Raw genomic sequence first — 259,131 nt, forward strand, 5'->3', positions numbered from 1 at the left:
ACTAATATTTTTCTTGCACTTTAAATATTTAGTTTGGCTCTGCAACATTTTTCAAACAGAACTTCTACTATAATATTCTTTTCTTTCAGAAAAATATCAAGGAATAAAAAACTAAATATGATGAATGAGAAAGAACTTTTACAGTGCTACATATCAAAGAAGGCTGGATTATTCTAATAGACACAATAAGAAATGCTCCAAAGCCTGTAATTTCTCTCTAAGAAGGCAGAGTAAAAAAGAGAAAGAAATAGTTAACGACGTATAAAAAGAAAATCTCTACTCTTGGTTGCTCCTTATTCAACCTGTTTCTTTCAGCCATGCTTGGGAACACACAGGCAAGCTAGTAGAGCATGTTTCTGTTCCTCCGAGAATGAATGAATGCAACAAGCTGTGAGCAGCTCCCAGGTCCTCAGAGAACAGCTGCATAGCTCAGACTGTGTTCCTCATGTAGGCAAAGGAGAAGATGAAAACCCAGGGAGCAAACGTGATGGCAACCCCAAAGGAAAAGAGTCCCCATGCTGTCTGATCAGAAGCTCTCCCTGCCCCAACCTCACACACACACACCCTGACTGGACACCTTATTAAATTCTTTAGATGAAAGTTACTTGGTGTGATAAAAGGGGCTTTGCCATAACATTTCTTCTATTTTACAGATGAAGGATCTAAGACATGGAGTGGTTAGAGTGCCTGCCTAGAGTTATATGGCCTAGACCACCAAAGGCTTACACACACACACACACACACACACACACACACACACACACACACACACGCGCGTGTATGAATATTTTTGTTTGTCCTAAGGTTGAACCTAGGACCCTTATTTACTTGACAGGTATGACTCTACCACTTAGCTATGTATTCAAGATCCTTTTTTAGTTTTTTTTCTTCTTTAATTTAAATTAGAAACAATCTTGTTTTACATATCAATCCAAGTTCCCTCTCCCTCCTGTCCTCCCATGACCCCGACCTACCTTCCCCTCCCCCCATCCCATTCTCCCATCCACTCCCTCAGGAAGGTGAGGCTTTCCATGGGGGATCATCAAAGTCTGTCATATCGTTTGAGACAGGGTCTAGGTCCTCCCCTGTGTATCTAGGCTGAGAGTATCCCTCCATGGGAAATTGGCTCCCAAAGTCCATTTGTGCACTAGGTATAAATACTGGTTCCACTGCCAGAGGCCCCATAAACTGTCCAGGCCTCCTAACTGACACCCACATTCAGGTCTTATGCTAGTTCCACAGCTGTCAGTCTGGGGTCCATGAGCTCCCACTTGCTCAGGTCAGCTGTTTCTGTGGGTTTCCCCAGCATGGTCTTGACCCCTTTGCTCATCAGTCCTCCCTCTCTACAACTGGATTTCAGACGTTCTGCTCAGTGCTTAGCTGTGGATCTCTGCTTCTGCTTCCATCAGCTACTGGATGAAGGCTCTAGGATGGCATTTAAAGTAGTCATCAGTCTCACTATAGGAGAGAGAATTTGGGTCTCAGCAAGTTTCCAAGTCTGTCTTTAAACTCATTCTATAGTTTGGACAAACCTTGGAATTTCTATCCTAGAGCCTTGGCCACCCAAATAGCTGAGATTCACCAGATCCCTATTAGTTACTCTTCAGCCTATGTCATACAGCTATGTTTTTGGAATACACAAAGCAACCTGGAGGCTGGTGGTGAAATGTTTCTGATCCTCTAAGAAGCAATGAATGCAGCAGGCTGTGACCAGGTCCCCAAGTCTCAGACAGCAAATACCAACTTGAGAGTGTTCTTGGATTCTTCACCGCAGCCATTCTTCTCACTTGGGAAGGGACACTTTCAAGCAGCTGATGATGATGATGAGAAACTAAGCTGGAAACAAATGGGAGCTTGTAGAGGTGGCACATCAAACTGCTGTCCTGAACTGAACACAAACCAGGCACATAGGAAGATCCCCAGTGAACAGGGCAGTGACAGCAAGGATACATTGGAAATGCCAGGACCTGGTCAGAGCAGCAGGCCAGAGACACAGAAATGAACAAAGCCTGCCATCAAGAGAAGAGTGCCTAATTTCTCAGGCAAGGATTTGTGAAGCTAAGAGCACCCACAACCTGAAAAGCTCAGATTAAACCAAATACTACATTAGAAGACTCTTGAGACCAAAGATCCTAGTAAAATATGCCTGATTTTCTATGAGAGAGTTTAAAACTATTTTTAAATGAATTGGAAAGCTGGAGATGTCTTTAAAAAAAAAAGAATTAATTGACAGATTTACATAACTTTGTGTATTTCCACAATTCTATAGAAAACTTCTCAAAATTCGTCCTAGTTTTCTTTTATATTGTTTTGAGTTCTCATTAAAGCAGGGAAGAAATCTCTGGAGTATAGCTTCTTTGCAATTTAAATTAGACAAAACTAGAGAAGGAAAGTCTATTTTATCATTTGTAAGGAAATACCCCAATTCTAGTATTTAATCAATGATCCATTTTGTCAAACAAACTAGAAGGTGCCAATTGACTCTTCGGAGAGCATTACCAAGTCACATGACAACATGGATAAGGGCTTTAGAATGATGTACCAAATGAACAGACCATTTCACAGATCTATCCTCAGTATCAAGACAATGACAGTGGTGATGAGAAAAAAAGAATGTGGTTCTAGAGCTTTAAATGTTTCTCCCCAAATACATCCTCTGACAAGAAACATGATGCAGGCCCAATAAAAGCCAGAGACCAAGTCAAAACAACAAGCCACTGGGTCCTGTCTTTTGGAGGAGGTTTCCTGGGCACTATTACAGTCTACAAAACCCAGGCTCAAACTGAAAAGGTTACCTGCATTTTAAACAATCTAGTTAACTATCCGCTGGGGTCAGGGGTTAGGGGGAGCCACAATAACCTCCTGAGGAAGTGATCTCAACTTCACAAACAACTTAATACTGCATATTAGGAGCAAACGATTCGTTATTTTTAAATATTTAGCTGACAGATTGTTTATCTTCAATCACAGATCTGTATCTGCTGTTTAGTTCATAGAACTAAAAATATTCACTTCTTTGGCACATTCTGGTGAAATTATTGGCAGAAATTTCAAATTAGGTAGAAATCTTATGTTTTGAATGTAAAGGTAGGCTGGGTTGTTTGGGGGTTGGTTCTTGTTGGGTTTCCAGAGGCTGTTGTTATCGTTTCTTCATTATGAGGAGTTTCTGAAGACTCTAGCAGAAAGGGAAATGTAGATACAGACAGTAGAAGGAATCTAATGATTGCCAGCCTGTTGGGTCATGGTATGAACCTGGAAATGATGCTTTTAAAGCAACAGATAAGCCAGGAATTCTACTAGCCATTCCTTACACTATTTTTTAAGGAAAAGGGAATTTTGAAAAAGGCTTGATACTTTTCAGTGGCTTTCATACATTCTGAACAAATTGAAGCACACATCTAAGGGATCATACAATATGCCACTGAGTCTGTCTTCTTCAAGAGACAGACAACTTCCGGATATCTGTTAAGCAGGAACTTCACTCATAACAACCCGCCATGGGTAACTAGAAGCCCTGATGGCCAGGGAGCAGAGAGAGAAGCTTCCTGAGAAGTTCTTCAGTTGAATTCCAGAATAATGGTGCAACTGAGCCAGAGAACATGTCTGCAGACTCCACTGCCTGTACGTTACTGATTCCAAACCTAGACAATGAGTTTTATATATGTAACTAAAATAACCAATTCCTCTACTTCAGGTTATATTCTCCATATCCCCTGTCCTCCCTCCATATCTGTCTTGACACTGAGTGGCATTGTCTGATAGGATATAATCTCAAAGCACATGTTAGGTTTATTGTTCTTACAGCCTCATGCATGCTGTTTACAGAGTACTTACCCATCCTAGTAGCAGCTGTCACTTTCGATTCTTCTTGCTTCCTAAGAGCCCCTATTTCTATTATGGGAAACACTGTGGGAAATCTTGGCATCCTTACAAAATATGTATGTTTAGTATCAGTAAAATGGCAGGTATTGGGGCTGAAGAGATGGCTCAGAGACTAAGAGCACTGACAGTTATTCCAGAGGTCCAGAGTTCAATTCCCAGCAACCACATGATGATGGCTCACAACCATCTGTAATGAGATCTGGTGCCCTCTTCAGGCCTGCAGACAGAACACTTTATACATAATAAATAAATAAAATCTTTTAAAAAATGGCAGGTATTGTGGAAAATAAAAGTGGCATTAAGTCCTTGAACTAACCATAGTTAATTTGTTTTTTATGCAAATCATACATTTAATTAGTCCCTCTCAGGCATAAAACTTTTGGGGAGGTAATTCATTGTAGAAAACCCAATGAAACAAGACACTTTAGCTAGACCAAAGCATATCTGGATTACTTGACAGTGTGAAAACTAAGATCTGTAGTGCCCAAATCATGTGTTTTTCAATATCAATTTTTTTATTTTAATTAGAAAGAAAATTATTTTACATGTCAATCCCAGGTCCCTCTCCCTCCTCTCCTCCCCTGTCCCCCCACCTAACACCCTGCCTATCCCATACACTTTCTGCTCCCCAGGGAGAGTGAGGCCTTCCATGGGGGGTTCTTCAAAGTCTGTCATATTCTTTGGGGTAAGGCCTAGGCCAACCCCCTTGTGTCTAGGCTCAGAGAGTATCCCTCCATGTAGGATGGGCTCAATTTGGTTTTTATTGTTTTTGTTGTTGTTGTTGTTGTTTTGTTTTTTGACTATCAAGCACCTGAGAGCCTTTATGTTCAAAGCTAACCACATGAGAGGGCCTCTCACAGAGGCTGTTCATGGTGAGTTGATACAACTGCTTAATAGTTCTGAGCTCAGAGACTAAATACCTTTTCAGAATTTTCACCACAAAAGACCCATACCTCATCCCTCTCCTCCACTGGACTTTCATCTAGGGTCTTGCTGACTGGTGAGAAACCATTTACACTCCCAAAGCTAACCAACAGTTAAGAGGCAGCCAGTGAATGGTCTGTGAGCTCATCTTTCATTTTCAGTAGCCAATCCAGAGCCTCCAATGCCATCTCTTCTAACAGACTCTTACACTCACATCAAAATTCCCTGTCCTCATCACTATTGGATCCCATACCAGACATCACAAGATGGGGCTTACATTGTAGAACCCACTAAAATGATTCAAACTAGCCAACCCGAAGCCTATTATATCTGCCCTACCCATTTTATCATCATAGAAAGCACAACGAAGGCTCATGCTGCTGCAGTCCCCCTCCTCCCTGTCCTATATGACTGTCCCTGGTGCCTGCCTATGGCTCTGAGTGGTGCCTCTGTATATCCTCTTGAAAACTAAGAATAACAACTGTTTTCAGTGTCAATTGTTTCTGTTGGCCTTATCACCATATACAAAGAATAGATTTTTTTTTTTTTTTTTGAGACAGGGTTTCTCTGTGGCTTTGGAGGCTGTCCTGCAACTAGCTCTTGTAGACCAGGCTGGTCTCGAACTCACAGAGATCCGCCTGCCTCTGCCTCCCGAGTGCTGGGATTAAAGGCGAGCACCACTATCACCCGGCAAGAACAGATTTTTAAATCATGACAAGATATGGCATCTGGGACTATCCACAAATGCTCAGAAATAACAGAGAAATATCTATTTCTCCAGTGTGGTGGTGGAGACACCTCTTACTGTCACATCAGGAGGTATGAAAATGTGTTCCCCCCCCACCCCCAGTTTAGCAACAGTGTGTAAAGAGTGCTCAGTGTCCTTATTTAGAAAATAAAGGCTTTGATGCCAATGCCAGGGAGAGATCTGGGCCTGTTTGCATGGGTCTAAGAGAACAGGTGTGCCACTGGGGGCGATCTCAGTAGCCTGGACTGACCAGCTCACCCACCACCGAGACCCACATCCTGGGTCTTTGTTTGCCCCATCTGAACATCTACCCCATCCGTGACCTAATGGAGTGTATGAAAGGACTGGTCCTACAGAATGATGGCCGCAGGATCCCCATGACTCAAGGTAATAGCAGGATATCGGAGAGTTTTGGTGAGGACACAGTAATGGTGGTGTGCCGGAGGCCAGAGGCCTTTAGCCAGACATATAACTCATTGCAATAAACATTTGTGGTTGTGGCACACCGCATTTCCCAATGCATTAGGATGAATGAAGAGATATTGGAGAGAAGGAAAAGACTAAGGAGCGAAGTGGTTTCTTTGTTTTGTTTTTAATTAATTTTGACGGGTTTTCTTCAGAGGTGAGGGGTGAATATGCAGTGACTGGGAGGTGAGTGGGATTAGGGTGCATGATGTGAAATTCCTAACGAATTATAAATACGTATGTATGTATGTATGTATGTATGTATAATTAGGGCTTTGCACTAGATAATCACTTTAAATTTGTCTAAATGTATAACAAAATTCTGTGTATTTATATTTATATATTATTGACTAAATCTTTTTAGTATAACTCCATCAATCTAAAGAACAATGAAAATATTCCCGTGGCTACTTCCAATTTTGCCACTAAATTCAATTCTCCCTGTGGCAAAGACTGGATCTTACTAGCTTTTCTTATCCTGATCCCTGTTGTATCCAATATTAGGAGTCTAAACACAGTGATTGGCTGAATCAAATTACAGTGAGCTTCATACTGAAGAAGCAAGACATAAAATTATGGGAACCAGTATTTTAACTGTAGACATGAATAACCCACACCTTTCTCTCTTAGTGAGTGGCTATTTGGGAAATGAAAGACTTGGTCATCTTTCACAAGAAATACTCTCAACAGCTCACAGAAACCAAAATGAAGAGCCTTTGGGAATTTTCACTTTTGATTTCTTGGTATTTGTTTTTTAACATAACTGGTTATCAGTTTATAGTATTATTTCAGGGACTGGCTCAAATTTTTTCATCTACTAAAAAGCAACAATGGGCATTTTTAATTTTATAGAAAAATGAAAAAAAATATTAATCTTCAGCCATGCCAAAAAGGCAAACAAAAAGAGCAGGTTTTAATTAAATCCAAGGGATAGAAGTCTTAGCACATTTTTTTCATTTCTCTCTTCATTCCTCTCCCAGTCACTAACTGAATGCTGCATTGTATCTGCTCCTGTCCTGATTTACATTTATCTCTCTTCAGAAAGAAGAATATTAAAAGTCACAATAGTATATATTTTAGAGGAAATTTTTAATTACTAATTCATAAAAAGTAATATTCACACACCAAGCATGTTACATGATTTAAATTAAAACACTAAGTTGAATTTGCTCTGAGTAATTTTAATACCGGGTAATATAGGGGAGGGGCTACGTGGATGTATTCAGTGTCCTGTAAGAGAAATTGTAAGTTTCCATCTGTGAATGGATTTCAGATCTCGATTACAGGTCCTGTACAATCCACATTCAGGGAATGACTGCTCTGTAGGAAGGTTTTGTATGGAATTGTTTCCTACTATTCTTGATCTGACCAAAGACCCGAGGGTACTTGGAATCCTTGTTTTTTTTTTTTTTATTATTCTTAGAGGTTTTCTATTTTTATTTTTAAGAGATTCTTCTCCTGGTTTGTTATTGTGATTTAAGCACACAAGCTAAAGATAAAATAGAATAATAAAGTGACTAAATCCAAGCCAGTAAGATGCTGTGGCTCCTTTTGTGTAATTGTTTTGGTGTCTGATCCTTCCAGTCAATAGACTCTACTTAACAGTTTTAAAAAGATGGAAGCTATTGAAATAAGAGGTCAATATTCAGTTTGGCTTTTTAAAAAACTTAATAATAAGCACACCACAAAAGGTAGAAATTCTCTGCATCTCCTCAGCCATGTAGCTCAGTCAACTTAGCAGAGCCAAACTTTCAGTACAACACTGTGTCTGCTTCAAGCAAAAGAGCAACTAAAAGTGTTGCCTAAATGAGTCATATTTCACTAACTAAAAATTACATACAATGAAAAAAAACAAGTATGTTATCACATGAAAGAAGAATTTCTAAACAACACATGGAAATAATGGTGTCTCTGGTTGTAATCACTTCATTAGCAAGATTGTTTTCCATTTTTGGGTGGCACAAATGGATTTTTCCTAACTCACCCAGTGCTTCAGCCAGAATGAAATTTCCATGTATTCTTTAAGTTATTTCTGTCTTTTCTAATTCAGTATAGGAAACCCTGTGCATATAACATATAAGCATGCTGAAACGAACAAAAAATGCATACTCTTTCTAATACATGTTGAAAAATCTCACAGAAAATATACATTCCTCATTTTGTTTGTATACAAAATTGCAGATGAGTGCCTTCTGTATGATTTAAAATATCTTATAACAAGCTGAGCTGTGGTGCTGCATGCCTTTAATCCCAGCATTTGGGAGGCAGAGACAGGCAGATCTCTGTAAGTTCGAAGCCAGCCTGGTCTACAGAGCAAGTTCCACAATAAGTTCCAAAGCTATGCAGAGAAATCCTGTATTGAAAAAATAAAACAAACAAACAAAAATCTCAAAACAAAAGAATGTCATTATTATAATCTCTGCTTAAAGGGAAAATTATAATTATTTGTTTAAGAAGAATTGACATTAAAAGGAGACCTGTTTGAAGTGATAAGTGTATAATTCTCTTCCACTCTATCTCATAATGCTTGGATTCCTTTCTCTTTAAAGTCCTCATACTTGGGGTGGCAGGTGATGACTCAGTGGTTAGTGTTTGCTGCTATTCCAGAGGACCTGAGTTGATTCCCAGCACTCATGCTGGGCAGCTCACAAAATGCACATAACTCCATCTCTAGGGGATCTCTTAAGTCCCTTTTCTGACCTTCAAGGGTATATGCACTCACACACACATACCCCTACACACAAACCAATAACAACAACAACAATCATAATAAAATCTACAAGTCCTGGTATTCAACCCATGTGTGAGGATGGCATGTAAGCTCCCAGCTTTAGTAAGTTCCAACTTCTGTCTCCTAGTTTTTGCAGTGACTGTGAACCATCCGTTTGTGATGGAACAGACTTTCCCTACTGAGTCTCCTGAAGGTACACTCTGATGGGGTAAGTTCTTCTGTGTATGTTTATCTTATTGGCTGTTGAGTAAAGCAGCAAATGAGGCAGCAAAGTAGGAGGGACTAAGAGTCAAGGAGGATTCTGGAAAATGTAGTAAAGTCTTGTGATCCAGGCAGGAAGTGGCATAGCAGGCAGACTCAGAATATAAGCAGGGACAAGCAGGAAGTTGTCCTTTTCCTCCTCCTCTCCATGGAGCTGCCATGTGATCCCAGGAAGATAGGATGCATTCCACCAGTGTCCTCCATAAGATAAGTCTTATAAAATATAAAGATTAGCAGTTATGGTTGATAGTTAAGATTGAATTAACATATAAGAAATTCTAGTCATTGGCCAGCAGCATTGTACCTAATATTAATCTCTGTGTTATTTTGGGCTTAGGTGGCTGACATCAGACTGTGTGTCTGAGGCCCTGCCTCTCATGACAATACCAGATCCATAATTTCTCAGTAATCTGCTATTTTACTACCAAAGCAGGTACTACTAGTACCTTGGATCATACAGGATCAATACTGTGCTGTAGAACAAGTCTAAGAACTCCTCCCTGTAACTTTTTTTACCCAACCATTACTGACTTGTCCTAAGTTGAGGTGTACGTATCCTAGAGCATTCTGTAAGAAAATAATGTTTACCAGTTGTCAGTTCACAACAAGACTGGTGGGAATACAAACCAACATAACCCTGTTTTCTTCATTTTCAATGTAATATTTTAATAATTCTTTAAGAAATTCATGCAAGGAATTTTGATCATATTCATCTCTTACCTTTCAGGTTCACTTTCCATCTCTTTACTCATTCCAAATTTATATAGTCTTTATATTTTTAATTACCTACCAAATGCAATTTGTGCAGCCTGTGGACTCATGAGCCTGAGGACATCCACTGGCGCATGGTTGAGCTTCCAGGGGCCACACTATTAAAGAAAACAGATCGTTCCTACCCTGGAAACCATCAACATTCAGTAGTTCCTCAGTTGAGGGTGGGGGCTTGTGAGGCCCTTCCCACTCCATAATAGAACATTCGCTGGCTTGATCTTATGCAGGTCCTGTGCAAGTGACCACAGCTGCTGTATTTGAGTACAGCAGTCCTGTCAATCCAGAAGATATGATTTAGCTCCATTGATCCTCCCTGATCTCTGGTTCTTACAGTCTCTTCTCCCCTTCTTCCACAATGGTTCTCCTGGGCTTTGTGGGAGATAGATAAGATACAGATGTACAATTTGCAGCTGAGTACTCTACTGATACTTATTCTTTACTCTTTGACCAGTTATTTCTGCCTTAATAATCAATGTTTCCTTTACCTAATAAAATAGTACTCAAAAGAACTGTGAATTGATGTATTCATTTTTTAAAGGTTTATTTGCATGTGTGTTTCCCTGTTTGTGTGTATGTGAACAATGTATATGCAGGAGATTGTGGAATATCAAAGAGGTCATTGGATCCCCTGAAACTGGAGTTACAGATGATTATGAGCTGTCATGTGGGTGCTGGGAACTGCACCAAGGTCCTCTGCAAAAGCAGTCAGTGCTGTTAACCAAAGCCAACTTCCCAGCCCATAAATTGACGCCTTTCTTCTGGAGCTCAAATAAGTTGCAAGAATCACAACAATCCTTCTGACTTAGGGAATTACTCCAGAAGAAATAATGCAATATGTAGGAAAATTCAAATAATGAAGATGTTCCTCATAGTATTATTTTTAGCTGTGAGTAAAACAAACTGACTGATTGTAAACAGGAGAAAGACTGCATTGATTCTGAATGCTTCGTTTCATTCATTTGGTATAAGAACTAGATAGAAAGATACAGAAAATGCACATATCATGTGACTGAAGAGAATAATAGTGTGTCTCTAGCCTTCCCCACATGGGTATGAAAAAGCTTAAAAGGGAATATATAAAAATATTTTATATGGCAATAGATTTTCCTCTAGTTTTGCCTTAATAGAGTTACTTCTTTACTTGGTAAATTGTAACTTCAAAACACAGAATAGATGACTATTATAAATTCAGTTAAAGAAATTATATGCTTCTTAAACTGTCAGCTCCAGTAGCTGGATATTGCCAACAACTACCAAGTAGTCAACTTTTGCAAAACACTTCACCCCTCATCTATTGTCAATGAAGTTTAGCTGAATGTCTCTTAAAGACCCTGCTGACTTGTTTTTCTTACCAATCACAACTCATTTAACATAAGTGGTAGAGGCTTCTGTGTAAGGTAACACAAAGACCCTCCTCCATGGCCTTCATTTGCTCTCTGAATCCCAGCCAGGAGAGTACAGCTTCTATCATTGTGAATCACCTTCCAGGCCACTGATGAAAAGTCAGTGTGAAATACTACTGCTGTAAACCATATCACAGAGCTAGTGGCGATATTTAAATCATGCTGCACCAAAGGAAGGGTGACTTGAAGAAGAAGGGAGCTGTAATGTTTCAATTGACATCAGGATCATGTGAGGAAGAGATTTGTGGTCTTTGCTTCAGAGTGTCTCTCGAAGAGCCCCAGGGATGAGAAACTTGGAGACAAATGGCAAGTTGGTAGGTAAGAATACACCATCTGTTTGAGGGTTTCATATTTCATCCCAAGGAAACTGCTTCCTGTAAACATGCACAGGGCCCAGACTGTCCCCATGTGCAGACACCTTGTGTGAGGTGCAGGTCAGAGAACTGTTGATCAGGGAGAACCTGGGCTGACAACCATTCTGAAGACTAAGGTGACCAGGAGACCTTAGTGTTTTCTCTGTTGTCTAAACCTTGCCTGGTCCTTCCAGGTATGTCTATTATTTGAACTGTTTAACTTTGGGGAAAATAACCTGGTATTTTTCAGTTTCTTCCCCTTCTATAGGACATCAAAGACTGGAAAATGTGTAAGATCATGTAATCCCAGGTACTCTGGGTCTCTTATCTGACTTTGTAAGGTCATAAATACTCTAGACCACTCTCTTCTCTGGAGCACTGACTGCCACCAACTTGTAACTACTTGAGGTTGGTTTCTACTGTCTTCTCAATATATTTTCTGGGTCCTTCCTCCCAATTTTATCAGAAACTTGTCATCAAGGTAGTGTCCATAGACTATGGTACATGCTAAATGAATATTCAGTGAAGAAAACAGTAAATGAGTCATTTCATTGTCTTGTGCATTGTCTTGTGTTATTGAAAAACAAAAACAGGAATCACCACTTAAATGCTAAACCTTCTGAGTGTGACTGGGAAATGATGCTGGGCTCCCCGAGAACTAGATTCTGCAGCACATTAGTGTGAAGAAAGCATAACAAAACATGTTCTCCAGGTGAACACCTGTGGGCAGAATGTAGGAAGTGGCATGCAGTAATGGGAACAGGGAATGGGGTAGCATTTAGTCCCAGCAGAGGACAATTCCCCACAAGGAGAGGACTCAGAATGGGGAAGATGCTTTCAGCTTGCTCTGAGGGAGGACAAGGAACATTTATACCCACCTTCACATCACTGCACATAGGCTAACATTGGGTGCAGGTTTCCCAAAGGGGTTCAACCATAGATAAGGCCCTCCAAGTACAGTTCTTAAATGGGGCTGGCAGCTAAGTCACTTCACAAAGAAAAATATACGCAAGCTGCAGGAATAAGTGGTTTGATGCTAAAGCTAGATAGGCCAGGCCAGGGAAGCCCAGCAGCAATGGGCTCATCAAGGGGATTCCATTCCACCCCACATTGATTGTTCTACAGAACTTAGCTGCTTATTAATGTGTTCAGGAAACCTAGGACCTCCATTCAGAAATATGGTGAGGTATGAATGTGGTTGTCTCCAAATGGCAGCTGACGGATGGGTTTTGAAACACATAGAAGGTGTCTCCTGGGAACTTCAAGACCCAGGGAAAGGAATGTGCAAGTCCCGGGCTATTGAGGAGGACTCATTCATAGGCTTACAGTTGCAGATCAAGTAAGTACCCAAGGTGCCCTGTTCATCCTTATTGTTGTCATCTCCCTCTATTTACTCATTTTCGCTTCTGATCATGTATATCTCAGCACTTTTACACATGAATAGATACTAAATCCTGTATTTGTATAAAGCACATTTTTATAAGCTGACAGCAGCTTTAATATTTACTCACTGTTATGGACTGAATATTTGTGACCCTGTCTGCAAAATTCAAATATTGAACTCCTAACCTGTTGCCAAGACTGGAGTTTGGCTTGATTCTTTTCTTGTTAAAGGAAAAAGTTCAGCCAAGAGAGCTTGTTTAAGCATAAATTTATTTAGCAAAGCAAAGCAAAGTGAGAGAATACTCTAGACAGCTTGGAGCAAGCTGGCTCAAGGAATGGGCAATTTTGAGTCTGCTATTTGTAAGGGTGTTTCATGAATATTTAAGAGATGGTAGCACATTCATGAGGTCACCCCTTTTCCCTCCCAAATCAGATCTCCCTGAAGCTAGATCTCCCTCTTAAGTATTTTCCCCATATTCCTCATACAAAGCCCAAGAGGGGGAACAAAACCACAATGAAATGGTATCATAATTAGGTCCAGGTCTTTTGAGGACCAAGATCCTTGGTGAGTACACATGTGTAGCAATTGTAAAAGTGCCCTGGTACCTTTGTCTATTTTACTAAATTATTTAATCAATTGTTTATTTGTGTGTATGTGTGCATACACATGATATGGTTGTGTGTACATTCATGTATTTGAGTGCCAACAAGTATAAGCCAAAAAGTGTGCACAGAGCTCAGAGGACAATGGAGGTGCCAGCTTTCACCTTCCATCTTATTTTTGTTATTTTTCCACTGAACATGCCAAGCTAGCTGGCCCATGTGGTGATATTTTGTTTATGCTCTTACAAATAAAGCTTGCCTGGAGATCAGAGTGAGGAGCTAGCCACTAGTTAACCATAGAGGTCAGGCAGTGGTGGCACATACCTTTAATCCCAGGACTTGGGATCTCAAACCTTTGGAAGCAGGAAGATCAGGGATTCAAAACCACACTTGGTTACATGGGGCTACATGAGATTTAACCAGTCTAAAAGAGAAACAGAGCTCACACCTTTGATCCCAGCACTGGGGAGGTAGAGACTGGAAGTGATATGGCTGGATAGAGAGAGGAATATAAGGTAGGAGGTGACAAGAGTTCACCCCTTTTCCATCTGAGGATTCCGTAAAGGTAGGAACTTTAGTGGCTGGCTCCTTTACTTTTCTGATCTTTCAGCATTTACCTCCCCCACCCCCAGGTGTTTACTATTAAGACCAATTAGAATTCCAGCTACAAGCCCAGAACTATAACTTCAAAGATCCTTAAACCAAAAGGGGCATTTGACTGTCAGATCTCCTACCAGAATACCTCTCCAGTTACCACATATCTAACTTCCTACCTACCTTGCTCAAGTGCAATTATATTTGGAGATAGGTTTCCATGAGGTTGGGGTCCCATGATGGAACTGATGTCAAATAAATGCCACCAGAGTGAACCTTCTGCCTTGGGGGCAGGGTTAAGAATAACGAGAAATGAGCATTTGTTGTTTATGCTACCCCAACTGTGATCTTCTGTTACAATGGCATGTGATAAGTGTGTTAAGTGCCAACTTCAGAGAAACTAGACTTTCTGAAGGGATAGGACTCTAAGCATGCTGTGGGGGGATAACCCTCACATTAATACATTAATTGACATGGAAAGGCCCATGTTGGACCATGCTCCTCATAGGGGATCCTGGACTACATCACACAGAGGAAGTGATCTGAGCACTAGCATATGTCTGCTTCTTGACAATGGATGCAAAGTAAATAGCTCCCTGAAGCTCAGGCTAAGGCAACTTCCCCACCATGACAGACTGTAGCTTGGAGCTGTGAGGCAAAACAGACCCTTCCTTTCTCCTTTAAAATGTGTTGGTCAGAGTGTCTTGTCACAACGGCAGAAAAAGAAGATTTGGCACAACCAGACTAAAATGAAAAATAAAACTATAAACACAAAAATCCTTTCAATTTGGACCTATCATTTTCATCTGATAACATTATTTTATTCTCCATTCTGATATCTTGATAAAGCCTTCTTAAACATTTCTACCCACAGCCTCTTCTCAACTGAGAAATTTTTTTACCTACACCTGAATATATAAGTATATAAAATGAGTGCACAAATCAAAGCTTTTACTGAAAGTAAATCACAAAGAAATTCTTTTAAAACAGTTACTCACTATCCATATAACTTCGCCATTTAAAGGAGAAAGTAAATGTGTGAGGAAGTAAACAATAATGAGATAGGTTTGATGGTTTATTTTGACATAAAGAATTAAATCCTGGCTGCATACTTGATACTCAAGGACACAAAACATCTCCAGCATTTTACAGAGTTGATCGATGTCTTTATAATCATCATTCCTGTGCACCACTAGTATAAATGTGTGATATGAAATGACAGAAGCACATTTAGGCCCTTTTCAGAAATTGTTGGAAATGCAGCACTAATCTCAAGCCAAAACTCATTTGATGAGTTTTTGTGTTAGACTCAAGGCAGCAACACACTTTTAAAACCAAGCATTCTAACACAATACAATCCTAACTTGATACATCTGAGGAATAATGGAAGGGAAATATCAAGCCTTTGTTTTCTCTTATGAAAGCATTATGTTTAAAAGAATAAATGTACTGTAAAGAAAACAAACAAATTTAAAAAAAAAACCTGCAATTCAATGCAATGGAGACTCCAAGCTGCCACGGGGTGTTAGAGGCATCCATTGGTATCGTGTGTCACAACAGCACATGCAGTGCTAAATGTTCGTATCACATGATCAGAACCAAGGCTTCGGTGAAGTCCCTCGACAAGTGCTTCCAGGAACAACCCAGATTCATTACACATGACTTTGATTGCCGAGTGTTCAGAAGTCTTTCACATGTTAGAAACTTCTCACTATTGCCAACTGTTTCAGAACCTTATATGCAGTTATGACTAAAAGTTAAGAAAGCACTGTTCCTTCCTCTGTTCATCCATAGACATCTCGGTAGGCTTGCCTTCAGTGATTCATTAGCTTTTAAAGTGAGGAGAGTGGATTGTGGAGATTCCCTTTTACTTTGACAAGAACCCGAAGTAAAATCTTTTTAGCAAATGAATGTTACCTTCTAACATGTGACTTTGGTGTTTTAGGCAGAGCTCTGAGCTGTTACCATGGAAACCCAAAGGTCTACAACTTGTACCAACAAAACCATTACACAAAACCCAAAACTCATTTTAAAATAAACAAAAAAGAGATTTTATTTTACTTTTAATTACTTTTGTATATTGCTATGTGTGGGTATGTGGTTTTGAAGGTAGGTGTCTACAGAGACCAGAAAATGGTGTTGTATCTTCTAGAGCTGGAGTTACAAGTGGTTATGAACTGCCTGGTACAAGTATTGGAAACCAATCTCAGGACCTCTAAGATCAGCAAGCGCTCTTAACCACTGAACCATCTCTCCAGCCCCAGACATGAAATTCTAGGTAAGTACTTTTTAGACTGTATCACTGAAAGGCACTGACTTTCTCTTGATTCGTTCAAATAACACACATACACACTCACACATACACACACTCACACTGATACACACATATACACACATATATAAACACTCACACACATTCACACACTCACACACACTCACACACACACATATATACATGCACACATACATACAACACATACACACACATACACACATACATTGACTTTCATCATTTGTTCTGAAAAGCCTGTCCCCAATTAACAGATTAATCACTGCTTTTTCAAACCACACAGCACTTCTTTGAAGGTCATATTTAGGAAGAAAGACAACCTTCTTGTTCTCTTATTTCCAAAGTCCACATTTTTTACATTAGAAAAATAAATAAAGAAAAATTCTAGTCTCTGTCACCTTCAGTTCCTCACCTGCAACACCTGTGAGTTCTTTGTGAATTCTGGTATATGGTTAATGTATTCAGGGCAGTGCTTTTCAAAGATGACTGCATATTAAGAGTCCTCTGGGGAAGTGTTTTTAATACTCCTGGGTCCTCACCTTAGACCAATTAAATTAGAATCCCTGGAAATATTTTTCAGAACTTCTCCCACAGTTGTAATGTGCAGCCAGGGTTGAGAACCAGAGATCTAGGTTTGATTTAGATGTTCCATGTTCTTTGCTCTCCAATTTCCTTTCTGAGAGTGGACACATCGTTAGTCTCCATGTTCTCATTGAAAATCTTTTTCTGTCACTCCTATGCCAAAGTAAAATCTGAGTTCAGCAGTTTTATTTCCTGCCACTTGCTAAGTTAACCCTAAATAACAGCTATGTTTAATTTCAAGCATCACTTAAAGTTCTGCTTTAACTATTAGAATTTCTCCCAAGCCTCAGTAAGACCAAATAATTTCAAGAAACACTTTTCAGGAGGTGGACGCTTGGGGGAAATCTAGTGGCTAGAACCGAGAACCTTGCACATGCTAAGCACAGTCGCTGTCAGTAAGCTACTTTGCTAAAATGTTTTAAGATCCTTGTTTGGTCTTTTTTGCCTTACCTGTTCACTCTTGGTTATGCTTGCACCCCACACTTAGTGAGAACCTCCACTTTGTTCCACTGGTCTGAATTTACTGGTCTGAAAATTTTCAGTGATAACTTTGGCCTTTTTCTATCATGTATTACAAAACTTTCACTTTTGCATCCGTTTTCTAGCATCCTATCAATATCCTACCCAACGGATATCATTCTGGATTCCATTCATCACATATCCTCTTTAAGAATATCTCAGCATGTCTTACACTGTTGGGAGATTCTCTATGATGCTTTGGAATTCTGAATTCCATTCACGTATGTGCCTGACTCCCTTAGTCCTTTGTTTGGTGTTCCATCTGGGGAATATTCTGCTTTCTCCTCAAATCCCACTTGCAATCAGTTTTTACTCAACTAAATATATCATGCTGAAAAATACTCTGTCCTTTCTCTGGAACCTTTCAGTCTGGAAATTTAAGCAATGGTCCAGAAATACTACCCTCTTCTCAGCATCATTTGGCTAGCCAGCAACTCCCATGACACTCCTGCTTTTCATTGTATTTATTTTATTACTACTGTGTGTGTGTGTGTGTGTGTGTGTGTGTGTGTGTGTGTGTGTGTGCGCGTGTGTGTAATGCATGTGGGTGCATATGTGTGCCATAGAATCAGAGGACAGCCTTTGAGAGTCGGTTCTCTCCTTCCACCATAGGGCTTCAGGGATCAAATGTGGGCTGTCAGATCTGTGCAGTGGGTACTTCTCCCCAGCTAGTCATCTCATCAGCACTTCTTTTCTTCTAAGAAATAACTGCCTGGTGGTCATGGTACATGCCTTTAATTCAAGCACTAGAGAGGCAAAGACAGGCAGATCTCTGTGAGTTCGAGGCCAGCCTAGTCTATAGCATGAGTTCCAGGACAGCCAGAGCTGGTTCAGAAAGAAGCCCTGTCTTGAACCCCCCCAAAAAGGGAGGGAAGGAAGGAAGGAAGGAAGGAAGGAAGGAAGGAAGGAAGGAAGGAAGGAAGGAAGGGCTGACCAAAAGTCCTTCCAATTTCCACCAACTTAAAAGCTGGTAGTCTTTAGAAACCCATCCAATGCTTATTTCGACTTTCATAGTGACTCCCCAGGGAAGAGCAGAATTAACGTATGGTTGGTCAAATGGGTTTGGGCAGATGTTCTTTGGGAAACACATATTCAAGGAAGACAGGGCACCACTTGCAGGGTTGGTAAGACCTCCACACTGGAAACTTAGCACCATCAAAGCGCAAAGGAGATAAGTTCCCAAGGAATAACTTTCTAGCAACCTGATGATGCTTTAAGTCCTCAGCTTGCTTCTTCTGAGGGGTTGACTCCCTTCTAGGAAGAGCTCTACTTGATGTTTGAAATATTTACTTTCCTTTGTCACACTTCTATTTGAGATTTGTGAGATACATTTTGTGGTGTGCTTTCATGTTCAAAGTCCTTTTCATACTGGTTCTGTTCCTTAGTGTTCCCAAATACTTAGCTCTATACCCATTGTCCAGGTCTGAGTGACACGGGGAGAATGACAGAACTTTACTGTCTTCATCTCTCGAATGAATGTGTTCATAACAATAGCCACCCAAAGGACTGTCACCAAGAGTAAATATCTGATTTGGTTCAAGTACTTACAACCATACCTGATCATTGTGTTTCTGTGTTTCTGTTCTCATTGTGTTCCATGATACCTGTTTTCATGCCTGTGTGTATGCAAGTGTGTTTGTGCAGGGTTATACGTGCTCCTGTATGGGAGGGTGGATGGAGGTGTGAGTGTGTAGGACAACCTCAGCTGCCCTCAGGTGCTGTCTATCCTGATTTTTTGAGACTAGGTCTCTTATTGGCCTAGGCTTGCTATGTAGGCTGGGCTATGTAGGAATCCCCAGGGCTCCACCTATCTGCCTCCCTAGTGCTAGCATTAAAAGCAGGCTCCACCACTACTTTGCTTGTGTGTGTGTGTGTTGTGTGTGTGTGTGTGTGTGTGTGTGTGTGTGTGTGTGTGTGTGTGTGATCACTGGGAGATAGAACTCAGTCTTTCACACTTACAAAGCAAGCATTTTACCAACTGAGTTACCTCCCCAACCTAAAGCTGAGTGTTTCCTTATGAGTCTTTGCCCATCTGTAAAATGGGAATACTATGATTCAGACTACCCAACGGGATTACCAAAGGAGGAAGAACCAGTTCATTGCTGCCCATGGTGCTCACAGACCTGTAGAAGAAAGATGCACCAAGAAGAGTGATTTTGATATTTAGTATGTTAATAGAACTTTCATCACCATCTTAGAAGGCTGGTCTTATTTATGTACACAATTAGTGAGACCAAGTGTGGAAAGGGGTGGGCAGTGCTAAAACACAGGCCATTTCTCTTAGTTCAAAAAGGGTCATAACTCACAGGAGATGGACTAAGATGTGAAGGTCACTCACTTATTCACAGGAATAAATTATATTATACCATCAAGTAAGTTTCTTCAGCTAGTCATAAAGAAGAATACGGCTAAGTAATTTACTCGCAAATGATGGTTATAAACCACTCACATGCTAACAAATCACATTACACCAGACAAACCACATAGTCTTGCTTACACAGCTACTGGCCTCCATGGGTGTGGGGAGCAGAGTCCCTGGCTACGTTGTCTACATCTTAGTTCACGAAAAAGAGAACACCCAGTAAGGGCTTAGGAAAACTGATACTTCAGGCTGAGCCCACCATTCTCTGCTCCCATATTGAACATGGAGACTCCCACCTCCAAAGCTGAGTGAACATGTGAGGACTGGTGTATTATTGGCCTGGGCACTGAGAAGAGATGCTTCAAACAGTCTGAGAGACAATCCAAGTAGCAAATAGATCTCAGCAGATGCCAGGATCTTTGATTTGGGAAACAGAACACACAACAACAACAAAAATAGGCCATAAACTTAGTGCATTTGTGTTGCTATAACAAAACATGGGAGACCAGGTAGATTCTAAAATACAAGTTTTTATTTCTCACAGTTCTACTGACTTGCAATTCCACAATCAATGTGGCAGTGTGTAGTCAGATTAAAGCTTTCAGCTATACATGCCATGAAAGAGCAAAGAGGAAGCTAGCTGCTAGCTCAGTCTCACATGAAGCCTCTCTTATAAATGTCCCCACTTCTGACCATGGGGAAGGAGGCTTTATGGCTTAATCAGATCATAAACACTACCGTCTCATGTTGTCACTTCTGCAGCACCTGAATTTTGGAGGAGACAGAGTGAGTCAGATCCAGATTCAGGGAGCATTTATCATTTGATCTCATATTGAAATGACGAAGTACCAAAGGTATAAAAAAGCACCAGGGAAAACAGTAGTTAAGATCCGACTGTGTGCTGCCTATGAGCTACCTCCTTGCCCCTCATTTTCCCCCAGCAATTTCAGAAGATAAAGAATCATTATCCCCCATTTTATAGACAAAGGAGCTAAAACCAGAGAAGTTAATTCACTTGCCCAGGATTGTACAACTCAGTAAATGGCAGTGAAGATCTTTTTTTCTTTTTTCTTTTCTTTTCTTTTTTTTTTTTTTTTTTTTTTTGGTTTTTTGAGACAGGGTTTCTCTGTGTAGCTTTGGAGCCTATCCTGGCACTCATTCTGGAGACCAGGCTGGCCTCGAACTCACAGAGATCCACCTGCCTCTGCCTCCCGATTGTGGCAGTGAAGATCTTAAAGCCAGGTTTGCCAGAGCCCCGAGACACTTTGCAAAGATCGCTCAGAATAGGCTGCGGGGCGCGAAGACAAGATCGGAAAGCTTCTGGACCAACACCGATCCCATGCCCGTGGCTAAAGGAGTAGGTCTGTTTAGGCAGGAGTCACTTCGAATTCCAACTTCCAGAGACCAAGGGAACATTCAACGCAGACATGGATACAAGCCTGCTGCCAGACAGCCTCTGATCAAAACAGCCACCATCACTAGTATCCCAAGAAACAGTAGCAGAAAAACAAGACTACAACCCTGAGGTTTGGCACTTAAGATTCTGAAGTTTTTGACCCTGGAAGAGGTCTGGCCCCAACCAGTGTCTGAAGCAGATCTCTGAGTTATGCCATCAGTGGTTGAGACCCGACCTGAATAGCAAGGAGATCCTGGATGGGTTGGTATTGGAGCAATTTATGATCAGTGTCGCCAAAACTGCAGGCTTTGGTCAAGGAGAGTGGAGTGAATTGCTGCAAAGAGATGGAAAAGATATTGAGGGACCGCAGGAAACCGGGCCAATGGTCCATAGTCAACTGGAAAGGACGGATATACCTCCACCGGAATCCCAGGGTTGAGAAGGTTGAAGCCATAGAGGATGAATGGGATGACGTGAAGTTGTCCCAGGAGTGCCTATCAAATCAGAGTGAGGAACTGACCAAAGCCAAGGCAGATGACTGGGATGACTGGGATGACAATGTGGTTCATGGTGTTGTAAGGAGACAGCCCCAGCAGTGGCCATGCTAGCCCAGAGCTTCAGAACGTGCCAGGGACTGAGGCGTCTGTCAGTCAGAAAGAAGAAGCCTTGTTGGAGAAGGTTCCTGAGAGCAAAGATCTGGACCTGAGCAGAGCCCCAGGAGTGACTTGGTGTAGGACTCTGACAAGGCCTCTGTGTTTGTACCTCGGGACCTTCAGCCAGCACAGGGTCCTGGGCCCTCATGGTGACAGGATAGAACCAACCCTAAAAGTTGTCTCCACATTCTTAGGGTGGCACCTCCCTCTGTCATCAAGTAAATAAATGTAATACTTTTGTGACACTCTCAAGTTTTAAATGTTGTGTGTGGAATCCCTCCCATAAGATGTGATGATGCCCCAGGAAGACGCAAAATTTGATGCTGTCACACCATTCACCTAATTCTAGAAAAAAGAGAGGCAGCTGCAAGCACAGCTCTTCAGAGTCTCTGCAGCTCCAATGGAGACAACGCTCCTACTGGCAGAGGAGGGGCTTCCTGTGTGGACAATACTGAAGATAGGCGGCTAGCGGTGGCTACCCTACAGCCTGTAGAGTCGGTTGATCATCCCCCAGGCCAGGCTTGGTTTGAGTGCAGTGAATGCAACAGGACTTTCCCTTACAGGTTTCAGTTTATCATCCACCAGAGGTCACACACGGGAAAGAAACCCTTTGTGGGTCGCTTGCGCAACAAGGGGTTCTTGCAGTCTTCAGAACTTCGAGTCCACATGGGTGAAAATCCGTATGTGTGCAGTCTGCAGCAAGGTGTTTGCCCACGAGTCCACCCTGCTGGGCCACAATCGGATCCACAGGAAGGAGAAGCCGTATGGGTGTGAGCACTGCAGGAAATGCTTCAGCCACAAGGGCGACCCCAACTTCCATCTCTGTATCCATAGTGACTCGAGACTGTACAGTTGTGCGGAGTGTGACTCAGCCTTCCAACAGCAGAGCACACTGAAGCCACACGTGAAAATCCATTCAAGAATGGCATCCATGTGATTCTATATCCAGATTGAAGGTGGTTTTTGTTTTTGTTTTTGTTTTCCTAGAGAGACTGTTGCTAGGTTACCCCTGTTCTATACCTTGGGAGCACTTAAAAGGATGTCTCATCTCTTGAAGGTCTGAAGACATTCTGTTTCACTATGCTAGACTGTTGTTTGTTTGTTGTTTGGTGAGACAGGAATCACTATGTCTCTCTGGCTGTCCTGGAACTCACTATGTAGAACAGGCTAGCTCGAAATTCAAGAGACCCACTTCCCTATATAGCCCAGAATGACTACAAATTTGTGACCCTACCCACACCTCTGCCCACAGTGTTGAGATGACCCTCCTTGGCAGGCGTTTGTTACACATTGTTTTTGGTTGAAGTTCTCAAGTTGTCAGCACTGAATAGCAAAATGGGAGTGACATTTGTCCCCTCATAATTCTGCAATATGTGATTTTCCAATAAATAACTCAGCCAAGGACAAAAAAAGAAAAAAAAAAAAAAAAAACCCAGGTTTGACTGCCTCCAAGGTTCACGAGCTTTCTAAAACTGTTATGCCTCTCTAAGTAACCTGTGTTGACACATACCTTTTTTCAAGGATGCCAACTTTGATTGGCAGGCTCTGAGTTTTCAGCAGAAAGAGAGTGATGGTGGGCCACCAATTGTTGAGGGTTTGGAGAACATGACCATGTGCTAATTGCTTGTCCCTCTCACTTGGCCTGGTCTCCTAATGGGACAGGTAAGGGACCCAGGAACTTGAGGATGAAGTCATTTCCCAGGCTCCCAAGGCATGAGGCAGCACAGTTGAGGTTCACATTTACACCAGACATATGAACAGGAACCTCTCCCATCACCCAGTGCTGCTGGTGATAAGTAATGAGATGATCGGCACACTGCCAACCTTACCCGGTGCCTGATGGTCACTTCCACCCACTCACCAAGTCAGCATATTGTCTGCCACCAAGACGTGAAGGCTGTAAATTGAGTTCTTAATTGGTCTAGATAATAAAAACCCAGAGTCAGATCTAGAGGAAAATGCTGAGAGATGAGAGAGAAGAAGGAGCAAGCCACAGCCACACCTTACCTCCTTACCGGCTCAGCAGACAAATGCTCGAGTTCCTGTTTCTCCCTGATTATATCCTGTTTCTACCCAGCTCACTTCCTGTCTGTCTGTACAGACCTCCAGACTGCTATGGTTAGCTAGTGGCAAGCTCCATTCTCTGAGTGCCCCCACAAACAAGCTTTATTTGTTTAAGCAAGATACCACCACAGAAGACAGCCTTATGTCACTATTAGTACTCTTAAGAGTTTTCTTGACTCTAGGTGTATTATGTTTCCATTATCAAGTTTTCAAATACAGAGGCACAGAGAGAAAATGTGAGTCCCCTCACTTACATTCATTCCTCCCTCCCTCCCTGCAGCACTGTCAGCAGTCTGGAGTCTTTGTTAGGAGCTTTTCTAGGCATTCAGACACAGTGACACAGCATACTTGACCATGTTCAAGTACAGTTTGGGGGCTGATTTCAAGTGCATCTCTGTACAGAAATTGCACTAAAGCATATATATGTGTTATTATTTCACTGCATCATGCCTTTCAGAGACCTAATCTGTAAACCTGGGGCCAGGGTGTATGTTTGTGAGTCTTTAACAACTTCCAGTTTCAACCTGCTCTGTCTCACATTTCTATACAAGAAGTACATTCTGTTCTTCCAGGACTACGGCTGGGTCCCCAGCTTTGTGGATACATTAATGCAGGGAACTGACTCTCTCAAATGTGATGAGACACAAGTCTGTCTCTTAGCTTTAACGATTGTTGATCCTCAGGGGGTATCTACTTATTTTATAACATTTCTTTCTAACAATGTGAATGCCAGTTCTCCTTCTGAAGTGCTAATTATAATCAAACCCATTGTCTGAAATGGCTGAGGTAATTATATGTATATGTATAAATGCACACAAACACACAGCAATTACTGTTTACATATGTCATTGATTGATTTTCTTCCCTGCACACATCCATAACTGTTCACTTATTTCTACAATTTGACAGGATAGGACAAGGAACCGTGGGGTGGTTTGGCTTCTTTTTCCCCATGGTGAGATTTGGGAAGTCCCAGTTTCTAATTTCTAACATACTCCAGTAGGCTTTGCTTCTTGTCCACAATGCTGCCTATCTGGCCCCAAAAGGTGGTATTGTCATGATTGATGAATTGAGATAAGCTGTTACTTGAAAAGTAAAAGTGGCAATGGGAAAGTACCATCTAGCTACCCAGAGCCAGCAAGCAAGCAGGGCAAGCCTGTTTTTAGAAGGAGAATAAATTATTACATCCTACTGAAACTACTAAAAGTTGTAAAGAGTCATTTCCCCAAAATGATTGATGAAGTATTCGCCAAGATCCTTTGAGACAGACTCCTGTCAGTGTGGACACCTGGAAAGTTCCATGTTAGGAGCTTGTCCTAATTTACCAGGAAGTTACTCGATACACAGGTCAGACAAGAGTTTGTATTTTTTCTTGGTTTTTATCTTTTATTTTGAGGTGAGGTCTCATGTCACCGAGACTGGCCTCAAACTACAAGACCGGACTTCAACTCGTGTGCCCCACAACTCCTGAGATTATGGGCATCTACCATCATGCTTAGCTAGAGCAAATGCATTTTAATATTTGAAGAATGATTAACTGTTTTAAAAAAAACTGTCCTTTAGAACAGAAGTTTTAAAATATTTTCCTCTAGTATTGCCAAATTAATGTTATTTAATTATACACATCATAGAACATTTATGATATATAATATAGTTCCATATGATTAATTGCAAAAGATGATATTTCTGGCATGTTATAAATATTGATAGTATAGAAATAGAATGTTTTGCAATTCTTTGAGTGTGTTTAATGTAATAAAAAACACTATAATAATTTGAGATTGATGTTATCCATTTTTTAAAAAGAGAAACTTTTTAATTCCTTTTTTTTTGTTCTTGAAACAGTATTTTTATTCTGCTTCCCGAGCTGAATATGGTATTTTTATTCAGCATTCCTATAGAATGTCACATCATGAATACAGTGAAAATATTTCTTCTGGTTTTAATTGTTACTTTATCATTTAACAAACAACTTACTGAAAATTGGAAACATAATTATTATGTGTTGATCCTAAGAAATAAAATTTTAGTGCAAATATCTCTGAGTCATTGGTTCCTAGGATGCCTCTGTCAAAGGAATTCTCTGATTGCCTCTGTTTTGGTATGAGAGGATCTGTACTTAGGACTCAGAAGTTCCAGGTGGTGTCAAGCTTTCCTCTGGAGAGTGTAAGAAAGGAAAAAGCAAGATGGGCTAGAGCAAATCAGACCAGCAAGGCCCTGGGCAGATCTGAAGTAAGAGCAAACTGGACATTAAGAACTGAAAACTGATCCTGTTGAAATATTTACTTTCAGGGTCCTGCCCCCAGAACATCTTTTATACCTTGAGTGATGACAACTGCTTTAAAATACTATTGGTCCTTCTCCAGAAAACTGTCTCCCAACACTGAGCAGGATGCTGTGTGATCAGATGTTATCTTCTTTTTTGTAATTCCTTAGTTAAATTTTTGAGGTTATTATATCATTTTTCTCTACCTTTTTATTCTTCCAAAACTTCCCATGTAACCCTCTCCATTATTGCTCTTCTTCAAATTCATGGCCTCTTTTGCATCAATTGTTGTGACATATATGTGTGCACACATATATGTTTAGAAGTAAATATATTTGTAATATATATATGTATATATTTCCTGCTGAGTTTGTATAATGTTATGTGTATGTTTGTGTTTTCAGTGCTGATCATTTGCTATTGGATAACCAAATTCATTAATTATTTCAGGAATCATATGCCTAATTCCTATTTGTATTCTCTGGGGAAGACGTTTTCTCCTGATCTCAGCTTTCAGACGACATCTCACGTCGTGGTCTAAGAAGAACCTGAACAAAGACAACATCAATAGACTTACTAACATGAATGCAGAAAGTTCACAAGGCTTTGCAAGGTCTCCCAAAGCCTCCATCCTAAATGAACAACTACAGGTTCTTACCTTGTTGATGTGCATCTACCTGAATAAGACTGGCCACACTATTCCACATAATTAATATAAGGCCATGAACTTTGTGGAAAATGAAATGGTTGATCTATGGCTATTTCAGAGATAATTCCATCATTTGAAAACTTATCATCATAGTAATGAACACAGTCAAAAAGAAAGCCACACTAGAAAAAAATCAAGATGCAAAAGAATACTTCCGATTTGTGAAAATATGAAAGAAGAAACAGGTGTGTATATAATATATTTAAAATTACTTGTCTGCTCTGACTGTCAGATGCACATCATATATTCACACACACACACACACACACACACACACACACACACGTGTTCGCGCGCGCGCACACACACACACACACACACACACACACACACGCACATGCCTTAAGTTGGGTAGCTCAGTGCCAAGCAAAGTGGAGAAGTGTGAAAATAACAGGGCAGAGATTACAGCCAGGTTTCAGGTGGGGGAGGGGAAAGCAGCCACCACAGAATAATGGGTTTTAAATTGGAGGTCCTTACTTAAAACCCCCAGGAAATAAAACAGGCCAAAAAAAGGAAGTGAGTGAGAGAGAGAAAATTGCACAAGGGTTATATTACTTTAAAAGACAATCTCGTTTCTCTTTCAAAAATTGCTGTATTTTTTGGAAGATGCCTCTGACAATGGATGTCATCACTTAGGGACCATTGCTCAATAAAAGAGTACTCAGGAATTCTGAGTTTTATGGCACATAAATTGTTTCAGCCAGTTTGCAAGAAAATGGTCCAGTTTTGATAAATTTGCTTGAAGGAACTAAAAACTCAGAAATGTAAATGAAGAAATTAAACAACTAATTCTTAGTTGGTGTTTTGTTTTCTTCCTAATAGGAATACAGTTTTAAAACATTGTTTTGAAAAAATAGATTAAAATTTATTGATTGCAAATCTTTGAACACAGTCACTTACTGTGATCAAAACAGATGTAGGAGAAAGAAACAATTGTGTCATCAGGGCCAGTGTCTTACTATTTCATTTTTATATATTCACTAATATAGAATCCTCATCAAGGTGGTAGCATAAGCTAAAATTGTGATGTGGACTCATGGTTCTGGATGTCAATTAGAAAAGAATAATGTGTATCCTGGTTACTTGGTTGGTTGCTTGGTTGCTTGGTTGCTTGGTTTTGTCTACTTGTCACAAGCCACAGTTATCTGGGAAGAACATCATTGAGAAAATGCCCCCATCAGATTGGCATGTAAGCAAGCCTGTGGGGTATTTTCTTCATTTATAATTGCTGTAGGAGGGCCCAGCCCACTGTGGGCAATACCCACCCCCAGACCTTAGTCCTGAGGTGTATAAAACAAGCAAACTGAGAAAGTCAGGAGGAGCAAGCCGGTAAGCAGAGTTCCCTCATGTGATCTGGGATATCCTTCGGTATATGTTTCTCTTCACTTCGGCCAATGAGGCAGGAAGATGAGTGGGGCTAGGAGATGAGGAGAATTCTGGGAAAGGTAGGCAGGCCCTGGCAGAGTCGCTATGCTGCTGAAGGAGTAACAACATTCCAGGACATTACCAGGTAAGCCACAGCCTCGTGGCAATACATATATTGATAGAAATGGGTTAATAATTAAGACAGAGCTAGATAATAAGAAACCCTAGCCACGGCCAACAGTTCATAATTAATATGGAGTCTGTGTGTTTATTTGGTGCCCAAGGGCAGCAGGACCCTGCCGGACAGGAACCTCTAATTACACTCATAGCTTCTGCCTTGGCTTCTCTTCGTGATGGACTGTAACCAGTAATTCATACAAACCCTTTACTCCTTGGGTTGCTTTTGGTCATGGCCTTGATCAGGGCAAAAAAAAAAAGCAAATAAACACACTGTGTTTAAATTGTTCTGCATGGATTAAATAAGTATTACATTAATAAGAATTCAAACTCATCCATAATGTTCCATTCATAATAATTATAGGAAAGACATTGTACATATATATAGATACATATATCTATATATATCACCTTCACATTGCTTCTTAACTATATATGTAAAGACTACTTTTTAAACATTATTCCATTAATCATATTCCTAATTCATTAATAAATTATATTTTCCTATAATCATGAGCTTATTTAGTCTACTATAGCTGTAACCACTCAAAGAAGTCACATTAAAGTAAGTGATATACTAAAATAAATCAACTATATTTCAATTATGAGATTATTTTTTCCTATAGTCATTATACTATATAATCTGTGGCTATGAAGTTTGCAAAACTGCAGCAGACAGTAAACATGAGTTTCCTGTGAATTCATACTTACAGGTCTTATAGAATAAGAATAAGAAATGGAATTAAGTCAGTGGAATCAGAATGGCAGGAGCAAAGTGTGACTGGTGAAACCCAAGCTCCCAGCCACTTCAGGATAATTTAATACATGATACATATGCTCCCCGGGGAGGCAAAATTGCATTATGTGAATGATACAGGCAAACTGAAAGAGCCTGAGTTAATGCAAAAAGAAGAGGGATCCAGAAGAATTATGAAACAGCCACTCATGAAATACAACAACAATGATGAACTTAACAGATATTTTAGTAGATATTTGGTAGGAAAGAAATTAAACTCAAACCACTTAATTTTGTATGTGCTTCATTAAATTTTCTTTGTTTTTCTGAGATGGCCCATAAATTGTATTAAAAGTTTTGGGTGACTGCTTTTTCTGAAGTGAAATGATTGGCATTTGAGGACAGCTTACAATAAACATATACTGGGATCATATATAATTCTCATTGTTTCATTTGATCCTCATAACAACTTGAACTGGGAGACAGTATTACTGTCCTTATTGTTATTATTACTTTGGCTTCTTGAAACGGGGTCAAATGTAACACAGTCTGGCCTTGAACAGGCAATCTTCTGCCTCATCCTCACTACCCTCTATTATTCCCATTTCACAGTGAGACACCTGAACTTAAAAAGTGTTAACGAAGTGGTGGCATAACTCTGAGTAAATGTTTGCCTCACAAGCCTGACAAACCTCATTCCGTACTCTGAAGACACAAGAAAGCTGGATGAAGTGACACACATCTGTAATTCCAGCACTTCCATGACCAGATGGGAGACAGACACAGGAAAATCACCTGGAAAACTTTGGGCAAGCTAAACTGGAGTAAACATAGTAGCAGAAACAAGAGCCTTTGCCTCAACAAAATGTAGAGAATCCTCTGAAAGTTGTCCTGTCACACACACTTGACATGTGCACATTTATGTCTACACACAAAGAAACACTGCATAAATTTATAAAGACGTAGGTTAAAGTTAATGGCATAGTCATGTGGTTAAGAAACATTGAAGGCAAAACTTGAGGCTTAGCTTTCTTCACCTCTAAACCCTCTAGACAATTGATACCCCAAGACTCAAATGTGCTTCAGAAACACAAGGAAATTTTCATTCACTGGGGACTGACAATTCACTGACTCCAGGTACAAACTTCTCATTAAACAAATATACATGAAACATACCAACAAACAGTATTCTATGATTTCCTCCATTCGTAGGTACGTAGGATTTTACCTTTGATAAATGTCATATGAGATTAGATTACAATTCCTAGGACTGTTCACAGGCATTTTTATATAAGTCTATATCAAGTCTAGATAGACATATATTTAAATAAATGCACATGAACACTCTCTGTGAAATCAGACACATGTAAAATTTATATCTGCCAGTCTGCAAATTAATTAATATAATTCAAACTAAATTTTAAAAGCCTGATATGAAAGAAATCATCAAAACAGTAAATTTTTTCCAAGTGAATAAAGAAAAAGAGCTTACTTACTTGATCAAATGTTTACATGTTATAAAGCTTAAATAATGATCACACTGATGAGAAAGAACAATCGAAGGGGATAGAGAGATGTCAGTCACCTATGTTTACTAATATCAGTTAAAGAAAGTAGACCAAAAGGAGAATCAAAATATCCACTAAGAGATACAGAGGGGGAAACAAAAACAGAATATTTGTGCAATTAATTGAACTATTGCTTTAATGAAGATATAGGTAGGTCAGAGAGTTCAGGAAGTATCAGGGTAGTGGCTCTAAACTTTAGAGTCTAAAGTATGATCAACATACCTAACACTTTTAACTGGGGAATCTAGTTCTCTTTTTCCTTTGTAACTCTGGTAGTTTGAATAAAAATGGCTCCCATATGCTCATAGAACATAGCACTATTAGGGGGTGTGGCCTTGATGGAGTGGGTGTGATTTTGTTGGAAGAAGTATGACACTAGGGAGTGGGCTTTGAGGTCTTAAATACTCAAGCCAGGTCTAGTGTGGCATCCACTTCCTGAGACCTGAAATTTAAGATATAGAACTCTCAGATACCATGTCTGCATGCATGCCACCATGCTTCCTGCCATGATAATGAACTGAACCTCTGAAATGTAAACCATCCTCAATTAAATGTTTTCTTTTATGAGAGCTGTTGTGATCATGAAGTCTCTTCACAGAAATAAAACCCTAACTAAGACAAGAACTATTTATTCATTGTTGCTCTGAGTGTCTGTGCTACTGGTGTTACATTTAGGAAGTGGTCTCCTGTGCCAATGAGTTCAAGGCTACTTTCCATTTTCTTTTCTATGAGGGTCATTGTAGTTGGTTCTATGTTGAGGTCTTTGATCCATTTGGACTTGAGTTTTGTGCTTCTACATGTCGATGTTCAGTTATGCCAGTACCATTTGTTGAAGATGCTTTTTTAAATGGCAGCTTACAGAATGGGAAAAGGTCTTCACCAACCCCACATCTGACAGAGGATTGATCGCCAAAATATACAAAGAACTCAAGAAACTAGACATCAAAAGACCAAATAATCTAATAAAAAATGGGGTACAGATCTAAACAGAGAACTCTAAACATAGGAATCCCAGATGGTCGAAAGACACCTAAGGAAATGTTCAACATCCTTAGTGATCAGAGAAATGCAAATCAAAAGAACTCTGAGATACTGTCTTACACCTATCAGAATGGTCAAGATCAAAAGCTCTGATGATAGTTTATGCTGGAGAGGATGTGGAATAAGGGGAACACTCCTCCATTTCTGGTGGGAGTGTAAACTTGTACAGCCACTTTGAAAATCAATATGGTGGTTTCTTAGGAAATTGGGAATCAATCTACCTCAAGACCCAACAATACCACTTTTGGGCATATACCCAAAGGATGCATACTCACACCATAAGGATACTTGCTCAACTATAATTATAGCAGCATTATTCATAATATCCAGAACTTGGAAACAACCTAGATGTCCCTCAACCAAAGAATGGATAAGTAAAACGTGTCAAATTTACACAATGGAGTATTACTCAGCAGTAAAAACTATTGACACTTTGAAAATTGCATGCAAGTGGATAGAACAAGAAAAAAAAAACATTCTGAGTGAAGTAACCCAGACCCAGAAAGACAAACATAATATGTACTCACTCATAAGTAGATATTAGACATAAAGCAAAGGACAACTAGCCTACAGACCACAACCCAGAGAACCTAGATAACAAAGAGGACCCACCTAGGAAGGGGAAAAAGAGTATATGGGAGCATGGAGGATAGAGGAAGGGTGAAAAGGGAGAGGAGATGAAGGAAGGAGAGTAGGAAAAATGTATAGCTCCATAAATAAAGGCAATAACTAAATTCTTGCCTAGGATAATAGTCTGCATAAATCTTGTATTCACTAAAGAATGTTGACAGTTTGTGTAAGAATTAAGGAGTATTATTTTTAGAATATTGCAAAGCACCTTTCACTTGTGCTAGAATGTGTATGCCCATTGCCTTTGACACCTTCTAAGCAAGGGGTCATATTCATTGCTTTTCTCAAGGAAGGTCTGCCCAAGGGTTGAGTTGGGTGTCAGAAGCAAAGTTAGCCACCCATTCTGCAAGGTCTTACTCTCCTGAAAGTAGTTACATTCCCTGCTCAGCCACAAACAAATAGGGATAGGCTATGGGTGCTCATCTTACACTCCCACCTTTCCAGATAGGTGTAAGCCTTTAACATATCAGGTTTTAAACTTGATAGGAGTATTTTCCCTATAAAGAAATACTGGCAGTCTTGAGTTTATAGTGGTTTGATTTATGATTATTTTATTTCCGGATAGTTGGTGCCTGTTTATTTGTAGTTATTTGTTTTTGGTTTGGTTTGGTTGGTTGGTTGGGTTTTTTTTCCTTTGGTTTTTTTTTTTTTTTTTTTTTTTTTTTTTTGAGACAGGGTTTCTCTATATAATCCTGGCTGTCCTGGAACTTGTTCGGTAGCTGGCCTCAAACTCAGAGATTCCCCCTGCTCCTGTCTCCAGAGTGTTGAGATTAAAGGGTGCACCACCACTGCCTGGCCAGTCTTTTCAATTGCTGTGATAAGACACCATGCATGACAATATGACTCATAAAAGAAAGCATATAATTGGGAGCTGTCTTAGTTAGTTTCCATTGCTTCCACAAAAGACTGTCACCAAAATGTAAGTTGGGGAGGTAAGAGCTTATTTGGCTTACACTTCCTGATCATAGTCACAACAGGAACTCAAGTAGGCCTAGAACCTGGAGGCAGGAGCTGATGCAGAGGCCATGGAGGGAAAATGCTTACTGACTAGCTTCACGTGGCTTGCTCAGCCTGCTTTCTTATAGAACCTAGAACGTCTAGGCCAGGGATGGTACCACCCACTATGGGCTGGGCCCTCCCTCATTGATCACTACTTAAGAAAATATCTTACAGCTGGATCTCATGTTGGCATTTCCTCAACTGAGGCTCCTTCCTCTCCAATGACTCTAGCTTAGGTCAAGGTGACACACAAAACCAGATAGTACAAGGGCTTACTGTTTCAAGAAGATGATTCATGCCCATTATTGTAGGCAGCAGACAGGCACGCTTAGCCCTGGAGCAGTAGCTGACTGCTCACATATTGAGATTCAAGCACAAGGCATATGAGCCAACTGCAAATGATATGGGCTTTTAAAGCCTCAAATCCCCCAAGACATATCTTCTCCAAGAAGTACACACCTCCCAATCCTATTCAAACAGTTCCATAAAACTGAAGACCAAGCATTCATATATATGGATTTCTACGGACCATTCTCATCCAAACTACCACAGTACCAAAGTAGTTTGCATTCTGTAGAAACTCTAGTTCAAGTTTTGGATTTTGATACTTTCCAAATGTATAGACAAGGAATGATCCTCCTTGGGTAGTCAGGCCACTCCATCTCCCAGTCAGTTTAGGGCTTCACTGTGTTGCTGTTGTGTAGCAATTTGCTCTAAACTGAAACTGTATCCTAGAGGGAAGCTCCTTAAGATTCAAGAAGTAGGAACACACCTAAACATAATAAAAGCAATATACAGCAAACCAACAGCCAACATCAAAATAAATGTACAGAAACTCAATGTGATTCCTCTAAAATAAGGAACAAGACAAGGCTGTCCACTCTCTCCATACCTCTTAGAGCCCTAGCTAGAGCAATAAGATGACAAAAGGAGACCAAGGAGATACAAATTGGAAAGGAAGAAGTCAAACGTTCACTGTTTGCAGATGATATGATAGTTTACATAAATGACCTGAAAAACTCTACCAGGGAACTACTACAGCTAATAAACACCTTCAGCAAAGAGGCAGGATACAAGATTAACTCAAAAAAAAAAATAGTAGCTCATAAATGGACTGAGAAGGAAATCAGAGAAACATCACCCTTTACAATAGCCACAAACAACATAAAATATCTTGGGGTAATGCTAATTAAACAAGCGAAAGATCTGTATAGAGAGAACTTTGAGTCTGTAAAGAAAGAAATCAAAGAAGACACCAGAAAATGGAAAGATCTCCCATGCTCTTGGATAGGGTAGGATCAACATAGTAAAAATGTTGATCTTGCCAAAAGCAATCCACAGATTCAATGCAATCCCCATCAAAATACCAGCACAATAGTTCACAGACATTGAAAGAATAATACTCAACTTTATATGGAAAAACAAAAGACCCAGGATTGTACAATAAAGGAAATTCTGGAGGTATCACCATCTCTGACTTCAAGCTCTCTTATGGAGCTATAGTCCTGAAAACAGCTTGGTATTCGCACAAAAATAGACAGGTAGACCAATGGAATTGAATTGAAAACCCTGATATTAACCCACACACCTACGAACACCTGATTTTTAACAAAGAAGCGAAAATTATACAATGGAAAAAAAAAAAAGCATCTTCAACAAATGGTGCTGGCATGTAGAAGACTGCAGATAGTTCCATATCTATCACCATGCACAAAACTTAAGACCAAATGGATCAAAGACATAAATCCAGCCACACTGAATCTCTTAGAGAAAGTGGGAGGTACCCTTAAACAAATTGGTACAGGAAACAGCTTCTTGAACATCAGTAACACATTGAGATCAGTAATTAATAAATGAGACCTCCTGAAACTGAGAAGCTTCTGTAAGGCAAAGGACACAGTCAACAAGACAAAATGGCAGCCCACAAAATGGGAAAAAAAATCTTCACCAACCCCACTTCCGACAAAGGGCTGATTTCCAAAATATACAAAGAACTCAAGAAGCTATTCACCAAATACCAAACAATCCAATTAAAAAGTGAGGTACAGAAATAAATAGAGAATTCTCAATAGAGGAATTTAAAATGGCTAGAAGACACTTAAAGTGCTCAACATCCTTAGCCATCAGGAAAATGCAAATCAAGACAACTCTGAGATACCATCTTTCACCTGTCAGAATGGCTAAAATCAAAAACATCAATGACAGTTTATGCTGGAGAGGATGTGGAGAAAAGAGAACACTCTTCCACTGCTGGTGGGAGTGCCAACTCATACAGCCACTTTGGAAAGCAGTATGGCAGTTCCTGGGGAAATTTGGGAATCAGTTTACCTCAAGATCCAGCAATTCTACTCTTAGGCATATATCCAAAAGATGGACATTCATACAACAAGGACATCTGTTCAGCTATATTCATAGCAGTATTATTTGTAATAGCCAGAACCTAGAAGCAATCTAGATGCCCGAAACTAAAGAATGGATAAAGAAAATGTGGCACATTTACACAATGGAGTACTACTCAGCAGCAAAAACAATGGAATTTTGCAATTCAAAAGCAAATGGACAGAACTAGAAGAAACCATCCTGAGTGAGGTAACCCAGTCACAAAAAGACAAACATGGTATGCACTCACTCATATATGGATTTTAGATACAGAGAAAAGTATTACCAACCTACAATCCACACCTCCAGAGAAGCTAGGAAACAAAGAGGACCCTAAGAAAGACATACAAGGTTCCCCAGAGAAAGGAAGGAGATCTCCTGAACAAATTGGGAGCACAGGGGTGGGGGAAGGAGTTTGGAGAAAGGGAAGGGGAAAAGAGGAGGGGGGAGGAAGACATAAGGGACTAGGAAGATTGAGTTGGAAGAAGAATAGAGGAGAGCAAGAAAAGAGATATCTTCATTGAAGGAGCCATTATAGAGAACTCTGGCACTAGGGAAATCTCCAGAGATATTCTAGGATGACCCCAAATAAGAATATAAGCAATAGGGGAGAGGCTATCTTAAATGCCCTTCCCCAATAATGAGATTGATGACTACCTTATATGCCATCATAGAGCCTTCATCCAGTAGCTGATGGAAACAGAAGCAGAGACCCACAGCTAAGCACCGAGCCAAATTCCTGGACTCCAGTTGTAGAGAGGGAGGAGTGATGAGCAAAGGGGTCAAGACCATGCTGGGAACAACCACAGAAACATCTTACCAAAATAAGGGAGAGCTGATGGTCCCCAGACTGACAGATTGGAGACCAGCATAGCACAGAACCAGGCCCCCTGCACATGAGTGTCAGTTAGGAAGCCTGGGCAGTCTATAGCGCCCCTGATAATGGAGCAGCATTTATACCTAGTGTATTAATGAACATTGGGAGTCCATTCCCCATAGAGGGTTACTCTCTCAGCCTAGACACATGGGGGAGGGCCTAGACACTGCCCCAAATGATGTGACAGACTTTGATGATCCTCCATAGAAGTCCTCACCCTTTCTAGGAGCAGAAGGGGGATGGGATGGGAGTCAGTGAGGGGGCGCATGGGAGAATGGGAGGGAGAGGAAATTGGGATTGATATGTAAAATAAGATTGTTTCTAATTTAAATTAAAAGGGGGGAGTAGACTGAGAAGGTTATATTCAGAGAAAAATAAAAAAGCAGACCAGGAAAACAATGGGGAAGTCAGTAAGCAGCATTCTTTTGTAGTCTCTGCTTCAGTTCCTGCTTCCAGTTTCCTGTTTGAGCTTCTGTCCTGCTTTCCTTTTAAGATGGACTCTAACCTGTAAGATACAATAAACCTTGTTCTGCCCCCACAAAAAAAAAGATTCAAGAAGTAAATGGCACTGCCAAAGCTCAGGAAGTAATTAAACAGATCACAAATGTCAGGAAGTTCTTGAAACTTAAAAGATTTAGAAGGCTCCTACCCGAGGTTGCATAAGCAGTAACTTCCAGTGACTAGAAATTTTCCAAGTGACCCAGCTGCCAGCAAATTGTGCAGAAAGTCCAAGGATGAAGCTTTGAGAATTGTCACCCGAACTAGTTAGTCTCTTCAGTCATATAGTTGTTTTTGTCTATGCTTCCGCCAGTAACTCACAATTTGTTCTCTTGTAAGCAATTCCAGTAAACTCACAGGTTTACCATACGTGTTCCATATGGGATGAATAGACATTACTTCATGTCTCCCCAAATAAAGACACACAATTGTTCAGTAAGGTTAGGTCAACTGGATGCATGTGTGGTGATATTTTGTTTATAACAAATAAAGCTTGCCTGAAGATCAGAGTACAAAGATGGCCACAGCCATAGAATCCAGGCAGTGGTGGTACACACCTTTAATTCCAGAACGCAGGAGACAGAGGCAGATAGATCTCTGTGAGTTCAATGCCACCATGGGCTACATGACAGTGAATCAGTCTAAAAGAGAAACAGAGCTCACACTTTTAATCCCAGAACTAGGGAGGTGGAGACAGGAGTGATATGGCTGGGCAGAAAGAGAGGAATATAAGGAGGGAGGAGACAGGAACTCACTGCAGTCTGAGGTTTAATGGAGACAGATGCAGTCTGGAGATGCAGTTTGAGGACAGGATCGCTCTTGCATCTGAGCATTGGTAGAAGTGAGAACTCTTTAGTGGCTGCCTTGCTTCTCTGATCTTCAGCTATAACCCTAATGTCTGTCTCTGGGTTTTATTATTCATGATACATGCACTGTCAGTTTCTGATGTGCTTATGAGCATGTAACCCCAACATAACTCGAGGTGCACCAATATTCTCCCTTCCCTGCTGAAGTAGTTTTCAAAGTAATTGCCATTGGCTATAATGTTACTTAGATTTGCTGTATTAGACGATTTATTTCAGCTAAATTTTCATGCCTATCACATCCCCCACAGAAACTTCCCTAAATTAAGCTGGTAATTTTAATCTTGGTTTCTTAACATAGAGAGCATATGTTATATATATATATTTCTCCAACTCAACTTACCATCTTTATAAATTGTATTTTCTGCTTACTGGCATCATGGTCATTTTTTATTATGAAGAAATTCAAACATATGGAAAAGATGTGAGAATTGCATAATGAACATGCATACATCCATAATGTAATTCACAGTAAATTTAAAAATTATTAGTAGTGTGTTTTTCTTTTATTTATTTATGTATTTATTTTATGTTCATGAATGCTTTGCCTGCATAAATGTATGTATTCCATGTGTCCATGGAAGTTAGAAGAATGTGTTGACTCCCCTGGAACTAACATCACAGGTGATGTGAGCCACAATGTTTGTGTTCTGGGAATTGAACTGAGGTCCTCTGCAAGAGCAACCAGTGCTATTAACCACTGAGCCATCTCTCCAGCCCCTAGACTGCTTTGCTTGTTGACATATTTTGTATCTTCCCTTATGAACTAGTTAGTGTAGCCCACAACTGGACTGTATGAGATAGTGTTTTTCCTGAAAAGACATACTTGTGACTTTCTGTTAAATTACTGTTTTAGCTAGACATGGTGGCACATGATTATAATCCTAGTATTCAGGAGGCTGTCAAGAGGTCATTAGTCGAAGGACAACCTGGGCTATACAGCAAGACCCTGTGCCAAGACAGAGCAAACCAACAAACACACCCCAACTTTTTTACATCACTAAGTTTTGAAGTCAGGAATTGATAAATTCGTCATGGTGGCATGCACATGTAATCTCAACACTTGGGAGAGTCATGTGGTCAAGGCCATCCTCAGCTATATAGTAAATTAGACACTTTGGCTACATGAGACCTGTTTCAAAACAAAGCAAAAGGAATTAAAAAAAGAGGGCAGGAATACTGAGACTTGAGGACTGGGTGATAGTTCTCATCAGCAGGAGCAGTAAGGAGAATATTACAATTATTTGCTTTTTTGTTAAGCATCATTGTAAGCTTACAAGTTTTTTTGGTTTTGGTTTTGGTTTTTTGGTTTTTTGAGACAGGGTTTCTCTGTGGCTTTGGAGGCTGTCCTGGAACTAGCTCTTGTAGACCAGGCTGGTCTCGAACTCACAGAGATCCACCTGCCTCTGCCTCCTGAGTGTTGGGATTAAAGGAATGTGCCACCAATGCCCGGTTTACAAGTTTTTAAAATATGAAATTGTCCAAATCACTTATAGTTATTATTACTTTAAGGCTCTGGTTTTTCAATTAAGCAATAATGGCCCACTCATTTTCTTCAGCCTTGGTTGTCTGCTTTTCATAGGTTAAGGCGTGATTTGCCAGGGAGGCCTGTAGTCATAGGGAAGGGGAAATTAGGCATTCGGTAAAGACTTACAGGTGGAGTGATATCAAACACAGCCACATTTACCAAACAGATGGCAAGGAGAGAAAGCTGAGACGAAACCAGAAGGGAAATATGAAGCTTTATTTTGACATGCTGCTGTCATTTTTAGATACAAAGAATGATTTTTAATGGCTACCTATAATTATTTTGTTCTGTTACCCATTCATTTACAAAAAGCTGCCTTGAGCTTAACTCTTATCTATGTTTCTACCTGGGTAAAAGAGGAACTATAGATGTTCTCAGGAGCTTTATGGTATCTTAAAGCAAAGTGATTTGCAATAGAAATACAACTCAAAATAACGGTAAATATCCCCCAATAATTACAAGCTCATTCTCAGTCTACTTTTAAGAGAAACAAATATTATATCATATATTTCTGTCCTCACTAAGGACTTCATGTATGTCTACTTTCAAATCCTTTACCACAATGACTGGTTTCCAGTAAGTGGACCAGAGGAAATCAAACTACTAGGTCATTTGTCCTGGCAGTAGTAAAGAGATAGATATTTTCAGTGTAGACAAATGTAAACTATCTGCACAATCCAAATAAATTAAACAATAAAAATTGACAAGTAAATTCCAGTAATCTTTAAACTAAGCACTTAAATGCTCTAAGCCTTAAAAGGAAACTAGGAACAGTTGCTAACGCTTATTAAATTTGCTTTGATTATTTGTACTTCTTTTCTGGGACATATGATGCTGCCCTTACAATATCAACCGAGTACAACAAATGATTGATAGAACTTCAATGCACTTAAATAAGATTGAGACAAAGTCAGCCTATAAGGAGGGAGGGGTGCCATGGGTATACCTAAAGATGGAAGGAATTTGACCCAAAAGCATTGGCCTCACTGTCTCTGGAGATGTGTCTTTTAGACTTGGAGAGAAGGCTTGCATTCATTATTAACAGCAATAGCAAATCGTTTTTTAAAGTGTCAGCACGTTGTATCACCACATTCTGTTCCTAACATTTATAAACACAGTCTCTAAATTACAAATAATTTACTCCACATTAAATGAAGCTTAACAAAACAAATAAAAACAAAAAAATATTTATAGTTCATTTCTTAATTTTCAAAATTCTTTTAAACAGCACATGGGTATAAATGGGTTGACTGAATAAAATGTATTGATTGATTTATACATTTAGTATGCTTCTTGATAGAAATAGGGGGACTGTAGAGAATGAGAAAAAGAAATACAAAAGGAGTGCTATCCACCTGCCAAAGGTCGATAAGAAGGGCTGCGCTCTATAACTTTTCTTCAGTGACATCTCACTAAAGTTCACTGCTACTTTATTATTATAGCATATTGGTCCTTCCAAGAACACTAACAGTGAGAAATAAATGAATATGGCTTCAGATGCTATTGATGGCAGTGGGAGACCAGGTTTAATTCACTCTGATGAAGTCTTGCTGAATTGTGTCACTTGTAGAATTTGTACTTGACTTTTGGAAACATAAAATGTCCTTGCTGGTGAGAGCTAATTAAGAAATCTGGCCCTCTGTGACTGAGCTCATTTTGTTCAGGTTGACTGCATACTCGAGTCTGACTCAAGATGATCATGCAGTGTACAGCATGCTCAACTGTTTCAGTTGAATTACAGAAATTGCCTAGCTCAGTGATATCCTGATACATTCCACAAGAGTAGCATCATTTGAAAACCATTAAACAAGACCTCTGCCAAACTACCACTCTAGGCTTGAAAGCAGCTACAAGTGCAATAGTTATGCTTTGGGATGAACCCACAGTAATCCCAGGATACCATTAACAAATAAAGGAAAGCTGTCCTCCCCATTCACAGTGAGGATGAATCTCACAGGTACTGTGTTAAGTGAAAGAAGCCACACACAAAGAGTAGGAACTTGGATTTTTACTTGTGTGAATTTCAAAAATAAGCAAATCTTATCTTCAGTCACAAAAGTCAAAACCATGGTTAGTCTGAGTAGTAGGAACTAACAGAGAGTGTACATGAAACAACCTTCAAGAACTCTGAAAACTTTCCATAGGTGATTGGAGGTGTTTTCAAGCCTGAATCCGTAATTTGACAGAGGTCTTGTTTAATGGCTTACAAATGATGCCACTCTTGCTTCACTGCCTAGACTGTTATATATGTATAAAATTCATTGAGGCAGGCATTGGAGATTTTACTGTGAGGAAAACTATACCTGAATGAAAATGGGATGAATTCTGGAAAAGTACCCAATTATGCTTGGAGTTATTAAAAAGAACAGAATATTTCCAGATACTTCAAAGGCTCTAAGTACTCCCCCTTTTGCAGTGCTATTCTTTCATGATTATAATTACATATGTATTCTAGAGTGTAACCCAGGTCACCTAAGCAAAATGAATCTATGCCATGGTACTGAGTCTGTTTAGAGGAGGGAAAAAGAAGATTGTTCTTTCATGAGGGCCACAATCATAATAAGCCTGAGCCTCAGGAATTCACCATTAAGCTGTCTGTATTCTGTGCTTTCTGACCCCCAGATGCTACTGTAGGCTTACCAGATTCATGCGTGGGCAACTGAGGAAGAATCCTAGCTATCATACATCTAATATTCAGGAGCCAAGAAAAAGAAAGAGAAAAACAATGTAAGCATAGATGCATAAAGTATTCTCTGATGGTGCTAATTACTGTGCATGCATGGCTAGGGTGTCAGACTTTAGACTGAGGTGTCAGAGAAAGCCTCTCTGAAGCCATGATGTTTGATCTGTAACCTAAATGAGGAGGTAGCACAAAACATACAGAAAGCCAGAAAAAGAAAACCAGGTGTACAGTGAAGCAAGCCAAACCCTTAAGGAGGGGCAAGCTTGATATGTTTCATAAAGGCTAAGAAGGCTAGTATGTCCTGACTGCAGGAAACCAGTGGAGATACTACATGAGAAAATACAGGAGACAGTCTCGAAGCCCTTTGAAAGATCAATATCTGGATCTAAAATAAAACACCAAGTTGCTGGAAGGTTTTAAGAGTAGGTATGGTTAGATGAGGCAAATGAGAAGGCATTAGATAATGTTTCCCATCTTATAGGATTAATAGGATACACGGATTAGATATGAAGAGGAAGGTAGTGGAATTTAACACATCAGCTCGGTCTTAGCCATGGAGTAACAATGGTGGGATTGGAAGGATGATTCTAATCACCAAATTGTAGGGGATTTGAAAGATTGACAAACTTGGGGGTAAAGAAAATCATTTGGGGAAGGCTGAGTTCAAGCTTCCTTTAAAAGCCTTTTCACAAATGAACACTTGAGTTCACCAGATGAAGGTGTGGGGACTTGATGGAAGCTTACACCTGGAGATGGGGGTGGGCTAGCTGTAGAGTTAGCTTTAAAGAGAAAACAGAAGTGTATACAGACAGACAGACAGACAGACAGACAGACAGACAGACAGACAGACAGACAGACAAGACAAGACACACACACACACACACACACACACACACACACACACACACACACACACACACACGGCAGAGGGGACTGAACCTGGGATTTCACACACACTAGAGGGTACTCCACCACTGAGATATAATGCTAGGCCAGAAAGGAAATTTTTAAGAGCTTTGAGAATGGAGGTATTTCTAACATAATGTTGTTGAGTTCCTTAGAAAGGGTTATTGAATGGTACTATATCTACACATGTTGTTGTCTTATCATTTATGGCAATACGCTACATGTTTTGGCAGATAGATAAGTGTAAATTTCTGAAGTATTTAAAATCTAGAAGTAGTGATGGTAAATTAACTGTTGGTAGAGACACCTGTTAACTGATAATACATTTTTAAAAGGCCAGGAAGCTGCTACAAATTCAAATTTAAATATGTGGGCCTTTTGGCAAGGTATTCTCACTTCCATTAATATTTGCACAAATGGTTATTTTAGAATTCATTGGGAAACAGTTGTAATATACATAACTAAAATACTGACTAAATAAATTACTTCTTAAACAGAATAATATAATATAAAAACCATTAAAATAAGTGTCATCTAAGCTTACTAACACTTATACACATATATACATATAGCATATAGGTATGTGAATATATGAAGCATGGGAAATATAGTCTAATATCATTTTAAATGATAAAGATCAACATTTGGAAGATCAAATTATGGTGTTTTTTTCTAACTTGCATGATTAAGACTTTTCCATGTTGTTTAGATTTTTGTAATAACATGCATTATCTTTGTAACAGAGATGAGCCATAAACTATAATTCAAGGTTCTCTAATGCAGAACTTGTTTGAAATATATAAAAGAAACATGCCTTTTGGAGTTGGGAACACACATAGGGAAAAGCCATAGGATCCAATGGAGTTTTGAGGAAATTATAGCTTTCTTCAAACAAGAAACTGGGGTGAAGCAGGAGAGGTTTGTTTGAGTCTAAGTTTGGAACTGGATCTGGAAAAGTTGTGGGCAAGCTGTATGCTTACCCGTGTTCTTACTTTCTTCTCTCTCCAACACTATTTCCTCTGACCAGACTACTGTTATACAGAACATTACAGGACCCAACAGTTTCTCTCAAATATTCAATCCCTGTGGGATATCTGACTGTTTAACATCTCCCTCCTCCCATGTGTGTGTGGAGGGGGGTGTGAGAGTAGGGGGTGGATGTGGGGAGAGATGGGCATGCTCACACTGCACACGCATGTGCATGCATGAGTATACATTACGAACCTGTGTGTGGAGGCCAGAGATTGATGTCTGTTTTCTTGTCTCCATCACTGTCCACTTCTGTTTTTGATACAGGGTCTTTCATTAAACCCAGGGCTCACAAGTTCCTAGGGCCAGCAAGCTCTAGGGTTGTTCTTATCTCTGTCTCCCCAGCCCTGGGATTACAAACATGTCCTGCTATGCACAGCTTTTAAAAACAAGGTTCAGGGGATCCAAACTCAGGTCCTCATAGCTGCATGGTAATTACTTTAGTGACCAACCCATCCCACAGCCTCTAGTTTTTAGAAATTATTTTATACAGGGTTATAGAGGTACATTAGAAAATGTTACCAAACACCTGAACTCCTATAATAAAAGTTATGTTCAAGAAACAAATCATAAAAATACATCAGTTCTCCCAAAGCTAGTGTATACATTTCATGCAACTCTACTGAGAATCTCAAGAGAGCTTCTTTTCACTGAGTTGCTTTTAGGAGAGTAGATCTGTGAGAATAATTGGAGCCATTTGTAAATGATTTTTAGATAATAAACATACTATACAGTGATTATATTCAAGAGTATTTCCCTGACTCGGGAATGAATAATGCATTTACAGGAATGAGAGGGTGAAGAAATAAATCCCAATATACTTCATTTGTATTTCATTTCAGCATGAAAAATGTGTTGTACATTAATAAATGGTACTATCACAACTGGCTTTTCACCTGTAGAAAAATAGACTTGGATTCCTCTCTCACCACATGCACAAAAAATAAGGTCCAGATGGGCAGAATGCTTAAATGAAGAGCAAGAAAATTAGCAAGTTTAAATAAAGTTAGTATATATGTATTAATTAATGATTGAAGAGTTTTACAACAAAATGAGAGATCTATGACCTATAGAAGATCTGTTTAACTGAATAAAATTAAAATAGACTATACTGCTTTAGTGGATGCCCTACACCCATGAGTATATGGACAGCACAGTTTGGACTCCGTGGGTCTTGTAGGTGGCTTTATCTGTCAAATTGATATACCTGGGATGAGGAAGGCTCAAAATTGTCTCTACCAGATTGTCTGTGGCCATGTCTGTTTGGGGATTTTCTTGATAGCTGGCTGATGTGAAACTATCCAGCCCAATGGGGATGGTGCAATTTCTAAGCAGCTGAACCTGGACTGTATAAAAAAGGGTAGCTGAAGATGAGCCCCAAGCAAGCCAGTATGCAGGATTCCTCCATGGTCTCTGGTTCAAGATCCTTCCCTGAGTTCCTGCATTGGCTTCCCTCTGTGATATGCAGTAACCTATAAAGTGAAATAAACTCTCCTTCCTAAGTTGAAATAAACTCTCCTTCCTAAGTTGTTTTTGATCATGGCGTTGTTTATCACAGCAACAGAAAGCAGTTGGTTATTTAAAAACCAAAAAAGTCATGAAATTTTGAGGGGTAGGGAAATGATGGGCTTGATCTGGGAGTAATTAGAAGGAGGAGCACAGCATGAATGTGATCAAAATACAATCTTAGTCACTGTTGTATTGCTGTGAACAGATACCATGGCTTGCTTACGGTTTCAGAGGTTTAGTCCATTCTCATCATGGCACAGAAGATGGTAGCAGGCAGGTGAGGTGCTTGAGTTCAATATCCATTCCACAGGGAGCAGATAGAGGAAGGTCCCTGAGCATGGCTTGTACTTTTGAAACCTTAAAGCCTACTGCAATTTTTTCCAACAAGGCCAAATATCTTATTCCTTATAATCCTTCTCAAATAGTGTCACTCCTTGATGAATAAACATTCAAATGTATGTATGGGCCTATAAGGGTCATTTTTATTCAAACCATCACACACTATGAAATTCTCAAATAATTGAGAAAATATATTTTAAAAGAAGCTGAGAAAAAACTGGGAAAGTATATTATAAAATATCATTAATATAGCCAAAACACAATAGTTGGGTATGTTAAGAAAGAAATCTAGAACCAGAAAGTCCCATAAAAATACAGGATGAAAGGACAGCATACCAGTGTGGTAGTTCATGCCTTTAAACTCAGGACTTGGGAGATAGATGGAGCTCTGTGTATTCAGGTCATACTGATCTATATAATGAGTTGTAGACCACCCAGGACTACATAGTGAGATCCTATCTCAACACACACACACACACACACACACACACACACACACACACACACAGAGGCAAAAAAAAAAAAAAAAGGAAGGCAATTCAAGCTGAAGCAAATCCAAACAGCCAATGATTGTATAGAAACTGCTTTAATAAACAAGCTCAAAGGGCCAAATCAGCTATTATTTGACTTATGTTACAGAGTATAAAAATGCCTCCTGAAAAATAGACTGTAATAGAAGCATCATTGTACTAGATATGTAAGGACAGAGTTAGTAAAAATATAAAACATCTACTCATGATAAGAACAATGTATACATGATACATAAATCAATAAAAATATACAATAGAAAAGTTATATGTTGAAAAAATGGTCACTAGACTATTGTGTTTGTCTCTAGACAATGGGATCTTATCAGACTTATAGTCTGATAAGCACTATATTCTTATAGTTTTTCTTTAATTTTGTAATAGTACATAATAATAATGTAACAAATGAGTTACATAACTTTTTAAAAATCCAGATATATGATTCCTTTCTCCATTTCTCCCTACATTCATTTGTAATTCTAGTCTGTTTTATTTTCGTGGGATTTAGGGAGGAGTAGTGGTTTAGAAATAACAAACATGTCCAAAGAAGAAAGAGGGTAGTTAGACATCACTGAATGAGATTCAGACAAAATGACATAATGCTCTACTCCCCAAGTTTCCATTTCATCTTTTCTCATTTGTATTTTAGAATATTTTACCGACCGTTGACATTTGGTGAAACAAAAGGCTACAGTCAGTCACTTTTGCTCCTCTTTCCATTTTCAGAGAACATTCTGGTATTACAGCCTCTCACCTGTCCTCCCTTGCTATCACTTCAGGACAACGCAACAGAATTGGGAGGCCAGATTGTTTACCGTTTTATTGAGGAGTCAATCTCCTACTCTACTCCTAGCTTTACTCCTTACTCCAGGACTATTCCCAAGGCGGAATCTGAATCGACATCATCTACCCCGCTTGCTTAACTGCCTATAAAGACTAGTTGTAATTAGGCACAATGTGGGCGACAATATGAGTCTGTGTTACTAATACCAAGTGGGATGCACAGCATCAAGAGACAAGAAGTGCCCTTTATTCCCATTTATGATACCAGGAAGAAAAGACAGACATAGAACCACTGTGATGTTACGTTTTTTTAAGGCAATAAAAGTGTTTTGAATTCCTAGACATCCTACGAGTTTCAGTTTTATAAAATGTGCCATCTATTTTCTTTCTTTTCCTTTGAATCTAGTGTCACACATCAAGCCTGGCTCTTTCCCTTGTCTGGAGGCCAGCGAGGCTTCCCAGCATATGCTTATGCCGGAGGAGGGATGCTTGCCTTCTTTCCAACCTTGCCCCCGCAGTCTCTGCATCATGGGAAGCTGGGAAACAGAAACACTATACAGTGTCTGCAGAACCTCCTGTGTGCAGATTCCAAAGGCATGTAACGGGGGGGGGGGGGGTGGAAGCATGCTCTTTCCTTAGGAAAGTGTTCCCAGGGCAAATCCCTGTCTCCATGGATACCTTTCACTATGCCCAGAATGTGACCCCGGGGTCTTTCTTCCCATTGCTGAACAGAAAAGAAGCCCGTGCACATAGCAGCCAAGATTGTACTTGGAAAAGCTTCTGCTTAGGCACCTGCTGCTTTAGGGTGCAACTCGAGTTTGTTTAAGTTCATTGCATATTTCCTGAGCAACACCACATTGAGCCTCTTGACAGAGGGTAGCTGGATAATCCTTGACCAAGAAAACATGGTTTCCTATCAGGATAGGCTATAACTAGACCTGATAATTACTACAGTAGAAGCAAAATCAAGGTTTGGTAGATTACATATAAGGAAGGACAATTTAGAAGTTAGGAAAAAAGAGACTTCAAAGTGAGAGTTTATATTTGAGATGAGATTTAAAATATACAAATTTATATAACATAAATGAAGGGAACTGCTTAAGCTGCAAGAACAATGTGCAGAGACAATCGGGAAGTGGTGTCACCTGCCTCAGTAGTGATTCTGTGTCACTGTGCTGAAGGACAATTGTGAGTGCCTGGACTCCCAGTCAGATAGTAGAAGAAAGCTATCTCCCCATCCTGTTAAAAAAAAAATCCTGCAGGCTTTTGAGGTTGTGAAAAACCTAAGTAGTTAGTTAAAAATAAAATAATAGCCATTCTGAGGGAGGCTGGCCAGAGCAACCATTGTGGTGAGGTACTGGTGAATTGTAAGTGTTAGAAAAATAGTTATAAGGACAGCAGATTTCCATCAAATAGAGATGGCAGAAACTAGATAAACCTGAGATTCAAACATAGGGACAACCTGGGGAAATATTTACAGAAAGAATGGATTTAATGCACCAACAGAATAATTATAGTGGCTGCAAAGGGGTGGAAGTAGAAAGTAGCTTTATTCCCTTTAGCAGAGTTTGAAAAATATTGTAAAGGTTTCTTCAACTCATGACACACTACAGTTTATGCTGCCTCTGTCTTGAGGATGTAGACTATTATAATGAGAATAATTTTGAGGATTGGTCAGATTTTATGCACTCTTTAGTTGATGCAAATATATGTACACTTTGGGGGCTACCTGTGTGGGTTAGAGTTTATTGTTGTTGTTGTTTTTTCTTTGTTTTGTCCACATGACAAAAGCTAGGGTCATCAGGGAAGAGAAAAACCTCAATTGAGAAAATAGCTCCATCAGATTGGCCTGTGAGGCATTTTCTTGATTAATGATTGTGGTGGTTTGAAAAGAATGGCTTCCATAGGCCCAAATATCTGAATGTTTTGTTCTCAGGAATGATGGCTATTTTGGAAGGATTAGGAGGTGTGGTCTTGTTGGAGGAAGTGTTACTGAGGGTGGGGTTTATTTTATTTTATTGAGGGGGGGATGTTCAAGACAGGGTTTCTTTGTACAGTGCTGGATGTCCTGGAACTCACTGTGTAGACCAGGCTGCTCTCCAATTCACAGAGATTCCCCCCACCTCTGCTTCTCAAGTGCTTAGATTAAAGGAGTGTGCCACCACTGCCCAGCTGAGGGTGGGTTTTGAGGTTTCAAAACTCCACTCCAGGCCCAGTGTTGCTCTTGGCTTGAAGATTAGAATGTTGCTCTTGATTACTTCTCCAGAAGCATGCAGCTGCCATGCTCCCCACCATGAACTAAACCTCTGAAACTGTAAGCAAGCCTGAAATTAAATGCTTTCTATAAGAGTTACAGCAACAGAAGTGACAAAGACATTGACCGATGTGGGATGACCTAGCCCACTGTAGGCAATGCTACCCCTGGGAGGGAGGTTCTGATTCGTATAAGAAACCAGAGAGCCATGGAGAGCAAGCCACTAAGCAGTACTCCTCCATGGTCTCTGCTTCAGTTCCTGCATCCAGGCTCCTGCCCCGACTTCATGATCGACTATGATTGGGAAATGTAAAACAATCCATTTTCTTCCTGAATTTTGTTTGATCATAGTGTTTATTACATCAGGAAGCAAATTAAGAAAGGGTGAGAAAACAGGACAAAGACACCAGAATAAACAGAGCTTTGGCAAGAGCACTGTGTTGAGAAGCTAATTAGCCAAGTAACCAGACCAGACAAAAACATACTTTGTCCCCTGATCCCTTTATATGTCTCATATAAAGAAGGTATCAAGGTGAAATTATATACAATTCAAAACTCTGGCCATAGATATTCCTACGAGATGGTAAAATTAGGCCATAGTCATCACATTTCTGCTATAACCAAGCATCTTTTGAAAGAGGATTGTTTGGGGATTAAGGTCACAACAGTCTGTCCTTTTTCATTTGTCGGACAACTTGATGCTTCTGTTTTCACTATTGTAAGAATATCACAGACCATACCACCATGCCTGTGGTGACACAGACTCAGGGCCTTCATCAGTCAGTCTTCCCTTCCTACCTCCCAAAGAGCAAAAGAGGCCACACCAAACCTAACTTTGCCACTAGACACATTTGTGATGAAGGTCACTCAATCTCTTTGCACCTGGTGTTCTTCATGTATTAACAGGGGTCATGGTGACCTTATATAAAGGTCATATAAATACAAACTATATATAGAAGTATATAAAGTTATGAAGATTAAATGAGCTGATACATATAAGCCCTTAGACACTTGCTGCCATGGAAGATGTCATGTATAGCAACTGACTGAATTCTAATCTTTCTTCCTTGACCAGTTGCCACATAGTGTCCAGCAGGACTTTGTAGAGTTGAGACAACTGAAGAATAAACTACTAGCAATATTTACTTCTAAAAAGGAGGAAGAGGAGAAGAGGAAGAAGAAAAATCCAGGGCCTCAGACTTGCTAATCAAGAATGTTACCACTGCTCCTAACATAGGTTTTCATTTGTTTGTTTTGTTCTTTATGACTTGGGTTTATTTTCTTTAAAAAAAGTTTTAAGTATGTATGTATATATATGTATGTATGTAGTATGTATGTATGTATGTATGTATGTATGTATGCATGTATGTATGTATGTATGTATCACTTTGCATGTGCCCATGAGAGCACATATCTACAGGGGGTAGAAGAGAGTGTCAAAGCCCCTAGATGTCTAGTTCGGGCATCCATGAGGTGCCCTATGCGGGACCTCTACAAGAGTAGTTGGCGCTATGTAGTGCTGAGCAATTTCTCAGCACCAACTGCCCCTTGGCATTTTCATTCTAATCACTGGTGTCTGGTTTCTGTTGTTCCCCAGTCCCACCCCCAGGCCATAGACCTACCCTTCTTGAAGACAGAAATACATCATACAGAGAAGCCAAGGTAAAGCAGTCCCAGGCTTGGTCCAGTTTACATTCCTTCGATTTCTTTTAACTTCATTTTGTAACAGTATAATTATTCAAAATGTTTATATAAAGGAAGCTTCTTGAAAACACATTAAAGGGTGTGAGATTCTGGTTTGTGTAGAGAAAACAAGCGCCCTTCTTTGTGGGCTAAAATGAAAATTTTGAAACAAGAAAATTATGCCAGCTGTGTTGACATATCACAATGGAGTAAGGGATCCTTTAAGTATGAATTTCACATTTTTGTTTTATAGTTTCAAAAATCTATGTATCTGAAAAGTATTATGACTAGATTTTTTATAGATTGTCTCATTGCAATTGGTTGATTATGTATGTGTTATCTCATTCAGAGCTCTCTGCAGTCTTAGTCCCTCTGAGGCTCTTTGGGGCATTCTAGAAGGTCATGACTGAGGCTCAGAACCCAGGTTCCAGCCCTGGCTGTGGTTCTGATTGCTGAGTGCCCCTGAGCAAGTCCCTGCCTTCCTTCCCCTTCTCTCTCCATAGATACAGCAAGGATGCTCGGCCCTCACGGGGGAGGTGAGTGCATTAAGAGATAAGCAAACTAGTTTCTTTGCAACCCTTTAAGAATGAGAAGTTAATCAAATAATGCTTAAGTGTACTGAAAACAAAACCAAAAGAAGTGGTGACAGGTACATAGAACAGAAATTATAAAGAATGTAAGACTTGTGGCAATTATTACTTAACGTTACCCAAGCAGGAAAAAAAAATCTAAGAATATGTTATTCTCAAACAAAATCTGTCTGTCTGTCTGTCTGTCTGTCTGTCTGTCTGTCTATCTTACACACACACACAAAATTCCTTTTTCATTCATCTCTAATTTCAAATATTTCATGTATTTGGTGTCAAAATATGAGCCACCCAAATAAAATCATCAGCCTTTAAAAATCCTTGAAATAATTAGGTTACAAATTCTGGAGCCCTTTAATGTGGCTGCAGTTTTGTGACTATCTGTGCATACCATGTATGGCCCTATTAAATGTACCAGGCGCCAATGTTGCCGGCTGTCAAGAAGCAAAATGAAAAATAGTTTTAATAGCTGCTCTTTGACCTGTTTTATATTTTATGTCAATTATAACAGCACACAACCATGCATAATTATGAAGCATAGATGCATTAAAATGTACACATAATTTGTGTTCTTATGGCAACCACTGCATTAGGCTCTAGAAAACAAACCTATTGTTATAAGTCATTTGCACATTAATATATTAGTATTAAATATCGAAGACAGATTTGTCTGTCCATCTGTTTTGAGTCATTGTAAGTAAATATATCTTTTTGGAGGGGTGGACAAAAATCTCTACATAAATGCACTGTAGGTGCCATCTGTACCATATATTATAATACAGAGCTACGCACCATCGTGCATAGCAACTCAAGCAAAGACAGTGCCATGTGATTGTCATTTGAATGTCATTTTTAAAAAATGATCTGGTATATGGACATACGGAGGAATTTTTTTTTCCTGGCACTGCCATGAAAATTCCTTCATTTGACTATCCTGTGGTTTTTGGATTTTTTTTTCTCAAAAGCTTATAGTTCCCAAGAATAAAGGAAAATAATTACTGTGATACTGAGTAGAGAACAACAACAAAAATCTCCTTGCTTTACATACAGGGAGAATTGACTTAAGATATCGGGTTGTCTAATAATGACCCTGAGAAGCAAATAGCAAATGACCTGCCCCCCACTGCTCAAGAAGAAACCAATAGCTGTTCAACTCCATGACCCAACAGAGCTATCAAGCACTAGGGAACTGCAATTGTTACTCTTTAGCATTCTCACAATTGTGTGGGGAATAGATAAGAGGTCAATGTCAAACAAGAAAGCTTAATCCTTAGCTGAACTGTCTCTTCAAGCCTCCTTCCTTCTGAGCAACTGACTTAATACCCATATGACTTCAATGCCTGCAAAGGTTGGCCTGAAAAAGGAGATATCAGTCTGAGGTTTAGGGAAGCTTGGGGGCGATTGGCTGTTCTCCTAAAACTTGGCCTTGAACTCATGACAATCCTCTAGCATCAGCTCCCAGGGGCTGTCATACCCTGCTTGGAGTAATTTTTAACACTCCTATCTGAAGCTTCATCTAAGAGGTGTTTCAGTCCTCTGTTTCTGTCGTTGAGTAAGTGTGGACATTAAACATCTTTATGCAGTTTCCGAATTACTGGACACTGAGGTCAGAGACATTTTGCAAGGTGACTTCAAGTTATAGCTCATTCATCCATGTATTTAACAGTGCTATTTCCATTGAAAGGTATTGTCCAGGATTTTTTTTTAAATCCCCAATGTTGTTTCTGATAAGTTTCTCTAGGATCACTGAAAATTTGTCTCCAACTGCAGTGTTTCAGTCTTTAAATAATCACATAAGACTAAAGCAGTGGGAACATCTGATTTCAATAAGCTTCAAATGAAAACAAAAAACTTGTGACACAGCTGAAGGAGACACTCCCCCTTCCACCCTACCCCCACCCCACCCCACACAGCCAGGGCTCCCTCCTAGACCCCAGATTAGGCACAAACCTCATGCAAACACCTGTTTTCACAGAGATCCTTTATTAAGCAAGGAGAGAAAAGTTAAAGTGCTTGCTTTCTGCTCAGACAGAAAAACAGCAGCAAATGCCCTTGCAGATGTCATTTTTAAGGGGAGAAAAAGGGGAGGTCTGTGTTAGAATGGGCTAGGATGTGGTGGTATGTTTCGATTGGGCATGTAAATTAGGTGAACCAAAGGGGATTGTTATGGCTGGACTTTAATACATTTAGGAGACCAAGGCAGGAGAATCATTAGCATCAGGCCATTTTAGGCTGCACACTGATATGCTAGCTTCAAAGAAAATAAACATAGTACAGTATAAAAAGAAATACTATTGTGCAACAATACATACCCAGATAAAGATAAATGACTTTCTGAAAAGAAAGATACTGACGATAGAAAATAGAAACAAGCTTGGTGGATGATGAAGCCATGAATCTGAGCGACTGAGTAAGAAAGAGTTCAGTGGCTCTGAGGCCCAAAGTTCCAAAGAGCAGGGAAAATTCAGATAACAGATGTATAGGTAACTTAAATTCATGTGTCCTTCCACACTGAGAGTTACAGAGTAAGCCCAGAGCTTCTTGGGCCACTATGAGTGTTTAGGAGACCAGATATTGAGTCCCAGAGGCATTAACAAAGGAGTGGGGGTGAAAGGTGATGAGCATCACACAGGTAGACCAGACAGCCAGATATATTCTCCTGGGAAAGAATTATTTAATGTTGGGAGATCAACAATTCATGGAAAACAGGCCAATGAGATGGCTCAGAAGGTACAGGTGTTCTGGCTAGTCTTGCCAAGCCTGAGTTTGATGCCGGTGCTCACACGGTAGACAAAGAGAACCGATTACCACAGTTGTCCTCTGAACACTGCATGTGAGCTGCAGGGTGCCCTCACACTTACACACAAATAAATAAATATGTGTAGTAGTATACAGAAATTTACAAATGCTTAGGTCCTCAGAGGATAAATTATCAAATCTTGTCTTCTAGATGGAAAGAACACAATCTATGATAGCTTATTCACTTCATTTGAACACTACCTCCTCAAAGCCATTTAACAATCCAGATTTTAGCTCACAGAGACTAGACAACTATTATTTACTCACACCATCCACTAAGGTAGGAGTTTTAAACTGCCACTACTGACTCATATAAACCATTTCAATTCTTACAGGAATTGTCTTGCCTTCTATTGTGCCAGGATATATCATGTGCCAATTTGACAAAACAATTCACTAGCTTCCAAGGCTGCTTCATTTTCTACACCTAATTATCCGATCTAACTAAAATTAACTTTTCAAAATAACATTCTTTCTCATGCTAGCTATAATGCTAACTACAAAGAAACTTCTATACATTTTGGTGGGTGTTTCAGACCAAACTGTTTAAGATTGATAGGCCATCTTTGCCATTATATTTAAGAATTTTGGATTTTTTTTCCTTCAGTTTGTTTGCTTAATGTCAGTTCTTTTTCTTTGCCAAGTATTTTATTTGTCTATCGCAATTTCTACCTTTAAACATCAAGAAACAGGACAAAGCAGCTTCAGTTTAAATACAAAATCCTCAATCACAAGCTCTTGTCCAAATGCTACATTCTTAATCTCTAATTGTCCTCGAATTCTAAAGGACTTTAATGAGAATTCTTTTTATTTCAAAAACAATTTATTAAGACAAGGCAATTAGGAGGCAGAGGTAGGAGGATCTCTGAATTCAAGGCCAGGCAGAGCTACACAAACCCTGCCTTAAAAATACACACATGCATACATGCATGCATGGACACACACACACACACATACACACACACACCTCTTATCAATTGAACTTACCCATTCAATGGCTTTCCAGTGCTCAACTTGAGGTTGAGACTAGGAGCCCCTATGGACAGGCCCATTCTTCAATCATTCAGCAGACACTGACTCTTCTTAGTCCTTTGAGCGTGAAGTAGGGACATGGCACAGTATTGTGAAGCATATCCTAGTTTCATTAAAAACTGCTTGCCATATAATTTCAGCTGGACTAAAACATAGCAAATACGATTTAAGGAAAAAATAATACTCCCCAAATAAGTATTCTTTACAAATTTTGTGAAGTACCAAGAATTTTTTCTCATTTGATAAAGAAGAATTTTTATTTATTTTTTATTTCATGTATATGAGTATTCTTGCCTGAATGCTCATGCCCACACCCACAGAGGCCAGAAGAAGGTATCATATCCCCTAGAACTGACAGTTGTGAGCCACTACATGGATGCTGAGCCCTCTGGAAGAGCACAACCAATGATTTTAAGAGCAGAATCATTTCTCTAGCCAAACAAAGAAGAAATTTTTACAAGATTACATGTAATTTGGTCCAAGTGTTTGGATCTTTGTTACAAAAGCAGTGCATGCATTGGTACCTTTTAAATTTGTATACACATTTGTGCTTTGCTTGGATGAATGTATACGTACCACATGTATGTAGGATCCACAAAAGGCCTGAAGAGGGTGTTTGAACCCTGTAACTGTACCATGTGGGTGCTGGGAACCAACCCTGAATTCTCTCCAAGAGCAGCCAGCGCTCTTAACCACAAGGCCATCTTTCCAATCCTGATACGAATATTTTACTTATGTAAGTACCTGGGAATATTAGAATTTCCTCAACAAAAGTCTGAGTCCCATGCATATATTTCAGCTGAAGGAAGTATTTTCAACAGCTTTATGTATTTCTTAGAGATCAGAAGCTTAGAGTCACCAATCTAAGCAGGCCTATGTGGTTCCTAAGTGAAAACATTTTGGAAACTGTAGCTGTAGTTTTCTAACACAGCACATCCAAACAGAACTGTTGACTCTCAAGTGTCAAAAGAAGGGAGTGAGCTTTTTACTGGCCAGGTCTTCCACCTACCTGTCCATCTTGAAAAAAGGAGAAAAGACATAGTCTACATAGTCTTGAGTAAATTTGAGAAATTGTTCTCTGGTTAGGTACTGTTGTGGTTTTATAGAGACAGAAATTTCCAGGATTGATTCAAAAACAATTTTATCCTGATTCACTGAAATATGCAGGAAGGGCATTAATCTCCTATCAAATCTTTGCATTTCTGAAACACTGTCAGGTAAGGGAAATGGGGCAGCCTTGTCTTAGACTACTCAACAGATACCTGGTCGTGTCTGATGAGTCAAGTGTGAGCATTTCTTACCACTTATTTTGGGGGAAAATGAAGACTTTCATAATATGTTGGCACTTTCCTTGGGTTTGAACCTACAAAGGGCGGGTGACAACTCAGCACTGAGTCCCAGCCAGCAGACTGATCAAGGAGAAAGACGGCAGCCATTGTAAGGCCAGACCAGGCTTGGCCAGTCAATGGCACACACCTCTGGCATTTGAGAGCTGTGGCCACAGGCTGCAGGAAGATCTCTTCTTTAGCTTGGCGGCTGGCCTGCAAGCTACTGCGGGAGTCCTTTCCACCCTAATCCATACTGCTCAATTGTCAGGAAAGCTTGTAAACAGGAGCCTCCATCAGTTACCTCAGAGTGGTTTGAACAAACTAACACCATAACAAGAGTGTTTATGGAGAAATGCTTAAGCACTGAAGCGGAAAGGGCTTAGCACTGATCAGACCCCTCTCCCACCTTTATTCTTCACTGTTCACATTGAAATGCAAATATCAGCGCAGGGTTTCCACTGGCGTGCCACTCACAAATTGAAAAGCAGTTTTTATCTATGCAAATGTAAGCATGGTAATTGAAGTTAATCAATCAATGCTAGCTTTCACTAAAACCTTGAACATGATTGAATAAAGTAATTATCATTCAGCAGAAAATGATGAAGTTGTAGACAGCATGAACCTTATTAAAGGAGGATTTTGAGTCACAATGGCTTAATTTAGCTAACAGCCCAGCCTTAGCCCAAGCAACATACTACTCTTGCTGCCTAAAATTGTTTTAAGACGAAGCAACAACAACAATAGTGGGGGTGGGGAGGCAGGCGGAAGTAAGAGTATGGGAGGAGATCTTATTTTCATACAGCTTAGATTCATTAAAAAAAAAAAAATACCTGGCATTCCAAGAGAGGGAAGCCATAATTGATACAAAAAAAACAAAAAAACAAAAAAAAAAACCTGAACTACTTCAGCAAACAAAGATTGCTATGACATTTTTGATATGCACGACAGCAACAACAAACCCCTAATTTAACATAAATGCATGAAATAAAATGGAATTCTATGAAGTTTTTTATGAAACAACATAAAATCAGAAAATATTTCTCCTTCATGGAATCTGTTGGTATCTTATAAATCAAGCAGTGTATTCCTAAAGGCCTATGAAACATATTTGTTATCTTTTTTATTCCGTGACTTTCAATAATAGAACGTATACTGCATTTTTCAGTCTTTCAAATGTCTCATTTTTCTGAAATCATACATATATAAATACATAGACATTTATATAAACATATATTCAACTATGTGCTTTGATTTATAAACAACAGTTTACCAGAGGGTACCTTAATATTAATTCTAGGGTGATTTTTTTTTCAATGCCCTTATACTCATCTATTTTCACTGATGATTTAAATGTTTTGAGACCTCCCCCTCCACAAACCAAAATTACTTTATTTAATGCAGTCCATTACTACTGACAGAAAAAAGAAGTCATTTCAGGTGGCATAGGGGAAACAATCCCTCTCTGGGAAATGTAATCAACAGTTAGTGTGCAACATAATGTAAACTGATTATGGAAAGAGGCACCATTTAGCTTTTTCCAATGTATTTTTGAAAAACAAGGTTAACTAGCAATATTTAGATGAGAGTAGCCCAGCAGGATACGGTGACTCTTAAGAACCTACAGTAATTCTATTGGATTCAATTAGACTGAAAAAAAAAAAAAAAAAAAAACAAAGGTCTCTAATCCTGCTAATATTATTGTACACCCTTAGGGAAGTTACTCCCTCCCCCTCCTCCATTTTGGTTGATGCATTTTACAGTTAGTGTATTTTGAATAACAATTTGTTGGATTAAAGCCACATCCCCAACTGCACAGTACAAAAAAAAAAAAAAAAAAAAAAAAGAACCTATGTGTCTGTGTTTCTACGTGTATATTTTGATAGGTACTTAATCATATATTGACTCGAGCCACCCAGATTTCAGGTCTCAACTCCTGTGTTATGAACTTAGTCAAAAGGCAACATAAAAACCAAGTACCCGGTTGAAGAGTCATGGTGGTGGACTATGACAAAAGCAGCTGAGGTTTACCTGGTTGCTTTCCCTCTGAATAAAACTCTTCTCTCTCTGACTATTTAAGAACAAGCCACATCCATGTTTAGTATCTTCTGTTTCATTCACAAAGCACTTAAGCATCAGGGCCACTGTACCAAAGTGACATTACAGGGCTACATGAAAATAGTTAAATAGCATCAAAATGTCATTTTTATTTGGATAATAATGTGCATTAAAAGTATGCTATTGATCGTTTGCTGCCCTAACTGCAGCAAATTAGTCATTTCTGACCTTTTATGATTATTTCCTACTGCAGGACCAGCCCAAGACATAAGTGAATACATTTCACTTCTTATTTTTGCTCAGATAGAAAACTAACAGTTGCAAGAAAGATCATAGTATAGAGTGAGCCTCTTTATTCCTGATCTGTCATTTTGTACAACAGCTTAGAGTCATCATATTTTGATCTGTTTTAAAAATTTAAAAAAAATCCTAGGCAATAATCCAAATTAATTACCAATATAGTAACAAAAGATCCAAAGTAAAGAGAATGTTTGTTTTATTTTCCTTAGGGCTAACATAGAATAATAAAAGCATCCACATGGCATCAGGAAGCCTGCCTCCATGAAATGACATCCAAATTTCTGGGAAATGAGGATATATTAAGTGGGGGACATTCTAGACAGCTATAATTGTGTGTGCATGTGTGTGTTTGTGGGTGTACACATGTGGCTTTTCCCTAGCTGTGAACTGTGACAGCTGCTGGTTTTAACTGCTAAAGGAATTGAGACAATATAAAGTTTTGCTAAGGGACAATTCTCTACCCTTCCTATCTTGCAAACTCAAAAGGAACTCTGAAAACTCCAATGCATGTAAATTAAAATTGACTGGGAGCAAGTCAACATTTCACATTTTTGTTCCAAGATACGTTGCATGGCCAAGCCACCCCTGCTGAGGGTTTCCTATTAATTGAGCTCTTGGTCCAATAGTGGGCTCTCTGACTCTAGCCTTCACTTGTCTACCATAGCTGTGATGGTTAAAAGCTTCTCCGGTTTGTCACAGAGTTTAATATGCACCCTACATAATTATGCAGGATTCACTGTGCTATCAAACTGCAATTCAAATTAGTTCAGGATTAAAGGCACAGAACAGTACTGCTTCCTTAATTGCATTGTACTGTGCTGATCACATTCAAATACCCATTACTCATTCCCTCTGTGGAGCAATAAGTCAGGGGGATTAATATTCAGGCAGGTGACAGGGCCAAGCCATTAAAAGGCAGTTATGCAGAAAGCGTGGCTGGTTTTATTCACGTTAATGAAATCAGTGAAATGAAACTGTAATAGATTTATCAAAGCTCAGATGGATTTGCTGTAAATCAGTTTGATTCAAGCAATCAAACTGGACAATAGAGATAGTTTTCAGCCCTAGCAATGGGTGTCAGAAAGCAGCATGTGAAAAGCACTGATACTCTTCACGTATGGACTGGATAGCCACCTCTTGCGCAGGCCTATTCCCAATCCACTGCTGCTAATTTTTTTGTCTTTTGAACTAGGTGCCAGTGACTGATAAAACATACAGCATATCATCTTAATACAGCACTTACACTGTTTTTATTCCTCATTTTTAAGTACCCTAGAACATCAATTCTTTACAATTGCTGGCAAGGAAAAAAAAAAAAAAAAGGAAAGTTCCACAGAGCACAAATTAGCATTTGCTGTCTCTTCACTGTCCAGAACAGGAGTGCAACTTTGGCCAGGGCAGCAGGACACAATTAACACAAATGTCTCCTACACCTGAACACATGCAAAGGGCAAGCAGGTCACATCACCATTTCCAAGACTGATGGGCTGGCACGGGAGCCCTCAGAAGCTGAAAATTTACTTTTGTTCTGGGTCTAATGAAATAATTTGGTATCCATTAGAGGGCAGCATAAGAACAAAAACTCGACCCAGCAAGGGAGATCTCCCCTGCAGACAGACCTCAGAGGTCACTGGAAACTTTTCCAGTGCAGTCACATTTCCACACCTAGAGCAATGGATGGTGAAAACTAAGTCACTGAGATGGGGATGCACAGACTATTAGGGAAATGGGACTCCAGCAACAGCACACAGCAATTTAGCTTTCTTGATCTCAGGCATACATTAAAAGCTGCCTCCCCCCAACACACACACACACACACCTCACCTCTCCTCACTGGTCCTTTAGGACTATAGGAGAATGCTCCAAACTTGAGCTCAATGGCCTTCGAAGTATTTTGTGCACTGCTTTTGTGGCTGAGATGGCAAAGAATTGCAAAATAGTGAGTCAGGTTTTTGTTTTCATAAAAAGTATATCACGGCGAGTAGGTTATATGAAGACTACTCTAATTGGTCTAATTTTTAATTATTAGAAACAAATTGTTCAAGAACTAGAGCCAGTTTTTAATGATCCAAAACAGAAGTAAATGTTCTGGTCTATTAGCGTGCTATATGGAATAAATCAGTATTAAAGCTAATTAACCCTTTTCAAAGGCGTTTTGTCTTGGTTTTTATTTAATGGTTCAGTGCTGCTTGCAATGAGGATCAAGCTGGAGGAACTGCATTTAAAGGATAGCCCATCTTGACAGAGGGCAACAACTCACCAGGGCACACATATTTACCAGGATAATAAACCTGACTTTTCAGAATCTGCAAAGAACTGACCATGGCTCCTTAGAATCCTGACCAGGACATGGCAGTTAAAAGTCAGAGCCAAATCCATCCACTCAGCAACACTATGATCTGGTAGTTGATTTCATGTATTGCTTTTCAAAATTATTTATCTTTAGAAATTTCAGTTCTTTTACTCTTAAGGATACTTCTTGCTGGGGACAAGGAGAGGATCCCTGACGAAGTTATTTCACTCTAGGTCATATGAGAAATACAAACCCAAGATTTGGCCTTTTTGGAAGAAGCTATGATTTTTTTTTTTAAAGCTATGATTTTTTAATAGTGTTCAAACACATAGTGCCAAGCACCCACCTTTCAGGACATAAATGACTACTTTGACATATGAAACCAATGAAAATTATATACATTATTTAAAGAACTCAACATCCGTCCCCCTTTTTGATATGAGCAATCGAATATACTTTAATATCAGGCTATTTTTGACTTATAAAATAGATGATATATTTTGTACATGAATTAAGTTCTTCTCAGTAGCAGAGGAATTAATTTGTAATGTTATGAAATTTTGATTAGCCTGCTGCAAGACCAGAGATGTTTACCCCACGTGTCTACAGTCTGACTCTGAGTCTCGAAAACAGATAATGAAATGAACCAGAGCCGTGGGGTGGGGGAGGGGAAGGGTAATTTATGAAAACATGGTACACCATAATTTTGCCATTTTTCTTCAATAAGGATGGCAAATGATTCATGGGATAAAGTGAAATATTTCTCACTGTCATTTCAATGGATCTAAGATTTACAGCTTCTTAACTTGGATAGCAAAAACTCCGTATGCATAAAAATGAATTGTAAATCAATTAATGATGGGGACAGGAAAAAAAAAGATAGTGAAGCAATGGTGAGAAAACCTAACAAGCAACATATTAAGGGGTGTGGCTGTTTATGCTAACCCTGGGTGGAAGGGGTTGTTAAGGGCTGAAGACCTTGATTAAAAGAGGGCACTGAGGTCAGGTGAAAGAATACTGTTATGTTAATTAAGTTTATTAAATTTAGATTAGACAAACAAAATCAAGTAAGTCTAAATTGGAGTTAAAGAAAAGGCTAATAAAAATTAGATGCAGTTATATAGGATATGCTCAAAGCTAACAAAGAATGATGAGTATGAGGGCTAAAGGCAGGTGTGTGTATAGGTGTGTGTGTGTGTGTGTGTGTGTGTGTGTGTGTGTGTGTGTGTGTACGTGATTTCCCACTTCCCCACTCTTTGATACAATGGAAGAAAGCTAGCAGCAGTTGGTGAAGAAGCAAAATGCCTATTGCTCTAAAGTAACCATTTACCTGGAAGATGAATGCAGGCATGGCTTGATTAAGACACATGACAGTGGCTCTGCAAGGTTCAGAAGGTTGTAGAACAAACCAGCTCAACCATGGGCCACACTCTAACATCCAAGGCACATTCTATGCATTTCAAAAGTGCCCCAATTCTACTGAATTACAATACAGTACCTTCCCAAAGAAGGTATCACACAACCTCCCCTGGGTTCCAGTTAACTATAATGTGAACACTTCTGGTGGTAACGTATGCTAAGCCAATGATTCAACACCACACATAGAGAACACGGGTGATCCTAATGACTCTGCTATGCTGTATTTTTCTTAGATCACATCAGTTCCTGAGCAGGTATTTAGAGATGGATGGACAGCAACTGACTTCGCACTGCACCTCTCAGCACAGGGCTGTCCTACGGGGCTGTCCCTGGCATCATCACGGCTTACACACATCATGTTCTATGCCTGTATTTCACAAGGTAGGTAGTTAATTAGAGACCTAAAATACAAAGTACAGGCATAAAAGGCTCATCATTTCTGCCTCCCTTACAGAACTTGTCTCATTACGAGGGTGCCAGATCGATTTAAAACTCTTGTTGCTTCTTTTCAACCTAAGTCAAATGTCATCATATGGGATCTGACACAGTGACGATGTGCTGTTGACAAAACCCACAAAATATTGAGGCCAGTATCATGCTTCCTTTTCTTAAGTGATGATCAATTTTACATATTTCTGAAAACTAGGAGCAATATTTTGACAAATTTTATTTAAGTGCTATCAAATTGCATGAGCTGGATCAATGGAAAACATTTTGAACTGCTGTGTATTTTTTTCCAGATGCTAAATAAATGGCTTATTGTCAAAAATCTGTCTGGGAGGGAGCCTTCACTTAGAATACAGTATATTGAAGGACTATAAGAAACTCACGAAGTCTCCGAGCACCCTCAACCTAGTGGTAGCACTTCTAAGCCACAAATCGAGAAAGCACATGTGCAAATTAAAACCTATAAAATAACATGGGCATTATAAAATTGGGCCAGTGTTAAACTGATAACAGCTCTACTGACTTACTGACAATGAAAATATATAGCATTTTTTTCTGTCAGAGCATTTATCAACGCTTGGCAACCCTGCACTAACTTGACATGTAAGATGATCAAAATGGATTATGTAATCTTTCCCATTCATTTCTATTGATTTTAGTTATGATAAAATTCATCAGCATGCCTGGAAACGTGGAGGCTGAGAGGTTCTGGTCTACGAGAGAGAGGGGGGGGATAGGAATTCTACTGAGTTGTAATGGGATAAATGTTGACTAGGATCACATAAAATTAAAGCAACAAATTAATAACTAATTTTGGTAGTCTCATAAAACAATATCTGTCTATACAAACACTTCACCCAAGTCAAAATTATAAAATGATAGTTTAAAAGAATTAATGTGTGTCATTTAAAATACAGCTTCTGAAAATATTTTCAAACTTTTAAAAACTTCAACAATAATTAGTTATTTGTCTGACCACAAGCAACACAGAAATGCCAGCAAACGAACCATTTCAATCAGCTTTATTGATTCATGCTTTTGGCTCTTACTCAGTTAAAAACAAGGCACATTAAATACATCTTCTTATTACTCTATAAATGCATGCAGCTCATTCTGTATATCAAAAGTAATAAATAATGGTGATAAAATACCGAGACAGTTATAAAAATGACAACCCAGCCTCAGAGCATTTAACAGTGCAGTCTAGAACGATAACCCAAGCACAATACATAGAAGTATGGCCGCATGAAAGCATGCAGTGAGTGACTATGTCCACCCAGTACTGGACTAAGACTTGATATTCTTTTCAAACATAGTAGGGTTTTTTTCCTCCCTAGAGTAAAAAGCAGTGAAAGTTTACAGCATCAGTGACATCAATATGTGATTACATTCATATGCAAAAGACCTTTTTACAAATGCATAAAAAAGAGGGGAAGAAAAACAATCAGTGACAATCCCTGTGCTATATTGGGTTAAAATCAGAATGAACATTTTTGTTGTACATAGTTTGAAATGGACAAAAATCAAGCCATAAACTAAGGCAGAATACAAAACATGCACTTGGTAGCAGAAATCTGAAGTTCCACTCAATATAAACAGATTGGACGCAAGAATATGCATCATGATGGATATGAGGTGGACAACCTTAGCTAAACAAGTAATCCAGCGTTATCACTGTTATTACGACTGAGGCAGAGGCTATTTAAAGGAGTATACAGCCCTCCAGCACAGATGCGATTCCTTCACCTGAATCCCCTCAGAGGCTCTTGAAATAAATCACTTGATAATAAAAAGGCAATCCCCGCACACTCACTCCCATACCTGAACAGAGTCAACAAACACCAGGGTTATATGAAAAGGAAAATATATTTTATTCTCTGAGTGACTTTTAAAGGGGCTTGCTCCCCTATTTCTTTTTTCCTTTGCTTAAAATTGGATTAAAAAAAAAAAAAAAAAAACAGGCTGTCCAGGTTTAGTGAGGACCTCACAGGAAAATGCCGGGGTGCAAGGAATGTCATGAAAGCAGTTCCCTTCCAAAAGGAGTCTGTGGGATTGGTGAAGGAGCGTGTCTTAGAGCGAGCAGATTTTTAAGCCACAGCAGATATGCTCAAATGAAGAAAAGTGCGCTTCTCTTTGTCCTTAAAGGAACTTCATTCATAGCAAAGCATGAACAAACAAGACCTGCTTTCCAAACACAGATCGGCCTGAGCCCGAGTCACACTCTAAGCCCAGTCCCTACCCTAGGAGAACCGGGGGGATACAAGCCATCGTTATCTTGATCTAACTAGAAAGAAAAAGAGAAAAAGAAAGAGGAGGGAGTACAGATGTAGAATATTGTGATATATAATTTGGGATGTCTTAAAGGACAGTGCTTCTGCCGACTTAACTGTCACTAGGTAGAAAATGAACTTTATTGTCATGATAGAAAAACATTCAACTACAAAGCCATGTGCTTCCATTTATTATGATTATTATTATTAATAATAAAGAACAGTGTAAAAAATATTCACACTTCGAAAGAAATGTTCAGTGACACCCATTGTGACATCACTTCCATGTGTCAGGTGACCCTACAGAAGTGAAAGTATCTAAACTTCATTTACTAATAAAAGGAGTTGAGCTGTCTCTCCCTGCAGTCTCTGCATATTTGGGGGTGGGGAACTTAGGTAAGTGAACTTCCCAGTTTATATTACAATATACAGACTCATAACCCATCCTGAATGAGGCAAAAAGACATGGTGTTGGCATAAGCAGAAACAGTAGCACAAAGGTGCTTTAGGTACCAGTTCACAAAGCTAGGACACACACAGTCTGCCACAAAGCCTGCCTGGAGAGAAGGAAGAAGGGCTATCTTTCTGATGATGCACAGAGTACCCATCACTGACAGCTTCAGAAAAGGGAGCACAATTAATAAATATCATAAGTGCAACAGAATATAACAGAAACATCTTCCAACTGGCTTCTTTAGTCGGTGCATTATATGTTGAGTTCAACGCACATTCAGTTTGGGTGTGTGTGGGGGGGGTATCTTTCTTTGATTTATTTTTTTATTTTTTTATTTTTGATGGAATGAAATTTTCCCATTGAGTAAACAAAGAGAAAGGCTTTTGGCAAGCAGACTATCCTTGGATATTAAAGTGGCATGCCTTATTTTAATTTTATAATTAAAGTTAACAAAAGCCTGCCCAATTCTGTTTTATTATTTCTTTGCAAATACCACCATTACTACCCACCCCAACAAGAATGGGCCTGACACCACCACACGCTGCAAGATTCAGGACTTGTGGGATTGAAAACTGTTTTATCATTACTCCCATAAGGGATGGAAAGATTTGGTCTCATCCCATTATATCCAACTTGCCACTCAAATGCTGGTTTTAAAGTAAAAAAAAGCAAGGATTTTTCTGGCAACTATAATAGTCAAAGAAAGCCAGCAGTGTCTGGGGAAAAAAAAAAAAAAATGAACTGTTGAGAAGCAACTATCACTGTACCTCCCGGCAAATGTCAATGCTGTCTTTATCTTACTCCTGTGATTCTGGAAGCTTTCAGAGATTTTCTTTTAGAAATGTAACCAAATCTCAACCAGATCTTAACTTTGTCTTCCCTCTCCAGATTAACCAGCCTTACTCAAGACAGAAAAATGTGCAGTATTATTTGGAAGGGGAGGTAGAAAGAAAGAGCTGGGAAGTCTCCCAAAACCTGATCATGTCAATAGGTCAAATGCTTTTCTAAGAAGAAAAATAATAATGCTATCTACAAGTTGAGCTCTGGAGCTCTGGGTACCCACGTTTTCTAGCTTCTCTCCAATGTTGCCGAGACCGTCTCTAAAACTGATTTGAATGAATGACTAGAAAGGCAGAGTGTCAAGTCTGACAGGTTACAAAATGGATACAAAACATTAAATCAATGTGCATTAAAAATAAGAAAAACACTTTTAGAAGCTAGACTGAATGGCAAATACAAATAAAGGATTGGCAAATTAAATTGGCAAATATGCCAATATCTTAAAAGTTTTGGAATGTTTTCCAGTGTTTTTTCTTTTTTTTTCTTTTTCCTTTTTTTTTGTTTTTTACGCACTACTATAGACACTATTTTAGAGTGATTTAAGTCAACTCTGGCTGGTACATGGTACTGGCTGTCCTATGCTTGTTGGCTGTCGATTTACTGGTCAGACTCACAATCCTCCACAACTACGATCCACAGGAATTGGAACTCTTCGGTCCAAGTTCTCTTCAGCAGTTTTCATCAGGATGGCAAGGCGGCTTCCAGACACCCTTCCTTTCTGAATTGCACTCATCAGCTTTAAAAGAAAATATGGAAGACACTTAGCAAGCAGGACAGCTTAACCTACTCCCCTCTTTTTAGCACCTACACATTCCAACAGTGTCAGGCAGAGGCAGAATGAAGGGCTCCTTCAGAAGCAGATCACATGCTCAACTTTTTGAACAGTTGAAAAAGAGGTGAAGGGAGACGTATTTCACACTGCTGACAAAGACAGCAACTGCTAAGTAATCAGGTTACCCTAAAAGCAAATTTAATGAACACCTTTGCCCGTAATGTGCTATTTGGGCTACTTTTTTAAAAAAACTAATTTCAAATATTGGGTCTTGGGTTCCATTTTTAAACCCCCCAAAAGAATCTCAGGGATAGAGCAAAAACAAACCATGACCTCCTTCATTTTAATTATAATTTTTTTAGTGTTATTATACTTGACAACTTTTAAATCCAAATTCCTTAATCCTTTCAAACAAATTTATGAATCACTGAAAATGGACTGAGAGATCTTTCCTAAGAATAAAAGTATCCCCACACCTAGATTTTAGCTAATTCATTTTAATCCAATGGATAAAATCAGAATTAGCCCTAAAACTGCATGAAGAGAGTAGGCAAAGGCCTTTCATCTGGAAAGCACCTGACAATTCTCAGTATAAGGCTCGCCCCCATCCCTCACATCAATGTTAGAACTATTGCTTTTCTTAATCTAATTTCTCCTATTTAAAAAAAAAAAACCTCACTAGAGTTAGTAATATTTAAAAAGATGCTATGAAAATAGTTAAAATATTTTAGCCTATGGAGATACATTTTGAATAATGTGCTCCACATGGGAGCTCACCTGGGCATCTGCCCAGGGGCTAGATCTGAGAATCCTCACCTTATTAAAAGCTACTTCACAAGTGACTACTTATGGGAGACCAACTCTTACATGCATAAGTGCCATGAAGCCCAGACCAGAACCAAAGTCCTACAGCCAGGCAGGCTCCATAGTGACCCTCCCTGAAAATGCACACCCATATCCAAAAGCAGACCCTTAACACGATAAATGTGGTCTCTTGATATTCAGGAAAGGAGAATATTTTACCAAGCAATCAAATGTGCAAAACATTTTACATCTGAGAAATATTTTACCTGAGGAATGCTGACATCTAAAGACAGAACAACTTTCTGTTTTCTGGGAGACCCCTGGAATTTATCAGAGGTAACAACTGTCAGAGATGGGCATCTCTCTCAGCCACCAGTAGTGTTTCTTGTATAAACCTTGACAAACTAAAAGCTTTTCATTAAGTATTACACGTATCTGAAAACCATACTGCAAGAAAAAATAATATCTAGATGTGACTAGATTTCATGAGAAAAGTGGCCACTGTTTTATAACTTGGAAGTTATGCTGTTTACTTATTGGAGGCATGGCATGAATGGTTGCTTTCATTTAGATCTGGACAGGAAATACTCAATGATTTAAAAACTCTACAAGAAAACCTACAGATGGTTTAAATTATTTTCTGTGTTTAGGTCTACTACCTTCGAGAAAGTTACTTTAAGACCCAAGCCACACAGCATATCCATTAAATTAGATTCTTATTGTTTCTAAAACTCTGGGTTTTTCGAGTCCAAATGCCGTTGTTTATTTACAAAACACAGAAAAGGAAGCATAAGCTATTTCTTTGAAGAAGAGTTTTCTAAAATTCTGAGACAATAAAATATTCTCCAGAAAAACTATACAAAAAGAGGCATTAGGTGTTTCTAATTCCTAACCATAAATCTCAAATTCAATTTAAAAATCTGCATTTAGTGAAAGAGTTAGTTAAAGTACTAAGCATTCTTTTTGTAATGCTGGACACAACCTGTGAAATTTTTCTGCATTTAGATTCAACAATGCTCTTATCTGCAGCTCATCTCTAGAGAGACAATTACCATTTCCTTTGCCTTGATCTTGTTTGTTTAACTTGACACAGTGAAGAAAGGGCTGACATTGACCAAAATCCCAGCATTAATTTATTTCATGTTCAGCATTCATCATTGCCATGGTGCAAGCAAGACCTGGCATTCATATGAAAGACCTGCCCAAGAAACACTACAGAAAACAACCTGGCTGCCTGGAAACCAAAGCATTCTTCAAATGATCAGGGTCCTATGGACAGCTACGGATAAAAGTATTGAATTTCTTTCCTTTACAGAACTAGTAAGGGATAATGTAGAGCATCTAGTGTGAAGTGACAGTAACAAAATGTATTTCCTTCCCCGTTACAATGATTGAACAATTGAAACTTTGGTTACTTAAACATCAGAAATGGAAGTGTCTGAATTTGCCATCTTGACCCCAGAGTATAAGTTTCTTCTCATTTGCTTTTCTGGTACTTTAAAATGTAAGAATTTAATACATATATCCTTAAGTGAATGTGATTCTTCGATGAATAAAACTATAGGTGATAATCTCTCCCATTAAAAAATAACAATCACTTTCCATACAGGAAATACTATACTGCCTCGTAGTGTAGCAGTGGTCTGGCAATCCTATTCCAAGACATCGTGCGTCAAAAAGAACACTTCTTGTGCAGTTCTGTAAGCCACGGTGAACTTGGATCTAAATTAGCCGATAAAACAGATACCTCTTATAAAGAGAAGGAAAATGAACAGGCAGAAACAGAGCCTCGTCCTCAAGGGCAAACAGATCGACTGTTGGTGGCTCAAGCTACATTTTCAGAATGAAATGACTAATGAGGAATTTTAAGAATCCCATCCTTAGGATGGTGACAAGCAAAAGCAAACACAAATACATCTATCTCATCACAGCTCACCTGCAGAAATTCATTGAGTTCAACTTGGCCATTTTTGTTCAAATCAACTTCACTGAGAATTTCATGTAGTGTGTTTTCATCTATTTGCATGCTGATATTCTAGATGGAAGAGCACAAAGGAGTGGGATTTAGTTAAAAATAACATGTAGCCTTCTTCTAATGTAAAGACTAACTAGACTGTCCAAAAATTTACAAATATGATTTGTGAAAAATGCTAATAAATATCTTTATATCCTTCTATACCTGAAGCTGATAACGAAAAAAAAGTATGTATTACCTCTAGGACACGCTGAACATCAACAATGGTAATAAAGCCCTTTTCGTCTTCATCAAACATATGAAATCTCTTCGTGTACCTACAACACAAAATTGAATCATGGCAAACAGACTTTCATAAAAGAGGGAGGAGAAAGAGGACAAGGATGTAGAAGAGGCACAGGAGGAGGAGGAAGAGTTATTAGAAGTACCTATCAATGTCTGAAGGCATTAGGCTGATTTCAGTACGGTCTGTGAGTTGTTCTGAGCGAGATTTATAGCCCATTTCATAATACAGAAACTTTGTGGCCGTTTCAAGTTCTTCCTGAAAAAGAAAAGACACATACACAAAGTTCACAGATTTATAGGAGCTACTGATATTTCCCTCTCACTTTTATCACCAGAAACTGCTTCTCACTGAACCAGCATCCAGTTTTAGTGTAGTATTACCAATCCTAGTTGGGCAACTGAAGACACAGTCTAATATGCTCAGATACAGAACATTGCTGAAACCTTACACACCCGGCATGCCCACCTGCATTTGCCTGATTCTTCCCTGACCTCTGGCTCCAGACACTGTCTGGTGGGCCTTGGGCTCAGTTCATCTTTTCTAAAATGTCACAGAGCATGTCGTACACTGTGCTTGACTGTCTCCCCGCAATATAAGAATTCCTATTCTACATGTTGTAGCACTGCTGTTTGTTTTTACTAGAGTTGTACTCTTGCATGCTGTTGACTATCAAATTCTACAAATTCCTAAAGTTTGATGACAGGAAAAGCAAATAAGAGTAAAATACAAAGGACTTGAATATCTACTCTATTATGGCTTGCAGTGCCTGTGGTCAACTGTGCAGAAGTTCTGTCAGGGGCTCTGACAGCCACAGAGTCAGCATGAAGCTGGCTATCCTCCACCACTGCACAAGTACTGCCCTTAGCTTCCATTCTGACACTCTCCCATCTAACTACCTCAGGTGACTATATGCATTATAGTGTACACTGTTTGCAGATCTCTTTTCTCACATGTATAAATGCATGCATGCATGCATGCACGCACGCACACACGCACGCATGCACACACCTCCCCTGTGCATATATTTCTTAATCCCATTTTTATGAGCTTCAGAGCCATGTGATTTACTTTGGTCAATAGACTATGAATGGATATAAGATATGCCACTTTTGAGTAATAGCTTAAAAAGAGACGTGCTAACTTTCTCTGTCTCTCTTGTTCCTGTTCCCTGAGAATAACCATGGCTTACACAGACACAAGCCAACCTAGACATGAAGGAGAGACATCAAATCATGGCTGGGCAGGGTATGGTGGCATACAGTGTTGATCCCAGTGTTAGAGGGGGCAGAGGCAGGCAAATCTCTGTGAGTTTGAGGGCATCTTGGTCTACATATGGAGTTAGAAGATAGCAAGGGCTACATCGAGAGGACATGTCAAAAAACAAAAACAAAAATGAGAACTGAGGCCTGTGTTTGAGCCACTGAGATGGATTTTAAGATTTATTTTTATTCTAAGCCAGGCGTTGGTGGCGCACGCCTTTAATCCCAGTACTCGGGAGGCAGAGGCAGGTGGATCTCTGTGAGTTCGAGACCAGCCTGGTCTACAAGAGCTAGTTCCAGGACAGCCTCCAAAGCCACAGAGAAACCCTGTCTCAAAAAACAAAACAAAACAAAAACAACAAAAAAAGATTTATTTTTATTCTATTTTAATTATGCCTACATGTGGGGGGAGGGGTATGTGCATGTGTGGGGTGCCCATGGTGTCCAGAAGAGGGCATCAGATTCCCTGGGGCTGGAGTTACACAAATTGTGAGCTGCCCAGTGTGGGTGTGGGGGTATTCTGCAAGAGCTGCAAGCCCTCTTAATCACCAAGTCATCCCTCTACAGCTTAAGCCACTGAGATGTGGTCATGCACTATCACCGAAAAAAAGCAAATGTATATCTAATTCCCAACTTCATACCAAAAAATGTTACAGACTCAGCAAATGTGAAACTGAAATGCCCATGAAGTGAGGCAAGGGAAACCAAAGCACTGTGCAAGCAACAGCAGCAACAAGGCTTGGTGCTCTGTTTTCTTAGGAAGACAAACTGTTTCTGAGATTATTCCTTTCTACCCCTTTTCTCTTCAGAAATAGATGCAACAAAAGAAATAAAACATCATGAATGCTGCATAATGCTAAATTTAAAAACTAAAAATGTATCAACATCAACATCTGCATGGTTAAATAAAACACGAAATCTCTGTCTCCAATGGCATTCTAAATTGGCAGACTTCTCTCTTCACATAAGAAAATTCACCAGTCATAGTTTTAAAATGGAATTTCTGGTTTGATCAATCATTTCCAGCCACTTGATATAAACTATTCTAAAATTCATGTCCTTGGACATGCTGCCTCTGAGCCTTCCCTCCAATGACAATCTCTAACTCAATGTATATTCTTTCATTACTAGTGAAGTTTATCCACACTTGGCCGAATAATCATGATACTTGATTATAATCAAAGAACAATGAAATCTTTCCATCCAGGTCACAATGTAGCTCCCTAACTTCGTGTTTCCATTATAGATTGCATGAACAGAAGCCAAGATGGCTGTCTAAATCACACTACAACTTGGGATATGATTTTACTAAAAGTGGCACATGAAAAGACAGTGTGCCTACTAAACATTTTATGTTGAGATTCAATATACCTCCTTTCAACTCTTCCAACTTGCTTGGGATGACCAAGACTTTGCTACACTAGAGCCAACCAACTTAATATGTTTCTGTATCAAAGGTTATATACTGAAAGCAGAATCAACCTTATTCCTCAGAGATTTGTTAGCCAAGAGCTTCAGCAGAAGCATGACTCCAAAGGCCTATGCCATGCTGGATGTTTTCTTCCAGACCACAAATTCTGCCATATAACCCAACTGTCAGAACAAAACATGTTTCTCCAGAGATGTGGCAAGTACCCAGATAGGAACAGCAATCTATTCCATCTCTCTAGCTACATGACCTACATTAACACAACTAAAAAATACATTAGAGTAGGGGAAATTCATAGTGTACTGGCAGTCACAGTCAACTAAAGCCACTCTTTTTTTTTTTTTTCTCACGTGTGCTAGACTGCTGAACTCCGTGAAACTTAGTTTGAATAAAGTTAGCCTAACCTAGTACAAGGTTTACCATTTATTTCTACAGAAACATTCCTAGTACACTTTTGGTAATTGTTTCATTTTGTCATCAAATAGTCCCTCAGTCCTCTGCTTATTGGCACACTAAAGCATAGATAGCATCACCACTGGAATGTAAATGCTAGAACCAGAGACTAGGTCGCAGGGACAGAGTGCTCACAATATGCTATCACTGACCTCTTCAGGTCAAAACTGGTTGAGTGAGTTACAAAACTACTAGTTTCACAAAGATTCATGTATGAGCTACTTTACTGAATGCTTATTTATCGCTTCTATAGCATTTTCCTGATCTAATATTCCTTACTCTAACATGAAAATAACATTTTTTCCTCAGTGACCCCTTGTTAGCCTCCCATAGCCCACACTTCCTGCTAAGCAATAATAAACTTAATGAACATAATAAAATTAACGAACATTTAGAAAAATCAGTCATGATCAATATGAAGACCCTTCCTAGATCACGAAGACATATTTGGTTTTCTGCTTTTTGAAATTGGCATTGCATTCCCAGACTGGAATAAAATTTACGGAGAGTCACCTCCTATTTGACTATGTCTTCTGTCTGTTTTAAATTTGAAACTTGAATTCTCACAATGGAAATAAAAATACATGAAAATCACAATATCTGCCTTTCTCTCCAGGCAGCATTTCCCTAAATATGTTCTGAGTGAGGCCTATGCCTTTTCCTGCTCAGCCCTCTCCAAACGCAAGTTTAGTCTGAGATCTCCAAGGATGTTTCTCTGTTGGAACTGACAAAACACATAGCATTTCAAAAGTTCCAAATCATCTGAACTAAAATTTCTTTTAATTATTTAATGCAAACTCTCCCCTGCTTGACCATATAGTCATCTTCTCACACACATTAATTAATTCACACCCAGGAGTACACAGTTTGGCAATGGCACTTCCCTTCATGTCCTTTCCTGTTCCTCCATCACTCCTCAAATTCAACAGACAGTGCTGTCCTGTCTATTCTATTCTTCCATGTTAGTTGACTTTCAGTCTCAAAGAACGACGTCTGTTAAGCTTTGAAAATGTACATGCATTTCTGACACACACACACACACACACACACACACATGTGTTGTATCCACCTAGTTAGAGTTCAAGGTCCTTGAAACTATGAGCTATTTATTATTCCCCTAAACTATTTGGCATCACATTCAGTATACGGGTCACTCATTAGGTATTGACCGTAGAAACAACACAATTCATCTATGCAGAGTTATTTATCACCCTGTTCCTCTTTCACTTTTGCAGGTTAAATAATCCCAATGCTTTTAACCTTTTCTCAGAAGTACAACTTTCTAACCTTTTAATTCTTTTTTTCCGTCTCTTCTGTGCTCTCCAGACTATCCACTATTCTCATTAAGTCCCTGTGCCTCAGAAACAGAACATCTTTAGTTGTTTAGCTTTTGTTACTTAAAGGGATTAGGAGTGTTCCTAAGAGTGTCTGTCTACTCATAAAGTTTGGAATAAAGTCAAATCTCTGTTTACCTGGAAATGTTAAGCACAACTGGTTTTTAGAATTTTCTCTTTCCTACCTCCTAGCACAAAATATGCTATCTAAACATTCCAAATGTAATTTTTTAAGAACATATCCCTGATCGTTCTACACAGAAAAAAACAAAACAAACAAACAAACCAAAAAAACAAAAACAAACAACAACAACAACAAAAAAACAATAAGCAGTGCCATTTTTCTGTTGTCCCTATGAAGAGCTAAGATTCAAAAACTGGAAGAGTTATAAGCCAGTACAGAGGCAGTGAGAGGGGGTGGGGGACAGGCTTTGAACCCACCTCTACAATTCACTGCTTATGGAAACTGGCTCTGCCTCCTCAACTGTAAAATCAGGGTGAAGGCCACCCCTTTGCAGCTGGACATGACAGTACATGCCTGTAATCCCAGCTTCTAGAGACTGAGGCAGTAGAATCATGAGTTCCAGGCCAGCCTGGGCTATCCAATGAAGACTGCATCAGCAGTCCAAAGACAAGGAGGGCTACACTTCACATAGACACAATGAGGACATGGAGGCACCAACCTGAGATTTTTACTATCGATTCACTTCAGAACATGACATCTGAACATGACATTTGCTGTAGAGTCACTACAGCAAAATTTTAAAGACATGGAGCCACTGTGCTTTTGAAGAATGTAATAAAGTCAAGCTTCTAAACCTACTCTTTCAGCCACATTTCCCAGGAATCCCACCTTTAGGAATCTACATCATCCTATGAACACTTCAAGGTTAGACTACATGCCCAATCTTGTCTGCACAGTCAGCACATGGCAAGAGGCTCAATAATGCTCATTCGATACACACGTGAATATGCCAAGGAGCCTTCTGACTAGGAACCATATAAAGTGGTTAGACCTGAAGTGCCTTGACCTTGGACTACATGTTAGAAAGTGAAGAAGTGAATTTGAGAAATAAATGTTTGCTATTTGAAGCCTCCACTGGCAGTATTTCTGTCACAGAAGTCCTAACATACTGAGTCACAGCTCCCTTAGTCCTCTTGCAACTCTCCCAACATTAGCAGCTGTTCCTTTCTATCTGCCCTGTATCCTTCCTTATTGCTCCAGTTTCTATACTTTGGAGTGTTCCTAGGCTAATCTCAGAGCCACTTCCCTCAACTACCAGCATTAAGTCCTTAGTTCATGATCGTATCTAATACATCATAATATTTCAAAAGCCAATTTAAAAATGTACATTCAGCTAAGACATTTGGACATATCCAATGGTAAGTCTCAGTTATATTCTCATAATGTCCCCAAAGTTGTTGAGATGGAAACACTGGCTTACTTAGAGAGAAGCCTGTACAACCATCATGAGACACACCAGCAGCAGCCTACATCAAGGTGACATATAATGAATTCTATAAGAAAGGGTGAGACCCAACCATGAGCTGAAGATGATCGTGGTAAGATTGTCTGAGTGGCTATAAATGGGATATGAGTAAATATACAAAGTATTATGCTAAAATTGAGACCTGAGCAACTGAAGGACAATGAGCTGTTATAGTGTGGAGAAGGCTCTAGGGACAGTACTTGAAGGAGCTATAAAGTGAATCAAAAGAACTATTCCTCCTAAGTATAGAAAAGTAGTTCAAGCCAGGCATATGGATACACCTACTATCCCAATACCTCAGAGGTAAAAGCAGGATGGAAACCTCAAAGCCAGCCTAGACCACATTGCAAACACTCTCCCAACAAACAATTCAAGAGGGAGAGTTGAATCAACTGTGCCAAATGCAAGTAACCACCTGGCCAAATACAGTGAGCACTGAGAGCTGGCACATATATTGTGTCATGCAGCATGGACATCCTTGGTGAGTTTGTCCAGGATTAATCAGGGACATGTCACAAAAAGCTTCATAGATTTAGTTAAAGAAAGAATAGGACCCAGTAAATGAAAAAGATACTTTTTCAGTGTTTGAAAATAATGTGTATCCCTCTGCACATAAAAATAGAGTGCCCTAATTAGAAGGAGGAGGAGGTAGAGAAGAAGGAAGATGATGATGGTTTTCTGTGTATCACCACAAGTCCAGGTGTATGTGTGAGGGGAGTTATGTGAGGGGAGTTATATATATGTTCGTGTATATTTTTATGCCCTCATGCATGTCCCAAGCATCACTGGAATTATTTTTTAACTTGGTAATTAACATAAGGCATCAAATGATACTTTAGTTTTTCTTCATATTGTAAAGGTCTCTCCTCTTTTAAAATATTAAGTGATACATCAAATAATAAGGCCTTGGTCAGGCCGAGAAACCACTATTTTTAATCAAAGGATTACCAAGAACAGAAACTCCACTCATCATGTTCTAAGAGTGTCTTCAATGAGACCAAGAAAGGGCTGTACCCAACCACTGTTTGTATCTCTCTTTCCCAGGAATTATGACCAGGGATTAAAAAGCATTCTCTAGTTCTGTAACAGTGAAATTATCAAAGACTATTTTTCCATTTTCTTAAGACCTAACAGTGAGCAGGAAACTTAAAACTATCACCAAAAGTTATGTATGCCTTCACAAACAGACCAAGTTGTTACAGGTTTATAAACAGAACTGTGGTTGTAAAGGCTTTTATACAATACCTGTTTCTTAATATCACTCCAGTTCAATTCTCTACCCATTAATTCAACAATCCTGGGCAGGGCTTCCTCTGCAGCCTGGACATTGAGAAAGGCCAGGCGGGTGCGACGTGAAATCATGTCAACTGCAGTGCAGGCATATTCCTTAATTCCATATTTCACCTAAATTAAAGAAAAATTGCTAGTTTGACTCTTTCCTTTAAAATAATAAGGTTTTACATTTTAAAAACTGCTTGGAGAAAAGCTGATCTTTTTCTCCAGCTGCTCTGCTTCTCCATCAGACACAGGCACCCTTGTGGTGCAGCACAGGCCCTCCCTCTGCCTACCACAGTGGGCTGAAAAATAGAGTTGGTTAAGAGTGAACGCCTGCTTCCTAAATAGCATGAAGCACAGACATGCAAGCAGCATCACCTCTCACTATCCACAGGAATCACTTCTCTTTGCTAATGCATAATGGAAGCATTCATTTGCATGACTGAATATGCAAAGGATGAGGACAGAAAAGTCAGCTTCAACACCTTAAGCTGTAAGTTTTCTGCCTTAGAGACCAACAAGTGGAGCTTACTGGACACTATGATTTAAGGCACAATCAATTCCAAACATACAAAGCATGGTCTCTGGTTTCATGGTATCAGAAAGCAAGCTGAGAAATAAGAAAAATTTCTGAGAAATTATCAAAGAAGGAGAACAAGGAACCAGTCAAGATGGAAGGAATATGAATACAACAAAGCTACAAATTCTGGGACACGCAACCAAATTTACAGACTTGTGGTTCTCTGAACAAACTCTGGAATTCACACTCATACTATTATCACTGTCAACATCATTATTAAACATCTGTGACAGCCGGAAATTTGACTCCAGTCCTGTGTGCTTTAAAACTTAGCAGTATATAATGTTAAAAGTAGAACGAACAGACGAATGGCAAACCATGGGCACATAGGAAGTCCCTGTGACCACCACATACCTCTGCTTCGATGTATGGAAATTCTGACACAAGACGCACTCCAACAATAGGCCACCGTTTTCCAGTCACACTTGCCATTTTGGCTACCTCGAAAGCCTTGTCACCATAGGTGGTGGCAAGATGCTGTGCCACCTACAGAAATAAAACTGCATTAGACAGGTATTCTGGGTGTCATTCCTTTAAGGTGTGAAACAAAACCGCACTACATTCTTATGCTGTCAGTTTTCTCACAGCCTGAAACTAATAGTCCTCAGGGAGTACTGGGTCCGGTGGGAGGAAAGCTTGGAATGCTTAGGCCAGCGCTGACTCAGCCCGCCTACAGCACCAGATCAGTGACTGATGAAGCTTCAGCTTTACTTTGGCCCTTCTGAAGAACAGCCCTTCTTACACTCACAATGCAAAGAAATTGGGGAAATGTGTATGGTAAAAACAAACCAAATAAATTGCAAAATTCCAAGAGAAACCAAATGTGTGTTGCTTTTTAGGCAACTATAATAATAAAGTTGGATCATCTTTTCCTTAAGCATGGCAAAAGGTCACTCTAAATCAGAGAGGCCAAACCATGGCTGCTGAATGTGATCTCAGACAACATCAAAGCAAGGTAGTGTAGCAATGCACACGAACCTCACTCTCAAGCCCGTAGTCCTGGACAAGCCTGATGTAGAGTGTGGGGCTCCAATCTTTGCCTCCTTGAAGGAACAGCCCCACTGTCCTACTCGGTCCTGCTTTCAAGTTGTGGACCTTGACAGCTGCATCCACAGCATCTTCTGCCATGGAGCGATATGTCGTCCACTTCCCACCTACAAAGAAATTGTTAAGCTATTAGGTTAGCAATTTGAATTTTCCTTATAATTAGCCATTTACCAATAATAACAATAGTCACCTCTTGGCAGGAGATTTGGCAACAGAGGTTCTACCAGGAATCATAAAAACAAAATACTTGTTCATTAGAGTGAAAGGGGACAATTCAATGAATGAGCTCCCCGCCCCCATACCTGCTATTGTGATGAGGCCACTCTCACTGACATCAACAACATGATTTCGGGAGATAGACTGAGTGTCTGCAGACTTGGGATCGGTAACAAGGGGACGAATACCACTCCATGCTGCCAGGACATCCCCTCTTCTCACTGGTAGGAATCAAAAAATATTTTAACAAAGGTATGAATGCATAGGAAAGTGCTCAGCAGGAGTTTAGAGCCACAGGTGAGATCAGAGAATGTAACAACTAACTATGAGGGTAGGAATTCTGTGACAGAAAGATAATTTGCTTGAGGGAGCAAAGGACCTGAAGATCACAAAGAAAGGTGGCAAAGAATAAGCCACAGAAGCCAGTGTCACCAACACCAATGGGGAAAAAAAAAGATTACAATCAATAGAAAATAAGACATTCATAAAATGCTACATTTCCTTCTAGAAGAAACCTGGCTCTCTCTTCAGGAATTACCAAGATCTTCATTATGAAACCCTGTAGCCCGATGTGTTCTCCCTCCAACACCCATGAACAGCTGTAGCAGGTCCAACTCTGTGGAAGACAGTTGCTAGTCCTAGTCCGCTAGTTTCACCTTACAGATCCCCCAAAGCACAGGGGATCATTGTCCTTAACCAACTATCACCAGTAACTAGCTCATCCCAGACAAACATCCTTTTATGATGTTCCAGCATCAAACTTGGTTCTTTCTAGCTTTATCCCTCAAACTGAGGTGTCCCTCAACTGCTGACAATTTCTATGCTCTCTTCTTTTCTCAACCCTAACCTCTGTAACTGACCCAGAAATGGGCATATTGGATCCTCCCAGTAGCTATGTAATACTTGTAAGGTATGAAAGCTCTCTCAATACTCAAGATGCTATAAAATTATTCTTTCTTATCTCTGGAAAAATATGATTACTGATACGAAGAATCCAGATAACTGCTGGAAAGCATTTATTCTTGATCTAACGGTGGGTGAGGGATACAGGTCAGTGGTGACTGCCATCAGGGCAAGAACACCTGTAATCCTTATTCAGAAAGCTGAGGCAAGAGGATTACCACAAGTTAGAGGCCAGCCTAAACTATATATTAACTTTCGGGCCAACAGAAGCTATGCTGATCCTGTTTCAAATGCAAATTAGCTTTCTGGTAAAGATTAATTCAACTTAAGTAAACCTACCATATTTCACTGTAGTTGATTGAGGGCTAGTCTTCAAATTACTATAATCTGAAAGAGGGGATGTACATCTAACAGTTATACTGCAACAAGGAAGCAAGGACACAATGAGCTACTGAGGAAGCCTATAGTTTCAGTCCGATTCACAACAGGTCACGTGAGACCTTATGCTAGTTCTCTGGCCCCAGAGTCCTACTTTTTTTTTAAATTTAATTATTTTCTCTCATATATTGCATTCCTACTACAGTTTCCCCTCCCTTCTCACCTCTCCTCTCCCCAAATCCACTCCTCTGTTTCCCTTCACAAAAGAGCAGGCCTCCCAGGGATATCAACCACACATGACCTAACAAGTTACAATAAAATTAGGCACAAACCCTCACATTAAGGCTGAACAAGGCAACCTAGTAGGAGGAAAATGGTCCCCAAAGCTGGGGGGGCGGCGGGGAAGGTCAGAAACTGCCCCTGCTCCCACTGTTAGGAGTCCCACAAGAACACCAAGCTTTATGACCATATGCAGATGGGATAGGTCATCCATGCAGCCCTCTGATTATCACTTCAGCCTCTGGGAGCCATGTATTTTCTTGAATAGATATGATCCTGAGATTTCTGTGGCATAGAAGTAACCCATCTTCACAGAGTTCCATAAGTCTTAAAATTTTTCAACATAAATGGTATGAAGTGCTTTAATCTTTATAAAGTACCTAAGAGGAAATTACTATAATTTCCAATAGAATTTACACAGCCCTCAGAGTCAAAATAAAACAACCAACCCACCTCCAATGCCACTGTCTGTGGTCAGTGCACATCCCCTCCCTCCATTGACACTGTGGTCAGTGTACAGTCCCTCCCATGTCTGTGAAATTCCCTTAGTAGCCACACTGATAAGGAATCTGGTTTAAAATCTTGAAGCTCCATGACTAATGCACTTTCATACCTAATGCTACTAGCCTTCATGATCCTTATTTTCATTCCAAACAATTACCTGTTTCTTACTAACCTCACGAGATTAAAGAAATGAAAACTCTATGGTGGTTTGGAGAAAAGGGTCCCCGAAGGAAGTGGCACTATTAGGAGGTGTGACTTTGCTCAAGCTATGGTCGGTGTGACACACAGTTGCTTCTGCTCCCAGTGGGTCAAGATGTACAATTCTCAGTTCCTTCTCCAATGCCATGTCTGCCTGTCTGCATGCCACCCACCAGAAGCAAGCCCCAATTAAATGTTTTCCTTTGAGCAGAGCAGTGGTGGCTCAAGCCTTTAATCCCAGCCCTTGGGAGGAAGAGGCAGGTGAGTCTATGAATTTCACGCCAGCCTGGTCTATAGAGAGAGTTCCAGAATAGCCAGAGCTATACAGATAAATACTGTAGTGTCTCTTTACAGCAATAGAAACCCTAAATAAGACACTTTCTCTCAAATTATAATTCTGAAACTGGTACTATTATACACATTTGTAGCCTAGAGTAGGTAGTGACCAAAACTAGTGTTCACAGGAAAATCTGTGGGCAAAAAGCAATTTGGTGCTTTTGTATCTTGGGACTGAGCCTTATGCCACTCACACCACTAAGCAAGACTCCATTAACTCTTTTGTCTCTTTCTTGTCACATTACTTGTCTTTAGCAGTGGAAATTCTAAGATCTCTCAATATTCTAAATATTGTGCCAAGTGAAAGGCCATGTACGGTTATAAATATTTGCCGGAATACTGAATGGTTCTGACCAGCCCAGAGTGATGCCTCAAGTATAGAATCCCTGTACTTGGGAGGCTGAGACAAAATGACTTTTGAGTTCAAGGCTAGCCTGGGCTACAAAATGAGACCCTGGCTAAAAGATATATAATGAATAAATAACTAGGAGAAGTGGTGTACACTTTTAAAGCCAAAACTCAGGAGAAAGAAGCAGGCAGGTCTCTGAATTGGAAATCAGCCTGGTCTATATATAAGTTCCAGGACAGCCAGTGCTACATAGTGAAACCTTAGCAAATTCATTTCTAGTATGTCTTCAATAAATCACTTGGTTCAGTTTACTCTATGATCTAAAGAATAAAATAGAAATAGTAAAGGTGAACAGAACTTATTAATCACAGTTCTTTGAAAAAACAACTCAAAATGATTGTTTCAGATTATAATTAATTATTTTCCTCTCACATCCTGGGCAAGACAAGTGTTTGTTTTAAAACTAATAGAAAATGAAGGCCACAAGAAGTGACAATTAAGCCTAAACATGCGATTCTGTGTGGCATTAGTTACTTAGGTGTGCATTTCAGGGTATTTTTTCTCACGCTTGCCACTTTCAAAAAAAAAAAAAAAAATCGGAAAGAACCATGTGAAAATATCTAAATGAATACAGGGAAACAGTGTCAGAAATCAATACTTCTCTACCACCGTGTTTAACCTGCCAGAATGAAGTGTTAATCACAGAAATAAGATACCATATTACATTTATAAACTAATGAAACTAGAAAAAGCAAGGCGCGTGACACTCTAATTAAACAGCTGGAAGACAGCCAAGCCTGTGTAAGTTGATAACCCGAGTACAATCTCTGGCAGGGAAAAGGCAGGTCTGCAGTGAGTTGATATGGCCAGCTCGGCTGTTAATTGAATAACAGGCAATCTATAAACACTACTAATTGCACATGTGCAAGTGCAGAGACTGCCTGCAGAAGCCCCCTGAACACTGTGCGCCTGGATGAAGCACCCAACGAGTCTTCTGTCTCTCGAAGTCCACTGAAGTTGTAGCTCAGTCCCCACTACAGCATCCCTCTGATTAACCTCTGCACAGTAACTTAATGATACATTTTTCAAAAGATCATTTTTCTTCCTAACGCAACACGAACTGTAGAACTATCAATTACCCATTTCAACAAAGAACAAACAAGTAATCTAGAAATCTCAGTCTGTGAATGGAAAGCTTCCTAAATTGTAAAAGAAGACATGGGCTTATTCCCCATAGGCGAAATGCTCTGCAGAACTGTTCCCAGGAATCCTGCAGAAGCGCAGCAGCTGCTGTGAGCAGCACGGAGTGTTAGGATTTGACACTTCTCCCTCTCTCCCTTAAGGATACAGCCATTTGAGGAGACTCAGAAACTGTTATCAGAACTTACTTATCCATTTAATAAAACCTTTTCATGTGATTAAATCAACTTCAACTAATGCAAAACATTTTTAAAACTACAGTTCTTGGCTACCAACATTGCTCAGAGGATACAGGCAATTGCTGTGTAAGCCAGGGAATCTGTGTTTGGTCCCTACAACCCACATAAAGGAGACAGGGAGAGCGAACTTAACCAAGTAGTCCTTTGCCCTCCATACTTGTGCATACACACACACACACCATCCTAAAGGTTTCTGACAGCTTCCTTCAAATGAACAAAGAAACTTAATCCACTCAGTACTGGTCCCAGTACCACAGCATAAAATCCAGAACCACTAACCAAAGTACTGTACAGTATTTAGATGGTCATATCAAAGCCAGACTTAGTTAAGACTCATCATGCTCCAATACTACCAAGCTATGGGGGTATTTTATTAGTTCTAATTTGGGAACTAATTAGAACTATTTTGGTGTTGGGAAGACACCAACTCTCAGCTTCAACTAATGCAGGAATCACATCGCTTAGAAGCAATGAGGAAAAGACTGACAGTGTGCTTGCCTAGCAGTGTGTCTAAACACATACAATACTCAATGGCAGCGGAGATGTGAAAGACAGTCCCAAGGGGTGAACATTTTAAAAAGTGACTGGTGAGTGACAACGCTTGCTTCTTTCACATTTCATTAGTACATAGGAGGCTACTGGATTCCACCAACATACCTAGAGAAAGCCCACAACTATGAAAGTCTTCACCCTCTGATACAGTGAACTTCAGATGCCAAAGCTCCTATCAGGAGCAAATTTTCACATTCATCCTGGACACAGTGGCTTTCCAGAACCCACAGCTGTCTCTAGCACATCCAGCCTGGCAGCACTGTCCTCACTGCATTTACATGAGAAGGCCTAAGAAAGTGTCCATACTCATCTCCACTCTTGAATTCATTCTATGCTTTATTCCCACAGTCTTAGAGCCATCTGTAACCCTACTCTTGACAAACTTTATAAACAGGTAAATATGAAAAGGAGAGAGAATCATTATCATAGTGAAACACACTCATAGCCAGACATGTAAGCTCAATCTAGATCTACAATGGACAAGCCAAGCATCGAGTTTAAATTACAAGGAGACTTAAAATACTTAAATAAACATATTAAACAAAGCATGGCTGTCTCCGGGTAATAAGTGTTGAACATAGAGACTGGTTGTGAAAACTAATTATATTTATTTAATAAGTGTATGCTATTGTTGCAAATATCCAAAGAGATTCTATTCATAATAGAATTACATCCATTACTTTAAATTAGAACTAATAAAATACAACACAGACAAATCAATTAAACTAAGACAGTAATCTGAACCATTCTCTAACATTCTTTGTATTGTTGGAAAATACATGATTACACAATGGAACAGGCCTAAAGGGAAGGATTTGTAAATGCTAGTGAGCTGCATCCAGACAAAAATAGTGTGTGTATTTCCTCCACTGAAGCCGACATTGTAAGGCTGCTCATATAGATAGATGAAGACTCTTTTTACAAATCATAGAAAGATGGCAAAAGTAATGTCACCACCAAATTCTGAGCTTCCTGTCTGAGGTGCAGGAAATCAGTGAGTGGGTCTCTGAGACCCCAGATGTTGAGAGTTTCTTTGCAGCCTGGAGACTGCAGCCAATGGCTATGTGGTTTTCACTACCACAGAGTGGAACATTGAACTACATGAAGAATGCTATAGAGATCATTGAGATTACCATGAGAGGGAAAAAATGGAAAGAAAAGAAAAATGGAAAGATACAAAGAAATCCCAAAGTAACTTTAGTTCAGAAAGCTGAGCTCTACCACAAGCAGTGTGCCCTTCCCAACATGGTTCAACATATGAAAAGCAAAAAGAGAAGGTAAGAAAGTGCTAAGTCCTTCTGCTCATGTCCTGGAGAGGAATAAAACAAGATACACACACATACACATACACTGAGCATGGAAGACAGTCGCTAAAATCTGATTTGTTGACAAAGCAGAAAACCCACTAAGTATGAAAGATTTAGTGGGTCAATGTGCTTATGTTTCAAGGTGGCCTGTGGAGTGCATACTGAGCTAAGATACCTTTTCCCTACCAAAACTAAGTGTGAAAAAGACTCACTCAAGCCCACTATATATACCTTGAGGTGTCATTACCACAGGTACAGCTACAGAAGTGAACCTGGTCAGGTTGGCACTTGTGATACAAGGAGGGAAGGTCTGGGGTGGAAGTATGCCCCCCAATAGTCCTGGTAATGTGGATATGTAGAGCATGGTCCTTTTGATTTGATAACTATTTAATGCAAGCAACTACTGATCATTACAGAAAACTACAAACCAGTCAGGAAACCCAGCATTGCTATAATACCTGCAATCAAGAGAACTATTTATTAAATTATAAAATAATATCACTGAAACCACCAATAGCTAATTAACTTACTTTTGCTCAAAACAATCATGAGTAGTAAAATGTCAATTAGCTAACAAGTTTTGTAGATGAGAACCCTTCCCATCGGGAGTTCCAAGAACACAGCTTAGACTAGTGCTAGAACATAGGATCATGATATGCCAGCAGTATGACCACTGCCCCAAAATACAGGTGACTTCTGAAGTATAAATATTTACACCAATACGTGGTTGATGGTAGAAAGGATAGCTCAAGAAAAGTCATCACTAAACAAAGGGACAAGGGCTTGAATGTATATGGCCTAACTTGGTAAGGATAAATAATACAACCATTAGACCACAGAATACATGGAAAGGAAGAGTTTAGATACAAAAGAAAAAAAAGAGGCCATTAAAGGTCACTTCCAACTGTCTAAGTATGAAATGACACAATGGAGCCAGGCATGACAGCATAACTCCCAGAATTCCATTAGCGAGACTAGGAGAGGAGAATTGCTATGAGTTCAAGGCATGCCTGGACTACACAATGATACTCTGTATGGGAGTAGGGGAAGGCACAGGTATAAAACTAGGTAATATCCAGAAATAAAATGGAAAGAGGGGTGCATAGTACTCTAGGTGTGCTAGCTGGTTTTAGATCAACTTGACACAAGCTAGAGTCATCTGAGAGAAGGGAACCTCAAATGAGAAAATGTTCCCATAAGTCTGGGCTATAGGCAAGCCTGTAGAGCATTTTCTTAATTAGTGATTGATGGAGAAGGAGAGGAGGGGAGAAGAGGGGACAAGAGGAGAGGGAAGGGAGATAAAGTTAAGTGTTATAGTATGCAAGGTGTGGTGATGTTTGGAGCTGAAGGCAAGAAAGGCCTGGAAAAGTCTGGTAGCTAGCAAAGAGGGAAGAAACATTGCAGGAATGTTTATGTTACCTTCAACATCACAACTCAGGTAGTTCCGCACTTCATTCAAGATGAAGTTGATGTCTTCTTCCGAAGGAATAGGATGAGATGTGATGTCTGTTGGCGAATCAGTAGTGCCAGCAATAGTCATCTTCTCCCAAGGCAAGAAGAAAATAACTCTCCCATCACTGGTCGCAGGATCAAGAAGTCCCATGTTCTCAGGACTGGAATAAAAAGAAACTTATTTCTTTTCTATTTTGCATTAATGTTCAAAAAGCAAAGTAAGAAAGATATGAGTTACTATTTTGTTATTCTACCCTACTCCATAGAAATTCCTACAATTTTTTTTAAAATGTTAAAAAAAATAAGGAACTGAGAAAATGTGGTAATATTATCCTGCAACCCTCCCCATTTAACAATGCAAGGTTAATTAATTGTCTTTCAGTTGTTTTGGTTTTTATACTTTGGACCATTCACATTAGATAATGTCAGTGGAATAAACGCCTATAATTTCTTTTATTATGGCCAATTAACGATGACTCTTCAACCTTTCTTGGAGTCTATGAAAAGTATTTTCCTGGGACATTTGACATTTTGCATAAGCCACAGCAGAAAACCTGAGAAGTATGTAAGAAAGTAAAGCCAAACTTTCTAGAAACTAAAATGGAATCAAGAAGTCCTCTGTTTGATTAAATGAGCTTGTGCCACTTTGACAAGTATGAGATTTCTTATCTTATTTAAAAGTGACAGGAGTGTCAGCAAGTGCACAAAGAAGAAAAGAGGTTGGTCTTTTGTTTGGTTTTTGCTTATTTGATAAATAGCAATGTTACTGGAAGGGCCAAATGGAGAGGAATAGGTTAGCAATGAGAATCTTTCAAACTAAAGTATTATGTCAATAATAAAGTAAAAAACAAGCTCCTTACACTGACACAAAAAAATATTTCTAAATCTTAGCCAAGAACTTTCACTAACACATACTGTATAATTTAAAAGCAAAATCACAAATACACTTGAAAGAATGGGCAACTGCAAACAAGCATTAATAAAACCCATAGATGGGGCTGGAGAGATGGCTCAGCAGTTAAGAGAACTAGCCCCTGTTTCAAGATGACCAGGGTTAAATTCCCAGCACCTATATGGCAACTCATAACCATATGTAATGCCTCCTGGGGCACCAGCATGTTCAAAGTGCACAGACAGACAAGCAGGACAAGCAGACAAAATATCCCCCCACAAAAATTTTTTAAAAAAGAAAAAAACAGCCAGGCGGTGGTGGTGCATGCCTTTAATCCCAGCACTCAGGAGGTAGAGGCAGGTGGATCTCTGTAAGTTCAAGACCAGCCTGGTCTACAAGAGCTAGTTCCAGGACAGCCTCCAAAGCCATAAAGAAACCCTGCCTCAAAATAAAATAAAATAATAAAATCCTTGGATTACTGGCTAAAAACTATTGTTTGAATGAATACTTTCAAGAATATGTATGCTGTTAAAGAAGTGAAAAGGACCCGGAAAAGTGTCATATTCATATCAAGCAATAGAAATTTTTACATAGCTGTCACATTTGACTGAATTCTCACAGAGCTATATTGTTAAAGGTGTTAAAGGTATGTTCTGCAATGCAATTCCTTAGACAGGAAACAATCATATTTGGTTTAAATAATTTTCAAGAAATCCCTCTTACACAAATATATTTTAAGAGCATGCAGTAGACTTCTTATGTTTATTATACTCTTAAACCACTTCAAAGATGTATTCAAATGGGTAAGGAGGTAAGAGGCTAACAACTGTTTAAAAGCAAACCAAAAATATTTTACATGAAACAGAAATCTTTGGTCAACTTCATTACATAAAGAAGAGTCTTTAAGTGAACTACAAGGAAGACCAGACTTTCTCTGCAAGGCTGCCAGCCCTGCATAGCTCTGTGTTCTAAATTCAAAGAGCTCAGAGAAGAGCACTGTCATTCAAAATCTAGCCTTTCTCTATGGTTCCCACCACCATCCAGGGTCCCAGAGGGGAAGTGAATTTCACTCTGACATGCTGACAAACAGTGTCTAATATTTTTTCCATCTCTAAAAAGGACTAAATCTTATTTGCCTTTGAAACTACAGTACCAAGTCAATCTCATGTCTTATAAAATTTGGGAGCTCCAAATCGATGCCCCCTTAGAATTTTTAAAACCACCAGTCACTTTAGGTTGGACACTAACTTCAAATTCCAAGCTTTGGTTTGATAAATGGCTTTTTGTTGGAACAAAACATTTAAGAAACTTCAGACATTTCACGTTGACATAATTTATATACAACCATCTCACAGACTGGAAAACTCATGACAGGTTTCAAGTAATACAGCTGATAACCTAAGCACAAGATTCTAATACTGAGTGACCTAAGTAGGAAGCATAGTCAGAAAAGTGCAACTACTGAGACCCTCAGAAACTTACACTGCAATAAAAGCCATTTAAAGGGTGAAGGTGACAGTTACCAGGCGACACGTACCTGGAACCTGTAGAGAATCTGCTGCTTAAGTGAAGACATATGTGTCAAACATAAAATTAACAAGCACAGGGGGAAGACAGAACTACCAACAAACGGTATAAAAATTTAAGAATCCACTTGGAATTGTCTTTCATCAGTTCTAAATTGCCTAATTCATAGTCTCCCTCGAGGAAAAGTTTGTTTTCTTATGAAGGATTAGTTCTGCAAGGTCACCCTAAAGAGTCAGCTCTGGTGACAGTCAGTACAACGTGAGAGGCGCACAGCTCTTTTCAGTCTGTATGATTCATTTGGCATCGGCAGGGGAAGCTCGCTAATTTATGTGTGTGTCTAGGATTAAAGGTAATGAACATTTTTCTCATGCAGACCATTGCTTTCCTGAAGAACCCTTAGTTAAACTGAAATCAATTTATTGTTAACCACTTAGCAATCAGTGTTAGAGCTAACAGTATGTACACACATTACAGGAAAAAAAAATTGACCTCTTGTCAGTAGTAAAAAGCAGGCTGGAAGGGAGAGGTGATTACATTCACGGACTGTAGTCAATTGGAAGAAACCACAATTCTAAGGAAAATTCTAGATTGGATTTTAAGAGTAAATTTACAAAAATGATTTCTGTATACTGGGCTTTCTGAAGTTAGGATGAGTCTTCTGGGGCTGGAGAGATTGTTCAGTGGTTAGAAACACTTAGCACTGGACCAGAAAACCAGAGCTCTATTCAAGAGGCTTTGTTGTGGGGCTCACAACCTGTAGCTCCAGGGGTTCTAACCCCTTTGGCCTCTGCAGACACCTGCATGCATAAATACCACCACACAGACACACACACAAACACATAACTGAAATAAAAACTAAAACACTGAGGAGATGACCCAGTGGTTAAAACTGAAGGGACCAGCTCCCCATTTCGGCAGCTATAACAGCCGAGCATGTGCTTGTCCTGAGCTTGCCTTGGTCACTAGGAAGTCAGATTCCTGCCTCGTGGCAAGGGACCAATCAGAAGTTAGCTGGTGGTGCTATGCTTTATGGCTCTGGGTATGCTTTACGGACAAGTACACAGCAATGACCCGCAGAGCATAGCAACCACCCTGGGAGGGCCTATGGGCCATAACAACCAGTTGACCAATCAACACAGGGCAAACCCTCCAAGCCTGGAGGCACACCAATCCTGAGCCTGTGCGTACCCCTAGACACTCCCCTTACACTGCCCTATAAGATCTCTATGCAGACAATTTGAGCTGTCTTTCCCAGCCATCTGCCATGGTGGGTAAATGAAAGACCCGAGTTAACATGGGGTTAGCTCGTTAAACAACTACAATAAAGCCTCGTGCAGTTTGCATCAAGCTTTCGACTGGGCTAAGATCCTGGAGGCCTTAGCTTGGGGGCAGGGGGGTTGTCTTACAAAACCACTGACTGCTCTTCAAGGGGACCCAAGTTTGATTCCTAGTACCCACATGACATCCCAAACCCATCAGTAACTCCAAGACCAGGGAATCCAACACCTTCTGTTTTACTCCACAGTCTCTAAGCAGGCATGTGGTGCAGACATAAATGCAGGCCAACACCAATACTGACAAAAGAAAATAAATTTCTAAAAAATAATAGCAACCACATGTGGAATGTTGTCGATAACCATAAGATGGCTGCACTCCATCTTGGCTCAAGGACACAGAGTTTAAAACTGTTCTCAGTAAGTCATAAGACCTAAAGGTCAAAGGCATGGCTACAGTAGGATATTCGATCTTGGCCTTAGCTGTCTTATTCTAAATAACAACAGACCTGGTCTGAGGTGTGGTTACTCTTGACCCTCAAGACCAGGTAATGAGAAATTGAATCTGAGGTGTGTGGTTACTCAATCCTTGGAAAAAAGAGGAAGAAAACTCTGTTTGTTCCATATACATGATACCATGTTCCCCTTTTTGGTTAAGGTATATAAGAGTGGTGAAAATAAACTCCTGGCAATTCAGTATTAACTGAATCTACCCTCCTGATTTTATTCTGTGTCTCTGTCTTTCCTTTACCATCTATAGCTAGCCTTTCTTTAGTTCACAATCCCCTTCTCAGGTACAAACCTGGGGCTGCTCAGCTGGCTCCAACAGCAGCCCCACAAAGACAGCTCCCCACAGAATGTTAGTTAGGATTATATCAAATTTTACTGTTCTATAAAGATACTTTTGCGACTGACCCAAAAAGAAAGAGGGCATACAAGCTTAACTCTTTATCTACTAGCCTACACTCAAAAAAAAAGGTATGGCTGCTAAAGTCACCAAGTTTCTACACTAACCAGACATAAGGGTATAGCAGTTAACAAAACAGAGGAAACTGAGTGTGGCAACTGATGCCTGTAATCCCAGTTCTTAGGAGGTTGAGTCAAGAGGAATGTAAGAATTTGAGGCCATTCTGGACAACAGATTAGATGCTGTCTCAAAGCATATCCTTGCCAAACTTTGAGCAAGTTATGTGCTATGGCAATACAGAATCATAAGTTCACAGCAGCTTCATCAGAGGCCTATGCTGAGAGGAAGGTAAAATAGTAACCAACACAGGAAGTTCATCGTCAATGTAGTGACTTCCTCTCCTTATGTGATCACTCTACAAGAGCATGGTGATTCTTTTCCCAAAAATGGGGAAACTAGGGTTCAGAAAATAAGGTTTGCTTCAAAAGACTAAGTGTCAGAATTAGCCTAAGAGCCTTGAGGGTGAGTGACACAACAGTGAAAAAAAACATAAGTCCCCTGAGGGCCACTAAACGGAAAGCCTGCAATCCCAGCACTCAGAAGCTGAGGCAGCGGGATCCAGAGTTTGAAGCCAGCCTGGACTACAGGTGAGACTCTGTTTAAAAAGGACAGAGAGGCAAGGAGGAAAGAAAACAGAGAAAGATTTAGAAAAAGCTCAGCAGTAGAGATAAAAGCTGTATCTGTGTTTTCATCATGGGTGCTTAAACAATACATGATGTTTCCTACATGTCTATTTCACAACATATTTAAAACCTTCATGGAACACTTTTTGTCCAAAAATCTTAAGATCTAGAGATTAATGGCCAACATATTTCTGATCTTTATGCAGAAAATTTGTAGATACATGTATTTCTTAGATCCTACTGCACAATCTCTAGGTGTGTATTTTGAAGTGACACCATACCACTAATGTTTTTCTAGCCTACTAAAGTTATTTGAAGTTATAGTTTTAATGGTATATAATACTCTCTTGTGTAAGTGAGGCACAATTTATTTATTTCTCCAATGTATAACCCAAGTACTTTCTAATCTTTCTCAATAATGTCAAAATCAACTTTGTATAGAAGACATTTCCTGAAGAATTATTAGTTACTAGATGATCTGTACTCTTAGCAGTCTTACAGACTTTTTCCCATGATAAAATATATATTATATATACATATATTATATATATTCTTTTTAAAAATTTATTATGTATACAATGTTCTGCCTGTATGTCTGCCTGTAGGCCAGAAGAAGATGGCAAATCTCATTACGGGTGGGTTGTGAGCCACCATATGATTGCTGGGAATTGAACTCAGGTCCTGTGGAAGAGCAGCCAGTGCTCTTAACCTCTGAGCCATCTCTCAAGCCCCTGAGATATCTTGTATATTAGTGGTAATTAATAACAGTAATCTAGATAGAGAATAGAGAACACAGATTAAAAGCCTACTTAAATACAGCCATGTGATCTCTGACAAAAATGCCAAAAATGCATTGTGCCTCTTCCACAAATGGTAAAGCTGGACATCCACATATACAAACCAACTTCAGATAGGTCAAAGATTTCAATGTAAGACATGAAACTCTGAAGCTATGGGAGGAAAATTAAGAAAAATACTTCAAGATAGGCACAGGCAAGGACATTCTGAATAGGACTCCAGTTGCTCAGTAAATAATGCCAACAAATGGCAAATGGGATGTCATGAAATTGAAAACCACACAGCAAAGGAGACAGCTAATTAAGTGAAGAGTGTCTGCAGAATGGAAGAAAGTTCTTGCTAGTTATACATCTGACAAAATACTCATTTCTAGAATATACAAAGACCTCAAAAAATGTATAAATAAGCAAACTAGGGACTGGTAAAAGTGCCTCTACCAAGCCTGATGACTCACACAAATTGTCCTCTGACCTCCACACACATGCTATGGCATGCACGCATGCAAACCTGCACATGACCACACTTGTGCACACACATCACACGCGCGCGCGCGCGCACACACACACACACACACACACACACACACACACACACACACACACACACAAATGCAATAAAATGTTTTAAAAATACATCAAGCAAGCTAGTCAATAAGTTGATTGGGCCAATGAGATGGAAATTTCTCAAAAGATGAAACACAAATGGCCAATAAATATATGAAAAAAATTCCCTATCACTAATCATCAGTCAGAATTGCAGTTATTAATAAAGCAAATAACAATAAATGCTGGCAAGTATATGTACAAAAGAGGATCCCTACCCACTGCTAGAAGGAGTGTAAACTAGTCTAGCCACTGTGGAAATCAGCATAGAGATTGTGAGCAAAAATTAAAAGAAGAAAAAGCTAAAAATAGAAACAGATATATCATATAACCCAACTATATATACCATCCCTAGGTATTTAAAAAGACTTCAAGGCAACATGTGACAGACACTTGCATATCAATGTCACTGTCACACTATTCTCAATAGCTAAGGAACCAACATAGGTTCCCAACAGCAGACGGAAAGTGGTGTGTACACACAATGGGGTTCCTTTCATCCTAAAGAAGGATACAGCCTGGTGTTTACGGGAAGATGAATGTGACTGGATGCAATCACATCACATCAGCAACACTAGTCTCAGGAACATAAATACCATGGGTTTTTCTCATGTGCTTCTAGAATTTTATAAAGATCCCTAAAACTGTGTATGTTTATACACCATGAATGAAGAAGGGAAAGGGAACTAGTGGGATGGGGAGGGGGGGAAAGAGAAAGCCAGAGGACGTGGGAGGAACATACTCAATGTACAATGAATGCTTGTGAGAAAGTGTCCCCCAAGTAACAGAACCATAGCCCATAAATACACACAACGAAAAAAATTTAAATAAACCACAACAAACACTTCAAAAAAAATCCCCCCCCCCCAAGACAGGGTTTCTCTGTGTAACAGTCCTAGCTCTCCTGGAACTCACTTTGTAGACCAGATCTGCCTCTGCCTCCAGAGTTCTGGGATTAAAGGCATGTGTCACCACAGCGTGGCCAAATAAACTTTTAAAGATCCTAATAGAAAACTTGTAGAGTGTTGTGAGCCTCCTTCAAGGGTGATGGGTGTCAAACTGAATGCTGTTACCTGTAGTACCCAGGCATCACAATGTGGACGCCCGCACTGGGCTGGCAGATGGCAGGAGCGGTGTTATCATCCATTTTGCGCACAGCGTCTGTGAAAGGCCCAGTGGCATTGATAACACATTTGGCTCTCACATCAAACTCCTGCCCTGTGAAGAAAAGCAGCATCAATTACAAACTCCGCTTGTTCTCTGCTTGCCCGTGCTGGATTATTAGTCATCTATTAACTTAACCTATGGTGAAGTAGAGTGCACACCACACTAAGTGACACGAACATCCAGAGTTATTGAAGGAGCCAAACAAAAGGCTCACATCTCAGTAAATTTACCCCAAATAAGTCCACATTAAAAAGGGAAAAAAGCAAACCACCTTTTCATTGTGGAAGGTGGAGATACAGCTCAGTGGCAGAGCTCTTGACTAGTATTTGAAAAGTGGGGTTCAAGCCCCAGCACTGGAAAACAAAACCACATAAAGTTTCTTTGATCTAAGTACTAAAAGGAAGTAGGATGAGTAAATCGTTTGTCCTTAAAATGCTAAAGCAAAGAGAAAGAAAAGGAAAGGAAGGGAGTGAGAGGAGAAATGAAAGAAAATGGTGGGCAACTTCAGTGGATTAAGACACCTGACACCAAGCCTGACAACCTCAGTTCCATCCTGAGAACCTACAAAGTTGAAGGATAAAATCGACTCCAAACTTGCCCTCTGACCTCCACATTCAATCTATGGCATGTACATATGAGTGTGCGCGCACACATATACACACGGAAATTCAGACACACTAAATTACATTTTTTTCAAATAGAAAAAAATCCAAATGTTTAACTACATTACAATGAAAACAATATATTTCACAAGTGTTGCTTTTGCTCAAGAAGTGATGCAATTTTGCAGGTGCCTACCCAGTAATAGCATTGGGGCAAGAATGGAAGCCTTATTGAGTTATAAGTGATTGACTCAAAGGACGTGTAAATGCCCCGCCTGTGCCACCTAAGTGATGCACAAAGACTTGGCACATTGATTTAATTTTATTAATCGCATGTTTCTGTGAGGGAAATGAAATGCATTCACAGCTGTGAGAGTTCTATGGGCATTTATTATTATCCTTATCATTAGTGTTACTATTTAACACAAAAGGGAAAAATTGGCAAGTCCCACAAGGGAAAATTTTCATGTTAAACCAGGCATTGTTGACAATAAAGAATATAATTAATATGACTGAAGTCTGCCTTCACTGAAAGAAAAGTGACATAAAAATCCTAATTCAGTCATTATACAAGCACAGCAAAATGCTAAGAAATGCCTCCCTTGTGGAGCCTGGCATACCTGTGAGGACATCCTTGCACCGTGCACCACTCACGAGCTGTTTCCCGGTTTCAGGGTCTGTCTTCTTGAGCAAGCTTACCACCTCCGTGTAATTGGCTGTGGCAGCCCCATACCTGGCAGCAGTGAGGGCGATAGCGAGGTTCATCCGTGCGTCGTTGTGTTGTCCTGCAGCAGAGAGAAGCACAAGAGGAGGGACAGGAGTCACCTCGAGCCACAGACTGGTGGCATAGAAGTGTGTCACAACAGATATGTCACATCTGTCCCTGTCACCTGGAATCTACATGATGGCTGGGCAGCTCTACAGGGCACCATCTGGAAATATGTGGTCTGCCTTGGGTGACATTTACCTGCTTCTTCAGCAAGTGCATTTTGTGTAAGATTAAAATGATGGGATGCATCCTTTCCTACAGAGCTGACATCAATTATCTGAAAGTTTCTAACTTATTTCTCAAATAGTAATTATTCCCTCCATGTGGGAACATATGTATGTGTCAGACTTTTTCTAATACAGAAAAGCCATAAACATGGAAGCGAAGCAATTCAAAACCTTGGAATATCTGACACCCCAACTGGTGTTGATGAACAATTTTTATGAGTGCATGCCTATCTAATATTCAAAATCAAGACTTTCTTTTCCATAGAGAATCTCAGTATTCCATAAAAGGATTTCTCTTGCTTTGAATTTTGATCAGGGCTCCGTAAAATGTAACATTTTTTAATAGCACATAAAAGGTAAGAAATTAAGCAGGGCAAAATTTAATTACAGAACAATTCCTACCTGTGTTGCTAAAGATTTATTGCTGAAAAATCCTAGTTAAAGAAAACTAAGGGGGAGGAGAAGGGGGAAGAGATGATTAATCACTTTAAAATACTGGCATCACTGGAGACTTTTCCTATTTATTATTGCCAGTGGAGTTAACGCTGACCAGGAAGAATTACTCTACATTGCAGGGCCAGGTTCTCTGTGCCCTGAATAATTAATTATCCAGGTCTAGATGTATTGAATCAGAGTTCAGATTCCCACACATCGGGATCAGTTCTATCAAGATAATACTGATACAGGGATGAATCTGTAATGGATATTGTTGTTGATTTATGCTGCCAGCATACCAAACATGTAGTATAAATGGTTTATGTAAAGTTTCTTCCTTGTGATTCAGTCTGGGAGCCTTGCACGAGTCATCTGTTCCCGGGAAAAGGGCAAAGTTATAAAGAGAGAATCGATGACTGAAGATCCTACGGCCCCTCCCCACAAACGTCTTATTTGAAAACTGCCTGAAGAATACCAGCCTGGAAAAAACTCTCCTCCTAAGTACTATAAGGAAAGAATAGGTATTAACGCCCAACGTGCAAAATGTTTATTGTTTTAAAATGGCTTTATCCAATATTGTGTCATTTATTACCCTTAAAATAGTATATTGGATTTACTGAATCAAAAATGTACAGACTAAAGAAAAAAACGACAACAGCAACAGTGAGGGAGGAAGCTGGAAATCAGGCAGATTGTATTGGCTTCAACTCAGCAAGACCCTAAAGTGACTTAAAAGAATCAAGTTTAAGAAGCCAGCTTTCATTAGTGCAAGTTCTTTAAAACCAGAATAAGCTGTGCAAGGCTGGATGGATACACACAACCCACTATATGTTGCTTTCTCTCTGGCATAAAGAGATGACAAGAATGATGAGTGTGGTGGTGCACATCTTTAATCTCAGCACACAGCAGGCAGAGGCAAGTGGATCTCTGTGAGTTTGAGGCCAGCCTAGTCTACATAGTGAGTTCCAGGACAGCCAGGGCTACATAGAGACTATCTCAAAAATTAGATACAGATAGATAGATAGATAGATAGATAGATGGATGGATGGATGGATACCTTTCTGGTGATTTAAGTATGTATCAATGAACTCCCTGTCTGGCACAGGTATGCATTTGGTAGCACAAGAAAGCCAACCATCTGCTGACACCATAGACATGTCACAAGGGAACTCATTGGCTCAAGCACTTTCGCCTTAGCATGGAAAGTGCTAAGTGATAGACTACTTTAAACCCTAGATGAAGGCACTGTAGCAGGCAGAACTTCCCAGTTACTACACAGTGGATCAGACAGCTGCACTGGGGGCTTGTTTTTCTGAGTTTTTAACTCAAAAAAAAAAGTGACTTCTTTTCCTTCAATGTCTTTTTCAGCTCTGACCTCCACACCCAACTTATAAAGGCACTGTCTTTTTTCCCACTCCCTCCTCCTTCTGGCTGCTGAGATTTATACTTTGCTTGCCTGTTGTTTTCTCCAAGAGAATTGTCCCTGACCTTAAATGCATCCCTGAATTTAAGTGGCAAATCAACAACATAATCATCACTGACTCCAAGCTGATTTTTGATAGCATCCATTTTTCTTTCTTTACTTCATTTTAAAGTACAAAGAGTATGTTACCCAAGCATTGCTTCCACTGGGGTACAATGTAAGCATCAAGTGTTGTTCCTGCTCACCAAGAAATGCCTCCTTAATTAGCTTCTAAATCCCAATGCAACTTAAGGTATAGATATTCTGCAACTGAAAGCAGTTGAAAGGGTGGAAACACACCCCATTACCCCAAATCTTCCACAGCCCTCCAGTCCCTAGCCAGATCCTGCATTGATTCAGGATTGTCATCTAGTGATGGAATACTTCAGGATACAATGCTAGACTACCACAGTCCAACTATTATCCTTATAATTTCAAATTGTCAGAATTAACTGCAGCAAACTGATATCCAGGACTTCTTGTCATTGCCCTGCTTATTACCCTTCTGGTTGGGTACCATTCTGGAAGTTCCAGGAAACCATCTTTTATGATCCAATTCCTTTATCTTTATCCTATCCCCTCAAAAGCAAAGAGTGCACTCTTTCTCTCGGCCCAGAATTATGTCTTACATGTATCTTTTCCATAGTCTTTCTGATGCTGTATTTATCCTATCTCATCCACTTTTGAGGGGAGGGGGGAAGCCAGGGTCTAAGACAGGGTCTCAGTGTATAGCTCTCTGACTGTTCTGGAACTCACTCTGTAGATCAGGGTAGCCCCAAACTCACAGAGATCTGCCTGCCTCTGCCTCCTGAGTTCTGAGTTAAAGGTGTACACCACCATGGCCCAGCTAACTATTACTTAGAAAAATACCATGCCTTTCTTATGAACTGAGCACTGAGACAAATGAAGAGAATATAATGATGAAGACAGAAGGCAGCCTGCCAAACTGGAACTGATCTTCCATTCCAATTTCTGGGTCCTGGCCCTGCTGCAGAGCATAGCAGGGGGCCCGTTTTTATTCCTCCCCCTCCCTCTCTCAGAACAAAACAAATAGCCAATAAATGTTGTTAGATTTTTAGAAGCCAGTAGTAAGTTATAGCTAGACATTTGAGGGCAGTAGAAAAGCCAGCAATATATAAAATCTAAACTTAACCCCCAACCTATGTTAGCTAAATAAACAGGAAATGAAGGAGCAATGCTTCTGAGTGTGTCCCTAAGGACTAGCCCACATGTTGCCCTTGCTCTGTGGAGAAGCACACATAGCTCTGATTAGCTCCTAAAAGCTAAAGAGCAAGGAACTGACTTCTCCCTGAGCCCAAGGGGCTCCCATCCCCACCCAGAAACACTGTGTCCAGGCATCTCCTTCATCTCTCTCTACTCTCTGCACTCAAAGTAAAGCTCCTCTATTCACTTCAACCTGCCTTTCACCCCGAGACACAGATGCCTACAGGGAGCACTTCTTGAGGTGTGATACATTTTCATCATTTTCAACTAAATCACCCCACTCTTTGTTTCCTGACATTTTGAAAAGTATCTCTGTGTGTCCTGCAATTTTATTTCTAGATAAAGAAGGCTTTGACAACACTGCCAATCATGAGGCCAGGATGGGATAGCCTGCAATGCCCACCCAATTCATCTGCTCACGAAGTTTAGATTTTTCTACCCCATTTCCTGAGAACCAGGCAACATCTCCTGTTTCACTCAGCAGCATTACCTTGGCACCCACACAAGGGCCCAGAAGGCAACTGCGCAAATCTGTTTCCTGCTCTGTTCTCGTTTGCACTTGAAATCTTACATATGTGCACACACTAAGCTTACAATCCGAAGGACAGAAGCACGGGGTGGGGGGGGTGGGGGGGGCTGTCCAAAGCAGAGTATGAGATGTACCCACCAAAACAAATACATGTTGCTGGGTAGATTTTGTCTGAACTCCCAGTGGCCTTGTCCACAGAAGAATGAGAAATCTTGTAACAGAAACGCACGTGAGCATGTGTATTTTAGGGTGAACCATCTAAAAGGCAGGCTTTGCACAGAAACTCTTTTTCAAATACTAATCTCAGAACTAAAGCCTGGTAACTACATTAAAGGACAAACAGCCGAAAAAGAAAGAAGGGGGAAAGGAAGGAGGGGAGAAAGGGAAGGACAGGGTAGGGAGAGACAGAAAGTGAAGGAGGGAGGAGGGAAGGGAGAAAATCACTGAATATATAAAGAATATGAAGGATAACTAAATATGAAAAAATAAAAAAGGCAGTAAATTAGCTGGTAAAATTCCATGATGTGATAATCCCCTGTAATCCCTTTAGTATAGGATACTTTTAAATGATCCTTGGCTGGGTAAAGACTTATGCATAAACAGACATCCCTAACTCCCATCTACCTGCTAGGACAGAAAGTCTAACTTTTCACAATTTATTAAAATAACACCTGTCATGATTTCTTCACCGAACTGCCAGTTTGCAATTAAGAGAATTTCCTCCCATCATCCTATGCTGTCTGACCTGAGTCTGACACAATCATTTTGTTGAGCAAAGGGGGTCAGATGCCTGCCAAAGAGAATCTCCTTCTAAAGCCTTAGCCCCATTTCCAACAAAATCTTTACTGCATGCTTCATTGTCTCAGGCTGTCGGTGTCACCGTGACCTCTCTAGCAACTTCCCCTTTCCAGTTGGGCTAATGTACAAAAGTCAAGCTAATCTAATGTAGCCATTACATTTAAAACTTCCCTTTCGAAAGGAAGAGTACAGGAAACTGAGCGAAATAGGTGTGTGCACATCAAAGTGCGGCAGTTCTTAACCTCTGCTTTAAATATGTGTGATGAGCACAGTTAAAAAGGAAAAGTGGAAATGAGAGCCGTTTCGTGGAGAATTCCAACAACACAATTTCCAAAATCATTTACTGAAAGTGCCTATGGTGTCAGGACTGGTGGGGTCAGGATACAAGGAGGAAAAACGCATGTTACAGGGCAGAGGCTAGAGCAATGCTGAGGTTGAAATTTCTGGACTGCAATTTTTAAGGATATCACTCATCTGGCTGGAGGAATGTGGATAAGGCCATGCACATGTGTGTTACATGTGTCCTTTACAAAGAGGCTGGGTACTTCTGAAATTATACATCTCACGTGATGGTCTGTTCCTCTCAAGGTAACGCTTCTCATAGTTTGTATAAATGTCCAGTAAAAACCAGACAAGCCAGGCATGGGAGCACAATCCTTTAATCCCAGCATGTGGGAGGCAGAAGCAGATGAGTCTCTGTGAAGCCAGCCAGGTTGATAAGGCAGCTCCAGGCCGGCCAAGGCCACATAATGAGACAGTGTCAAGAAAAGAGAAGGGGGGGGGGGTGCTTCACCAAGGAAATCAGAAAACAAACAAACAAACAAAACAGAAATCATTCTTCTTCACTAATCTGGAAAATTTAATTATATTCCATTTGTGTAACTGGGTAATATATTACAAACACTGTCTCTCTCATCACTTTCTTGTAGCCATGATTTTTTGTCACAAGTCTCCAGTGTCCCCTTTCACTCTTATTCTGGACTCCACAATGGGCAATGCTTAGTTGGTGGAATACTAGTAGCCACGGCAAAAGCAGAGCTTCAAAGGATTTGTGCCCCTATTGTCTGCCAATGTTGTGAAAAGGACCTGCTCATTCTTGGGTGAGCAGGACCCAGGGAGAGACACCAAGTGTGACTGGACTCAGTCATCAAGCCAAGGCCCTATCATCTCTGTCACTCAGTCAACACCTACCTCACAAACAGATTCAAATTAGCAGGGAGCAGAGAATGACCCAGCATACCCCAGACAAGAACAGAAGAGCCACCCAGATAAATGCCACTGCATGAACAATGAGCCTTAAGCAATTAAAGCAATTAAGGGACTAGAGAGGTGGCTCAGGTGGTTAGAGAACCCAGGTTCAATTCCCAGAATCAGTACAGAGCTCATGACCTTCTGTAAATCCAGTTCCATGGGATCTGACACCCTCTTCTGGCCTCTATGGACACTGCACCCAGGCAATACATACACATACATGCAGAAAACTCCTCAAACATATAAAAGTAGACTTTTTTTTTTTAAGTAACTAAAGGAGACCACTTATGATTTTCCATTACTGCTAACTCTAGGTGACACCCAAAGCTTATACAAAAGCACAAAGTACCAGAAATATAGGTCTGGTATCAGTATGACTCAAATATGTTAGGTAGTGCCCACAAAATGACTTTTCTCTTACTGAGACCATAAAATATTCACCTATATTTTATACATGTTTACCAGAAATTTTTTTAATCATCCGGGGTTGATGTACATTTTTCCAGAAAATGTCTTCTAATATAGATTATAGTCTTCTAATATAAAGTAGAGAAAATCAAAGGCATAGTATTCCAAGTTGATGAATTGGAGTAATTTGCTGTCACTTATCCATACTCTAGTTCTCAAGAAGGGACACCTGTTAGCACTGAACATGTAATCATTTTTATTATTTAATACAAAGGTACAATTAAATGCAGGCACAGGATGTGACCCACATCACAATTCTGCCTGGCCTTTCTCTTCACAATATCTTTTTCATTATCCGAGGCCTTTTGTTCCTTCGTGTTTCTTTTGTCTCACCCTAAGTTCTTGAACAAGCTATTTACAGTCTGAATAATTAGCAATCAGGGTGGATCTGTGGTCTCTGGCCCCATGTAAAGGAAACATTGTCAAATGCCTTAACATGACATACTGAAGTAAGGAAAGTTTCTGTACCCTCAGGACTTTTCCTTTCTTGAAAAAAGTTTTAAATGAATCTAATGAGGAGTGAGTTTTCTACTTCTCAGACACTTAGGAGTCTAACTAGAGTAACAAAAATGAAACTTCATTTCAAATGCAAACAACAGAATGCTTTGGGTATTCATTAGCTATTTTCGTACAAAAATGTTCTATACATTAGTTTACAATGAACACTCCCTGTGCCTGCCTACTTGAGGACAGACAATCCATTCTCTTTAGCACAAGACAACAGTAGTTCTTTTTACATTTTGTTTCCTTCCTTCCTTCTTTCCTCTCATTACTTTATAGGAGAGCAAAAATGAAAAGATCATTGTGACAAAAATTAGGTGAAATGAAGTTGGAGAGTCAAAAGGCAAGAGACAATAAACCACACAATTATGAAGCCTCACAGCCCTGGTTCATAAAAGGCACTCAACTCACTGGTGAGCCTTCTTGGAAGGCCGAGTTCTGATGGAGAAGATATACCTTCATTGCGATCTACCTTCACTGAGATATCCCTTCATTTTGATCTGCCTTCATTGAGCTGCTGTCCTGACAGACAGGCTGTAGTCAGCATAGAATCGTTGCCCAAGAAAATAGAGCTGAAGATCTCTGAGATTCATTCCTTCCGTGGATATTTATTCAACAGCTACTACCTATGTGCCATGTACCAAAGTATCATTTGTGGAAACAGAAATCAAAACAGTCAGGTTGATCCAATTGCTGTGGCCTGTGAGCTATAGGAATAAATACACAGGTTCTTGACAGCCATGTGCTCCCAGTCTCTTGTCACAGCCAACTTTCTTTCTCTTTCCCCTGAAGTTTTCTTAAAATGCCACCAAACCCAATACTCCAGACACATCAATTCTTCTCTCCTAAATCTGGGGCAGATTTGCAAAGCTCCTTTCACAGGGAATGTGTGTTGAGTGTCAAGGGAGATTTCTACAGACCAACTCCGGACCTCACTTCGGCAGAATCAGGTTGAAGCCCCTGACAAAGGAGACTCTAGTGCACAAGCACAATTAAGGGCATTCTTCCATTCCAGCTATAATCATAGTTTTCTAGGAATCGCATCAGAAAACTCACAGTAAAAAATATATCCTAAACCCTTGTGCAATACTTAAGGATTCCAGATTTTACCTTATTTGATTATAGTCCCACCCAGGGACTCTTTAGAGCCACCACTATTATCTAATTTATCTGAAGAGAGGAAAGGGGGACAGGGGAGATGACTCAGTGGGTAAAGTCCTTCCTTGCCATGAGGTCCAGATGCCCAGCACCCATGTAAATATTGGGTGGGCTTGACAGACTTGCCTACACACATGTGAACACCCATGCACACACAACACACATACAAAAGAGAGAATAAAAGAGAGGAGTTTCTTGGTAGTCCTTTGAGATGTACCTTAACAGCCAGTGCTACACAGTGAGATACTGTCTCAAAAAATAGTTATGGTTATTGTCAAAATGTTTTTTAAAAAGAAACTGAGTATTTTTCAATTCTACCTGGCTCAGGAGATAAAGGTGCTTGCTGCCAAACCTGATGACCTGAGTTCAGTCCCTGTGGCCCACATGATGGAAAGCAAGGACTCCCTCCTCCAAGTTGTCCTCTGACCTGCACGTATGTTCCATGGCATGTGCGTGTCCACACGAAAAATAAACACTTTTACTGGTCATCACTCTGGCAAATGTTCCCTTCCCTCAAATGTGAAGCCACCCATCTCTAATCTCAGAACTTCACTTCCCCTGTTAGTTGCTTTTCTATCTTTACTCTCCTTTCACTATGATTGGCAAGTAGAATTTTCTTTTAAATAAATAGGAAGACAAAAGAATGGATTTGAAACGAGAGGAAAATGATAGTGACATAGTGACAGAACAGTAGATTGTTTCAAAACACTAAACTTATCAAATCTTATCCAAGCCTCTTCACTTTCTAAAAAAAAAAAAAAAAAAGCAGGGAACTCTGCCAGTTTTTATAGAGGAAATCAATACTAGCTATAAAAAACATGGCATTCTGGGCCAAGCATTGGTGAGCACGACTTTGGTCCCAGAACTTGGGAGACAGAGGCAGGAAGATCTCTGTGAGTTCAAGGCCAGCCTGGAACAGAATGAGTTCCAGGACAGGTGTGAAAGCAATACAGAGAAACCATGTCTCAAAAAAAAACAAAAAACACCACCAACCAAAAAACAAAAAAAGAAAGGAAGGAAGGAAGGAAGGAAGGAAGGAAGGAAGGAAGGAAGGAAGGAAGGAAGGAAGGAACAAAAACCATGGTGTCCTAGGCAAAATGGTAAAGCTAAGTTACAGTCCCTTAAACAGCCATTAGCATCAGGCAGTTGCCTGGTACTTTCTGTGGCCTCTTGGCTGGCTTCCTGGGGTCTACCTGGTTCCCTGTCTCATCTATTAGCCTTGCCAAGAGGCTTCCTTTCCCACAAAAAGAAAGGTCAGCCTCCAGTCTTGCTCCCTAGTCACAGGCCTTACTGAATGGACTGGAGAGATGGTTCAGCGGTCAAGAGCATTGGCCGTTCTTCTAGAGGACCAGGGTTCAATTCAATTCCCAGCACCCACATGGCAGCTCACAACTGCCTTTAACTCCAGTTTCAAGCAGTCAGGCAACTTGACACTTACGTGCAAGCAAAACACGAAAATACGTGAAATTAACAAATAAATAAATATTTTTTGTTGTTTTGTTGTTGTTGTTTTTCGAGACAGGGTTTCTCTGTGTAGCTATGGAGCCTATCCTGGCACTCACTCTGGAGACCAGGCTGGCCTCGAACTCAGAGATCCGCCTGCCTCTGCCTCCTGAGCGCTGGGATTAAAGGCATGCCCAGCAATAAATTACTTTTTAAAGAAGTAAAAAAACTGTGGAGGCTTGGTGGCAGTGCTGTCAGTTTTCTAACTAGCACCATGACGGACAGGCCAGCAGTCACCAATCAAGGCAGTGCACCTGGTAACTTGATGTAGTGAAGGAAACAGGTCCTGGAATGAGGTACTACACATCATTTCTGGTCCATTATTTTTCAAGCTAGGCTGTTTTTACTTCCCAGCATTTCTGTTGACTCTTCTAAGTCAAAACTGTAATCCCAGCATTGTGAATAATGATGCAGGAGAATAGCACATTCAAAGCCAATCTGGGCTACATAGTGAGAAAACTCAAGAAAATGGTAGAAGAAAGGCTAAGCAATGGTGGGGCATGCCTTTAATCCCAGCACTCAGGAGACAAAGGCAGGTAGATGCTATGAGTTTGAGGCCAACCTGGTCTGCACAGAATTCTAGGATAGCCAGGGCTACATAGAGAGAACCTGTCTCAAAAGATCACCAGAAAGGAGGAACAGGAATAAGAGGAGGCAGGGGAGGAGTAGAATAAGGCAGAGGAAGAGGGATGGGAAAATAATCCCTTTTTTCTTAATGCCTTCTGCATGCCACTAAACTGACAAGTCCCATGCTCTGTGCCTCAATTTCCTGCCTGCCAAGGGGTAGGTGCAAATGATTTTTCTGACTTTTGTTTTTAAGTTTTCATTCTCAAATTTAACATAAACCAACTAAAAAACTAAACACTTAGTTATTGAGATAGATAGATAGATAGATAGATAGATAGATAGATAGATAGATAGATAGATAGATAGATAATCAAGCCAAAAGAATTCCTTTTATGTTTCTAAACCACCTTTTATCACAGGATAGGCCAACATAAATGAACTCCCTGACTAACGCACACCCAACCTTTTATTTGTCTGAATACTTTACAAAATGCAGGAATAGCAACCCCAAGAGTGACTCAGAGTGTGACCAACATAATAAATGCATGGAACCCCTCACTATGGACCAGCCAGGGAATTCTAACTACAAGCAGCCTTCTGAGAACCTTTATCTGTTTTGTTCCCGAGATGCTTTCTTATCAGATTTCTCTCCATAATCACAGAAGATTCCACCCCTTATCAAGTTGTTATCAAATCATTTTGACCAGGGCCAAGGGTCCAGATTATCTGAAAAACTTGTTTACCCAGAGCTGACATCCGCCAGGGAGAGCAGACCTGAGAACTGGCCAAGCCTGGTCGGGACCCTGCCTGTCACCAGGCTCATATCCTTCCTTGGTCTATTTCTTCATCTGTAAAACACCAGCTAAGAGCAACTTTTCTGCCCAGCTATTAAGGCCTCTGAAATGACCAAATTCAGAATGCATGAAAAAACTGTAAGTATGAAACTACCAGGGTCAACAAAGAATACCTTCTATTAAATTGATCTTACCTCTCCTTTTACATAATGTTCCAATGAAAAACATTCTGCCTCCGCCTCCCAAGTGCTAGGGTTATAGATGTGTGCTACCAAAAAATTTATGGGGTGCTGGCAGGGTTTTGTGAATGTCAGGCAAAAAACAAAAACAAACAAACAAAAATCTAGCACCTCAGCTATATCCCAGCTCTCTGTGTGAACTTTTAGACAAAATTCTGATCTTAATTTGATTGTTACCATAGGTTTGATTTTTGGACTTTCTTTTTGAGCAGCAACCTGAGTCATTGGTTTCATGGGATGCTTAGCTTCTCAGCAGAATGGATAAGAGGAAGAACTCTATATCCCACCACCACTCAGGAGTTTATCTCTGGCTAGGATAACAATGACTGACAAGTGGGGAGGTGTTGAGGTTGTGTTTCCTGTTTGTTTGATTTGTTAAAAGTAATCAATTTACAGGCTGGGAGTTGTTCAACTGAAAAATCAGGTATCCTAAGCCTTTATCAATACTCATGCTCAAGCAAAAACAGTGTAGGGATAAAAGTGCTGTAACATTAAGCCTAATTTTACTCTCTGCTCATAACAATATCTGAATTGTCTTCCAGACAAAAAGACAAGGTATTATGTATGACACAGTTAACAAGGAAAAAGATATCAATATTGTAACTGCATACATCAAATAATGTGCAAAACTCCATAGCCATATATCAAAACAAGTATGTTGACAAAAATAATGTAAACATGTGATATGGAACTTCCCCCTTTGGGATGACAGGAGGGGGAAAATAGCTACATATGTAATCAATATTCCCCTGGGCTGGAGAAAAACATTTCCAATATTCTACAGCTTGGAATTTACACTCAATAATTATGTGAGGTTACAAATGAAGTAATTCAATAAATAAACTGCTGTTTTTTCAGATAAACTATTACATAAATTACAATAAACCTATACCATAAACAGCTCTTGCTTAAACTGGTGGCAGAAACCTATAATGCTAGTTCCTGGAAGCTGAGACAGCAGAATTGGAAATTTCAGACTATCAGAGCAAAACCTTGTCTGAAAAAGGAGTAGAAAAAAAAATTGCTCTTTCAATAAAACAATGAGGGGCTCAGTGAATGTTAAAAATGTTTCCTTTATCTATGAAGTAGCAATATGAGACACACACACACACACACACACACACACACACACACACACACACATATATATATATATATATATATATATATATATATATATATAACTAACTAGCTCCTTACACTTCTAAACACTTACTATAATTTTTATAAGAACATGGCTCAAATTTGATAATATACAAGTCCACATCAAGTTAAAAATATATTCATTAGCTTCACTCTCAACTTTTAAGTACAAAGCTGGGACATACCACTGTTAGCAATGTTTTCATTTTCATTTTATAGAAGGACAGTAAAAAATAATCAGATACTGTGTTTCTGAGTGTAGACCTTCTTGCCCAAGTCCCTGGCCATTCAAGTTCTCTCTAGAAATGGTGGTTATTGTGAAAGAACAATCATGTTAGTTCCTAAGACTGTCAAGGTGACCACGCCCTGTTGTCATCTTGTTATCCTTCAACCTGCAGGCTGGGCTCCACAGCCAACCTTCACCACACCTGCCAGTTTACAAGGAGCCTCCACCTGCCCAGAGGTATCCTATGCCTACAGACTGTTGTTTACTTTCCCACGGAGGACTAGTGGTCCCTACAGCTATAGTCCAGTCCACCATAAATACCAACATACATCCCTCCCTGCCTTGATGCCCTCCATGTTCCCACAGACTGAAACCCTTTCCCGGCTCATTTGCCCAGAGCCTGAACATCTGCACAGTCTTTCTCCCAAGGACTGGCCTCTCACCAACTGAAAGGCTTACTTGGTGTGTCTTACAAAGCCCCTCTCCTCCTGAAGAAAGCTGCACACCATCAAGCATTTGATTCCACTGAAAAGACTGTTATCCTGGCCAGAGCCATACACTGATATGGAGTGGGATGGACATGAAGTTGCAGTGTCAGCTAGAACAGGTGGCTGTCACTCAAGGCTCCTCACCATGGAAGGCTGCTCAGAGCCAGATGAACATTAAACCCATTGATGATTCACTTCTCCAACTCTACCAACCTGCCTTAAGAGCCCTCAAATGTTGTCAAAATATGTCCACATTGTAAGGACAAGAACCTTGTTCATGGAATTTGAGAGATGGTTTCATGGTCAAGAGTGATGGCTATTCTTGCAGAAAACCCAAGTTTGGTTCCCAGCACCCACATCAAGTGGCTCACAATCACCTGTAAGCCAATGGGACTCTAATGGATCTGATAACTTCTTCTGGCTTCTGCAGGCACCCAGACACATACATACATATAAACAAAGATAAAATGAAATAGATGTTTAAAACAAGAACATTTTGGTTTTTTTGGTTGACATTGTCAAGGCTTGGAGCTGCCCCAAATGACTGCATCAGTAGATTCTGTGAATTTCTCATCATCGATAGGCATTATGAAAGGATTGCCTTATCTATTCTTTGTTGGCAACATAGCTCAGTTTACAGATTCAAAGTCAATTTACTTTGTGGACTCCTAATTCATCTGGTCACAAATGAAATTGATAATGTCAAAATGTTGAATTCTAATTAAAAACCTAAGCCTAAGAATCAAGACTCAAACAGATGATACTAGACTCTTCACCTTAAGGAGGGAGCAAAATTATAATATATTACACCATTAAAATGCAACTTAAAATACAGCATATTAGTCTTCGACAAACTTCTGAGGAGCACTGCACAAAGACGCTTTTGTGAAATACTCTCGACAGCACTTTGATGTGACCGTATGTTCATTAAAAGGAAGTAGTACTACTTACATACATAAGGTACATAATGAATTCAGTATGTGTCTAGAGTTGGCTAATACCACTAAAGCACAAGCCAAAAGCACAGACTATAAATCAAAATGCAATTTGTCAAAGTTAGATCTTAATATGATACAGGTTAAAAATAAATAAATAAACTACCAGTGTCACGATATGGGATCAGTGTGAAGAGCTGAGCCCAAACTTCGACCAGGTTGCAACTGGCATGCCTTTGTTCTAACTATAGCTTTGGCTATTCCTCTCTTCCTTCCACCTGGATAAGTACAAAATTAGCATGCACCAGGCATTCTTCACTCTCCAGGGGGTTTATATCACTAATACTGCTCTAAAGACTACTATTCTTTCCAAAATGCTGACATAAACCAGTTGGGCAATCACAGATTTTTTTTCCCTTATTTAAGTTTTAAAGATCTAGATTATTCTTAAAACAGAACTTAGAAACACTTGGCATTACTTTATCCATTCATTCTCATACTGTAGATTTAACAAGAGACAAGAAAGAGTAGACTTACAAATAAAGAGGCAAACCACAAAGACAAATACCAATAAGATAAGAATATCAAGGTAGTGGACACCGGCAGTTGTGACGGACAACAGGAAGCAAAGAGGTGCACACTAGACCATGACTTACTCCTCCTTGTCCCATTCTCTTCAGTTCTCTTTCTATACTAGGGTTCCTTCAGAGCAGCACTAGTCACTTCAAAGATATTAGTACCCCCAAATGTGTTTCCTGCATGCCTGTCAAACACTGCTTTTATTAACTGGACCCCCATTGGAAACACAATTCAAATGAAATACCTTCTCCATGATCCGGGCCCTCTCTGCTAATCTATGCCTCTACTCACCATCTTCTCAAACAGCCAAACAGCTGCTTTTTTTTTTTTAAATGCTAAGGATTTAAAATAATTTTAATCAATTTAAAACAGAAGATAAAAAGATATACATACAGGAAAGAAATACATAAGAGTATTGTTTATTTGCAGATCACAAAAATCTCACACAGCTGCTTTTTAGATGTGCTGTGCCTACGTACCATTGGCCAACGTTTTTCTTTTCACACCTACCCTCCAACTGCCTTGACTTGGGTCATTTCTCTTTTTTAAAATTCAGCAAAGTACTGCACACTTAGGGAAGCTTTTTTAGACTACCTCACGTAGCATGGCATCCCTCAGGTGCTCCTATATTGAGTTCGTATGCTTCTCTACAGCTTTTGTTTGTCAGAAAGTCTTTAGAGAATATGAAACATTTTGTTATTTGGCCCAGCACCTATGACATTGTTGGGAAGATAGACAATGTGTATGCAACTACTGAATAGAAATACTATATTTTAGAAAGAAATAAGGTTGAAAGCCAAGGGATCTACTCAGTTAGTAGATCACTTGCCTAGCATGCTCGAGGCCTTGGATTTGATTCCAACACCAAACATAAATAAAATTGATAGTCATATAAAAAGTTAAGAATATTATCATTTCTAGGGAATATGAGCTACATAGTATTTCATGTTATTTTGCAAAATGTACTTCCATTATAGTGATCCCAATATTCCAAACTGATATGATAAAGCCCATATTGAAGAATAGAGCACAGAATTAAACAGAAAACCTTGGAAAGCACTGATAATGGCTATGCTAACCTTATAAAAATTCTCTGATATGCATACAGACTTTGAGTCTTGTGTGTGTGTGTGTGTGTGTGTGTGTGTGTGTGTGTGTGTGAGAGAGAGAGAGAGAGAGAGAGAGAGAGAGAGGGAGACAGAGACAGAGACAGAGAGAGACAGGGAGAGAGAGATTTTCTTTTTTAGCAAGGTTTTTACAATGAAGTAAAAAAATTCTGGGCAAAGAAAAATATTGTATTCATATTCACTTTGGAATTCACATAGATGTATCAATGATACAATGTAACCTAGACTCAAGGGACAAACACATGGATTCAGAATCACATGTCAACATTCAATCTATTTCTTCCCAAGAATCTTACCAGAAAGTTTAGCAATAGTGACAGGAAAATGAGTTTCTCTATCTCTAGACTTCCCATGAACTTCAGAAGGGATGGGCTACTAGGGGTGGAAACATCCAACCTGCAGCAGAGATGACAAGGACTGAATGGATACAATGAGGGACAGGCTGGTTATTAGCCCTGCAATGTAGAGAGCTGCAGTTAGAGCAGCAGATATACAGGCTGCAAGTCAAATGCTGCTCTGAAGGCAGTCACCACTTCTCTAGAGCCCACTCAGCTCGTGCATCACCGGGGGAGGGAAACTCAGCCACCCTTGCATGACTTCCCTTTAACTCACTAACTACCTGTATAACAGAGAACAGTGCAATTGCACAAAGTGCTCTTTGGGATATGATGATACAGAATTTTCTAGGAGATGCCCTCTCTACTCTGGACACAACATATTTTGAAAGCACTGTGAGTGAGGTTACAGCCTCCTGGCCTCCTGCTCACTCAGAGTTCCTTCCTTTAGTCCTTGGAAATCTCCTTTCTGTGGAAGGTCAGGATCAACTTGAAAATGTGAGGCAACAGTGTCTAGAGGCCTTTCTGCAGGACAGATTCTCAGCCCTTTGCAAAGCTCTGTAGGTCTGTGGACCCTGAGTGGGTTCCAATGCCAGGCTCTGTGGGATCCTGGACAGGACATGAATCCCTTACCAAACACAGGTTACTGAAGCCAATAGGAGTCACTTCTTTCCCAAACCTTTTCTTTACTACTCGATGGCCTTGTTTGTTGCTATTGGTTATACACACAATTTCCAACTTGATTTCATGTAGTTTGTGGAAAGCCTAAGCCAGGGAAGTAAGACTTGCTGGGGTCACAAATTCATCCCATCCCCAATGTCTTGAAAATTTAAGTTTAGTGTTTATAAAAATGATGGTGAACATGCCAATATCTGAAGAGAACTAACATGGGTCCATACTAGGAAATGTATAGGAGAAAGTGCATATACTGAAGGGTCCTTCCCCCAAAGAGGACAGAGCCAGAACAGAGAAGGAGGAAGATGACCTCACAGACTCACAGATGACCCCAGGCACAGGGGAACCTCAGCTACAACCTGGTGTGGGTAAGAGCCGGTGGAACTGAGAGCCACAGAAACAAAAAGGAGAAAAGTCTAAATTAAAATTTATGGGGTAAATTAATTCTGTTCACATTTGGGTGGGGTAGGAAGCAGACAGGGCCAAGGTTAAATTAAACAGCAAATTAAAATAATTAGACTTTAGTGAGTGAGGTGTTTAATTGCATCTAGATATTTATATTACTTTAAATATTACTCTAAATTGTATATGTATTTCATTATGCTTGTGTTAATAATATTTATGCTTAGCTTTCTTAATGACATCTTCTGCTACTCTAAAATTTGACATAATTGAGTGAAAAATTTATTTTTTGTTTATATTTAAAGAGCATGGTGATATAAATTTTACCCAAAAGTATGATGAGAAAAAATACACTAAAAAAATTTTAAATATTGATCTTACTTTACATATTACACACATACATATTTCATATAGCTAGCATGTTTGTATGTGCATAGTCATGTGTATGATTTTGCTTTATATAAATGACATACATATTCCATAACTAGCATGTTATGTATGTCATGTTTATGATCTTGCTTTACATAATAGACATACATATTTCACATAACGAGCATGTTTGATATGTGTTTTTATCATGTTTAGTGAACAAGGCTGTTTTTAGAAAAGTAGATGGTATGTGGCTCATGCTTTCTGTGAGCAATCTTCCAAGCATTTTACTAATGTAACATATGATCTGAGTAAGTACTACAACCAGTAATGAAACCGCTTTGAAAGTCGGTATCTGGAAATAATAATCTTGTCGGCTCTAGAGTACAATCTGTCAAGGTGTCATATATTCACAAGGACTATGTCCCTGTGACTTTTTCAAACTTACTTTATTTTAGACTTACTTGTATTCATTATTATTCTTGTGGGGTACAGAAGATGCATCCACACTTTGAGTATGGAGGTCAGAGCACAACTCTGTGGAGCCAGATCTCTCCTTCTGCCTTCATGTGGGTTCCAGGGACCAAACCCAGTTACATCATCACTGGTGGCAAGAGCCTTTAGCAAGTACAGGAGCCATTCCAATGGACCCATCTTCCACAGCTTTCCATTACGCTTCTAATGCTTGACTGTAGATTGTAGAAAGGTACTGTAGAGGGGTGTAGGGTTTTCTAATTGAACTAAAATAATAATCTTACTATTTCTCTTTCGTAGGAGGCCAAGTACTTATTACTAGTCTGGGTTTCTGCTCCACTAAGGACACCTGCTACCCACCATCTGCAGAACTCCAAAATGGCTTTTTTTTTTTCTCCACCTACTTTCTGACTTTTGCTAAGCATTTTCCTAGACAAATACAATGGACTACCTAGAATAGCTGCTAGTACCAACATTAAAAGTGGTCAGAACTTGGACACCTACCAATGTCCCCAATAGATAAGTAGGCATTAAACTGTACAGTTAAGTAAAAAAAAAAAATCAGTTCCTAAAAGACCAATACTTATAGTTTTCTGATGATCAATCATCACAGTATTTTATCTTCTATGTGTATTTAAATTTCAATGTCAAATCTTTCTCTCTTCCCTTCTCTCTAAATGTACCCCATACTATATTTCTGAAGGAGTACTTTAAGATGAACACAACTGGAAATTTACATTTTCAAAATGCAGCACTCTGAGCATGGCCTATAACCTGACCATGCATTTTCTCCAAGGTCTCTAAAACAAAAGAGAAAAGCCCCTGAATCTTCAAATCTTAACCTCAAACTACAATTAATTAGCTTCATCTCTAAAAAAAATTTAAATGCACTATTATATGATCCATGAGATTTCTTTCATAGAAGTATATAATTTTATGTATTGGTATAAGACCAGCCCATCTATTTAAAGGACTGTAATTAACATGAGCATTGGGTCTGACTATGGAGATTGGCATTCAGTGCAAGCAGATAATATGAACTAGGTTTTAGCAAATTTAAACAAATCAGAGCATATTTTATATAATGATAATAATAGTACTTCAGACTCAAAGACTAATTTTAAGTTTTCTATAAAGATAAAAGTGGTGGATGTGCTGTTTTTATGGCATCCAAAGAAAGGAAACCAGATTCATTTTCATTTATCAAATGAAAAATAACTCGGCTGTGTGGTTTACTGATCAATATATAGCACTGTGTACACTTTGATCTAAATAACACGGTTATTATGTGTGGTGTGCATGTGCATACTTGCCTGTGCAAGCACAGTCATCTATGAACTTGAGTATGGAGGCCAGAGACTGACAATATCTTCCACTTCCACTCACAATTAAAGGATATATGAAAACTCTAAGAAAAAGTTAATTATTAGGAGCTTAGGGAAGTAGCTCAGTAGGTAAGAGCTTTTTCCATGTAAGCATGAAACCCTAAGTCTGTATTTGCAGCCCTCACATTAAAAAGCCTAGTGAAACCATGAGTACCTGTTACTCCAGCATGATGGCAAGCAGGTGGCAAGCAGGTGGCAAGCAGGTGGCAAGGATGCGGGCCGACATCCTACAGTGAGAGGCCCTGTCACAGAAGAAGCATTAGGCAGACAGCACTAGAGCAGGACACCCTAGTCCTCCTCTGTCCTCACATGTGCACATAGACATGCATACATGTGCCCATGCACCACACATGTGTACACATGTACACACACACACACACACACACACACACACACACACACACACACACACTTGTTACCTTTAAGAGGGAAGAGAAAATAAGAATGAAAATTTTCTCCCTGCTTGAATAATCACTGCCTTTAACTCTTAGGCTTGGTTTTGTGTGTAATTTTAAAATGCAACTTTAAGAAGACATATCTAGAATGGTCTAAAGCAAAAACAAAATGAATTTCGTTAAGTCACTTGGTAACATAACCACAGTGACCAGAGCTATGTGAGGTGTCTTTAAAAGAGAATGATTTATACATACTCATTGATATATACCCTGATGACAGTAATAAAACTGAAACAAAATGAAATTGTATTTAACGACATTTTCTTTGGAAATAAGACTGATTAGATTAAATAAAAACCACATATCTGAGTTTTAAAGTTTTGCTATATCTACAAACCCACCGTGTGTTTCTTCTTTGCTTAAAAAATTTGCTGAGCCAGAAGATAACTCTTAAGAGTGCAGTAATGACACAAATATATTAGCAATAACCAGCACCTCTCTATTTGGACTTACCATGCCTGCTACAGGAAACCTAGCCAACTATCCAGGGTTAATGAAGTCATGAATCTCAGAGAAAAATTTACAACCACCACTTTACTAGCTGCACAATCTTTAAGTACACTCTAAATATTTGTCATTAGTAATTTGAGCCACAGATAATAAGCATAGCCTTACACTTCATTTAGGAAAACTCCTGTTGACAACAGAGACCATTACACAAATCCCAGTGGATAAGTCTACAATACAACCCCAGCACCTAAGGCTCAGGGACCATTGAGGAAGCAGGAGCACAAACACTGTCAGAACCAGAGGCACAGAGAGCTTGCTATGAGATTGTGTCTCTTAGAAAGGTCAGAAACGTCTCACCACCATGGCTGCCTAAACATGACTTGGACAAGGATGGCATCAACAGATGTGCTAGCAGGATAGGGGAAAGCTCATGTAGTTCTACACAAAGAACTACAGGTAGCTAAGGAATACTGAGAATGGAAGAAACAGCACACCAATTGGTTATCCAGCACTAAATGGTCAGTCCTGAAAACGTGTATATAAATAACATTATATAGATTGAGCAGTTTGTACTTGTGCATTTAGGGGTGTGTGTGTGTGTGTGTGTGTGTGTGTGTGTGTGTGTGTGTGTGTGTGTGTTGTGCGAGTGTGCACACATGAACATACCTACATGAAATGGAGGCCATGACTTGGCAAAGAGCAAAAATGGGTATATGGAAAGGTTTAGGAGGAGGAAAGAGAAGGGGTAGGTAAATGGTGTAATTGTATTGTAACCTTAAAAGATAGGAAATATTTTTTAAAGAAATTTACAAGCCAGACATGGTGGCACATGCCTATAGCAGCACTCAGAAGACAGAAGCAGCGACCAGCATAGTCTGCATAACAAGAGAATACCTCTAAAAGCAAAACAAAACCTAACTGAATTGAAAGACTTAAAAATAAGAACCAACCAGCATTAAAGAACATCGAGTTGCTAGTGAACGTTCCCCATATTTTTCTTCCTTGGAGAAATGGCTACTTCCAAAGATGGCTAATCTCATGAAGGTACCTGTCAACAGGCTTTGTGACCTTTGAGGCCACCAAATCCTCATGGTAGAGAGAGAACTCATTACTGCAAGTTGTCCTCTGGCCTCCATATGCCACCATTGTATGCATCCATACACAACAAATAAATAAATAAATAAATAAATAAAATGTTTTGTTTTGTTTTTATAAAAAAGAGGAGCATAGTAAAGTTTCATGGTATGCCCCAAATAACTTGACCTAGAGGATAATACACAGGCCACTAACAGAAATTAAAAGTACTCGAGCCACCTTAAGGTAGTGACAATCATTGTTTCTAATGGATAGACTCAACAAATATGCACATCTAAATAGTTCATGTTGATAGTCTCTAAAACAATTTCAACGCATCTACAAAAAAACGGTGGAAAACTACTTTGCCATTACTTTTGAAATATCATAAATAAAAGGAAAGAAGCCATGTAGTATACCTATATGCAAAGTTTCTAAAAGCAAATGGTTGAAACAGGAAAATCATAATTAACTGAGTTGATAAATAAGGAAAGACAGATTTAGAAAAACACTATTTTTAAATCCCCCAAGATCTATGGGAATATTTTTAAATTTTTTTTTTATTTAAAACTCTAAGGGAATATTGTGATGAGCTGAGCAACGGAACAAAGAAGGGTGAGGTCCAAAAGCTGTGCACCAGACATCCACATGCCATCCTACAGCATTTCTGGCAAAAAAAATTTTGATTGTGCCTCCTTAAAAGTTGTCAGCAAAGCCACTCCATCCCTACCCAATAAACTCTGCCTCCTATTTTCCTTCCTCTTATCATCCTGACCCTTAAATCGGGCTGCCTCTGGGACTCAATTTAATTAGCACAGTGTGTAAGTGACACTGTATGACTCCAAGTCAATGGACAAGAGAAGTCTTGTGTTTCTGCTTTCGTCCCTCATGTGTTCTTTGAGGTAAGCCAGCTACGGTCTGAGATGTCTGACTATCCTGTGAGGGAGTCCATGCTAGCCATATGATGAGAAACATGAAAAGGGGAGGATGAGAATACAGATGAGTGTTCAAAGGAGGAGAGTGATACCAGCCAATGCCACAGTTACTGCAGCCTTCCTCCCCAGGCCCCAAAGGATCAGTGAAGACATCTTTGAAAGTCCCCAACCTCAGCATCTATCATACTGTGAATTCAAGATCAGGTGAGAACCACAAGACCCCACCCAAGTGTTTCCAACCTATGAATGACAACTGTGGTGTCAAGCTACTGCCTCTGGATGCCATCTGTTTTTCCTTATTTTTAAATTTTAAAAAAAAAAAGCAGGGGGTGTTGGAAGGGTGGAAAGAGGTTAAATGGTTCAGTGCTGGAGGGACTTGATGCAAAGCCTGGCCACCTGCATTCAATATATTTTAAACTTAATTTTATGTATTGAGTATTTTGCCTATTTACATGTATGTCTGTGTATGGGTGTATCTATGTATGCACCACATGTTTGCCTGTTGCCCATGGGGGTCAGGAAAGGATGCAAGACACACTGGAACTGAAGTTACAGATAGTTGTGCTTCACCATATAGGTTCTGGGAACTAAACCCAGGTCCTCTGCAAGAACTAGGGCTTTTAATCACTGCTCCATCTCTCTAGCCCCATTTATTTTAGCTATATCTATCTAGAGTATAATTTTTAACTAATATTTTGTCTGCGTTTGTTTGTTGGCAGGCCTTTTAAAACAGGGAGGCCCTTTCTTTGTAGCACAGGTTGACTCCAAACTTCTAATTCTAGGGCCTCAGGCTCCAGAGTACTGAAATTGCAAATGCACAGAGCATGCCAGGCTCTTTTTAGAATTTTCCCGTTTTTAGAGATGCCCAAGTCATTTTGATGCAAGTCCTCTGCTACTGAACTACATTCATACTTGCTTTGTTTTGTATTATGAAGAAATAAAGTGTTGCCCATGATGGCTTCTTATTTCAACCATCAGCCTCCATCTCTTGAGCACTGAGATTATTGATATGCCCGCACTATCTCTGGGAAATTTTGTCTGATTTATAAATTGAACTCTTATTCAAGAGTCTATTAAAATTGTGTGGCTACAAAGGATATGTGACTTTGCTGGCTTCGAACCCACAGAGATCCACCTGCTTCTGCCTCCTGGGTGCTGAGATTAAAGGCATATGTCACCACTACCCAGCAGATTTAACATTTGTTAAGTGAGTTCTGGGGAAAAGAAAACAGAACACAGGAGAGGTGTGGCCACAAGTTAGCTTGCAAGTTTTGAAAGTACAGTTGTTGTATTGTAGCATGTCTTTTCTATAGGTAATAAAAACATGTCTGGCTGAACTCTTTTTTTTTTAATTCTTAAAGAAATGCTGCTGGGCACGGTGGTACATCCCTTTAACTCAGCACTGGGGAGGCAGAGGCAGGCAGATCTCTGAGTTTGTGGCCAGCCTGGTCTACAGAGAGAGTTCCAGGACAGCCAGGGCTACACAGAGAAACCCTGTCTCAAAGAAAGAAAAAAGGAGGGAGGGAGGGAGGAGGGAGGGAGGGAGGGAGGAGGGAGGGAGGGAGGGGATGTTATAGCCATGCCTGCTTAGGAGCTGGCTACAAGTGTGCCTGACCACGCTGCGATGGCTCCGTATTGGTAATTTCCCACATTAAGGAAGGAAGGAAGGAAGGAAGGAAGGAAGGAAGGAAGGAAGGAAGGAAGTTAGGAAGGAAGTTATTTCGTGTACATGGGTGTTTTCCCTGCACATGTCTGTGCACTGCATGCATGCAATACACCTGGACGCCAGAAGAGGGCCCGAACACCCTGGGGCTGGAGTCAGCAACAGTTGTGAAAGGCCATGTGGGTGCTTGGGATGGAGTTCAGTTCCTCTGAAAAAGCAGCTGTTGATTCAATGCCTCACTATGTTTTTAGTAGTGTGACAAACTCAAAAACTGTGGTTTGAATGTGAAATGTTCCCCATGGGCTCCAGCATTTGAACAGTTGGTTCCCAGCTGGCGCTGCTTAGACATGTTGCAGAACCATTAGGAGAGTTCGCGCAGGAAGTGGGTCACTGGGGGTAAGCCTTGAGGTTTTACAGTCCATCCCCACTCCCCATTTACGGTCTGTAATTAGCCAATTTCCAGCCCCTGCCACCAACTTTCCTAACCTACCATGTATTTCTTGCTGTAGATTGTAAGCCAAAGTGAACCCTTTCTTCTATAAAGTTACTTTTGTGAGGTAATTTATCACAGCAGTGAAAATGGAAATATGACATCAATGATGAGTAAAAGTCATGATAGTATAATCTTCATTCTGTAATGGTATTTCAACTAACCAAATACCTTCCCAACTTCATGCATCCAAAACATTGACCCAAATATTTAGCTATATTCTCCCTTCATTCCTAACAAATATGGACCACAATATCCTAGCCCAGCTTACATACAGAGGGCTAAGCTGACTAAAATGACTTATGAAAGTCATTAGAATGCATAGGTAAAACACTGTTGATCATAAAGACGAAGAGTTTGACAAAATTTCTGCCTCGTGTAGTGAATTATCTCAAAACCCTCAGGTTCATAATTTTATGTTGCTGACAGATACAATGACTAGTAGTGGGCTCCATATTTAGTTTGGGAAAAAGAAGCAAACTGAGAGGGCAATTGTATAATAGTATAATAGCTTTTGCCTTCAATTCCCCCCTACCCCAAAGGGCCATTGAGAAAGCATGGGAGAGGAAGGGAGCTTTCTCCTGAACCCACCAGATCTACCTGCCAGGACACTTCATACATACCCTAACGCCAATGAGTCTTTAGCAGTTTTGGAACTTTTGTATATATGGTTCAATATGGATAACTGTTAACTAGGTGTGTTACACCTGATCAGGCTTACCTCTGTGTGCTTTAAAAAAAAATAAATAACTGGAAGAAAATGAAAGCCTGGTGTTTAATACTTGCTTGCCAAGTGAGCAATAAACAATTTGCCAAATTTCCTGGGGGCTCTGGTGCTCCGCCTCATCATCAGGAAGCTGAAGCATATGCTGGATGTTAGCCTGGGTGGACATAGTGTGTCCTATTTATTCAAGGTTTCCTTTGAAGCCACAGTTTATAAGTTTTGTTTCTTAGGGGTATATGTCAAATTTCATTTAGCATTAGTTGGTATCCAGATACACTGAATGGCAAAAAGGCAGCATTTGAGGGCAAAAGAAAAAAAAAAAAAAAGGCCTGCTATATGAGCAATGATGTCAGCTTCATTTATGTAACCCACAGAAAACACGAAGAGAAGTGCAACAGGAAAGAGGACAGTAGGAAATCCAGAGCCACAGCCATGCACTTCATTTAGCAGTGTAGACTTGGGTACAGACAAAATATTAAGAAAACAAAAATGCTTTAAGTGGACGTCAAAAAGGCAAATAATTTTAAAGAAAGTTCTTTCAAAACATCTTGTTTTAAATCCTGAAATCATAAACATTATCTCTTATTTGGAACATGTTCATAGGTACAATGTTTTTCCCTAAAAATGTTTGGCAAATGTTTTTAGAAAAATCCTGAAAATATAACACATAGGTGGGTGCTTGATCAGCTAATATTCACTTCAGAACATTTTCAATGAAAACCAGAAATGTGCTAAGGCAACTACAAAATCAACTCAAATATAACAGTATTTGAAAAATGACTTGTCTATAAAGTTTTCTCCATTTGTTTGCTTATTTAAACATCAAAATAGCCTATAAAGTAGATGTCATAGCCTAGTTTTGTTTTGTTTTGTCTTTTTTTTTTTTTTCCTGAGACAGGGTCTCTCTGTGTAGCCCTGGCTGTCCTGGAACTCACTCTGTAAACCACACTAGTCTCTAACTCACAGAGATTCACCTGCCTCTGCCTCCCGAGTGCTGGGACTAAAGGCATGCACTGCCAACACCCAGACTCGTATTGTAGCCTAAATTCAAGGATATACAGTGTGTGGTTCACAGTGCAGTAAATCTGGAGAGGCTCTCCAGGGTGACATTAACCACCCTGCATCATCCTGCTAAGACTCAGCCACGCTGTTCAGTTCACAGTTCATTCACTTTCAATCCTGGTTTAATTCTACTATGTAAATCGAAATAAATCATTCATTTGTCTTTTGATGGCTATTTCCCTTATTTCCATTTTTTCAATCAGACATAGCGGTTTGATGAACCTTTCTTCTATATGTATGTATCTCCTGGTGGACATATGTAAGAACATTCTGAGTCATGTGCGATGACAGTGTCTGGATCTAGTTCACACTGTGCATCCATGTGCTCTGTAAAGTTTGCAACAACTTTTACTGGACATTGTATGATTACTTTATAAAATTTAAAAACAAAACAAAATAGTATTTTACTTAAAAATGTCTATGTGCTAAGATATTTAAAAAGGGGAGGATCCATAGTCTAAGAAACAGGAAGAATGGTAGTGTGTGAAATAGTCACAGACAGCTTCAGTATTGGTAATATTCTGGGCTCTAGGCCTGGTGGTAAAGTCCAGAAACTGTAATATGCTCTGCAACTTACATATATGATGTGTATGTCCTAGTCTATGTGTTAATATTCATGCAATTTAAAAGGTACATAATAAGAATCTGAAAATGGCAAGAACCATGGGGACTATATGCAAATTTTTTCATTTAAGACACTGTATTAAAAATAGTATTCATAAGTTTTTATTGTGTTGTGCCAAACTTTGACAACTCTGAATCCCCAAGATGATATCCCTCTCCACCAGATGAGACTGAGTGCATTCTGGGAAGTATGGCTGTAGAAAATATACCTCTTATCAATAACTCGGTTTCTTTTCAGTTGTCTCAATCAATGAAAGCTTAGAGACACTGAGAAATGAAGGACAACTGGTAACATTCACCTTTCGGAATATTTTTCTCTTGATAAACATTTATCTTGAAAACATTTCAATAAGCAAGATATCAAAAAATAAATAAAATGATTACTTCCCCAGTGACAGAAAAATGAAAAATTGAGTACATCAAAAGTAAAGTGAATTATCAGTACATAGCCTCAACCATCGTGGTTATTTTTAAACAAGATACATGGACCACTGTACTCACATACTATACACATTTGAATCCCCAAAACATAGAAATTTCTGAAGAATTTGATAGTAAAAATCTAAGGAGTTACAGTGTGTTCTTCCTAAAATACAGTAGATGACGCTCAGCCACTCCACCTGGGAGACAACACTCCAATTTAAAGAGCCGTGTTAAACAGCAAAGGCAGTCCAAACTTGAAAACAGGTAGTGGGTGTTGTTCATAAATCTATGATGTTCAGTTATCTGGTCAACTTATTTCCATTACGCTGGAGAAGTCAGTGTGTCTCTGTGCATTAAAGTAGGTGACACCCAATAAGTTCAGCCTCTTTGCTTACAGGTATCATACATTGACACCATTTTCATTTCATTTGTGTTCCCGGAACTCAATGGGGGAGGAGGGAATGCAATGAAGGAAGGAAGGAAGGAAGGAAGGAAGGAAGGAAGGAAGGAGGAAGGAAAGAAGGAAGGAAGGAAGGAAAAGAGGGGGGAGGAAGGAAGGAAGGGAGGGAAGGGAGAGAGAAGTGAGAGGGGGGAGGGAGGGAGGGAGGAAGGAAGAAAGGAAGGAAGGAAAGAAAAGAAAAATCACCTTTGAGGTATTGAGTAATTGGTTTTCCTTTAAGCTTTCAAAGTAGATAAATAGCTTAAGAGATTTGCCTTTAACTTGGGCTTTATTTATTATCAGAGTGTACAGTCTCAATGCATGCCTAAAGGAGTAATAGGCCGTTCCTAACAAAGAGGCTACATTCTACAATCTGCCTTTTGCCAGAGGCATCATTCCCCAAAGCACACAGCTAACTGCAATCTCCTGCTGTACCTGTAACAATTTAATTGTATACGTCAGCCTAGTCAAGCATCTTCAGCTCATGACTGGGAGACATGAAATTCATTGTCATTATTGTCCCTGTCATTTTGGATCATTATATCCTGCTGCAGAATTTTCCTCACTTCAGTGCATTTTTACCTCCAGGAGCCAGGGATTATAGCTGAGGTTGGGGTGGGGGCAGGACCGTGAACTACATTTACCTCAGGGGAGCCGGAGATTAAATTGGCTTTGCTCCCTCTCTCTCACCAGCTGAATGCATCTTTGTATGCTGTGAGTTTTAAACTGGAATAAAAATGAATATTCTAGTGAACGGTAGGCTCTAATTCACCCCCTTGAAACATGAATGTAACCGACTTTTATTTACACTGGGAAAGCCAATACAATTTCTTCGGGTTGCTATTTTCCTATGTGCGTAAGGTGCACTTACGAGCATTGGTAAGTGTCCAATAACAGACATCTTTCTCTGTCAGTGTCTTGACTGGCAGAGAGGAAAAATTTAAGGCTATAGTTTCATTCCCCAATTTCATTTTACAGAGGTTTAATGGAGTTATTTAATGGCTTTAAATATTCAACAATTTTTAATTATATCTCATTTTCTGTGTACAGGATTGGATGACTGAAGTCCAACTAGAGTGGCATCAGGAATCCACTCTGAGAACTGGAATTTCTATTTTCAAGGCATGGCGTTGGGTGTGGTGACACATGCATTCAATCCCAGCACTGCAGCGGCCAAGACAAGCAGATCTCTTTGAGTTCTAAGCCAGCCAGAGCTACATAATGAGAACTGGCCTCAGAACACATACACAAAAAGGGCAAAGTGAGAACTGGCCTCAAAATACATACACACACAGAAGGCAAGGCCTCATCTAACCCAGGCTGGCCTACAACGGAGTATGCAGCTGAATATGATCTTGAGCTCCTGCTCCTGATGTCTCTGTCTCCCACGTTCTGGGATCACCAGAATGTCCCAGTGCTGTGACAAACTAGAAAACTGGCCTAAAGCTGACAGAAGAGGAAATAAGTTCCTCAGGACCAGGCTATGCCCCAGAAGCAATCATATCACCTAACAGACTTGCCAAGCACAGAATCCAGCCTTCTTAGAGAATGGCTTGGTCACCACGCTTTCTACCCCAGAACTCTTAGTGAAAACAGCATAGCCAAGACCTAACTAGTTAAGTCTCTACTGGTTAAGGACAGGGGCTCACAGGAGCCACTGGGCCATGGTTCAGAGATACAGCCAGGGAATGAATGACATATTTTTGATAAAGGATATAATAAATTGGAACTGGAGGAAAAATCTGCTATGTGACATGTATCCTTTCATCTCATATGGATTTTACTGAGAAACTTGACATTTATTCTGTCTGCATTTAAAAAGATAGCAGTTATTCCTCCATATGTATCAGTTTGTCTTTTAACAGTTAACAGTGAAATACCACAGTGGGTCATACTTATGCCATACATAAAAATGTCCATAAGATTACATCAGAAAGTGCAGGGAGCTAGTGTGGTGGGGCACAACTGCAAAACCAGCACTGGAGAGGCAGGGAGTATTGAGAAAACGTCCAGGCCATCCTGGATTACGTAGTAAGAGCATGTCTCTGAAAACAAGTACAAACAAGCAAAATGCAAGAAAAGTTTATTCTACTACTCATAGGAACTCTTGTAGAAAATTTTATTTTTGCTTTAACCACATGCAGTAGCTATCAGAATTTATCTAGGACAAACTATAGCTCTAAGTAATTAAAATCTTTTGAGCCAGGTATGGTGGAGCACACCTTTAACCCCAGCAGAAGCAGGTGGATCCCTGTGAGTTGGAGGCCAGCATTGTCTACAGAGTGAGTTCCAGGACAGCCAAGGCTATACTGAGAAACCCTGTCTCAAAAAAAAAAAAAAAAAGTAGAAGAAGAAGAAGAAAAAAGTGAATATTTGAATAGACCTTAAAGGCTAGGCCAACTTCACTACTATGCTGACTGTTCTAGGCCAGTATGTTTCTAAGGCATCATAGTCACTGTGGCTGATATAAATCTATGATGTATTACTAATGAGAGTTTGTAGTCAGGACAACTGTGACATCTTTCAAAACTTCATTTTATGAATATGCATGATCTTTTTGTTAGGATCAAGAGTCTCTTTAGGTAAGAATTACAAAAACTGTTTCTATTTACCTTAAAATAGGTAACTGTATGAGTATTGCTTTTAAAGTTACTTCAAGTCTGGATTCATTCTGAAATACATCGGGTTGTTTTACAGTCTTGTAATGTAATGGTTCTTCACTTTTCTCTCTGCATGTGTGTGCAGCATGCACGTCTGTGCAAAGAGGCCAGAGAAGACAACAGTGTCTTTCTCAGTTGCCTTCACCTTAGTCCCTTGAGACAGGGTCTCTCATTGAGCCTGGAGCTTGATAGGTTTCTGTTCATTTGTTCTTGTTGTTCTCTTCCTTTTCTGGGGGGTACTAGAGGGTGGGGGAGCTGAGCTGGCTGGCCAGGAAAACCCTATCAATCCTGTTTCTGCCCATGCCCACTCCCCAGATCCCAGGTACACAAGGCCATGCCTAGCTATTTACTTGAGTTCTAGAGAGTTCAGGTTGTAATGCTTGTGAAGCAAGTGCTCTTAGCCAATGAGCCATGTGCATAAGCCCACATAATGGTTACTCATGAACAAGAGATTATTTCATCTCAGTAATGAAACTTTTGTAAAGTATACCCACAGGTTTGCCATGGTTCAAATACTGCTTTCTCTCTGAAATGCTTTGAGTCAAAGATTAGGGCTTTCTTTCCTGCTTCTGAGAATGTCATTTGGTGCTTTGAATTCCTTTGTCTTGGCGTTTCTTTCCTCCTTGTTTTTACAGGGACACTTAGTCTGCTCATCACACCATACTGTATAAAACAGGAATTGTCAACATCTGTGAGTACACTGTGAGAACAAACAACTCTATCCTTTCATATTTTTGTTTTGCCTCACCTTAAATATTACATATTGCAGCCTGAATAATTTTAGAACAAAGTGAAAAGGCAAATATTTGGTTTCAAATGACCAGAATAATTATTTTTCACTTCTGTTCAAGACATGAGATTATACAATTTCAAAACATCAATTTGAAATTAGTTTACAAGAATTTTCAATAATTTTTTGCTCAACTTCTATTTCTATAGCCTCTAATCAAAAATAAAGATCAATTCATTCTGAATTAGAGGAACCTTTCCTCTTAATTCTAGAAGGATGTTTCCTCTGCTTTACAACAAAACACAGATTTGCCACAGCAAGAATCTATAATTCATAATTAAACCAAACTAAGACAGGTGTGAGCCCACATATGACATGGATGTTCTTCAGTGGTGATTCCCATATGCACAGCCTAACACAGAAAACTTAACATCCAACACAGCCCATGTTACAGCAAACAGTATGAATTTGAAAGAATCTATGTGGGAGGAGAAAGTAAGAGAAGGACAAGACTACAAGCATTTCCACATGAGTATAGACAGGATGCTATTTGCAGAATGCCTACTCCTCCTGGACCAGAAGCCTCTTTACAGTAATCACCCAATAAACTACAATGGATTAACATTAAAGGTCTGTTGCAAAGAAAGCAGATTCACAGTGAAGGTTGTCCTTTAACATGTAGGTTCCATCAAGGGCACCAAAAAAGTAGTTAAGTGTCCCCCCCTGTGGTGTCTCAGATGCTGAAAAGCCCTACAAACTGCTAATCTTCTAGCTTTTAATGTTTGTCTAAGACCCTTAACATTTTTCTAATATTGTTGCTCCTAGGACATTTTCTTAAGTTTGGTTCCTATTGCCCCCTCTGCACATATACATTCTGCATTTATATATAAAAGCCTGTCAGTCAGCTGAATTGATTCAGAAAGGTAATATTGGAACAAAGTAAAAAGGGGAGGGAAAAAAAAAGAAGAAGACAAGGAAAGGTGGCCTTAAAGGCAGATATAGTATCACATATACAAAATATATGCATCAAATATTCTAAAGCAACACAACATAAAAGAACATTTCTTTATGTAAGAATTCATATATCAAACACCAAATATAAAAACCATATAACAGGAGGAATCACTGAGACTCGAAGCCTAAGGTGTCTTTGTATCATAAAATTTCTAAGCTTTTCACCATGTAGAAGCACCTGTGTCCAGCTAGTTTCATGTAAATGAATATTCTTAAATTATTTTCTAGTCCTGTACATGCTTTAAAATGACCAATAAAGATCTGTAAATGGCTTTGATTGTATTGTTTTGCATTGTCACTGTTGATTGTGGTCTATCCAGAAATATGTTATTATTTAGTTTCCTCAAACAAAAATGCACAAATCATTTTATGTACACACACACACACACACACACACACACACACACACACACCAGAATTCACATAGAACATATAACAAATATAAAGTCGGGTCAGAAAACATCTACCAGCAAGCAAATAAGTAATACAACAGGAAAGTTTGGTTTAAGAGATATGCCGTTCATCTATCTTCAACACATAAATTATACGTTCAAGAATGATGTGTCCTATGCAAAATAGAAACATGTCAATTTCAGCCCAAAGGGCATTTTTCTCTAGGTTTATAACCCCTTGAAAATAGAGGTTTCATCTAGAAAATCTAACAAATCCTCAGCTGCTTTCAACATCATAATATATTCATAAGGCAAGTATTCACTGCCAAACATATAACAAATTGAATGATATGAGGGTGGAGTGAAAGTCATAGCATGAGAAATGGGCCGAACCAACCATGAGACACAGGTAGAAGTGAAAGAGGAAAAAAATATATAACACAAATAGCCAGGTGCCGTGGCTCATACCTGTAATCCCAGCACTTTGGAGGCTGAGGCAGGAGAACTGCCACAAATGTGAAGGCAGACTAGTCTATAGCAGTGAGTTCCAGGCCAGCCTGGTCTAGAACATCTTAATAAAAAATAAAAAAAATACTTTAATTAATTAATCAAAACAAAGATTATTAGAAGAAAGGCACTCTGGGTAGTTTTCAGCCAGTACTTTAAAAAAAAGTTTGTTTATTGCATAAGAAGCAAGAAGAATGCAAACCTATCTCACTGTAGTGTACTATATAAGGGTCAGTGCACTTCTTTGTATCTTGTACAAAGAAAAGAAATATGACATACCATCATAGTAGACAATGGCTCCTACCAGCTTGTCCTTCTGGAGCATGGGGAAATGCTCGAGGGCTCTGGATTTGCTGAGGACATAACTGCTCTTCAGGCAATTACTTCCTGCAACCAGATCATACAGCTTGATTCCCACCCAGTAATAAGGTAACTGCCACCACCTACAGCACAAGCAGGGAGAGAGGGGATTTTTTTAGAAACATAGCATAACATAGAATGTCACCTTAAATTACAAGAAAAGCCATTTAGGAAAAGCAAAGTTAAACCTAGAAGTGATGGGCTGGGGGGTGGGGGGGAAGAGCCTGCACAGCTGCTTGTGACACTGGCTCAGCTGCCATACTGAAGAGAACAAACAAGAGTTTATGATTGTCTCCATGGCTGGTCCCGATGGCATCTTAGAATTCTTCAGGATGCATTCAAAATAAACAGCCATGCCTGGTACTCACAGGTCTAGAGATGGAATCAACCAATGTAGTCTGGAGGCCTTGGTAAATGTAAACTACACTCAGTTTGAAGAAGCCCTCAACAGTCTGTTAACTACACATGGACTAGATAACCACATCTGTTTCAAGCCCTACAGAACCCATGTGGCTAAAGAATTACATAAACTACCCTTTCATGTTACTGGGCCTGTCTCCCACTGAGCAACTTCACATACAGTTCTAACATTAGGGGAATGAGTTTGATCCTGTATAATCACACCTCCCGGATGAATTTCACCTATGTTAACTTGGGCAATAAAAATGACCCAATATAGCTAGCTTGGTTCTGAGTTGCTACACAGTAATTTCAGATTTTTCATACGGATAATGGGGGGGGTCTACATTTTACACTGCACATGACCTCGTTCGAATGCCTCAGAGTAAACACAGCTGTTCACCTACATTCTCTGGAAAACTGGAATAAGAGTCCATTAATTATAAACAGAGAACTCAATCTTCTTTGCCTTCAAAATCCAGGCCTTAGATGTATGTCCACAGAGAGCATTTAAGAAAACCTATATTTTTAAATATTAAAGTATTTGAAATGGATTAAAGAGCAGGACCAATTAAAACCACATTAAGAAACACACAGGAAAGGATTGTTTCCATGAGAGCCGTGTTGCTCTGTTGCCCTCAGACAAGCACATAGCCTACAGGTGATAGCAAAGGCTTACTTGTAAATTGGAAGCATGATAGGCAAGGGAGCTGATAAATGGGGAGCGATTTCTAGTAAGTTGGCTCGTTCGTGGAGGGCTTCTTTCACCATCCTATACTGAAAATCAAAACAGAGAAAATTAGTTTGGCAGTAACAGATCATAATATTTTCAAATGGCAAATAGACACCCTGCCAACTGATTGATATACAGAAACCTTCCACCTCTGAGCGAGGAGAGCTCCCTCCTAATCAAATCTCTAATAATACATCATGCTGTCAACCTCAAAGATTTTTTAGAAACCTTAACTGTATTTGCATAGGAGAAAAACATGCTGTCAGAGTTCCCAGGTGTAAGATATTTTCCTGACTTGAGTTACAAGATTATTGTAACCATTTATCTTGCTTTCTCTGGATTGTCCCCTTTCTCAGTTCCCCAGAATGTTTTCTCCGGGTAAGAGATAACAGATTGCTCAAATTCATGGAAAGTTCTCTTGCCTTCCCTAAACCCAGCAAAGATGATATGCAGCCCTGGACAGCTATTTTACAGATGGTAAAGAAGGCTTTGTCTTCACTCCTGTGGCCCTCATTATGCCTGCCTAAAGAGCTAGCATTATTATTATAATATGAATTTTACACATGACAATAAGGCTGTAGATGTTGACAAAATAAGTGGGAACACATCTGAAATCAGTGGATCATGAATCCTGGGCTGTTTTCTTTGCATCCATCACAGATGCTGAAGAGAGACATAGAAAAGGGGACAGATTCAAAGCTGACTTGTCAAGGCGAGAAAGGGGGCCAGACTCAAAACTTGACAATGGCAAGTCCTTGCTGCTATGTTTTCCTTGTATGAAAAGCAGATATGGAAGGAAGCTGATTTTTTTTCACCCCTCTGGGAAATGTCATTTTCTACACTGCGTTGGCAGTTTTCAAATGATGGCAGACTGGACACAATAAAGTGTGACACACGGAAAGCGTGACTCAGATCATTTTTTTTCCCCCTGAAGAATATGTCAGTGACAATATGAGTGCATGATTGCAGCTGCAGTTAAGAGATCAATTTGGCACTCAGTCTGCATTACAACACAGCTCCCCTGAAACTGCTCAGAAGTAGCAATTTGGTGGCCATTGGCAAAAACCCAATCACAATTGTTAAAAGGCAACACATCCAAAAGTGACTCTGTAAATCTGCTACTTTGACATGCTTGTGCAGAAAAGGCCCCTGATTACCCATAAACATACATAATACTACACAGAACGAACTGGCACACTTCTCCTAAAAGATAGTCCAGCAGCATGCACTAAACAGGTATCTTGAATAGGAAGCAATGTTTATAAAGCCATTTAAAAAAAAAAAAAAAAAAAGCCTGATTTAATTGGGTAGAAAAAGCACTGTGGCAATTTTTGTTTAACAGCCAGCATACACAATTACCTGCTCAACATCCAACTTCATGATAGCCTTCTGGAGATATCGCACACCACCGTGGATCAATTTAGTACTTCTGCTGCTGGTCCCCGATGAGAAGTCATCTCTCTCTACAAGGGCTGTTTTTAGTCCTGTGTAACCAGAAAACCAAATTAACTTCTTAAATTACACAATTTGTATGTAATTCATTAAAGGCACTTCTCCAGGGTAGAGACAATCACTGGAAAAATTAGTCTGAACATGGATAAATTTGTATTCAAAGTGCAGTACACTGTCTATATTATAATGAAGAGATTTTAGGCTCTTCCTGAGGGAAAAGTCAAGGCAGAACTAGAAGCATATTAAACTGTGAATGAATCACACCTAGAAAACATTACAGTACAATTCTGTGGCAGCGATATTCTCTGGTGTATTTAGGGGATCAAGGGGGGGGGGGCTGGTACCATCTTTTCCCACATGGCATTCAATGGGTGTTGTCACACAGCCCTCAGCATGCATGCATGCCCCTTCCTATTGAATGCAAACTGCTTCACACCTGCACTCTGTGCTATTGTGATGCATCGCCAACAAAACTAACCCAAGACTCCTCCTACTTGCAAACCTGCTTTAGGTGGTGGATATTGTGAGACAGTGATATAGTGGATATGGAATAGGGGACACAGGCAGGTTAGGATTTCTACATAATAAAGCAAGGGAATAAATATAGGCTGGGGAAGTCGATCACTGGGTGAAGTGCTTGCCACACAAGTGTGCAAGCATGAGGCCCTGAGTTCAATCACCAGAATGCACAAAAATAGGTACAAGGTGGTACATGTCTGTAATCCTAGGACTCTTACAGAAACTCACAAGCCAGATAGCCTGCTGTATGCAGTGTTAAGCAACAAAAGAGACCCTGCCTGAAAGAAGACTGTCCCCTGACTCCACACACATGAACACACATGCATACACAAATGCAAACATTTAAAAATCAAAAAACTTCTACTATTGAGTTTACAGTACAATTCAAGACATTTGCTTATGATGTACTATTTCAGGATTAAAAAGAAATACAAGCTAGAACAAATGAACTGGGTGCAGAGTGTACGTGGAAAAAGTAAACACTCTTAGGGATGAAGAAATGGCTCAGTAGTTAGAAGCACTACTTTTGCAAAGGACTTGAATTCCATTCCCAGTACCCAAATCAGGTGGCTCACAACTGCCTGTAGCTCCAACTCCTTGGAATATAATGTCCTCTTCTGACCTCTGCAGGAACCTGCACTCAAATGTGCACACATATGTGCATGCATGCATGCACACACATATACATATAAAATTTTTAAAAGATAGTACTCTTGCTAGGATAAGGCTGAACAACAATGGATACATTCTAAAAGTCATCCCATCGCCTTATTTTGAAGAGTACTACAAATCTCCTAGGGGTAAAAATCTACTTCTGACTTCTTTTCTTTTTTCTTTTCTTGCAGAGACACCCCTGCCTTTTCAAGACTGCAAATGACACCCAATGCTACAAGTTAGTATCAGACACTAGGTGAATTCTTAAAATTCACCAAGACCAATGGACAACGTCATAAAATGCAATTGCAATGATAATATGAGGCAGAAGCAATTTGGACCGGCAAAGCAAGGACAGAAGAAAGTGCATATATCTGCTTCAAAAGCCATTTAGTATCAAAAGATTGCTTTTGTAACTTCTAACAGCTTAAAAATTGAACAGAAATGCCATCACAAAACCAGAACAATTCCCTTGACTTAAAAGGAGAAAATATTTGGAAACAATGAAGATTGAAAAATAGAGATTTTTTTTAGCCAAGCTATGGTGGCACATGCCTTTAATCCAGGCACTCAGGAGTCAGAGGCAGGTGGATCTCTGTGAGTTTGAGACCAGCCTGTTCTACAGAGCTGAGTTCCAGGACAGCCAGGGCTATACAAAAAAAAAAGAAAGAAAGAAAGAAAAGAAATCCTGTCGAGGGAGGGAGAGAGGGAAGGAAGGAAGGAGGGATGTAGGAAGGAAGGAAGGAAGGGATTTTTGATTCAAGATCAATGTCCTAACTACACCATTTTTAGGCATATATGTCAGAAAAAGTTCCACAGTACTCTAAATTATTAAAACTTCACTAATGCTTAATTTATTCTGGGTGTGCTATAGACAGGGAAAGATAGAAAGACAGTGCATATTTTAAAAGTATTGGGAGTCCAAGTACAGACATTGGATATGAGTAGGGCACGGGCCAGCTGTCAAGTGGCTCTGCTCAGGCAAACAAATGAAGAACTACAGAGGCTTACCATGGCCTCCTTCAGAGATCAGAGCATTCTCATCTTACTCCAGATTAGAACCTGAATTAAGGGCAAGAACCCAGAACTGCATATACTCAAAATCACATTCGCCAACCTCTTCTACACATACTCTACCACCTTCACTCAGTAAGTCTGACAGAGTTCTTTTGGTATTCTAAATCAGTCCATTTTTTCTTCATTTGAAGATCAGACGAGGGAGTTGACTTTCAGATGGTATTTAGGAGCCGAATTATTTAAGATATGCCTCTCTTTAAACCCTAGCATCACAGTTACTGCATCAGGAAAGTGAGACTGGGGGAACAAGAAGAGGGTATCCAACCTCTGCTTTCTGTTCTGGAGGCCAAAATGCCCTCCAGACCAGGATCTCAGACCTGCCAGACTGGAGTGTAGCCTGTGTGCAGCCCCTCTCCTGAGCAAAAGAACACAGCAACCTTGAAGGCATTTGAGTGAGTCTCAACAAAACAGTGGACCCTCAGAGCCACAGACCCAGCAGAGGCTCGCTGTGACCCCTGACCTTTCCAAAAGACATGATACAGCTATTCTTGTTTAAGGCACTAAAATCTGTGAAGGGATTTACTGGTAACAAAAATTCCTGTATGAGGAAGAGTGATGTCCATTTAAGGTTTTGTTTTTTTTTCCTTCATATTTTCCTTACTTTATTTTGTGTATGTATGTGTTCCAAATGAGTGCAGTGCCACAAGAGGTCAGAAGAGATAGCTGATCCCTTGGAGTTACGGATGGTTTTGAGCCACCTTGTGAGTGCCAGGAACTAAACCTGAGCAGCAAACATTCCTTACTGCTGGGCCAGCTCTGAGAACCTGAATTTAGTTTTTAATTACTTCTGGACAAGTAGCCTTCAGCAAAGTCCAAGTTCACAGAGCGTTGCCCAAGATGGGTGAGTAAAAGAAGGGACCTAATGTAGGCAGAAGTCAGCTTAAAGAGGCCAGCTGAAGTTACCAGTATCACCTGTAGTTCCGCCCTGAACCTTGCCCATGGAGAATTATGAGTTCTACACTAGCCTGAGAAGTATAGTGAAACCACAGAAGAGGAGAGGGAATGATGAGAAGGAGGAGGAAGGGAGTGGGGAGGGAAGGAGAGTGGATGACTAGCAAATGTTTGGAAGTACCTTGTGACAGTCAGCTTGTCACCGGGGATTGCAGAGGAGGGTATGTGAGAATCTCATGAGAGGAGGTGACAACACACTGGGCATTTGAATCCTGTCCTGAACGCCACTGTTGGCCACAACAGCAATAACTGGATATCCTCAAAAGTGAAATGCCTTCTAGAAGACATCTACAGGTCTAAGGCCAATCTTAACACACTTCATTAAACAATATGCATCAGGGCCTGCACGCACTATAAACTATTCAGTTCTGTGTGTCCATTTCCAGAAACCAGGGCTTGCTTGGATTTTTTTCTTTAAGCAAATTTTAATTTTTTCCTCACAAGTTCTCAGAGATTGCTTGGGGAAGAACTATTTCGCTGTCTGTCAAGGGAACCCCTGAAGCATTTAAGCTGAGAAACCCGACTGATTAGGGTTCTAGAAAGATTTCTTCAGGGGAAGGGGGAGAGATGGGGCTGGAGAGTTGCTGATAACAGACCCTAATCTCACAATGTAGCCAGGACAATCAGGAATCCTACCTCACTCAGGAGGCATCTCTAGCAAGAGTGGGTCTCTGTAACTCCTGCTGATTTTGTAAGCTGTTCTGGAACTTAGCAAATCACCTCAGGGAGATTATCAAGCTCTTTGTGCCTGCCTTTTCCTGTCGTGGGTATTTTAGAAGTTATTCGTATGTATTTACGTGAGAAACCATAGTGAGTAACAATGAAATTTAAAACAAGCCTCTCAGTCATACCAAGCCCTCCTCTGTTGTTGCTGTCCATTTACCTCTTGTCAAATTACCAGGCCACCCACCAGAAATTCTGCAGAGAAATGAGATTGCTTTTCTCAAAGCCAACAAGAAATGTAGTCTCCCAAATGACTGCCAAATAGGTGTATTAAATCAACATGTAACCTAAAAGTTCCTTAAACTACAAAAGAAAAAAAAGAACGACTAAAACAATTGGAATCTTCACTTTGTCAACTACTCCCATCCACCAAGTATTCTGAATCTCTCCATTTTGCTGGATGGGAAGGAGAAAGTAACACAAAGTCAAAGCATGATGCTCTGCTGATTCTATGACTTCATTCTTTGATTACTTAACTAAAATTTGTGAGGCTTTAGATGTTTATGGTGTGTGTGGAGGGGGTGTGGTTTTGGGGGTGTAAGGCCTCACACAATCATCTCAGGCTCCCCTGTAACTCATTGTGGAGCCCACTGTGTATCTGTTCAGAAACGCTGCCTGCACCAGCCTCCCCACAGCTGGGATTACAAGGCATCACTGGATTCTGATTGTTTTGTTTATTTTCTGTTTTCTTTTCTTTTGTGTGTGTGTGTGTGTGTGTGTGTGTGTGTGTGTGTGTGTGTGTGTGTGTGTGTGTGTGTGTGTGTGTGTGGTTTTTCGAGACAGGGTTTCTCTGTGGCGTTGGAGGCTGTCCTGGAATTAGTTCTTGTAGATCAAACTGGTCGAACTCACAGAGATCTGCCTGTCTCTGCCTCCAGAATGCTGGGATTAAAGGCACACATCACCACCGCCCAGCTCTGTTTTGTTTTCTTAGTCTAATGTTTCCCCCACTCCAAGATGGCTGGTTTTAAATGAAAAGCTTTCCTTCCTCATCTAAAGATAAGGAAAGGATGGAAGAGAGGGGGTCCCTTTATCCTCTTAGAATAACTGAGTGGTATTTTTGATGTGACCAGGAACTGGAGCTACAGGTAGTTGGTAGCTACCATGTGGGCACTAGGCATCCAACTCAGGTCCTCTTGAAGAACAGTCAGTGCTCTTAACCACTGAGCCTTCTCTCCAGTCAATCACCTAGTTCAAGATTTTTATGAGAAAGACTCTTATTCTCTCCCTTTTGTTCACTCCCACCTTTCTTACCTTGTGCTGCTATTTACTTATGTATTTATTAATGGAAAGCAATAAAACCTACTACTGTTGGGAGAATCAAAATACTGCAGGATGCTAGCATCACTTTATTTGAGGGCCTTAGTATTAATTTTAGGGGTGGTACAGGAATTTCACAGCAGTGATAAAGTAATAAAATCACAAGTAAAATCTCAGGCAGAAAGATGAGCTGTAGAAAAATATGGTCAAGTAAACTCTACTTTCACTCATCTTCACCCCAAGTGTTAGCATACCGAAAACATGCCTCCCAGGTAGGGTGAGGTACGAGCACTAAACACATCTCTGTTCTGTCTCTTCTGGCCTAAGTCACACTATCTAGTTATTTCCAAAGCAAATCATGGATCAAGAGAGTTGGCTGAATGCAGGGGAATAATTACAACCTAAAGGGAGAAGCCATACGACATTTAACTCTCACAACATGGAATAGAACAGAAGTATATGTTAATACCTTTTACTGATTATCTTATTATGCATGAAAACATGCTCAATATAATAAATGCAGAAATGCACAGAGAACAAAATAAAACTCTCCTGTAATTACACCACTCAGAGATAACCACATTTGACATTTGGGCATTTAAACAGTCACATTTGCTGTTCATGGATGTACAGTTGTGCAAAAAAAAAAAAAAGGGGGGGATCATATTTAAAGTTTTTTTCATTTAACACTGTTTATTGTAAAAACTTTGTACATCTATAAATAATGTATATAATTTCATTTTTGAAGCTTTTTAAAGTATTACATTAAACATTTACTATGATTTATTTATTCAGCTCCTTGTTTTTGAACATCTGGCTTATTTTCTTTTTTTGTTCTTTCAGATTGCACTGCACAATTCTATTTTCTTTTAAACTCCCTGTATCTGTAATTATTTCATCAGGATAAAATTTCAGAAATGTTTGCTAAATGGAAAGCAGGAGTCATCGCTATGAAATAATCAGAGGCAAGAAGGCAATAACACAAGTCAAAAAGCTAAGATCCTTCATGCCTTAGAACTGTAATCACAGGCACCAAATTCACACACTTCTCGGGAAAAGAGAGACTGTCTTTCTTTAGAAAACTTTGGGCACTTGTTTGTTTCGAGGGCCACTGCCATTTCTAATACAGAAGATTACCCCAAAAACCGAATGTTCAAATGAACACCTTCCTCTAGGATAACACCTGCGAGGAGTTAGCAGGAACCCTGGCAAGGCAAGGTCAGCATCCAGTGCTTTGCCTGGCATTTTCTGACAGTGACTGCTAGCTTTATACAGATGTCTAAAATATTAGATATTGATTATTTTGATTTCTCTGGCTATGTTCATATTAGAAATATAATATAGAACTGTTAACTGAGTATATCTTGATATATTTTGTGTTATTTAAATATACATTCAATTGTAAAGTCACAAAATTGTAACGATAACATAATATTATAATTTCAAGATATATTAGAGGTACTACCATAGTTCCTTCTTTTCACCTTGTTATTATAAAAATGGAAAATGCTAAATGGAGGAGGGGTATCAGTCAGTGTAAGAAAAATGATAAAATAATTCAATAGTCAATGGAAATTGAGGTTAATTATTTAAAATGTTTTACATGTATTACTATAATTTGCTGCACTTGACTCTATAGCTTGTATTCATTTGTGCTACACACACACACACACACACACAATCTATATATATGTAACTAAGTTATTCTTCCATAACATTATTTTCCAACTTATAACACACATCTTGGCTATTTTCTCTGCAATTACTTATAGGTCTATCTGATTATCTATAACTGACTAAAATTCCTATTTGTGAAACCATTCCCCTATTAATATCTTGCTATCAGAAACACTGTTATAAATAAAATTCTGAGGGTCAGGGAGGCATGTCAGGATGTGAAAGTGCTAACCATACAAGCCAGAGGACCCACTTACCCCATAAAAAAGCAGATGTGACGATGGGAATCTGTAATCCCAGCACTCCTAGTGTGGCCAAGCATTCACACACATATACACCCAGAGACACATACAGAGGTGAATACATACAAACATGCATACATTAGCTTTTAAAAAACAAAACTGTAGTTAATATGGCCATTACACACCCATCTTTGAACAGCTTCTGCTTTCTTTACTCAAACAAAACTATTTAAAAAGACATGGTTGATTCAAAATGAAGATAAACACTACACGGACCAGTAATGCTACAGACTATAATGTTTAGGTCTAAGGCCTCTGTCTTGGTGGGCTCAGAATCTGGAATACATTCCTAAAGGATAATGAATATAATGATTCATCATGAGGAAACAAAGTCAGATGATCCCCTGAAAGCTGAGACTGAAGAAGGGTTCTGCACTTTGTACAGGAAGTTGTCAAGCTACTCCTGACCACTGTCTAGGGCTGAGGACTATCTGCTGGGTCACAGCCAGATGCAGGAAAATAAATATAGCCCAGAGCCAAGGCTTCAGCTAGCTCAGCAGATGGTCAATATGAACACAAAGCAGAAGACCCAGGGACAGGACAAGTTTTGGATGATCTTAAAGACAGTAGCAGCTAAATCTAGACATGGAAGAGAATAGAAAACTGAGTATTTCCTGATAGATTCAAGGAAAACAAATCATAGGTTGACTCCACCGGGCTCCAAAAACAGTCCCATCCAGTGGTCACACAGTCCTGACTAAAACAGGTGACAGAACAAAACCAAAAGTTACAAATCTGGAACAAGAATGAATGGGTAAGAAGGAAGGGTTGGCCAGGGAGGGAGATGAGAGAAGATGGGAGGAGACAAGATCATAATGTATTACATACATGTATTAAATTGTCAAAAAACTAAGTTCATTAACAAATCAAAGAAACAAAATCAATAAAATATGATAAACAAAAAGAGAAAAGAGAAGCAAATGAAAAGGTTAAATGTGGCATAGTGATGGCTCAGCAGTTTAGAGCACTTACTGCTCTTCTAGAGGACCCAAGTTCAATTCCCAGCACCCACAAGGCAACTAACAACGATCTGTAACTCCAGTGCCAGAGGATCTGACACCCTCTTCTGACTTCTGCAGGCAAAATACACATACAGATAAAATAAAAAGTAAAATTATTAAAAATTAAATAAATAAATACATAGGACACAGTTAAATACTGTTTATGATGCACATTTTAAACCTTAAAAGTATCTAAAATTGCCCTTTCCACTGACTGACCCAGGAACTAGGTGAGTGAGTCTCTGCCCTTACCCAACTCCTGCCCAAAACATCACTCACTCCGACCACCCCGGGCCTGCGACCACCTGCTTGGGGTACACACGCACAGACAAGGAGGAGCTCCCTGAATCTGGAAACACCCCACTTTTCCATCTCTTTCTGCCAACCGATCCACAAGGAGTGAGGAGACTGCCAGGAGAGGCAAGACCATCCAGAGTTGTGGACATTGAATTCCTGGCCCCCACACACCACTGGGAAACAAGAGGAGATAGAGAGACACCACCTGCACCCACTGAAAGAAGATATAGGAAGAAGACAGAATAAGATTTCACTCAACAACAGAAAGACCAATATGACACCACCAGAATCTAGGGACTCCACTCCAGCAAGATCTGAAAAGCCCAACACAGAGCATGAAGATGAGATGGACCTCAAAAATTATCTCAGCAAGATGATAGAGACCTTTAAAGAGGAAACAAGAAAATCCCTTAAAGAAATAGAAGAAAAAGCAAACAAAAAATTACACGAAATGGAGGAAAAGACAAACTAAAAAATTCAAGAAATAAACAAATCTCTTAAAGAATCTAAAGAAACCCAGGAAAAAATATCAAACAAGTGAAGGAAGTTCTTGAAACAGTTCAAAGCATGAAAGCTGAAATAGACACAATAAAGAAAACACAGAATTAGGTGATGCTAGAAATGGAAAAGCTGGATAAGCGATCAGGAGCTAGATATCAGTATAACCAATAGAACTCAAGAGATGGAAGAGAGAATCTCAGCTATTGAAGACTCACTAGAGGATATACATTCATCAACCAAAGAAAACCTCAAGTCCAACAAATCCCTAACACAAAATATCCAGGAAATATGGGACACCGTAAAAAGACCAAATCTAAGAAAAATAGGTGTAGAAGAAGGTGAAGAAACACTGCTCAAAGGTACAGAAAACATATTCAACAAAATCATAGAAGAAAACTTCCCCAACCTACAGAAGGATATGCCTATGAAAGCACAAGAAGCTTAAAGGACAACAAACAGACTGGACCACAAAAAGAAGTCCCCCGACACATAATAATCAAAACACCAAATCTACAGAATAAAGAGAAAATATTAAGAGCAACAAAGGAAAAAGGCCAAGTAACATATAAAGGCAAACCAACCAGAATCACACCCGACTTCTCAATGGAAACTCTGAAAGCCAGAAGGTCTTGGATAGATACCCTACAAGCACTAAGGGAGCATGGATGTCAACCCAGACTACTGTACCCAGCAAAACTTTCAATCACTATAGATGGAGAAAACAAGATATTCCATGACAAAAACAGATTTAAACAATACATATCTACAAATCCAACACTACAGAAGGTTCTGGGAGGAAAACTCCAACACAACGAACATAACTACACTTACAAAAACACTGGCAATAGATAATCTAATTTTACCAAACACAAAAAGAAACAGGAGAGCGAAATCCACATGCAATGACATCACCACCAATAACTCCAAAACAAAGAAGAACCAATGAACAATGGACTTTAATATCCCTAAATGTCAATGGTCTTAACTTACCAATAAAAAGATATAGGCTAAAAGAATGGATACAAAGACAGAATCCATTCTTCTGCTGTTTACAAGAAACACACCTCAATTCCAAAGACAGGCGATACCTCAGAGTAAAAGGATGGGAAAAAATTTTCCAATCAAATGGGCTCAAGAAACAAGCTGGTGTAGCAATCCTAATATCTAACAAATTAGACTTTAAACTAAAAGCAATCAAAAGAGATGAAGAAGGGCATTTCATACTCATCACAGGAAAAGTCCATCAAGATGAAGTCTCAATCCTGAACATCTATGCCCCAAATACGAAGGCACCCACATTTGTAAAAGAAACATTACTAAAGCTCAAACTACACATAAAACCACACACACTTATAGTAGGATACTTCAACACCCCCCTTACACCACTAGACAGGACCACCAGGCAGAAACTTAACAAAGAAACAAAGGATCTGACAGAAGTTATCACCCAACTGGGTTTAACAGATATCTATAGAACATTCCATCCAAACACAAAAGAATATACCTTCTTCTCAGCGCCACATGGAACCTTCTCAAAAACTGACCACATAGTTGGCAGCAAAGCAAACCTCCACAGTTACAAAAGAATTGAAATAACCCCCTGTATCTTATCAGACCACCATGCATTAAAGCTAGAATTCAACAGCAATACGAATTGCAGAAAACCGACATTCGTGTGGAAACTGAATAACACCAATTGCACCATTCCTGGGTTGAAGAAGAAATAAAAAAAGAAATTAAAGACATCCTAGAATTTAATGAGAATGTAGACACAACATACCCAAACTTAAGGGACACTCTGAAAGCAGTGCTAAAAGGGAAGTTCATAGCACTAAGTGCCCACATGAAAAAACTGGAGGAAAGTCACATTAGAGAATTGACAGAACAACTAAAAGCTTTAGAGCAAAAAGAAGCAAACAAACCAAGGAGGAGTAGACGCCAGGATATAATCAACCTGAGAGCCGAAATCAACAAAGTAGAAACTAGGAAAACAGTACAAAGAATCAATGAAACAAAGAGTTGGTTCTTTGAGAAGATCAATAAGATAGACAAACCTCTAGCCAAACTAACCAAAAGGCAGAGAGAGAGCATGCTAATTAACAAAATCAGAAATGAAAAGGGGGATATAACAACGGACACTGAGGAAATCCAGAGAATCTTCAGGTCATACTTTGAAAATCTGTACTCCACAAAATTGGAAAATCTAAAGGAAATGGACAGCTTCCTGGATAAATATCACTTACCAAAATTAAATCAAGATCAGATAAACAGTTTAAATCGACCTATAACCCCTAATGAAATAGAAGCAGTCATCAAAAGCCTCCCAACCAAAAAAAAACCCAGGGCCAGATGGCTTCACTGCAGAATTCTACCAGAAATTCAAACAAGAGCTGATACCAGTACTCCTCAAACTGTTCCGCACAATAGAAGCGAATGGGATATTGCCAAACTCTTTCTACGAGGCTACAATCACTTTGATACCCAAGCCACGCAAAAATATGACTAAGAAAGAGAACTACAAACCGATATCCCTCATGAACATTGATGCTAAAATACTCAATAAAATATTGGCGAAAAGAATCCAAGAACATATCAGAAAAATCATCCACCATGATACAAGAATGGTTCAACATACGAAAATCCATCAATGTAATCCACCATATAAACAAACTGAAAAAGAAAAACCACATGATCATCTCTGAGATTCTGAAAAAGCCTTTGACAAAATCCAACATCCCTTCATGATAAAGATCTTGCAGAGAACAGGAATAACAGGAACATATCTAAACATGATAAACGCAATATACACCAATCCAATAGCCAACATCAAACTAAATGGACAGAAACTCAAAGCGTTTCCTCTAAAATCAGGAACAAGACAAGGCTGTCCACTCTCTCCATATCTCTTCAATATTATACTTCAAGTTCTGGCTAGAGCACTAAGACAAGAAAAGGGGATCAAAGGGATAAAAATTGGAAAGGATGAAGTCAAACTTTCACTATTTGCAGACGACATGATAGTCTACATTAGTGACCCTAAAAACTCTACCAGGGAACTCCTACGGCTTATAAACACCTTCAGCAAGGTAGCAGGATACAAAATCAACTCAAAAAAATCAGTAGCCCTACTATAAACAGATGATAAATCCAATGAGAAAGAAATCAGGGAAACATCACCTTTCACAATATCCACAAGCAACATAAAATATCTTGGGGTAACACTAACCAAAAAAGTGAAAGACCTGTACAATAAGAACTTTGAGACTTGAAAGAAAGAAATTAAAGAAGACACCAGAAAATGGAAAGATCTCCCATGCCCTTGGATAGGTAGAATTAACATAGTAAAAATGGCAATCCTGCCAAAAGCAATCTACAGATTCAATGCAATCCCCGTCAAAATCCCAACACAGTTTTTCACAGACATTGAAAGAACAATACTCAACTTTATATGGAAAAATAAAAAACCCAGGATAGCCAAAACAACTCTTTACAATAAAGGATCTTCTGGAGGCATCACCATCCCACTTCAAGCTCTACTATAGAGCCATAGTTCTGAAAACAGCTTGGTATTGGAACAAAAATAGACAGATAGACCAATGGAATCGAATTGAAAACCCTGATATTGACCCACGCACCTACGAATACCTTATTTTTGACAAAGGTGCTAAATCTATACAATGGAAAAAAGATAGCATCTTCAACAAATAGTGCTGGTACAACTGGATTCGGACATGCAGAAAATTGCAGATAGATCAATACCTATCACCATGCACAAAACTTAAATGCAAATGGATCAAAGATCTCAGCATAAATCCAGCCACACTGAATCTTCTAGAAGAGAAAGTGGGAATTACCCTTGAACAAATTGGCACAGGAGACTGCTTCCTGAACATTACGCCAGTAGCACAGACATTGAGGTCTGCAATTAATAAATGCGACCTCCTGAAACTGAGAAGCTTCTGCAACGCAAAGGAAACAGTCAGTAGGACAAAACGACCACCCACAGAATGGGAAAAGATCTTCACCAATCCCACATCTGACAGAGGACTGATTTCCAAAATATATAAGGAGCTCAAGAAGCTAGCCACCAAAACACCAAACAATGAAATTAAAAAGTGTGGTGCATAACTAAATAGAGAATTCTCAACAGAGGAATCTGAAATGGCTGAAAGACACTTAAGAAAGTGCTCAAAATCATTGGCCATCAGAGAAATGCAACTCAAAACAACTCTGAGATACCACCTCACACCTGTCAGAATGGCTAAAATCAAAAATACCAATGACAATCTATGCTGGAGAGGATGTGGAGAAAAAGGAACACTCCTCCATTGCTGGTGGGAGTGCATGTTCATACAACAAGGACATATGTTCAACCATGTTCATAGCAGCATTGTTTGTAATAGCCAGATCCTGGAAGCAACCTAGATGCCCCTCAACTGAAGAATGGATAGAGAAAAGGTGGTTCATTTATACAATGGAGTACTACTCAGCAGAAAAAAGCAATGGAATCTTGAAATTCGCAGGCAAATGGATGGAACTAGAAGAAACCATCCTGAGTGAGGTAACCCAGTCACAAAAAGACAAACATGGTATGTACTCACTCATATATGAATTTTAGACATAGAGCAAAGGATTACCAGCCTATAATCCTCTTCACCAAAGAAACTAGGAAACATGAAGGACTCTAAGGGATAAATGGTCCCCAGGAATGGAAGTGGCATGAACTCCTGAACTAATTGGGAGCATGAGGGTAGGGGGGAGGGAGCTGCTACAATAAGAGCAAGAGAAGAGGAGTAGAGGAGAGGAAATGGAGGGGCAGAAATACTGAGTTGGGAGGAGAATAGAGGAGAGAGAGCAGGATGAGAGATACACATATCAGAGGGAGCCACTATAGGTCCGAGAAGAGATCTGGAACCAGGGAGATCTCCAGAGACCTACAAGGATGACACAATCTGACAATCCAGGCAATGGTGGAGAGGATAACCTAAAAGCCCTTCCCCTAAAATGAGATTGATGACTTCTCTTTATGCCATCTTAGAGCCCTCATCCAGTGGCTGATGGAAGCAGAGACAGACATCCACAGATATACACTGAGCTGAAATCGGGAATTTAGTTGAAGAGAGGGAGGAATGAAGCGCGAAAGGGGTCTGTATCAGATTGGAGAAACCCCCAGGAACAGTTGGCCTGAACAAGGGAGAGCAAACCGACCCCAGATGCTGTCTGGGAGGCCAGTACAAGACTGATCCAGACCCCTGAACATGGATGTCAATAAGGAGGCCTCTGCACTAAGGCCTCTGCAATAAGGGTGCCTCTGGTGGTAGATTAGTATTTTTCCCTGGTGCAAGAAGGGACTTTGAGAGCCCATCCCACGTGAAGTGTTACACTCTGGCCCTGGACACATGGGGAAGGGCCCAGGACCAGCAGCACAGGAAGATTTGGTGGACTTTGCAGAGCCCCAGTTGAGGGCCCTACCCTGCCTGGGGAGTGGTGGGTGGATGGGGTGGGGGGTGGGGGTGGGGGAGGAGGGATGGGGGTAAGGAGAGGGAGAGGGAGAAGGGAGTTACATGTGAAATAAGCTTGTTCCCTAACTAGAACTAATAAAAAAAAATATCTGAAATTTAAACTGGACATGGTGGTGCATGCCTATAGAGGATTAGAAGTTCAAAACGACTCTCTGCTATCTAGCTAGTTTGAAGCCAATCTGGGCAATAAAAACCCTACCACAAAATAAAAAAAAAAAAAAAAACACTACTTGAAATAAACTGTTTGGGATAACAAGTATTTTCCCAGTTTCATATGTTTTTACTTTATTGATTTTTGCTACAGATAATTTTTTTGTTTTGTTTTTTGTTTTGTTTTGTTTTTTGCTTTTTGAGACAGGGTTTCTCTGAGCTTTGGAGGCTGTCCTGTCTTGTAGACCAGGCTGGTCTCAAACTCACAGAGATTTGCCTGCCTCTGCCTCCCGAATGCTGGGATTAAGGGCATGAACCACCACCACCCAGCTTAGATAAACAATTTTGCTGTTGTTTTGTTTGCAGCAGTGAAAGCTCCAACCCGGAACCTTTCTCATATAAGGAAATGCTCTGTAACAATATGCAGGGCTCTGCAGAGACCCTGTCTCAAACAACCAAACAAAAACAAAACAACAAAAAAGTTAAATTTCCAAAATCATTGTCAGAGACTTGCAACATTATACCATTTCCATTGTCTAGCAAGCAATGAACTTGCTTTCTGCAGTTTCACCCCTTGAGATGAAGCTTCCCCTACTGTTCTAATTTAATTTCTATTGCTGTAATAAAAAACTGACTAAAACCAACTTACAGGAGCAAAGGGTTTTTTTAATTTTATAGCTTAGAGTCCATCCTCAAAGCAAGCCAAGAACTTGGAGCAGAAATAGGAGAATACTGTTTACTGGTTTCCTCAGCTACCTTTTTCACACAACCTAGGACAGAAGTCCTCAGCCTTCCTAATGCTGAGACTCTTTAATACAGTGCCTCATATTGTGAGGACCCCAACCATAAAATTATTTCATTGCTACTTCACAACTGTAATTTTGCTGCTGTTATGAATCACAATGTGAATATCTGATATGCAAGACATGTGATATGTGAAACCCATAGGAGTCACAACCCACTGGCCTAGACCTACCTGCCTAGGGGGTGGTACCACCCACAGAGAGCTTAGCCCTCCACAGACAAGCCCTGTCCAGTTTGATGCAACCAGTTCTTAATTAAGGTTCCCACTTCTCAGGTGACTCTAGTTATGACAAGTTGACAAAAAGCTAACTGCACATCCCACCCTCAGGAATGGGTGGCAGAATACTCAAGCATATTGCCCTATAGCCCCCAGAATGAGCCAAGGCTCATTCAAGGCTCTTTCTATTGCAATTTCTTTTTTCTACAATACATAAACCCTTACTTAAGGAAAAGAATGTTACTATTACCCTCCAATTATCCCTGAACAACTGGGCATTCTCTGATACTTATTGAAAGTCAGAGATAAATAAGCAATGAGACCAAAATTTGAACCCAATTCATCCCACACAGATAATCTGTGTTCTTACTATGCTGCACAGCCCAGACTTGAATGAAGCATGGTGAGATTCAAGAGTCGCCAGCTACATACCACTTATCAACCAAAAGTATCTGCGCATTGTTTGGTTCTTAGGGCTTCTGTAAAGTTTATTATTTTTATGTGTATGCCTTTGTGAGTTTATATGCATCGGATAAGTGTAGGAGCCCATGAAGGACAGAGGGCATCAGATCCTTTGATGCTACAACTCATTCTGATACTGGGAACAGAGCCAGGGTCCTCTCAAACAGCAGTGAGTGTTCCTAACTGCTGAGCCATCTTGCCTTCTCTCCAGCCCCTTGCATTCAGGTTTTTGAAACATGTCTCAGAATCTTGAACTCCTAATCCTTCCATCATCAGTCATGTCCCACCACCCCTAGCTCTAATATACATTTTTTCAAACAAGACAACTACATAAACACTTCTCCAGCCATAGAGTCTTCTCTGCAATTTAAACAATAGCATAAAGTTTTGCAAATTAGATTTTAAGCCAAAAAAAAAAAATTGCCCCAGTGGTCCCAGATACACACAGGTAAAGACACATAAAAAGAGACAAAGAGGTAAAGGAAACACCTTCAACAGCCCTGAGGGAGAGATTACAATAATTAAAATCTCATTTCTGTTTCCTTAGGAGCAAAGCCTGCACCGTGGGGTCTGGAGACCCCGTACTTCAGCCAAGAAACTAGCCACAGATGTGGTGATCAGTGAAGCCATTACTATTGATCACAGACCTGCAGGAGAACATGAGCCAAACTGTGCAAGTTGTGTTTATGAAATAATACTCCCAAATGAAACAAATGAGAATTGATTCCTGAGAAAATGCAGATGATGAGGATGCAAATAAATGATCATTATAAAGATTCCACAACTCCTCCTCCATAGCCTTTGTTTATCCATTACTGAAATTACATTCAGGCATAGGATTTTATCTAAAAGCTTGTGTAAACATTTCTATACAAGCCCTTTCACATCTAGTGGTTCCCCCAAAACTTTGATGCCCTGAAAAATCTAATTATTAATGGTAACTTTAAAAGATCACAGTAATTTATTTTTGTCAAATGTGACTAAAGATTAATGGATACAATCAGGAATAATTTGGTAAAAACATATCAAACACAGAGAAAGCAAAATTTGTTGTTAAGTGAAGCATCAAATATAATAAAAGAGCAAATTCCATGAATGAACAGCAACAACACGCAATTCATTAACCAAAGGCCCATGGTTATTTCACACTTCAGAGGGCCACTGATATAATCAGAAATCACAGTAAGAGGATAAATACAAACTACCTTCAGTACCTCCTTATATGTTTTAATTATAAACACTATGCCCATCCCTTCACTAGATCATAAACTTAGAAAAGACAGCCAAGTGTCGATCAATGTGTCACAAAATATTAAATGTATATCATTTTCTTAGATGTTACTAATTATAAGACTCTCATAGAAACTCTAATTATCATCATCCTTATGGTCATCGTCATCATCATCATCATCATCACTACCACTACCCACAATGCACCATCACTACCCACAATTCCCTGATCATTACTGAATACCTACTTCACTGCTCAAAGGAAAAAAACGCATTAGTTCATATCTTACTAGCTCTTGTATGCTCAGAACTTGTTCAGTACTTAACTCATAATGGTAGTGTTTTAAATAAGAAAGAAAACAAATGAGGCTGGAGGTGCAGTTCAGTAGTTTGTACTTGACAGGCCTGAGGCACCAGGTTTAGCATCCAGCACACACACAAAAACACAAAAATAGCCAGGCATGCTGTCACATGCCTGAAATCCAAGCATTTGGGAGGCTAAGTCAGGAGCATCTAAAGTTTGGGGCCAGGCTGGGTGACTAAGCCAGCTCATGTCTCACAAACAAGTATGTGGAAAGTGACTGAGAAAGACATCCATCAACCTCTGTCCTTCTGTCCACTCAAAAAGACCACACACAAATGTACATACATACAACACACATAAAAAACATACACAAATGTACATACATACATACAGACAACACACAAAAAAGCAGCAAAAAGAACTTCATTCAGTTAGTAAAAATACATAAAACAGCACTTTCCATTGACAACAATGAACATGGCATACATGAAAACCTACTAAATACCCTGTTATTGAGAGAAACACACTATAGGAGGGTAACTCCAATTGATCTCGTCTAAATTTTTAAACAGAAATAGAGGAAGTACACAAAAGAGAACAAGGGTGACACTTTTCAAAAGGAGAAAAGAATATGCCTGTGGTGACTGTTTCATTCTGACTCCCTTACGAGCCTCCCACCACCCTGACTCTCAAGCTCCTCCTACCTGCCACCTTGCCTTCTTCAGCTCTAGACCTGTCTTTAAACAGTTTCCTCTGCTTGCTTCTGTAAATTCTTTCTCACTTTCCCCGTTTATTATTGATAACTAGACAATTTCCAATTCTAGATTCTAACCTACTTTCTCTGTCTGGGTTCTACTTTCTCTGCTTCTCAGCAATACTAGGTATGCACATATACATTCATGTTCTCTCTCCCCCGACTCCTTCCTCTCCCTCCCCCCTTCTCTCCCTCTCCCTCCCCCCTTCTCTCCCTCTACTTCCCTCCTCTCCCCTAGGGATAACAATCTCTATTTTCCAACTTTGACAAAGCAACCCCTTTCCCTATTACCTCCTGTATAAGGTAGCAGTATATGTTTCTCTATTATTACCTCCATGTTTCCCTATTTCCTTCTCTGTAAGGCAGCAGTATACGGTACTCTATTACCTCCTCTGTGTGTCCCTATTTCCTTCTCTATAAGGCAGTGGGGTATGCTTTTTCAGCCCTGAAGTCTCTTCCTCTCACACATAAGTGGAGTGTCACACACTGATTCTGTCTGCTCTAGATCGGTTCTAAGTGTGGGGTCCCTTTCTTCTGTTTTAGAATAACTTTACCCCTGTCTCTATCTCTTGGAATCAAATGTCACCTTCTGTGCAAACTAGGGTACACCTGTGTCAGCCCTTTCCTCATCTTTTCCCAGGACTGTGCTGCACCCTCTCTTCTTCTATGACTTGAATACTGAACTTCAGTCAAACACTGAATTGTTCCTCTTTGTCTTCACCAAACACAAACAGAAAAGGAAAAAAAATCTTTCAACAAATGGCCTTCTTCTCAACCCCACTTCAGCATGACAGTTGTCTCAATGTCTCTGGAAAGTCTGTGGACATCTCTGAGCCTTCTTCATCTCCAGCATCTCAGGAGGCCTGCTCAGAAAAGTCAAGGCCTTCACCTGGCACACCACCTGTGTCTCAACTCTTTCCTCCTAATCTTCCTTGCTGGCCTCCATGCTCCAAGTTAAAGCACCTGCTGTCCCCACGTGCTCCATGCAACTCTGCCAGTATATTTCTTTAGTTCAGGTCTTTCTCAGTAAGTAATAGTTGCCTATTAGACTGTTGCACATGCCAGTAGCTTTTCAGCCTCCGATCACTCTCTGTCAATAAGAAACTCTCTCTTGTATCCATGGGGGAGAGGCAGTAGATAAGTAGAGGGAGAGATAGAGAGAAGGAAGGAAGGGAGGGGCAGCTGGAGGAGCGGGACAGAATGTATGTATGCAATACCTATGTCTATAATACCTCTGAACACACTGAAAGGTACATGTTCTCTATAACGTGAGCTATACACAAAAGCTCCCTAAAGGTACGAACCATAAGATAATCTTTGTATTCTCTTGTAGTACCTGGTAGACTACTACACATGCAGTTAGTACCCCCAAACACTTGCAAAATTGAAATTAAAATGATTAAACTTTTTTATATAAATCAAGAAAATACTGGCGACAGGAGGGAAAATAAGTTTCCTGACTGTCTCCTTCTAGAAAGGATTCTCTTTGGCACAGAAAATTATCACCTAGAAGAAATAAATTCTTTCGAGTAGAGCAGTTCCAAGCACAACTGAAGGGACCAGCTCCCCATTTCGGCAGCCATGACAGTAACACGTGCTTGCCATAACCTTGTCCTAGTCATTAGAAAGCAGATGCCTGCCTCGTGGCAAGGCATTGGTTATCAGAAGTTAGCTGGCGGCGCTATGCTTTACGGCTCTGGGTGTGCTTTACAGACAAGTGCACAGCAATGACCGCAGAGCATAGCAACCACCCTGGGAGGGCCTATGGGCCATAACAACCAATTGGCTAATCAACACAGGGCAAGCCCTCCAAGGCTGGAGGCACACCAATCCTGAGCCTGTGCATATCCCTAGACAATCCCCTTACGCTGCCCTACAGGATCTCTCTGCAGCCAGTTCGAACTGTCTTTTTTAGCCATCCGCCATGGCGGGTGAGTGAAAGACCTCAGCTAACATAAGGTTGGCTCGTTAACAATAAAGCCTCATGCAGTTTGCAGCAAGTTTTCGAATCTGCCTGGTGATTGGGGTGACCACGGTGCTGGGCTGGGACCTCGGAGGCCTGAGTTTTCCAGGGGTCTAACACAACATCCTGTAAGAAATATATGCCCTTTCCACTCTCCCTCCCAGGCTGCCCAGAAAGCAAAGCGCAAGCTGCCCTGTGATAACTGGGAACTGTTCTTCCCACCTGCTTTAGCATGTTTGAGTATACTTTAGCTCAAATTATACACCATGATTGGAGACATGAAATGTGATGAAAACTGGTGTCAATGTGGTAAAAGAATAGACTCTAGTATGTCTATATTTTAAATTTACCATGACTCAGAATAAACAGAAAAATACTTATGTGACCAGGTTTACATGAATGAAAATAAAATATAGAGTTTTATTTTCAAATAAATCTGCTGAATTAAAATATGTATTTCCAGTTATATTTAATTTTAAACTGTCGAGAGTGCCTAGATTTCGAAAATGCAAGAGTTTTCACAAAGGATGGAAAATCGGGGAACACCAAGAGAAATGTGAGCTCATGAATGAACACTGTCTTCATTTCCAATGAGGACGACTCACCTCTGGTGACAGCGTCTAGCGCACAGCCGCTTCCTGTGGCTCCTCCTCCAATGACAAGGATGTCAAATTCCGATGTGTTCTGCAAGGTCAAGAGCTGAGCTTCTCTGGAAGGAGGCTCCCTGTTCACAGGCTCTGTGAGGCACTCCGCTGCTTGCACATAAGCCAGGTTCACCTGAGGGAAAGTGGACAGGTTCTATTCACACATCTGGAATGCTAACTTAGCAAAGCGTACAGTATACTATCAAGAAATTCATAATGGAGATGAAGGCAACCAGAGCTAGTGCATAGTCCACATGCAGTAACAGGTCTCAGCTACTTACCCACAGAACACCTGGTTTCAAATTCAATATCTCAATTATTTCTAGCACTAGGTAGCAATTCCCAAATGTTTTGCCTAAACCAATTTGAGGAATCAGAAGGAAGTAGCATCAACCCATTAAGGTAAGATTTAAAAGTATACACATAACGTGAAAGGGGAAAATAGCACTTTATAACCACTGTGCACCTTCTTAAAAAATATGTATTTCTTGTTCAGTTCTCATGACAAAAATATATTCTAGGTTTTGTGACTTGTCAGTTTAAATCAGCGCAATCAAAAAGTCTGTTTAGCAGCAGTTAGTATCTTGTTTAGATAAATCTATGCTTAAGGGGAATATTTTTCAAAGACTTTAGTAAGAGGCTTCCCCATAAAATATTCAAATATAAAGGTAAACATTTTCAATGTTTACAGTACATTATTTTGATTTTTAAAAACATAATAATAATATGACTCAAACTAGGCATAATCGTCCTAAATTTCTTGGTTCTTTAATAACAAACTCATCATCAGCCCAAACCAGAAATACTTTTCCTTTCTTTGTGTTTTCTTTTGCCAAGAGTTTTCCTCGTATGTGTAAGACTCTTCAATCCATACCCAGGATAACCACAAGCAAAAAGGATTAGGCTACTGTGCTAATCCATATCTACAATTCCAACACTTTGGAGACCGAAGTCAGGAGGCCATCCTATAGTCCATAGTGAGTCTTAAACCCAGCCTATGCTACCTGGGGACTTCTTAAAAAAAAAAAAAAGATTCATACACACACAACACACAACACACAACACACACACACACACACACACACACACACACACACACACACACACAGAGAGAGAGAGAGAGAGAGAGAGAGAGAGAGAGAGAGAGAGAGAGAGAGAGGGAGGGAGAGGGAAAGGGAGAGAGAAAGAGAGAAAGAGAGCCAGAACCAGAACCAGAAGAAAAGTTCAAACACATGGAAAAAATAGGTATTTGGATTTTTTTTTTCCTCACACCACCGTGTGGATTCATTTACCGAAATACCCACATTGCTCCTTTTGTTATCTAAAGACAACAACTTCTATTTCCCTCTATTCCATCAGGATCAGCACAGTGAAGGCTCTTTCCCACTCTGCTCTAAGTCACCTACGAAGCTCAGAATGACCAAGGTCAAGCTTGCTCAAGAAGAGGAGTTCCCCGGTATTCCAGACAGCGTATTTCTATGTATCTACAAGATGGCTTGTGATTCTTCATGACTGGCCCCAGACTGGCCTAAGGGCTGGGCTTACAGTGTTCACCAGCATATCCAGGTGTGGTTACTGCTCAATATTATTCTGCTCATTTGAGATAAGGGATTTTTTTTTTTTTGAAAATGCAGATAAACCAAACTACTCCCTATGACTGGATTAACTATTATCAAGCAGTTGGATTTCTATGAAAATAAAGCCAGAAGTCTAGAGAACATTGGGAAACCCTGTCTTGGGCCACAAGGACCTAGCTTTTGAGTCTCTGTACCCCTGTCTTGGAAGTCTGACAAGCTGAGTGGGATCCCCAGGACCGACATAGTAGGGGAGAGCAGACTCCAACAAACTGTCCTTTGACCTCCATACTTACAACATGGTGCACTCATTTTTAAATTATTAATGCAAGTGCTCAAATTCAAAACCATCCCATTCTGCATATGACTCCTTCTAGTCATGTATTAATAACTGTTTCCTCATGTAACGAGCCAAATAAAAGAAACTGCTATGTTATGTGAAGGACTGGACTCTTCTAGCTATGGTCTTTGTCTTCTTCACCTAATGAGAGGAAAAACAGAACACACGGAGAGGTAATATATACATACATAACACATTTGTAGAAAAAGCAAATGCCAAAATGGGGGTTGGGGGCAGACTATGACCACTGTGGGGAGGGAGGGAGAACTGTGCCATGACAGATGGGAAAGACTTGGACATGGGACTGACAAGTGACTAAACCGCCAGAGCATTTTCACACATCAACAGAATTGCTGACATTTTCTGCCTGGTAAATTTTCTAGAAGTAGTTGAGAAATAAGTTTAAAGACCATGTTATGGTATAGTTCATTAGAACTTGTTAATTCTAAAAACTTCCATGAAGATTGAAAGAGGGCTTCTCAGCAGGTGAGGGAGATGTGAGGAGCATCAGTCATTCCCATTGGCTACACCGTCCCGTCAGCCTCCTGACCTTTTGTGGGAATAGTCTTAGCCTGTTCTATCTTAACATTAAAAACACCTCTTCATCTTTATGTGGTGGTTACATGCCTGTGATCTCAGTGCTCAGGAGGCAGTGAAGTGGGAGGATTACCAGCTCAAGGCCAGCCTGGACTACAGGGCAAGACCTTGTCCAAAACAACAACAACATTTCCAAGTATGGAATATATGTTTCCAACATCTCCTACGTTTCCAACATTTATCCTAAAAATTCTTAAAAGATTCAAAAGCCTCTGAATTACCTATTTTTCTCCTGTCTTTTTGTACCCCTCTTTCTTGGCTTCCTTTGGCTAGCCATACCATACAATTGGCCAACCATACATAATGAGTGACATGCCTCCTAGGTGTGTCCTGTTCATTCTTCTCTGATGGCTAGGAACTCTCTAGAGAATCTCAAATGTTCCATATCATCCAATACTCTTCAGGCCACAATGATTTCTAATTTGGGAAATCCCAGATATCAAACTGGTTAATTAGCACTTACGGTTGGATGTCCTATGTGTGTCTCAATATTACTCTCATGGCTTTATCTCCCCAAACTTATTTTTTTACCTGCCAGCAATCAGCATCCTGTGTCCACATTGAAACCAGTTAGCAAAGATTCTCATTGACTTTATTTGTAACTGTGCCAAAGCAAGCGGGGATGGGGGTGAGAAAGTATGGAACCTCAAAGTCCTTTGCCTGGTGTCTTAGATACTTTTCCAGTTGCTGTGATAAAATACTCTGACATAAAGAAGGGGTTGATTTTGGCCCACAATTTGAAGGTACGATCTATCATGTCAGGAAGCCTAAGGGGCAAGAGCTTGAAGTAGCCAACACAATAGCATGCCACCTCAGAAAGCTGAGTGATGAATGCCTGTGCTCAGATCTTTCCAGCTCTGTTAACCTAATCAAGATAATCTCCCATTGGCATGCATAGAGACCGTGGCTGAGGGATGCAAAATCTCATCTACTTGACAACTGAGATTAACCACCACACCTGGCCAGTGTCTGAATTGCTGTATACCTCTGCAAATGGAGGGTAATCAGTGACTTCACAAAGAACTAGTGATGAAAAGAATACATGAACCTTAAATACATTCTGCTAAGTCAATGCTCTGCAAATTAAATAAGTCTGAGAAACAGGCACAGCTAATCAATTCACCCAGGAGCGCCCATGACTGGAATGCAGAATGGTCATCACACAACTCCGTGACCTACAGGCTTGAAAATGCTGACTTGCTTGCCCCACACAGACAAACCAATCAAACTCAGTGCTAAGCAAAAGAAGCCAGACTTGGGGGTGGGGGAGGAAGAACGACACCATTTACACTCAGCATTTGGAAGACAGAAGCAGACAGATCTCTAAGTTGGAGGCCAGCCTGGTTTACAGAGTGAGTTCCAGGATGGCCAGGGCTACATAGAGAAACCCTGTCTCAAAAAAAAAAAAAAAAGAAGAAGCCGGACTCAGAAGTCCTGTACTAGAAGATTGTGACATTCTATATAAACAATGTTCAGCAAAAAACCAAGTATGGGATCAGAAACCAGTCAGTGATTACAGGTCCTAGGAAAAGACTGACTACAGAGGGCATGAGGGACAAGTTAAGGATGACAGACATGTCCTATAACTTAACGGTGTCCTATAACTTAATGATTATATAACTGAGTGTGTTATAAAGAGTTGATTTCATTACATTTTAAGCTGATCCCCCAAATTATACCTCAATAAAATTGAATTAGAAATAATAACCAATTGTGGATACAGAACTTAGGTACTAGGCAGTTTTATAAGGCGGGTGTTGTTTTTTTTCTGCTCATTGAATATTTAATAGTAAACGAGCTACATTAATATTGTAGGGTGGTGCTGATTGCTGCAGACATTGTACTAAGGAGTTCCTCCAATTTAAATAGATATATTTACATACACACACAGTACAATTGAGGGTGATTTATTTAATTTCTGACAGTACTTTAAAATAACATTTTATTTTTGTTTATTTCTTTCAAGAAAAGCTGGAAAGTGTTGCAACTGAGAAGCTAAGCACCAGGCTTATTTTAGAGGCAGTAAACACAGCCTAAGGCCCTACTTAGAATTATGACAGGAGAAAGACTCATTTTGGGTTTCATATGGCTTTGAGTAACAAAAACACATCTGCACTCTACCTTCTCTAGAATATGTTGAGTTCAGGGAAATAAAGATGGGGGGGCGGAGATAATAAAGCAGTGGTGCTAAGTCATGACACACTTTAAGAAAAGGGCCTTTGTGCTCTACTTCTCCCAGATCTGTCCTTTCCTTTGTCTCCCTTCTCCAAACTTGCAATCTAATTAGACAGGAATCTGGGAGGTGAGCTCTGCTGATGGATGGATAAAAAATGTCCTAACTGGAATGCTATTGAGATCTTCAAGTGCTGAATTTAGCACCACTCATTCAACAAATGACTCGGGAATTTCCTCGAGCATTCTATAGACTAGGAGACAAAAGGATATGGAGCCAATTCTAATATTACTTACAAGGGTGTTTAAGGGCAGAGAAAAGGCTAAAAGGGATGGGGGTGCTCTCCTCTCTCTCTCCTCTCTCTCTCTCCTCTCTCTCTCTCTCTCTCTCTCTCTCTCTCTCTCTCTCTCTCTCTCTCTCTCTCTCTCTCTCTCTCTCTGTGTGTGTGTATCCAAATCAGTAATCACCTGTCATGCACAAAACCCTTGGGTGTAGGGTCCAATCCCCAATATACTACATCATAGAAGTCGGGTAGCACATGCCTGTAATCCTAAGAGTCAATTGCAAGAGAACCAAGAGTTCAAAATCATACTCAGCTACATAAAGAGTTCAGAGCCAGCTTAGCTATACAAGGGGAAAGGGGGAGGGGAGGGAGGGAAGGGGAGGGAGGGGAGGGGAGGGGAGGGGAGGGGGGAGGGGAGGGAGGCAGGCCTCCAATCACAGAAGGCATCTCATGTCATGGCCAAGCTTCCCTAGAAAGGGCAGCTAAATCAAGTCAGGCAGTCAGGAGCAGTAGGCATCAGCTGGGTGAGACTAGGAAAGGAAGCAGGAACAGCATGTGTTAAGTCTAGAATATTAACGTCTGTTCTTCCCTGTCACACTACTCCCTTAAAATCTGGCTTACATATATCCAACTTTTAAAACTGCTCAGTGTCACAAAAATCTCAAGATTTCTACCTGAGATTAAGGAAAACAGTAGCAGCAGCAGTGGCCTGTAGGTAGGGTGGGACCTGGAAGCCCCAAGGTACTCTCTCACTGGTGTTTGTCACACTTTCAATTTACCAGCCTGCCTACTGGAGGCAAATGAGTTTGCTGCCCTAGGCCTAAAGCCAGAACAAACCCAGCACTACAAAATTCAGGATCAACCAAAGACCTGTGGTCTCATCTACTGGGAAGGCAGAAGGACAGAAAGTCCAAAGCCACCATGGGTAGCTTAGTGAGATCCTGTCTTAGAAAGTGAGGTGGGGCTGTAACTTATTGGGTAAAGATAGGTCTTCGCTAGCATGTGTAACACCCTAGGTTTAACACCCAGTACTACAAGGAAAATAAATTCCTCCAGCATTGTGACAGAGGCTTGTATGGGGCTTGGAGAGATTGCTCAGTGGTTAAGAGCATATACTAATCTTGCAAAGGACCCAAGTTTGATTCTCAGTACAAACATTAAATGGGTCAAACCTCCATGTAATTCCAGCTCCAGGGCAATCCGTCTGACTCTATGTTAGGCACTGCAGGCGGCAGGTCCCTGGTCTGGCTCTGGGACCTCAAGGATAGCTGTCCCTGGGCGTGTGATGGATTGTGGGAGGATGGGGAAACAGAGACCTGTAGATGTGACTAACATTTAAAGTTTTGTTGAGGGGGAGGGTAAGAAAATAAGGTAAAGAGTTGCAGAGGACAGAAGAGAAGAGGGAGATAGGAAAAGTCCTGTCTGCCCCAGGGGAACAGCAGGAAAGACAGCGTAAGCCAGCAGGGGTCTTTCTTTTAAAAGGGTCCTTTGCACATGCATGCAGGCTAAGTAGCCATGGAACCCTAGGTTGACCAGGGTCCTATTGCCTGAATGCATTCTGCCAGGTGACAGGGGCAGGCCAGCATAATGCCTGAATCCTTATACTCTGGCTTCTGAGGGAAGCTGCATTTACGTGCACATAGACACATACAGAAACATCATTACAAATAAACTATCTCCTTTTAAAACAGAGAGAGACCTGCATCTACATAGACTTGAAAGTCAGGTTCATAATCTGAAGTCACCAAAAGAGCATTTCCCCTGAACAAGATTTCGAATGAGATCAGTTTTACTATGTCTGAGCACTATTATACTTGCAAATTAAAAAAAAAAAAATTCCTAGGCATTTGCAACTTCAGGTGAGACCGAAAACAAGATCTAATAATTAGTGTCTATTTCTGAAAGAAGTGCATATTTAAAGACCACAGGCAATTAACAGCCAGGTTGTCCTGTAATCATGTATAGTAATAATTGGAGTATAAAGTAGGTTTCATGCAAATCACTTTAGACTGCAACAATCACTCTCACTCGCCCATATTATGCCATTCAATCAATGGAATCAGTTAGACCGAAGAGAAATTGCTTCCTGTTTTGCTGTCACTGAAAAAGACTAACCACATCTATGTGTTCCTGGAGGCAAAAAAAGTGACAACCATCTTCTTTGGTTTATCTTCAGATGTCTGAATGATCGTCACCTCACGGATCCTCTTGTGACTAAATCAGTGGGCTGCCTCGTATTTACATGACAGTAAGCAATATGTTTCAGTGTAAACAAAGTCATGAGGGTTTCATGCTTACTACAGCCAATTAATATAAGGTAACTCATTTTCACAGAAAACCAGCCAAGTTCATTGCTATACTTTAAATGTCCGATGTCCCACCAGCTAATGTGTTTGAAACACAGACACCAGTTGGTGGTGCTGTTTTGGCCCTGTGGTTCTTGGTTGGTGGAAGTGGCTCAATGACCAGAAGCTGTCTCTGTTAGCTCCCACCACCAGGAATCAGAAGCTGGCTGCTTCAGCCACCACCCCTTTCCCATCATAATTGACTGTAAGCCAAAGTGAATTCTTCCTCCCTGAAGTTGCTTTTGTCAAATAATCTTGTCACAGCGATGAGAGAGGTGACAATATGCCCTCTTTCTAGGCACTAAGAATGGACCCCTCGTGCATCCTGAAGGCGCTGTAGAGCTGATCCATGGCCCTGATTCCTTTGAGATGTGCACAGAGCCCTGTGCAATCAGAATATAGCCAATTAATTACTAAAGTTTAGATGGGCAGGGAGTAGAGTTTCCTGCAAGTCCATTCTCCCTACAACTATCACCTTCCCCCATAGTACAATTTAAGCAATGGGGAATATTAGATTCAAGAGAAACTGTTGGAAAATGGGAAAATGCTCTGTCTGAACTTCAAATAAATTAACACCATAAGTGGCCAGGCAATCTAAGGTTTTGAGGATGTCACCTATTGTCTTTCAATAAACATGGATTTTCTTCATTTTAATTGAATTTATTATTATTATTATTATTATTATTATTATTATTATTATTATTACTATTACTACTGTGTATGCACATCTCTACATGCCATAGCATGCAAGTGGAGGCCAGAGGACAACTTTGAGTCATTCTCTCCTTCCTCTAGGGGTTCTAGAGATTGAACTGACGTCATCAGAAACATTGCTTACTTACCGAGCAAATATTACTCAAATAAATATTTTAAAATAAATAAGATAATAAATGTTTGGAGGTCCCAGAGTGACAGTACTCCCCAAATCTACTATCTTGCTTGGAATGAGAGTATCTAGACTGAAGAGATGGTTCAGTGGTGAAGAGCATTGCCGCCCTTGCAGAGGATCTAGAGTCCTAGCACCCACACGGTAGTTCAACACTGCCTGTAAGTCCAGTCCAAGGGGATCTGATCCCCTGTCCTGATCCACCAAGGATATACAAGGGTGCACAGGCATACATGCAGGCCCTCACAGTGAAGAGTCAAGAAAGCAAATCTGAGGTTGAGGAAGACAGAAAGGAAAGGAAAAAGACAACTCTAGATTGTACAGCAGCTGCTAGCCCACCCCAACCCCCATATAGCATCTTATAAATATAAAGGAGGCATCTTTTTACATATTTCTTTTCCTTCTTTCATTTTTTCTTCTTCTCTTCTTAAATTTAAACTGCTGAAATTAAAGATGTGCACCACCACCACCCAGCTTCCAGGAGGTATTCTTTGACCTGAGAAGAAACTAAATGTATTACTTGAGCATGTAACTAAGAGACTTGGAACCCAATTCATTTTGACTCCAAATTGAATGGCCTCAGATGTGCCAGGTTGTCTTTGCTCCCTAGATCAGCCAACCACCTTGCCATAGGGAATGCATAACTGTTTGTTTGCTTAGGTTTTTGTTGTTGTTGTTGTTGTTGCTTTTGTTTGCTTTTGTTTTGAGACAGAGTCTCAATTGCATCATATCTGCCTGCCTCTGCCTCCTAAGTGCTGGGATTTAAAGGTGTGCACCACAAACACATGGTGCCTTCTACAGTGGAGAAATTTCAATGTAATTAATAGAAAGTCTAGAAATCCTAGCTCATCTTCACAGCCTGCAACCAGCCATGCTGCGCAGTTCCAGAGAAAATCCAGATGTCTATGAAGCAGCACTTGGCCTTAAAACTCTCCATAAGGCACTAACCTGGAACTGAAACAGGGCTCACCGGTCCCCTATCTACTGACCACTACATCAAAGCACCAGCCTACTGCACTTGAACCTTATGATCAAAATAGTTTGTGCTCAAACTTGAGATGCAAACTTTCCGTCTCTGTGGATACTTCACCGAATACAAGTAAGATGTGTAAAAGTACCTCTCATCTATACATGCTATAACACAATTAGACGGCATAAGCTTTTGTTGAAAAATCTCAGATTTCAAAATAAGGTAAAATTGGGACTACCTAACCTAAAATTATCTTTGATTCTAAATTTAGGAGGAATGAAACAAAAAGACCCACCTAGAGAAAGCTTTCTAAACACAAATATGTAACTATCAAGCTGCAAGGATGGAAAAAAGACAGAAGCAAGAGGGCTTCTCCCGGGGCATTTATAGAAAGTTTCCTCCGTCCCACAATATCCCTAAAAAGTTTTTTTAAAAGGCCTTAAAATGAATAAATAGTTGAAAATGAAATGCAAAGTCAAATCAAAGTGAATGTCAATGCTGCTCAGTTAGCAACAGCCTAGCAGCTCACCAGCTGTCAGCGCTAATCCTAGCTCAGCGTTGACTCACGGGGTGACCTATAAAAGTACAGTTAACCTCACTGATTCTGTATGCCAGCGACAAAATAGCATCCCAAACTCCTCGAAGGCCCAACATGAGTTAGAACCACAAGTTGTTGCCGTGGCCCCACTTTGAGGGCTAAGTGTTAAATAAAAACCAGAATTAGAGCGAAGCTGATAGGATGCTCTTCAGAGAACATTCCCAGCTCTGTCTGCATAATTTCAGTGTTTTGATGAAGCATGTCTCATAAGAAACAGTTAACCATACAGAGTGGTTAAGAATAGTCTCAACTGGCCTTATCTAAAATACAGCCTATTCTGAATCCTCATCAAGCTTTAGATACCAGGCACATTCCCAACACACTTAGTTGTATTTCTAGGAGAAAAACAGCCTTTCCAGGAATCTATGCACTGGGTTCTAAATAAGAGAAGCAAATGAATGATGAATGTCTTTGGTATAAGCCCTAACAATAAAACTCTCATCATAAGAAACAGCTCATTAGTCAGCTAGATTAAAAACGACATTCAGGACACATGTAGTGGCTGGATGCTTAACAACACGATTCTCTTCTTCCAGGGTAGTGGGATTTCAGGCAGCAAAGGCCTTCAGGTAACAAGTTCCTGAAGCCACAGGAAGAACTGGGTCCCTCGCTTTCTCATACTGAATGGTAAGGACAGTAAGAAACCTTTCTATAAGCATGAGTTTTGGAGCTTGCTTGCTAGAGTGATTGGTTTGCATATTCCAGCAATTCACTTAGGGGATTAACATACTACTGAAAGGGGACAGGAGAAATGATTCAAGATTCAGCAATTAAGAGCATATGCTGCTCTTGCAGAGGACCTGGATTCAGTTCTCAGCACGCACAGGACCATTACAACCATCTGTAACTCAAACAGAGATCCAACTGCCTCTGCCTCCCAAATTCTGGGACTAAAGGTGTGTACCACCACTGCCTAAGAAATCCAGGTGTGGTCCAAATGTAAGCATCCAATATTGAGCAAGGAAAAAAGTTTCATGTGAATCTAAAGACCTACTGTGTACAGGACCAATGGCCTTTTCAGCCAGATTGATTGAGAGTTTGGAGGGGGAAACCTGGAAAGAATTCTTACTCTTGTTCTATGAGAAATCAAAATCTCAAAACTTTCATACCTTACACACTCCAACAAGGTCACCAAAACCCTGCTGCACTTGAAAGGCAAACTAACACAGGAAACTACCACCAGTCTTGTTATTGCTCTGTCCTGTAAAGCCAGTACTGGGGAGGCTGGGGCACAAGGATTACATATTCCAGACCAGACTGAGCTATAGATTGAAACCCAGTTTCAAAAAAAAAAAGAAAAAAATTAAACACTTATTTTGACTAGAGTTGATCAGTCTGTTTTTTGCTTCTCTAATCTTGTCTTTTGCTACTGGGGGGAACAATTGTCTCTTCTACCAATAAGCACTGCTTTCTTACAACTTTACACATAGCAAGCACACTGAAAGACGGAAATATAAGTTAAAACTGCTCTCTCAGCATCCTTGTGGGCTTTAATTACCCATGCATCCCTTTTCTCTTCAGTCTTGTAAGGAATAAACTAGTGCCATACTTATTGTTACAGGGAGAAAAAACGAGGTCAAAATTCAGGAAAGCTGTCTACAACCCTAAGCTGCTAAAACAGACGTCATGGGGGCGGGGTGCTGAATATAGGCTGCAGGGATTACTCGACAGATCAACATGCTTGGGGGAAGACTCATCAGCAGAAGTTCCTTCCCTGCTCCTTAAACCACCACTCCAAGCTACACAGACCTTCATTCCCAAAGCCCACCCTTGCTTTATGTTTGATTCGGGAGTAGGGGGAGAAAGAAAGAAGTCAATCAATTTCATCTCAGAAAGAGCTCACAAAGCCCACTTCTCCAGACTCGGTAATGGAAAGAACAAATGTACCACGTTACTCAAGAAGGGCCCCTCACAACTGAACAGACCTATTACATCAACCACAGGTCGGTTAGAGAGAAGACCACATTGTCACATCAGTTTTTCCAGTTAATACCAAAATAGGTGTGGAATCAATGATTCAATGATGAGCTAATTATTTTTCTAAAAAAAAAAATAAAAAAGAAAGCCTTTGTCCTAACATGAAAAGATACTAGAGTAGTCTTGGGTTAAATTCTCCCATTTCAGCCTATTGTGCTCCATTCTCCAGGGCCACGTCCATTCTTCCTAGCTACCTGATACTCCTGCAGTCTCAACTGTAATATTACCACTTCTGTGTCTCATAAATCTACTCTGGAAATGTTCCCCAGGTCCCTCTTTCCTACACTCAGTTTCTCCTTAAGTCCACTCCACTCTGTGAGCTGCTTAGGGTTAGAAACAGGAGGCTCTCCCAGAAGAGGTCACTTGCTTTCAACTAGAAATTTATCATTAGACCCATTATTATACTAAATAATGAATCACCATCAACTTGGTCCCAACAAATTACACACCAACAGGATGTAGAGGTAGGGTGCTTGTCTAGAATGTTTGAGGCTCTGAGATTAATTCCAAGCAGACCAACAACAACAACAACAAAGATTAAATTTAAAAAAGAGAAAAGAGAGGCAAATTTTAAATAGAGCTCAGCCAGGTGGATACTACCAGCAGCCGAAGAGGATATAGCAAGTTCCAGTTCAGTTTAAGCAATTTAGTAAGAAGGTATTTCAAGATGGAAAGTAAAGTAGAAGCCAAGGGTACAGCTCAGTGGTAGCATGTGTGAGGCCCTAGATGGCTCTGCCTTGAAAAAGAATGACAGTAGAGAAGGGAGCATGTACTGCCCTGCTCAGTGGTCTTTTACTATTATTATTAATTATATGTGTGTGAGTGTATCTTGCATGTGAGTATATGCACATGAGAGCAGGTGTCTACAGAGGCCAGAAGAGGTATCAGATGCTGTGAAGCTAGAGTTACAGACAGACAGTGGTGATCTAGCTGACGCAGATGCCAGGAATCGAACTCAGGTCTTCTAGAAAAGCGGTAAGTGTTCTTAACCACTGAGTGTTCTCTAGAGCCACTGCCCATGATCTTTTACAGGACTTATAGTGAGAATTAGAAGGAGATTGAGGTCATCTTTACTGAGAATAGTCATCTTTCAGTACACAGCAGGTTGAACCAATGAGGAGTCCACACCTTATGCATGTTCTCTTAGTTGGAGAGATGATTCCATCAGAGAAATGGTCATGACTCCCCTTTACTGCCTCACTGCAGTGAGGAGCTGTCTCCTGTCTCACTGCATTGTTGGTATGATTTAAGATAGTGGTAGGAAGCTGGGAATGTAGCTTCCTCTGTAGAGCATTAGCCTAGCATGTTTGATCCTCTGCCTTGAAAAACAAGGGCATAGGAAAATGACAGGAACAGAAAGAGGAAAATGAAAAGGCCCCTCAAAGACTGTTCTGAAAGCAGTAGATGAAGAGGGAAGGGGTCCAAGAATATGGATACGTTTGCCACAAGTCCCTTGCCTTTGGGCCAATAGAGTCAAAAGAAATCAGCCAACGTTCATCCTGTTTCTTTCAAGCAACGGAAGATGTAGGCTCTCCCAGCTCCCAATGACCCAACACTTCTACTGAAAGTCATAGTCCTGGCCAGGCAGTGGCGGAGCCCACTTTTAATCCCAGCACTTGGGAGGCAGAGGCAGGTGGATCTCTTGTGAGTTTGAGGCCAACCTGGTCTACAGAGTGAGTTCCAGGACAGACTCCAAAGCTACACAGTGAAACCCTGTTTCAAAAAACCAAAAAGGAAAGAAAATCATAGTCCTATTCTTAAGCTGTGAACTTGAATTCCACCATGACTTCTAAAATTGACCTTCCTGCCTCAAAAAGTGGCTAAGCTATTTCCTAAATTTCACTTGAGTGAAAACTATCCCTGACACAGGTAAGATAAATATTAACATACATCTGCTATTAGAGCCACCAGAGTGCCATTGAGATGGCTCAGCTAGCAAAGACCAAATCTGACAAACTGAGTTCAGTCCCAGGAAGGAGAAAACTGACACCTACAGGTTGTCCTATGCTATCCACATTTGTGTAATAGCACATGCTTGCACACTCATGTGCATAAATACACACAAAAACAAATAATAAATGTAAAAGGGGGACCATATTGTGAAGGCAGTCACTCCCACCATCTTACACTACACCTGTCTTCTAGAAATAACAGTCCAGCCACTTCCTGAGACAAGTAATTGACTTGAAGACAAATAAAACTACATCTTGTTCAGTTTCATTGTTTTCTCTTTAATAAGTTGTCTACGGTCTAGGTAGTCATTTTCCTCCTATTTGTCCTTCCAAATACAAATTACTATAACTAATTTAAAAGATTTTGTGAGCTGGTCAGAACCCAAACCTTGTCCCGCACAGATAGCACCAAGCACTTTTTAACAATTAACCAACTTTGCAGAGTCTATCCATTTGTATTCCACTCAGTCCCCTGCCTGTTCTTCGAGACAAAAGCTTTGTGCTGGGAATGGCCAACATGCATACACAAGCCAGGACCAGGGAGACAGAATTCAGTGACACAGTCAAATGGGCTGAATTTAATGTTATGGATGGTACCCTAGGATATCACTATGTCAAGTTTTGACAACAGTGACTTATTCTTTTTCTCCCCGAGACAGGGTCTCACCATGTAGCTCTGGCTGTCCTGGAACTCACTATGTAGATCAAGCTGGCCTCAAACTCACAGAGATCCACCTATCTCAGCTTCACCACACCCGACCCTCTGGCTTATACTTAAAAGACAACAGCTTTCCAAGTTGAACCATCTTAGGAAATTAGGCCTGGGTAAGGCGTAGCACCCTGTACAATAAGGCAATAATTCGCACAACACTCATCAGGAAAACGGAGCACACGTAAGAGTCTTTCAAAAATGTAGCCAATTCACAATCTTTTTTCTTTCCACTTGAAGTCAGTCACCACCACCTCCCCACACACACATGCAATGGCTCTGACTGGCACATACTTTGTGGGAAAAGAGAACCGTATTACAGGGGGCCTGTGGTCATTTTATGTCAGCAACTAAAATAAACTGTTTCATCTCTCAGGAGTTTGTCTATCTTTCCCTGACCCCTATGGCTACTCCACTTGGCTACCGGCTCAAATATAAGCTCAAGGTAGTGTCTTAAAGGGACAAGAATCACTAAAAATGCAGTTGGGTTTCCTATGATACTCACTGACCTGAATACACCTATGGTATTTCCCCCACGCCCCAACAGACCGGTTACTTTAAAATTATAAATGACTTCAAGCTGCTGGTATCCATTTCACTGGGCTATTAGGGTAGTCAGGGTGCCTAACTTAGGGAGATAAAGTGGCAAATGTTCTAGAAATGAGCAGGCCCTTGTGGTGCTTTAACTTTCTAAACTCTAATTCAGTTGCTGGGGACTACTATCACAAATGTATTCTGTGAAATCAATTATTTAAAAAATAAATTTACAAAAGATGGGACAGCTAATATTTAGGGATAGATAACATTAACCCATAAACTTCACAGTAAAACATGCTTACTACAGTCAAAAGACATAAGCCACATATGAATTTAGCAACACCTATTAGATATCATGACCTTTGGGATTGGCATTTCCCAGTTTCGGTTCAGATATCACAGGAGTGGAGAGAAGAGAAGATGAGGGATGTAATCTAATCCCTCATGCCCACATATGTCCCAGGCTTCTGAAATAGCCTCCGCTGAAGCAGCATCTTCCTCATTTACTCTCAAGAAACCAAGGCAACTTTTTAAAAGAAAGTGTATCAAACACAATCAACAGACAAAGAGACTCAACAGCACTTAATATAGGCAACACACACCGTAGGTAGCCCAGTGCCCATGGCTTGGGATTGAAAGAAAGGGTGACAGAGTCTCTCTAATAGCTCTCCTATCTAGGAAGAAAGACATTAAAAAACGAGCTTCAGGGCCTGGGCAGGCACATTGGCTCAGGTCTGTAATCCCAGCCTGATTATATTTCTTTTTGTTTTTTTCTTTCTTTCTTTCTTTCTTTCTTTCTTTCTTTCTTCCTTCCTTTCTTTCTTTCAAGACAGAGTCTCACTAAGTAGACTTTGCCTGTCCTGGAACTCACTATGCAGATCAGGCTGGCCTCTTGAGTGCTGATATTTCTGTCCTCAGGAATATGAAGCCAAGCATGATCTGTCTGAATTCCAAACCAGACAAGATTACAGAGTAAGACCTTGTCTGTCTGAAGAAAAAAAAAAAAAAATCTGAGGAGTTTATTCACTGTAAGGATAAGGTAACTGTGAAGCAATACATTAATTCTTCTTAATATGTGTTTTTAAGGTACTATTTACCATTCAGAATAGAAAGCTCCAAGCAATATGCCTGATTCTACCACCTTCTAACACAAAGAAAGAACAAGGAAATGTAGGGAAGCCCGTGGCTTAAAGGTAGCCACAGAAATGTTGAAGAGCAACAGCAAGCAGGCCTTGTCACCCAAGCTCTCCCACCCTCCTATTGAAGCAGGACTTTCTGCCCAGATGGCATGGGAGAGGAGACCAAAACTGACTACAGCATCTCAAGGCCGAAAAGACCAAAATCTTGCAATGAGATCATTTCCTGCTCTCAGCCTTAACTGTGCAAAGGCATGGTTGTGGTACAAGGAGAAAAAGGAAACTGAACACTGTTTTCAGAATGTTCATATTAATCCCCCTGTTGTGCTATCCTGCAGTGAATCGTCTACCTTACATGAGATAATGTACTTGTTACATAAGTAGCAAAATATTTAATAAATAAAAGGCATTGTGGCGCACACCTTTAATCCCGGCACTCTAGAGGCAGAGGCAGGCGGATCTCTGTGAGTTCAAGACCAGCCTGATCAGCACAGTTCCAGGACAGCTAGAGCTACATGGTGAAACCCTGTCTCCCAGGGTGGGGAGGAGTAAAAGAGAGAGGGGGGGGAGAGGGGGAGGAGGGAGGGAGGGAGGGTGAGAGAGAGGGGAGGGAGGGAGAGAGGGAGAGAAAGAGAGGAGAGAGAAGAAAAAAGAATATAATCAGATAGTAGAGTTGAGCCTTTGCTTTTCCACTTCCTTTCCCAGCTCCTGCCTTCTAATAGGACAAACTTGGCAGAAGCAAAGAAAGCACCCAGGAATCTCAATGAACTGGACAAAGTAAAGTCTAAATGAACAAACCTTGGCACAAATAAATGAAGCAGTTTTTAAAAATCAAAGAGCCAAAACGGAGGCTTTTGAGACGACATTACCATTTTAAAACATGGGGGACTCGAAATTCGTGGGCATCCTAAGGCAGTATTCTGATGGTCTCTTTAAACTGAGGGATTGTAAGAATAATTCCTACACAGCCATGCACACACATGGTCATCAACACTTCATCATCAGTTCATCCATTTACTCACTTGCTTCCTTCTGTAATGAGCAAACTGAGAGAGTCCGAAAACAGTGGCCAGAGCTCCTCCACCCACAAGAACAGTCCCTTTCACTGCCTTTTGAAATGCCATTGCTCAGCCTACAAAGAAAAAAATAAAGAGAATAAGTCAATTTCATTGCACAATAATCTTAATAAGACAATGTACAGATTATGAAACTATCTCAAAGTAGACAAGAAAACATAAAATAAGAAGGTTCCAAACATGCCAATGGGTATACTGCAAATTCAAAAGCAATAATTCAAAAAAAATCAGGACAAGGAAATTGATTATGTAAACGTTACATTCGGAGCTGACAAGAATTAAAGAAAGAAATGCAAATTAAGAGACAACTCAGGGTATTTAAACAGTATAAAGTCAAGAGAGCTGTGAAAAGAAATGTCATTGTGGATTTGACAAAACTACAAGCTGTACTTGCGAATTTGTTCCACAGCTAATCCCCTCCACAAGGGTAACTGGTGGAAGTCCTGGGTCACTCAACAGAACAATAAACCTCAGGCCTGCTCTGGGTCTTTAGGCCAGTATTCAGTTCAAACTCTCAGACAACTTTCTGCAGTTTTCCCTTCTTAATGAAATCCTCACAGAAGCCAAAGCCAGCACACTGAGATCTCAATCACTAAAACAGTGGCCCTGGTCCTCTAATGAAATGATAACCTGCTGTAACTCCTTTTGTTGGAGGAGATTTTAAGGAAAGAAGGAAAAGCCAAGCAAAGGGGGTGGGGGTAAAGAAAGGTTTTCTCTAGCCAATGACAAGACAGCTGTGTCAAGGAGAAAGCTCCTTTGTGTTCAATGTGTTGCTAAATAAAGTGCTGTATTGTGTGAGGGCTTCCTTTCTTTTCTCCCTTGTTTTCTACTACTGGATTGTTGGGTTTCTTTTAAAGCTCTGCTCTTGTGAATTTAATTTTTTTTTCAAACTTCTTCGGAAACCAAACAACATTGCAAGATATAAGAATCCTACCCAAATCTTCTGGTTTTCCTTTATTTTGTTAAACATAAAAGGGTAATGCTGTATGAGCACCTTGATTACTTTTTTCTTTTTTTTTTTAACTTCGAAGCAAATAATTTGACCCGCCTAAACCTTTCCCTCCTTTCACTAAAGCATCTGGCACACCCTTACAAGGAAGCCATTACCCTACTTTCCTGTAGGGGTGGTGACCAGACCTGTCTGAACAACTCACTTGCTGTACTGATAGGGAGCAACTCAGAGCTTGCTAAGTTTAAAGGTAGTTTTAACTTAGAATAGAAAAAAAATTTTTTTCAATGTAAATATGTTGGCTTCCATATTGAATGTAAAATATCGCTCTACTCTCCTAAATTAAAGAATTTCAGTAGAGTTGGTAACTAGATTCTACAGAGAACTCATTTTGGAATACTATAAATTATACACTAAAATAGAAGTTGGCATTTCTTAAGATTTTTTTATTCCATTCTCCTTCACAAACGCCAAAATTCCAATGTGTTTCTTTTTAATCATTATTATTATTATTATTAACATTTTACCCAGGAAATATTAATATAATTAGTATATATATTAATATATTACATATAAATAATATATAATATATATAAATAATTAATATATTACATATAAATGCCCTGACATTGGAGTTCTCTTTGTTGATGCAAGTTAGAAAGACAGGAAAGACCAAACACAGGAAGGGAAATGAGTCCTCCCCTGGGCAGCAGAGAATCAAGATTCCAGCTCAATCAACATTTGCTTAAAGGCCTCCTTCCCTAGCCACAAATATGGAATTTTCTAGGATAAACTCACTTACAGTAAAGGGGCATGCCCTAACTTCCTTATATGCAGTGCCTTTGATTTCTGTAATCCTGCTCAAGGAATCTCTAGAGCCCCTCTACAATCTCACTTCTCAGGGAGGTAGAGGAGAAGGGAAGGAGAGAGAGTGGGAGGAGGAAAGGAAAAGAAACAGGTTTCTTAGTAGCCTTTTGAGATGTAAGTTGAGAGTCACCAAAATAGTTCATATGGTTAATAACAAGAAACTAAGTGTGGCTCTTCCTTAAGAGTCCCATATCCACACTTGGATGCTTCTCATCCATTCCCTGAGCTTCTCTCCCTTGACCTCTGAGTTTAAAAATCTACAAAAAATAATTCTAAAAACTGCCTTTTAATAAACTCGCTCTTCTTTGCGAAGCTCACTCCCATGCTCTCGGCTGCTCCTCCCCTGAGCACTTCTCTACTTTTAATCAGCTCCCCCTTCATTTCACACAGACTAGGACTAAAATTCTGTTCTGGCCAAAGCCAGGAATCTAGCATTAACTTCAGTCAGGATCCCTAAAATCCTGAGGGAACTTGGCAGCCTGCTTCGGGCAATGTGGGGCTGTGTCCATCTTTACTACCACTGACACTTTCCCTACAAAACTATGCACGTTTGCTGAAACTGTGGAAGACTCTATGTATCTCACTAGGGAAGTCAAACATTCGGTTACCCTTAGGCCAAACCTTATCTTCTTGAAAAGTCAAAACCAAGCCAGGCATTGGTGGTGTGCAACTTTAATCCCAGCACTCAGGAGGCAGAGGTAGGAGGATCCCTGTGAGTTCAAGGCCAGCCTGGTCTACAGAGCAAGTTCCAGGACAGGCTCCAAAGCAATACAGAGAAACCCTGTCTCAGAAAGAAAAAAAAAAAAAAAAATCAAAACACACAAAAGCAGACACCCATTTGTCACAGTCTTACACTGTTTAAGGTGCCTGTCTCAACAAGAAAAATGGTGAGGGCCCTGCCATCAAATAGTTATTTACTTGGGATGGAGAATGGAGTCCTAGTTTTATGTATCCACACATGCCTACCCCCTTATAGACAGAAGCCTGGTGGTCCATCAGATGGGAGTGTGATGGCTGGTTGACTTAGGGTAGTAAAACTATTTGTCTTGCTGATAATGTCATTCATGACCTCACAAAGGAAACCACACCTCATAAAGGACAGTTGTGGGATTGTACATATAAGTCAATGAGAATCCCTCAGCATTAGGTTTTCGCTCAGCCAATTAAGTTTAGGGCTGATTCTTCCGAAAGTGTGGCTTTTCTACCCACATAATTGCAAGCTTTCAATTTAATTTTCATATGCTAAAATTCACAAAAGATTATTATTTAATAACCCACTAGTACTAATAAAAGACTGTATTCGAATAACACTAGAGTTAACAGTAACTTTCAGTGTAGTCATCTTTTCCTAATTTTATGAAATAGAAGATTATTTCTACTGAGACCCTATCTCAAAAAACAAAAACAAATATTATTTCTACAATTATCATATCCTTCTATACAGTCACCAGTAATGAGTAATGAGTAATGAGTAATGAGTAATGAGTAATACATACACTTAGGCAACCCAAAGTCCACAGCATAGACTGTTTCTCCCTGTTACCCTAAAATCAGCATTGATAGATTTGGTTTTTATAAGAACATTATAATGGGGCTGGGTGTGATACCACACGCCTTTAATCCAAGCAGTTGGAAGGCAGGAGTGGGAGGATCTCCACTATTTCCAGGCCAGCTTGGTCTCTATAGTGAGACCCTGTCAAAGAAAGAAAGAAAGAAAAAAGTCACAGTGACAACAGCTGTCATTCATAGAGTGTTTGCTTTACTTCTTTCACCTTAAAATATCTAGTTTCAGTTGGAGAGATGGCTCAGTGGACAAAGAGTTTGCCTCAAAAGTCTAAAAATCTGAGTTTGAATTTCAGGACCCACATAAAAGACAGAATTTGGTAGCCTGTATTTTATAATCCCAACTTTGCTGCAGAGAGATGGTAAACAGAGAGAGAGGACGTTCCTAGGAGCTCACGGGCCAGCTAGCCAAGTGACAAAAGCAAAAGGCTCCATCTCAAAGTGGAAGGCAAAGACTGAAACCTGAGGTTATCCTTTAACCCACTCCCTAACACACACACACACACAACACACACACACCACACACACACACACACACACACACACAGGCATACACATACTAAGTCATTAAAAGGCATAGATAGAACTGCTGGCAAGGCTGGGCAGTGGTGGCACACACCTTAAATGTAGCACTCTGGAGGCAGAGGCAGGCAGATCTTGGTGAGTTCCAGGCCAGCCTGGTCTACAGAGTGAGATCCAGGATAGGCTACAAAGCTGAAGAAAAACCCTGTCTTGAAAAAACAAAAACAAAAACAAAAAACCTCTGGAAAGAATCTACCAATATTAGCCTAAGGCCAAATAAAACAAGGGTCTTGTTTTAATGTTCAAAGAGATATATTTAAAAGCAATAAAATATAAACCTTACACCACAGACACATATCCATTACATCACTTTATAAGGAAAAAGGTCTTACAGGGATTACAAAGAAAAGATTACTTCCAAGTATCAATTTTTAAAGTCATAAAAGGGGCAGGAGACATGGCTCAGCATGTCTCCTCTTCCAGGGTTTGATTCCTGGTACCCACATGGTGGCTCACAACTTTCTTGAACTCTAGTTCTAGAGGGGGGAATCCAAATGCTGTCTCAAGTACCAGGCACTCAAGAGGTACACAGACATGCATGCAGGTAAAACATCCATACACATAAAAAGTAATAAAAGCTGCAACTTTTATTCTGGGAAGAATTAGTTGGAAGTTAGAAATAATGTGAGGCTGAATAGAACACCAGGAGAAATGAGAGGATGTGGGAATAGAAAGCAGCCTCCCATCCTGGAATCTGTCCTATTGGAAACTTCAACACAACCTAAATATCAAAACTACGAGAGATGGTGTTTTGTCCTCAAGACTAAGACACTAACAACAATGAACTCTGCACACACAGGGTCAGAATGTCTGTGGCCACCAGTTCAACTGTATTACCTCTCCTCTCTCATTATAAACCTGAACGAGGCATCTCATAAACCCACCTCAACATTTTATTTACAAATGAAAATTCTTCCAGATCTGGAGAGATGGCATGACAGACAGTAAAGAGTATTTGCTGCTCTTGCTCCCATCACTCACATGGAGAAGCACAATGGTCTAACTCCAGTTTTAGGTGATCCAACACCCTCATCTGGCCTCTGTAAGTACCAGGCATGCCATGATGGACATATATAATACATCCAGGCACGTATATAATACATCCATGAATGTTTTCCAGGCAGGCAAAACATTCATACACTTAAAATAAAAGTATTTCTTTTTAATCTTGAAGAAAACTCTTCAAAGGTAAACCAGCGCATATTTTTCCAAATTTTAAATTTTTCTTAATTCCCAAACTTTGCTCAGTCTGTAAACTTTGTTTGATATTACATCATTTGGTTAAGGTCATCATGTTTCACTCTGAATTGTCCTAAAATCCTTTCCAACTCAAAGGTCCCGTCTCTGATACCTACTCTAGGGTTCTGCTTTATCTGAGCAGTGGAGCCTATGAGAACTCAGCCAGCAACCCACATTGTTCAGAGCTCGTCTCCCTGTCACTAATGACAGAAGCAAAATACCGATGAGTCTTCAGCTTTTGGCATTAAAAGTACAGGAAAACCATAAAGAGAAAATGATACAAACACAAAACTAACTAGCTTATCACACAGCTCAATGTCCATGCTCTCTGGGCTGGTAATTAAATTGCATGCACAATGACTCAGGACTGGCTCCCAACTAATTCTTCCCAGAAGATGAGCTCAGCTGGCCAAGCCTCAACAAAATGGTACACACACACACACACACACACACACACACACACACACACACACACACACACACATATGCACATCTGCCTCAAGACATATGCCTCCCTGTACAGTAGAATTCTGTGCAGAAGGTTGCCAGAGAGAAGAGGATTACTAGCTGACAATGAAATAGTCTCTGTGGAAGATGAATGAGCATGGTTTAAGGCAACCTTCGAAAATGTGACCACAGAGAAATCCCTGATGACAGGAGGAAGTGGGCAGAGCACAAGTACAGTAGAGTGAGGGAAACTGGGGGTTGACCCCAGTGGTACAATGTACTGATCCAGAAAGAGAAACAGGCTGAAGGGGGGCAGGAGACCAGTTTGGAACTGAGGAAATTAGAAATATTAACACAACACTTAATTGAGGAGAACAAGAGAGTTGGCCATACACATCCAAAACTTATAAAAAGCGTCAAAGTAATCAGCTACGGGCAGTGGATTGGGAAACATCAGCCTAGAAGTGGCAATCACACCTGCCACTGGAGTGCGAAGACAAGCTACAGTTGCCACTTCTGCAGGCTACTGGCTGGGCTTACCTGGTGCCACTAAGCCCATAGCCCTCCCTTAAGGACTCCCACTATAACAGCAACTCTGACCAACATGAAAAACATCTCAAAAACAGTCACTTAGTGCTCCCTGCCTGCCTCCTACTCAAAGGCAAGGCCACCCTCCCAGCTATTTCATACATTTTAAGAACTTAATCAAACATCTACCTTTAAAATCAAGCAATAACCGTCAAGTGGAAAAGACAGAGACCAGCAAGTACACTCAATAGTAAAACAGCTTGCTACACAAACCTGGCAATCTGAGTTCAGTTCCCCAAAACCCTAAGATGGGAGAGCGCTGACTCCTACACATTGTCCTCTGATGGCCACACATCTTCCCTGGTCTGTGCTCACCTGTATTCATGCATGAGCACAAGCACACTGACACACAATAATAACAAATACAACAAAATTTTTAAAGAAGAAAAATATGGAAGAACAACCAAAGTACACTTATGCTACAAAGAGTGTATACTTCATAGACCCTGAATTCTCTACCTACAACACTCAAGTTACTCTCCCCTACAAATCTTCATCTAACCTTCTACTCAGCAGGCATCAAGATGTAAAGGTAACATAAGAAAGACCCCATGCACATAAACTTATCTCTCACTGAGAGAAACCCCAGGCCTGTAGACAAACTCTCCTCTTTCTGGTCTCTTAGAAAGCAATCTCGGTAATCAGCAATAAACTTTTAATCTACCTGTTCTCCATTAACTGCAGAAAAATGGGAGCTTAAGATGTTGATTGGTATGCCAGCACAGGAATAAGCATCCCTCACAAGTGTGATCAGTGTAAGGGCAAAGTACAGTTCAAGGGGTACATTCAGCTGGGTGTGGTACTGCGTGTCTGTCAGCTCGAGAGGAATAGCAAGACCTGTCTTAAAAAGCAAAGGGCTGAGGATGGAGCTTAGTGGTGGAGCTCTTTTCTAGCAAGGAGAGTAGTTCAACCACCAGCCTTGCAGTTTTTCGGGGCAGGGCTCTCCAGTACGATAGCAAAGCATTGCAGGCTCTTCTGATCACCTGCACTGGAAAACCCAGATGCACAAGGCGTTTAAGATATAAAATAAGATCCCCAGGACATAACTCAGAGGTGGTACATGCTGTCTTACAAACTAAGCATACAAGGAGGCCCAAACGTAGCACAAAGCCCCCTGCACTTCACTCTCAGTTTGCTGCTGAGCCCGGAAAGCCACCCCCTCACCCACTGAGTCATATCACACTGTCACACCCATGAGAGGCACAACTCAGGGGCCCAACCCACAAGTCCAACCACATATTAATCCAGTGACTTTTAAAAGAAAGGTATGTGAGTCTTACAGAACTGAAGGGCTGCACTTCCTCAGAGGAAATCCTACTTAATGTCTAGAATTGTGAAGACTGACAGCCATTTACAGCAAAGTGAGCTCAAAGGCATTTTCCCTTCTAGTTACCCATTCTAAAACAAGGGCAGGATTTCTGGGTACTTTTAATAGATTTTATTTAGGGTTTGTTGTTTGGTGTTTTCTGAGGTAAAGTCTCCTGTAGCACAGGCTAGCCTTAAACTTTTGATCTCCTGCCTCTGCCTTCCTCCCAAGTGATGAGATTGTGGTGAAGTATCAGCAAAGCCAGCTTTGGGCAGGTTGAAACAAAGCAAATTCTTTATTATTCCAACTCCCCCCAAAAAAGTACCTTTTGGTTCAGACACAGAACACACTGATGAAGTGTTTACACAATCAAGCAGCAACCAAAGCACATAAGACTAGTTGGAAAGTTAGATGCAAGAGTTCTTCCTAAGACATGACTCTCACGGGGAAAAAGCTAATGCACAAAAGTTCTTAGACAACAGTTGATACCTATTCTTCTGAAGAGAGAAAGAGAGAGAGAGAGAGAGAGAGAGAGAGAGAGAGAGAGAGAGAGAGAGGAGAGAGACTAACCATGATAGCACAGAAGAAACATAAAGAAAGGCTTTTCAGAAGTCAGAAGTCAGTAAGCAAAGCATTCTTCTGACAACACAAGACAAATGAAAGATCCAAGAAATGAGAACATAATGTATCCCTAGGTTCCGGGTGATCGGATTCCAAGCTGTGGCAGAGGAAGAGGTTTTGCACCATTTTCCCACGGGACTAGTGTCTCATACTTCCATACCCTCCAAGGCAGCAGGGCTAATTCACAGAAAAGCATAACTTTCTACACCCAATCTACTTCAAAAAATGTATGCCAAGGACACTCCCACCCACAAAAAAAAAAAAAAAAAAAAAAAAAACAGGAAAAGTATTGACAGAGATTAATAAATAAAAAGGAAGAACAAAACCAAGGGATTTCTATGTTTGGTTTACATTAGCCTCCATTAAATGAGAACAGATCACCTTAAACATGTTACAATGATTGGTTTACATGGAAGCTGGTCCTATAACTTCACTGTAATGTAGCAAGAATTCTAATTGGTCTTAACAATAGAAACCTGGTGGCAGATATTGGGGTATATGCTGAAAGGTCAGAGAAGTAAAGGAGCCAGCCACAAGAGATATCTCTTACCTCGACTGAATCCTCAGACCAAAGGCAATCCTATCTCTAGGAATCCTCAGACTGAATGCAATGAGTTCCTGACTCTTCCCGCCTTATATTCCTCTCTCTGCTGAGCCATATCACTCTTGTCTCCACCTCCCTAGTGCAGGATTAAAGGTGTGGAACTCCCAAGTACTGGGATTAAAGGTGAGAGCCACCACACAATTTAGACGGGATCAATCTCATATATCCCAGGGTGGCCTTGAACTCTTAGAGATCCATCTGCCTCAGCTTCCAGAATGCTGGGATTAAAGATATGTACCTCTATTGCCTGGAGTCTAGGGTTAACTAGTGCAGCTAGCTGTGCATTCTGATCTTCAGGCAAGCTTTATTTGCTGGATCACAAACAAAATATCACCACACTAGCGTAACATCGATCGATTGCTTTAGCTTCTGATCAGCACAGATGGAAATGAGATAGTATGCTAGACCTTGCTTGATCTCCACCTATACACAGACAGCTGAAGTAACTACAGTTCTTACCCAATGTTATCCTAAGTATGTGCAGAATCCTGTATTGAGATTTTAACATGTTCATTTCTGTAGTCCTGTCCTTCTTCGTTACTTTTGCCCATGCACATATATTTAGGATAAATGTGTTGCTTTTTAAATTTTATGACATTTGGAAATAAATTTCAAAAGGTTTCTAAAGTTTTTGAAATTAAAAAAAAAAGTTTCAACCAAAGAGTACTTTGAAATAACTTTCTACAAATCTCTCCAGGCAAAACAGTTATATCATTTTAGGAGCTAAACCACAGCTACTATGGATGACTGAGAATGAGGCTAGCCCAAGACCTCTCTCCAGGCTCAAAGAAAAGCACGTGCCCTAGAGTCTGACAGAAGGAAAGTGCATCCAGAGCTTGTCAGAGTTCAAATGGTGCAAGTAAAAGTCATAAAAATAAAAAGAGATAGGTGGCTGGGCAGTGGTGGCACAGGACTTTTATCCCAGCACCCAGGAGGCAGAGACAGGTGGATCTCTTAGTTCAAAGCCATCCTGGTCCATAGAGAGAGTTCCAGGACAACTAGGACTACACAGAGAAGAAACCCTATCTCAGAGAGAGACAGAGACAGAGACAGAAAGACAGAGATACAGAGAGAGAGAGAGAGAGAGAGAGAGAGAGAGAGAGAGAGGAAAACCAGCTAAATGAGCCAATTGGAAGCCTATTTGTTATTGTTGTTGTTGTAGATGTAGATTTTATTTATTTATTATGTATACAACATTCTGCCTCCATGTGTGCCTGCATGCTAGAAGAGGGCACCATATCTCATTATGGATGGTTGTGAGCCACCATGTGGTTGCTGGGAATTGAACTCAGGACCTCTGGAAGAGCAGCCAGTGCTCTTAACCTCTGAACCATCTCTCCAGCCCCCGGAAGCCTAGTTAAAAAAAAAAAAATGCCTAAAACTTGAATGTGCAATGTTTCTTTTTTTAGGTTAATACACACTGTGATAGCAATTAACCAAGCATTTATTTCAAACTCCTCTAAAATGAAAATACATGGAAAGAGGAGAGGTCTTAGGGGGAACAGGTAGATACATGCTCAATGGCCAGTTATTATTTAGCATCTAACTTTGCATGCTGTTTTCACAGTAATTGCCACACTGTATCCTTGCATTTCTGCCCTATCTAAACACACAGAGAAACTAAGACCTAAATTTGACCCATTTTCCTTATTTTCAAGAACTCCACTGTAGAAGCAGGAGAAAGAAATCTCTTGGTATGGAGAATGCTGCTTCAAATGAATCAGGCTATTATGTATGTAGCAAGGAAACATGAAAAAACAAGTAGCAAGTAGCAGCTAGGCAGAGGCAGTATGGAGACAGCAAAATGCCATCAAGTCAGGCCATTAGAGCATGTGCAGAAATTACTGGGTAAAGCCTACTGAAGCAGGCAGGCTGGGAAATTTCTGAGCAGAGAGGAGAGTTCTCTTCAGGAGAGAGGAGCTTCTGGCTTCTCCATCCCACTGAGGACATTTTTATCCCACGGGATAATCAATAGTAACCTCTGTTAGAAATGCCTCACTTTCCATGCATTCTCAAGAGTGCTGTGTTTTAATATCCCTAGCTTCTGTCTGTCCTCCTTCCTCCAGGTCACTGAGTTAGGGAGTCAGCCTGACCTAGGGCAAGGAGCTTTGAAGGACCTTTGAAAGAAATATACCTGGGTCTTAGACAAGGAAATCCTTCTTGTTCCTAGATTCCACTTTCAAAAAGCTTAAACAGCACATGAGAATTAAGCATAAGGTATATGACATCATCTCCCATCCAAGTACTAATCAGGTCCGACCCTGCTTAGCTTTCGAGATCAGATGAGATCAGGAGCATTCAGGATGGTATAGCCATAGACATACTACATCATCTCAACAAAACAGATTTATATTAAGTACAAATGGCGATAGCTTAATTTACAACAAAATGGTTTACTGCTTTCCATAGAATTGCTATAAAAATCATAAAGAACCATAGTTCACAAAAGTCAGTTTGCTAAGCACCTGAAGGTAGTTGATTTTAAAAGCAAAGTTTAGGGGCTGGAGAGAAGGCTCAGCAGTTAAGAGAGCACTTACTGCTCTTGCAGAGGACCTGAATTCAGTTCTCAGCACTAATATATCAGCTCACAACTGGCTATAACTAACTGCACACACCATGCAGGCAAAGCATTCATATTCAATAATAATGATAATGATAATATCTTTAAAATAAATAAAATCAAAATTAATATATATTGTCTATAGTCCTAGAATTATAACTAGAGCAATCCTGAGAATGCTGATGTAAAATGACCCTCACATGTAAATCACTAGAATGCAGTTTTTAGAAAATGCCCATCCCCAAATGCCAGTCAAGCTGACAAACTCTGTAGAGTTGCCTGATATAAAAGTAAATAAACCTGACAACAAACTCCTAACTTAGCATTAAGAAGAGTGCTTTAAAAAAAAGAAAATACAGTATTCAAGCACTGAGAAAAACACTTCATTTCTGTCTTGAGGATAGAGGAGTTAGGAATCACATAAATATGCTCATTGGTCAGACAAAGGATTCCCTCTGTCTCTTTCAGCATGTTTGCATGGTTGGGGAAACAGCAGGCACCACTTGAACAGCATAAGACACTTTGTAGATTTTATATGCAGGTATAGGATCTACCTTAAATACAATTAAGAAAAAGCCATTTATTTTGTCACAGAATAAAGTGCTATGGGCTAACAATAGAGCACAAATGTGTGTCTTCACTCTGTAATATTATCAAGCCTTTAGTCCAAATTCATTAGCACTGTCACAACTGGCAGTCACAGCTACCGAACAGCAGTTTCCTGAGAAAACAGTCTACTTAATTGTATAAAGAAATGTCTCTCTAAAAGTCTTATAAGTTGAAAAAAAAAAAACAAATCAAGTCAAATGAAGTTTTTTTTTGCTTACATAAGCAATAATTCTGAGGTTCTTTGTTTTTATTTTTATTATGTTTTGCTTTTAATGAGACATGGTCTCTCACTCTGTAGACCAAGCTGGCCAATGTCTTTATCAACTGATTTTTTTCCTTTTATTATTTTTAGCACTGATTGATAAGAAATCATATCAGGTCTTTCAAATGTATTCCAATTATGATTGCATGATACATATTTATAAATTACAACTATATCTTAGGAACTCTTTGAAGTTCGTTTATAAAATCTTGAGCTCATTGAAAAATGGTGAGGGAAAAGCAAATATGATGATGCATGCCTGGTTAGCACAGAACTCTAAAGGAGGAGGCAGGAAAATCTGTTCCAAGTCACCCACAATTATAGAAAGTTTAAGGCCAATTTGAGCTATAGGAGATCTTATCTTTAATAATAATAATAATTTTAAAACAACATATAAGTAGGTTACTGTGATAGTACAGGCCCAACATTCGAGACATAGCGAGAAGGATAACCACAGGTTTGAGGCCAATCTGATCTACACAGTAAGTTCTAGGCAAGCCAGGGTTACACTGTGAGACCCTGTCTCAAAAGAACCAAACCACATATGGTGGTATATACCTGTAATCCCAGCACTGGGCAAAAAGGTTACAGGCAGGAGAATCAGGAGTTCAAGACAACCTGTATGTATGTATTTCATTCAGGTCACCCTTGACTATGTGAGAACTTGTCTCTGAAACTAAAACAAACAAACCAAAAGGCGTGCCTGAGTTTGTATCATAATTAGTTATAACACAATATTTCCAGTCAACTTTTTGCACTATGAAAAGCTAAACTGTTTAAATACCAACCTACTACACCACTATTACAAATACTTCAGCTTAATCCCTGGATGAAAACTGAATTAAAGAATAATTCTGCAGCCAGGAAGTATGCTGGGGTGGGGATCCAGGCTCTGGATCATGGCACTGGATGGTCCCAGAGAACAGAGCTTACCACATTGCATATCCTGTGTTCCTTTTCACCCCATAGCCTGCTGAAATCTACATTTAAATTCACTCCTCTACACATCCAACAATCTACGAGTATAAACACGGATGTTCAAGCTGCACGAACAACGGATATGTTTAGAAATGCACTAATCACAATAATTTTGTACTGTTTTGTTTTTGTGAAAGTGATCAGACTCTCTAAAAGCTATTGATCCTCAAGGAAACAGCTATGAGAGATTTAAATAAAATGGTTGCTCACAATAATCCTATTCAGAGTATGTAAAACAGTACAACATTGTCTAAGTGCACCAGTCCCTTCACCCTCACCCAAGAAAATACTCATTTTCTTTTCACCTAAGCAAAAATTTGAGCAATGTTGTTACTTCCATCTCAGTCATATTAGCTACCAGCCAGGTGTGGTCCTCATGCCTGTAATCCTAGTACTAAGAACGATGAACAAGAGGAATGCCAAACATTCAAGGATAGCCTGTGTTACACAGCAAGACACTGTCTCCAAAAAAATAAATAAATAAATAAAAATAAAAGGGTTGGCTAAAATAGTCTTGGTCATAAGATCTTATTCATCCCATCCCACACCTATGTGGCATCATTCCTAATCCTTTTTTCAGATTTGTTTTCCCTTTTCTTCTTTATGAGGTCTGGCACACACCCTAAATGGAAAGCATAAGTGTAGACTTGTAAGAAAGTCTAGTCACCAGGATCTGAGATAGGCATTGGTAACATGACAGAGCTAACAAAAGACAATACAAACTTACATCTCATAAACACAGAAGATAAGGGCTTCTGCTCACTACTCCAAAGCTCTCTTTGTTTTAAAAGGGGGAAGTGGAGCCTAATCAGAAGGTTTGGTGGGTAAAGACACTTGCCACCAAGACTGAGGACCTGAGTTTAGTCCCCAGGACCCACAGGTGCAAGGAAAGAACCAACTCCTACAAGACTTTCTCTGATCTACACGTAAGCAAGTGTACACACACACACCACACAAACATTAACGTAATAGAAAACATTGAAGAAGCTGGAGAGAGGGCTCAGTGTTTAAGAGCACATGGTGGTCTTCATAGTGAGTTCCAGGCCAGCTATGGTTACATAATGAGACTCTGTCTTAAAAAAAAAAACAAGGTAATGAGTACTTACAGCCCTATGCAATTTGAAGGCTGGGGCAGAAAGATTTTGGGTTTGAGTTTGAACTACATAGATCATCTCGGAAGATAAAAAATGAAATAGTGGTCCTGGGCAGTTAGCTCGGTGAGGAAAGGACCTCACCAGCAAGTCTGAGGATCAGTTTGGATCCCCCAGCACCCACATAAATGCTGGGCAAGCATGTAATTCCAGCACCCTGGAAGGAGGTGACATGGGATTCCCAAGGGCAAGCTGGATAGCTAGACTAATCAAATCATCAAGTTCTACATTCAAATAAGAGCTGTTTTAGTATATAAGGTGGAGGTCAACCAAAGAAGACTCCAGACCTAATCACTGGCCACCATATGCCTGTATTCATATGCACACACATGTATGTGCCTACTCATGCAAACATACATACACATACATTCACACGCCACATGTGCTGGCTAGTTTTATGTCACAGGGTATCGTCATTGGAGAGGAAGGATCCTTAATTGTGAAAATGCCTCCAAAAGATTGGACTATAGGCAAGCCTGTAGAATATTTTTTAAAGAGTGATTGATTGTGGGGAAGGGCCCAACCCCTTGTGGATAGTGTCACCCTGGGCTCGTGGCCCTGGGTTCTATAAGAAAACAGGCTGAGGAAGCCAGGAGGAGCAAGTCAGTAAGCAGCACCTCTCTATGGCCTCTGAACCAGCTTCTATCTCCAACTTCCTGCTCTGACTTCCTCAGCGACGGACTGTGATGTGGAAGTGTAAGCTAAATAAACCCTTTCCTTCCCAAGTTGCTTTTGGTCATGGTGTTTCATAACAGCAATAGTAACCTTAACTAGGATACACACACACACACACCCCAAAAGATTATTTCAAAGAATATACATGAACACAACTCAGCTTTTATCCTTGCCTACACAGACTCACACTATCCTGAAACTAATACAGCAAACCTCTACTTCTGCTCTAGAAACAATCAGAACATTTTTTCTATACTCACATGGATTTAAAGACATCAATTTTTTAATTTGTTAGAGTAGAAAATGCAAAGCTCTGTCTTCTAACTACATATATGCAAATCATCTCAGCTAATCAGAATCAATATATTCATTTGTATGGCAAAGTAAAGAAGTCATCCCAATTCTAGCCAACATTTCTGCCAAATGGAACAAATATACCTACATTTACACTCTATCTTTAAAATGTAGCTTAAAAATAGAATTATGTATAACCAATACTTCTTTACAAAAAAAGTGCCATACACACATATGTAACGAGTACGTGTTCAACATAATTTATAACTTGCTCCTGTCAGTACAATATATATTTTCACTTGAAGTCTTTTTCAATATATTCAAGTGCCTCCAGGATAAAGTGAGTCCAATTTCATAATATGAGCCATTTTGCTATTGCTATACTTCAAAGTTTAAACATACACATGCATAAAGAAAACAAAAATTGTAACTTCTTAGAATATAAACAAAGCAAGAATTCCATCAAACATTCAGAAAAGCATCCCTGAGCCATCTTGCTGAGTGAGGGAGGTAGGTGGAGGGCCACTGGGAGATGGGAATGGCTGTTAGACCCCTAGAACAGCTCTGGCGGCCAATCTCCCCTTTGTTTTCAGGGATCCCGAGTGTCTTATAAACATATAAGCACCTTTTAAAATTGGATATTTTCTAAATGCCAAGTGCTATGAAAAGGAAAGTGAGTAACAGCTTAGAGAGTAAGAGGCGGGTGAAGGAATCAGCTTTGGATAAAGTGCTCATGAACATGATCTGGAGAAAATGCAGTCAAGGAGAGGTCAGCACACAGATCCTGAGGGAAGAGCTTTTGCAAGAAGCCAACAGGCAAGATACCCAGTCTGTAAGGGCTCCACCTCTTCAGTATGCCAAAAGGGCACTGTGACTGCATCAAGTTGTGCCTGCAGTGGGCTCCAGCCAAGGTCAAAAAGACAGACAGGTGCCAAGTCATACATGACTTCCTCCTAGCAAGGTTTTCATTCTGGCAATACAGAGACAGGAAGTCAATGGAGGGCGTTAAGCATACAGTGATCTGATGAAATTTGTGTTTCAAGAAAGAATTGGCTGAGGTATACAGCTCAGTGGCAGAGCATTTGCCTATCAGGAAGGGTCCCGAATTTGACACCAATGCCCAGGAGGGCATAGAGGATATGCTGAGAGAGTGTGTGTGAAAGCAGTTGTCATTGTTTTCAATAGGACACAGTCATGTTTATCAATATAGAAAACAGATGAAAGGGGGGCAGAAGAGGAAAAGGAGAGACAAAGCTTTAATTGAGAACCTCCTGGAGAAAGAAAGTAAAACACACAAACCACAAAAAAATAAAAAATAAAAATACTATCTACAATAGGAAAACCCATACTTCCGGGATCATCTTGAGCACAAATACTTATTGAACTCACATACTTGAAAGACTGTCCCTCTCATCCAGTGTGACAGGCTGGTACAAAGAACAAGCTGACTGAGAGAGTCTCTTCAATACCCACAGAGGAAACCATCTTCATATCTAGTCACCCTAGGCCTGGGGTTGTTTGCAGGTCACCTACACACACACACACACACACACACACACACACACACACACACACAAAACTGCTACTACTACTACTACTACTACTACTACTACTACTACTACTACTCATAATCTGAACAGATTTGGGACATGTATTGGAAAAGAATTTCAGATCACATCACAACAGGAGAAGGGACCCAGGACACCATCTGCAGAGTAGGAAGCTCAACTGCTGTGTGAAACAGTGGCCCTGTTTCAGATAGTGAAAGTGCAGATTTAATAGGGAGGAGAGATTGCATATGATTAATTATAGTTACTTATTTTTATGGGTTTGAATCTTGACAAGGATGCCCGGCCTCTCCCCATTTTATTTCATAATTTCCCCCCTGTTAGAGACTGAAGAGCAAAAGTCAATTGCCTGAGCGTTGTCGTCACACTGGAAACTAAAGGGCCCTGCATTTCAATTCCAGCTCAGGAAACACTCTCACTGAGCAGATGCAATTCGCCAGACCCCAGTGGGCTAGGCTAGCACTGTTGTCAGTCAAATCACACAGTGGATGGAAATCAGCAGTGCACATTAGCAATTTAGACTCAACAGCCTCTCCTCAGCCAGAAACTCTAAGATAATGCTGAAGGAACCGCAAAACTAATCCAAAAGATTTAGCCCATAGCTTGAGCCCATGCTCTTACCAAGAGGCAGGCAGGAGGCAAGTGACTTGTAAAATGGCATTTCTAATAGGACTCTTGTCAAAACTCCAGGTTCCAATATCAATGTGGCGACCTTCAGGCCTGACCTCACCCGGTGCACTTCTGCCTACTCCCTGGGCCATTGCCTTGGCAGCTGCCAACAATACGCTTTGTTATGAGAGTATGTTCCAATGCAGCTGAGTGTTTTCACGGAGACTGTGACCTGAGGTGTTCACCCCACACTAAACCTCAGTCTGAACAAAGATACCTGATTTCTCCGAGCTTCAGTTTCTTCGAATAAAAGATCAAGATTGGGAGTGGAGAGATGTACCTACATCAAAAGCATAAGAACCAGTTTGGCCACGTGTGGTGGTGCATACATGACTTTTGTTCCAGCGACTGGGAGGCAGAAATGGACAGATCCCTGAGTTCTAGGCCAGCCTGGTCTACAAAGCGAGTTCCAGGACAGCCAGGGCTACAACATAGATAAATCCTGTCTCAAAAAAAAAAAAAAAAAAAAAGTTTACATTGCATCCTTAGCACATAAAATCTGGGCATAGTGAGATGTGTCTGTAACACTATGCTGGTGGGTGATGAAGACAAGTGGACTCCCTTCCTAGCCAGATAATCTAGCCAGTCAGTGTTTAGTGTCTAACGAGATCATTAGTATTCAGGATAATGATGCAGTGATGAGAATACAGAAAACTAATTATGTAAAGAACAAAAGTACATAAAACACTGACCAGACTCAACGGAGTTATAATATGCATATAATCCCAGCACTCAGAAGGCAGAGGCATGGGGATCACTGCAAGTTCTAGGAGAGTCTAGTCTATATGGTAAGACCCAGGGCAGTCACAGCTACTTACCAAAACTTTGATTCAGAAAAAATTAAAGAGTGTGTGTGCACAGAGCTTTCTGTTTAGGCTTATGTACATATGCTTACACTAAGACCAGAGGAAGAACTCCCCCAAATTTTAAACTCTCATCTTTGACTAGTAAGGTTGAGGAGTCATTTTATTTTCTTCCATGTATGCATCATTTTTAACATCTGCATAATGACTATGTGTTATTCTTGTAATAAGAAAACTGGTGTACATGGCAACCAAGAGCTCTAAGAGAAGCTTGAAGATGGACAGCTGACAACTGACCAAATCCCAAGTCATCTGACCCTTACTCGGGTAATTTTCCTGTTATACAATCGTTCTTGTCTTTAATAAAAACAAGTCAAGAGAAAAGAGAAAGATGCTTTGCCTTTGCAATTTACTAGGAATCTTGGGACAGGAACTAGAAAATATTACAGAGAGAAGTATCTATCTTTTTCTCAGGAACCCAGAGAGTATCCACCCAGGCTAAGATGAATTTGCCTTAAGCATCAGATACAGTAACTATTTAAACTAGTTAAACTGCACCAAACTACCCCTGAATTTTTTCACCTGTGTGTGTGTGTGATATGTGTACGTGAGCATGGACACATGCATTATCAACAGGATGTACTCAGGTCAGGGGACAATTTTCAGGAGTTGATTCCTGCCTCCTTCTACCTTATTAGGGCAGAGTCTTTCACTTCTGCTGCTGTGCTGCAGGCTCTAGGCGACTGAAGTCTAGAATCTCTTAGGTAAGCCATTCAAACGGCATCCCTTAACTCTAGATCATAAAGAAAGCTCACAGGGAAGACAGAGCCTCCCCTGGAATGAACTCAACCTTGCCTTCTCCCCTGCCAGTAGTAACATAGTACTTATTTGTAGCACACGACCCCTTCACTGGGTGCATCCAAGTTCCTGCTGGTCACAGGTACAGTCCTTAGCATAGTCACACTTGACTGGGCACATTCAGGGTGGTATAACACATTCAAGTGACACCACTGTTGAGTTCAGTGCAGCATCCGGTGTAGGAGACCATTTACCACACATGGGACACCAGCAGCCCTTCAGCTCAGCTCAGGCACAAACTTAGTTATGAGCTTAGTTACCCCTCTATAAAATCTCATCTGCACCAAAAGATGCAGAATTTGAGCTTATGTAAGTACAGTGTGAAATGTACCTGTCAAACTCCCACTATAGTACCTAAGGCTTCTAAACACCTATAACAAGCTCTCACATTCTGCACATTCACAGTGCAGATGGGCCACTATGCAAGTCTGTGGGTAGAGAATCAAATGACAGTGCCTGCCTTCACTGAGCTACAACCCTGCTCTGGTGTACCCAACACCTGCACTGGCCCGAGTACGATTCACACTCACAGATAATCTTGCCACTTCCCTGGTAAAACAGTCAGTAGACCTCCTCTGGCTTTTCTCTAACATCGCCTTCCAAAATAAACATTCTCTAAAACAAAGTAGACGCTGTTATTTGTGGAGTGTCCTATCACAACTCCCTACAAAGCCCAGGACCTCCTGCAGATCTGGGCCACAGGTTGCCGGTTGCAGAAGTCAGAGGGAGGGAGCTGCCTTTCCCTCCAGTCAGGCTCCAATCACGTGAAGTCCAGTGGCTGTACCTCCAACACTGGCAGTGGGTATGGACTGCAAGCATTCTCCTGAAAAAATGCTGATCAAAGGTTTGTGTCCTGGATTAACCCAACAGGGAATCCATCAGGACAACTGTACCCAAGTGTGGCATTTCCTTTCATCAGAAGAGTATTTTGGGGGGTACTTATTTTCAGTTAAGAGAAACCAGGGAGCATTTGGCTCTATCGCAGTTCTTGACACCATCTCCCTTAGGGAAAAAAACAAAACAAAACAAAACAAAACAAAACACTAATATAAAATTGAATAGCTCCCAAAACATTTGATTTGGTAAGTTAATCTTTCTAAAGAAAACAGGGTATTTCTTAGGAATGCATTGCCTTAAAAATGATATGCTGAGCTCAGGCTATAAAGACATACACCATTCAAGATATGAAGGCACACACCACAACTGATTATTCTTACAGGAATTACCTGGGGACAATCAGTAACAAGTGTCAAAATGGGCCTTACTCCTTCATGCATTGAGAGCATGCAACTTCAGGCCAGCAGTCCCACTAGCCAGTAATCCATCATACCGTTCCTGTCATTCATCCTAGACTCCTGAGCCAGCCCCAACCCATGCATGCCCTCCCTTCACCACCACTCCCCATCCACCTGTGCTGAGGAGTGACTCACTGCTGCTCTTGCATGTCACGGTGACTCACAACATTCACATTGCTGGTATCTGCTGTACATTATCTCAACTCTCGGTAACACAGAAATGATTATGAGTTCACGTGGGACCAGGAAGCTGACGTTTAAAGAGACCTTAAAGGAACTGGACATTGAAGTAAAAAGTTCTACACACTATCAGCAAAGGAAAAGGCTGATCAATTATATTTACACACATCAGAGAACCACCACATTTGGGTTCATTAGGCTATATAACTAAAGAAGTTAGTGATTGCAAGTTAGCCCAAAGCAATGATGACAGTAAACAAGGCATAACAAAGATTGTTAGCTTTCCATCTTAACCGCCTTGCTCGCACAGCTGCCAAATATTTTCTGCACTCATCATCGCTTTCAACTGATTCTCCTTCACCAGGAAGAGGAAAAAGGAATATGCACTTAGGAAAAAGAGACAATAAACTCAGCAGTTCACTTGGCTACAAAGTAAATTCAAAACTAACCTGGACTGAGACACTATATGAAAAAATTAAAAGTAACCCAAAAGTGTAAACATAATATGACCTAGACATCACAAAAGAAAGGCAATATGTAAAGTCAGTACGCACTGCATTCCCATCTGGGTTAACCTTTCAAGTGACTAATTTGTGATTCTACTTTGAAGGGAAACACAGTTGAGAAAAGGAGATTCTAAAACAAATAGAAAGGCAGTCATGGTAGCACATGCCTTTAATCCCAGCACTCAGGAAGCAGAGGCAGGTGAATCTCTGTGAGTTCGAGGACAGCCTGGTCTACAGAGAGAGTTCCAGAACAGCCTCCAAAGCTACAGAGAAACCCTGTCTCGAAAAACCAAAAAGAAAAGGAGAGTCTAAAACAAATAGCCAGGCTTGGTGGCAGAGGTAGGCAGATCTACACAATGAGTTCCAGGAGAGCCAGGGGTACATAGTAAGACCTGTGTCAAAACATTAATAAACAATAAAAGAAATGGAGGGATATGGATAATGTGTGGAAAAGAAGCTAAAGGAATAATTACCCTTGAGGGAGAAGAGGAGGCAAAGAAGATCACCAGGGCAATTATAGGGAAAGCAATATTTAACTCTACTGTTGAAGGTTCACTAAGTCCAAAGTGACTATGAGAAAAGATGCCATGTGAACACGGTGTTTCTCGAGGGAGTGCCACTGTGGTGTAAACACAGAGGCTAGTAACCTTACTGGATATTGCCCACAGCATGGATCCTGTTTCTCTCTTGCAATTGTAGAACCAGTAACAAGACCTAATACCAACTGGCAACTTTCATTCTTGGTCAAGAACAAATGTGGGAGATAAATGTGCAAAGCAAATCCTCAACCCTTTTGGGGGTAGTGCTTGTAGCTATGACATGGGGAAGGGAGAAAACTAGTAAAGCGAAGGCCTGATATCTTTTCTTTAGGAATGGTTAGAACTTTCCTAGCACTGCCATCTGTTTTTACTCTTTTTCGGCAAAGGTCAGCCACTGAAGGATGTGTCATCTACCATGCAGGTGATATTATAATGAAGCTAGAGGTTGTCGACTGTGGCAGCCATCTTATCTCTAGTCAAGTTTGGCCAACTTACCTGAAGAAAAACTTCTGACTGGGAGGCATCCTGTCCTCAAAGGTAGGCAAGATTAGAATGAGGTAGAAGTCCAGCATGGTCACCTAGGCAGGACTCATGAGTAATAAAGTAATCATAACTGAGAAGGAGATGAGAAGAAATAAGCAAGGTGGGGTAGTAGCTATTATGTATCTCACAAGACTCATGAGAATTCAAAGCACTTTGCCCAGTAGACAAATTCATTAGCTCCATATTGTGTTATGAAGGCCGCTGTAGTCAGTTTGCACAATACAAAGCCTCACCACATTCCTAGGAGGATTTGGAGAGGTCATGTCAAAAGGCAGCCCCTTTGTGCTTGCTGCCTCACTCTCTGAAGCATTGCTAGAGATGAACTAGAAGGGCACAACCATGTGTGGTGACACCTCCCAACCCCACTCTGTCCTCACTCTGTCCTCTGGACCCCAGAGTCTGCCTCTTGAAAGCCCATCGTGTTCTCTTCTCTCAATGATCCTTTTCCAGGATAAACTCTAAGATTATTAAGGAAGTCAGAGTTAACCTGAAGTTTGAAAGTTGAGGAACAAATGCCCTCCTTTCACAGCATCCAAACAAGGGTGTGTGGCTTTATTCTCACACTGGGTCTAATTTTTCAGCCAGTAAAATAGGAATGACTGTACTAAACTATCTGAGGCAATTTTGGTGAGCACCCTTCCTGGTCTTTCCTATAATGAAGTGATTAATGAATTAGTTCTCACTTCACAGGAGACTGGCCTGTTTCCATTGCATCTGAATTGTTAAGTACTATTAGTAACAACCCTGCTCTTAGCCCCAAAGTCTCCCAACCTGGAGTTTCATTAAGCATTTCTCTTATTCACCTTCCAATGTTTTCTATTTTTTCATTTTTCCTCTTTTTGCTTTGCTGTTATTGTTGTTGCTTTTGAGACAGCATCTCTTGGAACCCTACCTGACTCCTATTTACTATGTAGCTCAGGCTAGCCTTGGGATTGGCAGGTATGGGCTATTGCAGTTGGCCCTTGATACTCTTACCTAGCACTTGTCTATAGTTTCAGTGCTCAAAAGGCGGAAGTGGGAGATCATATATTCCAGGCCAGACTGGAATACATAAAGAGACACCATTAAAAAGATCAACAACAACAACAAAAATGAAGTTCATAGTATCAAACTTTACCTCCTTTATATTTAGGAATATATGTGTATGCATATATTCATGCAATAACAACAACAAAAAAAAAGAAAGACCATGAATTTTAAGAGAACAAGGGATGGCTTGGAAGGATGACAGGGGAAGAAGTATTGTAATTACAATACAATCTCAACAAAAAATAAGACCATTGTGCCAATCAAACAAAACATGAAACTTGGTGTTGTTTTTTTTAAGTCCTAGTGTTCTTTAAAACATACTGCATAATTTAAAAGCAAAACAAAACAAAAAAATCTTTACCTCTTACTATCCCTGCTTGTAGTCATTTATTCATCTACTCCTAATCACTGATGACATTAGCACCAATTTCTTTTCCAAACTCAGGTCTGTTTATATTTACCTGTAAATAACTACCCTCAAGCCCCTGACCTCTAATGACCTTTCCTCTGACTCCATCTCAGCCACTGGCTCTAATTCTCATAACCTCTGTTTCATCATGGTTCTTTACACCAGTTCCCCAGCCTCCACCTGTGTGAGCATGTGTGTGAGCAACAGCATCTCCTTCTCAGCTCATCTCCTCAACTGAGTATTTCAGTTTCAACATGACAGTTTTATCTGGCTCCCCCAACTATTCACTGATTCTTTGTTCTACTTGCAGTCAGTTCTTATAACACTTAGCTTAAAATAAAAGTTTATCATTGTAATTTCTCCAACGCAAGTGTCCTTCTTTCTCTTTACCTAAACTCCTCCAACTGATTAATCTCATTAATCTGTCTGTCTTCTCAGTACCTTCACCCAAATAACTAAACAAACAGCTTGAGAAAAAAAGAAACACAACTGCTCTCAACTTAAAGTCATGAACCTTAAGTATCAAATGAGCAATGCCCATTGGCCAAATCCCTCCATCTCAAATCCCTGTTCATCCCTTCAGACTCCAGGAACATCATCATCCCCATTATCCCTTTCCCATTCTCTTTATGATCCTTCCTTGCATTAAGAGTATCCTGTATCCAAGTATGCAAGTATCCTGTTTCTAATAAAGACCAAGCCCTCCATTTTATCTGGAGTCTCCTTCTTTTCTTACTCTTCAGCAATTTTAATCCTACTATTGTCCAACACTCTCTCCAGATGCCATCACTAGAAACTTTTTCCACTATCCACTGATTTTAATGAACCTCCCTCTACAATATTTCCTTTCAAGAATTATTTGATTTCTTTGTTTTTTTCTTCACATTTCTTGCATTTTCTCAAAGTATCATTTACAACTCCAAAACTCAACCCAATAAATTTTTGTGCCAGTTTCTCCACTCATCAGTCAAAATCAAAAATGAACTATTTCACCAAATGCATCTCTACAATAGATACAAAACCATCTTTTTAAAAAAAACACTCTGGGCTCTTATCTTCGGAGAGATCACATTCTCTAGTTTCCCTCCCATCCGTGGCAAACCTTCTATGTAACGACTGATCACTGGTCCCTTCTCTAACTGTACGTTCTCTATAGGAAACCCCAGGAAATATCAAATAAAAGCTATGAGCAAAAAAATTCCCAACTTTGTTCAGCCCAGATGCCTTTCAGTCTCTTCAAGTTCTATTTATTGAGTTGTATGAAATATCTAATAAGCACCTCAGACTTAATGCAACCACACAGAATGCTTTCTGCCTTCCACCAAACCTGTTTCTCTCCAATCTCTCATTTTCTCAGTAATTGGCCTAGATGCTCAAATAAAAATGAACCCTTTATTTTGATTCTTTTTTTTTTAATCTACTATCGAATTTAGTCACCAATCTATTTCAAAAACATCTCCTAAATCTGTCCATCTCTTTCTGTCTTTAACACAATGCTTGTCCACATGACAATTTCTCAGTTGGACAACTAAAATAGAATTTTGACTGAAGTCCTCTTTTCGGTGTCTTCCTCTACTTCCCAAAAGTCTGTCTACTTTGAACAGCCAGAGCAAACTCTGATAGTATTCACTATCAGTGGAGTCACAACCACCCACAATTGGTCCTTGGCAAGTAGATATTCTACCAACAGTAGCTAACTTCTTAGTAGGTAAGAAGTACCCTTGTGTCAAAGAAAATTAAGCTTTTAAATAATTTTAATTTAGTCCTTCTTCTAAGAAGGGATTAAAAAACAAAGATTTTTTTACTTTTTGTTCAGGTTGGGAAACAAGGTTTCCTTCTGTATACCAAGCCTGGCCTGGAGCTCACTATGTAGCCCAAACTGGCCTCAAAACCAGAGCAGTCATCTTGCCTAGGTTCCCAGGTTCTGGGATTACCAGCATGAACCATCATGCCCACCTGAGAGCCACCATTCTACACTGCATCATTTTAATGGTCTGCATGTAATCCATTCTACAATGAAAATGAAGCACTGTAACTTGGATTAAAGTCTTACAAGATCTTGCCTTGACAACTATAGATTCCCTTGAATGCTATGAAACATTTCATACCTACACTCTAAAGATGCTCACATCCTAATCTTGTTTTAGATGGTTGGGGGCTACCATGTGGGTCCTGTGAACTGAACTCCATTCCTCTGCAAGAGCAATCAGAAGTCTTAACCCCTAAGATCTCTCCAGCCCCAATTCTATGAGAGGGGTCTGTTGGCACACACTTTGGCTTTTTTACTTGTTTGTTTGTTTGTTTGTTTGTTTATGGCAGGATCTCACTGTGGAGCTCTGGCTGGTCTGGAACTTGCTTTTAGCCAGCATGACATTGAACTGTCTCTGCCTCCCTAGTGCTGGGATTAAAGGCATGAGGCCACCACATCTGATTACACTTAGAATTTTGAGGCCACCTATCCCCTCTGCCTAGAAGGCTTTGATACTCATCTTTGCACACACAGCTCCTTCTTTTTGATCTTTCAGGCCTCAAGAAAAATGTCAGCTTTTGAGACATGTTCTCCCGAGTCAGGCAAACTTGCAATAATCATATAGCACTTGTCATCTCAAATGCCCATTCTTCATTTAATAACAATCATGCCTTTCCCTCCACTAAAATCTACATTCTACAGGATTTCAAAGTAATCTGTAGACTACTATAGTCCTAATTTGTGGGGAAATGGCCAGCACACATTAGGCTGATAAATTTAATGAATAAACCATATAGATAGTAAGAGACCATGCTGCTCCTCGATGAGCAGAGAAACAGCTCATAAAAGGAAGGATAGTCTTGCAATGACTGCAGGACATACATCAATAAGGGAGTAGCCACTGATGTGAGCTCCCAGTTCCCCAGAGGTGTGGCTGGAGATGCTAATCTGAAAATCATCCAAATCCAGAATAGGGATAAATCAGGTAATATGAGCAACTGCAGAGAAAACCCAGTGAACTATGAATAAGTCTGGGAAAGAACCTGTAGATGGCTATAAGGAGGACTCCAAAGGGAAGCAAGCTGTCACAGCAACCTGGCAAATTCAGTTTCATCTGGGAGAGGTGGCACAGAACATACAAATTTCAAAAATAAAAAACAAAAACTCACTGGTTTGCCATTCTGGACCCCAATAAACCTGATGGAAATAGATTCATCTGCGATCAGACCCAGGTCTCGAAATATCATAGTGTGGAAGGCAGGAAAGTAAGCAAAAAGTATACTTTCACATGCTCAGGCAGAGAGCAAGTAGCTAGTATGGGTGACAGCAAAATTTGAGTTTGGTCTTGTTTGTGTTGGGAAGTTGGGGCCTTCTTGTAAATATTTGAGATGCAAATGAGCTTTCCTGTATGGTTATACATGTCCATAACCTCTGACCTTCAGAGGCTAAAGCAGGACGATTTGTGTTGAGGCTTATCTGAGCGGCTCAGCAAATCCATCTTACAAATAATAATCGAAATAAAAATAATTTTTTGTTGTTTCTTTAGAGACAGGACCTCGTTATATAGCTCTGGCTGTCCTCAAACTCATTATGTAGGACAAGGCTGGACTTAGACTCACAGAGATCCTCCTGCCTCTGTCTCCTGAGTACTGGATTAAAGTCGTAAGCCACTACTCCTAATAATCTTTTAATTATTAATAAAAATTTAATGTGAGCAGGGAGAATTTCCACAAAGTAACTGAAAGGAGCACATGTTTTTAATCCAAGAAATCCAGAGACAGAGGCAAGTGGATCTCTGAGCTCAAGGCCAGTCTAGTCTATAAAGGAAGGACCATGTCACAGTAAAAAATAGTAAGAATAATAGAAAAACTTGGGTGAATATAGGTTGGAAGTTGACGAAGTACCTTGTTTTGGGTGCAAGAAGAGATGGAGAAGAAAATATTGACAGTTGACATGCTAGCTCTGTCTTCCTGGTATAAGATGAAAAGTCCTATAAAAAGGCATCATTTTAAAAGCTTTATTTCCCAGTCTACCTCAAGATCCAGCAATTCCACTCTTAGACATACCCAAAGGATGCATATTCATACCACAAGGACATCTGTTCAACTATGTTCATAGCAGCATTATTTGTAATAATCAGAAACTAGAAGCAACCTAGATGCCCCTCAACTGAAGAATGGATAAAGAAAATGTGGTATATTTACACAATGGAGTACTACTCAGTGGGGAAAAAAAATGACATCTTGAAATTCGCAGGCAAATGGATGGAACTAGAAGAAACCATCCTGAGTGAGGGTAACCCAGACACAGAAAGAAAAACTTGGTGTGTACTCACTCATATATGGATTTTAGACATAGAGCAAAGGATACAATCCACACCTCCAGAGAAGATAGGAAACAAGGAGAACCCTAAGACATGCATGGACCCCGATAATGGGGAAAGGGACAAGATCTTCTGAGTAAATTGGGAGTATGGGGGGGTAGGAGAAAGAGGAGAGGAGAAGGGGACAGGGGAGAAGAACATGAGGGATTAGAAAGGTGGAGTTGGGGGAAGAAGAGGAGACCAAGGAAAGAGATACCTTAATAGAGAGAGCCCTTATGGGCTTAATGAGAAACCTGGCACTGGGGAATCTCCAGGAATCCACAAGGGTGATCCCAACTAAGAATCTAAGCAATAGTGAAGAGGCTACCTTAAATGCCCTTCCCCTAAAATGATATTGATGACTACCTTAAATGCCATAATAGAGCCTTCATCCAGTTGTTGATGGAAGCAAAAGCAGAGTTTCACAGCTAAACACTGAGCCAAACTCCTGGAATCCAGTTGTAGAGAGAGAGTAGTGATAAGCAAAGGAGTCAAGACCAGGCTGGAGAAACTCACAAAAACAGTTGACCTGAGCAAGTGGGAGCTCAGGGACCCTGTCTGACAGCTGGAGAACCAGCATAAGACTGAACTCAGCCCCCTGAACATAGGTATCAGTTGGGGGACTTGGGCAGTCTATGGGGCCTCTGGCAGTGGAACCAGTATTTATCCTTAGTGCACAAATGGGCTTTGGGAGCCCATTCCCCATGGAGGGATACTCTCTCAGCCTGGATACATGGGAGAGGGCCTAGGTCCTGCCCCAAATGATGTGACAGACTTTGATGATTCCCGAATGGGAGTCCTCACCCTCCCTGAGGAGTGGATGGGGGATGAGATGATCGGGCAGCATGGGAGGACTGGAGAGAGAGGGAACTGGGATTGGTATGTAAAATAAGATTGTTGTTAATTTAAATAAAAATAAACAAAATACAATAAATTCCCATCCTCCTGGGTTCCTAGCTAGTAGACATTGGTAATCTTTTCCCCTACTCCCTGGTGTTTTCAAGATGAGGTTCCTCTGTGTGTATAGCCCTGGCTGTCCTGGATGTCACTCTGTAGACCAGGCTAGGCTCAAACTCAGATAGATCCTCCTGCCTCTGTCTCCTGAGTGCTAGATTAAAAACGTGCACCACCACCGTCCAGCTGGCAATCTTCCTGAAGGCAAGTAAGAAGACTCTATAGTGGATTTCCAATCAAGCCAATCTGAGTGGAGCTGACACACTCCATTCAAGGCTACATGTTGGGAAAGTGGAAATGTTTCTTCTCTTTTGTTTTCCACTAGCTGGATGAGGTTGGAAATAAAACTGGAAGGAAGAATTATGCCACAAACAGAAGGGCCCACATTGTCTGGACCAAGGGAAGAAATCCATATGTAAACCAAAACAACACATGAGAAAGCAATGAATGTGTCCTTTGAGGCTGGGTCTATTTTCAGATCTCTCTGTTACAGCAATTCAGTCTGCTCTAACCACTTACCATCATCTGTAGCAAAAGAAATGCATGGATGGATTGAAAGGCCCAAAGATGATGCTGCCAGTTTGGGAAAGCTGTAGCAAGAAATGAATATGGAGGTAAGGGAATGGTAAATTCAAGGCCAGAACAATTTATCGAGGGAGACCATGTCTTCAGAAAGTAAAGCAAAGCAATGGAGAAAGAGACTAACAACCAAGTGCAAGAAGTGCTCGGGGTAAGCAAAGTCGTATGTGCTGGTGACTTGCACTATTACCTTCCCTGCCCCAAAAGCAGCCAGCAGCCCAGATGTAAGAGTGCAAAACAGATGGATACTGGCGTGCAGGCTGTTCACACACCCATCAAATCCAGGAAGTGTGTAGCAATGTTGTGGGTTCCTGAAGTCAAATCCAAAGACAGCTGCTGAGTCACCACGTGAAGTGTTAGCAAGTGTAAATGCTAAGATGCGAAGTTCAATGGACTGAGGAGCAGAATTCAAACCAGGAAACACCTTACCAAAAACTATAAAATAAAATAATAATAATAATAATAATAATAATAGGAATAGGGAGCTAGCCATATGCATGCCTGTAATCTCAAAAGAGAGGCTGAGACAGGAGAGCCAAGACTTCAAATCTAGCTTGGGCCACACAGTGATAAAGACCAGCCTGAACCATATTTCTATCTCAAAAGAAGGCTTCAAAGATACACAGAGAAACCCTGTCTCAAAAAAAAAAAAAAAAAAAAAGGTGGGGGGAGAGGAAGAGAGGGGAAAAAAAAGGGAAGAAATGGGAGTAGGATTATCTCTTTATAACTTTCTTCACATAGATTTCCAGAAGTCTCTGCCGAACCAGAAAGAAGCTGTGTGGCTTTGAATGAGTAACAGAATTTCTCTGATCTCCACTGATCATCAGTACAACAGGACTCACTGCCGATAATTGAAGCAATAGATACAGAGTGCTCAACACAGCAGCTAGAAAACAGCAGTTGCCAGGTAAAAACATCTTATGGGGGCTGAAGGTTGAGGAAGGGTCTCATGGTGGTTGGTTGCCTGGGCTGGCCTGGAACCCACTGTAATCCTCGCCTCTCAACCTCCCAAATTACCTTTATCAATAGTAAAAGTTACAGTTGGGCAAAATCTCTATGTTCCTTTTATTTTAAAATTCTGTGAATCTGGCAGCCTGTGTGGTATGCAACATATGTATCTCAGATACTTAATGGTAAATTGGAATGGAGGTAGGGGTTAATATTAATAAGAATAATCAAAAAAGTGAATAGAAATATGTTTAAGAGGATCCCTATGGGGACATCTAGAGAGATGCCCCAATGGTTAAGAGCACTGCCTGAGTTTAATTCCCAACACCCACATGGCAGCTCACAACTATAACTCCAGTTCCAAGGGATCCAACACCTTCACACAGACATACATGCAGGCAAAACACCAATGCACATAAAATTAAAATTAAAGTTAAAAAACGAAAAAGATGAGCCCTATGAACATAGGCCTAGATGGAGCTGCAGGGATCCAGCTTCATCTGGAAGGGAAAACCATAGCCAGAAAGGCTAGAGAAAGAATCTCTAAGTGCACACAATAGGGAAGAGTCAGGCTGAGGTCCAGAGTACAGAACCATGGGCAAGACTGGCTTCTTCGTTGACAGGACAAGAGTAATAACCACTTTATGTTTTCTACAGGCTTCAAACCCCGGAGTCTAAGCTACCTCACTGAACAGGAAACTACAAAGTGCAGAGACTGGCCAAAGCCACTGTCAACGATGTCAGGGATGCTCAGAAGCAAAAGCTTCCCCTTAGTTACCTTCAACCTCACCTACATAAATGGTCCTTTGTTCCCTTGGAATCCAGAGAACTTGGAGGCTGGAAAGACTCAGCAGTTAAGAGCACTGTGCTTGCAGAGACCCCAAGTTGGGTTTTCTAACACCCATGCTGCATGGTTGAAACTCCAGCTCCAGAGGCTCCAATGCCCTTTTCTGGCCCCCCAGGGACACCCGAACATACAGGGCATACACTCATACACATGAATGAAAACAAAAATAACTTGTTTTTAAAATAAAAGGACCAGAGCTGGGCAGTGGTGGTGGTGGTGCACAACTCTAATCCCAGCACTCGGCAGGCGGATCTCTGTGAGTTCGAGACCAGCCTGGTCTACAAGAGCTAGTTCCAGGACAGTCTCCAAAGCCACAGAGAAACCCTGTCTCGAAAAAACAATAAATAAATAAATAAATAAATAAATAAATAAATAAATGGACCAGAAAACTTAATTTCATATTGGTGGCAAGTTTTTACCAATTACCTCATTAAAATTTGTCAGATTCTTTGGCAGTTTTTAGTTTTTGTTATTTGATGTGGCATTTTGTCTGTTTGTTTTCATTTGGTTTGTTTTGGTTTTTTGTTTTGTTTTGAAACAGGGTCTCTCTCAATAGTCCTGGCTATCCTAGAACTCACTATGTAACTATGTAGACCAGGCTGGCCTAGAACTCAAAAAGATCCACCTCTCTTTACCTCAAATGCTGTCACTAAAGGCAGGGGCTAGCATGCCCTGATTGTTTTTATATTTTGAAACAGGGTTTCACTAAGTAGCTCAGGCTAGCCATGAACTATGCAAATCTCCCACCCCCTTTTCACAAACTCTCAAACAACCAACCCAGCTAGGATTTTTTCCTAAGAAACTTGTTAGGTGGGGAAGGGGGCAATCAATGAAATAAAGGAGCCTCGAGCCTAGGTAGCCCTGACATCCTGGTTTATAGACTCTTCCAGTGACTTTCTTGAGGCATTGCTTTTAGAATATCAGTTTGATTGATGCAATTGTCACTTCCCAAATATCCTAGAAATGGACGAATGTGTAGGGAGAAAGGGGAGCCATAAAGGTAAAGCTTAGAATATACACTTGATCCAGGTTCACACCTTAAATCCTAGTGCTTGGGAGGCAGAGGCTGGCAGATCTCTGTGAGTTCAAGGCCAGCCTGTTCTACAGAGTGAGTTCCAAGGCATCCAGGATTACAAAGAGAATGCCTGTGTCAAAAAAAATTAAAAAAGAACAACACTGAAGAACAACACTGGCAAGAAGCAGCTGTAGAAGTACAGTAGGTTTAAAGAATTCTAGTTCCTCCAACTTGGAGACAACCCAATAAGGGAGGCAGAATCTGGGAGCAAAACTGGATGCTTCCTGAACTCCCAAACAAATGCTTAGACTTGATCCCACAGGACAAGCGAACCCCAGGAAGGGTGGAGCAAAGAGGGGCATGATCAAAAGCACTCCTGACTTTACTACAATGAAGCATAACATCCTTTATTTACTCATTTTAAATCAAAGGAAAAGGACTGTGGAGACCCCGGTACTCTAAACTATTGTTTCTGTCACTTTGAAATACATTTAGAAGCTTACTGGTTGTATTGACATATAACAGTATAAAATCTTAGCCAAATGTTTCCAAAGCTCTTTTCATTTAATATAACTTTCCCTCCTCACATGAATATAAGAAGCTACAATTTCCACTTGGCCCTAGTGACCACTAGCAAGGACAAGGAAATAACTCCCACTTGCAATGCACAAGTTTCTCCACTGTCACCAAGCCTTACGCAGAGGCAATCTTGTCTGACAGCTCCAGCTTCCAAACATCTCATTTTCAGAAACTGCCCTCTCTGGTACAGTTTTGGGGTCTCCCTTTCCTGACAGTCATAAAATTATATATGTGGTCCCCACAATACATCACTCTCTGAAGAATACAAAGCTTGAAAAGTCTAAAGTCAATTGCTCAAAAGATATCCACACTATTACAGTATCTCAATGTTCAGAAAGAAATGAGTGTTTTAAGTTTGCCCGAATAACTAAAAGATGCTCCAAGTAATGTAAAATTGTTACTCCAGATGGACAAGAACACTGCCCCTATACCAACTAACAAGTACTACAATTTTTAACTACCTGCATAGCACAGCCCTCATAGATTAAGGGTTCAGTTTCACAAACTGCCCCCTACACACACACACACACACACACACACACACACACACACACACCACACATACACACAAAGGCACTTTAGACAGTGGTTTCCCAGGTTACCAACACATCTGCCAACTTGCCTACCAATCAAGGATTCCCCAACCCTTCTCAGGTTTAGTAACAGGTTATAATAACTCAGATTCTGGGAAATTCATTTATAAAAAGCTTATTGTAAACACAGTATAAAGAATGAAAATGAGCTGAGCATGGTGTTGCATGCATGCCTTTGATCCCAGCAGAGGCAGACAGATCTCTGTAAATTCCAGACCAACCTAACCTATATAGAAAGTTCTAGGCCAGCCAAGGCTACAAAAGTGAGTCTCATCTGAAAAAAAAAAAAAAAAATATATATATATATATATATATATAGATAGATAGATAGATAGATATAGATATAGATATAGATATAGATATAGATATAGATATAGATATAGAGAGAGAGATGGATGAACAGGGACTAAAGTGCACAGTGCAGCATGGGAACAGGGCCAAGGAAGTTTCCCTCTCTCTCAAGTCATTCCACCCTTCCACCCTTCACATGAGGGCTCCATTAAGTAAGAAGGACGGTCAGACCACTGACTGTTCATGATTATCTCTAGCCTCTTTCTCCTCCCTAGAAGGCAAAGTGGGACATAGTCTCAACCCTGATTTCAACGGCAAAGCCTCCAGCAACCAACTCCCATGCCCGAAGCTATCTAACAACTGATTAGTAATCCCATGAATGCACAAAAGTGTACTCAGTCCAGAAATTCCAAGCATCTTAGAACTTAGAACTTAAAACAAACTTAGAACTTGCTAGGTCAGAAACAGGGAGAATTTGTGCTTCTTCTTCTCTTGCTTTGTTTTAAGGAAGGTTGTCTTGTCCAGTCTCTTGAGTGGTGGCATTATATGTGTGTACCACCACACCCAGCTCCTATATTCATTATTTCAAAATATGTGGATAATCCTAGTATTTGAGAGGCTAAAGCAGGGGGTTTCCATGACTAAAGTCTGGACCAGTCCTACTTCCTAAAATGATGATGATGATGTTGATGATGATGATGATTGTCTTTTTTTTGTCTTTGGCCAGTGTTAAGCCCGTTATCAACTGGTACTCTCCTCAACACCAACTTGTCTCCAAAGAGTTGAAGATCATCTGTAGGGTCAGAAACAACTTGCAAGAAATTTCTCATTAGGCATTCTGTCATTCTGAGAAACATCACAAGAGTTTGCATAAAGTCAGATAGTCTCCACCTCACTAGGCAAGATTTTTATGGGACCATAGTTACATATGTAGCCAATGAAAATGATGTAGGGTGGCATCTGAATGCATGTTTTATCCCACTAAACAAACTCCACACATGTATCAAAAGCAGTTAACAGTAACTTGGCTTTATCTAATATTTATTGCTACATAATCCTGCACACAACTACACAAAACTTCCTTTAAGAAGCCAAATGCAACATCTATGTCATTTCTGGTGCTTTCTTAAATATGGTTTCTGCACTCGGGGTAGCTGTTGGAGTCAATGCATTAAACAGAAAGAATCAAGTTTCAGAAAACATCAACATGTAGGGAGACACCCTAGCCCCGCCCTGGGACAGGTACCAGGTGGACCCGGGACTCGCCCATAAGGGCGTGCAGAAAGAATCAAGTTTAAGAAAACATCAACACATAGAAAAGAAATTAGATAATGGTTTGGAAATTGTTCCCTCTGCTAATAACCACAGCCCTCCTCCTGCTGCCCCAACTAAAGGGGGAAAACCCTGGATAATCATGGTTTATATGAGAACTAAATTATCTGCCTAGCTGTATTCTTTTCCCAATGTTTGCTTTTTCGATATAAAAAGAAAATAGGAGGAAGGACACTAACATTTTAGAATTGACTGCCTCTGGGGCATATTTCTAGTGATTGCAGACCTGCTATATGTTATTACCCATATTTTGCCAGGGAGACTTAGTTTGAGTATGTTCCCTAAAGCCAAAGCCTTCTGTTTCTTAGCCTGAGATACATTGTTCCAGTTTAGTCACTGCTTGAGGAAGCATTTGTGGAATCTTATTAGAAGTCAGTCGCCATTCCAGGTCCTAGAGATCTCAAAGTGTGTAAGACACACCATACCCAAGTCATAGCTTACATCCTGGAGCTGGATACATAAATAACCACGCAGGATAATGTAAGAAGTATATCAGTTTGACAACGTGATATCTCCCCAAAGTGATCATCAAATTTTTTGATTGCCTATAAATGATACTAGTTACAAGAACTAAGTGGGAAGACACAACAGCCGATGGGAACTAACAGAGAACCAGGCAATTACCTTCCCCTGCTACCTAGGATGACTTCATAAAATGATGATGTGACTGCAGAGTTCTAACAATTCTGTCTCATCTCAAATTCTATCTCTTGTCCATTATTCACTGAGGTGAAGGGTTAAATGGCTAAGATAAAGGAAGTGTGGTCATTTGACTAATGTCCCTATGAGAAACATGGGGAGGTTTCAACACACTCATCATTAAGGCCCCAGAGACAGCACATGCTATCCATTGGGCAATGGCATCCAGGCTTCATATGCTGATCAATAGCTACCGAGAAGTCCCTGGTCTCCGAGTGTCCATCGCCAGAACTTGCAACCTTCAAAAACCAGACTCCAAGGCTCTACACTTTGGTATATATGCAAAATGCAAAGTTTTGTTTTAAGCAAAGAGGACATTAATTTACCAGCTTCCTGTCTCACCTATTTGTACAAGCCAACAAGGCTGTTTCTGTAGCAACCTCCTGGGACATTTACGCTTTGTGTCACTTGGATGACCCTGTCACTGAGATTTTGGGAGAACTTGTGCTGGTTGAGAAAGGCTGTTTCAGGGTACATATATCTTCTCACCGGGTGAAGGACGTACCACCATCTGCTAAGACCCTAACAGTCACAGTACTCAGCAAACTTTCTTTAGCTGGAAACAGTTGCTTTGTGGAGAGTGGAGGCTGTTACCGGTGTACACTTTGCATTTCCTCCTAGGCCAGTCACACCCTGGCAACTGAGTTTCTCAGAGAAGTACTCCCTCTTCCAGAAGGGTCTCCGGACCCTCACCACAAAGAAAACAGCAATCCTCCTCACCAGACTCTAGACACATTCACAAGTTAAAAGTTTGCCTAAACTTTCACTGATGTGCAGACTCCCTGCCTGTTGCTAGGTAAAGTGTATTACAAATGTATTCCAGCCCTGAAAGAGAATAAGGCTCCGATTCGGTTGTGGAGAACAAATTCTCAAGTTTCCCCCAGTTTCCCGCCGCCGCAGCCACCACCACAACCACCACCACCACCTCCACCTCCACCTCCGACACACCTCAGCCCCACAGAGTCAGAGAGCAGGGACCACTTCCACCTAGAAGCCGGGACTGAAGAGCAGGTCACCCAGGACGCACACACCTGAGATCAGTCCTCACGCGCGAGGGGACAGCAGGCAGGAGCGCCAGGATCCTCCAGCCAGGGCGGAGTCGGCCTTGCCGAGAACCAGAGTGGCCCTGGGCTCGCAGCGAGCGCGCCGGGATGTCACCGGGTCAGGCGGGGCCACGGTAACCCGACCCGCCCGCCGACGCCCCTCCCGGCTACTTCCTCCTCCCCTCGTGCGCCTCCGCCTCCTCAGGGGATGACCCCACGGCTCCGCCACCGTGTGCGCCGCGACACCGCGGCCCTGGCTCCTCGGCCCGGCAGGGGAACGCGGAAGTGCAGCTGCTGTGCGCGCCGCGGGCGGGGAAAGACGGCTGCAGACCCGCGCTCTGGGCCTCGCGGGGACATGAGCTGGCCCTGGCTGGAGTGGGCGATCTTGCCCTGCGCCGGGAAGAGGGACTCCATACCGCGCCACTCCTCGCCAGCTGGAGGGAAGATGAGAGGTCTGAGCTAGGCCCAGGGAAGCCGGCGGGGTGTCGGGTTCCTGTCCCTCCCCATGCGGGCCACCCCCGCCATCTGCCCGAGAGGAGGACGCTCGCCCGCCCGCTGCCCGCCAGGGCTGCTTTACCTGATCACACGTCGCGCGTGCCCCGATCCAGCGTCGTCCCCCCGCCCCCTCCGTGCCGCTCAGTCGCCTGGCTTCCCTGGGCCTAGAAAGGCTTCTAGGAGTCGGGGGACCCTGGGGACTCGGCCTGCAGCTCTCGGCCCGGCTACCCGAGCGCGTTCTGCGGGCGCTCCAGGCCCCTTAACCCCGGGCCTAAATGTTAGCGCGGTGACCCTAGTTAGCAGGGATGGGATGCTGAGCACTGGCCCAGTAGGGCCCAACCCTCGTACAGGTGGGGGGAGGCGGAGAGCCCTGGCTACAGGAGCCACAGGCTTCCCACTTGCACCCCCTCCCAACCCGACCCTGCCCACTGAGCATGCCCAGCTCACTTGTTGCAACTACATGGGTTAGGCAAACGCAAGGGTACCTCAAGAGGGCTTAGGTTGGGTTCCAAAAGACCCCACTTTGTTAAGGCTTTAAATCCTGAGCATAACTTTCCACCCACCGTGGTGCTGGAAAATATGCAGGGACTGAACCGAAAAGCCCCTCAAATAAAGCAGCCAAATTAGTTTGAAGGAAATTGTAGCAGTGTTTAGTAATCAAATATACATATATATATATATATATATATATATATGGGTTTTTTTTTTTTTGAGATAGGGTTTCTCAGGCTGTCCTGGAACTCACTCTGTAGACCAGGTTGGCCTTGAACTCTGCCCGCCTCTGCTAATCAAGTGCTGGGATTAAAGGCGTGGGCCACCACCACTCGGCCTTTATTTAGTATTCATAAACACTGCAGCATTCCGACAGTTAAAGAAATTTGTGGGATTTACAGTCTCGTAGTAACTTCTGAGAGCCCACCACAGCCTGTAAAGGCAAACAACTGGTTCCCCGCCTTGGACACATTAAAATTTAAGGGCTAAGAACTACCAATGCCAAGCTTCCATCCCTATACCACTAAATGAGTTTGAAATTGGAGCCTGGAAATCCTTAGCATTTAAAAATACGCCTTTCACAGTGTAGCTATGATGCCTCGGTAGAGCATCATCTGATAACAGAAATACAAATTGTCTGCGTTGGAGACTACCTGAGCTCCAGCCCCACCTGATGGTTCAGGAAATCTGGATTCCCTCTAAGGGTTGAGAGTCTGTGTTCAATAGCACAATCCTAGATTATTCTAGTTTGAGAATCCTAGTAGTTCTCAAACTGTGTATATGTAGAGGGGGAGGGGGAGGGGGAGGATATTTTGTTTTTCAGATCCCAAACGTTTGCCTAGAAGTTCAACGTGTTTCTCAGCAAAGAACTAGATTGAAATCAGGCACCTCCCATTCCGGCTTTTCTTCCCACTAATTCACCTACAAGAGTTCAGTTCCTGGAAATGGAAGCTATCCCATCATTCACTTTTGTACCCTGAGGTCTATAATAGATATTAAATGTTTGCTGATTTTACAGGAATGCGTAGGCGAACAGTTTGTTCCAGGCCCTACTATGTCCTCAAGCCATCACCTCCTTGTTATCTTGCCCACCAATTCTGCTCCCATAAGACATAGACGAGCACCCCTCAGACCCTTGGCCTGACTCAGATGAGAGAGCCAGTAGAGAAAAATCAGAATCACTGAGTGGCATAGCACTTGACAAATATAGGTCTCAAAACGCTAAAGATCAGAACAGTAAGCAGCCAGTTGGATTCCAAGAGCCCAAAGAGAAAAGGATGTGTGTGGGTGAGAGCAGGATAAAGAGCCAGGAAGGAACCCTGAACAGCCCACATTTTATTCTCTTTGTCAAAACCACTGCATTTTAGAATTCTTCATATGCATATCACATCTCATCTCAACCAGTGTTTTGAATAAAATTTCAAGAGGAAAATGTTCTACAGCAGATATTTTCATGAGTTAAAACCATTGCTTCTTGCTTTTAACAGTTCAGGCCACAACTTAAAGCATGTTAAAAAAATAATAGTAATCAAAACTGTCTACCTGGCTTTGATTCCAGTGATGTGCAGGTAGAGATAGAGGAAGTCTGTGAGTTCAAGATCAGTCTACATAGCAAGTTTCTGGACAGCCAGAGCCACAATGAGGCTTATCTGAAAAAAAAAGGGGGGGGAGGGGCAGGGAATGTCATTTTCAAGCAAATACCAGATAATTTGAAAATGCACAGGTTTGTTGTTTTGTTGTTGTTGGGTTTTTTGTTTTGTTGTTGTTGTTGTTGTTGTTTTGGTTTGGTTTTTGTTTTTCAAAACAGGGTTTCTCTGTGGCTTTGGAGGCTGTCCTGAAACTAGCTGTTGTAGACCAGTCTGGTGTTGAACTCACAGAGATCCACCTGCCTCTGCCTCTTGAGTGCTGGGATTAAAGGCGTGCACCACCAACACCCGGCTAAATTTAAGATAACTAATCTCACAAAAACTTACAAAATCAAAAGGTAATTCTTTACTCCATCAGAGCTTGTTTGTTTGTTTTTGAGACTGGGTCTCACCAAAAAACAAAAAGAAACAAAACCAAAGCGGGGTGGTCTAGAATCTTAAAAAGATGGCATAGGGGTTAAGAATATTTGCAAATCCCAACCCCCCTCTTGAGACAGGGTTTCTCTGTGTAGCTTTGGGAGCCTATCCTGGAACTTGTTCTGTAGACCAGGTCAGCTTCGAATTCACAGAGGCACCTACCTCTGCCTCCCAAGTGCTGGGATTAAAGTCCTGTGCCACCAACACCTGGCATTTGCTGTTTTTCTAAAGGACCATAGCTCAATTCCCAGCACCCACATGGTGGCTCACAATCCTCTGTAACTCCAGCTCCTCCGAGGAATTCAACATCTCTGGTTGCTGAGAGCCTCTACCTTCATGTGTACATAGCCACAAGCAGACATACACAATTATACATAACTAAAAGCAATAATAATAATAATAATAATAAAAATAATAATAATAATAATAATTTTCTTTACTGCTACTTTTTGGGTCATAGAATTCAAACAAAACAAATTAAAAAAAAAAAAAAAAAGCAAGCTTGGGGCTGGAGAGATGGCCCAGAGGTTAAGAGCACCAACTGCTCTTCCAGAGGTCCTGAGTTCAATTCCCAGCAACCACATAGTGACTTAAAACCATCCGTTATGAGATCTGGTGCCCTCCTCTGATGTGCATGGAAGCAGAATGTTGTGTACATAATAAATAAATAAAATCTTAAAAAAAAAAAAAAAAGCAAGCTTAGGGATGGGGTACAGAGTGGGGGTTGGGTAAGAAGAACTGATCATTGCCAAATATAAAAACTTGATTAGTTATTGCAGCAGAGGCAGTCGTCGTGAAGAACAATACCTAAAGTATTTCTCCTTGGCATCATAAGCATGACTAAGCATTTGGAAAGCAGCTGTGTCTTCTGACTTACTAATTGCCAGTGTCAAACTTTGGTGACACCTAAGTTTTCTTGTACTCCTAAGAAAAAAAGGCACAAGTCAGTAATTCCTGCTACTTGGAAGGCTGAAGCAGGAAGAGCACTAGTTCAAGTCCTGCCTGAGCTCAAAGAGAATAAAAGGCCAGTTTGAGTGGATCAGCCAGACTCCTCACGGTAGGAGAACTAGGGCTGTGTTCCAGGAGCACCAACTGCTAACAAGTTTAGCGCGCTAAGCACCAGCACTGCTCCCTCAGCTTCCTGCCTGGACAGCTGCCCCAGCTCCTAGGGTCACAGCTAGAGCTCCTCCCACATCCATGCCTCTCCACTACCCTCCATTAGGGGCCCCATAACACCCTTCCTTCCTGAAGTTACTTTTGTCACATATTTTGCCACATTAATAAGAAAAGCGACTAACAGTTTCAGTCACCCACCAGACACCTTCACAGCTAGAGATTTCAACCATAGCAGCTTTGCAGTCCTGCTTCCTACCCCAAACAACAGCTACTATCATACTCCAGCATGCTATATGAGTCAAGTTAGTGTTGGGTGGCTATGTGACCTCCAGAAACAGTGACTTATTTTTTTTTTTAAAGTTAACTAAAAGTACCTAAAAGCAAACAAACCTGTTGGGACTTACTCAGGTTTTCTCTCGGTTTTCCAGATGATTCTTTCATAAACTTTGTGTATTTGTTTGTTTGCTTGTTTGTAACAGCACAGGAACTAAACCTAGGACATCCACAGCATGGCTGTGTACAATTACGTTAGATCTTGTTCATTTTCAGGGAAACAGATTTTCCCCTTACCAGGCATGGTCACTGTTCATCAAAGCTCACAATAAAATGTATGTAATATTAGAAGTAGAAAGAACCATGAATGTTATCGGCCTCCCTACTTTTGTTTTCCAAATGAGAAACCAAGGGGCAGAAGTAAACTTAAGTTCCTTAAGATCACATTATTTGCTTAACAGAAGTTAGAGTGAAAAAGAGAAACTTCGTAGTATTAGAACACTGTATGAGCCACTGATACATCTTCAAGGTCTTCACCCATGGTCTGGTCTTGTGCCCTGGTGACCTCATCAATGAGAGATGTTAGTAGGAACCCATCATGTAAGGTTTACTTTTTACCAGACACTATTCTTTAGCAAAATATACATAAGCTTTACTTTTGTTTATTTCTTATCATTGATATAATTATAATAATAGTTATTAATTATTATTTTTGGCAGTACTGACGATAGAACCTAGAGCATTATGCTTGTGTAGCAAGTGCTTTGCCAATAAGCTATAACCCTAGCCTTACAAGTAATTTTTCCCTTTGTTTTGTTTTTTGAAACAGGTTCTCAGGACATAGGTTAGCCTAGAACTCACTTTGTAGGCCAAGCTGGCTTTCAACTCACAGAAGTATGCCTACTTCTAGCTCCCCAACCGGGGTTAAAGGTGGGCACCACTAACCCCAGCAAATATTCTTTACATTTTAGGTTAACTTTGTGGATCTTTTTGGTTTAGTTTGGTTCAGTTGTGGCAAATAAGTAAACTATAGGTAACGTGCCAATACAACCCAATGGACAAATAGCCAAAACAGGACTGAGTGTGGTAATATATGTAAAACACCAGCAAAATCAGTGGGTGTGGGCTTTGAGGACTCAGGAACGGTACTAAACTACAGTCATTCTGATGGTTTTTTGTTTGTTTGTTTGTTTTATTGCTGTTGGTGGTGGTGGGATGGTAGTGTGTGTGTGTGTGTGTGTGTGTGTGTGTATATGTGTGTGATGGGGTGTGTATACTATACCATGTATGGTGTCAGAAGACAACTTTATGGAGCACTTTGTTGTTTCACCTTTACGTGGGCTCTGGAGGACCAACTCAGGTGTCCCGCTGTGTAGTGAGGACCTATTCGGCCTGATCTATCTCCCTAGCCCTCATTCTGACCCTTGGTTGAGCATCCTCTGAAGACTCTCTATGTTCTCATCTCACTTCCACACATTGTTTAGTGTATTTTAACTCATAGACACTTACAATCTCACCTATCATGTGTAGTAGCTGACAACACCAAGGAGCTAACTAAAAACTAAACAAAGACAGGTTTACTGCTTACAAATACAAAAATGTCACAGTGTCACTGAAAGGTTAACAGTACTATACAAGGAAATGCTTACTCCTTCAGCAGGATGAGGCCAATCTCTTGCAGACCTTAAGATTCAAAGAGCTCAGCTAGTAGGTCTCCACCTACTTGTTACATGGATTCTTAACAGTGAAGCTATAGATATCTAAAATATCCAGTAGAAAATCTTCCATGTCAATGATTCAAAAAGAGTTAGGATCAAGAATCAAATGAAAATATATGATCCTTGAAAAGATGAAATAAAATACTAAATATATTTTAAGATGGGTACTTGTGGTTTTATGCCCATTTTATAGGAATCTGGGAAAGTGTTCTTAAAATAAAAGTTTAAAGCATCAATATAATGTGGCACCAAGAAACTTGCTTCCATTTGGAGGCCTTGTGGGAGAGGGAAGGAAATGTGTTCTCCTTTGGATAGGCTCAAGCTCTGTTTCTAGGTCTCAGGACAACACTGAAAACAAGCCTTTGCAAATGCTGATGAGCTAACCCAAATCATGTTTTCTCTGGAACACAGCCTTCTACTCTAATAGCTCCAGGAAGCTGGTGAGTAAGCAGAAATGCCCCCAGGAAATTCATGCAGAGAGCAGGGTGGTAAAGCATTAGCTGAAATGGAGAGCTGGGCTCAGAGCAAAGTCAGTTGTCATCCCCACTGAGTGGGTAACTGAGCCTAGGGCAAGCTGCCCTGGGAATTGGAGAGTCCTTCCGTTCTGCATTGGGAGACTTTATGTCACCCGAGATCATTTAAAACTCAGCAGATAAAGGCTTAACATAAGCTTGGTCACCGACTGTAAAAATGAAGAGGGCTGGGAAATATTCACTCTGTGGCGGATTGCTTATATAGAAGGAGTAAGGACCTGCACACAAAAGAACTTGATTAATTAATTAATTTGAAGAGCAAAAATAGATTAGAAACAATTGAGAATGATGTCTTTACATGATTAACTTAAAAATTAGATGGTTTGGGAGGCAGAGGCAGGCAAATCTCTGTTAGTTCAAGTCCAGAATGATTAACCATAGTGAATTTCAGAATAGCCAGGGCTCCTCTCTTTCTTCCTTTTCTTCCATGGTGTTTAAGACAGGGTTTTTGCTGTGCAGCCCTAGTTGTCCTGGAACTCTCTCTTTAGACTAGGCTGGCTTCAAAATCAGAAGTCCATCTGCCTGTGCCTCTGCCTGTGCCTCTGCCTCTGCCTCTTTGTCCCCCTACCCTCCAGATGCTATTTTTTCAAAGAACTTTGTGAGGGACCATAAAACTGAAGAGCACCCTGTAACGCCCATTAAGGAGAAACCGAAGTGTAATGAATGGTTGCCTCTTCTACTTTTTTTTTTTTTAAGAGTCTGCATATGAGAAAAACATGGAATTTTTCATCTTTTAAGTACAGCTTATTTTGCTTCATATGATGATCTTCCAGTCCATCAATTTTCCTGCAAAGCACAAAATCTTATTTGTCTTTGTGGTTGAATAACAAGCCACGTATGTGTATAATATATGTATACACCACAGGACGGTCTGCTTTTTCCATCACTGTGCTCCCTATAGACACATTTTTTTTTTTTTTTTACATAAGTGTCCTCTGTAGCCTAGGCTAGCCTTAAACTCACAGTCATCCTCCTTCCCTCAGCCTTTTGGGTTCTGCAACTCCAGATTGAACCATCAGTGCCTGGCTGTCCCTACTATTGTGTCATATGAAAAGCTTTGTCTTCAGATAAATGAGTGGGAAAAGCAAAATCTTAGCTGGTTGTGATGAAGCACACCCGTAATCCTCTCACCGAAAATTCCAAGGCAGGGGAACTTCTGAGTTCAAGGTCAGCCTGTCTCTAAAGTGAAACTCCACCATGAATAACTAAATAAATGACTCAAGAGCTACTGTGTAGTAGAGTGATAAATGATCTCACTAAACAAATCTGTGTCCTAATCTCTGGAACCTGTTGATGTGGCTTCTCTCGGCAAAAGAACTTTGCAAACGTGTTTAAGCACTTGAGACAGAGAAATTGTCGCCAGTGTAGGCCCTAAATATAAATATAATCACATGTGTTGTTTTTAACTTTGTTTTATTTATTACTTGTGTTTGTGTGTGTCTCAGGATGGGCTGCACTCTCATGCCACAGTCCACAGGTGGAGGCCAGACAACAACATTTTGGAGTAGGTTCTCTTCTTCTGCCTTTGTGTGGGTGCCAGGGATTGAATTTAGGTCATCAGGCTTAGGCAGAAGGCAATTTTCCTCATTAAGATTTCTCACCAGCCTTCACATGGTTTCTTGTTAGTATGCTTGTTTTTATTTGTCTTTATTTTCCTTGGTTTGTTTGTTTGTTTGTTTGTTTGTTTGTTTGTTTTGAAGTCCTTGGCTAGCCTGAACTATCTCCCTGCCTCTGCCTTCCTAGTTCTGGAATTAAAGGTATGTACCACCATGCTCAGCAACATGTTTTCCTGAACAGTAATGATATTATACACAGCAAGGAGAGTAGAAGATAGTATATAGAAGAACAAATCGAGAAATGGCATTAGCCAAAGAAACAAAACACAACACAAGACCGGTTCTCTCCAAGTGCCTCCTAGGGCAGTGCACTGCGGCTCTGAAACCCTTTGATTTCAGGCCACTGACACTGATTTTGGACTTCTGGCCTTCAGAACTGTAAGCAATCATTTCCTGTTGTTTAACCCTCCAAGTGTAGCTCCAACAGGAAACTAGTGCCACTTCTTCTGTTTGTTTACCTTTGGCACTCAGGCCAATCTTTCTAGTCAGGCCTGAATTCAATTCATCCTTGATACTTGTAGATAATAGGCTTTTCTGCCCTCTAATAATAGGTTTCTCCACCAATGCAGTAAACCTTAACAAGTTGAACTGAAAAAGTATAACAACAGGTTTATTTGAGCAAAACAGTTCTTGGGAACGTTCTCCAGGCCCAGAGACTGAGGCTGGAGAAGCCATGCCCACAAACGAAGCAGGGAGACTCTATAGGTTGCAGGTAAGGGGTGATGACTTGTTGCCCACAAGCTGGGTTTGTGCCCAAGTATGGTCAAAAGCTGAGCACTTTAGGTGGGGACTTGGGCAGCTGACAAGTTCAGGGGAGGAAGAAGCTGCAGTAGCTGCCAAGAATGCAGAACTGGGCTTTTTGGTGCCTTTCCTTTGTTTGGGGACTCTCTGAGTGGGCAGGATTCTAGAGAGGTAGATAGGAATAGGGCTTTCTGGATCACGCAGGGGCAAGCTGGAGGTTCCAGCCAAACAGTAGGGTGTTTTACCCTTGGTGCCAAAACAACTTACACCATATAAATGACCTACATGTTCTATTCTGTGAAACATCTAAGCAATACTAAAGTTTTGTAAAATTTGTGATGACTGGTGTATTTTATTTTATATTGTTGAAACTTCTAATATGTGAAAAAGAACAAGATTTTGTTTTAAACATTACTATATAATTCCAATGTTTGCAATTAGTTAAATAATCCTTAGCTGAAAGAGTATTCTAATAATTTCTAAAATTTAGACATAAGAACAAAATTCTAGGTATAAGATATATACATACCTACACACATATGTTTACAGAGATTAATTTGAGTTGCTGGCTGTATAGCCCAACAAAGGCCATGATGGATGTCCAAAGACTCCAGGAGAAGCTCAGTCTAAGACTCTAGAAGCCTTAGAACAATGGAACCGATAATTCCTCAAACTGTGGCCTCAAGCCCTGATGCTCCCTAGAGTGTTGTGGGATATTATTTTGCTGCTATTTTGTAAAAGTTTAAAAATATAAAAAGACACAAGAACAAGAGATACATTAACCAGTTTATTGGGGGGAGGGAGATAGAGAGAGAGAGAATGGACAGTGAGAAGATAAAAGAGCAAGAGAGAGAGAAATGGAAGAGCAGAGCAGAGGGTAAGAGAGAAGAATTAGTGGTTGACCACCGGAAACAGAGAGAGGGAATCAAAGGCAGAGTAAGAAAAGAGAGAGACACAAAGGGAGAGCGAGCAAAGAGAGAGAATGTGGAGGCACACGCTTGAGAGGGTAAGTTTGCACATGTGAACTGAGTCCTTATGCAGCCCCATAACTCGGACTTAGCCATGATGTGGCCACGAAACACAGGGCCCTTTTGAGCAGCCTAAGTATCTGCCCGAATACCGATATGCGTGTCCCACCCGTTGTCAAAGGGCTGGGACAGCCTACCAGGCTCCAACAATTTTTTACTAGGCAAAGATGTGTTGCATTTGTTTATGCTGCAGAATATTAGGTTAACTGTGTACAGGGGTGTTACTTTTGTTTCTGCTGCATTTGTTTAACAATGTAAGGATGTGTGTTAAATTATCATGTAAGGATGTGTGTTTAATTATCTAAAGATGTGTGGCTTCTCCTTCAGCTTGCCCACCTAAGGCACCTCATTGGTCTAATAAAAAGCTGAATGGCCAATACCTAGGCAGAGGATAGGCCATGCTGGCAGGCAGAGAGAATAAATAGGAGGAGAAATCTTGGCTCAAGAGGAAAAGAAGACAAGAGGAGGACAGAGGGAAAGACATGCTTGGGGCCAGACAAATAGACAGCAGAATGTAAGAAAAGGTTAAAAAAAAAAAAAAAAAAAAAAAAAAAAAAAAAGCCCCATGGTAAAAGGTAGATGACTAGAAACAAGTTAATTTAAGTTAAAAGAGCTAGCCAGAAAAGAGCCAAGCCAAGGCTGAGCATTCAAAACCAATAAGTCTCTGTGTCATGATTTGGGAGCTGGTTGGTGGCCTAAAAGAAAAAGCCAGATACACTAGAGAGACCCTAGAATGATGGTGCGTGTAGGGACTGGAGTGGTGGGGGGGGGGCATTGTCAATGTTGAAAAGCTGACAAAGCTGGAGTCTGATGTACACTAACAATAACAGCCACAGTTGTCCAGACTCAAGAACAGAGGTTGTGTGCACCAACTGTTTCTCTCTTCTCCATATTTAGTCCAAGCAAGCCACCAGCCCACTCTCAGAAAGGCTTTTTCCCACCTCCATTGCCCTCCCACAAGACAGGGAGGAAACAGCCTCACATTCCTTTGTTAGGTTGGTCACTATCTATTCTAGGCTGGTCACTATCTTCTGGGGCATATAAAAATGGCTCTGTTCCATCTTGACTTATGGTCAGAGAGTTCAAACCCACTATTGCTCTTTCAGGGTTAAACAACAGAATGTTTGGCCTAAGCAGTAAGTAATGGATGTCTTACCTTGACAACAGGATATTTAGCCTAAGGTGTGGCTATTGTGTACCTCGCCTAGAAAACAGGATATTTGGTTTAGGGTGTGGCTACTTGCTAGTTTGGGTATTGAGAAGGCAATTATGATTGCTTGTGCTTTGTATTTTGGTAAGGAAGTTCTTTGCCTCCCCCTCTTTTGATTGGGGTATAAAAGAGCTTCACTAGGGGTAGTTCCTGGTATTCACCAGATGTCCTCCCAACTCTATCCTGTGTCCCTGTCTTTTCTTTATTTTCTTTAATTTTTCTACCTGTCATTTCTTAATCCACACTCCTCCCCTCAGGTATGGACTGGACAAGTCCGCTGGGCCTAGACAAAAGCCCCAGCAATGTGGGCTACACAACTATCCTGTGACTGAATGAGACAGGAGAGTAGAGGAGGAGTTAGATCTGTGGAAGATAACTCCTATTGAGTGAGTCTGCCCTCTCCACTTCCCTCAGGGGTTGACTGAGGGTCTGTTGGGATTCCACCTCTAATTCTGCTTCCTTTCCTCTGGCCATCTTCTGTCCACTTCCTTGCTCACACATTAAAGTCAGGCCTGTTTCAAAACTCGCTTCTGAAAAACCCAGTCTGCTTCAGGGTTCTTCAAAAAATGTAAAGTCAACAAACAAAAGCCCTGACTTGTGCACACTTTTAAACTCATTCTTCCCCCTTGTTCTGATTTCCCCACTGGAACTATACATTTCTATCCAGTTCAAATAAGAACCCAGCTGAAAGAGCCATGTTGTCTGCTCTACATTGGTAAGGATACAAAGCTTCCCCATGCCACTGTGGTTCAGGAGCTCGAGTGTCTGAAATACTCCTCACACAGTACCTCCTTTCAGGCATTTCTAACATCAGTCATTCAGTGGGCAACCACTGAGCACACCTATGTACCAGGCACACAGGGTATATGCTTTCATCCCAATTCCACCTTAACATGTGATATACCTTTAGGTCAAGGTTGAAATATGACTCCCAATCAAAGTAATGGCAGTTAAGCAAGTGTAAGAAAAAAAAATGAGGAGTAGAGATAGGAGAGCAGAAGAAAGCCTTCTGTATTCAATAGGGCTGTCCCATCTAAGGCAACCAGATATTACATGCCTCCCTAAATTATCTGAAGTGCCCTAAATCACAGCTGAATTGTTTTTGCCTTAGGTGTGGTGGCTTGAGGCTATCATTTTAGCACTGGTGAGGTAGAGATGGGAGCATCAGGAATTCAAGGCTACCCTTAGCTGCACAGAAAATTTGAAGCCAGGCTGAGGGGGTATAAATGAGATTTTGTTCCATAAAAGCAAAACACGGAAGTGTTTTTTGCTCTAATATTTCACATGAATTAATTAAGCCTTTGGGGTTTGAATCTGTGAGACAACAGACCCCTTCCCCTGAAAAGACAGCATCTCAGAAGGGGATAGAGTAAAGGGTAGCAGAAGGCTGGTCTAGAATAAGAGAAACTTACATAGCATGACAAAATGGCTTTATTCAAGCCCAGCTTAGAAAAAAAGTGGATGGAAAAGATATTGATACTGCTTTGTTTTTGGATGTTGTTTTGCCCTGAAGGTCTGTGGGAACTTGGTCATTAGGGTCTTAGGACTGAGAAGAGTCATACAATGTGGGGACCTCATATGAGTGTCTTAGGTCAGTTAGGGACATATACTCTTGTCTTTTTTGTGGGGTGGGGGAGAGAAACAGGTTTCTCTATGTAGCTTGGAAGCCTGTCCTGGAACTCACAGGGATCTGCCTGCCTCTGCCTCCTGATTCCTGGGGCTAAAGGCATGCACCACCACTGCCTGGCTTTAAACATTTTTATTTGTTTTTGTTGTTGTTGTTGTTGTTGTTGTTGTTGTGTTGTTGTTGTTTTTCGAGACAGGGTTTCTCTGTGGCTTTTGGAGGCTGTCCTGGAACTAGCTCTTGTAGGCCAGGCTGGTCTCGACCTCACAGAGATCCACCTGTCTCTGCCTCCCAAGTGCTGGGGTTAAAGGCGTGCGCCACCAACGCCCGGTTATTTGTTGTTTTTTATATTTTTGGTTGTGAGCCTAGCCTTTAACAGCTGAGCCATCTCTCCAGCCCTATTGTTTTTTAATCTCTTGTCTTAAACTGCTTCTTCCAGGTACCTGGTTAGCTCTGGAGAAATAGATTTTATGAAAGACTAATCCCAATCCCTCCTATTCTCTATGGCTTCCTGTTTTCATATGTGACCCTTTCCTTTACTTTCAGTTCCATCTCTAGATCCTGGAGAGGGGACATAGCTAAGGAGAGGCCTCACCAAAGTCTGTACCGTGAGTTTGAATTTGAAACCTCCAAACAAACCTCTTTCCTTTATAAAGTTAGCCTGCCTCAGCTGTTTTATTACAATAATGGGAAAATGGACCAATGTAGGAAGTGTGAATATGGGTTGAATAAAACAGTATTAGAGAACTACAATGAATCTTTTCTTATTAAGTATCTGTGTATATGAGGGCTGTGTATGTGAGTGCAAGTACCTAAGGTGGCCAGAAGAAGATACCACATCTCCTGGAGCTAGAGTTGTAAGAGATTCTAAACTGACCACTGTGAGTGCTGGAAATCAAGTCCCCTGGAAGAGCAGCAAGTGCTCTTAACTGCTAAGCCATATCTCCTGCCCCTAAAATTTGAATTGTTCAGTGATACAATACTGATAATATATAGCAAATGGTCTTTGGTTTCCTGTTTCTTCTTCTTCTTCTTCTTCTTCTTCTTCTTCTTCTTCTTCTTCTTCTTCTTCTTCTTCTTCTTCTTCTCCTCCTCCTCCTCCTCCTCCTCCTCCTCCTCCTCCTCCTCCTCCTCTTCCTCCTCCTTCTTCTTCTTCCTTTAAGAAAATTTCTTTTTTGAGGGTTTTTCAGGACAGGGTTTCTCTGTGACTTTGGAGGCTGCCTTGGAACTAGCTTCTTGTAGACCAGGCTGGTCTCCAATTCAGAGAGATCTGCCTGCCTCTGCCTACCGAGTACTAGGATTAAAAACATGCGCCATACTGCCCAGCAAAATTTACTTATTTTTTTTAATATTATGTACATTGGAGTTTTGTCGTGGGTGCCAGGTCCCCTGTAATTGGAGTTATAGACAGTTGTAAGCTGTCTTATGGATGCTGGGAATTGAACTCAGGTCCTCTGGGAAAGCAGTCAATGCTCTTAACCACTGGGCCATCTCTCCAGTCCCACTTTAAGAAAATATTACCAACCAGGCATGGTGGTGCACACCTTTAATCCCAGTACTCAGGAGACAGAGGCAGGTGGATCTCTGTGAGTTCGAAGACAGCCTGGTCTACAGATCTAGTTCCAGGACAGCTAGGGCTGTTACACAGAGAAACCCTGCCTTGAAAAACCAGAAACAACATCATCATCATCAACAACAACAACAACAAAAATTCCAGATTCAATCTGAAAGGAAAAAAAGTCAGCAGTAATACCTGTGCATTGACCAAATATAAGCATTCAGGTGCTAACGATACTTCTTTTATTTGTTTATTTTTTATGAGACAGTGTCTTTCTTCGTAGCCCTGGCTGTCCTGAAATTAGCTATGTAGAATAGGCTGGGCTTGAACTCACAGAGATCCGCCTGCCACTACCTCCCCAGTGCTGGGATTAAAGGTATTTGCTACTACACTGAGTGCTATTCCCTGGACTTCTAATTTGCTACCTTTGGTTTAGGGCCTTCAAACCACAACCTGTGTCCTCTGTTCTTGATTTTTTCTTTCTTAAGGTGATTTCCTGCTAATTCATATAACCCCCTGCCCCACTAGCCTGTTGTTGGGCTATTGGAGGATAATGTTAGAAATAATCAGGTTATGGATTTGCCTGAGTATCAGGTGATTGAGTTAACAAACTGAGGGTTGTTTAATAATTACCCTAGGGTACTAAACTTTATCCTGACCATCTAAAATAGTTATTAAACTTTACCACTTAAGATTATTAGACTGCAACATCTGTCTTCAGGAAGCATTTCTAGCACCCCCAGTATTTGCAGAACATTTACAGCTGCTTTTAGTTCTATCTCACGTCCTGCGGTAGGTTTATAGTTTTTCCTGAAGATAACTGAGTCCTCGGTGTGAGGGGGTACCTGACCAAGGCCAGCTTCCCGGGTGACAGTCTGTTGCTTTTCCCACTGTGCCAGGCCTCTCTAGCCCTTGTGTGCTTTATTAGCTAATTACCAGGCTGCATATTCAACCCAGGCTCCAACTATATTAAGGGCTATTTACTAGCTAAAATCAATACCCTTTCGATTAGCCACCTGGCGTGGCTTTTGGTAACTAAGCATTATTTGGGCTCCACTGCTTTCACTCCATTGGGGAGATGGTAAAGTGCTTTGTTTTGATTTTTCACACTTAGTGGCTACTGCTCTTAGCAGTAGGGGATAAAGGGCAATGGAGACTGGCTCTGTCATGGCAGAGCCCAGGAATGAACGCATGCTATCCACTGCTTGAGAAGAAAGGAAGAGGAGAATGCAAGGCAAACCTACTGTATACTTTAAGAGTCATGGATTACATTGATCTCTTTGGCCACTTGTCTCGTGCTCTAGGTAGTGCGCTACCCCCAAATGAGGGAAGAAATAAAGCAGATCCAAGCCTAGTGAACTTTGAAGATGAGTCCAGAATCAACAGCTGCTAAGGAAGAATAGAGAGCAGGTATGGCATAGGGTTGTGAGATGGCCAAGAGACTGCTTCATTCTTTCTGGAAGGCAAGAGCCACAAACTGTCTTTCATTGGTAGAGGTTGTGATGGACAGAAAGTCAACCAAACAGATTGTTCTGGTAGAGTTGGCCTAGGCAAATTCTTACTACTAAGCTACATCTCACGCCAATGGTACCTTAGTAATGTATTTTATTAAAGAAATAATTCATGTTCATTTTGGAAACATGAAATTATATAGCCCCCAAACAAAGAAGCAAACAAACAAAAAATCCAAACAACTCAGTTTAAAATTCCCCTCTAACTGCACTGAATCACAATTTATCAGTGTTAATAGTTTGCTAAAAACATTTCTAAATGTTTCTAAAGCTTTCTATGATTTGTACGTTTTTTTCCATTTTAAAAATTTATTGGGTTTATGATATGGTTTAGTGGTTCATTTGACTAGCAAGCTTGAGACCTTTTATTTATTTTTATTTTTATTTTTTTTATTCCTAGCTCTATCAGAAAACAAGAAAAGACAACCTACAGAATGAGGGAAATATTTTTGATGCTGGCCCTTTTTATACCAAGCACATACTCTTCCTCTGAGCTCTATTCCTAGTCCACAAGCAATTAAAGAAAATGTTGCCAGGCTCAGTGCCATTCACCTTTAATCCCAGCACTCAATAAGCAAAGGCAGGCAGATCTCTGTGGCTTTGAGGCCAGCCTGATCTACAGAGTGAGTTCTATGCATCTAGATAGTGAGACCCTGTCTTTAAAAGAAAGAAAGAAAAATTTAAAATACACACACACACACACACACACACACACACACACACACACACACACATTATTTGTGGGGGAAAGACATAGGCTGTGAATCAGATAATTTTAGGCCAGACTTTGTCACACTGTATTGTTGTTGGTTATTTTTTATTCTTTTACTCTTTTGACTCTTTGCTCATTTGGGGGCCTGCTACTCAGCTGCCAAATAAAACACACAGAGGTTTAATCTTTCTTATAAATGCCTGTCCTTAGCTTGGCTTATTTCTAGCCAGCTTTTCTTAAGTCATTCCAACTATCTTTTGCCTCTGGGTTTTTGTGTTTCTCTGTTTTCTTTCTCTGTTTCTTCTCTTTCAGTCTCACTCCATGGCTGGCTGGGTGGCTGGGTGGCTGGGTGGCTGGGTGGCTGGCCTGCTGGCCCTGGAGTCCTTCTCTCGTGTTCTCTTTCTCCTTCCATCAGATAGATTTCTTCCCCTATTTATTCTCTTTGCTTGTCAGCCCCCCTCCCTCTCTCTCTCTCTCTCTCTCTCTCTCTCTCTCTCTCTCTCTCTCTCTCTCTTGCCAAGCTATTTGGCCATTCAGCTCTTTATTAGACAAATCAGGTGTTTTAGACAGGCAAAGTAACACAGATTTGCAGAGTAAAACAAATGCAACATAAAAGAATGCAACACATCTTTACATCATTAAACAAATGTTCCACAGCATAAACAAATGTAACACATCTTAAAATAATATTCTACAACACTGTATGTTCATGACCTTAAGCAATCTGTTTAATCTCTCAGAGCATCAGCTTCTTCATCTATGATACACAGATAATGACACTTCAGAGAACTATAAGACAAATTAGATGAAACATTGTTTTAACACAGTCCCTCAGGCAAATAAAATATTCAACACATACATCCAACAAATTTTTGTTTCATTTTTAAAATTATCATTGTTTTTATTTTGTTTTCTTTTGAGGAAGTGTCACACGTAACCCAGGCTTGGCCTCAAATTTGCTGTGTAGCCAAGGATGACCTTGAATTTCTAATTCTCCTGCCTCTACCTCCCAAATACTAGGGTTACATCTATATGCCACTATGCACAATTTACACCAATTTATTAATACTTCCTGCTTGGCATTTAGCTTAGTAGTAGAGTGTTTGCCTTATATAGTCTAATCCCTGGGTTCGGTCTCCAGAAACAAGGGGGAAAAATCTTATGCTAGATATATGGAATACAGGCATGTGCCACCAAAGGTGGCTTTAAGTATATTCTTCTAAATCTACACTATCCTCTCCCTGTTTCAGGAAACGTAGTACTCCAATTATCCAAGGCTTCTTCAATGTAATATACACAAAAGTAACCTGGAATAATTGTCTAAAAAATGATAAGCTAGACCTAGGACCAAATACCTATATATAATTCCAGCCACTTATGAGGTTGAAGCAGGAGGCTTCCAAGTCCCAGACTTGCCTGCTTAGGGGGAGAGTTTAAGACCCTCAGGTCAATTCCCAGTCCTGGGGGAAGTGACGCAATACAGGCTGAGGTCTAAGGATTTACTTTGAGACTAAGAACTCAGATGAAAGCAGTCTTCAGATCACAGCCTCTGAATAAGCTCCTTCAGATCCTTGCAGCTTCTCCTCCTCCTCCTCCTCCTCCTCCTCCTCCTCCTCCTCTCCTCCTCCTCTCCTCCTCCTCCTCCTCCTCCTCCTCCTCCTTTTCTTCTTCTTCTCTTTCTGAGATATAAGGTTTCTCTGTGTAGCTTTGGCTGTCCTGGAACTCACCCTGTACACCAAACTGGCCTCAAACTCACAGAGATCTGCCTGCCTCTGCCTCTGCCTCCCAAGTGCTGGGATTAAAAGTGTGTGCCACCACTGCCCAACCACCCTTGCTTCTTAAGAGTGGTCCCTGACTAAGTGACAATAGCAATACCAGGGGGCTTATTACAGAGGAACAACTCAAGAGCTGGTGCTTTGTTCAGTGGTAGAGCCTGTGCCTAACATGTGCAAGGCATATCCTCAGGCAATGCACATACTGTGGGGGTTGGAGATTCAGAATCTCAGACTTCACATTTACCATATAAAACCTGCAGTTCAAAGGTTTCCTGGCTGGTTGCAACCGCTTTAAGAAGAGGTACTTTGGAGGCTGCAGATAAGGTTGAGCTATTAAGAGCAAATGTTATTGCAGAAGACCCTCTTAGGTTCCCAGTACCCACATGGAGGCTCTCAACTGTCTGGAACTCCAGGCCCAGGAGATCCAATGCCCCCTTCTGGCCTCTGTGGTCAGTGCATGCAATGGTGCACTGATACACATGCAGACAAAACAATAATACATATGTGTTTTCAAAAATAAAGATTTCCCACATCAATTCAGTAACATGCAGGGTGGGAAGTCACAACAAGATTAAACCTGTGGCTGTTAAGACTCCATCACTAACCTTCCTGGTCTGAAGAAAAACCATCTCTAGACAACCCATCACTAGGTCTTCGGGTGCCCTCATCTGCTGATACAGCAATCTCTGTTTCTTTTCCAGTTGATAGTGACAGCATGGAAGACTGCAGTAAGAAACAGTTAAGAAATTTCAAGTATAATCAATAAGAACTAAAAGACTAAAAGTAGTTTTGGTTTTAGATCTCCTAGCAGTTTTATCAACTTTTTGAATTATAAAATTATGGAGTTGAAAACAAAGCAAATAGGGGAAACAAAATAGTTTCTTTGGTCCCCCTTCTTAGCAAAAGCTCTTCATGGAGCTTTTGTTGAACATTACTGGTTGATATGTATAGAGGTACAAAATGGGTAGATGTTTACCCCACTGAGCAACAGGTTTCACTGGAGTATGCTCTTAGAGACATAGTCTAGAGATATTAGAGATATCTACCTTAAAAGCAAACATGAATGCTTGTTAGGATTGTTTGCTAGCCAGTTTAATAATTGCTTTAGATAGTCATGGTGTGATCTGAAATAAATCCTATGGCAGAAAATACATGTTGAATCCTTAGCCATCAGGGAAATGCAAATCAAAACAACTCTGAGATACCATCTTACTCCTGTCAGAACGGCTAAAATCAAAAACACCGATGACAGTGTATTCTGGAGAGGATGTGGACAAAGGGGAACACTTCTCCATTGCTGGTGGGAGTGCCAACTTGTACAGCCACTTTGGAAATCAGTATGGCGACTCCTCAAGAAAATGGGAATCAGCTGGGCGTTGGTGGTGCACGCCTTTAATCCCAGCACTTGGGAGGCAGAAGCAGGTGGATCTCTGTGAGTTCGAGACCAGCCTGGTCTACAAGAGCTAGTTCCAGGACAGCCTCCAAAGCCACAGAGAAACCCTGTCTCGAAAACCAAAAAGAAAAAAAAAAAGAAAATGGGAATCAGCCTACCACAAGATCCAGCAATTCTACTTCTAGTCATATACCCCAAAGAAGCACATTCATGCAACAAAGACATCTGTTCAACCATGTTCATAACAGCACTATTTGTAAAAGCCAGAAACTGGAAGCAGCCTAGATGTCCCTCAACCAAAGAATGGATAGAGAAAATGTGGTACATTTACACAATGGAATCTTGAAATTTGCAGGGAAACGGATGGAACTCGAAGAAACCATTCTGAGCGAGGTAAGCCAATCACAAAAAGACAAACACGATATGTACTCACTGATATATGGATTTTAGACATAGAGTAAGGGATTACCAGCCTACATTCCACACAGCCAGAGAAACTAGTAAACAAGGAGGACCCTAAAAGAGACAAATTTGTCCCCTAGAGAAGGGGAAAGGGTCACCATCCCCTGAGCAAATTGAGAACATGGGAAGAGGGGGGAGGGAGCTACGAGAATGAGAAGGGAAGAAAAGGAAGGATGCAGAGGTCATGAGGGAGCAGAAAGGTTGACTCAGGTGTAGATTAGAAGAAAGGACATATGATAGGTAGGATTTTAGTTGAGGGGGTGGTAGAGGAAGAAGGGAGGGAGAAGGGAACTGGGATTGTCATGTAATTCAATCTTGTTTGTAATTCAAAGAAAAAAAGGAAAATACATGTTTGTAGGGAGCTGTCCCTGCATTCTCCATTAAAGTTAATGCGCGCAGGCGCTGGGTAACTTTCCATTCCTTGATCTCTGCCTATTCCGTGGCGTCATATGGTCCGATGAGCTACAGCCAATCATAGGGTGACACGTCCCAGGCGGCGGTTGCCAGCCTTTATTAGGGGACAGGATTCTTGGCTCGGGGTCTCCGCTTTTGTAAGCTTATGCTCTCTCTCTCAAGACGCATAAAGCTTTACTGCAGAAGGATCTGAGTGTCCTGTGTTGTTCTTGCCGGCAAGACAATCGCGCAGGACACATGTTGAGCCAAGTACTCACTTACTTTATTATTTTTTGCTTTTTTTGAGGTGGTCTGAGTCCACAGTTTAGATAGTTGGCTAAATTGCCCAGGGTAGCTTTGAACTTGAGATCCTTCTGTCTCTTCTGAAGGTGGTAAGAATACAGAAACACACCACTGGGCTTAGCTCCTAGCTCATTTCTGCACCCTGTAGTTTCCTGTATTGCAACTATATTTGGAGAAAACTTTGAAAGTTGACTAGTTATTCACAATGAAATGTAGAACTATGCTTTCTGCACACCCCCCCACAGGGTTTCTCTGTGGTTTTGGAGGCTGTCCTGGAACTAGCTCTTGTAGACCAGGCTGGTCTCAAACTCATAGAGATCCACCTGCCTCTGCCTCCCGAGTTCTGGGATTAAAGGCATGCGCCACCACTGCCTGGCCAGACCTATGCCTTGAAGAAATCACTTGAGGCCAGGAGACCAAACTGTGAGACATAGCAAGACTTCTGCCAGTCTCTTTGACTTTCACATGAGTATTTTGCCCTCTCAGAAGTTAAAGCCAAAGGCAAGACCAAGAAACAATTAAACACTGAAGGAGTTTCTTATTCCTGGCCAAGAATAGAAGTAGGCAGGGAATGATATTGAACACCTGTAATCCTAACACTTATGGGTTGGAGGCCAGAGGATGGATCTCTGAATTCAAGGCCAGCCTGGTTGGTCTACAGAGCAAGTTCCAAGACAGTCATAGCTACACACAGAAAAAAAAAAAAAAAAAAAAGAACAAAAGATATAATAATATAAGCAGATGGTAGAATATGCCAATCTCCTTTTCTGGTAAATGTAAATTTAACCTGGAATCTGTGCCTAAAATCTTGGTCTGGTCAATAATAAGAAGCATAATGATAAAAAAAGAAGACAAAAGAGGGTCAGCTGGGCTTGGTCGCTGCACACCTATTCCTCCAGTGTTCAGCAGACTAAAGCACGAGGATCATTATGTTCAAAGCCAGGATAGGTTACACAAAGGCACCTTGTAAATAAGTGATAAATGAAGCACAAAGGAAGAGAGAAGGAAGTGATGAAAAGAGAAGACACCAGAAGGGAAGACATGGAGAGCAGAGGAGATCTAGATGAGATGTGCCAGTATGACTTTATATCACACAGAGGGTGACTCTAAAGCCAACTAAAACCCCTCAGACTGTTGCCCTGTTATGTGGATAGGAAAGGATTTAGCTAGGAAATGAAAAGACAAAGAATTTGTTAAAGTCCACTGCCAAGAGGCAGCAGGAGGGAAACCATAGTGCTTGGATGGTTGGGAGTCTTAGGGAGTCGTTGAAGGGGAAGTTACTTATGCAGGGTCCATAGCTGGAGAGTAAACAATTGTTTCACTACCATAAGCATTACTTACGGTGGGGATTGTTTCTCAACACTGGCCATTTGTTCTGGCACTTTGGCTCATTAGGAGCAAGTTAGGTACCAAACATCTGTGTAAAGCAATGTTAAGTCATTAGGGCCTCAGAGCCAAGAAATGGCCTAGTTGTTAAAATGTGGGAATTTGCTTTCGCTGTTTTTGTTTGTTTCTATCTGTTTAATTAAAAATAGATTTTCAATAGATATTCTGATTGCAGTTTCCCCTCCTACCATCTCCTCTCAGATCCTCCCCACCTCTCCCCTTCCACCCAAATCCATACCTTTTCTTTCTCTGTCTCATTAGAAAACATACAGAAATATATATATTATATAATATGTGCATATTATATATATTAAAAAAACAAACCAGAATAGGATAAAACAAACAAAAAGAGCCAAAGTAAAAACACAAGAAACATATACAGATGAAGAGGTACACATGTCCAAGCGCAGAAGTCCCATAAAAATACAAACCAGAAACCATAATATATATATATATACACAAAAGACCTATAAATTTTTGTTTTTGTTTTTGTTTTTGCTTTTGTTTTAAAAAAGCTCCAAAAATGCCATCTAGTCTCTCATGTGTTGGCCATTTACTGCTGGGCATGGGGACTGTTCTTAAGAGTACTTTGTATACCCGGTGAGACTCCGTTAAAGAAAACTAATTTTCCTTTGCATGTGGTTATCAATTGGTGCTAACTTCAGGGTTAGGAATGATGGCTTGTGTGGGCTTCCCCTCTCAGTGCTGGGACCCCATTTAGTTTAGACCTATGTAGGCTCTGTGCATGCTGCCATAGTAGCTTGGCGTCCATGTGTGTGCAGGTCCTGCTGTGTTAAAAAGGCTTTCTTTCCATGGTGTCTTCCATCCCCGCTGGCTCCTAAAGTTTTTTGCCTCCTCTTCTGCTGAGTTCCCTAAATCTGTCTTGAGAGGAGGGATTTGATTGAGACTGTGATGGTTTGAATAATAATGGCCCTCCACAGGTTTATATATTTGGATGCTTAATCACCAGGTAGTAAAATTCTTTGAAAGGATTAAAAGGATTAGGAGGTGTAACCTTGTTGGAGAAAGTATGTCACTGTGAATAGGTTTTGAGGTTTCAAAAGTCCATGCCTAGCCCAATCTCTCTCTCTCTCTCTCTCTCTCTCTCTCTCTCTCTCTCTCTCTGTGTGTGTGTGTGTGTGTGTGTGTGTGTGTGTGTGTGTGTGTGTGTGTGTGTGTGCTCTGTGGCTCTGTGGCTCTGCGGCTCTGTGGCTCTGTGTGTGTCTATGGACCAGGATGTAGCTCTCAGGTACTGTTCTGGAGCCATGTTCCCTACTATAATGATAATGAGCTAAACCCCTGAAACTGGAAACAAACCCCAAATTAAACACTTTCTTTTGTAAGAGTTGCCTTGGTCACAATGTCTCTTCACAGCAGTGAGTAAGAAAGAGCATACCATTTAGGATCAAGTGTTTCAAGAAAGGTCTCTTACTCTGCATATTGTCTAGTTGTGGGTCTCTGTGTTTGTTTTTATCTACTGCAGGAGGAAGCTTCTCTGATTACGGCTAAGCAAGGCACTGATTTTTGGATATAGCAGAATGTCATTAGGAGCATTTTATTGCACATTCCTTTAGCAGCACAGTAGTATTTGGTTTTCTGCTAGGTCCATGGCCTGCCTAATCTCAGGTTGTCAGATGAGAACTAGTTCTTTCCTGAGCAGCATTGGGGATGTTGCTTTCAGGTTTGTTTTTTTGCTTTTGTTTTGTTTTGTTTTTGCTTTTTGTCTTTGTATAAGAGGTTGGGTGTTTGCTCCTTGAAACCAGGAAGAAGTGCTATTACTATAACCAAATTGTTAGGCCAGAGGCCTGATTGAAGGTTCTCACAAATCAGGTCCAACCACTTATCCTTAGCAAAGCAAAGTATGATGAAAAGGCAGGAAAGGATTTTTGTTTCAAGGTAGGGTTTCTCTGTGTAACAACTCTGGCTGTTCTGGAACTAGTTCTGTAGACCAGGCTGTCTTTGGACTTCCAGAGATTCACCTGCCTCTGCCTGCCAAGTGCTGGGACGGGAAAGGATTTTGATCAACAGAGCTATATAAGGAAGGTGGAAAAGAATCATTTCAATCCACATTTTGGGCACTGGCATGAGCTTGAGTTTAAGTAGAGAATGTATCTGTGTAGGGAATGTGAGATATGTATCATTTAAGCAGTCTTAGTCAAATGTAGTTTGGTTGACATTATCTCAGTTCTGGGTCTTCAAGGTAGCCTGAAACAGTCCATATTGCAAGGGGACAACCTACTTCTGGTGAGATTACTGTTCATGTTTAGGAACAGAGCTCATCATGACCCCATGATCTGTCTGAAAAGTTCTCCTGGTTTAGAATCCAAAGTATCTGCAGGTTTAAGACAATGGCTAGAGACCGTTTGGGGAAGTCTGGAACAGGACTGTGTAAAGCTGCCAGTAAGATACTGAAATCACTCATCTTTTGTGCCTTTAACCTTGAAAGGGTATTGCCTATTTTTAGGTAGATAATTTTTGAGTTAATAACACACAGAATTAAGAGGTCTAACCAAACGTTGTTTGTTTTTAAGTTATTATTATATTTAGTATGTGTATGTGTGTGTGCACATGCACATGCATGCACACATGTACAGATGCTCGTATGCACGTGAAGGTCAGAGGACAGCTTGTGGGAATTGGCTCTCTTTCTCCACTGTGTAGATTGTAGGGATTGAACTCAGGTTGTCAGCTTTGTCAGCAAGTGGCTTTAATGACTGAGCCATTTCTTCAGTTCCTGACCCAAAGTTTTAATGTGAAGTCAGAGAGATTAGATTCTGTCTACTTTAAGATGCCTCATGTATCCAAGTGCAGGAGAAATACTCTTAAGCAAAAGAGTTTTCTAGTCTTTTATGCAGCTACAAAAGATCCTGAAGGTCATACATGGTAGAACATGCCTCACATCCCAGTGTTTGGGTGACTGATGTGGAAGTATGGGAATTTGGGGCAAACCTAAGTTTCAAAGTGAGAACCTACTTAAAGGGGAAAAAAAAAACAAACATGTTGCAAAATAGTCAACCTTGGGCACTAAGAATGTTAGAGAATTGAAAACATGCTGCAGGATGCTCAATTGTGGGCACCATGAATGTTGGAGAACTGAAACATGCTATGGAGTGTTTGACCTTAGGTACCATGAATGTTGGAGAAACGAAGATTGCAGGTTGAGAGCCAAAATTATCTGTTATCTTAGTCTATTTAGTAGTCATTTCTTCTAAATTCTGCATTCAACTTTATTCCTATGACTATTAAAGAAAATTCTCAGGATATACCTCCATGCCTTTACCCTAAAACCAAGAATGTTATATGATAGCATCTAAAATGTATACAAAAGATGACTCCAGTTAATTTCTCCACCAATACCTTTGGCAAATGACACTCTTGTTCTCTATGAAAGTCCACACAACCTTTTTCATGGCAGAACATGTCATTCAAACTAACTAAAAATCTGCTGACACAAGCTGCTGACTTTACACTAAGATCAATCATTTCAATTTTAACCTCTTGGTCTAGGTTTAATTTTACCCAAAGTCTCCAAGTTACTTAAATGACTGGTATCAGTCAAACAATATTTTGTAACTTTTCTGAGATCCTTTTTCATTGGTATTCACTTCATCAATAATGAGTTAAAAAGAAAAAATACAAAGTTGTCCAAAAGCAGACTTCAGTGAGTAGTTGGCCAATTTTCCCTCCAAAGAACAACTATGAGAGAAACATTATGTTTGTTTCTGAAAATGCAAAAATAAGTAGGACTTAATATGACCTCAGATAGCTTAAAAGTTGCCTGAGGAAATCAAGCATTTTGGTGAAACAAATACCAACTCATGGTGGTAGTGTTAAGAGAGGTACACGTCAGTGCCACAGAGTGTAAAGGAGTGGAGAGCAATTAAGCAGACATACAGGCTTTAGCAGGTATGGAATCCAGTGACCATGGACCCCCTCTCTCATATTTATCACTGGACTCTCACTTCTGTTTCCTAGGTAACACCAATTTTAAGAAAGGGAAGCAGGCTGGTGTAGGGGAAATGCTAGCCACGCCCCTAGAGGCTGGCACAGGTGATGTAAACCACACACACTTTGGCATGGTCAGAGTGACGTAACAAGACCTTAAATATGAGGGTCGCATGCAGGCGGCTCTCTCTGTGTTCCATGGTTCGCCTGGTTTAGAGGACTGACTTGTTGCATGAGTACTTTCCTATTAAACATCTGTTCATCAAACTTGGTCTGACTCCTTTGAGGTACGCATTATTTGCGCCCCACTTTAGGCTGGAGAGATGTCTCAGAGGTTAAGAGCACTTGCTGCTCTTGCAGAGTTTCATTTGAAACTTCTAGGCAGGGTGGCTAACTGCCTGCAACTCCAGGTTCAGGGGATCCAATTCCCTCTTCTGGCCTTTATAGGAACACGTGCGTGTACATGCTCTCTCTCTCTGTCTCTCTCTCTGTCTCTCTCTGTCTCTCTCTGTCTCTCTCTGTCTCTCTCTCTCTGTCTCTCTCTCTCTGTCTCTCTCTCTCTCTCTCTCTCTCTCTCTCTCTCTCTCTCTCTCACACACACACACCACACACACACACACACACACACACTATTAAATAATAAATTTAGCCAGGCATGGTGGCTTACTCCTGTAAGCCTAGACTTAAAGAAGCAGAGACAGGCGGATATTCAAGTCTGGCTGACCTTGAACTCATAGAGATTCGCTTACCTTTGCCTCCTGAGATTAAAGAAATGGGCCACCACACATTGTGAAACATATTTGAAATTGGTAAAGAATTGCAGTGTTGTTGGGTGTTGGTGGTACAGGCCTTTAATCCCAGCACTTGGGAGGCAGAGACAGGCATATCTCTGTGAGTTCGAGGCCAGCCTGGTCTCCAGAACAAGTGCCAGGATAGGCTCCAAAGCTACACAGAGAAACCCTGTCCCCCAAAACAAAAAAACAAAGAGAGAGAGAGAGAGAGAGAGAGAGAGAGAGAGAGAGAGAGAGAGAGAGAATTGCAGTGTTAATCTGGTGTGGATAGTAGAGCTCAGTCTGTGAAACAAGACTCCTGAGTCTGGAATATAAATTTTTATCAGGGGAGACTGGAGACCTAAAAGTCATGGGAGAAGTCCTAAGACCCCAAAGTACCTCTGGAGTGGAATTGTTTTTTGGTTTTTGCTTTTTGTTTTTTCCCCTTTGAGCAATCACATGCAGAAATATTAAACAATCACTTTTCTATGTTTACAAAGAATAGAACATTTTGTTTAATAGATCACCATGGAGAACAAAGACAAGGATGTAAGGATAGAAAAATATATATAGGAACGTAAGTTTTACATCTTCTGAGATAGCACATTCCAGTTTCCTTGAGTTGGAAATGTCTATGTACAGATCATTTCTTTCTGTCTTTAGTGTGTCAAGGGTTAGAGCTCTTTGATGGAGAATGTGTTTCTTTCTTAAGACTACTGGCAATTCTAGTCCAACTGGACCTGTCAATCTTCTGTCCAGGAGGCCACCCTTAGGAAACTGATACAATTAAAAACATGCTAAGGACATAGGAGGAATAATCATCCCCTTAATGAGATAATCTATTTATACTCTCAGAAGCTTCGATGCAATTCCTTACAGATCTTCAATTACAGATCTGGCCACTTTTCTGAGTTCTCACAAAGCAAAGCTTTTCCTTTTCTCCTTTTCTATCTCCTCTTTGGATATCAGCCAAAACTCTAAGCATGTCTGCTCTACACTCTGGCACTGTTACCATCTCTAAGGAGCCGCCACACCCACTAGGCAGCTGTGTAGAGGCTTTGATTGCTGAGCCTGCCTGTTTGCTTAGATCCTTACTCAAAGAGCTGGTCTTTCTCTTCTTCATCTTCCTCCTCCCCCATGGAACCAGAATTTACAGCTTGCCACCAGGAAGACTAAGAAAACACAAAAAAGAACACTGATTCCTCAGTGACAAGACCCATGGTGCCCAGGACACTCAAGGTCATATTTCAGCTCAGTTACATAGAAGTTAAGGCCTAGCATCTGGAAATATGAAATACATTTTTTTTTAAAAAAAAAAAGTCTATTTTCTCCTCTTTCTTTCTTAAGAGCAAGCTTATGTAGCCCAAGCTGGCTTAAAACTGACTAACTGAATGAGCTTGATCTTGAACTCCTGATTCTCCTGCCTCCAAATCAAAAGTGCTGGGAATATACATATACACTATCATGCATGGCTTCAAAGTCTTTTCTAAATTAGGGGAATAAGTGGAGAAATAGTGAAAGATGTGGACCAATCGTATAAGTAGGGACAAAGTCAACTGATGTTTGTTCTGACCACTATGTCCAAAATGTCAACATATACTTTAAGACAAAATGACACAAACAATGAAAATACTGAACAATTCCCACTTAATTTTTCTTTCTCTTTTTTTTCCTCCCTTCTTCCCACCTGTCCTTCCTACCTTTCTTTATGTGTATGCTGCTAGACATTGAAACCCAGGCCTCACCCATAGCAGTCAAGTTCTCTACAGCTGTGCTTTGTCCTCAGATCTTTTAATTTGCTTTATTTATCTACCTGTCTGTCTGTCTATCACGGGTTTTCAAGACAGGATTTCTCTGTGTAACAGGTTTGTTTTATTTTCGAAGACACAGTATCACTAACACACTCAGGCTGCCCTTGAACTTGTTCTGTAGTTCAGGGAATGAACTTTAGGACTGAGTGACTGTTATTCCAGGCCTGTGTTTCCAGGACCAGATCCATTTAGTTGTTGTTAGTTTCCTTTATTCTCCTCTTTTTGTTGCTATATTTTTGAGACTGGTTATCATTATGAAGCCCAGGCTAGCCTTGAATGTTTGCCCCTAGGTCTTGAATGCTAGGATTCACACATCAGTACACATCTGCTTCTCATTTAGTTCTAAACCATTAATTAATGTCCTGACATTCATTTAAGTAAAATACTTCATTGTCCAGGGTTAGTGCAAAGGATTTCTTATTTTAGCTCATATACAATGAGGTCAATGGGAGAAAATCTAGGATTTGGCAGGGGGAAAAAACACAAACAAACCTGAGACCCATGCCAGCCCTGCCTATAACAGGCTGCATTGTTCAAGCTACAACTTCTCTTTGCCTCCATTGTTCTCAGTTACGGACAATGCATTATGGGGTTTTGTAACATGAAAAATTGAAGACCCAGAGACAGATATTGGGGTTCAAACATCAAGCTGATGATCAGAAGAGCAAAGCAACTGGTCAGTAGCTCTTATTACTACCTCAGCTGAAAGGGGCTAATCCTTGTCTCTCCTCCATGTGGCTGGAGAATCCTGAGACTTCAGTACCTCCTATCCTTAATGTGGCTGGGGAATGAATCTACTAAGGCCCTGCTCCTATCTTTTATACCCCTCTAGTTCTGGGATTAAATGTGTGTGATCCTGGGTACTGAGATCATCTTTGTGTGAGCTGTTTCTCTTTAGGACTAGATCAATCTTATGAAGATCTGGGTGGCCTTGGACTCAGAGAGATCCACCTACTTCTTAATCTTGAGTCCTAGGATTAAAGGTGTGTACCACCACTGCCTGATCTCTGTAGCTTGAGGCTGACTTTGCTTCCTGAATCCTCAGGGAAGCTTAAATAAATCATAAATAATACATCACCACAGGTTTCATTGCAGAATGTGTGCGGACCTTAGCTATTCACTACTCCATAATCATCACTGCTACCACAACTCTGCCCTGCCACTGTCTGTTAAATTGTTTTGTTTAAAAAGAAGAAAAGAGAAATGCTGAGACATGAGACATATTGACTATAAGTTTATTATAAGGCCCGGCAGAGTAGGGAGACTAAGAGAAGAGGAACAGGGTAAAGGCTGACCACCATGGCCGGTTGCCATAGAGAGAGCACATAGGTGAGAGAGAGAGTAGAAAGAAGCAGAGAGGAAACAGAGAGGGGAAACAGAGAGAGGAAACAGAGAGCGTAAATGGGCAGGGACCTGTCTTTTAAAGGGGTCCTCTGCATCTGCGTGCAGACTTAGTTCCCATGGAACCTTGGGCTGACCAGGGTACTGCCTGTTCCACCAGGTAACAGGGGCAGGCCAGCATAATGCCTGAACCTTTCACTGTCCTCTTTCATGTAGATTTGCAGAAACAAAACAAAGAAAGAAAAAAAACCACTTACATCTATTTATTGTTTGTATGTAGAGAGTGTGTTTGTGTGTGCCTGTGTGTGTGTGAGTGTGTGTGTGTGTGTGTGTGTGTGTGTGTGTGTGTGTGTGCTCCAGAGAGTACCACAAAGCACTTACACAAGTCAGAGAGTAACTTTCAGGTGTCAGTTCTCTCCTACTGTGGAACCAAATTCAGGATATTAAGCATTTTCACCCCAAGCTTTTCTGCTGGTTCCTGTATTTTTGTTTGTTTGTTTGTTTGTTTTGAGACAGGGTCTCATTGTGTAGCCCAGGCTGTCTTGGAACTCACCATGTAACCGAAGTTGGTCTCGTATTTGCAGACATCCTGTTTCAATCTCCTAAATGCTGGGATTCGAGTCACAAGCCACTGTACCCTGTGTGCTTGCCCTGGACCCACCGCTTCTTTGGTGCTCCTTTCATTCCATACTCAACACACAGCCAGACTATACCTGTCAGGCAAAATCAGCCTATTCCTTCGCACAAAACTTCCAACCACTTCCCACACGATTCAGAGCAAAACCTGAAGTCCTTACCATGGCCTCCCTCCCCATTTCTCTACATTCATGGCTCATCACTTTCTCCTCCATCTCATCCCTTCTTGGACCCTTCTTGGACCCCTTGAATTCTATTGTCTCTACTTAGAATGCATACATAGGTCTATTTACCAGCTTTTATTAAAATATCATTTCCTCAGACAGGACTTTCTTCATTACATAATTTACAATCTGAAGTCTCTCATGTCATTGTCTAATGTCCATCTCAGGATATTAATTAGCTAATTAATTAGTTTATTAGATTTATTTCTTTTTACTGAATGTGTGTGAATGTTTTGCCTGCATGTATGCATTTATATGTACCACATGTGTGCCTGTTGGGGTCCCTGAAACTGGGGTTATGGATGGTTTTGAGCCACTGTATGGGTTCTGAGACTTGAACCTGGGTCCTATACAAGAGCAACAAGCACTCTTTTTTTTTTTTCACTTTGCAAACTCTTGTTTTTATTTGGATTAAAAAGCTTTGATGAACAAACATATGATACATACACGGTATAGAACCAGTTACCACTTAAACTTCAGATAATGATAGAGTACAGAAAATAGAATGAACCACTCTTTAATCAGGCCTGGAAACCAATGTTCAAGCTGAAAGTTATAACATCAATTTGGGGATTTTACACAAGTGTCCCTCACTCCCACCCCAGTTCAGAAGGAGAAGGCAGATTTAGTAAAACCAAGGTCTTTTAAATCAGTTGGCTGACATTTTAAACCTATAGGTCCCCCAACTCAATATGAACAAAATTCTTCATAGGAACTTACATTTTGAAAACAATTAGGTCATTATATTTCTTAAGCCACATTACTACAGTTCTTAAGTCACGAGAAAGTGTATTGTTTACTTGTACTGCCTTAAGTCAAGCTTTTTCTTTTTTTGAAGATGACTGATCTCAAATCCTATATCCTAAGTAATAACTGGTATTCTCTAAAAGCATGATTCTAAAATAAATAGTATCTTAATGGTTTTAATTAACTAATTAATTGTTTTTTAAACTTCATCAGGGCCTGCTTTAGTGACACCCTGTGCTGGATTTGTACTATAAGGGAACCTGGGCTGGCTCTTGGTTCCTCCAGCACTAATGCACTGGGAAGGAGCCAGCAGGAGGAGTGCTCTGGCTTCTAGTGCCCCTGGTTGCTGACAGTGAAGGGTTTTTAGAGGCTCCTAGGGAGCTGCATCTAAACCTTTAACAAGAGAAATAAAATGAGTTCATGAAATAAATAATTTAACCAAAATGAAGTTTCTGGTTCTTTGGTGTAATTCAAGGGTACCTAAAAAGAAAAGAACCTGATTACATTTCATAGTTCATGATGAGTCAAGGGTCCAAATGACCAGGAATCAAATATTTAATTCAGTTTAGCAATAAGGTACTGGCATAATCTGCAGTACTTTTTTTAAAATTTAAAATTCTTTAAAATACTTGATGAAAACTTAGATGTAGTGGTTGACTATTGGCATTAAGTCACAAGGGTTCCTGGATTTAAAGCAGATACCGGGGACTTCTTTGCATTATAAACTCTCATGATTTATTAAGCATGGCAATTAAACACGAGTACTGATTCATTATATTTTAAAGGAAAAGATTGTCTTTTGACAATCATTCTCAGTGAACAGTGGCAGCATCAGCATAACACAACCATCCTATTAGAATAAAGCAGGTTTAAAAAACAGACCACCATGTGAAATGCTGCCACCTGAACATCGTACACTGCCTTAGAATGTTTATTCTAGGGCTGTGTTAGAAAGACAGGGTTGCAGTGGCTGAGCATTATAGCACCGCCTTTAATCCCAGCACTTGGGAGGAAGAGGATGGCAGGTGTTGAGTTTGGGGCTATCGTGGTCTACACAATGATTTCCAGTCCAGCCAAAGTACATAGTGGGACCATGTGTCAAAAAAAGAAAAGAAAGAAAGACAAGGTCACCAAGTCCAAGTGTTTGGGATCTGCAATAGTTTGTTTTGTGAACATTTTTAGACCGCTCGGCCATCCTGACAGTACTTGTGAACATTTTCTTAAAGTATAATTCCTTTTCCCATAATCCAAAGCACAAGCTGAATTCAAAAATATTTTAAAAAGTATTACTTCTGGTTGAGAATTCTAACCCTGAAACAAACGAAATACCATAACTGATAACAGAGAAATAAAGAATCCAGAGCATCTGCATATGTAGGCAGTCTACCCTTGCACAGTTACATGCAAGACAAAGCTTGTGTCCATTTACACTCTTTCTTAGATAGGGTATTATGCTTAATAAACCACCTCCATATGTACTTCAGTACTTTCTTCAATTTTTTTCAAGGCAACAGATGTAAAGTTTCAAATCATATAACATGAAGGCATAAACAGATCATAAGTACTCAAACTTACCTTCCAAAACTAAATATAAGTCAGATCTGGGCACATGGTCTGCAAAAGTCACTGACAATACAGATGTTAAACTCAGCACAAAGTTATTTTTTTCCTTCAGTTACACTGGCTGTGGATGGATACACAGCACTGACTTTAGATTTCTATAGCGAGCTTCTGTGTTAATACAGCAAATATGTTAAGTCTGTCACACACCTATCGTCTATAAACAACCTTTCACAGCACTTTGCAGATATTTAGGCATGTGAAACATACATATACACTCCTCTAAGATGTAAACTAGGACCAAATTCACATTTCATTGTCAATTTAAACTAATTTGTAAACTGTTTTTTTTTTAATTTTTTCTTGTGTGTGTATATATATATAATATATATATTTATAAAAAAGAAAACCAAACCCCAAGCCAAGCCAAAACCTTTGTTGATTTAAGTCCTTTAACAAGATAAAACTATGATTATGTATATAACCAATTATGAAACTGGTTTTACACAAAGGAAACGTATGCAAAAAAAAATCTGTGTATTTGATAGTCAACTTAATATAACAAAACCAAATTGAAATAGCTTATTAAAAGTGTCCTTATATAAAAATGACCTTGTGATGTACAGTAAAATGCAATAAAAATTATCATCCTTTGTTCCTCCCTCCCACCCCCAGTAACTAAAATGGCTACCTTTCCCACAACTCTTTGCTTCTATAGAAGAAACACAGTGATGAGATTAAACATTTTCTAGGTTGTATGCTTGTCGAATGTTAAGAGTGTCTCGAAGCATTAAATCCCGAAGGCGCCAGAGGGCATCTGCCATGGTGGTGTGTGCCCCTTTACTTTTGAGCCAGTGAGAAGGTAGGCGGCTCTCCTGTTCTTTTGACAAATGGACATCCCGTCTTCGAGCTGCCAGAGTTTGGTCCCACTTGCTAATGCTGTTGGATTCAGCATTGAGTCCTTCAATATATTTCAGGTAGGCCTCTGAGTGGAGAAGCCTTTGGGTCTTTGGTGGGGGAGCCACAAACATGGGTGTTGTTGGCAGCTGAATGACAGGGGGGCCAGCTGGATGAGGACCAGGATATGGAGGTGGTGCCTGCTGCCCTGGAGGCCCCAAAACTCCTACCTGTTGCCCATATGGACTTCCACCTGGTGCTGGAGTCCCTACCATGGGGGCTACTCCTTGGTTCATAACACCGGGTGGTGGGATGCCTGGGAGGCCAGGCACACCTGGCGGAAGATGGTGAGGTGGAGGCCCCCCAGGGTGAAGTGGCTGCATGCTGCCCATGCTAACAAGGCCATCAACTGGGCCCTGCAAAGGTGGAAGGCCTGGCGGATAGCCACCCATCATGCCTTCATATTCTGCTTTCTTGGCTGTCTCAAGGTTTCTCCATTCGCAACAAGCACTCTTAATCACTGAGTCATCTCTCGAGCTCATCAGGTTTATTTTAAATAAATGCCTTTCACTATTTACCATTTTGTAAATGTGGTTGTATTATGTTTAGTGTCCATCTCAAAAATGGGAATGTCAGTGCAGTGAAGGCATTGTCTGTATTCTTTGTTGTATCATTGGTAATTAGAGAATGAAACATGGGATCCTCTAACACAATGTTTAATGGGCAACTGCAGTAGTCAATGAAAAGTAGAGTTTGTTTTAGATGTCCTCCATGTTCTACTTGTCAACATCTGTATGATAGTACATGGTGTCATGTTATTATGTAGAAGACAGAAGAAACAAGAGTATATTAACATAACTCCTGGATCTGGTTGGATGGTATGTAACATCTTCATATACAACATGTATTGAGGGTTTGTCCCTTTTGGTCTGTCATTACTTAGAACGCATAAGAAGCAGCTGATGATGTCCCACATTTTAAAGTGTAAATGGCATGAATATAATCATTTAAAATATGACTGCTCATAAAGCAAGGTTAGTACTAAATAACCTTTGACAATTCTTAGAGCTCATTTTGAATGTAAGAGGTTGCCTTTTTTTATGGCATTCTGAGCTGATAAGTCTCTGATAAAGGTACTGGAATGTCTTAGGCTTGGAGAGCTAGAAAGTAACTGGGGATCATGTGGTTCATGCCTTTTCCATAAAACATGTGAATATAAAAGCTATTCAGGTTCCATATATTTCTTAGGATAGAAATACATTTAGATGTATCTGTGTGGATCATTATGAATACTTTTGGATAATAGACTATCCTTTACATTTTAATGTGAATGTTTGACCTCACATCCATTCTTTCTCCATGGGCTTCAGCATCAATTATTACAGAATGGTTAGGCCTAACTTCCAGTTCATAACAAATTTGAAGAATAAGGAAGACAGGTTGGTAGTCATGTGCATGTTATTTATGCTTAACAATGATAGTTGGTTTTAAAATATCAAATCTAAAAGCAATTTCATTTGGAATATTCAAATGAGAATAATTGATGACATACTGCATTTGTATTATAAACTTGAAATGACTTTAAGACCTATTCTTTACTATGAAGTAAATTTAGCAAATTGTGCTGGAACATGCCTTTGATTCCAGCACTGGACATGTGTGTGTGTGTGTGTGTGTGTGCGTGCGTGCGTGCGTGCGTGCGTGCGTGTGTGTGTGTGTGTGTGTGTGTGTGTGTGTGTGTGTGTGTGTTGTATGTCTAAGGTGGGAAGATTGCCACCGATTCAAGGTTATTCTGGGCTCTATATTGAGCTCTGTCTACAAAAAAAACCCCAGAATATTAATTAATTAATTAATTAATTAATTAAGAAAAAAATCAAGCTTTGTCCATAAGTACACTTACAGTACCCCTTTAAAATCTCATATTAAAATAACATATGCAAGAGTGACTGAATTTTGAAATAAACTAAGTCAAATTGCATACTCTGCTAATTCAATAATTGTATTTTACCATTGTCATTTTCCTATATTACATATTGTTCTATAGAAGATTAAGAAACTTGGAATTTCAAAAGCCTTTGTATCAGGCCTTTTTAAAACATTGCCTCCACCTCTTAGTCTCAGGTGCTTTATGAGTCAAGTGCTATCTATCACACCAGCATTTATTTATTATTTATCAAAGTGTCTGTATGTGCACCACGTAGTGCATGTACCCACAGAGTCAACAACAACAACAAAAAAAACAGTGGATCTCCAGAATTGAGTTACATGTCACATGAATGTCCTTTGTGGGTGCTAGGACCTGAACCCCTGTCTTCTACAAAAGCAACTAGTTCCCACAACTATGAAGCCATCTTCCCAGCCCTCATATCAAGTTTTTACAAAGCAAAAATGCTTATAAAAGTACCCTATGATCATACAGATTTCCTGATGGTCCAACATGGATGTTACTTCTGCTATCACTCTTCTAAAATAACCCCTGGGTGTCAACTTGACACATGCTACAGTTATTTGGAAAAGGGAACCTTTTGTTTGTTTTTTTGGCACAATGTTTCTCTGTGTAACAGCCCTGGCTGTCCTGGAACTCAATCTGTAGACCAGGCTGGCTAAACTCAGAGATCCTCCTGCCTCTCCCTCCTGAGATCTGAGATTAAAGGCCTGCACCAACCACCACTATCCAGCACTGCCACTATCTGTCCTGGAAAAAGAGCCTTGGTTGCAAAAGTGCTTCCACACAGTGGCCCATGGGCAAGCCTGTGGTACATGTTTTTTCCTTGATAATTGAAATGAGAAGTCAGAGCTCACTGACTGCTGCCATCCTCAAGCTGGTGGTCTTGGGTGCTGTAAGAAAGCAGTCTGAGCAAGCCATGAAGAACCAGCCCATAAAAAGCACTCCTCCATGGCCTCTGCTTCAGTTCCTGCCTCCAGATGTTTGCTTTGAGTCCTTGCCCTGATGTCCTTCCATGACAGATTGTGATGGAAATAAATCCTTTCCTTGTTAAGTTGCTTTTGGTTATGGCGTTTTATCACAGCAATCAAAACACTAAGTGACACCCCCAAAAGAATACATGGAAGTTATGAACCTGTTTTGTGGCTACTAAGTTGGCCTTATACTTGTTATAAACATATAGCCCTGCATTGCCTCTCAATTACTGCTTTAACAGCCACCATTTACTGCTCTGAGCTTATCAGGTACCGGACACTGTGGGAGAGCTTTATATGCATTAGCTCATTTTCTTCTCATGACCTGTGAAGGCAATACAATTATACGTCATTATACCAAGGAGGGCACTGAGACAGAGATGCTAACTACCCTGCTCAAGGTTATAGAACCAGGCAGAGATGAAGACAGCATTAAACTTGGGCAGCCCAACATGACTGTTGTGTGCTTGTTTTATTATTAAGATAGGGTCTCTCTTACTCTGCTCCAAGCTGACCCAGAACTCACCCTTCAACACATGCTGGTCTTGAACCCATGGTAGTCCTTCTGCTTTAGCCTTTCTGGTTGGGATTACAGTAGCAAGCCACCACACCCAGCTAGATCCTGTGCTCTTGACCATTATACCATTACACACTGGTTTCGTGGCACTTTCTGGCACTTTCTAAGTCTGATGGGTAGTGCCTACATTTGCTACTCAACAGCTAGTGTAAGTCTCAACTGATTTAAGTAAGCACTTTCATTCAGGAAGTTAAGCTGAGTCAGAAAAACCTTGATAACTGAGTGAACTAGGTGATTCAGTACATCTGTGATGTCCCTAAAGCTCACAAGGAGAAAGCACTCAAACACTTTATAGAATATATGTGTTTCTTATTTTTTTCACCTTTTTTTTTTGGCTTTTTGAGACAGGGTTTCTTTGTGTATCCCTGGCTGTCCTGGAACTAGCTCTATAGACCACACTGGCCTCGAACTCACAGAAATCCATTTGCCTCTGACTCTCTAGTGCTGGGATTAAAGGCATGTGCCACCACCACCCGGCTCCCCCAAGCTACCTTGATGGTTACTTACTCTGTTTTGAAATACAATCCATGCTACCTGAAACTAATGCCCAGGCTGATTTGAACTTGTGGTGATCCCCCCATTTTGGTCTCTGAAGTACTATGCATGGCTTTTATTTTTATATCTGTTAGTTCTATAATATAGGCTCTTAGAGTAGGGATATGGCAGTAATATTTTGGAATTCTACACCCCCGTGAAGAACATTAGGGTTTTTCTTTTTGCTTGTTTATTTGTTCTTTGAGACAGCATCTTACTATGTAGCCTTAGCTAGCTTGGAACTTACTAAATAGATCATGTTGGTCTCAAACTTGGAGTGACTCTTTTGATTCTAGCTCCTGAGGGTTAGAATTGTGCCAACATGTTTGGGTAGAACTTGCTATTTAATGACCCATGGTGTCACAGTAGATGATATCTGATTAGGTTGGTGTCTTCCAGATACTTGGTCTTAAAGAAAAAAAAATGCTAAAAATTTTCATTGTTACATCATTTTTTTTTTCACAAAAAAAGCTTACCTGACTAGGGAATTGTGCAAATAGTAAATCTTTTATGGAACATAGATTAGTTGCCATGAGTGTTATCTTTTGGTTATAATTTCAATCCTCTGCTCTCTGTGTATGTGAAATTTAGAGAAAGCACATATTTTCTTGGCTGTTAATCAAAAGGTTCTGGCTTATGGTAATTGTATTTTCTTTTAGTTCTAGTTGTACAAAATCTAGTGTCTCATAGGCACTAATTTACTTATTGTAAATTACCAATCATATCTTTTCTTTTACTGTACATCAGTTTTAGAAGTGAAAAAAGAAATATTAAGTTGAAAATAGCTTGTCTACTAATCATTGTAGTAATTGACTAAATGGATTATTCTTTTCCCCATTCCAATCCTTTTTGTGTGGATACTGTACATTTGAAAACATAGAAAGGGGGAGAGCTCTGTAAGTAACTAATAATAGTGTTGACCTTTTAAGCATGAAGTCAAGATAAGGTAGTCAGGAATAAGAAGAAAGGCACAGCCAAACGGCACCAGACTACAGCGCAAAACTTGAGTAAAGGAGTGACAGTAAGACACACAGACAAATTTGTTGATGATTCAAGCAAAGATAAGCCTGGAAGTTTCAATCAGGTGTTTCATTTGCTGTACACACCTATGCTTCTAAGATGACTCACACCCTGGGTAGAAAAGAATCAAGGTATTTACAAACGAAGGTGAATCCATCCATCATATTATCATACACTGAGAGAAAGGACAGTGGAAAATTGCTGAAGGAGCATCAAATTGTATGAAATGTTACCTTGACCTCATATAATAGACCAATAGCTGTCAATTTGGGGCCTTAAGAGCTCAACTGAAATATGCCTGGCAAGTATTAGGTTAAAGAGATAAATACATCAAATGAAGAGAAAGTAGGGTGCAAAGGAGTTGGGATCACAGGAATACAGGTCAAGTGTGAGTTCAAGGTCCATAGGGAAGGAGAGACAAAAGAATATACATAAAAAAGGACCCCAGTCTAGGAGCAGAGACCTCAGAGGTGCCACAATCCATAGGGAGGCTCCTGTTGTGATGGTCCTGGTGTAGAGAAAGCAGATCTTTCTAAGTTTTTGTATTAACAATAACAGGGTGTGGATTGTTTATAGCACACCTCCCCAAATCCACATGCTGAAATTCTAATTCTTGGTGTCATAGCATTAGAAGGTGAGCCTATGTTGGAATACTTAGTTGCCAGCCGGTGGTAGGTTCTGTCTGGGAAGGTTTAGGGTCTTTTGGATATGGAGTCTAGCTGGCAGATGTAGGTGTACTGGCATAGATCTTGAGGGTTTTAGCCACCTTCCATTTCCAGCACAGATTTGCTCTGGTTCTTGACTGCTAACATGATACCATGATGTACCTGGCCAGTTCATGCTCCTGCTGCCCCAGTGTGAACTGCTCCAGCTTCATTCCTTCCCCACCAGGATGGGCTGTCATTTAAACCATGACCCAGAATACTTCCTCTCTTACCTTGCTTCTGGCCAAATACTTGATCGTAGTGATGAGAAAAGTAACTAATAATACGGTAACTAGGTCAAAGGATGAAACCCTGGTGGATGGTAGTAGTGCCCCTTACAGAAGGAACCCTGAGCCTCCTCCACTCTTTCTGCCATGACACAGGAACTCATCTGTCTGTAACTCAGAAGAGACTTGATGCAAAAACCTGACAATGGTGGCTCCAGGCTTGGACTTCCTCATTCCAGAACTGTGAGAAATAAATTCAAGTGCATTCATCATGCAGTCGGTAGCAGGTTGTAGCAGCACTACTGACACATTAATTCAGTATTCTTCTCATGACTCTTCTCTATTGTTGAATGAATGAAGATGTTTGGAGGAGAATTCTTTGGAGAGAGAGCCTGAACTTGTTTCACATTTTCCTCATGTGTTATATATTCTAAATTTAACCTGGCAAATTCCAACTAATGTAAAATATCACTTAGATAGAAAAAATATATACTAGGCAAGTGGCAGAGAGATGATTAACTAGTTTTACCAGTGACATTGCAATATGAAAAAGCCTATGTGAAGGGGTTAAAGATATTTACTATGAAATAGAGGGGGAGCCATTCGAGGGCAGCTATGACCTTAGGCTGTCCAGTTTCCATGATGAAGATGTATCTCTATCACAAATGGGGAAATATTAGATATTTTTTGGACATATGGCATTTAATTCTCAATGATGTCTCATGCTCAAAATCCAGTTTCCTTTCCTGAGTCTGGCTTGACTTCATTATTATGGTTTGATCATAAGAAAGAAAGCATTGTATAGAGGCAAAAAATGGCATTCCAGGGGGATGGTGAAAAGCAATCTGAGAAACAATTGGTCATGGGTTTTGTCCCATGTGTATGGACTCAGAGATACAACTTTTTATTTCTGGCTTGTAGTTGTTCTTGTTGTTATGCTTCCTGTGTGATAGTCAAAGGCTGTAACCCTGAGCCACCTCCCGAGTCTGGGGTGTCTTCTGGTAAGTTACCAAATGAAGTTTCTGAACTTACAAAATTGAGGACCAGAACAGCCATCCTTAGTGCCCAAGTGTTGATGCAGGCTGAGCAGTCACTTTACAGGTCTGTTCACCCTTCCCTTGTCATCAAGGCCTGTATCCTTAGATGGTAAGCAAAATAAACTTCACTCCCACAACACACACACAAACACACACACACACACACACACACACACACACACACACACACACACACACACACGAGAACTAGACCATGAGCTGTGTAAGTCACCAAGGTAAATGCTGGAAGGTAGATATTTTTTAAAACCGTCTAGCTTGACTTTGACATTGAGGTGTACCCCATTAAATGTCAAGCTAAAAGGTAATAATTACCTCTAAATTTTTATATTCATATAGATAGGAATCAAACCCCAAGGCCTTTGGTATGTGAGGCAAGCATGCAACCACTGGACTATATATATCATTAGCCCCAGTTTTTGCTTGTTTGTTTGTTCTTGTTTTTCAGTCTTATTATGTAGTCCAGCCTGGCCTCAGACCCATAAGCTCCTTCTTTCAGGCCCAAGTGCTGCAGATAACTGATCTGTCTATATTTAGCAAAAAGGTAGTACAAGGTAGAACTTGAAAACATGTATGGTTAATAGGAAATCTCCAATTTAAAAATTTAAGAAGAGTAACCTAGTAAAACTGTTACCTGTGTTTAATAGGAGACAAAGTAAGTCTGAAAAGCTCAGCCCCTGTTAAAACCCACAGCTGGTTGGTGGCAGTATGCATCTGCCACTCTGCTCTTGTTACCTTACCCATCAGTCTCCCTGTTCTGATTAGACACATTATTTTCTTTGAAAAATGTTTAATATGAAATTAAAATACCTTTTCATAATGACTAGTTGTTCTCCTCATGCCTCTCCCCACCCTAAATCTGTTATGAATGTCTTTTTTTGTTTGTGGTTTTGAGACAGAATCTCCCAATGTAGTTGTTACCATCATGGTACTTGCTATGCAGACTGGACTGGCTTCAAATTCAGAGAGATCCTCATGCCTTTGCCTCCTAAGTGCTGGGACTAAAGGTACATACTGCCATTACCAACTAATTATGAGGTCTTTGAAAGAAAGATGAAGACAAGGGGTCAGTTCATTGAACTATAAGGTATTGGTGCTGTTTTGTCTTCCTTTCGCTGTGTTGGATTGAATACTAGTTTTTGTGCATGTTACCCAAATGGTACTAAGCTAAATTCTCATCTCTGGAATGTGTGTGTGTGTGTGTGTGTGTGTGTGTGTGTGTCTGTCTGTCTGTCTGTCTGTCTGTCTGTCTGTCTGCAGAAGTAGGTGTTGGAAGCAGGTGTTGGATCTCCTGGAGCTGCCTGATGTGGGCACTGGGAACAGAGCATTGATCCTCTGTAAGAACAGCAAGTGGTCCACTGCCAGAGAAGCTAGTAAACAAGGAGGACCCTAAGAGAGACATACATGGTCCCTGGAGAAGGGGAAAGGGTCAAGATCCCCTGAGCAAATTGGGATCAAGGGGGTGGGAGGGAGCTAGGAGAATGAGAAGGGGAGAAGAGGAGGGGTGAAGAGGACATGAGGGAGCAGAAAGGTTGAGTCAGGGGAAAATATAAGGAAACAAGAAACGAGATACTATAATAGAGGAAGACATTTTAGGTTTACAGAGCAATCAGGCACTAGGGAAATGTCTGGAGATCTACAAAGATGACACCAACTAACAATCTAAGTAACAGAGGAGAGGCTACCTTAAATGCCCTCCCCTGATAATGAGATTGCTGACTATCTTATATGCCATCCTATAGACTTCATCCAGCAGCTGGTAGAAGTAGAAACAGACACCCACAACTAATCACTAAACTGAACTGGAATCCAGATGCAGAGAAGAACAAGTGATAGGCAAAGGGGTCAAGACCAGGCTGGTGAAACCCACAGAAACAGCTGACCTGAACAAGGGGAGCTCTTGGTCCCCAGACTGATAGCTGGGATACCAGTATGGGACTGATCCAGACCCCGGGAACATGGGTTTCAGTGAGGAGACCTTGGAAATCTATGGGGCCCCTTATAATAGATCAGTACTTATCCCTAGCATAGGTGTGGACTTTGGTAGCCCAATTCACATACAGGGATACTCCCTGAGCCAAGACACACGAGGGTGGGCCTAGGCCCTATCCAAAAGGATATGATAGACTCTGATTACCCTCTGTGGAAGGCCTTACCCTCCTTGGGGAGCAGAAAGGATATGTGATAGGTAGGGTTTTAGTTGGGCCGGGTGGTAGGGGAAGAGGGGAGGGAGTGGGAACTGGGATTGTCATGTAAAACAATCATTTCTAATTCAAATAAAAAAGAATAATAAAAAATAAAGATAAGAAGAAAAAAAAGAACAGCAAGTGGTCTTAATCACTGAGTTTTCTCGCCAGTCCCAATTCTTATTTTTTGAAACAGAGTCTCTCATTGAACCTGGAGCTCATCAATTCATCTTCATTAACTGGTCTGCACCTGGGGATCCTGTGTCTCCCTCTCTCTTCAGAACTAGAATTACAGGTGTGGCCTTCCTTCCTTCCTTCCTTCCTTCTCTCATTCCTTCCTTCTTTCCTCTCTCTGTCCCTCCTTCCCTCCCTCCATCCTTTATTTCCTTCCCTCTCTTCTTCCTTCCTTCCTTCCTTTCCTCCTTCCTTCCTCTCTCTTTCCTTCCTTCCTTCTTCTCTCTTTTAAAATGTGGGTGCTGGGAATCTCAGCTCAGGTCTTCATGCCTACTTTATGGACTGAACCTTCTCCCAAGACCCACAAAACTTTTCTTAGCTTCGATTTTCTACTAATAACTTCCCATTTAAAGTCACTAACACATAGTACACAGACCTTTCATTCTTTTGTCCTTGGTTCTGAAGGTAGAATTCATAGCTTTGTATAGTATAACACATGCCCAACCAGTGAGCTACATCTTCAGCTTCTACCCAGTCAATGATTTTAAATCTCCCTCTCCAAAGTGATAAACAAGGTACAACACAACATCCTTATATCACACCTCCTACTGTCACTGTCTTGGCTGCTTTTCTGTTTCTGTGATGAAATATGATGGCCAAGGCAATTTATAGAAGGAAGGGCTTATTTGGGGCTTACAGTTCCAGAGGGAGAGGTTCCATAATAATGGGGGCATCATCCAGTAGCTGGAGCAGCTGAAAGCTCAAATTCTTAACTGAAAACAGGAATCAGAGAGAGCAAACTGGAAATGGCCCATGGCTTTTGAAATCTCACAGGCCACCCTCCAGTGGCATACTTCCTCTAGCAAAGCCACACTTTCTAAACCTATCCATAAGGTCACCAACTGAGCACTGAGTAGTCAAAGGCCCCTGAATATGAAGGCTGTCTCAGTCAAAGCATCCCAGAAAGACTGAGGCCTCTATGCATTTCTATTTTCCTTTTTTTTTTTTTTTTTTTTTTTTTTTTTTTTAAGACAGTCTTCCAGGCTGGCATCAGAAAGCTGTCTTAGCTCCACTGTATAGCAGCACTGGCCACCACTGTCTTTGCAATTTTCTTTTTCTTAGACCAAGCCCTGTAAACAGCTGAAGTACTGTCATGTTATTTGAGCTTATTCTTTTGTGTATTTACAGTTATATTTTGTTACACCACCAAACACTGGTTTCTGTTGGTACTCAAAATTTAGAGTTTGCTTTCTGCACCAATTTTTATTAAATTTTATCATTGCAATATTATTAAATGGTCAAAATTAAAAGCTGTATAAAAGTGAGCATTGCAGGAGGTCTACCTCTCATCTACTTCATTCTCACACACTCTTTATGGAGTTCTCCTCCATGTTTCCTTTTCTTCTAGGGTAAGGGTGTCAGAGGTTTCAGGGTTAATACACAGGTTTATATATATTTGCGTGAGTGTGTACACGTGCACAACCAAATCAGGAAATTTAAAAACCAAGATAATTAATAAGCTAAGCATACATAGATTTCACACGATATCTACAAGATTGATGTTGCAAATAAAAATCTGTCATGCCCTCCCTAAAGTTCCATGCACTATGCATTTTGTATTTGTAATTTTGTATGATTGTAAACCTTTGTACCTACTGATTACACTTGCTTCTCCCTCCGTCCTATTATTTTTGGGGGCAAGCAGTTATTGTTTTACTTTTCCATTTTTTATTCATTTTATTTGTGGTACTGAGGATTGGAAAAGCTATTTTTAAAAAGTGTTTGTCAAAATTATTTTATTTGAGAACCTTCCTCCAAAAACTTAGGGTACTAGAGCCTTGTGAAATAATTCAAAATATTTACTAAGCTTTCTTAAATTACTTCTCCATTAACCAGGATATTATCCTCCCCTGTCTTTTCATTTTTATTTCCAAATCAAAATGTCAATCTCATCTTTATTATTGGACATGATCATACTTTTACAGACTGGTGTCAAGTGTGTGACTGCAACATCAAAAACAGTTGAGTGTCTTTTCCATAAATTCTTCATCCTTGTTACTTTCACTTTCAATGTTTCCACATACTGACCAGTGCAACATTGGCAGTTATCACTAAGGTATCCTGGAAGCCTGAAAATGATTCTGTCAGACAAATAAGCTTATTTCCACTTACCCATAAAAGGAAAATAATTCATAAATGACACAGAAACAATTTTCAACTTTTTTCTCTTATTCTCTTAAAATTCTTTTTGAATTTATTTTTTGTGCTTTTTATATCATGCATCTTGATCCCATTCATTTCTCTGCCCCTTCATATCTGCCCTCTGCCCTCGCACCCTCTCTCCCAAAGAAAAGAAAAGAAAATTTAAGAGAAAAGAAAGAAGAAAGAAGGAAAGAAAGGAAGGAAGGGAGACAGAGAAAGTGAGAGAGAGAGAGATAACGAACGAGCTCATCGTGGAGGTTGTAGTGTGACACAGTGAGTCATATAACCTTTTATTCCATATATCTTTACTTAGGAGTCATTGATCTGGTTCAAGGCCTCTGGTTTCTACTACACTGGGACTTCTCTGTGGTCCTATGTCGTGGGGATCTTGCAGCTTTGGATCTGCAGGACCTGTGTTCCCCAGCACAAGTAGTGGCCAGGATACTATTGGAAATAAATCTAGTCATTCAGTCCTGGAAGCGATGGCTCAGCTACTGAGAGTGTTTACTGCTCTTGTAGAGGAACCAGTTCAATTCTCAGGACACAGATGGCAGCTAGGAACTGGCATAAGTCCATTTCTAGGGGGTCAAATGAAGCCCTCTTTCAAGTTCTGCACACACACACACACACACACACACAGTTCAGTCCCCTGTCCTAGCTATTGCTATTAAATACTTTATCACTTTTGGTTTCAGAATACTGCTTAATTTGAGGAACTGATTAAATCAATAATTGTAAAAATAGCAGAGACATCTGACACCAGGGATCTGCTCACCGGATCCCAACTCCGAAGCGGGACCCAACACACCTGGACATGGCCAATGCCCCGGTAACAGTTCCGCCTCCATCCACGAGAAGAGGACAGACATCAGAATATTGGATCTGTTTGCATCTACCAGAAGGGAACCTTGGTCCCGTACCCACCAGGAGAGGAAGAGACTCCTGCTACACCCACCAGAAGAAAAGATGAGGACAATGTAAAAGCGCATTCAACAACAGAAAAGCCAATATGACACCATCGGAGACTAGGAACCAAACACCAGCAAGAACTGAACATCACAATGCAGATGAATCAGAAGAGGATGATCTTAAAAACATCTTCATGAAAATGATAGAGGACTACAAAGAGGACATGAGAAAATCCCTTAAAGAAATGGAAGAAAAAACAAACCAAAAATTACAAGATATCAACAAATCTTTCAAGGAAACAGCTCAAGACCTAAAAACTGAAATAGAGACAATAAAGAAAGCACAACCTGAGGGAATGCTGGAAATAGAAAAGCTGGGTAAACGATCAGGAACTACAGAAGTAAGCATAACCAACAGAATACAAAAGATGGAAGAGAGAATCTCAGGAGTTGAAGATACACTAGGAGAAATAGACTCATCAACCAAAGAAAATCTTAAGTCCAACAAATCCCTAACACAAAATATCCAGGAAGTATGGGATATCATGAAAAGAAGAAACCTAAGAATAATAGGTATAGAAGAAGGTGAAGAAATCTAACTCAAAGGCGCAGAAAACATATTCAACAAAATCATAGAAGAAAACTTTCCCAAACTAAAGACATGCCAATGAAAATACAAGAAGCCTACAAAACACCAAATAGACTGAACCAAAAAAAGGTCTCCTCAACACATAATAATCAAAACACTAAACATACAGAATAAAGAGAAAATATTTAGAGAAGCAAAGGAAAAAGGTCAAGTAACTTATAAAGGCAAACTTATCAGAATTACACCTGACTTTTCCATGGAAACTCTGAAAGCCAGAAGGTCTTGGATAGATATTCTACCTACACTAAGAGACCATGGATGCCAGCCCAGACTACTATACCCAGCAAAGCTTTCAATCAATATAGATGGAGAAAACAAGATATTCCATGACAAAACCAGGTTCAAACTATACATATCCACAAATCCAGCCCTACAGAAAGTTCTGGAAGGAAAACTGCAACCCAAGGAAGGTAACTACAACCAGAAAAATATAGGCAATAGATAATCCCACTTTACCAACAGCCAAAAGGAAAAAGGGATAGAATCCCTCACACAATTTCACCACCATCACCAAATCAAAGACAAACAAGAATGAACAAGCAATGGTCATTAATATCCATCAACATTAATGGTCTTAACTCGCCTATAAAAATACACATATTAGCAGAATGGATAAGAAGACAGAATCCATCCTTCTGCTGCATACAAGAAACACACCTCAACTTCAAAGACAGATAGTACCTAAGAATTAAAGGATGGAGAAAGATTTTCCAATCAAATGGACCCAAGAAACAAGCAGGGGTAGCAATCCTAATATCCAACAAATTGGACTTTAAACTAAAATCAATCAAAAGAGATGAAGGAGGTCAATTCCTACTCATCACAGGAGAAATCCATGAGGAAGAAGTATCAATTCTGAACATTTATGCCCCAAATACAAAGGCATCCACATTTGTAAAAGAAACACTACTAAAACTCAAATCACTCATAAAATTGCACACACTTAAAGTGGGAGTCTTCAACACCCCACTCTCACTACTGGACAGGAACACCAGACAGAAACTTAACAAAGAAACTAAGGAACTAATAGAAGTTATGGCACAATTGGGCTTAACATATATCTATAGAACATTCCATCCAAATACAAAACAATTTACCTTCTTCTTAGTGCCACATGGAACCTTCTCTAAAATCGACCACATAGTTGGCAACCTAGCAAACCTCAACAAGAACAAAAAATTGAAATAACCCCCGTATCTTATCAGACCACCATGTTTTAAAGATAGAATTAAACAACAATACAAATTACAGAAATCCTACAGACTCATGGAAATTAAGTAACACCCAATTGCACAATTCCTGGGTCAAGGAAGAAATAAAAAAGAAATTAAAGATTTCCTATGAATTCAATGAGAATGCGGACCCATCATACCCAAACCTATGGGACACTTTGAAAGAATTGCTAAGAGGAAAGTTCATAGTGCTAAGTGCACATATGAAGAAACAGGAGAATAATCACACTAGAGAATTAACAGCACAACTGAAAGCTTTAGAAAACAAAGAAGCCAATACACGCGGAGGAGCAGGCACCAGGAAATAATCAAATTGAGGGCTGAAATCAATAAAATGGAAAGGAGAACAATACAAAGAATCAATATAATGAAGAGTTGGTTCTTTGAGAAAATCAACAAGACAGACAAACATTTATCCAAACTTACCAAACATCAGAGAGGGAACATGCAAATTAAAATAAAACAGGAATGAAAAGGGGGACATAACAACAGACACAGAGGAAATCCAGAGAATCATCAGGTCATACTTCAAAAGCCTATATTCCTCAAAATTCAAAAATCTAAAGGAAATGGACAATTTTCTGGACAGATTTCACTTACCAAAATTAAATCAAGAACAGATAAGCAACTTAAATAGACCTATAACATCTAATGAAATAGAAGCACTCATCAGAAGTCTCCCAACCAAAATAAAGCCCAGGGCCAGATGGCTTCAGTGCAGAATTCCACAAGAAATTCAAGGAACAGCTAATACCAATTCTCCTCAAAGTATTCCACACAATAGAACAAGAAGGGTCATTGACATACTCTTTTTTTTTTTCTTTTGCCAAACTCTTTTTATGAGACTTCAATAACCTTGATACCCAAACCACACAAAGACACAACTAAGAAAGAGAACTACAGACCAGTTCCCTCATGAACATCGATGCAAAAATTCTTAATAAAATACTGACAAATCTAATCCAAGAACACATCAGAGAAATCATTCACCATGATCAAGTAGGCTTCATCCCAGGGATGCAAGGACAGTTCAACATATGAAAATCCATCAATGTAATCCACTATATAAACAGACTGAGGGAAAAAACCCCACATGATAATCTCATTAGGTGCTGAAAAAGCCTTTGACAAAATCTAACACCCCTTCATGATTAAATTCTTGGAGAAATCAGGGATAACAGGAACATACCTCAACATAATAAAAGCAATATACAGCAAGCCAACAGTCAACATCAAATTAAATGGAGAGAAAGTGCAATTCCTCTCAAATCAGGGACAAGACAAGGCTGTCCACTCTCCATACCTCTTCAATATTGTCCTTGAAGTTCTAGCTAGAGCAATAAGACAATAAAAGGAGATCAAGGGAATTTAAATCGGAAAGGAAGAAGTCAAAGTCTCACTATTTGCAGATGATATGATAGTCTACATAAGTGACCCGAAAAACTCTATCAGGGAACTCCTACAGCTGATAAACACCTTCAGCAAAGTGGCAGGATACAAGATTAACTCAAAAAAATCTGTAGCCCTACTATATACCGATGACACATTGGTGGAGAAAGAAATCAGAGAAACATTGCCCTTTACAATTGCCACAAACAACATAAAATACCTTGGGGTAACACTAACCAAAAAAGTGAAAACCTGTACCTTAAAAATTTTGACTCTCTAAAGAAAGAAATTAAAGCTGGGCATTGGTGGTGCACTCCTTTAAACCCAGCACTCAGGAGGCAGGTGGATCTCTATGAGTTCCAGGCCAGCCTGGTCTCCAGAGAGAGTGCCAGGATAGGCTCCAAAGCTACACAGAGAAACCCTGTCTCGAAAAAAAGAAAACAAAACAAAACAAAACAAAAAAAACAAAGAAAGAAAGAAAGAAAGAAAGAAATTAAAGAAGATACCAGAAAATAGAATGATCTCCCATGCTCTTTGATAGGTAGGATCAACCATAGTAAAAATGGCAATCTTGCCAAAAGCAATCTACAGATTCAATGCAATCCCCATCAAAATCCCAATACAATTCTTCATAGACCTCGAATTTTATATGAAGAAACAAAAGACCAAGGATAGCCAAAACATCCCTATACAATAAAGGAACTTCTGGAGGCATCACCATCCCTGACTTCAAGCTCTATTACAGAGCTATAGTCCTGAAAACAGCTTGGTATTGGCACAAAAATAGATTGGTAGACCAATGGAATAGAATTGAAAACCCTGATATTATCCCACACACCTATGAACACCTGATTTTTGACAAACAATACAAATTTATACGATGGAAAAAGAGAACATCTTCAACAAATGGTGGTGGCATAACTGGTTGCAGACATGTAGAAGACTGCAGTTAGACCCAAGCCTATCGCCTTGCAGAAAACTTAAGTCAAAATGGATCAAAGTTCTCAACATAAATCCAGCTACACTGAACCTATTAGAAGACAAAGTGGGAAATACCCTTGAATTAATCGGTACAGGAGA

The 259,131-nt window shown here is 40.4% G+C and overlaps 1 protein-coding gene across 3 annotated transcripts; it reads right to left on the reverse strand.

Annotated features, from left to right (window-relative positions):
* Nucleotides 1-64,598: 64,598 nt before the first annotated feature.
* Nucleotides 64,599-208,652, reverse strand: Gpd2 (glycerol-3-phosphate dehydrogenase 2). Of its 3 annotated transcripts, none has more exons than XM_027420407.2 (17): nt 208,520-208,652; nt 170,984-171,093; nt 153,846-154,017; nt 132,783-132,907; nt 131,370-131,467; nt 130,211-130,374; nt 96,847-97,011; nt 95,531-95,675; nt 87,742-87,935; nt 80,164-80,298; nt 79,793-79,968; nt 79,169-79,300; nt 78,205-78,363; nt 71,137-71,249; nt 70,947-71,025; nt 70,670-70,768; nt 64,599-67,893 (listed from the first exon to the last, which is right to left on the reverse strand). In XM_027420407.2, exons 2-17 carry the CDS (start codon nt 171,083-171,085, stop codon nt 67,768-67,770), a joined length of 2,184 nt encoding a protein of 727 aa, XP_027276208.1. In that variant the 5' UTR covers nt 171,086-171,093; nt 208,520-208,652; the 3' UTR covers nt 64,599-67,767. The 3 variants fall into 3 exon arrangements, with proteins under 3 accessions (XP_027276208.1, XP_027276206.1, XP_027276207.1); XM_027420405.2 differs by lacking the exon at nt 208,520-208,652 and adding an exon at nt 207,931-208,062; XM_027420406.2 differs by lacking the exon at nt 208,520-208,652 and adding an exon at nt 207,848-207,981.
* Nucleotides 208,653-259,131: the final 50,479 nt, after the last annotated feature.

This window comes from Cricetulus griseus, chromosome 6 (genome assembly GCF_003668045.3).
Source record: "Cricetulus griseus strain 17A/GY chromosome 6, alternate assembly CriGri-PICRH-1.0, whole genome shotgun sequence".
Taxonomy (NCBI): Eukaryota; Metazoa; Chordata; class Mammalia; order Rodentia; family Cricetidae; genus Cricetulus; species Cricetulus griseus.

Coding starts and splice junctions, on each gene's coding strand:
- Gpd2 (XM_027420407.2), bottom strand. CDS start 171,085: ATGGCATTTCAAAAGGCAGTGAAAGGGACTGTTCTTGTGGGTGGAGGA. Junction 154,018..170,983: donor CTCATTACAGAAGGAAGCAA/GTGAGTAAATGG, acceptor ACTTTCCCTCAG/GTGAACCTGGCTTATGTGCA. Junction 79,301..79,792: donor ACTACGGGCTTGAGAGTGAG/GTTCGTGTGCAT, acceptor TTATTTCTGTAG/GTGGCACAGCATCTTGCCAC.